The 285,673-nt window shown below is 51.2% G+C and overlaps 4 protein-coding genes across 8 annotated transcripts; 2 read left to right on the top strand and 2 right to left on the bottom strand.

Moving 5' to 3' along the window:
- The first annotated feature begins 22,449 nt into the window (after window positions 1–22,449).
- CCL21 (C-C motif chemokine ligand 21) lies at window positions 22,450–25,010 on the top strand. The gene is made up of 4 exons (XM_072360078.1): window positions 22,450–22,571; window positions 23,121–23,241; window positions 23,326–23,492; window positions 23,695–25,010. Exons 1-3 carry the CDS (start codon window positions 22,505–22,507, stop codon window positions 23,471–23,473), a joined length of 336 nt encoding a protein of 111 aa, XP_072216179.1. The 5' UTR covers window positions 22,450–22,504; the 3' UTR covers window positions 23,474–23,492; window positions 23,695–25,010.
- Window positions 25,011–29,102: 4,092 nt separating this feature from the next.
- CCL19 (C-C motif chemokine ligand 19) lies at window positions 29,103–31,528 on the top strand. Its single transcript, XM_072360246.1, has 4 exons — window positions 29,103–29,239; window positions 29,733–29,856; window positions 30,056–30,152; window positions 30,541–31,528. The coding sequence occupies exons 1-4, from the start codon at window positions 29,182–29,184 to the stop codon at window positions 30,559–30,561; spliced, it is 300 nt and encodes a 99-aa protein (XP_072216347.1). The 5' UTR covers window positions 29,103–29,181; the 3' UTR covers window positions 30,562–31,528.
- A 14,522-nt stretch (window positions 31,529–46,050) lies between these two features.
- On the bottom strand, window positions 46,051–66,569 carry IL11RA (interleukin 11 receptor subunit alpha). Of its 2 annotated transcripts, none has more exons than XM_072359798.1 (13): window positions 66,446–66,569; window positions 50,208–50,307; window positions 49,914–49,974; window positions 49,576–49,742; window positions 49,322–49,436; window positions 48,437–48,469; window positions 48,025–48,188; window positions 47,763–47,926; window positions 47,536–47,677; window positions 47,091–47,186; window positions 46,893–46,992; window positions 46,637–46,719; window positions 46,051–46,557 (listed from the first exon to the last, which is right to left on the bottom strand). In XM_072359798.1, the coding sequence occupies exons 2-13, from the start codon at window positions 50,305–50,307 to the stop codon at window positions 46,538–46,540; spliced, it is 1,245 nt and encodes a 414-aa protein (XP_072215899.1). In that variant the 5' UTR covers window positions 66,446–66,569; the 3' UTR covers window positions 46,051–46,537. The 2 variants fall into 2 exon arrangements, with proteins under 2 accessions (XP_072215899.1, XP_072215900.1); XM_072359799.1 differs by lacking the exon at window positions 66,446–66,569 and adding an exon at window positions 54,235–54,352 and having other exon boundaries at window positions 46,133–46,557.
- A 22,360-nt stretch (window positions 66,570–88,929) lies between these two features.
- Window positions 88,930–261,219, bottom strand: CNTFR (ciliary neurotrophic factor receptor). 4 transcript variants are annotated; one of them, XM_072360372.1, is made up of 10 exons: window positions 249,397–249,498; window positions 214,156–214,266; window positions 156,871–156,952; window positions 136,482–136,712; window positions 109,522–109,639; window positions 108,437–108,603; window positions 102,058–102,221; window positions 91,611–91,791; window positions 90,770–90,914; window positions 88,930–90,316 (listed from the first exon to the last, which is right to left on the bottom strand). In XM_072360372.1, coding segments are annotated over exons 3-10 (1,089 nt in total). In that variant the 5' UTR covers window positions 214,156–214,266; window positions 249,397–249,498; the 3' UTR covers window positions 88,930–90,315. The 4 variants fall into 4 exon arrangements, with proteins under 4 accessions (XP_072216473.1, XP_072216472.1, XP_072216471.1 ...); XM_072360371.1 differs by lacking the exon at window positions 249,397–249,498 and adding an exon at window positions 260,746–260,809 and having other exon boundaries at window positions 88,931–90,316; XM_072360370.1 differs by lacking the exon at window positions 249,397–249,498 and adding an exon at window positions 261,016–261,219 and having other exon boundaries at window positions 88,934–90,316.
- Window positions 261,220–285,673: the final 24,454 nt, after the last annotated feature.

Below are 285,673 nucleotides of genomic sequence, written 5' to 3'. Positions count from 1 at the left end.
CAGCACTCGCACAACTTCCTCTGTTCTTAAGGAGATGTGAAAATACAGACAATGATATAGAGGCTGCTGCGGGAGCAATGAAAGGGAATTGTAGCATCATGCCAAGGTACTTGTAGCACTTGCTTGGGAGATAGATATATGGTCTTGAGAGTACCATATGGTTCCAGTGAGACATCTGGGGAGGCAAGGAGCTTTACACTTAGATATTAGCTTCTCTTTTGGATGAAAAATTAATGAAAGTCTGGTCTGAAAAGAGCTTTCTTTCCTCTGTGGTCACAGATACACCAAAATATAAGAATATCAAAATGCTTCCAGCTGCTCTTTGCTGCTGCGCAGCTGCTTCTTAGCTGAAAGGGTCCTTTTTTGCTTTCCAGCTATGGCTGATTCAGGATTTCAGATGAGACCTTTGCTGGGGGTGAAGAGTTTGATAAAATAATTTGAGGAATTAAAATACAGTGAGGGAGATTACAGCTGATAAATGTAAATAATAAGGTGAGGTTTATCATTACTGAATTGCTTGCCAGGGCAACGTGAAAATGTACAGTAAAGTATTTCTGTAAGACATCACTTAAAGTGCTAGCCTTTATTTTTAATGAGAAGACTTCAATTTCCATGCATTTTTCAGGGCAGGAAGCCTCGAGAAAGTCGCATAGTGAGGCTGATGATCCCTAAACCTGCAATTTATGTGACTGTTGTAATCTCCTCACAACCGTAACTGATGAATATGCATCATATCATTTCTATGCATGGCAGAAAGTAACCTACTTCTAGCCCCAGGCAGGCTCTGCAGGTCTGTCTGCTTCTTCTTGCATATCTGTACCAGTGGGAATGCTATGGGATTTGGAGCAAACTGGGGTAGCTGCAGAAAAGACCTACATCCAGACTTGGTCTGTGGTTAAAAACCATCCCCATCCATAAATCTCAGTGGTGAAAGTAGCATTGCTCCATTCCTGCCTCCCCTTAGGACACGTTTAATGAACAGTTTGAGGTGGGTGCCGGGAACCTTAGAGCCATCCCAGAGGCAGCCCTGAATTAAGATGGTGAAGCACCACTGGCACTGCTGATAGAAGTGGATGAATGGCCAAGCCATAATCTACTGAGTGTTAATGGGAGTCCGGGATTAAATCCTGGGAAGCATGGGAAAACGAGCCATCTGCTGTGGTTTCAAGTTCCCTGTGGTTGTTCTAGAGGGGACTGGTCTGTGAGAATGTGGGGAGACAACATGGGTACCCAGGAGAGTCAGTGCTTCACATGCAACAGCCGTAGACAATGTCCCTGTCTGACCAGGTGCTGGAATCAGCTTTCTTGGATGGCATGCCCCAGGGCTCAGCACAGCAGCACCTTGAGAGCAATGACAGCAAATAGGGTTAATGTCATTTGGCCGAACACAGAACGTGATTCATGGGCAATGGGCTGTAACAAAGCCCCTAGAGGATAGCCCAGGGAAAGCCACATTGGAGCTGGCATTGTGGACAGGATTAGCAAGTGCTGAGGGAACGCTGACCAACTGGTAATAATAAAAAGTGTCAGAAGTCGGTGAATAAAGAAGGGATGTGTGCTGCTGTCCACTCCTGTAAGCAGCCACCATCAGACTGCATTGTGCACAACATCGTCCTTCTCTCAGATGGGTGGCTGCCTCAGAGGCCAAATAATCTTGTGCTCACGGAGGTCCCAGGGCTCCCAGACAAGCAGAGGAGCTGCAGAGCAGTCTCCACAGACCTGCACCTGCATGCAGCCACCTGCAAATGGGGGACTTCACCGGTGCACAGTGCACTCTGATACCCTCAGGTTATAAAGGGACAGAACTGATCCATATCCATGGAGTGACTGGGGGTTCTCACGAATTATCTGTGTTGGAGGCCGAGATAAGCCTCACTGGTAGAGACTGGCAGAAACATCGTATAGTGACCGGAGCCCCACAGGACAAGTTGCAGAGGCCATGGAAGGAAGAGGAGAGTCGAGCCAATTTGCAGAGGTAAAGGCTGTCCATCTGGCCCTAGACATTGCTGAGCGGGAGAGGTGGCCAGTGCTTTACCTCTATACTGAATTATGGATGGTGGCCAATGCCTTATGGGGGTGGCTGCAGCAATGGGAACAAAACAACTGGCAGCGGAAGGGTAAACCTGTTTGGGCCGCTGAACTATGGAAGGACATCGCTGCCCAAACAAAGAATATGGCCATGAAGGTGCATCATGTAGATGCCCACGTGCCCAGGAGTCGAGCAACGGAGGAACAACAAAATAACCACCAAGTAGATCAAGCAGCCAGAATTGAGGTGGCCCAGACAGACCTGGATTGGCAGAATAAGGGAGAGTTACTCCTAGCTCAGTGGGCCCATGAGACCTTGGGCCATCAAGGTAGTGATGCAACACATAAGTGGGCCAGAGACCGAGGGGTGGACATAACTATGGATGCTATTGTGCAGACTATCCATGTCTGTGACACCTGTGCCATGATCAAACAGGCCAAGAGAACTGTTTTTGCACAGGGACCTGGATGCACTTGGTGGGTGATGCAGAAGGATGGGGATGTTCAATGTGTGCCACGGGGGAATGTGATGCTGGGGGAGTGCAGCCTGTGATTCCATGTGTGTATATATGTATATGTATATGTATGTATGTGCACATGTAATGCATGTTAATTACTGTTCTGTTTGTATGTTGATAAATGTTAAGCATGTAGCGATGTTATGATGTAGCGATGTGGAATGAGGGGTGGAATGTTATGGTTTTGTAATTTGGTTGGTGTTGCTGTTCCACATCAGAACATCACGTGGGATAATGGGAGTTAAGGGGACAAGTTTTTCCTTTTTTCTTCTTTTCTGTGGACTGCCTTAAATGGGCATGTGGGGAGGTCAGGAATGGGGTGGGGGTTTTTCGCCTGGTTCCCTGTGAGGAGACAGCGTGGTTGGAGCTTCCTGCCTCCCACTGCCCATCGGTGAGATTGGGGCTTGGTTTTCTCCTTGTTGAAACTCTCTCGTTGTTGTTTAGTGTTATTGGGTTTATTAAACTGCCGTTCGTTCTCCGACAAACACCATCCAAAAGATGCTGGGGGTCTGCCACTCCTCTCATGTAACTAGTGATAGGATCAGAGGGAATGGCTTCCAGTTGTGCCAGGGTAGATTCAGTCTGGATGTTAGGGAATTCTCTTTAGGATAAGAAAAGATCCTTTCTGTTAGGATATTCCTTCTCCGATAGACTGGTCAGTCACTGGAATGGGCTGTCCAGAGAGGTGGTGCAGACATTGGCCCCAGAGGTGTTCAAGGATTATTTAAACACTGTGTTGAGGTACGTGGTTTAGTGGGGACTGTTGGTGGCAGGAGAACAGTTGGACTGGATGATCTTGTAGATCTTTATCAGCCTTGGTGATTCTATGATTCTCTAAGAACTCCTTAAGAGCAGCCCTGCAGAGAAGGAGTCCAGAGGAGGGCCCTAGGATGATCATGGGGCTGGAGCACCTCTCCTGTGAAAAAGGGTTGAGAGAACTGAGCTTTTTGAGTGTGGAGAAGAGAAGCCTCTGGGGAGAACTCCTTGTGGCCCTCCAGTACTTGAAGGGAGCGTATAAACAGGAGGGGGAGTGCCTGTTACGAGGGTTGATAGTGATAGGGCAAGGGGGAATGGCTTTAAACTGAGGGGGGGGAGGTTTAGGTGAGATGTTAGGGGGAAATTTTTCACACAGAGGGTGGTGACGCACTGGAACAGGTTGCCCAAGGAGGTTGTGGATGCCCCATCCCTGGAGGCATTCAAGGCCTGGCTGGATGTGGCTCTGGGCAGCCTGGTCTGGTGGTTGGAGACCCTGCACATAGCAGGGGGTTGAAACCAGATGGTCTTTGAGGTTCTTTTCAACCCAGACCATTCAATGATTCTACAATTCTGTGGTTTCATGTTTCTATGGTTCTGTGAGTCTTTGATCCCTGAGTGGGCTCTGCTGGTGCGTGACAGAGGATGGGATATACTCACTTAAAGCCATGCTCTTTGGCACAGCTGTCGGTGAGCTTATTTCAGAAATGAGTCCTGCTTGACTGAACTCTTTCTAGGGTGCCGTGTGCCCAGGATAGTGCTTTGGATGGTGGCATGGAGCATGGGATACGTTTCTAGCCATCCTTGGTTTGGGGTAGTGTGATATAATCAACGTGCCAGAAGGAGACAGAGATGGCTCACAGTTACAGTCCCAGGCAAAGCAGTTTAGGCCCAGGGAAGATTCATTTATTACCAGCTAATAATGCAATAGGATAGCAAGAAGAAAAAGCAGACTAAAAGCACTTTGCTTCTTTACCCTGTGTCTCACTCAGGTATCTGAAGGGAAGATGGCAGCTGCTCACCACAAGGATGGTGCTGGTTCCCAGGCTGGCGCACGCTTTCACCTGATGCACAAGCTACAATTTTTTGAAGCATTTTTTCATTATCCTCAGGTTTATTTGTAACTTCTCCCACCAGCACACAGCGGGCAAGCACTGACTGGCTTCCATGTGGGCTGCGGGGCTGTGACCTCACAGAGGTGTCCCCACCCAAAGCATTGTGACCTCAGAGCTGAATGTTGGATGACAGTGAGCAGCACTCTGCCTCTCTCAGTGCGGTTGTGACCGGCTTTGAGCGATGGTTGACAACAGCTCTTTCCTTTTCTTTATGGACCTTTTTTTCCTGTGTGGCCTGTTCTTGGTCGCCAGGGTCCTTATGCTTGGCACCCTGTGTCTCCTACAGGTAGGGGAGTTTGAAGATGGGGTTATATGGGGCTGTGGGACTCAGGGCTGTGGGATTTGGAACCGACTGCACCGGTTGCTTCCCAGAGCCTCACTGTGTCATGTTCATGTGCCCGCAGGCTGGCAGGCAATGCTTGCGACTGAGGAGATGGTGGCAGCGAGGAGCAGCACCGGAGTCAGGTGAGTCTCCCGTGGGTCAGTGCCAAGCCCCGGCCTTGTCCTGATTCACGCCAGGCAGGGATGGGCCCATGGGAGAACCCCAGCCCTGGACTGGGAACTGGCACACTGCAGGTCGGCCAGATGGGACAAGGCTGTCCCTGGTGCCCCATCCTGCTGTGGCTCAGGCCCCCTCCCTTTTACAGATGCTGAGACACAGACGCGTAGGCCAAAGTGCTGCTACTCCAGCCGCGACCGTTGCAGCAAGGTGGACCGGAAGCTGCCGCAGCTGGTGCTGTCAGCACTGCCTAAGCGTGTGAGCATTCCAGGCTCTGACTTTTGGGATGCTGCCTGGAGGTACCTGGTGAAGCTGGTGAAGCCGGGTAGCATGTCCTGCTTCAGATTCACCAGTGCCCAGACTGAAAACAAGCGTGGAACATCAGTTCCAAAGTCAGGTGAGTCTTTTGTGGGTCATCCCCCATCTGCATGATTGCCCTGATGTGCGCTAGGCCCATGGGAGGAGCCCAACCCTGGAGCAGGACCTCGCATGCTGCAGGTTGGGCCAACGGCATTCCCATCCTGCTGTGGCTCAGATCCCCTCCCTGCTTTGCAGGTGCCAACAGACAGACGTGTGGGCGACGGTGCTGCTGCCCCAGATGCAACTGCTGCAGCAGAGCTAACCAGAAGCTGCAGCAGCTGGTGCTGTCAGCACTGCCTAAGCACGTGGGCACTCTGGGCCCTGACTTCTGGAATGCTGCCTGGAGGGACCTGGTGAAGCTGGTGAAGCAGGGTAGCCTGTCCTGCTGCAGATTCACCAATGCCCAGACTAAAAACAGGCGTGGAACATCAGTTCCAAAGTCAGGTGAGTCTTTTGTGGGTCATCCCCCATCTGCATGATTGCCCTGATGTGCGCTAGGCCCATGGGAAGAGCCCAACCCTGGAGCAGGACCTCGCATGCTGCAGGTTGGGCCAACGGCATTCCCACCCTGCTGTGGCTCAGGCCCCCTCTCTCTGCTTTGCAGGTGCCAACAGACAGACGTGTGGGCGACGGTGCTGCTGCCCCAGAGTCAACCGCTGCAGCAGAGCTAACCAGGAGCTGCAGCAGCTGGTGCTGTCAGCACTGCCTAAGCACGTGGGCACTCTGGGCCCTGACTTCTGGGATGCTGCCTGGAGGGATCTGGCGGCGATGGTGAAGAGTGCCCAGACAAAGCACCAAGGTGGCAAGGCAGCCAGCAGAGCAAAAGGTCCCACCAAGGTCTCCTTGCCCGGCTGGTCACCAGTAGAGGAGTGCATTGTGCGTGAGAACATCCTCCTCCCAGATGGACGGCTGCCTCAGAGGCCGGATAATCTCGAGCCCCTTCCAGAGTGGGCCATAAATCCTCCAGGCCTTCGCAGCATCAAGAAAGAGTTTCCTGGACAAACACCATCCAGAAGACGCACAGGGAGACCGAGTTGTCTCTCTGAAACGGAACAACACTTGCAGTTCCAGAAAGAGGGCAGGCCATTCAGGGTTGAAAGCAGAGCTTCCTCGGTGGGAAAAAGAGAAAAGCACAGAGCATGTGACTTCTCTACCCAGACACGGTCAGAGTACTACACTCCTAGGATGGGCAGTGGCAGGGAAATGAGAAGAGCTGATGAGCTGCGTGCTGGGACCTGCCCCTGTTGCAGACGGCCACCACAGCGGGGGAGAATTGTACGTGAGAACATCATGCCAACAGAGGAGGCTGTACATTGGTGGGAGCACAAAATCCTGTGGGCTTGATCATCCACGCGTGCACCAGTAGTGCTCTAAGTGCACAGCACAGTGAGACCAGCAGCAACAGCACCTTCACGTCTGACTACTGAATATGACTGCAGAAGTGCAACCAGCCAGCATCTGAGCTCTGCCCGCAGTGAGAGAAGTGCAGCGCAGGCAGGCTGCATGGCAGCTGGTGCTCCCTGCAGCCCCTGGGACAGATTGTCAAGGATCCCAGGCAGGCAGGGGAGCCACAGAGCAGCCCCCGCAGACCTGCACCTGCATGCAGCCACCTGCGAGTGGGGGACTTCATCGAGCAACCCAGGAACAACATTGGTGGGACAGCAAGGACCAGGAACCTTCTGCATTGTCTGAGTGCCCCCACGTGCTTTGGGGGGCCTGTAAGACAGCGGTAAAAAAGAAATGCAGGGAAGCCAGACCAGCAGAGGACGCACTGTGTGAGAACATCCTTATCCTAGAGACCAGCAGTAACAGCACCTACATGCCTGGCTACTGGAGATGACTGCAGAAGTGCAGCCAGCCAGCATCTGAGCTCTGCCCTCAGTGAGAGAAGTGCAGCGCAGGCAGGCAGGCTGCCTGTGAAGGGCTGGCACTCGTGGCAGCTGGTGCTCCCTGCAGCCCCTGGGACAGATGGTCAGGGCTCCCAGGCAGGCAGGGGAGCCACAGAGCAGCCCCCGCAGACCTGCACCTGCATGCAGCCACCTGCAAATGGGGGACTTCACCAGTGCACAGTGCACTCTGATACCCTCAGGTTATAAAGGGACTGATCCATATCCATGGAGTGACTGGGGGTTCTCACGAATTATCTGTGTTGGAGGCCGAGATAAGCCTCACTGGTAGAGACTGGCAGAAACATCGTATAGTGACTGGAGCCCCACAGGACAAGTTGCAGAGGCCACGGAAGGAAGAGGAGAGTCGAGCCAATTTGCAGAGGTAAAGGCTGTCCATCTGGCCCTAGACATTGCTGAGCGGGAGAGATGGCCAGTGCTTTACCTCTATACTGACTCATGGATGGTGGCCAATGCCTTATGGGGGTGGCTGCAGCAATGGGAACAAAACAACTGGCAGCGGAAGGGTAAACCTGTTTGGGCTGCTTAACTATGGAAGGACACTGCTGCCTGAACAAAGAATATGGCCCTAAAGGTGCGTCATGTAGACGCCCATGTGCCCAAGAGTTGAGCGACGGAGGAACAACAAAATAACCACCAAGTAGAATTTCAAAAATTATCTGTGTTGGAGGCTGAGATAATCCTCACCGGTAGAGACTGGCAGAAACATCGTATGGTGACTGGCCAGGGGACTCCTTGCATACTTGGGACAGACTACCTAAAAAGGGGACATTTCAAGGACCCCAAGGGATACCAATGGGCTTTTGGAATAGCTGCTATAGATACAGACAACATTAAGCAGCTGTCTGATAGGCCAGCAGAACGCCTGGCCTATCAGAGGACCCGCGTGCTGTGGGGTTACTGCAGGTGGAAGAACAGCGGGTATCGATTGCCATGAAAACAGTACACAGACGACACACCAAGCCACAGATGCCACATGGAGTAAATGGATTTCATTAATTACACAGCGGGCCCAGATGGGGAACCTCAGCCGCCCAGGAATCCTAGAGGTGATCATGGACAGGCCTGAAGGTAAAAAGTTTGGAACACCACCGGCAAAAGAGTTGTCACGCGCCAAAGAGGCCCCACCATACAATGAACTTCCGGAAGACGAAAAGAAGTTTGCCCTGTTCACTGATGGATCGTGCCGCATTGTTGGGAAACATCGCAGATGGAAGGCTGCTGTGTGGAGCCCTACACGACACGGTGCAGAGGCCACGGAAGGAAGAGGAGAGTCGAGCCAATTTGCAGAGGTAAAGGCTGTCCAGCTGGCTCTCGGGGGCCTGTAAGACAATTGGATCAAAGAGAAATGCTGGGAAGCCAGAGCAGCACAGCATGAAAAAGCTGCACCAGCACATGGAGTTGCTCCCCAGCCATGCCAGGAAAGAGGTGCAGGGCTCCAAAGCAGATAGAGGCACCAAAAAGCAGCGTCATGGGATCTACTCCTGCTTGCTGCCACCAGTGCAGGTGACAAGGTTGTGTGGCAGCCAGCATGGTCCCTCTGAGTGGCTACGTGGCTGGTAGGAGGTGGCCCTGCAGGTTCCCACACATCCCAACGTGAATACAAGGCAGCAGCACAGGCAGCACCAACAGCTTCAGTGCTGGCACTGGAGGACAATGGCTGCCATGCCAACATCACCAGTGCAGGAAGTGTGGAGAGACCCGGCCCCATATGCTCTGCCAGGTTTCCTGCTCAGGCATCTGCATCCCCTTGGGCACAAGGCATCCTTCACACACTTCAGCCACACAGAGAGATGAAATCTATTGGCTCCAAGGGGCAAGGAAGGGGTTATAAAATTACATTGAGGAGGCATCTGCATAGCTCTCAACAGGGCTCCAGCCTGCAGTTCTCCAGGAGATGTGAGAAGCTGATGTGATGGCTCCCTCTGGCTGTAGGCTCTGCGAGTGAATCTGTAGAAAATGCATCCTGTAGTTGCTCCATTCCTGCAGTCATCAGAAGAGTTGGAGAATCTGTTTCTTTTCCACATCTACATAAATTCCGCTGCACTTCTTTGTCCTTGGAGTTTTGGGCAATGCAGAAACAAGGAGTTGGTACTGATCTGATCATCACCCAGAGATTCTTAGGGAACAGATGAGCTGGTGGATCCTCATTTCAAGCCAGCCTAAGCAATAGCTTTAGCAATGCATTTGTGTTGTGAAAAGGCAGAGGGACTCAGTTCTTTCCTTTTGACCTCTAGATGGGCTGGGGGAGAGGGTGATTATTCTCCACTTCTCAACACTCAGTACACCAGATCTGGGCACTGTATCCAGTAATCTCCTGAGTAATCAGGAGGGAGTTCAGCAGGAACCACTGAGACACGGGCTGGAGTTAATGCCAGCTGATGAGAGACTGGAGAGTTGGGCTTGTTCAGCTTTGAAAAGAGATGGTTCTGGAGGACTTAAGAGGAGCCCCTAACAGCTGTGAGATTATTAAGAAGATGGAATCAGGCTTTTAATGGAGGTGCACTGCAGGAGGAACAGGCTAACTTTGAGGGTATTCCCTAAGTTTCCCACTGGGAGAGGGGCCCAGAGAGGTTGTAGGATCTCTGACCTTGAAAGTTTTCAAGACTCAGGTGTGCAGAATGCTGAGCAGCCTGGTTTGATGCCATCACTGCCAAAGCTTTGTGAAGAAGATTGGACTAGAGACCTCCTGAGGTCCTCACCAGCCTGGATGGGATTGTGAATCTATTAAAGGAGCGGGAATCTTAAAATCATAGAATCACAAAGTTGGAAAGGACCTACAGGATCATCTAGTCCAACCATCCTCCAGACACCACCTGAACACTGCCAAGGACAGCGACTCCACCACCTTCCTGGTCAAAGAAGAAGAAACAGGAGAAGTCAGTAGCAGCAAATGGTTTCAACACAAAGGACTGTCATGGTTTTGTAATGTTGCTGTCAGTATTCCACATCGTAACATCATGTGCAGTATGGATCATTAAAAGGTTCATACTCCAGTTCCACGGAATAACAACGTCCCGAATACTCAGCTCACAGAGAAAACTACGTATCCCAGAGGACTTCACGACCAGAGACAAGTCACAGGAGGAGGACATATGTAATCTTGCTCCCAGGTGGAGTTTTCTCTCTCTCGGACTCTCAGAGAGTGGAAGCGTTCCAGCTGTGTCACCTAGAGTTCACAGTCGGCCTCTTGGTTTTCGGGAACTGACTCTCTCTGTTTGTTCAATTCATTAGCCTCAATCATATTGTGATATATTGTGTTATCTTGTATTCCAATATTGTATTTAATAAAATAAGTTTTCTTCCTTATATTGCTGCTTCTGTTCTCTTTTCTTATTCCCCTTTTTCCTTTCCCTTTCGGGCCGGGGGTCCTACAGGGTGGCTGCCCTTGTCACAAGCACAGGTAAATCTATGTAACCCATGACAAGGAGCCTGAAAGATGAATGAGGAAAAGCTGGAGAAAATGACTGCCTGCTCTGCCCCCAGTACTTGGTCTGAGTCTGTGGGAATGCTGGTCGTAGCAACGGCCCACCTGAGGCACAGGGCTCTGGGTCTGGTAAAGATTAGTGGAACGCACAGCCTGGGATGTCAGAAACACTCAGATAAATAAATCAGCATTTCCTTCCATATTCAGACCCGTCCCAGTATTTTCTTCTGCCAGTTCCAAAAGAAAGAGTAAATAAATAGAGCTGTTTGGAAAAGCATCTGTAAATGCTATGATCTGGCACAGTCATGAGCTATGGGAAAGACTGTGAGAAGGGGGCTGCTGCCAGGTCTGGATGAGCTGACAAAGCATGCATGGGAAGGCCACCAAGCACCTCAGCCTCCTGGTGTGGAGAAGCCCCCTCATCTGCAGCAAGTACAGCCTCATCCCACAGCCCTGAGGAACAGTTCCTGGTCCCTCTCATCCCTGAGCATTTTGCTATGCTCTGTGCGGCCTGGCTTGGAAGCATGTGAAGGAGCATGTGTGCAACTTTTCAGTGCACACAGTGATATTCTGACAGTGCCACTGCAGCCACAGTTTTACTCCAGGAGGACACAACCACTCCAGGGCTTCTGTGATAATGAATCAGGAGGTGCCAGTACAACCTGTACAATCAGTGCAGTTTCCCTCTGCGCAAAGACCACTGCCACTACATCACAAAGTTGAGAAATCTAGTGTAGGTACTCTCCCCTTGCTCCTTTTATCTTCACTTGCACCTCACCTGTGGACAGTTATTCACCCAGATAATGTCTCATCACATCCCTGAGATTTGCTAGGATGTTTTTGTCCTCCTAAAGCAGAAACATTCACCCTCTTGTCATGGTTAAAGATGAGGACACGGTCGGTGCTGCAGGTTCCTTGGGTCCCCTGATCTGTACAGGGTTCCCAGTGATCCTCTGGCAGCTCTCCTGGATGGAAAGCCCCTGTTTTTATGCCACCTGCCTTTCAGGAAAATGTTTATTTTCCCAAACAACAACAGAGGAAAACTGAAATTACTTTTCCTATTTCCCCCCCCAAGTTGTGCTCCTCATTGAAAGTAATTAAATTATTTGTCTCTAAAATCTCCCCTCTGGAGGTCTCATCAGTGTTTCTGGTTTAACTGACTTTGGGTTTTGTGGTCAGCATATCCTGTTTGCATTATCAACAGAAGCCTGAAGTTGTCATGGCTGGGAGGCCACACTGTTCTGGAGAAGGGATGGATGAGATTTACTCTCGCCAAGGTGCTCAGATAGGACAGCCAGCAGGCTCCTGCACCCAGCCCTTTCAGATCACTGCTTTCAGGGCTGTTGCTGGCCTTGCTCACTCTACATCCTGCCAAAAGCTAGCCGTGCTTTTGAGCTTTGTGCTTTCCTGCAGTATGAGCATTGCACTTCACCTTCAACACCATGTGCTGGCAGGGAACAAGGTGCTGGCACATCTGTAGTGATGCCAAATGTCTGCAGCCATATAAGCCTGCTGGTAAATCCCCCTGCTTGTGCTGAGCTGATAGCGGGGTGGGTGAGGGGCCTTGTGGAAGGGAAGGGGAGAACAGATCATCATGTGCTGCGTGACTGGAGCTGAAGCAAGTTTGGTCAGGTCTTTTTGCTGCACAGTACGTAGTCTGTGTGCTCCGCTCCTTTCCTTTTGTTGACACATCTGGCAGGAGCCACCATATGTTCCCAAGTCTCATGAGCATCAGGGCAGTTCCAGCCTCCTGCCATGCTCTTGCAGGCAGACTGTCCTGGAAAATGTCTTCCTTGCCTCAGTAGCAGCAGTACTAGCAGGAGCCTTCCCACCATGCTCAGAGGGAAGATCACATTTCAGCCACAATCCCCTCTTAGAATCTTAAGATCTGTCTTCTCTCTCAGCTCTTCCTCACACCCACCCATCAAGTGGGGACTTGATACTGAACTTCTGGGAAGGGTCAGTTTGTCAACTGTCCATCACACACTACAGTCAACCAGGGCCCCCTTCTGTTCTAGCACAACCAGCTGCAACATGCTTCCTTAATATGGGGACAAACATGGGGCTGCAGATGGGTTGGGGGTTCAAAGCAATCCCTCAAGAGGGTGGATGACCTGTTTACTCTGACAGGGCTTGCTTAGTGGGTGGCTGTGGAAACCTCAGCACACAGCTGGACAGATGTGGGGTGGCTTATCTGTCATGTCTCCTGGCTGTGAGAGATTGAAGGCTGCAAAATCTGGAGTCAATCTGCTTGTGCACAGTTCTGGTCAGCAGCTACTGCTTGCAGCTGAGAACATGAGGGTCTAATGGGAATGATTTTGGTCTTCCTTCTGCTTGGGTTGGCCACGCAGCCTGACTGCAAGCCTTCTGAGCAGACAAGGGACAATGGGATCCAGCCTCTGTGCTGGGATGCATCATGGACTTTTCTCACCCTTGCTGCCACCATGAACTTCCCTTCAAGGGTCCTGTGTCCATTAGTCCTGGGATTTGCAGTGTCTCTAAGCCAGTAACTGGAAATGGCTGGGATGTGTTAGAACTGAGCTTTACTGGGAATTCCCTGCATGCATGCCATAGGTTTGTTAGCCCCTGTGCTTTTGTGCAGGACTGCTGTCTGTAAAAGCTATTTGCAGAAGTAGTCTGGAGCTGTTTGCAAACCTTCCAGGCTGGGTCTTTGCTTTAATCTTTGTGATTAGCTTAAATAGAACACAACAGCTGGTAAGCCTGGGAAGTGGGACAAACACATTTGAAATCCAAAGCTTCCCAGAAGTTGCATCATATTGAGTTCAGTATTGACAGACTGGAAGGACAGCTTTTTATGGGGACATCCTCAGAGCAGAAGAAGGGAGTGGGCTTGAATGGAAGCTTGTGGTGTGCATATTCCAGCAGCCAGGGCCAGGCAGGAGAGCGTGATGTGGTGAGGATGGAGGAAGGTGTGGGTGCCATATTTTCTTTTGGCTCTTGTTCCACCAGGACTCTTCTAAAACTGAGTTGAAGGCTGGAGAAACCACTGACCTGCCCTCTGCAAGCCACAGATAACAGTGAGATGGCTGTGAGGGTGAGGAGCTGATCCACTTTTTGTGCCAGGAACTTGGTGTGGCTCCAGCTGCATGTCCCCATCTACAGCTTTCTGCACCCTGCTCTTCCCAGGCAGCTTGGGGCCAGCTCACTGGGACCTCCCTTGAACAAGGAATGACTCATGTCCAGGATTTGCCCTTGTCATGGTTCTTGGGCATGCATCTCCCGTTGCACCTGAGAGCTCCCAGTAGTTTTAGGAAGAGTGACAACCACACAGATTAATTCAGTCTGTAAACCTTTGCTGCAGGGCAGCCAGTAGTCACGGCTCCTCCTGAGCACATAGTTGAAACCTATGTGTGAATGGACACTGTACGTAGCTTCAGGGAAGTCTTTGAAGGGAGATCTGGGTCTGCAGTCTCCAATGAGCATCACTTACCCCAAGGAAAGGTCTTCTAATCATTAGCTTAGTGTATATAAAGTGCCTATTTCAGCAAAGTGTGCTGAGCCCAAGAAGCAGCCAAGTCTTGGGACAGCGGGGATTTCCAAAAGATTTAGTAAAAAATGTTATAATAATATTTGACAAGGGTATAGGGATGAACCAGAAAGATGATGCACATGTCTGGTGGACCACTTAGTTACTAGCACATCCCCATGCTGGAGGACATGATAAAGTGTTTTTCAATAAGACAGTGTTTTTTTTCCCAAAATCTCTATTTGACTAAGGAGCTTGCAAGGCAGATAACATCGGGTGGGAATGGAGAGCAGCTTGACCTCCAAGAGCTGTTTGGATGTTTAGAGTTCTCCTTATCTTTGCAGTACTATAGCCAAAGTGGATGTGTGTGATCCTGGCTCAATGCAGAGCTCAGCAGCTCGGCAGCAGGAGTTGTCTAATTCCCTGTGACAGTGGAGAAACTGTGAACTCCATCAGGTTCCAGAAGAGCTACCCAGGCAACTAAGTCACAGCCGATGATTGGGAGGTTGGGTTTCCCCCAGGCTGAGGCTTACATGACAGTTTGGTGGTCCTGCTCCCAGGAGAAGGAGCACACACCAAAGGCAAAGAGAGCAGGAGCATCTTTGGAAATTTCGACACTGAAATGGTACAGTCCTCTGCTGTTGGCTTGAACATCTTCCCATCTCGCTCCAATGAGGCCGTTGTTTTGCAATGCTGGCAACTCTCAGAGAGACCTTCGGGACTGGAGCAGAGCCCTGCACAGATGGGAATTAGGGCCATGGCCCTTGTGGTCTTCCTGGGGGTGCAAAATCCCCCTCGTAATTGCAAACACAGTCAATTACTGTTGGGCTACGTGGGGCACGATCTGGTCTGAATCTAATCTGGGCAGCCCCGAGCTCCTCCGGACATCTGCAACAAGCGGGGTAAGCTCTGCTGCCAAGACTTTGGGATGGAACCCACTTGAAGAGGTAGGAGTGGAACCTCTGGACCCCAGTATACTACAAGAGGGAGCTGGACCTCCAGAGCTGGACTGCAAGGCTCCCTGGGTACGTGCAGAACCACTCTGCAGCATAGACTCTGGAGGCAGATCTGCTCTGAGTGCACAGGGATGCCAACTCTAGCAGGTGTCTGTCTTCCACAACTACCCCGGTTGTGCTAGAATCATCTTAAGGTCTCCACTACTCTCTGCAAAGGAAAAAGGCTGTCCTAAGCTATGCTGAACTGTTCTCTAATGAGAGGGAGACGTGAAGAGGCAACTGCCAGAGCACAGGGAAAACAAGATTTGGAGCTGAGGCTCTACTTAACGCACCCCAGCCGGCCAGTGAGCATCTGAGTCCTTTGCCTCAGCGGGTGGCTGCAGGCAGTGTCCAATGGTCTGGAAGCAGTGTGGGGCTGGAAATTCCCTTTGGGAATGGGGATCAGGCAGGATGGCTGTTTACAGCGAGGGAGCAGCAGGGAAGAGCTACAGGGCCAGGCGCCGAGAGACCTCCCGGCAGCATCCGCCTGCCAAAGCTTTGGAGACACGTCACGTGGATGGAGACAAGACTGACCAACTCGCTGGGTTAGAGGAGCACTGAGGGTGTTTCTTGTTTTCTGCGGAAACTGGATGCTGTAAATATGGGAGAGTTCAACACTGCAGTCACTTAGGAACAAACCATTGGCCATGGCCTACCGCAGTTATGGAGAACTACGTGCAGGTCTTTTGTTTCTTTTCAGGCTCTGCAGCTGTGAGCCAGTATCTATGTCTGACAAGTACCACTGTAGGACAAAATTGGTGGAACACAAAGTATTTGGGTGCCTGTGAAGGCTGCATACCAACGTGCTGCCGCATTAGAGACACCTATTATTGCTTTCCAGTGCCATAAGGGGAGATTCTGTCTTGGTTACACCATACCTCTTTAAAAATCTTTTTTGTAAGTCCTTCTGTCCTTTTCTCAATACCTTATCCTTTTTCCTTCTGAAAGGCTGACACCAAAATGGACTGTGCCAACAGCAGTCTGCTGATATGCACATGCATAAACATACATCACTTCCAAAGCCCGGAGTGTGATTCCCTGACAGTAGCTCCAGCCATGAGTTTTGTGAGTACAGCTTATTTTGGCTGCTGAAACTACTGAAATTGAGCATTCTGGTGTGCAGGAGGGCTATCTGGTTTATGCTTACACCAGAGTGGTTGGCCTGATCGATCACATCTGTGAGCTCAGTCAATGATAGTTTGTGGCCTGAGATCAGACAGGACAAACATACCCATTTCTTCTGTCCTTCGTGTCTATCAAATAAAGCTCCCCTAGCTGTGGCCTTTCAGTCTCAGCAGCAGCCTGGTTCTTCCCAGCACAAAGCAGCTGGATGATTCTCCCAGTGCTAAGATGGGTGCTGCCACTGCAAGGTCTCAGGGGGCTTTGGCAGGCGGATGCTGCTGGGAGGTCTCTTGGCACCTGGTTCTGTAGCTCTTCCCTGCATTGTAAATAGCCATCCTGCTAGACCCCCAACCCCAAAGGGATTTTCCAGCCCCACGCTGCTCCCAGCCCATTGGACACCATCTGCAGCCACCCGCTGAACCAAGAGGCTTGGATGCTCGCCGGCTGGATGGAGCATCTCAAGCAGAGTCCCAGCCCCAGACAATGTTTACCCCACACTTTTCCCCTCTGCCTCCTTTGGAGGCCAATTTGGAGACCAAGCCATATGGCCAGTCCAGCCTTCCCAGATCTTTGGTGTATCTGAGCTATTTCACCTCTGTACATATCTGTGAGGAAGTTGATCTTCATCATACAATTGGTACAGAGAACCCCTTGATGTTGCTCCTGGCTGCCAAAATGACTCTCAGGTCACCACTTGTACCTTCAAGCATCGTCTCATAAAACCAGCTGCTGTCGGCTTTTGATGTCTCCATGGCTCTGCTCGTATTAGTCCTAATGACTAGCCATGTTTAGAATCTGAACTCATAACTTCTTCCTATTGCTTAATTGTATCCGGGCAGAAGAGACCTGTGCACTGTGGAACAGAGCTCTCAGAGCACCCCCAAACATTTCCTCTCTATTCAGCAGCTGTTTCCACACAACGTCTGGTGCCAGCTCTGTCTGTCTGAAGGCATTCATGGTACACAAAGCTGCCACTCCACCAGCCCATGCCCAATGCAATGCTTCACAGCTCCTCATTCCATGGGCTTCATCTTCTGTCTCTTGGCTCTCCCTCCATCTCCAGACATTTGCATTTTCTGCTATTGGGCTGCTGCTTCCCTGTTTGGTGCCGAGCTGTGAGCAGAGCTGAAGCACATCCAGTTCCCAGCTTACACGCCGCTCTAACATCTTCTACAAACCCTTCAAAGCCTTCTTGGTGTTTTGCTTCATTTCCCTTCGGCAGCCTCTAATTTCTTCCCCCCCCTCCCCTTCCTGCCAAGCTTGCTGCATGTGCCAGATCCTGTCTGCTATACATTCTCTCTGGCCGAGCCCTTTGGGGCTAAATTCATGCCAGGGGCAGTGCAGGGCAGCTTGGCAGATGGTAGGTGTCTGTGGCACGGCTCTGCCTGTTTTGAAACCCAGCATCCAACATCCCTCAGCACAGAGCCATGAAATGGAGGAGGACTCGTTTCCTTTCTGACAGCGCTCAGCCGTCTCTTTCCCCAGCAGTTTCCCTAAACCTCTTTGAATTCAAGCACTATGCAGGCTGCATTGGGATGGTGCCTCTGTGCGTCCCTGCTCACAGCCCAGCCCAAACCTTTCTGACTTCCTGGCTTGGTTGTCACATGCCTGGCCCATTGCCTGGGGGATTTATGACTTTTACCTCTCTGTTTTCCACAACAGCTGGACTGGTACCAGCAATTTCCACTACGTTTTACACTGCAGCAAAAGAAACTGCAGGAATTCTGAATCAAGCCCTGCCGTGCTGCTTGATGGGAGAGGAGCTGAACCCGTGCTTGGTGACGGGGCTGAGGACTGAGTGAGAGGGTTGCTCATTTTGGAGGGTTATGAAAACACCAATTGCCCCCACTCTTCTGTGCAGCACTCACTTCTTTCTCTCCAAGAGCGGGAACATCTCACTGTGTCCACTCCCCAGCACAAACTGTGCCACTCCAAGGATGTCTCCACTGTGCCACTGAGGGACCAGCATCACCCCTTCCAGCAAAAGCTGAGTGTGCTGGTGCCATGGTGACATATGTACAAGTTCACACCAGCCTGAACCCAGAAGATCCCATGTACTGGGCTTTGCGTGGCCAGGAGAGTGTCAGCACCATCCCAATTTTTCCTTGTTGGAGGGGGTAACAAAAGGCAGCCAGCCCAGCCTATTGCTTTTGGATTGCGTGGGGGGGAGCACTACGAGCAGTGCTGCACACCGTGCAGAGGATGAAGAAGAGAACATCCACGCTGACCACTCACTCAGGTCCCTCTCACTGCAGTCAGTACCGTTTCACCCCATGCACATTTTTCTGCACATTTTTTTTCTGTGCATTTTGCATTATTTGCTCCCAGAGCTGCTTAACATCTCCATGGGCGCATGAGTGAGCAAGGGGTTAACTCCTACCATGACTTTCAGCTGGGAAAATGCCTTTCTTCGGGATCAGAGGGTCCGGGGTACACGGGGCACAACTCTCTCTGTCCAAGGACACCAAAGCCCTGCAGCTCCAGTACCCGTTTATAGGGAGGAGAGTTCTGGGTTGCGCTTCCCAGCACGCTGCGCTCACCCTGCTCTTCCCATCAGCCCTGCTGCACGCTGAGGATAGGGAGGCAGCCGGCGCGTGTGCTGCTGGCTTCCAGCAATTCTTTTCCTGCTTCCTAAGGATGCCATGGATCACGTTTCTATATGGTGTGGGCTGGCAGGCGGCCCACTCCCCTTCCCAGTGGTGGGGGCTTTCCAGGCTGGGCTCAGCGAGGTGCCTCAGTGGCTTTCTCCTGGGAACTGGGGGCTCTGCGGGAAGGAATTTGCTGGTCAGCGGGTTGAGTGAAGCCGAGCGACCCTGTTCCTGTTAGCAGTGACTTTAATTTGGACGCAGCATCCAAAAGGATTTGGAAATTCCCACCCCCCAGCCTGGGTCTCCTGGATGCCCTCAGCCCATGCATGCAGCTGAGGAGCCTCTGTGGCTGGTCCTGAGTGAGCTGAGGAGCAGACCCCACTGTCCAGTCATGCACAGGGTGCTCGGAGCAGAGCTGGGGTAGCAGAGAAGCTCTGGGGGCTCTCCTGACATGGGGAGTGAGATGCCAAACTGCAATACAAATGCAAGCCAGGGGAGCAATTCGTAAGCAGATCTGAGACTCTGGCGCTGGGGTGAGGGGTGCAAACACACGGGGCATTTGAGATGCTGATGAGTGAGTCCTGCAAGCTGCTGAGGTGGTTTCAGGGCTTAGAAAAGTCTCGCAAACAAGATAGCTGTGGTCCCTGACTGTTTTTGCCTATAGGTCCTGTGGGTCATTGCACAGGAATCTCTCCCCTCTTCCTGCAGACAGGGGTACATGGAGGGCTGGAGCTACCCAAACCCATGGTGCTGCAGCATCCAAGGGTATTTTCCAGCACTTCAGAAAGGCACCCTGCCTGGTTGTATTCTTCTCTGTGTACCTATCTCTACCTCTGTTTCTGAGCTGTGGTGGCTACAGGAGCCCAAATTGATGAGCAATTGGCTAATGGGGATACATGCAAGAAACTGTGCCTGGCCAGAGCAGGGCAGTGCTGCACCTGGAGTCTGCTGGTGTTGGAGAGCCCTTAAAAAGCCTTTCCTCCATCTCCCAGAATTTAGACCTGCCTCATGACCCCCTGCAGACAGGGATGCTCATCCTTATTTCCCTCCCTGCCAGAAATCACAGAATCACAGAATTGTAGGGGTTGGAAGGGACCTCTAGAGATCATCGAGTCCAACCCCCCTGCCAAAGCAGGCTCCCTACACCACGTCGCACAGGTAGGTGTCCAGGCGGGTCTTGAATATCTCCAGAGAAGGAGACTCCACCACCTCCCTGGGCAGCCTGTTCCAGTGCTCCGTCACCCTCACTGTAAAGAAGTTCTTGCGCACATTCGTGCGGAACTTCCTATGCTGGAGTTTCAGCCCATTGCCCCTAGTCCTGTCCCCACGCACTACTGAAAAGAGACCAGCCTCGTCACTATGGCTCCCACACCTCAGGTATTTATAAACCTGGATCAAGTCCCCTCTCAGCCTTCTTTTCTCAAGGCTAAACAGACCCAGTTCCCTAAGTCTCTTATGTCTTGCTTTCATCCTGGGCATGGGGGGTATGGGACAGAGCAAAGCATATGAGGTGAACTGGGGCTTTTGGAGAGGGAGGCAGTAGTGGAAGTGGGCCCCCCTACCCAGGTTACTTGTGGCTCTGCACACTGCCTAGCCTGTGCCCACAGCCAGAGCATGCTGCTGGGTACCCCTGCCCTGAGCTCGTGCCCTTCCAAAACAACTTTCCTGGCAGGAATAGAGTGAAGGTTCGCTCAGACATCTGCTTTTTTTGTGATGCATATTTCAGTGACCAGAAATTGATAAAAGTGATGCCTGTAAAGGAAGCACGTGCCCTGACCTTGCTCAGCAGCTCAGACCGTGTTTGGGGCTAGCCAGAGGATGCTACTACAGTGGCTTGAAAACAAAAAAGCAAGGGACTTTCCAGGAGCAGACAGAGCTGGGACCAGGAAAGGAATTCAACGGGGCTCTGTGCAGTTTTTTAGAGCTCTCCTGGGGTAACTGACTTATTCTAGGGGCAAGCAGTAGCACCTCTCCCCTCCCTTCGCATCACTCACCTTCACATCATATGGGTGCCAGGACAAGCCTAATCAAGATGGATGGCAAGGGAGGGAGGGAAGGAAGAGTGATCTTGCACGTGGATCTGTGGTGGGACAGAGACACTCTGACTGTCCCAGATGTGCAAGGCCAGGGCATTCCCCATGGTGCCCAGAGATGCCACTGATGCATTGGGGTTGGAGAGACACCTGATGGCATCTGGGGATCTACTCTGCCCGGCACCCTGTGGAGATGCACCCACAGTCAATCTGCTGCTGCCCGTGGATCATTGCCCCCTCCCTGCAGAGAGCTCAGGCATCTTATCAGTGCTCTGTTCTCTACTTGGACTTTGTTCTCCCCTCGGGTTACTCATTGCCATCGATAACTGATAATGAGGGTCTTTATCAGGATCTGCTTTAAACTTCTGAAGCTTCACCAGCAGCACACTGGGGCTCAAGCAGCAGGACTGAGGAAGGAGCTCAGACCCCCCTTACAACTGGAGAACCCACAAGAGCACTGGAGGCACAACATGGTCAGCAGAGGCTGGGCTGGATCAGGAGGGTCTGTAACGAAGAGGGGTGACAAAGGGGCTCCTTGCTGGTGGGGGCTGTCCAGAGGGCTGAAGAGATGGTGGGACCCAACTCTTCTCAGAGGGACCCTGAGGCTGGGTGAGAGGCAGCAGTACAGGATGCACCCAGGGAAATTCCAATTAAACAGAGGGGAAAATGTTTTCAACATGAGAACATTTCGAGTGTTGGAACAGGTTGCCCAGACTGTTGTGAAATCTTCATCTTTAGTCGTGAAATCTTCATTCTCACTCTCTTTTCCAGTCTGTGGCATGGTGGCTGAGCCCTCCCTTTGGGTTTTGCCACTGCAGTTGGGCTCCCTCAGAATCTTGCCACGTATGCCCAGCATGTCGTGCTGCAGAGCTCACCCTCTCCTACCTGAGGGACAGTGCATTGGACCGCAGGAGGATCTCACCAGCCTTCTCCCTCACCTGGTTGAGTTCCCTGCTCAGCCCTGACCCGCACAATATGGCGATACAAAGAGGATGCAGACACTCTGTCTCTTCACATATGCAGAGGCGGCCCAAGCTGTGCTATCTCCCCCAGCCCTATTTGCATCTTGGACCTTGTGCATCCCAATATTAGAGATGTAATCAAAAGTTTTGGGGGCCCCTCATAGTAGCATCGGGGAGGAGCTGAGAGAGTTTGTATGTGGGGTTATGTTCAGCTCCTTCTCACCTACATCAGGGGAATGTCTTGGCTTGGGAGCAAAGCACAGGTTGGGGGAGCAGAAGATTCCCTCCTTGGTTTCTCTGATGACTTGGCCACCCTCCAGGGTCGCTGCCTGGGGAGCCAGCAGGCAAGTAACAGCAGTTGGGGGCAGGCAGCGGCAGGTTGTGGGATGGGGTAGGAAACAGGAGCTCAAAAATCACCTGGACGTGCTGGGGGCTGCATCTCCGGTGTGCCCCCCGTGTGGCACCCTGTGCTGTGCTCTGCTGTGCTGGGCTGGGCAGCCAGGAACAAGACAGAACGGGTCTGTAAAGGGGGGCTCGCTGCTTACGGGAAACTTCCACCCTCCATCTCCTCCATCATACAGCCTCAAGTGGGCTGACTGCCAGGGGGACTGAAAACGAAAGCAAAGCAACTGCAGATAAATTGGAGCAGCTGAGGCTCGGGACAGCAGTGCGTGTCCTGCTGCTCAGCATTGCGAGGCTCAGCACCCACCATGGCCCTGCGCGTCCTGCTGCCTCTGCTCCTGCTGGCGGTTGCTCTCCTGCTCCACCAGGCTGAAGGTGAGGGCTGCAGGCGAACGTGGGGCAGGAGTCAGGATTAGGGTTGGGGCTCTGCACAGAGTGCTGTGGCCCTGAGAGCACAGGGTGATGGTGTAGTGTAGGTGGGGTGTTTGGGTGTCAGGGTGGGGTGGCAGCACTCCAAGCTTGGGGGCAAAGCAGGAAAATGAGGTCCTGTTGCAAAGAGCCCATCCCTGCCTCAGTTTCCCCCCAGTAGCAGCAGTGCAGGGGTGACATGCGAGTCACATACCCCTGCAGCAGGGTAATGGGGGGCAGAGTTCCCACCCTCATTTTGGTGCCCCAGCATCATTCCCCTGCATTGCTCAGGGGAAGAGGTAGAAGAGGTTGGATGGGAGGAAGGTGGTTTTAGTTTGCCTTTAGATTTTCCCAGGTCTGATCTGTTAGGAATAATCAAAAATCAATGTGAAACAATCACAGCATCACTCCCAGGAGCACTGCCAAGCAATCCCCTCACACTGTGCTCCCCTGGGGTGGGAAGATGCTTTGGCTCAATGGGGGACCAAAATCTCACGTGCCCTCCCTGTCCCACAGGAGTGAACAATCCGGCCTCAGACTGCTGCCTGAAGACCAGCCAGAAGACCATCCCCATCAAGTTGGTGAAGTCCTACAGCATCCAGGGCCCCGAGTCGGGATGCGTGTTGCATGCTGTTGTGTAAGTACTCCGTTGTGGTCTGAGCCCTCCCTCCCTGTATGCTCCCTCTGATTCCACAGCAAACCCCTCTGCCCATACTCCCAGGTTTACCACCAAGAAGAACGTGAAAATCTGCTGCTCTCCTACTGACCCCGCTGTCCAGAAGCTGATCAAGAACCTGAAGAACCTGAAGAACGGCAGAAGAAACCCTTCCCAGGGCAAACCCAAGAGGCAGAACAGGAAACAGGTCTAAGCCAGGCCTGGAGAGGCAGGTGAGCGGCAGCTGGGAGATGGAGGGAATTGCAAGGTGGGGGAGGGATGGCAAGGATGCTGTCCCACATTGCAAATCCACCCTCTTAGCAACCAGCTCCTGGGGATGAAGCTGGTGGCAGAAATGGTTGGGGACACTGCCCCACAGCCGCAGGTTGGGGGGTGCTGAGACGCTCACTCTCTTCTTGCCCTCCTCTCCCCTAGGACAAACACTTTCCCCACTGACCACCGAACAGCAATGGACACCTGCAGCTCACTCACCTTCCAGCACTGGGGCAAGAGGGGACTGTGCTCTGCCCCATGTTTCCCTCCTCACTGCTGGCACCCCCTCTCCCCAGCAGGGAGCTGAGCCCTAGCAGTGAGCACCTTCGCCATGGTGGGGGGGTTCCTGCAAAGCACCTGGTGGGATGGCAGCTTTATTTGGGGATATTATACATTTGTATTTATATTAAAGACTGCTTTACACAGAGGGCTCTGCTTTACAACCTGAAGGGCTCTGCTTGCTGCTTCACAGAGCACCCTTTATGCTGCAGACTGGCTTTTCTGGAAGATGGCTCTAATTTTTATACCAAATAAATGATGGCTGCAGTTCATTCTCCTCTAGTCCTCTTGCTCCTTTCCAGCTTGCAAGCAGTGGTGCCCAGGCAGGTTACTGCCTCCCACAAACACCCACAGCAGCTAAGAGCAGCATGGGGACTGCAGGTTCTGCTTCAGTGCTGGGCTGGGGCTCACCTTTGGCTTTTACAACAAGCTGCTGCAGTATCACTTTTAGGAAGATAGGATTTTTTTTCCCAAATATCCTTTGATTTATTTTTTTATTTTTATTTTTAAATTTTTTTTTAGGTATAAAATTGCAATGAAGCCAAAGCAAAGTTTTCATCTTAGTGCAATTTTACTGCTTTGTCCTCACTTGTTTTTGCTGTATTCAGAGATTCAGACATTATTAAGCAAACCGCTTTGCTTTCAGGAATGATAAAAGAAACTCTCTTAGCCTTTCTTCTCCAAAATGAAATGTGTGCATGGTGGAAATGGTGCACGGGAGGCTCTGCAGGTGCAGGAATAGAAGGATCTGCAGAATTCATTGCAGAGACGACGAGCAGCTCTTTCAAACCCCAAGCACACAGAAAGGGGGGGCTGCAAGCAGGTGGATGGACAGATCTCCTGTCTGCAGCTCCCTGCTGTGCTGAGGAAGGATGGAAAGTCCCTGCAAAAGCCACAGTGCCGTTTGCTCGTGGACTTCAGTCAGCAAGGGTCTATTAAGCCGTATGATTGCAGTAACAGGATTTGTGGGGCTTAACAGTTTCAGCATAGGAAGTGTGCTGGCTGGGGAACGCTTGTAGCTGAGTGCTTCTATTGCGTACATTTATATGGCTGATTGCTTTATCCACCGGGCGTTGAGGTGTATTCTTTTAAGACTGTAAAGAAACTGTGAAGAACCCGATACCGACCCTGGGTGCTGAGCCGGCCCAGTGCCACAGTGCGGCTGTCCGGGCTCCAGGCAGGATGCAAGGCAATAAAACATATCCTTCAAACACCAGCACAGTCCTCCTGGTGCTCGCGATGGTCTTCGGGAAGACTGGAAAGGGAGGGGAAGATGGGTTAGGGTGGAAGGCTGAACTGCATGTCATCCCTGCAGCCATGACTTCGACTCAGAGCAGTGCTCCTGCTGCTCTGTGGGGTGTTAAAGGAGTTATTAATGGGTCTGTGATCTGCTTTGGACATATGCCATTGTCATGTGCAGGCATCTGTCTGGAGCTGACATGGGGCTGCTGCAGGCACACAGCGGGGATGGCCTTCTGCAGGGGTGGCTCTTGTGCTGGCTGCAACAGGGAAAATGATTGCAAAACACCCCGGCGGGGAGGGCTGGCCAACTATGTCTGCAACCACAAAGGGCAAAGTGGGAGGAAATGGGTGGAGCTGGCCAGTGCACGAAGTGTAGCTTCTCTTCCCTGCGGTGATAGATGTGTGTGGCTTTGGTCCCTTCTAGTGTGAGATGGGCATTGGGCTAAGACAGGTGAAAACCATGGCCCTACAGGTGTCCTGTAGTGATTTACCCTAAAAGAAGAGCTTGCGGCAAAGCTGTAAGTGGACACAGATACCCAGACAGCAAGGCATACATGAGCACAAACACAGCCTGCACGTGCCCCATGCCTGCACACACATGGGCATTTGCATGCCATCTTCACAGCAAAACAGCGTTACAGAGGAAAACAAGGTGAAAAATGTAGCAGAAACCTCAGATGGGAGCAGACCAAAAAACTGCTGTCATACATGGCAGGTGTGATGGCACCAGGGAGCACTCCAAGGATGCTCTCTGAGCAAAAGGCTGGAGTAACAGCACTAGGCTGGGGGGGATTTCCAGGAGCTGGGCCACCCTGGAGCAGACAGGATTAGGTGACAAGAAGTAAGTAGCCAAGCAAGAGAGAAACCACAACCTGCAGCCAAAAGAAGGGAAGTCCTGAATGTGGGCCAAATGATCAGCTCAGCAATTACCCGGCACAGACGTGGCTCCTGGCAGCACAGCGTGCTGGGCTGGGATGCTGGGCTGAGCTCCAGTGATGCTCACCTGGGGACACATGCCCAGGGTTCAACCCTCCATGCTGCACTGCTAACAGCACATAGGAGCATGCACACTGCAGCTCTGCAGATTGGAGCTTCTGGGGCTACATGGGCACTAGAAGGGCGGTGATGTCCCAGACTGCAGTGTGTAGGCATGCCCTGCAGGAGAGTGGTTTGCTCTGGACCTTGTTTCCCTCTGTGGTAGAAACAGGAGAAGGCTCTGGGTTGCTAAGTGAGAGATATCCTTATGGAGAGCCAGCGTTTTCAACCACACCACGCTCCTGGGCTCTGAACTCCTGCTTCAGCATGGAGATGGAGAGGTGGATGGTGGGCAGTGGAGGCTCCCAGTCTCCCCAGTGTCCAGCACTTAGGAACTGGTGCAGGACTACATCCGCCTTAGCCAAGACCTCAAGACCCTCTTTGCTCTCTTCTGGCCAAAGTCAAGTGCTCACTGGTTTTTCCTTAATTCCATTTAAACCAGACTAAGTTCCCTCAGCTGAAGGAGATCCCAAGGAGATCCTGGGTGTCATGCTGCAGTGGGACTGAGACGCTGTGGGAGACATATGGAAGCCTCCCGTGTTGGGAGGCTGTAGCAGAGGCATGGAAATCAAAGCAGCTGTGATGTAGTCTCATATTTCAAAATGAGGTGAATTCAGCCAGGCCAGATGCTGCCACAGGGGCTGGCTGTGTCTGGAGCTTACTGGAATTCCCCCTTTGTCCTTTCTAGCTCCCTGGCTTGGAGATGGGGAGCAGAGCACTGCACAGCACCAGGGGGTCTCAGGGAGAACAGCAGCATGGCTGGTGCCTCCTGAACAGTGCCGAGGGATGGATGTGATGATGTATGATGATAGGTTGTATTTCCTATGGGGCGCACCATACTCTCATGCATCGTTCCTGCTCTCATTAAGAAATTCTTCCTCAGGAGTGAGCGCTCAGGGATGCTTCTGCTGCCTGTGGTGTCTGGTGCTGGATGATGTTCGGATAGCTCAGTGCAAATGACATCCTGTCCTCTTCCCAAATCACACCAGAGTGAGGGGGGTGGGGGGGATGGTCTCTTGGATATACTTTGTGGCTGACCACATTCTTCTTAGAAATCTCACTGACCCCAGCAGAGGGGGAAAACCATCACATCCCCTTTTCCCAACGTGGAAAGCCCCTTTCCTCACTCTCTCAAGGCCCTCCTGGGGAGCAGAAGTGACTCCAGCAGCCATGCTTTCACCCACTTGGCACTGAGAAAGCTTCATGTCACACACAGGAACGCAGAGCCTCTGTATCTCTCAGGGGCTGAGAGCTGCTGGGAGTGCTGCAGGAGTTAACAACACCCCCTCCACCCCCCCAGGATGCACTCCCAGCTCTTACATACTACCTTCTACTCATGTTCTGTCCTTTGCTGTGAGGTCAGGGTCGCCAGAAGTGCCCGGACTTGGAGGGGGGGGGGTCTCACAGGAGGGAACCTCCAGCACTCCCTGCTGATCCTGCACCACCACCCTCCTTGCCACAGGATGTCTTTGCCAGCATCAAGGGGGAATGAGTGGAGATTAGGTCCCAGCACCAGCCTGCATCCACATGGGACTGATGAATGATGTTAATCCTCTGCTGCCCAAATTCCTCTTCCACCCACCAAGATTTCTTTACAGTTAATAAGCTTGGAGAATGCTGAAAGTGGGAGGGTCTGACTACAGCTATCCTTGCATGTCCTGTTTGCACTGCTCCTTCTGCCTGCCAGCCTCCTCCTGTCCCCTCTGGCAGTACTGACATGCTGAACATGGGTGCAGCTGGAGGCAGGGCTCTCCCGATGGAGAGCTCTGCTCTGTGCACAAGGTGGCACAGTAGCCACACAGGGATGAAGCACTTTGGCAGGTGGCACGGCTTGAGCTTCCTCTTTTTTTCTTATCCTGGACTATGGAAGGGACAGTTCATTATTTCCTACTGCTGAGAGATGCAGAGGGACCCAGGAGTTCCTGTCCCCAAGAAGAAAATTGTCACTGTGTAGCAGTCTCCACTAAGGTGCAAGGAAGCGCTGAGGCTGAAGCAATGGAGAGGGGGGAGGGATGGAGATTTCAGTACAAGATTTTACTCTCCTTGTGGGGAAATATTTTTCCTGATATAAATGGGCATTTCCCTGAGTGCAGTTGGTGCTTCTCTCCCTATCCCCAGTTCCCTCCAAGAGGATCCTGTCTCTACACCTCTCCAAATGCCCACGGGGCAGGGGTGAGATCCCTTCCACTGTCCCTCCCACAAGCTGCATCCCCCATGCCATCCACCAGGGCTGGAGCAGGCTGGCTGAAGATGGTGGTTGCAGTGGCAGTGTCCCGATGGTGGCCTCAAGGAGGGACAGCCTCTGTCTCTGTTCTGCCCTGAGGTTTGCAGCAGGAGCGTGCTCTTTGCTCCTGGTGATGCCTGCACGAGCAGTGAGTGCTGGCAGCCAAGCCTCCCTTTGGGGATTTCTGCTCGTGTGCTGAGAAAATACATTTGCAGAAAGACATGCAGCTCTCTTTGGCCATGAGCCCACTTGCTCCAGGGACACCTGGAAACCACGCTGTCTTTTGGCATGTGAGCTCAGCCAGGCTCCATCCACCAGCACTGCACAGACGTTCCAAGCTCAGGCAGTTCTGAATGTGTCTGGTGTGCTGGCAATGGGGAGGGCACGGAGGTAGAGGGGCAACCAGGCACCTACAAACAGGCTGGAGGCTTTAGGGGGAGTCAAGCAGCTCCAATATACACTCATGACTGAGTGATGAGCCTCATCCAGTGGGGATGTCCCAGAGAGGTCTTGGAGGAGGGAGTGGGAAATGCACGGGATGAGATCCCATAAGTTTTTTCCCAGGGGCCAGGGGTGATGATCCTGACCACAGCCTCCATGCCCTGGAGGGTGCTTGGCTGTGGGGAGGCTGAACAGCTGGCTGCAGGGAAAGCTGACGGGATGTTCGGGAACTGCACAAAGATCAAAATGCTGCCTACTGCCATTTCCCACCCCTGTCTTCACTAAAAGAAAGTGAAAGCCAAGGGCTGGACAGATAAATAGGCAGTGGGGAACACCAGCAGCAGAGCGCGGCACGCTGTGCAGAGCTCACCTCTCCTGTACGGAGCACCACAGCCTGCAGCTCATCCTCTGCCTGACTCAGCAACACAATGCAGCAGCTGCGTCTTCTCTGCTTTAGTCTGCTGGTGCTGGGATGTATCCTGCACGGTAAGAAGGAAAATTTATGGGTGGTTTTCTTGAAGAAGGGCTAGGAGCCAGCTTCTTGTTTGCTTTTGCGTTTGCAGAAGAAATACAGGGATTCAGTGCTGGGGCTTTGCAGCAGCTCTCTTGAATGTTCTGCTCGTAACTTGTACCCAAGGGACTCTGTCCTGCCCAAAGTCCACAAGGATCCTATGCAGAAATCTGTGCTGGGAACAGGTGGTGGAGCATTCCTGCCCCCCAGTGCCCTAACCCAGCCCATGCACACTGGAACTGCATGCTTCCTTTTGCCCATGTGCTTCCTTTTTCCCTTGTCTAAGAAGTCCCTACCATGACAGAGGAGCATCCCGGGCACTTGGGGTACTGGCCTGGGGACACAGGAGGGCTCCAGGCATGCAGGGTTGCCCACACTGAGTGGTCATCATTCTGCCCCACTTCATGGCCTTGGTGTCCATGGAGCCCAGCAGTGACCTCAAGAACACTCATGCTGTTCCTCCTCCAGTGTACGCCGGCAACAACGTCCTTGACTGCTGCCTGCGGACGAGAGAGAAGCCCATCCCGTGGCGGATAGTGCAGGACTACCGGATGCAGCTGGTGCAGGATGGCTGCGACATCCCTGCCACTGTGTAAGCCATAGGTCCTTGGTGGGTGAGGGATGGTGCATGCAGGAGGCAGGGAGGGAGGCAAAAATCTGGGGAGAATGTGAGGGAAGGTCACCAAAAAGTGGACGTGGAGGAGGATGGTGATGGAAGCAATGGGTGAGAACTCGAGCTGTGCAGGAACATCTTCAGGACATCTCTTTCTTTTCCCCTGTGGACCTGGCAGGTTCATCACTGCGAGGGGCAAGCAGCTCTGTGCCCCACCCCAAGCTCCGTGGGTGCTGCGCCTCCGAGAGAAGCTGGACGCCAGCTCTGCCAGGAAGGTGGGAGCTGGACCCTGCTCCATGCATGTGCTGGGGACTGGGAACAGTGTGGGGTGGGTTGGGTCTGCCCCTAAACAGGTCGTCCCAGTCCTAGCGGGATTGATGCTGCTGCAAATGGCACTGGGAACAAAGCAGAGATCCCTGCTTCTGCTCTGCTGCCTTGGAGTTGGCAATGTGCACCTCCATGGGGAAGGCTGGGGATGAGGTTTGTGTGTGCTTTGCAAGCCCTCTTCTTGCCCAGAGAGGTGGTGGATGCCAGTCTCTGGAGACAGTCAAGGTGAGGCTCTGCCCATAGTCCCGGTAACCACTTCAGCTGCAGGGAAGGGGCATTGGGAAGGCTCCTGCCTCAGAACCACACTCATCCCAGCTGGGTTTTTCTCTTTGCCAGGTCCCAAATCAAAGCAATTAGGCTCTGCAGAAGTGTGTGCCCAGCCCCAGCACCCAGAGCAGGGCTGATTCCCAGCTGTGAATCTGAAGCTTGTGAAGCCATGAAGCCAACCCTGCTTCTGTGTCCTGCTGTGGTGCACAGGACCAGCCCTCCTTGGTAGTTGTGTCAGTGCACAGTGCTGGGCACAGCTCTTCTGTTCTCTCTTTTCCCTTCTGCCACTGTTGTGACCGAGAAACCTGCATCCGGCTGAGCCAGGGGCTGCTTGATGGGAGCCTTGGCCTTGAAGGTTCTCAGCATCACCTCTGCCACCAACGAGGACAAGGAGTTGACCTGAGGGACAGATCTACAGATGAGTTTGTTGGGGTCTCAGCCTTCCTGTGATCTCATTTCTATCACTGGTCTGTTTCCTTGGGTTTCCATCATCAGCCTCGAGCCTGAGACCTTCTATATCCCTGGGAAGGGCTTCTCAGTAAAGACTGCACAGGGATGAATGGGAGAGATGGGGATGTCCCTTGCCACCATGCTGATTCCATGCTGTTCTCAGGGAACACATGACGTTGTTTCTTTCTTGAGCCCTGACTCCCTTGCAGTTTTCCCCTGGTGCACTTTCCTGACCAGGTGGAATGGAGCCATGGCCAGCATCTGGGACAGCCAGGCAAAGGTGCACTGGGGCAGATGTCCCATCCTGGCACTGCTGGGTGCTGTGGCACAGCTGGTGTCCACTTGGCCAGGGCCTGGCCTGCAGGATGCAAGTGGTGATGGGTATCACTCAGGGATACTGCCATCCTTCTCGGTTCCTGAGCCTGCCACCATGGTCAAAAACTGCTCTTGGCAATGATACGGGAGCAGTACTCACACCATGCTCAGGTACTTGCTGCTAGATCTATTCAGTGCAATAGTTAAAGGCATTAGTTGCTTCCTTCCTTCCTTTCTTAAGAAAGTAATTAAAAAAAAGCTGTAATTTTGTTAAATAATAATAAAAAGAAAAAGCCCATGGGTTGTTGGCTTGCCTTGTGTTTGAGCCCAAAGAACAGTGCAGAGTATGGGAGTGTGTGGAGTGTAGGGTGATAAGAAGGGCTTTCAGGGGTGTGGGATGATTTCAGAGGGTGAAGGATGGGAGAGAGCATGGAAATACTGCACCTCCCAGGCCAAGCCACTTCAGTGCCACCAGTACAGCTGCTGGGAATGCGAGCTTTGCCCTTGTGGTAGAGGGAAACTGAGTCAGGGCATGCTCAGACTGGCCTGCATCTCCGAACCAGTGAGCAGCTGGACTGCACAAGAGAAAGAGCTTTTGGGGAAATGCAGCGTAGTGAAAATCCCAGCGTTCCGCTCCTAGGTGCATCCATGGGTAAGGCACAGCTTCTGCCCCTCATCACCAATGAACTAGGAGTCCTGGATTGCTTTGCTCTCAGGTCTGTGCACCAGCACTGTGTACAATCAAGTCTCTAAAACCAAGCCGGACTCCATAAGATTTGCTGCCCTAAAATGGTCTCATGTCTCCCTGAGAGCTGCCCTTTCACCCAAGACACAAGTTGGAACAAAACTGCTCCTTTCTGCAGAAGCATGGGACATATACGCAGGTGCTATGTGTGGCAAGACCAGCAGCCAAGCACCATGCTCTCGCACATGACTGTTATTTGAACTGAACACCTGGGAGACCCAGGGACCCTTTTTGAGGGCAGGAGTGATGTGGCCACCATCCTGTCCCAGGATGGCATCCATGGGGAGCAGCATGGGGATGCCTAAGCAGCTGTTAGCTGTTGCCATCAAGTCCTTTTACCCTCCTGTTCAGCTTCACCCTTAGCTGGAGGCTAGGGTTTCTTTTTCAAATGTTCTCCCCCCACCAGGGTCCTTCTGCTCCATGTGCACTTGCAGTGCCACAGGCTTGGCTGTCTCTCACCGTAACTTTCCCAGAGCCCTTTCCCCTGCTCTGTCCCAGCTCATTAAGCACAGTGACAGCTCCAGCAACATAATCCTGAGGAGGAGGAGGAGGAAGGCTGGTATGGGAACAGAGGCCAAGACAAACAATATGAGTGGGAGGGGAGTGTAATTGGTGCTTTCTTTGGCAGAACCACACTGCTGCTCACTCCATGACCTGTGAGGGGCCACAGCAGGGAGGATGCTCAGCATGGATTCATGCCCAGGCTGAGCTGCCGCAGCTGGTGGGTTCAGCTTGAGATGGACCAAGTCTGTGCTTGTCTGGAGACAGGGACTCAAGGAGCACAGTGCCCAGGTTCCCACCTTTTGTGGACCTTGGGGGAAGGACGGGAGATGCTTCCCTGGGCAGCATGTGTGGTTCTGGTGGGGAGAACCCTGGAGCTCTCTGTGCTCCTCAGCCAGCCTCTCAGGAATCCCTCCAAGCCAGCAGGACTCTGCACTTGAAAAGAAACAACAGCACAGTGAGTTTTTCTGATATACATATATAAAAGTCAATGACTTTTCAGAGGTCATAGTCCTTGGAGAAAGCAGCAATGTGCTGGGTCGCAGCCAAAAAACCATTTCAGTACAAGTGCTCCAAGTCTTCTTGTTTGTCTCTTTCTCTCCAGTTGTGTTTTCCTGCTCTTTGCTTACCCTCTCTGCATCCACAGAGTGGAGGACTGGGACCTGTCACTGTGGGATGCAGACGTGCCCTCAGTAGGTTCAGGGTTTTGTTGCACAGACCGCTTTGATATGAAGTATTCTGGAGTGTCAACTGAATCACCCAGGGTGCTTTATCAGTTCCTGACAAAAATATTTCTCGTATTATGGACTCACAAGTCATTATAAATAGAAAGTTTGCCAAAACAGCCCTTCTTCTGGTTACTGCTCTCAAGGCCAGGAAAGAAAGGCAAGGTTATACCTATGCAAGCAAACCAAACATGTTCTGCATTGTTCTCTGCCCCAGGTCTCAATGCTGGGGGCATGAGAGCTTTCATAGAATCATAGAATGGCCTGGGTTGAAAAGGACCACACTGATCATCTGGTTTCAACCTTCCTGCTATGTGCAGGGTCGCCAACTGCCAGACCAGGCTGCCCAGAGCCACATCCAGCCTGGCTTTGAATGCCCTTAGGGATGAGGCAACCTTCCAGGTTTGATGGAAGCTGCCTCAGATGCCTCCCAAATGGAGACAGGACAGATCAGGCATGATCTGCTGTGACCTTAGTGTCCAAGTGCAAGGACCAGCTGTTCACTGTGGTGGTTGTATCCTCCACCTGGTGCCACAGGAAAGGGCTGCTCTCCATGGGCACAACTCCCTTGGCACCAGCAGTGGACCCAGTTGACAGGTGCTCAGAAACTTGAAGGTTGTTCAGAGGGATGAGACTTGTGGACAGATGGGCAGAGTAGGAACCCAGGAGAAGAAAAGCCCTGCTGGTTCCTTTCCCTTGTGCTGTTAGCTCCTGCCTAATCAGCAACATGTGTGGGTGATGGAGAGGATCCGGATTTGGCATCTCTCCGACCCAGGCTCCTTCTGGCTCTTCATTCAATCCCAGAGCATCATCTCCGGTGCTGCTTGTCTGGACACTTTCTGCTAGGCTTTGTCTTGTAGGAAGATGACAGCACCTTTGGCCAAGCTGTGGGGCTCTGAGCAGAACTGCTCCTCCCATGGGTGCTACACCTGAAACTTTATCCTGCAGCTGGGCTGTCCTAGTGGCATGATCCAGCCTACACCAAAATTTGTGTCTGTGAGCAGATCCAGCTCTCCTTGCTCAGGATACGGGCTGGCTGAATGAATCCAAATCACCTTCACCAAAACACTGGGCTGCCCACTGCCTTCCTAGCTCCATAGAGAATCGATCTCCAGCCCAGGGCTTTTAGTTTAGTTTCTCCATCTGCTTGTGTGCTTTGTTCTGACTTTTGTTACCTGAATGTACAGCCAGGTCCTTCCAAACAACAACAACAACAAAAATCCCAAACCAACCAAAGGAGAGAGATGGGTTTCCAATGACGTTGGGCAAACCCAGTCTGAGCAAAGATCCAAGTTTTGATGGTAGGATTTGGGGTTCTCACCCCAACAAGCCTCACAGGCACTTCCTGAGGTTAGAAAGATATTGTGTGAATCCTGATGATAGGAGTAGGGATGTTGGAGTTTTGGGGTACCTGAATACTGATCACCCAAAGCTTGACCTTCATAGCTGGTCATGCTTTTGGAGAGCAGGATAAAGCAGAGAGAGAGCATCTACCAGAGGACAGAAACAGCAGCGAAACCCTACCAGCCCCCAAAAAGGGGGCAGGTTGGAATGTTCCCTTTTTGTCCTTTGCACCTGATGGCTTCATTCCTGGAGAACACGGTCTGTCCTGGAGAAATCATGGTCTAATTTCTAGGTTCTGAGCAGGGCTGGAGAAGGGGACCAACCAGGCTGCTCTTCCTGGTCCAGGTTCCTGCAGTCAAAAGAAGCCCAGAAGCTGCCTGACATGTGGACCTTTGTCCCCACAGTTTTACATGCAGAATAGGCTCAGCCACCAGCCAAGTGCACCCTTACCCACCCCCAGAGCACTCTTCGGAAAGGGAGGGGAGGCCATCCTATCTGCCCACAGATGCACCCATCTTCTTTTTATGGATGGTAGCAGTAAAACCTGGAGATGAAAGAGAAAGCCCAGGAGGACAAGCAAATAGTAAACCTGTCCTGCTGCCAGAAGCCTCTGGAAAGTACCTTCCATATGAGCCATCTCTCCCAGCAATGTGGTAGACATCAGTGAGGAGCTTAGTTCCATTTTCTGTGGCACTGCCCACCTCTCCTTCATGTTTTTCTTGTAGGAAAGGCTGTGACTGGTGTACCTTCCTGGCCAGGAGGCTGGGGAAAACTTCATTCTCTTTCTCTCATGTGCTCTGCAACATAAAGGCATATCTCTGTGACACAGAGGCTCTGGGGCTGTAGGAGATAGGGTGCAGGTGGGCACCTCTGGCTTGGATGGGGCTGGAAGGGGATCAAGGATCAGCCAAGTGCTCCATGAGATCCACTTGGGAGCAGGTAGGAGGAAGAACCATGGGATAAGGGCTGGGGAGTGGGGAAGATAAGGAGATTTTGGACCTTCTGTCCCAGCTCCTCCATCCCTTCTGCCCCAGCTCTGCCTACCTGCTGGCCATCATGTACCCATCTAGAGGGATGTGGCAGCTGTGCTGTGCCACTGGGAGGGTCACCATCTGCAGCCCCATCTGCTGCCTCCTCCAGCACATCTCATTCTTCTCTGCTTTCCTACAGAAAAAAAGGTTTCCTTCTTGCAGATGTGTTAGCTGGGAAAAACCCTCCTCTGCTGGGCTGTGCACTGAAAGCACAACTGTGTTTATATACATGTTCCTTAATCTATCAAGCCATGACTTTCCACTGTCTCTAGGAAGATGCTGCTCCAAATAAGCAGCACTGTCAAGTGTCTTCTGAGCCTCTGAGGTAATCCTTGGTGAAAAACAAACTTGGAAGAGTTTTCATTGCAGTGCTCTGCAAACTGTAGTTTCCCACCTTGCACTTAGACGCTGTGGTTTTCTGGAAAGGCACTGACCAGTATATGAAAGGATAGATATCAGCCACTGTTTTACAAAGAATAAAAGCAGAAGTGTCTCAGATACACTGCAGTTATAGATTCCTTGAGCACTCATAGTGCTTGGTTTCATTTCTCAGCTGGTGCGAAGTGCTTCAGAATTTGGAGCCAGCTGCCTGCAGGGAATTCCCAGTACTGATGCCCATGGGGTTTCACTGCCTGTTCTGGGGGAGAGGCAGGGCTGAAGTCCACTGGGTTGAGCCCATGCTGTGCCACTGTTGTTTGCTGGGTTTGGTTGGCATGGGCAGGGCAGGTCCTGGAGATCTGCAGTTCACACCTTGGCTGGAGAACTATGCCTTCTTTTCATTGAGAAAGGGCTGGGAGCAGAAGGTATTTGCAGCATGATGGGGGGATGGCAGGAGGGAAGCTCTCTCCACCTTGGCCTGATTTCAAGCTAAACTGCTAACCAGTCCTGCTGACAGCAAATCAAATGCAGGTGGCTTGGTGCAAAAAATCACATCTCCTGGCATGCCTGTGTGCTGGAGCACCAGAGTTAAAAACAGTGTTTGTGCAGACTACAGCAAAAAATCCCTACAAAGAGCCATTTAGTCTAATACCACGAAGTGCTCAGCCCAGCAGCCCAGCTTGGCAGCAGGTGCAGTGGTAGTGGAGAAATGGGAACTGTGCTGTGGCTGCTGTGTGAGGCCAGTCTGTGGGTGCTCAGAGGTGGAAGCAGCATATTGGGGGGACAGAATTGCCATCCAGAGGGACCCAGACAGGTTGAGAGGTGGGCACATGTGAACCTCATAATAGCCAAGTGCAGGGTACTGCACCTGGGCTAGAGCAAACCCAAAGATCAATACAGATTGGGTGTTGGATAGATGGAGCACAGCACTGAGGAGAAGAATTTGGGTCTATTGGCTGAAGAGAAACGCATCATGAGCTGACAGTGAGTGCTTGTAGCCCAGAAGGTCAGTCATGTCCTGGGCTGCATCAAAAGGAGCATGGACAGCAAGGTGAGGGAGGTGCTTTCTAGTGCCTAAGGGCACCTACTGGACAGCTGGGAGGAGACTCTTTACCTGGGAGTGCAGTGATAGGGCAAGAGGCTATGGCTTCAGGCTAAGAGAAAGTAGATTTAGACTAGATATTAGGAATAAATTATTTCCTATGAGAATGATGAGGTGCTGCAGTTGCCTAGAGGATCTCTGAGTACCCCATCTCTGGAGGTGTTCCAGGACAGCTTGGATGGGTCTTTGGGCAACCTGATCTGGTAGGAAACATCCCTGCCCATGGTAGTGGGCCTGGAGCTGTATGGCTTTTAAGGTCCCTTTCAACTCAACCCATTCTCTGGTTCTGTGATGAGGGGCTACAGGTCTTCTGGATTTCAAGGAGTGCATCCAGCCTCTGTTTTCTTCTCTCCTATGAAGATGACTGTTTTCATTTCAATCTGAGCTTTGTTCAGGAAGAATATTGGACATCGTTTTGTTCTGGAGGAGAGCAGGAGATGGGTCCAGGCAGGTGGGCACCCAGGTGGGAGGGCTGTGGAGATGGGCAGTGAGTTTGATTGGAGAGCAGTAGCAGTCTGAATGCTCTGACCTCCAAGCACTGGCTGATGGAGCTTGGATATACCCGGCTTCCAGGAATGGACAAGATGGTTTCCAAATGCAAAAAAGGCTGCTGCAAAAAGAAAGGGAAGAAGCTGTTTTCTGAGTTCACTTCTGGTGGGACAAGAAGTCACAGGAAACCTTGGGGTCAGATGCTGGGGGGAAATTCCACTTATCAAGAAGGGTCAGTGAAGGAAATGCTGAGGATTTTACAGTCAAAACCTCCTGAGTTGTGCTGGCGCTGGCTTTGCACAGGGTAGGCATGATAGCCTGGGACAGCCTTTCAAAGTCCTTTCTTTTCTGTAGTTTTGTGGTCTGCCCAGCAGGTGAGGTGGGCTTCCTCTGCCTCGTGCTGTATGTCTGAGGGCTGTGTGCAGCCATAGAGACTATGAGATGCTTTACTCACAGGGCAGTGAGGCCCTGGCACTGCTGCCCAGAGAACTGTGGTGCCCCATCCCTGGAGGTGCTCGAGGCCAGGTTGGATGGGGCCCTGGGCAGCCTGAGCTGGTGGGGGCAACCAGCCCCCGGCAGGGGTTGGGGCTGGGTGGGCTTCGAGGTCCCCTCCAAGATAAGCCAGACTGTGATTCTATGATTCGGTGATTCTGAAGAGTCTGAAGTAAGGGAATTTTAAACAAAATTGGCCCCAAATTTTCCATGCTCAGTGCTGTAAGAGAATGAGGAAAGGCTTTAGCAGAAAATATCTGGAATTGGATCAAGAGCCACACGCACTCTTAAACAAAGGAGATACACGGTCTTGAAAGAAAAAGCAGATGTAAACAGAGATGAAAGGGGCAGACAGCAGGTTGGGTTTCTCTGGATCTCATTTGTCTTCCTTGTGCTGCAGCTGTCCCGAGTTGAGTGCTATGGGGCCACAGTGTGCCAGGACACGCCAGGCCATCCATCATGGTTTTGCTGGCTGCCAGGGCAAGCCTGTGCCGAGCAGAAGCTCCCAGCTGTGCAATGGGGCTCTGCCTCATTTGATTCTTCAGTGTGAAGGCTGCAGCCTTTCCCATACCTCATGCAGGCAAATGCAGGCACAGAACAACTTCTTCCAGCAGGGCCCTGACCCCTGCAAATGTGACCCCACAGGACTTTTCTACAAGAGCTCTGGCTGGGTTTCAGGGGGGTCATTGCTCTCCTGCTCCCAGAAGCTCTTCATCTCCATCCGGGAAGGGATTTCTCCTGCTCCTTTTAAGGTATGGCTGGTTGCAGTAATACAAGGTTTCTAGGCCCAACAGCCAAATCATTCCCCTTTCTGGGCCAGTACTTGAACAGCCTCAGTCTGCTCAGCATTGCTGCTTTTCTTCCAGCAAAGTTTCTCTCAGTGCTAGAGTGAGCCTGAAGAGGAAGGACGGGTCATTCTGCAGTGCTGCAGCCTGAAACTGCTACGAAGGGCTTCCTCTGAAAGCCAAGAGTATGAGGGCAGGTATCAGCTCTCATCTGAAGAGCCAGCAGCTCTGTGCCACCCTTACGTGGACTGTCAGGGATAGAATGGACCGAGTCCAATCCAGAAGCTCCCAAGTGAGAATTTTTCTCTGCAGCTTGCAAAGGAAGTGGCCATGGTGGCTGGGTCTGCGGGGGCTTCCCACAGGACAGGGGGTCTGCACCTTCCTTCCTGGCATTCCTATGGGAAATCCTTGAGACTGAGGATTTCCAGGCAGAGTATGACCAAGGCCAGCAAAAAATCATCAGAGGGAGCGGAGCTGGAAGACAGAGCTGCCAAGAGTGCAAAGGCAGCAGAGGGCATGGGAGCTGGGGAAGTCTCCAAAGACAATACAGTGTACCAGGCTGGTATTCCTAACAGGGCACAGTAGCTAAGAGTGGAAAGTCCCTGGCCGGCTCTTCAGTGTGTGATAAGCCAGGCTGGCCCTATGCCCTGCTGAGGTGGGATGTGCTTGTGGATCCCTTGTTACAGGAAACAGAGGGGAGAGGACTCCGGGCATCAGTCAGCATGACAGGAAAGCAAAAGGCAGCCAGGTCCTTCCTTCTGGCAGCTCCGAGCCCAGCTGATGAGAGAGGGGTCCCCAAAATCGCACAGGGACTGATGGGAAATGTGGGCAGCAAGTCCAGGCATCTTCCCACCTGTGGGCTGACTGTGCGACGTTGCAGCTTGCTGAAAGCCTGAGCTTTCATTCCTGTCCATTCCTATCACTGCCACTGTCCGGTCAGAACTGCACCATAGGGGCCTTTTAAAGTCTATTAGAAGCCTCCTCCCAGTGTCTCACTGCAGCGCTCCCTGGGCCAGCCCAGCTGCTCCAGCCCTGCAGTTGTCCCCAGGCCAGTGCTGCCCAGCTAACGGAGGTGGTTGTTCAGGAGCTCCAGGCCACACACAGCAAATGTGCTGCACTGACATCGCTTACCGCCACGGCAAAACAAGCTGTTGATTATGCAGCAGTAGATTAAAGGGCTCTTAATATCTTTATGGGGTACAAGATACACAAACTCAGCCTGGTAACTGTCCTCAAGGTGGAAGCAAAAGGTGAAGGCAAATCTAAATGATCAAGGGAGAGCTCAGTGCTTTATCACCCCCTTTACAATCTGCTTGGACTTGCAGATTGCACAGCCCTGCATACATTTGTGTTCTTATTCGCAGCAATAGAATATCCTTAAAGGGACACTTGCAGCTCTTGCCACCTCATCTTGACCCCTCTCTTCTTGCACTGCACCAGCCAGGCTGTAACTCAGTGCCTGCATTTTGCAAGAAGATTCCTCCTCTATTCTGGAGAACACTGAAATGCCACCAGAGCTGCAGTGACTTTATGGGGAACTTCACACGCCGGCAGCATGAAGGTCAGGGTGAGGCGAGCCTCACCTCTGCAGGGGCTGATGGTAATTCATCCTTTGCTGCTGATGGATTAGAGGCACTTTATCACTGCGTCCTGCCTCCAACATCAGTGGCAGCACATGCTGCCCTGCAGCTTCCTTGTTACTCCTGGGACAGTCAAGGAGCACAAGGCTGGGGGGCTGGGGAGGAGAGGGGTTGGAATTGAGCAGCAACTGCAAACTGGGCAGCACCCCCTTCATGCACTGCTTTGGGTTTCTGCCATCTCCCACCACCTTGGTGCTCAGCCTCCTCATGTGTCATTGTCCTTTTGGCCTTTTCCATACTTGCTGGCTCCCAGCTGGGCTTTGGTGAAGGGTACAGGGCTTATTGCTCTGGGGAACCACAGCTGTGGTTATGGTGGGCTGTGCTGGAGCCTGAGCTGGGAACTTTCACTTCCTTTCACAGGCAGTGTGCTGGAAAAAGCGGCAGATCCACTCAGGGTCTTCTCTTCAAATTGTCTGCCTGCAGGAGGAAATGAAAGCACAGCCCTTCTGGCACTGGTACCATTCTGTTCATCTCCAGACCCTGGTCAGCTTTCAGGTCTCTTGTGGGCTTCCAGGCAGCTCTGCGGAGCAGGAAGCACTATGGGAGAAGTCAGGTCTAGGGGTCACCCACTAGTTTTTACCACAGTGTAGGAACTTCTGCATTAGCAGGAATGTGATGAAAGGAACAAAATGTTATCAACTGCAGAACTTCATCCTGGAGCAGAGCCAAAGTGCTTATACAAGAGGAACAAGCAAACCATTGAAATCCCGCAGCTCCTTATCTGGAGAAGTGTGGTGCAGCTCCTCTGGTGTTTCTGCTCTGTGGTGGAGGATGCTGGGACAGAAGATCTCCAGAGGTCTCTTCCAACCTCAGCCGTTCTCTGATTCTACGCTCTCTGCTGTCAGCAGCAGAAGGATGGGAACGGTCTCACAGCTTCAGGAGGAGAAAACATGGCTCTAGAGCCTCTGTCCTGCTGGTTGTCTTGGGACCACTTGAGTCCATGGCCTGAAAAGGCTCCAGTCTCCGTGGACTAAAGACAAGTGGAAAAGCAAGGCTAGTGCATGCTGTCCATAGCAGCCAGGCACCCATCAGGTGCCACACATAGGCAGGAAGCATTTGCTTAGTGAAAACTACTCAGGATGAAAAATCCCAGAACCTTCAGCCTACAGAAAAGGACCAGAACTGCTCCTAGGACCTGAGCTGGGAAGCTGAGGCCAGATACACATCATGGCAGCACCATGACATCCGCAGGCAAGGGGAATTGCCCATCCCTTGGTGTGCTCGGGTCAAAGGTGGAGCCAACAGCCAGGAGCAATAGGGTATCAGTTAGACTGGGGGGGCATTGGGGAGCCCAGGTTGGGCAACCAAATATTTTTCCCTGTGTCAAACCTTCTTGGATCTGTGTGTGACACTGTGCAGCGTGACACAGCCAAATCCACGCTGAACTGCTGCTCTGCAGATTTTGGGGACAGAGGAACTGGGAAGCATTTGGCCACTGGGACACACGAGAGCCCAGCACCATCCTTTTGTCACAGGCACTGTCTGGGAGCCCAGCCATGGAGTGAGCCAGCAGACTTCTGCTTGCTCTGCTCGTGGTCTGGTGGTGGCTGTGGTGGGGCATTGGGTTTGGCTGGGCTGCCCTCAGCCACAAGCCGCTCACCAGATCCCTCAGTTTCTATTCCCCAGTCACTCTCATCCTTTCAGTTTCTTCATTTTCCCTAGAGGGAATTCCCATCCTCAAGAAGGAAGAGGCATTAACCTTTCCTGGTGAAAGTGTCCGGGAAGCCCAGAGGGCCCTTCTCGCTTGGGAATAAGCAATGTCAACTGATGTCCCTGCACAGGAAACACTGGAAGCAGCAAATGGAGCTGGCAATGCCAGGAGCAGGGCTTTGAGCACCTCGTGGAGGAAATGCAGCAGCTGCTGCTTGTTCATTAACATCCTTCCCCAGACCCTGTTCTCTGCATGGAGCTGACGTGACACATTCCCCTCTCAGTGATGTCTCACTGGCATGATTTGCCTGCATTAAATGTTTGCTGTCCACAGTTAGCTCCTTACTTAGCTATGACATGTCATGTTTAACTGCACAGGAATACTGCAGCAGTGCCAGGGCCAGTAGAAAACTCGCAGAAATCTTCTGTGTGAGGTTAGTGTAGTGACCATGGGATGCTCCAGGGCTGAATTCAAGCAAACACACACAAGCCTGGAAACACAACTGAGCTGGCAGAAGATCTTACATGAGCACACACATCCACCTGCACAGCCTTCATCCCTCCCTTCTTTATTCATGCCGAGCATAATGGCTTGCACATGAAGCTGGGGCTTGACCTCCGGCAAGCAGCCGTGAGCAGAACTTTGGTTTGCAAACCACAGTGTGAATAATTCCTAGCAAAGCTTCTAGGTTTAGCTCTGTGGCTGCCCATGGTTCAGGGTGTTCCAGAGTGTTGAACAGATGTCTCCTGTGCATGTCTGGGGCATTGAGCCAGAGATGGATCTCCTCAGACTGGGGCAAAACCAAGAGAGTGGGAATGAAGAGCAATCAAAGGAATGGAAGAAAAGCAGGATATCTGTGGCATGGAGGACCATTGTGGGTTGCCCACCACCCGAGCCCCTCAGCAGGCTGGGGTCTCAGACCCAACCTCAAGCTTCTGCTCTGAGGATGGATTTTCTCAGCCTCCCCTGCCGGAGGAAGTCATGTTCACTCACTGAAATACTGTTTTAAAGGCAGCGTTTGCCATCTAGTGGGAAAGTAAGGTCTGGGCATCCTTCTGTGCTTTGAAACTGGGGGGATCCTGGCTGTGTTGGTACCCAGCGTACTTGGGGAGCTGAAGGAACTGCTTTGGAATAGGGGAGAAAGTTCCATATCCTGGACAAATGGTGTATTCCAGCCTGGCATGAGGTACAGAGTCTGGTACCTTCCTGGTCAGCATCTTCCTGGGGGAGAAGGATGCAGCTGATAGGAGGCAAGGAGGTCAGAATGCACCCTATCACTCCATGAAGGAAGCCCCAAAAATGTTTCCCTCCCGGCTTTGAACCACACAGCTCAGGAGGCAAATGAATGAGAGACATGAACTCTGGCCTTGACACCAGTCCTGTTTTCTGTGCAAAACTAAAGCAGAGACCTCAGTGGTTGGTGAGGTTATCCCAACTGATGCTGCTGGTTTGAGGACAGAACAGCCATTTCCTGAGAACATCAAGAGCAGCTAAGCTGCTGGCTTCGGCCTCCCAGAACCTCTATTTGATATTTCTAGGCCATGAAAGACAATAAAGCATCCTGGAGGCAGAGTGGAGCTGCTTAGGAAAGAAAGAAGCAACCTGTCTGCAGGGAGAAGCCCACAATGAGGCAGCGAGAGTTCTTCTTGGAGTTCGCAGGTGCTAAGGGGGATAGATGAGGATAAAAGAGTATAGATGACCTCAGTAGACTCCCATGAACTGGGCACTTGGACACTCTCCTAAAAGCTCAGGAAGAGGTGTCCTGCTGGCATTTGAGTTGAAATCGACAGCCAGAGTAAATGTCCATCACTGGGTTTTTAAAGCATTTGTGTTTGGATTCACCGTGCCCCTGGGGTGGGATCCCTGCCCTGCTTACACTGTAGGGACAGCATGAAATAAAGGAGTCTGAGATGTCACTTCTCTTCCTGGTACTGGAGCTGTATTTCTGGGACATGCCTCAATATTGTTTCAGGCTGTGTCTCCTTGTGCAAGATATGATGCCACTTCCATGGGGAGTGGTTGTGTAGGTCACCAGTGCAACCTGTCCTTAAACTGTGTCCTTGCTCTCACTGTGGGATCTATGCACTTGGCCTCCCAGGCAATTTTACAAATCAGTCCTTGCACAGTGAACATCTCTGATATTTAGGATGGCATTTGGATGTCCAGACTGTCCGTCCGTCCATCCATCCATCCATCCATCCATCCATCCATCCATCCATCCATCCATCCATCCATCCATCCATCCATCCGTCCATCCGTCCATCTGTCCATCCACCCACCCACCCCCCCCTTTCTCTGACCACCAGTCTCTGCACCACACTATACATCTGTAAGACTCATTCTCTGAACATATGCATTTTTCCCTTCCTCCTGAATCAGTTTGTGTATGTACTCCTTCCTTTATTCCATGCCCCAGAACATGAGTATGCCTGTGTTTTCTAGGATATTCCTGGGGCTGCTTCAGCCTCCTAGAGGAGAAGAATGCAGGAGAACAAAGTGAGAGCTGCTTTGCAACCACCTCCCCTCGCTCAAAGCACACCCTGGTCCTGGCAGAGATGGTGGAGAGCAGTTGGGGCTCGAGGGCCAGCCCAGACATTTGGCAGGATCTGTGCCACCCAAGACATCCAGGCACTGCACACAGCCACTCACCCCGTGACCCATTGGGGCGAGGCTGGTTTGGCAGAACCTCCTGCCAGCTCTGCTGGAGCCAGAGCCACCAAGGAGCTCCAGCCCCAAAGGAAGTGCCCTGGCCCAGCAGAGGGACAGGGAGGTGCCGGCACTGGGACTGCTCTCATGGTCCTTTCCTGTTTTTCTCCTCCACAGCTTGGAGGCAAAGTTGACTTTGGCATCCGGAGTCCTCTCCTTTATCCCAGATTGCTGCTCACCCCAGCCTCACATCTCGCTGCTCCAGAGAGCCACATCCAGCGCCGGCTGAATCTCTGAGCAAGCAGCCCCCAGCTCTGCGTACCTTTAGAACCCCAAGCACTGACAGCTTGCTGGGCTCCCAGGCTGCCTATGTGTCACATCTGGGGGCACAGCAAGGCTCGGCACTAGATCAGGTGTGCAAGGTTCTGGAGGTCTCTGCTCTCCCCCAGCCAGCAGCAATCCTCTTCTTTTTTTTTTTTTTTTTTTTTTTTTTCTTTTCTTTTTTTTTCCTGGTCTAAGCCCAGACTCTAAGTTTATAAGCAGGGCGGGATATGGGGGACACAGCTGTCAACACCTAAACCAGCACCAGGTGCATGCAACACGCTGAGCTGTTTGCAGACACTGGAGTCACAGATATGGGATTGGTGTTAGATGTGTTCAACAGCATCCTATGGACAACTGCAACCCGGTGGTGCTGAAGTGGGATCTGGTGGTGCTAAGAGAGGTTTTCTAATTAGAAGGGGCTGTGGTATGCTGAGGATCAAGGAGGATGAGGGTGACAGTGGCACATCAGGCATGGCATAGCTGGGCTGGGTACTGCAGGCTTCCATCCCAGTATGGAACAATTCCTGTAGCATGCCAGAGACACTGGAACCTGCAAAGCCAAGCCCCAGCACATGCAGAGGGCAGAGCCGAGCTGATTATCACAGTGCAGTAGGTAGGTAGGCAGACGACTGGTGGTGCCACTGCAAAAGGCAATGTCTAGCTTTCTCTCTGCACAGCTCTGGGGTCAGATCAGACCAGAGCCACCTCCTAGTCCTGCCTTATGGTGCATGGGGAACAGTGTGATAAATCCTGTATAATGCAGAGCTCCAGATCCTCCTCATGCTCCCCACACTGCCACTGCCTGCATTTCCACTCAGTCTCATATGGATCTGGTTGGGCACAAAGCCACTGGCGCTAAGTACTGGGGCTGGGAGGTGCCAACACATGGAAGCGATTACAGGGGCTGGGTCAAGGTGGGGGTAGGGGGGTCAGGCAGCACACACCAAGCAGGGGGCTCTGTAGAGGGTTCCATCCTTTGCTGACATTCATCAAAAGCTGAACGGAGTGAGGGTTGCCAAGCTGTCACTGCTCCTGCCCAGCATCTGGTGCAAAGGGGTCTTGTCTGGGCAGCGCCAACAACTGCCCTCTTTATTGAGATTACAGAAGGAGGGTTCCCTTCTGCCTGCTGACGGCTGGTGGGGGGGCTCAGCGGTCACCGATGCCCAGCACCCCTGGGAGGAGCCTGTGCCCATGATCCCCATGGAGGCGGCATGATGAGGTGATGAGGGGCTGGCTCGGTGCCCCATCCCCATGAGTCCAGCCGCTCCTGACAGGCACAGGCAGCCCAGAGATCCTGGGAGTGCAGCTTCTGTCCATAGGGTCCATCTCGCACCCTGGGGGTGCTGAGGGCAATGCCCGAGGCTGCATGGCGTGGGGCCCTTGGGGCCAACAGTGGTGTTATGTCCTGTACGTGGTGAGCAGATGCACAGAGCGGGGTCAGCTGCAGCTCACGGCAGGATCTGGGTCCCTTCAGAGAAAGAAGGCAGAGGGTCAGAGGCTCTGCCCTGAGCCCCTTTGGCCTCATGTTCCCCTACCCCAACACTCACTTGGCAGAGCCTTCAAGTGGGTGGCAGCAACCAAGAAGTTGTGGGCTTTGGTCTCATCTTTGCTGTGCTTCCTCACTCGGAGCCTGCAGACAGAACAACAGTAGCTGAGAACACTGAGCAGCTCTCCTTGGGCACTGACACTGCTGGAGCGCCTCCATGGTGCACCCCTATCCAGCTGTTCCCAGCTGTGTTGGGGCCACAGAACAGAGCATCATGGGACACCAATGCTGGGCAATCAGGACTAAATCCAACCTACCAGATGAGTATGGCGATGACAAGAACTGCAGCCAGGACAAAGAAGGCGAAGATCCCAAGGGAGACCAGGATGGCTGTATTCTCCAGGGGGTCACTGCGGTCTGGGACAGAAGACTGTCACAGCCTCTGGCACTCAGAAGGAACCCGATAGCGAGGCTTTGGAACCTGCTCCCACCCCACAACCCCCAGCTCTACTCACTGATGGGCTCAGGGTTGGGAGCCTGTGAGGGCTCTTCAGCCAGGCTCCCCAGGCTGACGTCTGTAGTGGTTTCTTCACTCACCATGGTGGCTGGGTCTGGTACAGAGGAAGAGTTGGGAATTAGTCCACCCCAAATCACAGGCAGCGTGACACGAAGGAGTACAGAAGGGTGCCCTGGGCCACAGGGTCCTGGTAGCCCAAGGATGCCCTGAGGGCCATGGTGGGGGCAATTCCCAAATCACACCCTGCCATGAGTTTCATTGGTCTGGGAGCTGCTTTTCTGCCTCCCACTGTGGAATCAGTTTCTAGGCTATTTGAAGGGGCACCAGGAGCTAGGGCTTGCCCACATGACACCCAAGGGATGGAAAGGGGCTACAGAGGTGCCCAGGGTGCTGGAGAGGCTATGGGAGGGATGCTGCCAGCCTGTAGGACCCCTGTCCCAGACCTCTGACCGGCGTGGCCCGTGCCTCTGCGCTCCACTCGCTCCAATTCCCCGCATCCAGGAAATCCTTTGCGCTCACTTGCACCACGTGCTCCAGACCCGCAAAAGCATCCGTGATCACCTCGGACAAGTTCACCGTCTCCACCTGTGCAGCAGAAGACCTTTGGCACATGGACACCCCTACAGGAGGCCGTGACCTCACTGTGAAACCCCTCCTGGCCTCTGCTTACCACGGACCAGGAGCGGTGGATGACGGGGCGGTACTGGAGGCGAAACCGCAGCTGGAAGTGGGGCTCTTTGGGCCAGGATGCAGGGTACTTCCAGCTGACGTGCAGCCGCCTTGGGGCCAGGGGGACAGGTTCTACCACCAAGCCCTCTGGAGGGTCCGGCTTAACTGCATGGGAGGGGATGGGGATGCTCCATCACACTGTGTCACCCTTCTGCTGTGCCATGTGGATGGCTGGGTAGGCAGGCAGGGGGACAGGCACTCACTGATGGCCTGCATGGTGATGTCCAGGAGGCGGAAGCTGGAGCCCAGTGGGTTCACCTCGGTGATGTTCAGCCGGTAGGAACTCCAGAACTCTGACCGGTGGACGGTGCAGGTGCCGGTGCGAGCTGGGTCCTGCAGGCATGGCCCCACGTACCCACCCTTGTTTCTGCAGGACAGAGAGGTGAGGTGGTGATATGTTCCCCCCCACCATGCCAGGAGCTCTGTGGAAGAGGCAGACCCCTTTACAGCTTCAGTAGGGTCTGCGCAGCTGCCATCACCCCCCATATGACTCCCACAACCCCCACAAGCCTCATGACTTGTGTTTCTTCATGTGCTCCCCAGCCCTTCCCTCCAGGACCAGGAGGAAATGGGCAGAGATTTTGGAATGGGGAGTCAGGTGGAAGTATACCTTACCTCCGCTTCTCTTCTCCTGTCAGCGACTTCTTCCTGCAGTGGAGACAGGAAAAGCAGATGGTGAGGACAGCAGGATGGGGGACAGGAAAAAGCCAACCCAAACATTACCCAGAGAAGGGACAGGGGTCTCTGCGCCAGCTGCTCTGCTGCACCCCACTCCTACCTTGCTGCCCATGGGCACCATGGCACAGGGATTAGCAGTAACATCATACACAGTTCCACCAGCAGGGAACCTGGGGGTTCCAGGCTAACTTCATCAAGCAGCAGGAGCAAGCACACAGAGACACTAACAAAAGCAGCCCTGCAGGGATGCAGTGTTATTTTCCATTCCCTAGCAGCTGGCTCTGCTCTCACTCTATGCATCAGCCTCAAGCCCCACTGCTTCTCACTGCCAGCTCTGCACAGCTCCAGCCCCAACCACCCTCTCCATGCTGTGCCTACGCACCCAGAGATGCCTGGGGGGTGAGGTGAGCCCTGCATCCCCACTGTGCCTGTATGTTGTGGAGCTGAGCATTGCTGCAGGTTTTTATAGAATCTGGCTGACTTCAAAGCAGTCCCATAATTTGGCCTGCTGTGATAATTAGAAGCAGCGTCGTTTCCCTAACTCCTTTCATCTTGAAGCATGCTGAAGCACTTGGCAGCTTGCAGACGACCTGCTTCTCTTCTCCACCTCCTCCAGCACTGCAAAAAAGGGAACCTGCCTGTGCTGGCCCCCACTGCTGCTCAGAGGCCCCTTTCTGAACAACCACATGCCCAGCGCTGTGCTCCTGGAAACAGCTCTTTGGCTGCTATGCTGCATGACTGGATATGAATCCAGGGTGAAGGTCAGAGTGCAGGCAGGATATGATGGGTTAAGCTCAGGAAGGCTCATCCTGAAGCTCTCACCTATAGGTAGTGATGTATCTGGTAGGGAGGAAGGTCTCAAGGCTGGAGGTCCAGGAGCAGGAGAAGTTCTCATAGTCAGATGCTCTGCAGGACACAGAGGGGACCCCCGGCAGGTCTGGAGACCAGGGGGAGGAGACTGTCAGTGAGGGGTCCCCACAGAGTCTCCCACCCTGCAACAGAGCCAGCACATAGGGACCCATGTGTCACCCCCTATGTCACCCCCATGCCACCCAGCCAAGGGACGTGCTACTCACGCCCCAGCTGCAGGGACACGGCATGCAGGAGGCTGCCATTCTCGTCGTGGCAGCTGTAGGTCCCAGCAGCAGCCAGGCTGGCACGTGGCAGCACCAGGTCTCCCTGATGGATGGTTGAGCCCTCTGGCAGTGCCATAGCCCCATCGCGTCTCCATTGGACCAGTGAGCTGTAGGGGAGAGAGACAGTGTTAAGGGATGGGGATATGGGGAAACCTTGTGAGCTGTGGTGTGCAGAGCAAAAGGACAGGCAAAAGTAGGGATGGAGATGTTGGCTTTGCTCCTGTATTTTTAGAGCTCACCCATTAAACCATCCCACAGTGTGCACATAAGACACCTACCCAGTGCGGGCACCGATGCACGATAAGGTCACGTCTGTCCCCAGCTGGCCGTACTGCACACCTGCAGGGGCACATAGAGGGGGTCACCCTGGGGGCCTGCTGCACTTGGGGAGCGGGGAGGGACTGGTCCTGGCTGGGGCTGGGCAGTGGGTGGTGGATGAGGAAGCTCAACTCTTTACAGATGAATTTGGGGAAGGAAGGGCATCTGTAGGGCAGGCACAGACACTGTTTGGTCCTTGCTTTTTTTGAGGGTGCCACAGTGTCCCCACACCACAAGGGCTCTGCTTTGCTTACCTTCCTCTCCCCAGCCCTCGGGGATGGTGAGGGAGGCTGATGCCAAAGCTGCCGCGAGGAACACCATCACCCTGCCCAGGCCTCGGATGTGACTGTGCATCTGGGGGAAGCAGACAAGGAAAGCAGAGCATGTTAAATCAGTGTCGGCACCTGCATCCCTGTATCCTGTCCCACTGCTTTGCCCCATCCTGCTGTGGATCACACAGTGACTGGTGCCACTCTCACATTTGTAACCAGCAAGAGCAATCCCAGTGCTTGGAATGGGAATGTAATAGGCAAACACCAATCAGGAGATCAGGGCTGCACAAAGTGGATGGATCGAAGGTTCTTTGCTGCTGCAGCCCTGTGCCAAGAGCCTTGGCTCTCTCCCAGACCTGTGAGTGAACTAGGGTAGTCCACAGAACTGTGACAGTGCAGCTCGAGAGGCAAATGACCAAGGAGGGATCAAAGGGGACTGCGCCACAGTGCAGTCAGCATCACCCTGACCTTTGCAGCCAGCATTACCCCAACGTGTCTATTCCTGCCTTCCCTGTCCTATGAATCCCAGCCAGCACGGCCCCATCCATCCTGGCCAGCACTCCATCCCTTCCAGACAGCACTGTCCTGTCTATTACAGCCCTGGCCCAAACTGGTATAGAAACAGATGAATTATTTTTTCCCTGGAATGCCTCCCGCTGCCTGTCTGATAACAAGAGGCAGGCAGTATCGGGCAGGGTTGTTCATTCTCTCCCATATGGCCACAAGGGTTGCAGCAAACTCCCTGCCAGTCCCAGGCACAGGGGCAGGTGCAAGCTGCAGCCCCATGAGTATGAATCCATGTCCTGCTGAGTCACCCAGGCTGACAGCTTGGAGGGGAATATCAAAGCCCTGGAAAGGTGCCACAGAGCAGCTGACAGTGTCCATTCTGCAGGCAGGAGGCTGGTCTCCAGTACAGCAAGCTGGGGATGGTGCTGCTCACCATGAGCCCAGAGAACTGGAAGCATCTTTGCACATTAAACCACGTAACACTGGGGTTATGAGAAACAAAAGAAATAAGCTGATGTGCTAAAACCCAGTGAGGTGGGGAGCTGGCCTCTGGATTCCTCTATGAAAGGGAAAAGGCATGTACTGCTCCTGCATTGCACCATAGTGCTCCTGCCTCACAACAAGGTAATCCTACATCACAACGCAGTGCTCCTGAATCACCCCATGGTGCTCTTCCATCATACTATGATGTCCCTGCATCATACTTCAAAGTCCCTGCATCACACTATTGATGTTCCCATAGCACACTGTGATGCTTCAGACACCTGAAGGAGCTGCTGTTCTCCAACCTCCCACACCCACCAGGCAGCCTCCAATGCAAGCCCCACACATAAATAACTTCATGAGACTGTCATAAGCTTTTCCTACTAAACCACACGGAGAAACGTTCCCAAGAAACATCAGTTAAAAGCACTCTGCCAAAACTATGCTGGTAACTGATACCGACTGGGAACACTAGGCCTAGAAGTAAAATATGTCAGTGATGGAAAAAAGACTTTAAATACACTTTAAAAGCAGCAACCCAAAATAACTCCAAGCACCACATGGGCCAGAATTAAAGGATGGTGCTGGGAGGGATCAGGGAGAAGGGAGAGTGCACCAGCATGGACAAACACAAAATGCTTTAAAGTAAAACAAGTTCTTCTCCTGATCGTCCTGTTCCTCATGACCTTCCTGCCTGCTGCCAGAGCCTGGCCACAGCTGAACAGCCTGAAGAGATGGGATGCAGGGCAATCCCTGCTTGGCAACCCAATGGCCAAAAGCAGAAGCCCACACACAGTGAAGCAGCATCCACAGAACTGTCCCACAGCAGGCAGGAGCCACAGAAAAGAGGAAGACCTGCAGACTGGTGTGAGCTGTTGAAGGTCTCCAGCTGCTCAGTGCAATGTGTCTAGCAATGATGCCCTGGTTTTCTGCTACCAAAATCCTGCGCTGAGGTTAAAACATATGCAAATGGATGCCCACACATGTGTATGGTCAGGCTGCTTCCCTCAGCCAAGCTGCTATCTCATGGATCCCACACAGACGGAGAAAACATCCTTCTGTGCCTGCACCAGCAGTGACACAGCTGGGGACAGGGAGTCCCGGCACAATGGCCTGGAGCCAAACCAGAGGGAACAATCACAGCCTTTCTTGCTCCCTGCGGGCTGGTCCCAGGCCGAGAGGCGGCTGCTCCCTGCCAGGGCAGGGTGACCGCTGTGGCTGGGTCAGGGCTGGTGGCTCCCGCCCCACGAGATGCCCTCTTTACTCTCAGGGGCCAGCCAGAAATGCAAGGTACCATCCTCCATCCCACACCATGCTGCTGTCCTGCCCTGCTGGGAGCTGCTTCCAGTGGCATCCTTCTGAAACCTAAGCACTGCGAGCCAAGATGTCCTGCCCCCAAATCACACGCACAGCGCCGATGCACATATGGGATGTGACAGTCCCCTCAGCACAGTCACACTGTGCCATGACCCACGGTGGCCTGGCAGAGCTGGGCGCGGATTCCTGGGGGACGCCAACTTTCCATTGCAGTCGGTGCTTTGAAAGACAGTGGTTATTGTTCTTCTTTTTTTTAACTTTGCTTCATTTGAAGTTGCTCTTCAAAGAGAAAGAGACACATGCAGAGCCAGAGGAGCACATGCAGATGGTTCCACAGGAACATAAGGGTGCTCCCAACTGAGCACACAAACCCGCAGTGCCTCCAAGCCTCCCCCAGGGTGGTCTGGGGCAGCACCACTGAAATGGAGGAAAATAAAACGAACTGCATTTGGCAGTTCTGCTCCACTGAAGTCAACCACCTACAGAATGCCCATCTGCAGTGGAAAAGGTGTGACAACAGTGCCATGCTCATGCCACAGTGCTGTGCTCTTGCTCCTGTGCTGGAGCATCCCTGCCCCTCTGCCCAGCCCTGCTCCCTGCCAGTGCCCGCTGTGGGAAACCAGTCCCACAGCCAAGGGCGGTGGTGCTTGGAAGCAGCAGGAAGTTCTCTCTTCAGCTTGCTTTCCGTCAGGGTTGGGAGGGAGTGCCTCGCTAACCCCCTCTTCATCCTTCTGCCATGCTGAAGCACTGTGGGGTCTGGGGAGCTGCAGTGTGGGCTTCACCAGTGACGGTGCTGCTGCTCTCCCAGAAAGCTGGCAGCATCCTAGTCCTGCACATCTGGCACCATCTTCTCTCCATGTGAGCAAAAGGCTGTGGTGCTTTGTGTACCCAACATGGCTTGACTTGGAGGTGGCACAAACCTGCAATAACCACATCAACCCCGCTGCCTCTTGCAATTCCTCACATGTCTGCAAGGTGCTGTATCCTGCATCTTGAACTTCACCTCTGTGCCTCACCACTTGGGAAGCGATTGCCATGCACTCATTTTCAGCGCTTTTTATTTGTGTTCATTCTTTCACTCAAGTCTAAGAGCAAGGAGGAGGATATTGGAGCACCTGGAGAGCTCACTGCAAGCACCCACCCTGCTGGCATCTCAACACTGAGCGCCAGTGCTGATGGTGTGCTCTCTGCTGTTTTTGGGGCCACCAGGGGTAAATGCAGCTATCAAGACTGCTAGCATTGCCTGCAATTTCTTCTTTTTCAAGTCCGAGGAGTGACTCCTGCTCATCTCATGCCTCAGGGACACCAAAAAGCATTGTTTCCCTTTTCACCCCTTTGCACACACATACAGAGTCCTGCACTCAGCATGGCACCCACTGTGGGAATAACCCTGAACAAAGCAGTAAAACCCGTTGCAGGCTTGTCCTGAGAGAATGGTGGGGTTCAGGGACCACTACTCAGCCCAAAAGTAAGCTTAGACCCAGCACAGCCCAAATGTGCCTTATGCACCCCAAACACAGCAACCCAAACACAGGGTTAAATCCAACACAGCCGGGAGAAAAGGGTTCTGCTCCGCGCTCACCGCAAATACCCATCCCCATCCAACTCAGTAAAAGCCCCCCAAACCCATCCATGGCCCACCACCCACAGCCCCGCCGATACCCCAAACCCAAACCCCGCACCCAGGGACCACCCCTTGCACCTCGTTCCTTTGCGGGCCGGCAGCCACTAGCACGACCCAGTGCTTGGGGGGCCAAATCTCGGCATCGCGGCAGCTTCGATGCGGGGCGGCTCACTGCTCCAACCCTGGGAAACTCCCCCCCCCCAACGCTGCGATTTCCGCCCGGCCCCTCGCTCGCACCCTCCCCTGCCCCATCCCGCGGAAGGAGAAGGCTCTGGCTCCCGGCTGTAACCTGAAGCATCAGCAGGGGCCAAACAGCAAGAGCTCTGTTAGCAGCCAGCAGCCCCGAGCCCTGCCAGCTGGCTGCATTTTACTCGGAGTGGGGGGGCAAAAGGAGCCCCCAACACCAGCCTCCCCGCCCCCGCCCCTCCGCCCCCCACCCTAAGCCGCACACTAGAGAAATTCCTAAAAATAATCTTCTGGCTGCAAAGACAGCTGGCCAGCAGAGGGCAAGGGATGAAAAGAAGACATGGGAGGGTGACCCCATGGGAGTAGCTGGGACCTAGGCAGGAGTGTGACCTACTGGGTTGGAGGGACCTTGGCAGGATAAAGGCTGGGAGGGAATGGCTTCTCCCGTCCCAGTTAAGTTTCAGATTTGGGTTGTTTCTTTGCTCCAGAATGAATTTGGGTACTGGAGGATGTGCAACAAGCTTTGCTTTAGAATGGGGAAGGGTTTTGCTGTGCAGTACAGACGGTGTGCTCCCCAAGCAGCCTGGTCTCAGTTAACAGTCCCTGGAGCGAGTGCTGAGGGGCAGAAGCTGGAGCTGTGATTAAGTGCACGCACAGCCCTACGTTACATTTGCACACACGTGAGTGCCCCATGGCAAGTGCAGCACCTTGGTGCTGGGGCTAATCAGGCTGTTCTTGATGAACTCCAGGGGCAACAGGGGCCTCGCAGTGCACAGCACAGCTCCATCCCATCCAGCGCTAAGGGGCTCAGCAGTGTCTGGGAGCAATTGGGCACAGCTCCATCTGCAAGGCACGAAGGCGTGCGGGTCAGCCAAGACACCGCAGGGTGGCAGGTCCAAAATAAACATTTTGCTGTTACTGCCTGCTTTCAGGAGCTGCTAACGTTTCATTTCAATGGCTCAAATACTCCTGCAACTAGCAATTTACTGTCACTCTCCTGCAAAAAAAATAATAATCCCTTTTGGGCTGGATGGGGATTTCAGGTGTTTTTAGGGGCCACCTGGGGAGCCAAATAAAACCACTACAAGCTCATTAACTCTGCACGCTGTGGCTCCAGTGTCCCTGCATGGTGGGACACCCAAAGTTGCACCTCTTTGCGCACACAACCAATGCAGCAGAATGGGAAGAACGCTTCCCTGCAGCTGCACTGATTGTCACCTCCTGCTGGCACAGGCAGTCATGGCACAGCAGTGACACTGGGAAGTACACGAGGAGGAGGTTACTGCCAAGGACAGGGGGCTACAGAGCAGGGCCAGAGGGTGGGGGGACTCTGCGTTGAGAAGGTCGGAAAAACACCGGCTGGATCATTTTGTGCTGGGGGAGGAAAAAAAAAAAGAAAGTGCTCCTGAATGATTGAGTGTGAGTGTATCCGAGCGGGGGGAATAGCAGGGCAAAGTTGGGAGCGTGCTGACACATCTCCTTCCACACTGCTGGAGGGATGCCTTGGCCCCGCTTGGGGACAGCTCTGTTTACAAGCTCCCATTGTCTCCTTTTCTCCTTTTTCTTTTCCACCTCCCCCCCCCCCCCCCCCCCGAAAAGTTATAGTTCAGAGTAAACAAAAGCAAACAGCCTCTCTCTCCAAACATTTCAACCATCCCAAACTTTCTTTGGAGGGGGGCTGCCCGTGGAATTTTCCTTATCCAAAAGAATTTCGAAATGTTCCCATTTCAGCCTGCCTTGACTCGAGGCCAGGACAGCTCTGAAATCCTTCGTGAAATGCTTGAGCTGCCCTCTGTGCAGCCTGGTTCCATCCACAGCCACTGCGCCCTAAAATACCCATGCATGGCAAAACTGCAACCCTAATGCAGGGGGAAGGCAGACATGTCCCAGCCTGTGCAAATCCCTCCTGCCCAGCCCACCACCTGGAGGAATCCATCAGCTCCTCGTAGGGTTGGATCCAGTTTTTTGTGCTTTAATGACGGAGTGATTCTCTGCAGCATTTTGCAACAGGTAATGTCTGCTCCATGCCTGCCTGTTCGCCACAGAGGGAGCAGGAGCAGATGCCATGCTGCATCCTTCCCTGTGGATGGAGCAGGGACCCTGCCTTGTCCCCTGCACAAGGAGAGACAGCACACAGAGAGGAAGAGGAGAGCTCCTCCCAGGATAGGCCATAGTGGGTGACACCCAAAGGTGACCCACAGCACACGGTTGGGGTGTGCTCCCCATTCCCTGCTTGGCCCCGAGATTTAGTCTCAAGAATTAGAGCATGGGCAAGCAGAGACCCCCAAGAGATTCCTCAGCTTGCTTGGCACGGTCATGGTGTGAGACCTCGCTGCACAGCTCAGCCACCCAGCCATGGTGACACCAGGGTGGCCCTGAAACAAAGGCAGTGAGGAAATTTCAGCTGAAAAGCCCACCCAAGAGAAGCCGACGAACCAGGGAACCATAGTGCTAAACAAACGCCGTGCTGGGATTTGGCTGTCAATGCAAGCTATTGTGGTGGCCTCGCACACGAACGTCCCCTCCTCATTTTCCCAAACACTCCTTGGATGGGTGTCACTGGGTAGGTGGCCCTGCAGCCCAAGAAACACCAGGGCACAATAGAGACCCCCTGCATCCTTACCCCACTGCCAATACTCTCCCCTGGGGACACAGGAGACTCTGGAGCGGCTGCAACCCCTCGAATCACCCATACGGTCACCCCAGGAAGGCCAGCACCCACTCCACCACCCCCAAAGGCGCAGCATCCCTCGCCACTGCCAGTACCCAAGTGGGGAGGTACCTCGGCTCCGGGTAAGGCGGGGGTCATGCCGTGAAAGGGGGGTCCCCTGCAGCTGCCTGCTGCCCCCCCAGCTCTGCACCATCTCCCGGGCAGCCTTGCCGGTGCAATGCTGCACTGCTTCCTCCTCCTGCGCAGGGGCTCCTGCACAGTCCCCGCTCAAAGGCAGCCCCCTCCCTATAAAGGGGCCAGGCAGCGGCTGTGTGGAGAGCAGAGCCTCTGGCACAGCAGATGGGGTCTGCAAGTCAAGCCTCCCTCAGGTGTGTTTGCCTTGGCTGCGGCTCAAGCCCATCCAATTAGAGCTACAGAAAACATATATTAAAAAGGAGGGGGAAAATAATACTCCCTCCTGCTCTGAGGCCCTGAGCTTGGCTGGGGTTTTTCGGCTGGCCAAGTGCAAGCGATGCAGGCTCTGCTGGCAGCCGCCTGGGGAGGGAGGGGTGTTTGTGGATATTAAAACGCAGTCGTAAAGGAGAATAAAAGGGCAGCCTTGTTTCAGAACAAGTCTCCGAGGCTTTCCCCTCTCCCAGCATGCTCAGCACCTGGCCTGCTTGAGAGCAGCTCTGCGGCAGCAGCCCCGGCACATGGCCATGGCCCTCAGCATGTCCTGAGGAGTGGAGGGACAGCACTGTGCCCTGAGCATCCATCTGGGCCATCCCTGTGCCTGCCATCAGCTGCACGAGGGACTGGATGGGGTGCTGCTGGAAGGACCCCAACCCCCTGAAGTCCTCAAGCAGTTGCTGGGGTATGGCACACAGCACCGTAGTTGCTGGGGCACAGAGAGGAACCTCTGGCCGAGTCAAGCCTACATGGCACTTGGCACAACCCTGTTCAACAATGCTTGAGGCACTCAGCAAACACAGAGGCTGTGGGATGAAACGGGTTTTGAAGCACCCCTGCAGAACCTGGCCTAGTGTTAAAACCACCCATGCATATGCCACCCCTGCCCATTCCCGGTGCTGCATGCAGGTCACCTTTTGGTATCGTGTCCCTGAAGGTGAAGGAGAAGCAGGTCAAGGGTGACTACTCACACCTCGTGGCATCACGCCTGGCTCTGCTGTTAACTGTCACAGGAGGAGGAGAGATACAGATTGGGGGTGGCAAGGATGTGTTGACCCCCACCAGTTTCTCCCTTGGTGTAGATCTGTGAGGGTATCCACCACTGTCAGGGGCGGCTTTGACCTCTGAGGTGAGTTAGAGGGGCTCCTTCTACACCCACCCCATGGGATCACCTCCCCAGATGTGCTCCCAACTAGGGGATGCGGCACATCCTGCAGTCCCTCACTGCCATGCCCAGCTCCACAGGGCAGCAGCCAACACCTTGAGGAGTGGCCCTGGATGCCAACCCCATCCAGTCCCCACCTGCTTGCTCACACCTGGCTCCTTGGCACCTCCGCTGCCCTCTGCCCCCTCCCCAGGCAGCTCCCGCACACGTGGCAGTGAGGAGGGGGACGACAAGCGGCCTCCCCCCATCCCTCCCTCCTCTCCTCCTCCTTCCCTCCGCCTTCCCTGGCAGCTCCCCAGAACAAAACCACAGCCTTGCTGGGCCTCCATCCCCTCACCGCGCGCGGACCCCGGGCACGCCCCGGCCCCTGGCCCCACTGAGTGACTAACGGGAGCCACCGGGGCGCCTGGGGCCGGTCCCTTGGCTGCGGGCCCTCCCTGCAGCAGTGAAATCACGTCTGGAGAAAGCACGCGTGGAGCCGTCCCCGGAGCGAGGAGGATCTTGCTGGCTGGCTGCCCCCTCCCCAGCAGTGCAAAATCCCCATCCCACGTCTTTCGGAGGGATGCACGGCCTACCAGAGGGCTGGCAGCCTGCCCCCACGGGAGGGCGATGAGGCCTACGCTCACAAAGCGCCCACTGGGAGCCTCTGTCCTGCCTCGCACCCCCTAACACACAGCAGGGCCACAGAGGCACGGACCGGCCACCTCCTCTTGCCACCGGCACGTGGCACGTGTGTGACTAATGCATGTCTTTAAACACCTCTGTGGAACGGGAGCGTGGCTCCCGGTTAGGGTTTAATTCCCTTCCTCCGCTGCCTGCGCTCTCCCCTTGCTGTAATGCCATAGGGACGGTGTTTCTGCCACCCAGCGCCAGTGGGGATGCAGCCGGGAGCGTGCCGAGGCCGCTGTTTGGGGCTATAAAAAGCAGTGCTGTGGAATGCAGTGCGCTGCTTCGGGAGGAGGGGGGGAAAATAAAAATAAAATCAGGTGCTGAATGAGTCAGGGAATCGCAGCGTGCGCCTCTGGCTCAGGTCTGTCCCTTCCTCGCTGCTTTCACAGCCAGAAGTATGGAGACGTCCCGGCAAGGCCAGGGAAAGCAGAGCGGGGTTTTGGCACGGCCGGGAGGGCGGAGGACAGCAGCAGGGCTGGTACAGTCAGGAGGATGATGGGCACCTCCTGCCCTCACCCAGCCCAGAGGGGCCAGATCCAGGCACACGGCCTCCTGGCCGCTCCTTTGGCAGATGGCTTTGGGCAGTGTTTGTCCAGAGGATTAACCGTGCCCTGGTTTATGGCTGGAGGCTCCATCTCTATGATGCTGCACCCATGGCAAGAACGGGTGCTCTGCTGTACCCCCAGCCCACAACACACCATCAGGGACCTTACCCAGAGCCGGGGGAAAGCACATCGAAGGGAGCTCCCGGCCCCAGGACATGCAGTGTTTGTACAAGCCTGAGCGGGGGAAGGCCAGATTAATTTTAAACCTGAATAAACAAGGGGAGAAGGCAATGCCAGTGCTCACTTTTCCCTGCAGCTCCCAGAATCCAAGGATGCATCCAGACACAGCCTGGCGTTTGGTCGCAGGACCCCGGGGACAGTCCCAAATCCTCCCCTGCCATGGGGCCTCCCTTGTTTCAAGGAGTTCCTGGCTGAGTCAGTGCTGGCAACGGGATGCGCTCCCGAAATCCCTCCAGCTGCAGTGCTGGATCTCCAACCCAGGTATCACACAGAAGCCCCCATCCCATGCATGGGGACAGCTGTCCCCACGCCAAGCGCATCACAGCATCGTCTTGGGAAACAACCAGGAGTGGAAAAAAATGAAAATAAAAAAAAATAATAATAATAATAATAAAAAGTTGTTTGTGGGTCAAGAGGAGAATGGAAAAAAAAAAAAAGAAACAAAAAAACAAAAACCAACAAAACACATTTTGAACTTTCGTGCCAAAAGGAAAACGAAAACCAAAACATTTTGTTCTAAATGATAGGCCTTGTTTAGTTTTCAGCGGTTTTACTTTTTTAAAATGGTTCGAATTAAACTGAGCTAAATTTGGCTTCCAAACATTACCTTGGGGTGGGGAATAAAATAAAATCAAAACGTCTCATTTGGAAAATGTCAGAACGAAACGCCACGGCTTTTCCAGCCTGGCAAGAGCCCAGGCCAGGCGCTGAACCCAGCCTCAATTCACAGCGTGTGCCGGCCTCCCAAAAACTGCCGTTTTTTTTCACTTTTTCCCCTGCAAACAAAGCCGCTGCCCGATGTAACCTGGTGGGCGGCCGCTGGTGCTCCTGGCAGGGCTGTCCCTGTGCTGCACTGTGCCGATGCACAGACTGATTCCATTGCAGCCAGCAGCTTTGCACCCCGGTCCGACCCGTGCTGCTCTTTAAAACTTCTGTTTAAATGTCTTTTCTATTAGGTCAGCATTCCTCCTTCTCACAGGGAAGGTGGTTACGGGCTGCAGCCCTGCACACAAGCTCCTCAGTGCTGGCTGCTGGATCTCAGTCAGCCAGCAGACTGCCCACGCTATTAAATTACTAAGAAAAATGGATCGTTTCTCCAAGCATTAGGTGCATTAACCTCTCGTGGTGGTGAGACACGCTACAGGCGAGCTGTTAATTGGAAATTCATCGAGCTGGCCGCAAAAGTTTCCTTCGCCTCCTCTCCACCCTCCCCTCGTTGAGGCGAAGGATGGAGGAAGGCATTTGCTGCCCCCCCTGCAACACTGAGGAAAATAACTCCCAGGGATATTTCCAGGCACTGCAGGAAGCAGATGTACAGCTGGCAGGGTCTGGTCCTGGACCTGCTTGGTGCTAACCGTGGCCTTATCCACTAGTGACATGTTTTAGGGGGACACTGCCTGGAGACAATGCCCAGCACTGTTCCAGCTGCATCTTGGGTGAAAATAGATCCACAGACCTTGCCTTGCTCACATCCTTCAACCTTACGCCCTTTATCCTTACATCCCCAGCACAGCACAAACACTAACAGTTATTTGAAGGTCTCCATCCCAGCCCAGCATCCTGGGCTGCCTGGGAGCCAAACCTCAGAACCCTGCAAGGCGTTCCTGGAACAGTCAGAGTTGCAGGGATCTCAGTGCCTGTATGAAGCCTACAGGGAGGGAGCAAGGAGAAGTTTGCAGCCAGTGTCAAAAGGATGCTCCAGGAACACATCTGGAGTTCGCACCTGGCACTGCTGCAAGGAGCTGCCCCAGGAAGGTGCTACGCTGCACACAGAGAGCCCCACGCACCCATGTTGCTTTTGAGTGCCACGGGTACAAGGACAACAGGCATTACTCTGGCTGGAGGAGATGAAAAGAACATCAGGGATGGCCAAAGGGAAAAGGATGCTTCCCCAGTGCTGTCACACTCCAGCTGCAAGACTGTGAAACTCTAAGCTGTGATGGGGCAGAGCGGCCTCATAGGAGCTGTGAAGCAGCCTCCTGGGAGCCTCGCAGGAGCTAAAAGTCAAAAGCAGCCTGAGGGCGGCCAAACCCTCTGGAGTTTTATGTTGGCCTTTGCAAGAGGGTGATGGAGCAAGAGCTGGTTCAGCCCACCAGCTCCTCCTAAGACTTGGCCCTAGGGCAAAACTCATGGAAAGCAAAGGACAGACTCCTGTGGACTTCCCCAGGGGCTCAGGGTCTGTCCTGGCTCTGCACGAAAGTATGGGGAGATGCCAGCTGGCCCAGGCGCTGTGCGTGACAGTGGCTTTCGCAAAGCAAAGCAAGGGACATGGCAGCTAGGCCAGCCCCAGGGGACCTTCGTGGGGCCATTTCAGCACAGCTTTCTGTACTGCAGCTCCACTGTTGCAATTTGACATGGCATGGGGTGACGCTCCAGCTGAGCCATGTAGCAGCCCCCTGTCACCCTTCTATTTTTTCTAGCTGCCTTTGCAGGAAGGCAAGGTCTGAATCACTCTTTTCATGGCATCGCTGAATTCAGGAGGCACTGATGTCTGCACTGACCTTTGTCAAATAAGAGCTGGTGAAGTCCCAGCTCCAGGGACTGCTCTGGCCAGAATGGAGTGCACAGTCCCAAAGGAAAGGGCTGGTAAAAGCAAAGAGGAAGGCAAAGGAAACAGCTGAACCAGCTGTGCTAACCCTGTGGGCACAGGGACATGCCCTGCACAGCGACACTGAGTATTATGTGCTCTGCAGGCAAATCCAAACCCCTGTGCCAAAACCAGGCACTTGGGGCTGCCTGCAGGATGCTACGCAGCATCCCCACTGTGGTGTACAGGGAGCTCTGCCTGCTCGTAGCTTCTCTGCCCCTGCCCCTTACTATGTCTCCAGCATCGCTCTGTAAACCAGGCTCACCATCCCTTGTTTTCACTTTAATAGCTCGGGTAAAACAGAAAATGCCCAAACAACCTTCTTTCCACCATCAGGATTTCATTAGACGAAGGAGCCCTAAACTTTTCCACCCCTCCCTATAAGGAAATCTCTGCAGGGCCGTAACCATTTTTATTATGCTGTTTCTATTTCTGCCCTCTCCATATTGAGAGGAGAGGACCAGAACCTGGCAGCCACTAGGGAGTCCTGAAGTGGACTCTGAAACCCCACCAAACACTCTCAGCATCAGCCCTTCTCCGCACACCCAACCCTATTGCCCACTGCCACAAATACTTCCACCGCATTGTCCACAGCAAGGTCTGCATGAACGTCCCCAGTGGCTACAGCCCTCTGGAAACCCAAGGATTCATCACTTTTCATCTCTCCTCCTCAAGTGTGTTTTCCCACAGGTTCAGTGCACGACCCTACCTTTCACCCTCCCTCCCCAGCTCAGTACCTTGTCCACCCATACCAGCTCTCACCAGTGGTCCATCCAGCCCGGCTGCCATCTCCACATGCTTCTTCAGAAAATGTCTATGAACAGATGTGGCTTCCCCCCAGCCAGACCCTCCAGCAAACCCTTCCAAAATCCCTTGTTAAGCTTTTTCTGCAATGACTGATCCCTGCTGGCCCCCGTCCAGGCTCCACTGGTCAGATGTGACCGCAGCACAGAATCCTGCTGGGATGGAGGTGAATCAGGTCTTAGAGCATAGCTCAATTCCTTGCCTTTCTTACCCCAAGCCTTCCCTGCCCCAAACAATAGATGCAGCAGAGATGAGGAGCTGTTTTCCCATTTTTCCCCCCATTTCTAAAACTCACAGCCTGGAGAGAAGGTGGAATTGCAACTCAGCCTCCATCCTCGCTTACTCATCCATCCATCCTCCTCCTGTGGGTGCTGGGACAGCCCCGTGGAACCTGAAACTCACCCCATCCCAAGGCCATGCCAGGGCTGCCTCAATGACAGGGTGACTCAGAGACCTGGGAACCAGCCAGACTCAAGAGATAAGTCCCACTAATGAGCTGATTTCTGACACAGCAAACCTGCTTCTAATTTCCAGAGGAATTTTTCTTTTTCCATGGAAATGGTCTACTGGAATGTGACTCTCAGGGAAGACAAGTTAACCATGACTCTAAGACACCATCACCCTTTTCCACCTCCACAGCCCGGCAGGAGGGTGCATCAGAGAAAAGCATCACTGGGAGGCATGGTGTTTGCTGGTAAGAAACTGGGGCCACAGAGTCACTTTAAAGCTCTGACAGGAGAGACTTGGTGATTTTCACACATGAGATGCTTTCTTAATCACAGGAACACTTAGCAAAACCCAAAACTCTAAAACATCCCAGCAAGTCACCCCGGAGCTAATTCCTGATGCTGGTTTTGCATCTGCATTCCAAAAGCCAAAGAAGGCCCCATTTCACTGCCCCAGGGGTGAGCTCCCACCCGAGACATTCTCTGTCCTTGGCTGTGGCTTTGGCATGGGTAGAGCCACCACATCCCATGACTGAACAAGAAGAGAAGAAAGAAAGGCAGAAAGGTGCCAAATTTCCCTAACGATGCTGTACAGGAGGAAAGCAGAGCCATGAGCTGGCTGGCACCTACCCCTCCTTCAGGAAGCATCTCTCAAAGGGTTTTCCTTCACGGCAAGGCCTGCAGGAAGAGGACAGCCTCATGTGCCCACATGAAAGCACATTACACACACAGGCACACTGCCAGGCTCTTGGCACACTCTGCCCAACCCCATAGTGCACATCTCCATCATGATGCTCACAGCCCGCTGCTCTGGGCATGCAGACACCTCATCCCCAGGACAACTGTTCACCTGAATTCCAAGGTTCTGACAGTATAGAGGGACCACAGACACAGCAGGAGTGCTCTAAGGAATGTCGAATGGCTGAGGATGGACAGTGCAAGCCAGGGACAGAGATGGAGAGTGAAGGATGAAGTGAAGGCAACCCGGAGCTGATCCAGCACTAGGAGACAAGGATCTCTTGGCTCGCTTGACCATATAAAATAATGAAGATGCTATAAATACAGCAGGGTAAACACCGGAGAGGGAGAAGAGGTCTTGAACTAAAAGCACAATGTTGGCAGAAAGCCACATGGGAATAAACTCTCCAGGAATACACTCAGGCAGGAAAACAGAGGGAGGTTTAGTCCTGCGTGAGCAGGAAAAGCCTTGGATTTGCCTTTGAACACAACTTGGAGCAGAAAGGAAGGGTTTGAAAAGAAGGCTCCTGGCAGATGAGGATGCCACACGCTGTCCCCAGCTGCACAGATTTCCCTTCTCAGGGTCCAGGTGAGATGGCACAGAAGGCAGGGCCAGGTGGCATGAGTTACCTGCGGACAGGGGGACACAGGGTGGATTCTGGGTGCCCACCCAGCACAGCAGCTTCTGCTAAACTAGGCAGCTGCAAAAGGGAAGCGGCAACGCTTCCAGGCTGAATACAGCGGGGAGACTCGCGGCGCAGTGAGTCATTCATTCATCCTTCATAAACAGGGCCTGCACCCAGCCAAGCATCCTCCTCCCCCCGCCACCGTGACAGCCAGACTGCTTCTCTAGGACAGGGAAAAAGTGGCTTATCAGATAGGATCATGTTTTCCCTGCCCCATGAGGCTCCCAGCAGACTGCAGCAGTTCGCAGACAAGAGGAGTGCAAACCCTGTTCCTCTTTGAGCTGGGCTGTTGGAGAACAACGGTGCACAGTACCGGGGACCAGGTGGCCATGTACCATCCCAGCACTGGCCCAAGGAGGAGCCCTGCTGACTCTGCCAGCTCACAGCTCTGAGGCTGAGATGCCACAAGCTCCGTGCAGCCCCAAGCGTAACCACACCATGACCTGCCCTCGGATAAACACAGACGGAGTGCAAACACCCCACCTCCTCCTCCAGCCAACGCCAGACGTGGCTGCAGCCTGCAGGAGCAGGTACCTCCTGGCACTCACTGGGCCAGCCCCGCACAGCAACAGCTATGCCATCCACACTGTTGCCTGGGGCACAGCGGCATGTCTCTGAATTGCTGTATCTCTGGGTTTCTTCTTGCGGAGATACAATTAAACTGAAGCATCATCACAGAAGGGGCTGGCAGTTCTGGCTGCAAAGTTCAGGCGAAACTCAGCTCCTTTCACACTGTTCACCAGTCTGCTGGCAGAAGTCAAGAAGAGATGCGGGGGTTGACATGGCCAGGGAAGGTGACACAAGCAGCACCAGAGTTGGGTGTCCGCAAGGGACTGAGAAGCCGTGATTGAGCCAGCCAAGGGCAAGGAGGGACAAGGCAGGCTGAGCCCTTCTAATGCCTGCGCATGAGAAAGCAGCTCTTTCCGCGCCTCTCGTAATTAAGAACAGCTTTCTCCTCCCCAGACCCCCCAGGAGAAGAGAGGGCCCTGCCAGGGAGACCTGCGGCTCCGCAGGGGTGAGGGCACTTTGCCTGGTATTGTTCAAACCTTTTTCCAGAAAACTATCCCCGGAGCTTAGAGGGGGAACTGAGAGCAGATGATGGGGAAGGGGCTCAAGATTTCCACCCCAAGACTTCTTCCCACCCCCCCAAGCATCTCAAGGCGGGAGCTGAGCCCAGAAGGGCAGCAGTACCGGGTACCCGCATGCAGGGAAAACGAGGGGCTGCTCCCAGGCTGAGCGCGGAGCTACCTTTCCCCGAGCTTCGCGGCAAACCACCGCGCTCACCCTCCTGCCTGCCTGCGCGGCGCCGGGCACAGCCGGCAACCGGGCGCTCCTCACCGCGGCGGCGGCGAGTCGCCAACAGGAGAAGCGGGGCTGCTCCTACCTTCCTCCGCGCCTCCCAGGCTATGTGTCCATGGTGCTGAGCGAGCCGGGCCGGGCCCGGCAACGGGACCGCAGAGCTGCACCGTCGGAGGGGAGCCCGCTCGGGGCTGGCTGGGGAGGCAACGCGGGCGGTGCGGGCCCGCCGCCGCTCAATTGGAGCAGGGCGCTGCCAATCTGCTGCCGCCGCTCCGGGACGCTTCCTGTCTGCGAGCCGCGCCCGGCACCGGCACCGGCTCCCGCTCTCCGCACCCTCCGGTGCGTGGCTCCACCAGCCCAGTGCGGCCCGTACTGTGCAAGAACCCCTCGGGCTCCCCATGTCCCCGGGTCGCTTGGTTCGCACAGCCGGTCCCGTCGGGGCTCACGGCTTGCGTGGGTCAGGGTCCGCCTGGGATGCAGAGCATCCTAGCAAGGGGTGATGCAGGTCTTGCCCCTCAGTTTCCCTACTCATGTGACCGTCATTTCCTTGGGGTTTGGGTGTTACAGGGCTTATGGCTTGTTAACTCGTAGGATGAAATCCCTCCCTCAGGTTTGTGTCCCTCAGCTGTGAGGGAAAAAGAAAAACAAAAGCATCTTTCCTCCTCATGTCCTTCAGTACTTTTGCATTCCTCTTTTCTAAGAAGCATCACCTCTTCACTGCTCTCCCTGCTTTCCCTTGGAAATAATGTATATATATGTGTGTGTGTATATATATGTGCGTGTGTGTGTGTGTGTATATATATATATATATATTCTATTAGAGTAAATATTTGCAGGAGGAGTAACCATGATGAAATTCTGCAGTGGGAAACCATCCAGTCAAAACACACGGGGAATTCTCCCCTGATACATGGGTACAAGCACAGTGGGGTCTCCCAGGATGGGCTGAAGACCCCAACTGAGGTCAGCAAAGCTGCAGCTATGGGAGCCCCATGCAGACTTAGCACTTCTATATGCCTAGGCACAGAGCCTGATAAGGGCCACGTGCCTGTGTGCATGTGGTATCCGCACAGCACAACTCCAGCTATCTTGCAATAGCAGAGTGCACTGCAGCCCTCCTGGAATAAGCGAGGTGTGTTTGCATCACATCCCAACTTTGCAACCCCACAGTAACAAAGCGTTCCTTGCCCGCATCACTGCATTCCTCTGCAACCACTCAACAGCACCCAACTACCTGCTCGTGCTCTGCAGCCCCACGATAACAAGCCTGTGAGTCACCTCACCTCCCATGTAATCCCGCAGTAACAAACTGGTGTTTTCCTTTGGGCCAACCTTCCTGTACAACTCTTACAATAACTGAGTGCCCCGAGGCTGTGCACGCTGCCATTGCCGCAGCAGCACTGGTGCAAGCAGTGCACTGGGGAAGTGGTGTAACCCACAGGGAAACCCCTCCCTGTATGCAGCCTCCTCCGCCTGCTGCCCCAGGGTATTAATAAATGTGATGACTGGGATATGAGGTAGTAAGGAATTCAGTGATCACGATCCGAGGGGCAAACTGAGCTTTCCCCTAGGGTGGCAGGGCTGGAGAATGAGTGGTCCCTTCCCTTCGACTCTCCCATACAGGTGGGAGAAGCATGGTTTTTGCAGCTCTTTGTAAATTTTCCCAGTCTTTCCCCAGTCTAAAATGGGGACTTCGGGAGCAGTAGGGTGAGTGTGCCCAGCCCAGCACGCACACAGGCTCCTGGCCACGATGTGGGCATGCGCTTGGCTGTGGTTGAGGCTGTGTGCCCACACTGCCCGAGGAATGCTGCAGCTCGGCACATCTGCTCGTGGCCTGGGCTGCAACCTCATTGGCCACATGTGGCCACATCTGCCCTGCCTGTGCCACAGATTGCTGGGGCCATGCCAGGGCTGGGGGTGTCCCTCCCTGAGCCTCTCAGGTTCTTTGCTCACATCTGCTCATGGGGATTTTGGGTGCCTGGGGATATAGGTGGAACTGCTCCTGGGAAGGGAGTTTTTCTCTCCATTCAACTTCTTGCTTTCCCCTTCCAACTCCGCAATGCTGCTCTGCTCCCATTCCCTGCAATGCTCACGAGCTGCAGCCTGCAGCTCCTTAGGAAAGTCTGGGGCTGGGTGGGTGGCAGTAAGCATTTGGCTGTGGTTCCCTCCTGGGAGCAGACCCTGGGCTTTCCCCAGTGCTTTGTGGGGTGCTGTGAGCTGTTAGCTTGGCGCCAGGACTGGCAGGGAGCCATGCCTTGCTTTCTCTGCCGCTGCAGAGCTGCAGAGCCCATTTGCACTGCAGATCCAGGGAATCCCCCAGCTCTGCCAGAAGTGAGGTTGGGAAGGCAAAAATGGGGATTGATTTTGAGGGGTCATGCGGTAAACAGTGCAGACAGACACTCCACAGTGGGGTACTGGGACACAGGGCCATAGGGCTTGCTGAGGCACCAGCAGCGTGCAGAGCCAGCAAGGAGAGACTGAAATGTTGAGTGAGGAAGGGGCAGCCTTGGTGAGAGCAGGGTGGGATCTGCTTGAACAGTGGGGTGCTCACTGGGGCTGGGACACCAGGCAAAGGCACCCCAGGGCCCTTGGGACAGGGCTGCTGTGGCACACACTGAGCAAGGCAGGCACAGCCTACAGCTATGACATTGCAGCTGCTGCCCTGCTCCATCCTCAGGCTCAGACTGCATCCTCCACATACATCCCACATCCCACAACCTGGACTGGGTGCTGCATCCCACTCAGCAATGGGGGTCACACACTCAGCACTCCAGGAGGGCAGAATCTGGGGACTTTGGGCTCCTTCCCTCTCAGTTCTGAGCAGACACCAGCCCAGAGAGGGAACTGCCAGCTCTTGTATAGGCAGGTCAGGACTTGAGCACATGAGCAGAATGGCTGGGACTTACGTTTCACTATAACAGACTCATGCGGGACCCCACCAACCTCCTGGGCTACACACTGCTTTCCCTTCCAGGCTATGATTTCAAGCTAAGCTCAAAGCAAGATGTGTAAGGCCACAGTGGAGGTGCTGCATCAAGGTAGCAAGGGACAGGACAGTGGTCTTCAGCGATCACCAGATGCATTTGAGATCACTGGAATTCTGCCTGAAGGGAGCTGAGGGTAGGAGATGAATGCATGTGAATGCTGCAGTGCAACCCTATGATGTTTGTGCACTGCAGTGCATGCCCCCAAGCCCAGCCCCAGTGGCTGTACTTGGTGTCCCAAAGGCATGGGTTCCTGATAGGCTGGACAAGGCAAGGGAAAGCCTGGTGTGGCTGGGCTCTGGCTGACGTGCACTGGGCATGGCCCTGCTCAAAGTGCAGGCTTGCTGTGTGTTTACCCTGGCCAGCCTGGAGTGTACAGGAAACCAGAGAGCTCTGCTCCCTGGCTGTCACTTTATTTATTATGGTCACAGCTCGGGCTGCTTGCAACTGCTGAAAGGAGGCAGTAAAAACCCCAAGTGGTGCTGCACAGCTCCTGCCCCGCCAGCTCTGCTTTGCTCCAATTCATCTTGCTGTCCTGCAGCTGCAACGGGATGTCAGGATGCTCCGTGCCATGCAAAGCTCTGTTAGCAGCTTGTCTTGTCCCAGCTGTGGCCAGACACATCATGCAAGGAGAAACTGCTGGCAGATGCCCAGCCAGGTGCCACACTACAGATACTACCCACAATGGCACATGGATTTCTTAGCAAGATCACACAGAATCATAGAATTCTTGCAGTTGGAAGGGACACTTAAAGGTCATTTAGTCAAACTTTTCTGCAATAGATAGAGACATGCAGAGCTAGATCAGGTTGCTCAGCATCTGATCCAGCCTGGCCTTGAAAGTCTCCAGGGATGTGGCTCCCACCACCACTTTGTGCAACCTGTTCCAGTGCCTCCCTACCCTGCTTGTAAAAGATTTTTTCCTTGTATCTAACCTAAATCTACCCTTTTTAAGCTTGAAACCATTTCTTGTTGTCCTATCACAGCAGACCCTGCTAAAGAGGCCGTCCCCTTCTTTCCCTTAGCTCCACATCTTCCTCATCTCTTCACCTCTGTTCTGCAATGCTGTTTATCTTGCTCCACAGCTGCTGCTCTGAACAGCTTTTCTTGTATTCCCGCAATGCAAAATTGCAGTGAGCATTGTGCCTTGTCTCCAGAGCTGTACCGCTGCTCCAGAACTTTTGTTTCATCTATCACTCAAGGGAAGGAATCATGCGGGACCCTGCAGCTCACTCACTGCCCATGACCAGCAGTTCCACCTTCAGCCCTGCTGCTGTGGTAGGTTCTTGTCCTAGCGAGAACACCACAGCTGCTGTAAGGATGAGAATAGAGTAAACCTGGCTCTTTCCCCCAGCAGACTCAGCTGCTCCCACCACTGTGCATGGCAGCATGCCAAATGTTGCATACTGCAAACTGGGGCAAGCTCACAGCTGAAGAGGGAAGGCAGAGAGAAGAGATAGTGTGCACTCTGCTATTTATAGGGGCTCCCCTTTGCCAGGGCTTGACCGGCAGCAGCAAGGGCTGGGCTGGCACGGAGGGACGTCAGGGCAGAAACAACAGCCAGAAACCTGGGGATATGAGAGCAAACCTGCCAGCGCTTGGATGGCTCCTCATCCCTGCTCACAAGTGGAGCCATGTGGCTCTCTGGGCTGCTAGGCTATTAAAGGGGGAAAGCGCCAGAGAAGCAATAAACAAGGGGAGCCAAGCCAGTGCCTACAATCCATGGTGATTTGGCAACTCTCTTCCATTGCACAGCCTCCAGCTCCTTCTCCTTTGTTCTTCCTTCATCTCATGCTTTGCTGAAGGCTCTGTGTGCCCATGCATTGGCCATTGGGATGGAAAAATCTGTGTAGGGCACAGAGAGCAGTGTGGAAGAAGGGTTTGTAGAGACTGATATTAGTTTTGTTCAGTTTTGGCCTTCTGGTCTTTGTGTTTTCCACCAAAAAAACGTCCAAGGAAGAGTTCAGTGAAGGAACATGGCAATATTTGATTTTTACTTTCTGAAGACATGGTATTTATAGCGTGAGATAGCGAGCAACAACTGAAGAGAAGTGGAACATGAGAAATTATTTCCAAAGGAAAACTTGAATGTTTCCTTCCAGAAAGGCTGACCGTAATGCCTGGACGCTGCTGGACTCCACCTCTCCTCCCTCCTGTTGTGCAGGCTGGATTTCTCTCCTGGCAGCATCTCCCCCATACTGGGCCTCGGTGGCTGGATGCTGCACACAGAGCTGCCCCAAGAGGCTTCTGCCCAGGGATGAGATTTGGCTGCTTCCCAAAGACACCAGTGACTACAAGTTGGCTTTTGATAATTTAAACCCAGAGATATATCACTCGAGTCCCTATTCCTTAGTCACTCAGCAAAATAACCCTCAATTTCCCAAGCAAAATCTCAACACAATCAAAGGGATTCTGCTGTTCCTGGGGCAATTGTGTTCTCTGGCAAAGGATACTTCTACTGTGCCTTCCAGTCAGCTCTGCTAATGCCCTGCCCCTGCTGTGGCTGCTAGGAGGTGGGAACAAGAAGAGGCCTCCTTCCCCTTTCCAGGATGGTGTAAAATTAGAGCAGGGAACTGCTACTGGCTGCAGATAAGGATTTCTTCCCATGTCTGTGCTCCTAGATGCTACTCTTTATCATAATAGTGAGAGGAGAACGGAATGGAGTAGAATAGAATGGAATGGAATGGAATGGAATGGAATGGAATGGAATGGAATGGAATGGAATGGAATGGAATGGAATGGAATAGAATAGAATAGAATAGAATAGAATAGAATAGAATAGAATAGAATAGAATAGAATAGAATAGAATAGAATAGAATAGGTTGTCAGGGTCTTACAAAGATCCTGGTCTTACAAAGACCAGGACATTGCTCATCCATCCTTGAACTTTCATTGATATCCTGCTTAATTTTTCAAAAAGAGACTGAAGAGGAATGAAATAAAGCAGCCAGAATGAAGAGAGGAGACAACAGGGACTCCCTCCTTTCCAGGTAATGTTTTATGGGCTAGCTCCAAATGCCATCAGAGGCTTTCCATAGAACCATGGAGCAGTTGTGTTTGGAACGGACCTTAAAGATTATCTGGTTCCACGCCTGCTGCCCTGGGAAGGGTTGCCACTGACTAGATGAGGTTGTCCAGGGTCTCACTGAACCTGGCCTTGAACACCTCCAGTGATGAAGCTTCTCTGGGCAGCCAATGTCAGTGCCTCACCACCCCCTCAGGAAACAAATTCTTGACCTAAGTCTGACCTATGTCTCCCATATTTTAGTTTAAAGTTGTTAACCTCTGTCCTGTCACTGCAGTCCTTCACAAAGAGTACACCCCCATATTTCCAGTACCTAAAGTTCTCTCTGGGCTGATCAAGTTCAGTTCCCTCAGCCCATCTTCACAGGAGGGGTGCTCTGGCCCTCTAATCAATCTCATGGCCTTCCTCTGGACCCACTCCAACAGGTCCGTGTCCTTCTTGTGCTGTGAGCCCCAGAGCTAGGTGCATTACTGCAGGTGGGACCTCATGAAAGCAGAATAAAGGAGGACAGTCACCTCCCTCACCCTGTTGATCACAATCTCTTTGATGCAGCACAGGATACAGTTGGCTTTCTGGACTACAAGTGCTGGCTCACATTGAGGTTTCCAGCAAATAATCACACTCAGGTCATTTCCAGTCTGTGCTGCTCTCCATCCATTCATCTCCCACCATGTACTGATTACCCCTGCACAAGTGCAGCTCCTTGCACTTGGCCTTGTTGAACTGTATGAGGTTTGCATGGTCTAATTGCTTGAGTCCGTCCATCCCCAGGCATCCCCTCTCTCAGGGATGCTGTACTCACCACACAGCTCGGTGTTATCCACAAACTTGCTGAAGATGCACTCAGTATCTCTGTGTGGGCCACCAACAGTGACAGCAGCAGTCCCAGTATGGACCTCTGAGAAATGCCACTTGCCACTGCTCTCCATCTGGGCACTGAGCCACTGACCATAACTCTCTGAGTGTCATCATCCAGCCAACAACTTCCTGCCCACCTGCACTCTGCGACAATCCCTTGCACAGCCACTCTGCATGCCGCGATGGAGTAAATACCCTTCACCCCGCTGCACCCCTTGGCATCGTAGCATTGCTGGAAGACGGGGACTGGCCTCAGCGATGGGCATGGAGCAGTAGCTCCCCGTGGTGGACCCGAAGGTGCTCAGGGGGCCCGGGCGGTGGGAGCAGGAGCAGCCCCCGCAGTGCCCGACGAACCGGCGGCTTTTCCAGCCTCGAGCTCGGGCTGCGGCTGCCCTCTGCCGGCAGCGGCCCGTGGGTGCGTCCGGCTGAAGGAGCTGCCCGCATCCCGAACCTCGCATCCTTCCGCTCCTTTGCTACAGCAGCTCCATACACTTGAAGATTTTATAATAAATCAAATAATCAAATCTGACTAATAAGCTAGCACTACCAAGTCTCCCCATGTCCCTAAGCACCACATCTGTACATCTTTTTAATACCTCCCAGGGTGGGAACTTGTCCATTTCCACGGGCAGCCTGTTCCAATACTTCACAACTCCTTCAATGAAGAATTTTTCCTAATGTCCATCCTAAACCTCCTCTGAGGCAACCTGAGGCCATTTCTTCTCCTTCTATTGCTCATTGGTTGAACTTGAACATCTCTACAGCTTCCTTTGCAGTCATTTTAGACAGTTCTCCCCTGAACACCCTTTTCTCTGGGCTAAATAAACCCAGTTGCCTCAGCTCACCCCTTTGGGTGTCTGAAGCTGCTAGTTTCTCATCCTGATGCTGCCTGCAGGCTATTGGTATGTGGATGCAGAGCCAGAGGTCCAAGAAAAAGTGGCATTCACTGCCTGACAAAGCCTCTTTGAGCTCCCTTTGAGACACTTCCATGCAGGGTCCTGGGATCACGCTTCATTGCTGGCACCCTGACAGCTGTCCTTCCTGCAACCCCTTCCTGCAACATGGCATTTGACAGCATCTCCCAAGGGCTGTGACCAAGGCTGGGAGAGGGACCACAAGCTGCCCTGTGTTAGCTGAGGGGGCATCATGAGGCAGACTTCTGAGGCACATTTCCAAAGCAGGGACAAACCAAACTCCATGGCCATTTAAACTCCTTCCATGCCTTGATATTTTTCAGGCATGGCTGAAGGACAGTGCTTTAGGCAGCAGATGTTTATCTGAAAAAAGAAGTATCCAGCTCAATCAGTGCTTCTGAGCAGTCCAGAGCAGTGCTCCAGGCAGAAAAGGATGCCTGGGACAGAGGGAGAAGTGTGATAAAGGGCATCTGACCACCAGAAAAAGATGGATCTTGAGCTGAGAGGTATCAGAGGAGATGAAAACCAGGTGAGAAACAGCAAGCGCCCCTCACAGCAGGGCCAGGTGTGGATGGAAAGCATCCACCTATATGTAAATGGGGGGAGTGACAGCCACCCCTTGCACCAGGAGGAGTTGCTCTGGCTGTAGGATAGCAAAGGAGACTTAGGTGAGATACAGGAAAAAGCGGATGCCTACACCTGGGCTGATCATTTAGGAAGAAACACAGGCCCCATGTTCTCCACAGTCTGTAGGATATGCTCAGAATAGTTTAGTGCCCTGCTGCCAGAGGAACAATTGTCTATGGGCATCTGCAGGTTGTAGTTCAGAGGCAGACATCATATTTTCTGCTTAGACCATTTAGGATTGCTGGGAAAACACAGACAGCTTGGGGGCACGTGAACTGCTGCTGGTACCAAAGTACCTGTACAACAGGAAGACAAACTGTGCACCTAGAGCAGTTTTTCTGAGCACAGCTGGTTTTGTTAAGCAGCACCTTGACAGTGGGTGCCATTCACAAGAGCATGAGCAGGTGGTTGTGAGCACAGAGCACAGGGAAGATGAGGAGGTTTGTGAACTGAATTGAGGGATTTATGCCATAAAAAGTGTCTCCAATAAGCCCCTGGGATTTACTATCTGATTGGTTTCCATCTGGCTGCTGGAAACTGGTCTGGTTCTTGGAGTCAGGAGGAGAGGTTGATGTGGTTCATGTGGGAGAATGTGAAATATGTCCCCCATAGGAACCTCTCTTTCCTTATGGAGAGACACAGTGCACTGCTCCAGCACAGGGTACCTGCTGCAATTCCCGGTAGAGGAAAGCAGTTGGGTGGCACGTGTTTGCAAATGCACCAGTGTTCAGGGGTGTAATGCAGGCTTTACAACTGTCCTGCAGCACATCCAAAGCCTGTGGGTGCACATTATCTGTGAGGATATTTTGTTTCTGCTGAGAAGGCTGGAGAAAAGCTGCTGGGGAGATGTATGTCAGGACAGGACCATGACCCATCGATGCAGGTGCTGCTGACTGAGGTGGGAGCTGCGGTCTCCCCCTCCCCACAGCTGCCCCAGGGCCATGCAGCCTGACAGCAGCCCTGCAGCACCCAGACAGCAGCACAACCATGCGATGGCAGTGCAGACCGCTGCCAGCACTGCAGCAGAGCAGAGCAGGGCTTGTATGCTGCAGCCAGCCTCCGCAAACTGCTGCACATCCTCCGCGCCAGAGCAGTGTCTTAGCTGTGCAAAGGACCAGACGAGATGAAGATCTACAGCCTGAACTACCCTGTTTGCTCCATCTCTTAAAGGCTGCACTTCTAGTGGGCACTGTGGCTTTTTGTTTCTAGCACTGCAGCTGTCCTGCTGACTCCACCACAGCCTGTAGAGCACTACTGCCTACCTCTCTTTGTGTGTTCCTGAGCAGTGTGTCTGTGCCATCACCTTACTGGGGCAGGGAGGGTTTGGTGTGGGAACCAGAGGCTCTCCTATTTGATAGGAGGCTGACTTTGTTCCCACAAGGGCTGGGGGTGGAGGCTGAACCAGCTGGCACACATGAGATGAATGCAGAGGGGGTGGTTTCTGCAGGACCCTGCTACTGATCTAGATGTCATTCCTCACTGTGAGCAACATTTGTCAGAGATAGAAACACACAGGGCAATTTTCCATGTTTTCCAGGCAGCACCGGGGTGTTCCTCACTGGGGAAGACCTCCACTGGGCACTGGCACATCGCTGGGAGAGGGCCAGAATGAGAGCCAAGGTTATGTGAGTAGGATGGCACAGACACTCACTTCCCACCTCAGCACTCAGCTCCCAATGGGCTGTGATAGGACAGAATCTGCTCTCTGCAACTGCATTTGCCAAGGAGTATCTGAAAAAGTGCAAAGAAATTAAGTTCAGCTTCATCCTTGACTAAACAACATGGAGACATTTGAGAAAGACCCATTCTATCCCATGCAACAGCACACAGTGGCACCAGCAAGCTGTCACGTCCCAAGGGTACCTCTTACATCAAGGCTGCTCCATCCTTTGAGTGCAGGGAGAGCATCTACCCGGATAACCTTGGTACCTGTTCAGGTTATAAAGTCAGGTAGAACTGCAACATCTCCTTTCTGGATTTGACCTTCTTTCCTTTATGTTTCCTGAAAGCACTCATTCTCTTCAGAAAAAGGACTGTTGGGAATATGAAGGGCTTGGGGGCTGCGTGAATCTAAGAACCACTGCAAACAGAGCATCACCCTGGCACAGTGTGGTGCACAGATGGTGAATCACCAGACTCCCTGCTGAGATGTGCCGCAGCAATCCCACAGCAGCTCCCAGCTGTTGGACTGCAGGCAAACACCTCTATTTGCTCAGGGATGGGGCATCAGGAGCTGCCAGCTTCAGGAAGCTTGAAGGAAGGCAGGAGTGATGCTGCCAGCAAAGCTTGGACGGGTGAGCTCTGGGCACAGCTGTGAGACTGTGTTTTGTCTGGGATCTGGAAGAGGCTGCTGGTGTTTCTCATGCCATGATCCCACTATTCCTTGACATTTCTCAGCTCCTTGGCTCCAGGAAAGCAGAATCTAGTGCCCTATCCTGAAAACTCCTAACTTGTGGGAGCCCAAAGCAGTGAGGGAAGAGACATTTGCTCCTGTACCTAAGCCCTAGTCTTGTCCCTTCTAAAAGCTTCAAGGCCATTTGCACACAGGTTTCCCTGCAGTGCAGAGCAAGCAGTCACCCACTAATCCCAGGAAAGCTGGTGTAGTGCTTACAGGTTACCACTCTCCTGCTCAGGCACCTCACCACCTGGCGCAGCCTGATAACATAGTTCAACCCTCAGTTCAGCCTTCCATGCGCCAGGCAAAGGGCGCAGACCTGGGGCTGCTGAATGGGGGGGCTTTCATGCCTATCCCCAGCATGTATGAGGCCAGGAAAGCTGTGGGCTCCTCTGATTTGTCCTCCCAGGCAATTTGCAGATTGTGACAATAGAGAGGACGATTTATTCTCAGCTATCTGATGCTTTCTCGCCTGAGCGTACTCCCACACCAGGGGAGTGCTCAGCGAAACACACTTCTGGAGGAGAGTCTCCTGAGACTGCAAGAGTCCATGGGATTCATCTCTGCAACTTATAAAAGTTTTACTGCAAATCTTCTGGCCCAACTGAGCCAAGAGCTTGCTCCATAAATTATAACCAAGCCAGGGATTAGGAGCTCTAAAACAGACATACTTCGCAGCTAAAAATAAGGCACGGCACAAGCTTGAAGATTTGTTCTGCCTAGAAGTTTTATTACACCCAAACTGTATGAGATAATGTGCAACAAAGAAATGCTTAGCGGATCCATCTGCTTTTGGACACGTTTGCCTGTGCAATCACTCTGGAATGAGGCAGTGAAACTGTGAAAGAAAGCGGAGTGAGATGGTGTCATGGAGTGCAGTAAAACTTTCTTCAGACAAAGGAAAAGGTGACCCCATCCCCTCCCAGAGCTGTGCTTACCCTAATCCTGCAGCCCTAATGAAACTGCATTCTATATTCCCAGGGCTTGGAAATGTCTCTTCCGTGTGCCCTGGCTTTGCAGGTGGAGAGCATCCAAGGAGCCTGGATGAGACCTCAAAGGGACCTTGTGGGTGACTGGAGCAGACACAGGGGGCACATCCTTGTGCACTTTCTGCCTCTACTGTGAGCTCAGCCAGCATCTGGGGTTGCCTGGAAAGGAGCAAACCCTACTAGCACTGGTGCTTGGTGTTTCTGCTGAAGGTGTCTGGGTTCCAGCTGTCCTGGGGATGGCAATGCACCTTGGTTTGCTGGGAGATGACCAGCATGGATCTAGCCCTGCTTGACTGTCTGGCATAGATGTGACCCCAGCCAAGGGCATGCTGGAGGTCCCTTCCCTGGATGGGGACAGGTGCAGGAGCTATCAGCTGCTCCTTCAGTCCATCCCTGACTGCTATAGGAGTCCAAGCAGACAGTTCTCTGCCATGCTGAGCCTGGGCTTGCTAAGGTCATAAAGAGGAATGGGCTTCAAGAAAGCTTTTTCTTTAGGACAGGGCTTGTTTTTATCTCCAGAGTGGCCCAGCTGTCTTTCTCTTTGAGTCACCGAGTGCTGCCTAACATGGAGACACGCAGAAAACTGTGGTGCAGCCAAGATGTGGGCCAAAACGCACTGGAAACTGCTTTTACTAGGAGGATTTTGAGCACTAATAAGGAGAACATCTCCTTCTCTCTCCAGAACATCTCCCCAGAGTCCTAACATCCTGTTCTGGTGCACATGGCAATACTGACACGTAGGTCAGCATTTGGCATGGTGGCTTTGCAGAAGGATTTGGCTGGTGGAATGCAGAAAAAGGAAGAAAGCACCACAACCTGGCAACATCTTGCTGCTCTCCAGAACTTTGCAGGGCAACACCAAGCTGTGGGGTTAATTGCTGGGACTCCCCAGCTCTAGCCCAGCCACTAGGGTTAAGGGTATCACACTGGCAATACTAGGAGCAGAGCAGAAGGACCAAACTCAGCCCCAGTGGTCCTTTGGGATACACAAGGGCAGCAGTTCTGGAACAGAGGCAGTTTTGAGCTACCCCACCACCCAGCTGCACGGCAGCACTCAATGATGTTCAGCACTGGTTGGAGCTTTCGCTGCTGCTCTGGGGACCTGCAGCCTCAGGTGTGCCCAGGTGGCTGTCAGGGCCACCAGGAAAAGGCCATCCCTGGGAACATACCCCGCACTGAGAGCAAGCTGTGGCGTGCGGCAAAGCCATCTGTTTCCATCCTGCAGCTGCTGTCCTTCCCATTGCAATTTACTCTGCCTCCTATAATTTATTCATCCCAGGATGCAGCTTGTACATCTGCAGTATCATTACTGGAGACGCCATTAGCTTGAAAATGTTATAAACCTCTGTGCAGGTGATAAGTTGAAAAGTTAAAGAGGGTTATTGTGGCAGGAAAAAAGGGGGTATTTTGCTCAGTGTTCATCTCACACCAGAGAGCCGGGCTCTGGGGGGCTGTGGAAGGAGATCAGCAGGCTGGTGTGAACGAGTAAACTGCTGCCAGCTCCCAGCCAGGTGCAAATCCCTCTCTGCTGGATCCACGTGCTGGCCAAGGGGCCTACAGGCATTTCCACATCTTTCTCCCCTCTTGCCTCCTCAGCTGCATTGTTTCCTCAAGCCAATGACAAGAGGGGCTGCAAATCCAGATGTTTGCAGCTGGGCTTGTTACCCATGTTTCTACCAGCTCCAGCATTGCTGCTTGCCCGCTGACCTGACAGTGGACTGCAGCCTGGATATTGCAGGGCTGGATAGCCCAACTTGTATCTCCCCTGTCTGTGCACCTAATCAGTCATTTTTACACTGTCATTCTGCCTCCTGTGGGTCACCATTCTGCAGCATGGGCTCACAGCAGACTGGTTAACTACACCACCCAAGCTGTGTGCTTTGTCATCTCTCAGCAGCAGTCTAAGCTCAAGCTCCAGCCATCATTTCCCGTCTGCACACCCCTAGCCACCTGAAAGGCATCCTGAGTCTCATTCCAGAGCTGCCTTTGCCCAGAGTGCTCCAGGACTGGCCTGTAAGGATACAGGATCAGCTGGAGGGAATTGATAAACCCTAAGCAGCAGAACAGGAATGAAGTGTGGGGAGATCTGCAGGATGCGTCAACCCAGCTGAGTATGAGTAGTTCCCAGCCTGACTGACTGTCCCAACACTGCCAGACTGTCTCCTCCCATTTCCTTCCCTAATGGACACCTACACATTAAGGTTCGTGCTCTTCATCCCTTTTCACCATCGACTCTCTGTTTTACTATGGGAGATGAAGATGGAAGTGAGGATGAAAGGGGAATGGGTTCATTCCATTGCCTGACATTGGTAGCCCTTTCCTCCTGGGATGGCTTTGCCCCAGGGTAGCTCCCCTGTGCTTTTTGGGGTGATACGTGGGCTGTATGCATGATTTACCCCACTGGTGACATCTCAATGAGCCACGCTTCTCATTCTGTCAAGTTCTGCTGCATAGTTCATGCCAGAGACCTTCTCCAGTGTTCCCTACAAATTCCCAACTCCCGTGGAGCAGTGAGTTGCCTCCTAGCAAGACCTGGTCATATTCTGCAGATCCCAGCATCCCTCATGACTCTCAGTATGCTTTAAGGCTCTGGGCTGACTCCATGTATCATGGTCAACTGGGGCAATAAAGACATTCCTAGATTGCTGGTGTTGCTTCCCATGGACAGATTCTGGGGGACTTCCATTGCAGCGAGCTATGTCAGGGAGCTGTTGGCTGCCTGTCCAGAAGGCATGCAAATAAGAATGCTTTAGAGACAGGTTTGCTGTCTGAGCAGATGATGGCAGAAGGAGGCTTTGTCCATAACGACCCTTTCTGGAGTGTGGAGACCAAGCAAGAATGCACCTGATGGCCAGTAATGACAGCCCAAACCAGCTCCTCCTCGCTCCTCTGCTGCACCGGCTTTCTTCCCCCCTGTGTAGCACAACTTCCAGCCACTGATACATGAGGAGAGTCATTTCTAATTGTTCCTGGCTTCAGACTGCTGCCAGGTAAACAGCACAAAAATTAGTGGAGACAAGTAAATAATTTGTAAATAATCATTTATTTATTACTTTTCCCTCCTTTTCCTGCGCAAGCAGATTGCAAGATGCCTCAGAAGTGCTTGCAATTTGGAGCGAGTTCTCTTGTGAAGCATTTCCCACACCCTATGAATAACTTATGAACAGATCAGAGTGAATATTAAAGGCCTGAAAATCCAGAGCCTTGTGCTGCTGAACTGAGTAAGTGCCGCTCCAGCTCCTCAAATAGATGAGCTATCCAACGAAACAGCATGAGGAGGCTTTGCAGTGCTGTAATTAAAGTGTGCACACATTTGTCAGTCAGTGGCTTGCTGGTGAGGCAGGGTAGGTGGTGTGCACTAGAGGGGTGGTTTACCTTGAGAAACGATGCCACCTTGCAGCCGAGGGTCCCCAAATGTGATTTGAACATCAAGGAAAACATTTTCTTTTGGATCTGGTTCATGCGACACCATGCTCCTGCAGAGCTCTTCATGGGGATCAAACATGACCCAGCCAGCTGGACTGGGCTGATGCTGGCGGTGCACAGAGAAGTTTCTGGATAGCCTTCCAAGTCCATAAATTATCTACATGGTGGCAGAAGGAATGCACAGAGGGTTCGAGCCCCCAGACTGCCGAGAACATGAAGATGCACTGACTTCAAAGAGTGCAACGCTGGGCTCATGCTTGTCATTAGCCAGGTGCTCTGTGCTGGGCATTTATCCACCCTCAAGCTCAGCCACCTTCTTTGTGTTACGTAAAACAAAACAAACAACAACAACCAAAAACAAACAAGCAAACAAACCAAAATATGATTATAATTCACTCAGAAAAAGGCTCCCTTCCCCCTGCTCTGCTCCTTGAGCACTACATGAAATAGGAGGTGGGATGTGAACTGACATACCAATTGCTCTTATAGAGCTCTCCATCCTGTTCTCAATAATCCCATGTCCCAGCCTGGCCAGACCTACTGCCTGAGGTGTTGCTGGCGGGATCGTGGGCTGTATCTGCATCTTTCTCAGTGCAGATCTCAATAGTTTCTCAAACACTGAGAAACACTGACATGGAAATGTGCATGAAGCAAAGGTGTGCCATTGAATTCCTCCCAGTGAGAAAAAATGGCACCCACTGACATCTGTTGATGTTCGCTGAACATTTATGGAGACTGAACAGCGGACTTTAGCACAATGGTGCGTTTTAATAGTGGTGACAGCAAAGTGAAAGACAAGCCACGTTCCAGATGGCCAAGCACAGCTGTCATACCATGAAATGAAGAGTGTTACAATCAGCTCATCAATGCAAATTGGCCAGCGGTGGTGACCACGTTGAAAAATAGTGTTTTGTAGCTGAGAATTTGCTGTATAAAGCAGTGCTATTGCGTTTTGTGTTGTAATTTCTGTAGGAGGCATTACTTTTAGAGCAGCCTACATAACAGCATGGTGCAGGTCTTTTGGCTCCCTTGGCCGAGTGCAGCCGCAGAGCAATGCAGTGGGCTCCAGTGTGTATCTCTGCTGTAGAGTAGACATTCCTAGAGACATCTTTGGGTATCAGACAGCTCTGTCCCATCCCCACAGAGCAGGGCTGCTTCCACCAGCCGTGATGAGTTTCCAGTAAGTGCTGTGTCCTTCCCATCTCTCAGCTGTCCCGGTGCCCCCAGCCTTGCTCCCACTGCTCACCAGATGGAAGGGACTGCTCTCAGGGACGGACTTGAAGCACCGCATCGATCCCCCTTGCAGGGTCCCCCATGCATCTGCAGCCCTTCCCCTCTCTGTCAGCCCCATGCACCTGCACTCCAAGGCGGAGTGGGATTTATCCTGCCCCAGGCGCTCAGTGCGAGGGGTCAGCCCTCATAAACCTCACCAGCACCGCAGCTTGGGCCAGCTGTCTTGCTTTTATCCATGGGGACAACATCCGCGTCCTGAGTGCATCAGGATGGTGGCAGGACCATCCTTTGGACCAGTTCCCATCCTGATGTGACCTGGGTGTGTTGTGGTGGCAGCGGTGAGATGGGATAAGATCTGAGTACTTCCCTTCCTGCAACAAGCCCTCTGGGTAACCCCAGACCGTGGGAGGTGGTGTGAAGTCATTCTGGTCCTCCACAAGCCCCTCCAGCTGTCTGCAGCCAACACAGATTGTGGGACGTGTCTGGTGACTGACGGGGCCTGAAATCCACATTTATGGGAGATGATATCGAGAGTTTTAATTTTTTTATGAGTGAGGGGCTGGGAGGGGAGGATTCCCAGGGCAGCTCAAAGGGGGAGTGAGGCCAGGGGCTGTGGGGGGATGTGCATGAGACGTGTTTTGTCCAATTGACCCCCAGCTGCAGGAGTTCTTCAAAGATAAAAATAACATTCCACCACATCCGGGCGATGGAAGCAGCCAAAGAGGAGGTGGTACAATGGCTGTCTGCCATTGTACTGGAGCAGGGATGTATCTGGAGCAGGGATGTGGCAGTTGGACCAAGCCCTCGGCTCAGCCCATCCTGCACACTGCCAAAGTCCAGGCAGCACCCACTGTGCTGTACCTTTGGGATTGCTCCAGTCCGAGCCTCGTCCCCAGCAGACAAGTCCATGGAGAGTTCTACTGAGTGCGTTTCATCCTTTGCCAAAGGAAAGCCCATTCGATGATCACATGATTGAGTAGGAGTATACTATTCTGAGACCAGTGAGGTGATGTTGGCCATGTTCAAACCCTGTTGTTCTTCCTGGAGAAACTCCTCTCTGGCCACATTGTGGATTTTGGTAATTTCCACGTGGTGAATTTTGGTGATTTCCTTCTGCAAATTGCTCTTTCCGGGTTTAATCCATGCAAACTGCAAAAGCTCTGCCTAAAACCTCACCATGCCACCAAGAGAAGGGACATTCACCACTGCTTTTTCTTTGGTCATAAAACAGCCTCATTCTCCATTATCAAGCAACAACAAGACAGTAAGTGAGATGAAGTTGAATCTGAATACTGAATCCTCAGAGATCTGTACTTACAGTGATAAGGCTGGGAAAAGATCTGGAGCAATCATTTAGCTAAAAAACCTTAGAAGAAGAGGACATCGTCCTGCCACATACCCAGGGTTGGTGACTAAACCTTTTCCCCAGGTTGTCATCATATGGCTTATGTATGTAAGAAGGTGCCACATGCCATCAGAATCCCATGGTCTAGGCTTCAAGGTGGCATCAATGTTGTCATCCTGACTTCCAGATATTGCCCAGCTCATCAAGAGTGGGGGTGGAGCAACCTCTCCCCGAACTGACTGGAGTGCTTGTGCGCAATGTCTCTCGCCCGGAAAGGAGGAGGGGGGCCGAGGCCTCTTTGTAACAGAATCTTGTCTGCATGGGCCCCTTTGTTGTTATTACATTTATTTATTGATCCCCCTTGGGAAAACCTTAGCGGTGCCGGACTTGCTGGGGCTTTATTAATGGGGGGGGGGGGGGGCTGAGGGAAAGAGAGGGGGGCCGAACTGAGCGCTTGGACCATCTGTTCCCACCAAAGGGATGGAGCAACAATAGCCATGTTTATAAAACTCCTCTGCAACTCATTGTGTTTGCAAAAGGAGAGATTCTACATCAAAGGTTGCTTTCTTCTCCCTCTGCTCAGGGGCTGCTGCATCAGGGCCTCTTTTAACATCCTGCACAGATCACCTCATCTTGGACCTCTCCTACCCCCTCAGCCACAGGGTGAGGTGACCCCAAAAGGAATGTGCACACTCAGCTTGTGTTGGATGGTGTGGGGGATTTTCCTTGAGTTTTTTATTTTTTCCCCAGAGTGACAAATCTCTACCAAAAGGCACTGGGTAGAGTCTGTCTGGTATTGGTGGTGGGAATGTGAATGTGCCAAAAGTAAAGTGGACAAGAGACTCATTCTCAAAGCGTTTTCCTTTGCTCTACGGTGTTCGTGAAGTTGCTTTGGTTTTCCTCATATTTCAGATGTGGAAGGAAAGGAAGAAAAACAAAAAACAAGGAAAGTGATGGGGTTTGGCCACGTCAAAATTGGCTGATGGGACCCCTCATCATGAAAGAACTCAGTGTTTGGCTTTGCTCTAGGGTTGTATTAGATTATCTGTTACAATCAGACATAAAATAAAGACTGTTAAACAACCGTGAAATATTTTGACTGAACCAATATGCTGGTTGTTGTTTTTTCTTTCTTTCTTTCTTTTTTTTTTTTCCCCTAAACTGAACTTTATAACAAGCAGAGGGTTTTGCTTTGACTCAGATCAAAGCTGAACATCATCTTGGAGACCTGAAGATGTCAGCCATGGTTTGGTCCTGCAGAGGGCACAGCTGCTCTTTGCGGTGGGACAGAGGTCTGAAATGTATTCAGGTTGGCACAAGAATCCAGTGAGCAGCACAAGTTGCTGATGACTGTGTCCCTTTGTCCCATTCTTGCCCACACTGATGGAGGAGACCTGAACACCATCCCTGGCCCCGGTGTCCTCTCCCAACACCTAGCATCTTCCCCAAGAACCATGTGCAAGAGGAGAAAGGGAGCCCAGACTTCTGGGAGATGCTTGCATTTCATGTCTAAGCCACTGCTCAGACATGACTACTGCAAGACTGCTGCTCAGCCACACAGCTCCATTAAGTCCTCTCCCGGCTGTCTTCTTCCCATCAATCATTCCTGTCTCTGCAAGCAGCCCAGACACCGGATCTGGGTTATAAATAAGACAATCAATCAGAGATGCTATTAGATAAACAGAGTGGCAGAAGCCAAATTAATGCTTGGCTTTTTCTTGAAAGGGAGGGGAAAAAAAGAGTCAATTGCTTATTAGGGGACGCTGGTGTGGTCTGGTCTGCATGCTGCAGCTGAGCCATGCAAGCTGGGCCCGGCTGCTGTGTTCTCATGTGGGGAGGCTTTGGAGTGTGCAGATGTACCCTGTAGGTCACCCTGATCAGGGCACTGGGAGAGACTGAAAGTAAGCAGGGAGATGACACGGGGCAGCAGGAGGTGGGTGCTGCCCATCTGTGCTGCCTTCTGGAATGAGGAGTTGGCAGGACTGGTCTGAAGGGGAAGAGAGGGCATGGAAGTGGAGGACAAGCTGTCTGGGGACCAGGGACACAGTGCCAGGGCAGATCCTGGTCTGTTCAGGGTGGAGATGAGGAAGAGGAGTGTCCTTTAGGCTCTTCAGACAACAGATATCCTCTTTTGGAGAGGGATCAAGGCCTGAAGTCCCAATCTGGAGCCAACTAAGACAGACATTCCAAGGCTGACATGGGCAACCTGCTGTGACTGTCACTTCCTGCTGCTACAAATCTTTGCCTTGCATCATTGTGAGGGTGCCCTGGTAGGATCTCTTTACCCCCATGTCTGCTAACTGCATCTCCGTCTGCTTCTTCCTGAGGTGGTGTCTGAACCACCCAAATTCATTCCTGCATCACCAGCACTAAGCAGAAGCCTCTCCTGGCAGCACAACCTTGTTCCTGAGAGGGAGAAAAGTCCTGGAAGGAAGGCTGCAACCTGCCAAGGGCATCCAGCACTATATCTCTGTTGGCACAGGAGCAGCAGGTGGTTTTTAAACATACACCCTGTGGTTTTGGGTGGGATCTTGCACATTGCTGGACTTGGGACTGTTGCAGGTTGTGGACGAGAGGCTCCCAAAAATCACATGGACTTCATTTGCCTTCTTTCCTCTTGTAGGTGCTGCTCTTCACCCTCCCACCACAAGCACCACCTCTCTCCAGCTCCTGCTGCTTGTGCTTCTCTCCCCACCTCTTGCTGTGGCATTTGCCCTTCTGGGACCAGGTTGATGTCTGCCCCAAAGAGCAGCAGCTCTCCTGTGCCAGATGGCTTGGCAGATCCCACCTTGCATTCCAGACAGTTTGACAGGATGTATGCACGTCCAGGTCTGTCTGTGAAGCTGTCTTGGTGTTCTTTCTGTTTTTTACCCCTCTGCATCATCCTTCTCATCTGGGATTGATGCTCTGCCAGAGCCCAAATACAAACCACCATGCCTGCTGCTCCTCCTCCATCCACCAAAGCGCGGAACCCCACTGACGCCATATGTTGGCTGCTAAGCCCATCCCTTGAGTGAGGCAGCATTCTGCTTCTTACATGGCCTCACAGCCAGGAAATAGCTCCTGAGCCTGCCTGCCTGGGGAGTGCAGCGAAAAGCTGCTCTCACATCAGCCACAGCCGAAAGCAACACCTAAGGTGGGATTTACTGCCACATATGTGCTGGGAAGATGCGGGGACCCATTCAGCCTGGCTGATGTATTGGATTTCACGTTATACGATGCACAGGGCTCTCTGAGCACTGCAATTCCTTCTTTCTTCCTGTATGGATTTATACTGCTAAGTGGATGGATTTTCTGCTTGGCAGGGATGCTCCCTGGGGACCTTCTTGAGTTAGAAACATCTCTGCACATCTGTAGGCAATATCGCTGGGGCACCCCATGAGTGGGCTTTTATAACACCCCTTGCTTTATGGACTGCTGCTCAATGCAGACAGGCACGGTGGAGGGGCTGACAAACAGCTTCCTGCAGCTGGCAGCGAGACTCCAGGTGACGGAGGGTGCCTGGGACTGGGTGCAGAAGCCACCACTCTCCATCAGCCCTGAGTACAGGAACACTGCTCCCTTGGTCTCTAAAATGGCTGGAGAGGGGCAGGTTTCCTCTCTGTTTAAAGGCCTGAGCCCATATGCTTGCAGCTGGTTCCCAGTCATACCTAGCATAGACTTGGAGAGCCTGATGGAGATGAAGGCAATCTGTCTGGGATACTTCCCTCCAGGAAAAGGCTGGGCCTGATGTTTTCTTCTCTGCCAAGAGATGCCTCTTCCCCCTGCCCCGAGAGCCATCTGCTATGGTTGATTACCCTGGCTTTTAATGCTGTGAATCCATAATTAGTGCATAATTAATTACCAGATGTTTTTAACACTAATGAAACATTAATAAATGATGGAGGCATGTTGTCTGGTAATGGGACATTAACCAGTGAACCAAGCCAGGGTAGTGCTGTCTGAGCAGGAGGCAGGGCTGCACGGGGCTGAGCTCTCCTCTGATAAAGCCTCAGCACAGCAAAAACCACAGTGAGAACCTGGTGGGAGCTGATGGCTCATTTGGTGCTGCCTTCAAGGCTGTGAAAACCCAGGGCTGTGGTCATGTTAACTTCCATCCATCCATCCATCCATCCATCCATCCATCCATCCATCCATCCATCCATCCATCCATCCATCCATCCATCCATCCATCCATCCATCCATCCATCTCTTTTTGAAAGGCACAAGGCCCAGAATCAGGCAAAGGCAAGGCCAGATGAGGACAGCACAAAGGCTGCTCCCATGTGGCTACTTCCTTTCCATCCCAGCAGACCTTGGCAAACAAGAGGGCAAAGGGATTGCTAGTGTTCCCTGATCTGCGACCAGCACAGGCTGCCTGTGCTCCATATGCATATGAACACACAAGCACACACTGCAGTGGCAGGAAACTGGGACACAGGCTGGGGAAATGGAGGCACAGACCCCATTGCATTGCATCCTGCTCCTGAGTCCAAGCCATGAGTGCAGGCTGTCCCCACAACCAGACCCTGTCAGCACTGTCACACGGAAATTTAACTCAAAGCATCTGGGCTAGTGCCATTTTTCTGATGTCAAATTATTAATCAGACAAGGAAAGTGCATTAATTGGGACTGTGTCATCTCTTGTCTCTGGAGATGTCCACAGCTCAGTCCTCCCACTTCCCTAAGAGGTACCAAAGTGCAGCCAGAGCTTGGGAACACACTACCCATGAATGGGTACAAGTAGAGGCCAGGAGCTTCCCCACCACAGCGTGGATGCCACATGGGACACTGACAGCCATCCACAGGTTTCCAGGGGTGGGCACCCCACTACCATGCTTACACCTTCTCGAGGTGTAGGTTTTGTGCACCCAGTCAAACCCACCCATCCGGAGGGGAAATAATGCCCAGGGCTGCCAGTGGTCATGAAATGATCATTTAATGAAGACCGTCTCTCCTGGCTTTTGTGTGTGTGTGTGTGTGTGTGTGTGCGTGTGTCTGTGTGGGCTGCTTATTTTTTTTCTCCTTCCCTCCATTTTTTTTTTTTCTTTCTTTTTTTTTTTTTTCTTTTTTTCTTTTTTTTTATATATATACATCTATAAAAAATTCAAATACAGCATGTCAACAGTTGGAATACTAGGACGTACGGTATTAAATACTGCGCTTGGGTTCAGGGCAGGGACAAGAGGAGCTGTCTTTACAAAACAGGGCCTGGGGTGGGATGGGGAGGAGATCAGAGTGGGATGGGGACAGCCAAGGACAGCGGGGGACAGGTCTGCGGGGCTCCAGCTCTACGGGGACAGCAAAGCTATTCTTATTTTGCTGAAGAGTAAGACAAAGATGTTGATGGAGGCGATTCCCTGTATCCAACGTGGTTAAAAGAGTGTGGGGGCATGGGGATGGGGTGGTGAAGGCTCCTCTGGGTGCTGCTGGGCGCTGGCTGGAGGGGCAGGCTCCACGATGCTCTGCAGGGGGCTGCTGTGGGGAGCCTAAGCTTTTGTCGCTGTTTTGATCCCCTTTTATCCCCATGAAAACCGAGCCAGCTCCCGAATCCCCATTGCACTCCTGAAAGCCACCAGTTCATCCCTCCACCATCCCCTCGGAGGGGACCAAGCCCTCATCCTGCACCCCTCCAGGTTTTCCACGCCATCAAGAGCTCAGGGGGGAGTTAGTCCGGTCCTCGGGGTGCCCCCTTTGGCCACAGGTTGAGAGCATCCCTCCATCCCCGTCCCTGTTTCCCATCCCCTCTTCCGAGCGCGCCATCACGCTCTCTGTCACCCGCGTCCCGGTGGCGTGGTGGCGCGGCAGTGGCACGTCTTTGGCGTGGCGGGTTAGCTGTATGAGCGATGGCGGGGCTGGCCTGCAGGGTCCGGGGCTGCAGCACAGTGCCCGGGCTCGGTGCGCCTTGCTGGGAGTGGGGACGGGGTGGGCGACATGGGGACAAGTGCGTGTCCTCGCTCTGGGCTCTCGGCGAGGCTTTTTGGGGCAGGTCCCCCTGGAGGGAGGGATGGTGGCTCTGTCCTCCTCCGCAGCGACGGCGAGAAGCGTGATACGTCCTCAACGTGTGCAAAATCGAAGAGATAAAGAGACTCAAAACGGGCAGGGTGAGGAGGGAGTGTGGTGGTGGCGGTGGTGGTGGCTGTGGGAGGTTGTCTCCGCTGGGCTGCGACGGATGGGGATCTGTGATGGGGAAGAGAAGGGTCACTCATCCTACCGCCAGCTTGGCCATGCCCAGCTACTGACATAGCTCTGGAGATACGCTGATCTGAATATGGCTTTTTGCCCAAGAGGAAATGCACACCTCCTCAGAACACAAGCACACAAAGCCATCATGTCCACCTCCTCCTCCCAACAGACCCTGCTCAGGTTGGAAAAGACCTTAAAGATCATCAAGTCCAACCACAATCCAACCATGCTACCCTAACTCTAACAACCCTCTGCTAAATCATGTCCCTGAGCACCACAACCAAACGGTTTTTAAACAAACCCAGGGATGGTGACTCAACCACCTCCCCACCAGCCATCACCCACTGCTCAGTGTCTCTTTCCCAACTATTGTAGAGACCCTGAGCTCTTCATGCCCTTCCAGCACCCAACCCCATCTCTTATTCCCCCCATTTGGGGTATACTCACTAAATAAAGAGGACACCATAGGCAGCCAAGACCAGTCCAGCTGTCCAACACACTGCCACGGCCCCACTGCCCACACTGGCCCCTTTGTCACAGATCTTGGTGGTGGGGGGCGGCATGAAAGAAGAAGTGCTGGTGCTCGTCGTCTCTGTAGGGAGGGAGAGTGGGTGGTGAGAGAAGCTGGGGCACCCTAGGATGTTTCCCACAGGAACATCCCACCCCTAAATTGCCCAGCTATGCTACACTAGGGCCAAGCTGGATGGGCAAGATTCAGAGAATGGAGACAATGTGGTCTGTGGGACTTTCCCTTCTCTAACAGTAGACCCAGAGGGTTCCAGAGTGCCTGGCAATGAGTGTCCCCCAGTGCTTCCCAGCCACCCCACAGCTGGTGCCAGTCAGGGGAACCGGCGCAGGGCATGCTCCCATCCTTCTGGGAAGCCAAGGGCTGATAACATGCATTTGGACACGGTCCCAGCTCTTTCCTAGAAACAGAGGCTTGTTAACTTGGTGGCTTTTATTTCTAATTGGCATCGCTCCGAGCCATTGTGTGGGGTCGGAGGTGTGGAGTGGAGGTAGAGCTGGAGATGGTGGGGGGCAGCGCTCCAGCAAATAATAAATCCAGAGCTCTGACATGGTGCTTGGAGCACCCCAGTGAGGAAGATGCCAGAGCTGGGTGTGCTGAGTCAGCACCTCCTGAGCCATTCCAACCAAGCTACAGGGTCACAGGGGTGTGAAGGTACATGGTAAGGGGCTGTGCCCCTCCTCCCACAACCCCTAGTACTGTGGCCTCCATTCCCAGGACCCCTGAGTGCAGGGTTTTTGTGCTGGGTGAGGGTGGTCTCACCTGTGATCTGGACCTCCGTGGTGAGGTGCTTGGGCTCCTCTGTCCAGGGGGTGGCATGCACAGCTACACTCCAGTCGCTCCACGTTCCGATATCATTGTCTTTGGCGGCCACCTGGATGATGTACTCCTTGCCAGCATAGGCATCTGTGATGGTGTGTGACGTCCCATCCGACAGCTCTACCTGTGGGTAGGTGGGGATCAGGCAGGGGTTGCTGGGGATGGGAGGCAGCCAGAGGAGCAACTCTGGCAGTGGGAGGTATGAGATGATGGGTGTGTTTAGCCCAGCTAGAGGGTGATGAAGAGACTGGTTTGCATCACTTTTTTATCACCAAAGGGAGAAAATATCTAGAAGGCAAAGCAAGGGGGTAAAGGGCTGGGATTGAAGCTGGATGTGCATAAATGGCAATGGGCAGAGTGTTAACCCTGTTATCCACGTGCCCCCATGCATCCTCCAAACCAGACTGGAGGGTTTTCTGGGGAGGTTTGGGCCAGAGGTATGCCCACTGTGCAGCATAGGGACACAGGGAGATGCTCCAGCTCCAACTAAGCCAAGGGTGCAGTGAGTTCCCAGATCTGCAGAACCAGAGAGGAACTGCTTCCTCTAGAGGTCACCAGAAACTAGTAAATGTGTGGATAGCTCTGCTTGGACATGTTGGATTATGGGGATCAGTGCAGCCATAGCACTGACTGTTCACACACATGCTTTCAGGACTGGGAGGAGGTTCCCTTGTCAACACACCTCCAGCAGCCCCAATCCTGGGCTTGCAGCCCTCTGGCTGGGCATACGTACAAGGATAAACTCATGTCCAACTGTCTTTCCTAGAAAAAACAGCCCTCTGTCTTGTTGTCACTGCTCCCTGGGACACTGTTTTCCTCCTGGCCATGTGGCTACTGATGTAGCAGTTTAACTCCAATCTTAGTCCAGACCTTCTGGGGACACCTGATCCACTTGGAGACATGTCCTGATAGAAATGCATCCACACTGCAGGGCCATTAGTGAGCAAACACATGGCACTGACAGCAGCGGAAAGCTCAGTGCTGACACAACATGCCAAGGATAACACCAAGCTGTATCGAACTCCTGTGGTCACCAAAGGGACCGCTGCAGGAGAGCACTGTGCATCATTGTGCACCCTCCCTTGAGGTTCATCATTAATACCCACTTGTTTCATTTCCCATCCATCCTAATTGTGTCTGGCATGGAGTAGCGTGGGGCCATACAAACCCTGTATGACCACGGATACCCCTTTGTGCAGCCTTGTCCTCCCCACTGGTCCAGCTGACACAAACCACCTTCCCTTGCAACACATGTTGATAATAAACATGTCCAGGGGGGATGAGGGACTGATACAGCCCATCTGCTCAGGAGGCAAAGGGCGGACATGGTGCTTGGCCTCTGAGCCTGTTGATGGCTTCGAGCCAAGCACTGTGGTCCCAGTGGCTCTGTGCAGCTCTGGGGGGCAGGGACATCTGTGTCCAGATGTGGAGTCCTCAGCACAGGAGGAACATAGACCTGTTGGAGCACACACCCAGCGGAGGGCCACAAATACGATCCAAAAGCTGGAACAGCACTCCTATGAGGACAGGCTTTGATTGTTGGGGCTGTTCAGCTTGGAGAAGGGAAGGCTATGAGGTGAGCTGAGAGCAGCCATTCAACATCTGACGAGGAGCTACAGGAATGAAGAGGACAGACTCTTTAGCAGTGTCTGTGGTGACAGAAAAAGGAGATGATGTCCCATCCTTCGAGACTTTCAAGGCAAGGCTGGATCAACCCCTTGGCAACCTGAGCTAGCTGTAGATGCCCCTGCTCATTGCAGGCGGTTGAAATAGATGAACTTTCAAAGTCCCTTCCAACTCTAAGGATTCTATGATTCTATGACATTATGCAAGGAAGATGCCACAGCATCTTTTGTCCTCAGTGAGCCCCAGAACTCAGCCAGGGTTCACATCTGGAGAGTGGGAGCAGATGGTGGCTGAGGCTCCAGGAGACAGCAGCAAAGTGGGTGACGCTGCCAGGAGCAGAAGGCTGCAGCACAGCATCCCACTGCCCAGGGTAACACTGACAGCTGGATTTTATTAAGAACTTGGTTGTTAAGGAGCAAGATCAAGATGAAAAATTCTGCCTGGTTCTTGCTTGCATCCCAAAAAGCTGAAAAGAACTGAACAGCCAAGGGGGCTGCACCAAAGAACAGTCGGTGTGCTGATGTGGCAAGGATGTCCTGACACTGCAGCTTGGCATGCATGAGGACATTATCCCAGCCAGGGATGTGTGCCTTGGCAGCACTTCCTGGCTAGTGGCTGGTGTGGTCAAAGCCATCACCCTGCTCCTTGCAGGGATACCAGAAAGGAAGGAATCCATTCTGAAAAACAATCGTCCCTCCTCCCATCTCACCTGCACAGCATATTCAACATCCCAAAACAGATTTAATCCTTTCGTTACAGATATCACCCTCAGCTTTTACAGAGACACTCTAAAGTTCCCCACCAGAGAAGGCGACACTTTGCTTTCTCACTGTGGGCAAAAGCCTTTCTGCCCCTGTTCCCTCTGAGCGCTGCCTGCAGCCTGCCGCAAGCCAGGCTCTGTGATCCCAGCTGCTCCCAGTGGCTTGGAGCCCCACATCTGCAGCACATCTGGAGCAAAGGGCCTTCTGCAGCCCGCAAGGTGCAAAGTTGCTATCAAATTCATAGGGGAGCAGGGAGAAAGGTGTGTGTCTGTCTCAGTGTTGCACTTTTGGGGATGAGCAGGGGGATGCTGAGCCCTGCTTATCTCTGCACATGTGGCATGAACTCCACAGGGAAGAGCAAAAGCACTGAGCTGGGGTCTGACCCACTGGCACAGGTGCAGTCAGGGTGCTGGGTTTGGGGGTGCAGGCTTCTGTGCTGAAAGCGGGTGCAGCATTTTGGGATCATTCAGCCAGAATTTGCCTCTAATGCCTGGTCATCATTCTGGGGCACACAGCCCTAAGGCTGCTCCAGCACAGATACTTCTATGCCTCAGAGTGTGCCACCGTGTCTGTTCCCTGTCCCCCCCTTGCCCTGATGCTTGGTGTCAGGAAAGTCATCTGGAGCTGTGCCATGGCACTGCGGGGTGTCACTGGGGAGATGAAAGGGGCCAAGCAGTGGTCATCACAGGCTATTGTTGTCCCCCTGGAGCAAAGGATGTGACTGCAGCTGTCTGCACGGAGGAAATGCCTTCAAGGAAAGGCCTTGCATGGGGCAGAGGTAGGCGAGACCCCAGACCCCAGTATAGCTTTGTGCTGGGCTTTACTGGTTTTCCAGCTTGCTGAAGAGGCAGAGAACCAGCCCTGTGTTGCTTCTTATCTCTATGGCCAGTGTTAGTTGCTCCCTTCCCAGGGCACAGTCCTGCAGGAAAGGGGTTTGAGCTCCTCTGCCCCAAACACAAGCTGGATCAGGGTGCCCAGCAGGGACAGGCTCCTAGCACCCAGCACTGCGCATCCAGCACTGAGAGGATGATCTCAGCACCTGTTTCTTCTGCTGCCCACCAGATGCATCTGGTCTGCAGCTTAATGTTTGCAGATGGCACTTTGGTGTCACAGGGGACACTTCCCAAGAACCAGGATGAAGCATCTTGGAGGATGCTGTCCTAAGCTATTTAGACAGCAGATAAAAAATGAAGGTGTATGGTACACGGCCGTCTCCCCCCTTACATAGATGTCCTTAAGTGCAGTTTGGGTTTTCCAAGAGGCATTTCTGAGCTAGGGGATATATCAAGAGAGGGGGAACAGCTTTGTCATGGCTGATGAGAAAGTCCATGAGCAGGTGCCTGTGTCTCAGCACAGAAATGCAGCAGCAGCAGCAGATGGGAAAACACACAGGGAGCAGGTCCAACTGGACACAGGAAGGGAGAGGCAGCGAGGACAGACTGGGGAGGACGTGGAGGGATGGTTGGGCACACAGCATCAAAGGGAGAGGGAGAAATTCCTTAATCCGCATCCCTGCCACACAGAGACAAAAGTTGGAGTAAGGCTGTGCATGGTAATTTCTTTTTTTTTGGCTGGAGGGGTCCACATTTTGCAGCCTGCCTTTGTGCACCTGCCAAAAGTCACTCTGGCTGGCTGTGAAGCGCTGCCCAGATTAATGAGGGATCAGCAGCCAGTGCAGTGCAGAGCTATTAGCATTGCAAAAAAACCCCACCAAAACAACAACAACAAAAAACCACCAGAGAGAAATGAAAAAGAGCCCTTGAGCTGCAGTAATTCAGCCTACAGCTTGCCTAGGGCAGCATGGGCTGGCATCCTGCAGGTCCCCATCCCTGGGACGGCGTTCGCACTGAGCAGTGCCCATCTCTCTTCTCACTGATAACAGAAGTTTGAAGGGCACTGTATCCACCCACCCAGTGCAGTGGAGGTTAAGGCAGTGCTTTCCCCCCCGTGCTCCCCTAGTCTGTCCTGCCAAGGTGCCTTGGAAGTAAAAAAGTCACAATGTGCTCTGCTCCCAGTCTAGCTCTGTTTCCATTCTGTGCAGCCAGGTAGCAACTACTGGTGAACAGGGTGATGCACACAGGGCTGATGCCCTCCCTGCTCTGCAGCTGGGCTTGGGGCTGCAATTTTCTGGAAGGTGGTGGAGAAGGGAGGACTGGATTTCTCTTTGCATCCCACACAAAAATGTGTTTGTAGCTCTTCTTTCCATTCCTCAATGCCTCCCACTCTACGTTATGACTCCTGGAAGGGGGTGCTGCAGTGACAGCACTGGGTAACAACCCCAGGTCCTACAGTGGGATCCAGCCCTCCCCAGTGACCACCACTGTCATGCACAGCTGGGACTGAGCAGAGGGAAAACCAGCACTGCTCCATCAGCCACACATCTTTTTGTAGGTGAAAGAACACAAATACAGCATGCAGCAAGTCCTCTGGGGCATACACTGCCCAGGTGCTAAACTGAACACATCTGGCCTCCCCAAAATAAAAGGAGCACCCTGGCTTTTGTAGAGCTGAAGCTCATCTGCTTAGGTCCCATCATGTGAGTGAGCAGGGGAATGCAGAAGGAAAGCCCCCCAGATTGTGGCCAACAATCACCAGGCATTGTGCCTTCTTGCATATGCTGCTGCTGCTTTAGGTGCCTTTGCTCTCTGCAGCCCACCTGCTCCTGGTGGGCTTTCTCCTGCTTCAAACCAGGGTTAACCCTGAGAGCTGGGTCACAGCAAACAGTTGCTGCCTGTGAAATGCTGTCAGCAGAGGCAAAGAAAGATTTTGTTTTCCCATTTTTGTCTGGAAATCATATAAGTCTGATACCAGTTACTAATAAAAGAGACCCCAAAACACCTCCTCCTGTGGCACTGTGGGAATCAGTTTGGTTAACCCCAGACAAAACTTTCTCCCTCCTTCAGTGATAACTGAAAGGTTGGGAAAAGTGAAGGACCCTCCTCCCCCTGTGCCTCCTCTCTGCAAGCCAGGCAGTGGAGCAGCCCAGTGGGGTCCAAGCCATTGTCCCTTGCAGTCACCCCACCAAAAAGACTGCAGCACGCAGCTCAGCTCCAGCTATTGGCTGGGGAGGACGAATTATTGCAGGGCTCCTCCGCAGCTTGGCTTGTCTCACACCAGATGAGGCTGAATGGCTCCCTTCTGGCTTAAAATAAAGAGCATCTTTGAAAGCACAGCTGTAATCTCGTTAATAATGGGACTCTGTCTCCGGATGCGCCTTCCCCTCCTGCCAAGTGACAACTGTCAGAGCTTGCTTCGCTTGCAGCCGCAGGAGGATGGGGCTGGGATGCTCAGGGCACTCAGCACCAATCTCCAGGCTCCGGCTGCAGATATAGTTACCATACAAAAGCTTCCTCCTACCACTGGGATCAATGCAGAGGGACTGCAACAGATGAGACTCCCAGCTCTGGGCACCTCTGCTCTGCCTATCCCACACCAAGATGCAAGCGACATTATTCCAGCCTCAACATTTCACTCCCTCCTACCTTCTATTAATTTTTTTTTCCCCCCTCTCTCTTTTAATCACTGACTTTGCAGCCAGGAGGGGAAGGAAGAGAATTGTTGCAGTAAAAGCGACCAGGCGTGAAGCTTTAATGGCACAGGGTCAGGGTGACCTCCCTGCCAAAGCTGCCTGGAGAAGAGGGGTAACACAGGCAAAGCAGCACAGGGATGCAAAGAGGCACAAAGAAATGTGGTGCCACAAAGTGACACTGCTGCCACCCCAATGGGAATGCGGCTGCAGCCGGTGGTCACACTAATTGCTTTCCCAGCTCCTTCCTTCCCCTTACCCATCATGGGCAGTGGTGTGTAGGATTAGGACATACTTGCGTGCTATGTTGCATGCTATGCCTGTAAGAGTCACACATTTGGTAGAAAACATTGCTTTGCTTGGGGGAGGTATCACAACAGACCCTGCATAGACCGCTGCACACAGCCACCTCACATCCCGGCATGGCATGAAGATCTCCACTAGATGTTCTAAGGAAAACTGTTTCCAGCCTTTGCAAATGCTTACAGACATGTCTCTAATGCTTCCAAAACAGAAGATGAAGGAGAAAACCCCGCCGCATTATTAGCTTTAAACATCTCATGACCTTTTTCTGCAAATCTGAAGATGCACGGTTCGTTAACATTTCGTGTTGTCAGCACGGCCAATGCGTTCAATTAAACTTCACGACAGCATCTGCAAATTGCTGGCAACTCACCAGAGGAAATCCTCCTTTCCTCCCTTGGCTGCCAGCGCTACAACTACCTCTGAGCACTGCCACATTCCTGCGCCTGTGCACCAACCCTGTCGGTGCTCAGCGCACACCATCTCCACTAGAAACAGCAATGGAGAGGTCCTGATCCAAATGATACCCTGGAGCAGGAGTAGATCTGGTACATGAGCTGTGTTGGGCTCCATGAAGTCACCCAGGACATCCTCATCTGTGTGTGTGTATGGGGGCATGTGCCATGGCCAAGGACCTGCATGCCATCGCATCCACGAGTGTGCATGCAGCCGTGCTCACGGGCAGCCTGCAGGAGTGCACAGAGATAGCTGCTGTTGCGAGTTAACCGAAGGAGCCTGTAAAACCAGAAACAGGCTATTAGCAATCCATTAGGAAAGGGTATCCAGTTCCAGCCTAGGTAATCCATTAGAGGAACATCTGAGAGCATTAGGAGAGCTCGCTTGGGGCCAGGATGGGGCTATAAAACAGAAGAGGAAACCATGCTAATCTGGCTTGAATTACAAACTTAAAAGCAGGAGAAAAATAAAGGATACCCTGAACATTTAATGTTTTATATTTAGGAGACAGAACATGAGATTCTGCCAAAAGGAGAAAATGGAAAAACCTGTTTAGGCTACAAATATCTCATCTCTCTTCATGCAGGAAAGAAACTGCCAGCCCCTCTTCCAGAAGGGAAGAGCATGACGTTGAAGCTGCTCAACCTTCTGGGTGAGCTCAGTGTCAGTGGGATGGAGTGACCACCTGACATGACACAGTGTGGCTGTGTGTCCTGCACAGCTGGCAAATGCCTGTGCCTGGGTTCAGCAGAGCTGCTGTAAGGTGGCACGACGGCTCTGCTGCAAGCAGCATCCCGCACACGTGGACACTCATCGTCTCTCTGTGCTAATAAATCCCAGAGCATGCAGTAATAACTCCCAGAGCAAACTCCAACACAAGAGCTGCTAAGTGGCCTGAGCGGAAATTCATTGCTGAGCCCAGGGAAGGGAGGGCAAACAGCGTGCTGAGGCTGAAACGCACCTTTGTGAGCACTCTGACACATCAAGGAGGGGAGGAGGGTCCCCACTGTGTCCCTTGCTTTGCACTGCCCAGGCTGGCTGTCCCTAGGGAAGATGCTGTGCAATGATAGCTGGCTCACCCAGCAGCACTCTCGATAAGATCCACTGCTCCCGCCACGGACGGCTTCATCTTCTGGTGCCAAGGCCTGGCATTATTAAAATCCTGAAAGGAAGAGCCTGGGAGAAAGCAGACGCTGATTGAATCAGGCCCTACAGTATTCGACAGCTCGACATCCATCTGATCCTATTAGTGCTCATTCAGTCCTGTCTGCTGAGGTGCTGTGCATAAATCAGCCCCTGTGCAGATAATGGGAGGTGGAGGGGAGGAAGGAATTGCAGCTTTTGCCAAGAAATGCCACGTGCAATGCGAGCATGAAGGGCTGAGTCTCTGGCCCGTCTCTGGAGCTGCCCTCTAGCCCTGCTCCAACAGCAACAGACATTACATTCCACACAGCACGCAGGAAACATTCACCTCAGCACAAATTAACACCTTGCTGTGTAAATATAGGTCCTATTGCATCCTATCTCAGGACACCTGTCCCTATAGGGAGAGACCTACCACCAACTTAGGTCATGCTGAGCTGGCCTTGGCTTCACCAAGCCATGACCTTCCCTCTCCTGGATGGATTTTGGGTGCTCCTTGGGTACTCTCAAGATGCCAACAAGCAATGGGTCTAGAAAAGCAGAGCTTATAGAATCAAAGAATCATTAAGGTTGAAAAGACCACTAAGATCATCTAGACCAACCCATCACTGCCATGCACACTAACCATGTCCCTCAGTACCACATCTTGTTTCTTCAACACCTCCAGGGATGGTAAACCTCTCGGGTTCATAGCATCTGGCAACTCACTTTTGGTTGCAAACCCCTATATCTGCAAGGTGTTCAGATGGGCTAAGGAGGGCTGTGGCTGAGCACACCCAGGGGGCCTAGGGCTCTGGCTGCTGCAGCACTGCCTTTCCTGGTGTTTGGGAGCTGACTGATTTAGGTTTTGCAAATAGTTCATTTGATGAATAGTGGCAGTTTTCCTCAAATCACCCATAAATCAGAATTTTCATTATGCAGCCAGTGGGGCAGGGAGGCAGAAAGCAAGGCTGGTACCTTGCTCACCGAATGTCTGCACTTGCTTACTGAGCAAATTATTCCCCAAACACACTTCTCCATCAGCCAGTGACTGAGAAAACATGTCCTGCAAGATGCCATGGATTAAGAGTGACACCACTGGGACCACTGTGCCCTCCTGGGATGGTGTGCTTTCCAGCTCTCAAGCACCCATCCTCAGGACTATTCCTGCTCTGCAGCTTGGGAAGCCAACTTCTGACTGTCCTGAAGCTGACTTTTGCAGCCAGGGTGCCTCGCGCCAGTGTCTCCAACACCTCCATGTATTTCCCACCATGGCTGTGTGACGTCCTGTCCCCTCATGGGCTCAGTCCCAGCCCAACATTGAGGCAGGAAGCAGCCCATTTGTATCATGAGGACCAGGCTGCAGCTGGGGAAAGAATCAGTCTTTTTCACAATGGTTTCATAAATTGAAATATGCGACTTTGCATTTTATATTTCCCACGCACTTTCCACCTTTCCCCACAATCTGAATACTTTCCTTCTCAAAATCAAAAAACTCTTCCAACCATGTGAATATCCAAGCTCTCCCATCGCTCACTTACCCCAGCAGAGCTCTTGGCAGCTGCTCTCTCCCTCCCTCTGAGAAGAGAAGGGCAAGGAGAGACAAGTGGGAGAAGACTCTACTGGCACCTGTCTGGTTTTCAAAGCCATCAGCAAAACGCTTCAGTCTGAAACAAGACCTGCGCCGCTACCTTATCAAAGAAAAGCAACCGAAAGAGAAAAACCCACTGGGATGATGACGTCTTACAGAGACACGAGCGCAGCGCAAAGCCTCTCATCCCCTTTTTGAGATGTTTTTCTCCCTAAGAAGAGCTGTCTGGCAGAAAATCCCTCTCGGCTCCGCATCGCAGGTGAGCTCCTTGGGGATGGAACGCTGGCTCCCATTTGTCTCTTTTCTGGGCAAAGTGCCTCATCAAGCAAACCGCTGCCACGCTTGCCTAATTGGCTTTTCTCTGGCCCATCTCATTGATGTAGGGATGAGCCACACCGGTGCAGCAGCACCTCTCATCCAACAGCAGATTGCTTTCCTTCATAAGTGGAGCATGCAAGCAGCATATAGCAAAGAAGAAAAAAAAAAAAAAAAGAAAAAAACTCCTGTTCGTTATCTTCCTGCTGCTAACAAATGAAATCTGTCCTGCGGGCTGCCAAGGATTTCACTGACAAGTTTTTTTTTTTTAAAGAAACAAGAAATAAAAGTAAGAAATACGATAACATCGCGGCGATTGTTCCATTGCCGACTGTGCCCTGAGTTACGGCGAACGGTATTTTATCTTCGGCTCAAAATCTAAATGTGGCAGAGGCACATTTAAATGCAGTGACATTTATACTTTAAATGCCTTTTACATCTTGTTGGCAGGTTTTATATAGAACATATGTATGGAAAACAGATACAGGCCGCGGATTAAAATGCAGAGAGGGGAGAGTCTGCAGAGCCATTTGTAGGCAGAATATGACTTAAAAGAAAGAGGAAGAAAAGGGATGTGGAAAAAAAAAAGAGAGGAAAAGGGGCTGTCTTGACAGGGAAGTGAACAGACATTCCTTGGTCCCTGGCTACCCCATGTCGCCAGCCTGCTGCCTCCTGCTCAGCATCACTTACGTGCTGCCACTGGTCCAGGATGAGGGGTCGATAGCGCAGGAAGAACTTGAGTGGGAAGGACTCGGGGTCTGGCCAGGATGAAGGGTTCTGCCATGACACTTCCAGCCGCCGAGGGTTATTGGGCACAGGCTTGGCCACCACGCTCTCTGGAGGATCTGGCTTTACTGGAAGGGAAAGGAATGGCTGTTAAAGTCCCACTAATAGGATGCAATGGGTCTTACAGTGGGGATGTGGGTGAAAAGCCCGCCTAAGTGATGTGCTCTGGGGATGAATAAGCCCATGTGATGGCTCATGAGCCACAGAAAATCACCTTTTAGTGTCCATGGGTCAGGAATGTCTTGCCTCAGAATTAACCAGTACCAAGGAGATGCCAGCACCTGGACAGAACAGAGAGCATCCCTCCTCCCTGCAGGTACCTGGGTGAGAGCAGAGAGCTTGCTGAGCCCTAACCCCACGCTTTCCTTGCTCCTGCAGATGGCTGGGAGTCTGACCTGTCATCAAACCCACTCACCTCTTAGGTTGCAGAGTTTAGGGCTGGGGATTCCAGGCACTGGCCCATTGTATGCAGCACAGGAGAACCCTGTGGTGATCACCTTCCACTCTAAGTCTCTCTTTCTCACTCCTGTTCTGCTTTTGAGACACAGGGATATTTTTTCACTACGCAACAAGTATTTCAAGCAAATATTAATTGACTGTTAGCTATGCAATATGCTCTGAAGTTGCTGCTACTTTAAAGTGCTGGGATCAAACCCCAGACAGGCTGTGATGAACAGTGTTGCCTCTTGCAGAGTCAGCTCTGCTCCTCACCAAAAGTCTGCCCAGACCCCAACAGCTCAGACTCTCAATTTGCAGCAGCAAAGCTCTGAGAAGTCCAAAATATGGGTTGTGCAGGAGCCTGGCAGCCTGCTTAAAATGCATCTCTCCTGAGGAGCTGTGTGTGGAGATATCCTGAAGCCCTGCTGCAGACCTGGGAGCTGGGAAGGTGAAGGATTTCCATGGGACATCTCACAAGGCTCTCTGTGCTCACTAAGAATAGTGATGCAGGTGGTCACTGAATCACAGAATCACAAAATGGTGCTGCCCTGGGAGAGCTCTCAACACTCTCAAAATCCACATGAAGACTGAAGGAAAATACTGTCACTTCAGCCTGAAAACCGCCAGATAAAGCAATGTCCTCCTACACTGACCAGAAACTTGTGAAGGCACCATCTCTAATTCCAGGCATGCAGGGGGGATTCTGGGTTTGGGAGGAGACTGACAAAGCTCCTGCCATGCATTCAGAGCCATCTCCTCCCTGCTGGCCCCATAGAGATGTCATTTCTGCAGGGGTTTTGCATCCTCTGGTCAATGAAAGTGACAAGTGAGCTGAAGGCTTGAAGCTGTGTGGAACTGGGTGCTCATCTGGGACGGCACAGCTGCAAAGGGAGTTGTGTGTATGCCACTCACCGCCACTTTGCAAGGGGTGGGTTGGAGTTGGGCAGTGCAGGCAATCAGTGCATGAGATTTTTGGGGTCATCGCATTTGAGGACAGTAACTGTGTGAGGCAGGCAGGAGCTGTGGTGGGAGGGATGATTTGCTGGGACTGCAACACTGAGCTACTCCAGATGGCTGTGTAATTCCCTTGCTCACTTTGAATCCCTGGGCTTGGGCTGGACATCAGCTTCCATCCACGAGGCCTTGGAGTCCAAACACATACGGAAAAATATAAATCCAGTGCTGGCTCAGCGGGCTGGGTTTGCAAAACAAAAATCTGTTTGGCTGAATGAATGCAGATGAAAGCAAACTGTGGCACCACAGCAAGGGATAAAAGCATCAGGGTGGGGATAGACACAATAGGATGTCACAGCTGTGAGAAGAGCCCTGGTGTAACACAGGGAATGGGAAATGCCACTGTAGCAGGTTGGAGGAGAGCAAAGAAGGTGCCGAGGGGGGAAGTCATCTGTTTTTCAGGGACGTGACCCCCTCACATAGGTCAGCAGCCATTAGAGGAGAGCTGTGCTGGCTCAACACAAGTGTGGCAGAGCTCCTGGCTGCAGTGAGCCTTAAAACGTCACTGTGTCTTAATGGGAAAACCATCACGAGGGCTGCGGCTGCCTCCCCATGTGCCCCTCTGGCTGTGGGCTCCTGCCCAGACCTAAGAGAGGTGAGGTAGTGCAGTGCCAGCCCCTCCCAGAAAACAGAGCTGGAGCCGCTCCTGCCACGTCGCTCCATCGCTGCAGGGATGTGGGAGCCAGCACACGGGGCTCTACCACTCCTCTGCAACTGGCCCAGTGCTTGACCTTGAAGGAGTGCTTCATCCTCCACAGCATCCCAAGTCCCTACTCCCCACTCCTCCTTCCCCCAGCCTTTGTCTGCCCAGTCCATTTAGACAGCAAATTGCAAGGCAGGGGCTGTCTGGCTGTACATCAGCAAGCATAATGGAGCTGTGTCCTCAGCACAGGCCCGCAGGCAGTAATGTAATATAAGTAATAATAGTAATAATAATAATAATGGACGATGGGCATTAGGCTGAGTATTGGTTAAGCGGCTGCAAAACCAGATGTAATATTATCCTGCAGAGCTGAGGGAGCATCTCCAAACATTCCTGAGAAGGAGACATGGGATTTGGCTGGGAGGCAGCTCACAGCTCATCCTGCTTCACTTTCAGGCTCAGAAAGGGCCTTGCGGTTATCTCTGGTTTTTGGAACAGGCCAGGCTTTGCCTAAAGGTTCAGCAGGCTAACGCTGGACCACAAGTGCTCATCAAAGAAGGTGCTGCTTGAGCACACATCACGCATCCATCCTTCTGCCCCATGCTGAAATGGATGCCTTGCGGCTGTTAAATATCCCCTGGCATTTTCCCTGAGAAGAGGGACATTAAACTCCATGTCTTAGCCAAATGTCAGTCTACGTAATTTAATTCTGCCTTCCTAAGTAGTATGAATTGAACTGACCTTCTGTCTAGGCAACTGTATACCCGTGCTCAGGGACTGAATTTCTTACAGGGGACAGCACGTTCATCCTCACACAGCCCCTCTGCAACACTCTATGCATTCATTGCCCTGGAGCTGCAGTGTGGACAATCCTACGACCTCCCCGGGGTCACAAAAGGGACACATAGCAGATGTGGAATGACACCACTGCCTGTGCTGCCACTTTTCTCCTGTCCTGAGCATGTCCCAGCAGCCCGGCATGGGGTGAGAGAATAAACCTCTGGTTATTACCCACCTAACTCTTTTTGGGTGACCTAAGCAAGCCCCTTTGTGCTCCCTTGCTTGTCTGTAGCCCTACCATCTCACAGAATAATCAGTGCTGCCAATACATTTTTAATGCTGTACATCTTCTCCTGCTAATCTGCACCATGTTTACATTAAAAGAAAGGCACTGCCACCAAGCTGGGATGCTGGCACTGTGGTGCTGTCCCTGCTCTGTGGCAGGATGCTCATGGAAGTGGGGGATTCATCCCAGAAGGACATCAGTGTTTCCAACCATCATGATGGGGAAGGGTAGCTCCTAGCACACTGCATCACTCCTGCCTGGCACCTTCCTCTGCCTCAAACCCTCTCCTCTCATCCTCCAGCCTTTCTCCCTCCTGGTTGGGAACTGGTGATGTGATGCCTGCAAGGTTTTGCACAGCCCTGCCCTCACCACATTCACCTTTATTAATATTTATACCTTTGCAGAAAACATAATTATGAAAACAATTTCCAGCAGCGAGACAGGGCAAGGAGGCAGCCCGGATGTCCTAGCAATGAAAAATGGGGGTCAGAGGGCTGGAAACCTTCTTCTAGTCATCACTGGAAATGGAAACAGAGAGCAGCCCCTTGCAGCTGGCTGCTAACAGGCAGCGTCGTGTGACCGCCAGCACGGCATCGGCTCCGGATATCAAAAGAAAGCACCACTCATTTTCCACTCAATTAGAGTCCATCTTCCAAGCGGCTGGGGAAGGGATTTGCTGCTGAGGACTCCGGTGGAGGAGGAAGGAAGCAAAACCAAAAGAGATCACCTCTTCCCAGGGGTCTTTTTGTGGCTGGCCAGTGGGTGGTCCCAGCAGGCATGAAGAAAGGGCTTCACACCCCTGAGACCTTTGCAATGAGCCAGCGCAATAGCTCTGTTTCAAGCCCGAGGTTTCTCTGCACCTCCAACTAGCAAAGCAGAATTCAAAGATGAACTCTCTGACTGGTGACTGATCTGATCTGCTGGGTCCCACCAACCATGCTGGGGCACAGGCTCTACCCTGCACTGCTGCAGTTGCAGCTGTGAAGAGCAGACCTCCTAGAAGTGCAGACACGCAAGGCAACCCAGGCAGAATTGCCAGGCAAAGTACAGTAGTGCAGCACACTTGTTTTAATCAAAAACAACATCGGGAGGGCTCAAGGAGAAGCTCAATGCAGGCTGTTGCTGAGTTCATCCTGGAACATCTCTGCTACTCCTGCTGACTGCCTGCTTGCTCACCTCTGCACTTCTTACACGCTAGAGCCATAAAAAATCCTCAGGGGGGAAATTTCACAGCTGTGCAGAACGTGGAGATTTTAAGGCCGTAAGATAGTGAAGCACTGTGATGTGCCATCACCCCTTCCTTAAGTGCCTTTGAGCATCTGCCATGGGGTACTGGGGGTCTCACACCCCCGCAACAGCTGGAACACATCTGGTCAAAGGCAGTGGTATCGCACTCATGCTAGCAGCTGGCACTGCTCATTGCTGCTGTGACCCAGCTGGGTTCAGGCTCCCAGGCTGGATCCGGATTGTGCTGGTGCTGGGCCGGGTGTGCTTCCCATGGGAGATGCCCCTGTTTGCTGAAGGGGGTCGGGCAGATTCTTCCCGCAGAGGTGGTGCCGGCTGCTTTACTCAGGAGTGGCACCAGATGTTCTCCAAGCCAGGCAGGGCATGGGTGGGATGCAGATGTTACAGGAGGATGCCCTGAACTCCTGGAGGAGGGAATGCACGGAACTTGGAAAATGCAGCTTAATTGCTGCCCTGGGTCTGTTGTCCGGAGGTTACCTTCATTTAAGGAGTGTATCTTCCACAAAGACAATAATTTCCATTTAAAAACACCCAAGTGACTAAAACTCCACCACTTCCCTTCTAAGCTCCTTGCTTTGTTATTAATGTTCACAGTGCACCAAAGAATAGGAACTCTGGACATGAACCACAGCAGCGGGGACACAAAAGGACAGAACGGGCACCTTGTTTCTTGCTTGATATTTTCTAGGACTTAGAGCAGAAAGGGAAAATCTGGGACAGAAGAAGAGCTCTTCCTCCTGCACTCTGGCAATTTTGGCTGCTCAGGACTGGCACACGCAGCATGTCCATAGCATTGACTGACTGCTGGCTGCATTTCAGGGATTCATTTATTTGATTCTCTGGTCCAGTAATTGCCTCATGTAAACAGCAAATTGTTTTTAGACTTGTTCCTGAATTCTTCTCTCTCATTTTTCCTGCTCTTTGAAAACGGACTATCTTGTCTCCTCACCAGCTGCGGTTTGCCTTTGGCAGGTGGCAAAAGAGCTGTGCTCAGTCCTCTGCTTTGCCACTGTCCCATTGAACTGCCTGCTCCATGATGGCCCACTATTGGAGGAGTGCCATCAGCAGAGCTGAGCCCTCTCTGCCTCTGTTGGTGCCAGGCAGCCTTGCAAAGGTCTGGAAGATGGGGCAGCACACACGCAGGGCTGTTATGGCACCGTGGCTGTTCCTGATGCCCTGCAGAGCTCTTCTGGGTATTTACAGCCAGGGTGATGCAGGATGCTCAGAGGACCACAGCAGCCACAGAAAGTCAGTTTTGCTACCATGTCTGGGCTGTGCCTGTGCTATGCATACACGTGTAATTGTAATTTGTCTTCCAATGCTAATTCTTGCAAATTTGCTTCAAACACGAAGAAAAAACTTCTATTTAAGCAATATTCAGAGGTGTGAGAAGGGCAGTGCTGTGATTCCCCAGCCCTCTGCCCTGGTACATGACAGCTGCTTTCCCAGTCCTTAGCTAAGAGAAGCTTAGCCCCCCAGGAGACCTGGATCGCAGAAGACAGGACAAGGGAAAACATCAGGGACCACCGTGGGGGCTGCCCATTTGCACCCTGATCTGCTCCCCCAGAAGGTCCAGGTGCCAGCATCCCCACATGGTAGCTCCTCCACCACACACCCCTAAGAAGGAGCACACATCCCACAGCAAAATCCAAATGTCCCAGTCCCTTGGGTGGTTATGGCAAGGCCCAGAGGATGAGGAGGCTCTAGAGAGATGCCAGCATGGCTTATACCCCAGTTCTATCTCATGCATGGGCAGACAGAGAGACTTGGGGAGCCTGATGCTTCCCTTGCCCATTGGTGCAGTGGGACATGCAGTGCACAGATCATATCAAACCCAACACTGGCTTGGAGAAGCCAGCTGCTGCCGTGGAAGTTACCTATGGCGAACTCGTCAAAGGTGAGTGTGGTGGAGTTTTTGCCCAGAGCATTCGTGACTGTCAGAGTCACCTTGTACTTCACTGTTGAGAAGAGCTGGAGGTATCTGATGTGACACCTGTTTTTGGGGAAGATGTCCCTCTCACAGACCATCTCTCTCGTGCCATGTCTGGAAGTAGGAAGAGAAGAGCTGTTAACTACAGACCAGCACTCAGGGTGGGGTTGCACCCACACAGCTGGAGAGGAGCAGTGTGGTGTACCCACTCTGCCCACGGTTCCCAAATGCCAGAACCCCCCTTCTGCCATCCCCATGGGAGGGAATTTCACATGGGAATTCCATTTTGGATGGAAGCCTGCAGAGAAACAGGGGTGAAGGTGTTTGTGCTGGCTCCCAGAAACTGCTTCTGCTCTCCCACTGTGCTGCTGCAAGGATGAGACCTTATGGGGGCTAGGGTTGGTTCTGCCTATCCTGTGGGAGGATCAAGGTCTATCTTCTTTCTGCTCAGTAAACAAGCCCCAAAAACAAAGGCATGGCCTTAGAAGCAGTTCCAGGACCCCTGCACAGGGCGGTGGGTGATGCCATGGCGAGGAGGGAGCACAGCTGTGCCAGAACTGCTGAAAAAATGGAAGATATAACTTCCACCACAGGGGAGTGATATGGACAGGATGGACTCCAGGGGAACGGGAAGGGGATCTAAGAGTCAAAGCCTCTAGGCCCCCAGATCCACACCTTGGCCCATAGATCTCCCTCTAGAGCTTAAGAACTCCAGTTTACACCCTAGTTATTGGGGCTTCTAGGCTTCAAGTCTTCCCTCTATGCCTGCCCCTAGGCCTAAAGGATTTTGTGCCTTATAGTCAACCCTCCATGCCTCTAGGATTCTAGAGGCTGCTGGCAGTCACCTCTGGGGAAATGGGATCTTCCTTGGGACAAAGCCCCCATGTCAAGTGTGGATGTCTCCAGAGCATCCCTCCTAGGGCCCGTCTTTCAGATGCTGACAGTGTGTGCTAAGCACAGCTGACCCAGAGCACTACTTGGAACCTGCTCTGGGCTGTAGGGAACGAAGTGCTCTCCCTCTCGGGCACTTACATGACAGAGATGTTGAAGGAGTTGGGGATGTAGGTAGGGCTGGGCAGGTGCCAGCTGCAGTAGAAACCCTTCGGGTAGTTGTTGGACCGACACATCAGCACTGGCTCTTTCGGGGGGACTGCCAAGGAAAGAAAAAGAGGAATTATTCATCCAGGTGGGCTTATCACCAGCTCCTGAACATGGAGAGGTCCCTCCCCTCCAAGCACACCCCAAGGTCCAGCTGAGAGCTTGCCTCCTCCCCCCAGCAGGTCACCAGCCCTGATGACATAAAGGGTGGCAGAGAAGGTTGGCAGGTACTGGGGAAATTATCTTCGAGATTGCTACACAGAGATGTTTCTGATGGGGAGGATGTGCTGCTCTCTTGACCCCATTAAGCTGCAGCGCTCACGGCTTTCTCCGCCATGTCCCCAGGGAGTGCTAAACTTCTTGTTGAGGGATGATCCTCAGGAAGACCTGAGGTCCTTAAAGGGATGGAGAAGGATCGCTTATGACAAGATGCAGAGAAGCAGCCTGAAAACAGCGGGGAAAATCCAGCCCTGCAGGAACAGCTGTACTATTGCTCTCAGCTGCAAGGTAGAGCATCCTGTCTCCAAGTGCTTGTGCTGCACTTGGCCTTCCCAAACATGCAAGCAAAGATCAAACAGCATGCAGGAGTGCAGCAGAGTGGCAGGAAGCCTCCATGAAACAGTCATGTGGGAGGAGAAACTGCAATACCTTTCAGCTGATAAATTTTGCCCTTGCAGGTTAGTAACATGTTAAAATCACTGCAGTTAACTCCTTTCAGTACCTGCACTCTTCCATTGCTAAGAGCAGCAGCATGGCATGGCACCTTGGAACAAGATGAACTCCCTTGGCTGGAAGGGGGAAACTGAGGCATGGGGCTTGTGCATGTCCCATTGCCCTGGGGCAGGATAGAGCAAACAGGCAGCACAGAATAAGCAGCATAAGCAGGGTGTGGGATACAGAGGGGTCGGCAGGCTGTTCTGATAGGAGATGTGTGTTCCCCCTAATGGCTATTTCAGCCTTCAGATGGCAGACGAAGGCCAGAGCCTCATAATGAGCCTCCCAGGTAAATTATTTAAGCAGATCCTCCACAGCTAATCGCAAGGCCAGAGACAAGGGTCTTCTCCCCGCTACATTTCTCCTCCTCCTCCTCCTCCTCAGGCCGTTCTTAACCCCTTCCCTGCCTCACAGATACTCTAAGGGTGAGCCTGCAACAAGCTGAGGGCAGCATCACCCGTTGCAGGGGTCAACAGGAAGGCTCTGGGGGCCCCTGGAAGATGTTTCTGAGGGGTGAAGTAGTGCAGGGGACTTCGGGACATGCTCTGGTGTCACAGCGACCGCGCGGTGGCAGTGTGGGCTCACAGCACCCACCTGGCATGGTGGTTGGGATAGGGATGGGGAATGGCGATCGGGGTATGGCAGTGCTAAGAGGATGCCATGGGGCTCTCCTGCTTTGTTCAGTGCTGCACAGATCCTGTGGGACAGCAGAAGCCAGTCCAGGCTCTGGATATAGGGCAACCCCAATGCCCTTCACGGTGCCTTGCCCTATCTGCGATTAGACCAGCTGATAATAATTTATCTTTGCAATTACACCAGATTCAGCTCTGTGTTGGCCTCGTGTCCCTGCTTTGCTTTGCCAGGGACAGGGGACTGCTCACTGCTGCCCATTCCCATCCCTGCTCTGCAGCAATCTGCAAAGGGAGTGAATTTTCATAGGCACCCTGTGCACCACGCAGGGTTCAGAGGCATGGACTCAGCCCCCCGCTTCTGTGCTTGTGGCAGCCTCAGCCATTCAGCCTGAGTCACTGCCACCATCGTGCCTATACTCAGCCAGTGCAAAGCCAGGATGATGTGCTACCTGGAGATATAACTGTAAGACTGCATGGCTCACTGTGGCCATGACCCCAGTTGCCACTAAGGAAGGAGTACTAAGCCCTTTGTGAGATGTGATGATGCACCAGGAGAGGGTCATGGCCACCCTTCCTGAGCTGGTGGCAAGTCCCATCACTCTATGGCAGGTAGGAACCTGCAACCCCACTCCTCTCCCAGACTTGGCAAGAAAAATCCTTGCCAGCACAGCTCATCCTACCCATCAAAGGCTCTTACAGACAGCAAATAAAAAAGCAGGCTCCAATCGATCCTGCACTCCATAATGCTGTCTTTGGAGGTGGGCCAGGCTGACAACCGATAGAGAGAGCAAGAAAGGCAGCGAAGGGAAACTGAGCCATCAGGGAGCATTAAAGGCTTTTTCTGTCCTGAGGATCTCAGAAGGCTTTGGGCAGTGTGTCTGGGTGCACAGATCCCAGTTCCACCCTTTATTTCCCAGTCCCACCAGGCTGATGTCCAGCTCTGAGCCCCAGCATCCCCCATCCCAGCGATGGCCTTACGTAGCCCCTATAGCCCAGGCTCACGGCTCAGCTTCCTGCAGCACGGGCACTTCTCAGAGGCACATGGGAGTGACCGCCTGCAGCCTCCCTAATCCTGACAAATATTTACTTCCCTGTCGCCTTGTGGAGCTGCCGAGCTCCATCAAGGCACAGCTCCTTTCCTCTAGCTGCAAACACTGCCTGCCCTCTCTAATCTGCCTATTAACCTCTTGCATGGCAGGAAGCCACCTCTCCCACGTGCTCTGCTGATGTCCGCTCTGCACGCCCGGGGTGGCTAATGCTTGGGCCACGGCTCCTTCCCAACCCCATTACCCCCATTACCTCCTCTGCACAGCTGCTGCAAAAAGCTCCAGGGGCTAAACAGGCTCATCCCCCTCACAGGGATGCACTCACTCATGCAATGTCCTTGCAAAATGCACAACTCTGTCAGGTAGCAAAATCCTTTCAACCGTCACTACTGTGCTGCAAACCCTGCAGAAGACCCCGACCTGCACTGTATCCTCCTGACCAATGCCCATCTGGCTCATTAGGAATCACTGCCGCCTGAGCAGTGCCAACACTGACTGGCTGGGGACAGCACAGGACGGCCCCTGAGATTAAAGTATCCCTTCCTAGGGTTTTTAGGAAGCCTAGCACAGGGTTCTGACTCTCTTGCCACCTCTAAAGCCCAGTTGCCTTTGTACCCTGAGTCCCACTGAGTAGGGAAAAAAGTGTAACCGATCCATTTTAGAAACCACTAAAAATGATCTACAATAGCTTTTCCTAGCCCTGCTAGGTCATGAGATAATGGACATTAAAATTGTGGCATTTTTATATATAGAAAAGTTATTTTAGGTCATTTTTAGAGGTTTCTGAAATGGATCAGTTGTAATTTTCCTCTCCTGCTGAGGGCTGAATGTACTAAAGATGCCTTGTTCCACAGGTGGAGGGACACAAAAAAATAGTACCCATAAAACTTTTAAGAGGTCTCTAAAACACTTCTGTAGGAGGTATTTCTTCTCTTTCACTTGGGGCACATTCAGACCCCGGGCTGCAGGGGATACCGATGTTACAGTGCGCTCACGGGATGACCTGCATAACTCATCAACCCCAGCTCGTGCCAGCAAAACCTCCAGGGCCCATGACAGCATCGTGTGCTCATGCCAGATCTCCGGCTGTTACACAGCCCGCCCGCGTGCAGGCGTGTTGCCCATGCAGGGGGCAGCTCCAGCACAACGCTCACCCCTGCCTCTCCTCTGCCCTGCTTCTGCAAAGCCCCCTCCAACCAATGATGGTTTTTGCACAATTACCCCCACCCTGTAGCAGCACTTGGATAATCTGCAAGCAACTGTGCATAGCACAAATGCACCCAAGTGGCCAAAAGCAAGCCTGAGGGCACAGCAAGGACCCAACCAAGTTGGATGCTCTGCCTGGAGCACAGACATCAGCACGGCATGCAGGAGCAGCAGGCCAGCACACACACCTGGCCATGCCCATTTGTTGCACATAGACTGGCTGCAAACACTATGCATTATTTATCTAATGCCACTTTTCCAAAATTGTCTCCGTAAAACAGGCTGGTAGGAAACAACAAAGGAAACAGCAATGAATAAATTATATTTCTGCTGCCCAGCTGAGCAGGGAAACAACCATCAGCCACACACCTGTGTGCTCCCAGTAGCACAGATGTCACTGGGATGGTCCATTCTGCTGCCCCAAAGGTTGGGATGTGTCCATGTCCCATTGCTTGCGTAAGGGAAGTAGGTGATGCTCTGACTGTGCTTCTCTTAGCTCTGTTATGCCTGGACTGTGATGTTCTTGTGACAGGGTTTCCCAGATGCACAACCTCTTTCCAAGTCATTATAAGCCACCCCAGCCTTAGCAACAGACAATTCCAGTGAACATCCTCTCATTTGGAAATACGCACCAAAATGAGAGATTCCTCTGGTACCTGAGCCATCACAAGTGTGCACCAGAGACGCCCAGGTCCAGCTCCAAACCCTCCTGTGACAACATCAATGCACATACAAAAACTCTTGGTTGTTCATCCCTGGGACGTTCCCAAATGGGCCAGAGAGATGGTGGCCCTGTCTGCTCCCACTGCAGGGACCTGAGGCTGTGACTGAAGCCCCCATAACCTGCTTCCACCTGGAGCCAGCTCCCCAGCCTCAAGGAGAGACAATTTATTCCCTGGAAGGTGCCGAATAAAAGGGTGGACTCAGCAAAAGATAAATTTCTTAAAGGCCCTGTTTTACACTGATTAGAGCTCATAAACCAAGCTATGGATTTTCTCATTTCCCTTGCAGAAAATTCACACCGAGAGGCAGCGCTGTAAATTTGGGGAAGAGGCACACAGCATTACTCACCCATAAGAGAGTTCACATCTCTGCTTTAAGCACAAAGCACAGTGCAAGCTCCGAGCCCTAAAAGCCACCTCTCAGCAGGTTGGAGAGATGAGTGAGAGCCCTGCCAGTCCTGCAGGTGACCCCGTTTGGGATACAGGTGCCACTGGGATTGCTACGCTGGGAGGGTGCTGGGGGGTCCCTGGGACCCCGATGTCCCCTGGGGCCGCTGCAGCAGAGCTTTGCCACCAGCCTTCCCTCCATCAGAAAGCACGGAGCAGCTTTGCTCTGCAACAGTATTAAATATTGAACAAAGGCAAGCAAATCTGTTATCTGGGATAATTGGGAGTAAATAAAACATTTAACCAAACCAAATGCAGCTGTTTCTACTTGGAGCCGGCACAACAGCGGGGAAGCCAGCTCAGCTACTCCGCGTCCCTGTTACGGCAGCTGATTATTGTTTTGTGTATAACGGTAGCACCGCCAGCTCTTGGATGAGGACAGGACCCACAGCACTGCGTGCCCACAGGAGCAGGGACTGGTGGAGCAGGAGGACAGGATGTAGCCGCCGGAGCAGCATGCTGGGCACAGGGAGATCACAGCAGGGCTGGGATTTGCTCTCCAGCCTGGGGAGTTCATGTCCAGGCCAGCTTTCCTCCCTCAGCACCTCTGCGAGGAGATTTGTGTGTAACATAAACCATTTCAGAGCCAGGTCACTGGTTCGCACATAGCCTGGGGCAGGAATGACCAAACCTCCTTACCAGCTGCTCAGCAGCCTCTGGGACCCGGCGTGCTGGGACTGCAGCCAGGTCCTGTACAGGGAGCTGTGCACATCCCTGGGGTATGATCCCAGTGAGGGAGGTGCTGGCAAATGGAGACAAAGGGATGTAGAGTGTGTCCCCATCCACGGCACAGGTCTGGAGCATCCTGGGTTGCTCACTTCTTACTCACCTCCGGGGTCTTTCTAACCTTCTGACTTGGCAAACAGAGCTTGATGCATCCTCTGCTGCTCTCACCCAAATCCCGGGTTTATCCCTTTGAAAAGTCTGGGAAGAATGAACGGAATTAAATCCATACATCTTCCATTTTGTCAAAATAACCTCTGATCCAGGGGTTTGTCAAAATAACCTCTGATCAATCATCCTTCATTTCCCAGCCTCTCTCTTTCATCTGGGGATGAATGCACAGTGCCAAGCTGATGCGGGGACCAAGTGACCCCTTGTACCTGGACATGTCTTCCAGTGCTTTTTCCTCCCCTCAAATTGCTCATGGCTGGTACATGCAGGATTGCATCGCAGCCCTAACCTGTGGAGAAGAGTGGCTACCCCTGCTGCACGTATCCCTCAATAAAAGGTCTGGGTGATCCAGAGCTCCTCCAAAGCATTTGTTTGCTGCTGTGCCCAGACTCATCATGAGTCACACACAGACCTGGAAACAGCCTGTGCAGAAACATTCCCCATAAGCTCTGCTAGAAGCAGCAGCAAGGAAGCATCCCTGCATGAGGACACTGGAGATCATGAGGGTCTGTGCCACGGTTCTCCATGCCTGTGGCATTTGCTGAAGGGGACTCAGAATCACCCTCCTTCCAATTTTCCAGGTTCCAGGCACAAAACCCCACAGAATCCACACCACGCAGTTCTCCTGCCCTCTACATCATCTTACTTTGCAAGCAAGCAGTCCCTCTTCCCCACCATTCCAGATGGAGAAGACAGGGAAAATACCCAGTGCAGTCACAGGAAACTGAGACCATTGGCAGTCATGTATCCTGAGCAAATCTGTCCCACCAGAACTCCTGGAAACTGTAAATTCATCCAGGAGGAGCCTCTTGAGAGATGCTACAAGCTCTCTGTCATGTACTGAGCAGCAGGAGTGCTGCAAATATTACCAGCTTTTGCTCCCAGCTGGGGAAGAGCAGACTGCCCCTGACAGCCAGCAGCTTTCCGAAATCGCCTTTCTCTCCTCATCCTGCTCAAGTGGCAGCCTGGATGCATCCCCAGCTCTGCACTGCAGGATGCTGTCCCACTAACCCATGGATGGGTATCTGACACCACAGGGGATGGAAAGGAGGGAGGAGGAGATTTCTGGCTTTCTGAAAGAGAGAAAGGGATGTATTTGTGCTTCTCTTCTGCTCATTCTCAGCATCCCAGGACTCTGCTTTACACCCTCCTGTGCCCATTCCACAGCACTGGTGGCTTCTTCCTCATGCCAGCTGTCAAATTATCTGCAGACTCCATAAGAAAATGGCTAGGCTGAAGCCAGAGGTCCCGCCAAGACACACTGGAGTCAGCTGTAGGGAGCTCACATATGATCAGAATGTGCCTCATATGGCCTGTCTCTATGCTGCTCACGCCACAAAGCCACATGAGTAACCTGCAGCAGCAGCCAGCCTCCCTAGCATGCCCAGCAAAGCCACCTGACTCCTTCCCAGATGTCCTTTTGCATAACATATCCTAGAAAACCCCAGCACAGACTCTGTGGGTGATGGGACCAAGACAAACACCTCTGCCTGATGCTGCTGTTCAGGCTGCCCAGGGATGCTACCTTCCCAGTAATGAGGTGCTCCTGGGTAGATGCTCAATTTGTCCCAAGACACGAAGTCTCCACTCCAGTCACTCAGTATCCATCCTCCTGCTTTGAGAAAACACCATCCAGACCTGCAGCTAACAGCAGGAGGGTCTCATGCTTGAAGCAGAATCCTTCCCTGTGCTGATGGCACTGTAGGGTTAGGTGGAAGCAGGCAGGTGGAGAGAGGTCATCTTCAGAGCATCTCTGCAGCTCACCCAAAGGGTGTTTTGCAAGGAGATGAATGCCAGGAGGGAGTTTGGCTGTACTGGAAGGGGTCAGCTGATGCACCAGCTCAGGTCAGAGCACTGCTGACACAGGCACCGCTCTTCCACATCTCCCCCATTTCTCAGGAGCCACACAGGGAGATGGTGTCAGCTCTCCAGGGGACAGAGACAAAATAAAAACCCACACATCTCCAGCAGGGAATGCTGATGGCTTCTGCAGAGAACACGGGAACAGTGGAAGAGCATCCCAGGAGGAGCAGTTCCCCTTGTTTTCTCCCATACCTTGCAGGCTAGCTCCTATCCTAAAAGACCTGCTTTATCCCTAGTCCTGTACCTTCCTTCTTATTTAAAAGCCTTCTTGTTACAAACCTGTCTCATCCTGCTCTCCTTTTTTCTTCTTCTTCTTTTTTTTTTTTTTTTTTTTTCTTTTTCATAATACTCAGGACTGAATTAGGCCCTGGCTTCATTCTTATCTAATGGTAATAAGATCCTTGGGATGATATGTCACACAACCCCACACGTCACTGCACTTGGAAATAATAGCTGAATCTTTAGCACAGATGACATCAAGGGAAGTCCCATTATTCAGCCCATCTGTGAAGAAGCAGAGTTAAAGAAGGCTCTTTGCTTTATAAAAATGATGCTCATCTTCCTCAAACCACACCACGATGATTAAATCCCTAGGGCTGGCAACAGGCAAACCCCATGGGATGCTCCCAATGTGCACAGCCTAGGTAGCGGTAGCAGCTTGAGGAGCTCAGGGAGCCCCTTTCCACCCACCTGAGGCTCTGCAAAGCAAAGTGAGAAGCACTTCCTGACATGATCACACCCAGTGACTGCTTTTGCCCTCTCTAATTATCCTCTATAAAATATTTGCAACGTTTCCTTCATTTCCTCCCCTCCTTGTTTCCCTCAGCTCAGCATCCCACCACATTCCCTTTATCTCCCCTTTCAGTCCTACACTATCTTCTAATCTTTTAATAATTTTTTCCCTGGACCCCTTGTAATTTATTGATGACCTTTGAATGGTGAGATACCCAGAAGTGAACAAAGCATCCCAAAGCCTCTCCACCACCATAGCAGCACCACTCCTGCCCAACCTGGGCAGTGACAGCCTGGGTGCCTAGCACCATCCATCCTTACAGCCCTAAAAGCATGCAGCCAGCAGCCCTGGGTGCAAACTGTCCCTTCTAGCAGCTTCACAAGCATCTTCTCATTTCCCTCCATAGGAGAACAAATAAGAAGAAATTATTTTGCAGACTTTTTTTTTCTTAATACAATCTTTTTTTTTCCTGCTCTCCACTCCAGAGCAGTGCAAATGCATTGCTCATACTGAGACGAATGGCTAGAAATTAGATGTGGACCCCGAGATCCAGGGATTGGGGTTCATTTTCCTCTTCAGAAAGGAAGAGTTTTGCAGGGAAGCCGCAGCTTTCTTCTTGTGCTTTTTTTCCCCACTCTCCAAGGTCAAACAGTCCTGGACTCTCAATAAAACGTCATAGGGGCTCCAGAGGATTTCAGGAGGTATTTGATCGGATTTCTGCAGGCTTGAAGCATGACTTCACAGGTACAGGGGAAAAATACCCAAGAGCTTTGGAGGGAAACATTATTAGAGTCACTGAAGGATTTTTCTGCACTCTCTGAAGCGTTGCACAGAAAATTGCAGAATAGCAAGTTCCATGCTTCGGACCTGGCTATGAGATTGGCACAGAGCCTGTGGCAGAAGGATGCTGTGTTGTCCCTGCCCTGCCGTGGATGGGGCATGCTGCGTTGTTCCTTGCACTGCAAATGCCCCATGCAGCAGGGACAAACCTACCCTCAACACCACGGTGTGGCTCAGCATCCTCCTGAGAACAGGGGATAGGCTCAATGGCGGGGACGTGGCTGTGGGAAAGAGCTGCAAGGAGGTGATGGGGAAAAGCAGGTCAGGGCAGTTGTGCATTTACTTTGCCATCCTCTCCTGGAGTGGAGAAAGCAACTCTGGTTGTGTTAATGCCAATACTTCTGGGTCTGTCCAATGTGTATATGCCACCAACAGCGTGGGGAGGAAGACGGCATGCGTGGCGTTAGGTGGGTTATTCAGATGAACCTGCAGGGTGAAGCCCAATACAAGAGGATGTGGGGTTGGTCTGCAAAAGGGAGGTGCTGGAGGCACAGTTTGGTACCTGCCTCATGACCCAAAACTGCACATGGGCATCTTCCAAGAGTGGCTCCTACAGCAGCCGTGGTGTAATGGCAAAGCAACCCAGCTATGGCCCAGTGTGATGAGATGCAAATGAAACTTGAGATCATAGTAAACACACACACATGTTTCAGTGGCTGCATCTCCTGTTTTCTGCACTAATATGGGCTGGAAAGAACTGGAGAAGGACCCAGAGGACAGAAGCACAGTCTTTGTCTCTCCTCCTCATCCCAATGCTTTACTTGGACTCTTGGGGAAGTTTGTAGCTTGAATGCAGCCCTTGATGTGAGCCAAATGGGTTGCAAATGTATTGGCATGTGTTGTGTCATCTGTAGCGGTTAATAGGATCCATTTTCCAAGGAAGGGGAAAGAAAAGGAAGGAGAGGAGGGGAAAGCTTAAATCTGTAAAACAAACGTCCATCACCCCTTCTGAAGCGCTAAATCCGTGGCAATAGATTATATATGAAAGGTTGGTCTAGAGCAATAATCTGTCAGGGCTTCTCACAACAATGCAGCTGGATTCAGATGTCAAACTAAAATACTTAGCACTTAATACCCTCAAAGCCTTGTGCAAAGAATGGATGTGATGTTGGCCCCGGTGGGGTTATCAGGAGATTTGTCTCTGATTTCACTGGCAACAGCCCCATTAACACACTAATTTTCAAGAGAGGGTAGGGGACCACCCTGCCTGGTGGCACCTACACCATCACCGTGCTGTTTCCTCCCATCCAGCACCTGGAAGTTGGGTAGAAGTGATGGATGGGGAAAAGCCACCTGAGGAGATGGAGGTGCCGAGCAGCTGAGGTATGGCCATAAGTGACCTCTTCACCCCACAGGCATCACCCCAGAGGGGATGCTCCAGCCCTGTCCTCCCTCCTTGATCACCCTCCTTCCCCTCCACCTCAGCAGATGTTCTGGGTCCCGTTCCCCGGGACGGATCCCGGCTTGATTTATTACTGGACGTGACTTCTGGAGTTCGTCAAAGGCACCCGCCCCCCCTTCCTCTGCCTTTCTCCACACCCTTCCCATTTTGTTTTACGTTCACTTTGTGGTCTCCCCACCATAGCTTGCAATAAACAGAAACTCATTTCCAATATAAACAACTGCACACTCTGCCCCGGCGAGCCGCACGACCCTGCCTCTCCAGCTCCCCACCCCGCACTGCTTCGGGCTCTGGGAAAACTGTTGTTCCTTCTGTTTTTTTTCACCCCCCACCCTCCTGGCCTATTGCATTTTTTTTTGTTTCCTCGAGATTTATAACGTGCCAGCCGGAGTCGGAGTGGTCAATCCCACTCCATGTCACGTATGTGCTATTAAAAGTAACTCTATCACTACATTTTGGTAAGGAAAGCCACCTGAAATCCCTGTGCAGAGCACACAGCGAAGAGCTGGGAATGGGAGGAAGGCTCTGCATGAGGCAGAGATGGAGGTGCTGTCCTGAGCTCCTGAGATGGGAGTAGCTTCGTAAAGCACAAAAAAGGGTTGAATTTGGGAAAATGGGATGTCTGGGTTCTGGGATGTGTGGGGATGCCATGCACCATGGCCAGGCTCTGATCACAGTAGGCTGCAGCTGCAGACCCAACTTCCCTGCACAGCTTTAATGCAATGACCCCATGATGACCACTTCAATCACTCCTCTTCAAGGGGCACGGGACAGCCCACAGAAGTTTCATGACTGTACAGGAGGGCTTCTTAACTTCACAAACTTGATGCCTATTAAACACCTTCACCGGTAGGTGGGCATAATGTGCAAAGCCAGTATGGCACCAGCACTGCAGATGAAAAGCGTGGGCTGGACCCAACCCTCCCGATCCTCCAATCACAGATGCAATCAAGGAAAAGCTGAAAAATGGTAAATGAAAATGAAGCGGATCTCACCAAAGAATCCATCGGATTCCATTCTACTGAGAACTTCACATCTCCTAGCTGCTCTGTTGCCCTTTGGTGAGGCATGGGCCAAGGATGTACCAAGGAGATGCACACACCTGCCCCTGCCATGGCATGAGGGTGCTCAGGTCAGTCAATGGGACAAGCCAGTCCACGACCACCACTTTTTCAGGAGCCAAACATTTAATTCTGGGAAGCGATCTGGTCAAAGCAGCCTATGGCTTCATTTCTGCTGGGAAATTAAAACAAACAAGGAAATGAGGTGAGTTAATAGTAATCTGAATCCGAGAGGTTTGGCTGGAGAGTATCCCAGCACTGCAGACTCCATGAGCGCTGCTAGCACCCATATCCACACTGCAGACGCTGTCTGACACCAGGCTCATGGCGCTGCTCACTGGGACTCACTGACAGCAGGGCTTGTGCAGAACCAGACAGTCGGGTTTTGTCTCCTTCTTCTGTTTCTTGGCTGGTTTTGCCACATTTGAGGCTTTTGAAGTTGAAATGAACACCCTGAGGTGTTTGCTGAAGCACCAGGTCTTCTTCACCAGGCTGCAGAATGCCCACACACTGCACGGGCAGCAATGCTCCTATGGGAAGGTCATGATATTTGGGGAGAAAACAACAGGAACATCATTCATGGGGAAGTCAAACCCTGTCTGCAAGGGGAGGCAGAGATACTGTGGTGCCTCGCAAAGCACCAGGCACCTCCCAGACACAGCTCCTGCAGTTTGCCCACTCCTAGTAGGGGCAAAATTTGCAGCTACAGCAGGCAGAGAGGGGGGCTGCCCATCTCCTTCGTTCTGCAATCCTCTTGAGACAGTCCCACTGTAGCTGTGTCTCCACTCACCCACTGCAATGCAGCCTGAGTGCTCCGGGCAAGTCTTACACGCAATGCAGGCTGCTGGGTGCAGGCGCCAGGCTGCTGGAGGCGTCCGCACAGAGGGAGCTGCTCCAGGCGTTCTGAGCAGAGCTGTGCTCAGTGACAGAGGTCTGGCAATGCACAACGACCTCAGCATGGCCATGCTGCAGGTCCTGCAGATGGTCTGTTTGCTGGGAAGGCTGAAGGGCATGAGAGGCTTTCTCTGCAAAATGCCAGATTCCTGTGCACAGCGACTCGGAAGAAACAAAGAGAAAAACGCACAGAAAAACTTCAAGCAGAAAAATTATTTGAGTGGAGAAGCACTTCTGCTGCGTGCTCAGACTTATTTTATCTCCATGGTTTGGCTGTTATCTTGCATCACGTCCCCCATAGCTACAAGCAGGGTACAACATGACTCTGTATCCTGGTGAGAGCAGTTGGTGTTGCAGCTGGGCTGTACCATGAGAACTACACATGGCCACAAGAAGCTGTGCAGGTCTGCTGGATGTCCTAACATTAAATCCATAACCACGGATTAACTGTCTGCAGGGAGAGCTGGTAGCATTTTATCAGCCTTTCACACCCCACTGATAAAAGGACTCTTGGTATGAAGGGTGGCCAAGAAACCACTCTTTCCCTTTCCCATGGATGAGTGGCTGAAGCTGTTCCCAGCCGGCTGGAGCCCCTTAGCCTCTGCTTCATCCCTCAAACTGAGCTTCTTCCACGTAGTTAATCATGGCAAATGCAGGCTGGAGGCAGCCGAGGCCACTGAAGCCCCATGCTGCTCAGTGACCCTAGGGAGGAATGTGCCTGACTCACAGCATGGGAATCCGACCTCCACCGCGGCCCTGCTGCTTGCTGAGATCACGGACATCCATCTCCTGGCTCCACAACTCCTGGCAGTGCTGGAAACGGTCCGGTTTGTTCTCCTGCTCACACTGAGTTGGTCTCCAACCTCACTGCAGTGATGTTCTGCTTGCATCCTGCTGTGTGGTGAGCATCCAGTTCAGCACCTGCATCCTGGTCCCTATCCCTGCTCCCACATGCACCACTTCTGGCTCATTCCAGCATCATTTTGACACCTGGGAAATGCTCCAAGAATGCCAGCAGTGCCACTTGGCTACCTCTGATCTTCCTCCAAGTGACCCACAGAGTCCTGTCGGAGTTGCTATTCCAGTTCTTTTTATTTAGATCAGCCTTTTCTATGTATTACCTCTCTCCTCTGGATGACAGATCCTCAGGATGGCTATAGCTGCACTCAGATTGCTCTGCACTTGCCCAAAGGCATCACTCTCCATCCTTCTCCAGCTCTCCACATGCATCCCCTGATCTCAGAGGCTTTGCAGGGTTTCAGAGCACGAGAGGTAAAGGTGAGAGTTGCCCAAGCACAACATCTGGTGGTGAAGCTCTTCCAGTTCTGCCGTGCACCCAGCGCAGCTGATGGCCTGGTCCCCGTCTTGGTTACCAATCTCCAACATCAAGCAGCTTATTCCTCCTTGACCTGAGAGAGCTGCTGCTCACGCAGCAGCAGCGCTGGTTACAGGAAAAAACTCAAAAGCATTTCTGCAAGATTCCTCCTTGACTCCTGGTCACAGGGTGCAATTTAGCCCTTCCACTACTCACAAATACCTGCCATACTTCCAGCTTGTATTTAAACTTCCAGACACCATGATGGGAGGAGAAAACTCTTTAAAATCCGGATTTCCAACAGATATCCTCATTTAGATTTCCAATAGCGAATCCTCAAATGTTCTCACTGCATGACAACTTTTCAGTCAGATGCGTGGCTTTGAACCCCACCTCTGCAACCCTTCTCATTACCATTGGCAGGCACTGCATCCACAATTCTGGCTTTGCAATGCCATCTCTGGGGAGAGCAGAGGTTTGTCTGTTTGGCATTTCTCACTGCAGAGTGTGGAAGGAGCCTGGGTCACTTGGTCACCTGAGTCAGCAGAAAGGGGCAGGGTAAAGTCCCCAGAGACAGCGAACTTCTGCTAAAAGCAGAGTGTTGGAGAAACATCCTGCTTTCCCGATATCTCTGAATTTGCAAGAAAAAAAATCCTTTCCTGGTTCATCAGTGAGAATGCTTTCCTGTCAGAGCTGCGAGGTTTGGTGCTCTTTCCCAGTACGAGCAGAGCCTGATGTGACAGCCCCAAGGCTGACAGCCCCAGGGGTGACAGTCTTGGGGCTGGGGCCAGCAGCACTGGCTTCCCCCAGTATGGTCAAAGCCAAAACCAATAGAGGAAAGAGCGAGGCATAAACTTGTCATCAGCATGGCACATCAGCACGTTATGGATTTCCCATTTCAAAATAATGGATCCAAACTTGTGCTGCCGCCCAGCCTCCAGAAGGGCAGCACTGCTCCTGCCCATAGATTATGTTTGATGAAACCAAGTTAGTAGCGTTTTTATCTGTCAATTAGGAACCATGAAACAGTTATTAAATAGAGTCAGAGCCCTCCTTGCTGCTCTCCTGGGCAGCGCAGGAGACACATAACAGCCTGTAATGAAGCATTAAGCAGCAGCAGTTTTGTTTCTGATAGGATTGAAAATGATAAGGCAGAGAGGCATGGCCGGACGGGGGAAGCGGTCCCTGGCTCAGCAGCCACATACCAGCAGCTGCTATAGAGAACATCAAAGCTGAAATTTCTCCCCATTGCCCACGAAAGAGGTCTCAGCAGGATGACTGCCTTGCTGCATTTGCTCCCCCAGCCCAGGGATGTGATGTCTGCAGGGATGGAGATAGCATAGGCACATGCTGCTGCCAGAGGTCACTCACTGCAGCGGATGCTTTCACAGCCCTCTGGTCACAGATGCATCCCTCAGGATGCTGGCACAGCCTGGGGCTGAAGCATTGCCCCAGGCTAGGCAGGGACATAAATCAGAATATCTATCTGCCCTCAGGGTTTGACACAGGGTAAGGGACAGTGGGGTGGTGGCCTCACTGGAGGGGATATTTAGGGAAGGAGGAATGCAATGTCTCAGCAAGGGATGGAGAAGGAGCAATATGGCAGGGGCAGAGATGGATGGCCCTGGTGCCACAATATTCACTGTCAGATGACTACCAGGGACACCTGGAGGCAGCATCATTTGCAGCCGAGGAGACACTCCAACTGGGATGGGGCAAACCCTAACCCATGTCTCCACTGCAGGGAGCACCACACATCCGGCCACGCCAAAGGGGTTCACATGCTCGTGTCTGCTTTGCTTCCAAAGGAAACACAACGGCAGCATTGTTTTCACTGCTGGTGTTTTTAAGGGAAGGGCCAAGTTTCCAGGGCTTTCCCTTTAGGAGCTCCCTTTGATACACATATCTCTTAAAACAAGAATAAAACCACTGAAATCCTGAGCCCAAGTGTTTAATTCTCTAATTTTCCAATTCATTAAAAATGTTCATCTGATTGATTTCTGGAGTATTTTTTCAGAGTTGCCAGTGAACCACAAAACCCAACTGTTTCACCTTTTCTCCTGGTGGAAAAACTCTCAGGAAATCATCCCAAAAATTAGTGCAGCAAGGGTGCCCACCAGCTCCTTATCCACATACCAGACTTCAGGCAGTAGCAAACAAATGCAATACAATGCGTTACGCTGCCTCACTGCAAGCCAGCAACATCCACATATCCTTTCATGGGATCTTGCAGAGTTTCGGTGTTTGAGAGCTCCTGGACAAGATGCACCACTGCACACCTACAGCATCCCCACAGCACGGTCTGCACTGTCTGACCTTGAGGCTAAGCCCTCTCCTCTCAGCTGCGCAGAAATGCCATCGAGACCTCAGCCCTGCAGAGACCTGAGTTTGGAGCAACGTAGCTATAGTAACAAACCACTCAGGTCTAAGAGGAAATGATGGACAGGTTTCAGCCTGGCAGGGGGAGAGATGCTGGTACAAACCTCCTGCACAAACACAGCTGGGAGAGGGACGTGGATTGTGCTTCCCAGGGAGGGTGGGCTTTGGGGATACCCTCTTGCATAGAGCATTCTCATACACCTTCTAAATTGGGAATGTGGCTGCACGCCCAGCATAGGGCTCTGCTCAGCATGTGTGGTGTGCTGGGGAAGGACAGACACAGCGGGGATGAGCGATGCACTGGCTCATGCCTGCGGTGCTTACACGGTGCACAACTTCCAATCCCTTCCCTGAGGTCCTCAGGGCAGGGGGAAGGCAGCCAAACCCTCTCCATGGCACCTCCCTGAAATTTGCCCAACAACAAGTTCTCAGGGATTAGCAGCGGCCATATCCCGGTGAGAACAATATTAAGGGATTATGAGATTAGAAATACCATTTATGCCGAGAGGAATAACTCTAATTCTTATCTGATTGTCTACAGATGTCAGCAATCAAAGCGCCTCTTTCATGCAAAGCAGGGAGCGCTGGGGAGCGGGAGGTGACTCGGGCTTGGCCCCCCTGAGCCAGAGGAGAGCCAGCCCCTCCTGCCAATGCGGATTTAGCTTCCTTCCAGGAGAAAAATTGCTCAGCAGCAGGCTGCTTTTACCTCCTCTTGTGTCCCTGCCATGCTGCCACATTCTGTGCAAGCTCCAGGGGCGGTGACACGGCTCACAGACAATGCCAGCTCCACGTCCCCAGCTCAGCCACAGGACAACCCACCCAACCTGCTGCTTTGTGCTAATTCCTCTTGCCTTGTGCTGCATCATTCTGCACAGCATCCTCTGCTTTGGATAAGGACACAGCACGTGGGGTGAGTGGCTTCCAGTGGGCAATGCATTTCTCTTCTTATTCCTGGAGGGCTCAAAGAAGGGAGAAATGGCCCCAACCACACCCCACACTGTAGTGATGCACCCTCAGGGCTGCCTTTGTCCTGTCCCATAAAGTGATGTGCAGCACCCTCCAGGTGACCCCCAGCCCAGCTCCGACCACCGAATGCCAGAGTCACATCATCAGGGTGCCAGTCAGCAGAAAAGTGTCCATGAAGCTAAATCTGCAAGACAGGGATGCATACCTTCCTTAACTCACAGGCTTGAAGGCCACGGGAGAAAATTAGTTAATCTCACCTGACCTCCTGGGTTGCACAGGCCATTACATCCCTCTGTTACCCCTCCATTGAGCCCAATAACTCGTGTTTGACTCAATCATCCTTCAGAGAGGCAGCCAGCCTTGCTCTGCAGATAACAAGCAGCAGAGGAGCCACCACGGCTTTTGGCAGTTTGTTCCAATGCTTAATCATTTTTTCTATTAAAAATATGAGCCTCATTTCTAATTTGAATGTGGCTATGCTCAGCTTCCAGTCATTGGCTCTAGTTATGGCTCTGCTTGCTAGTTTAGTACCTGGTGTCTTCTCCGCTTGGAGGCAATTACCAGCCAGAGTCAGGGCATCCTTCCAGCTCCTTTTGAAGCCACCAAGCAGACTATTTTAAGTCTTCTTCCTTACAGCAGCTCCCCCTGCATCCTTTGCATCCTTCTGCACTTTCCCTGCTTTTCTGAGGTCCTCCTCCAATTACTCACTATAGAATAGTTCAGTTAGAAGGGACCTTCACATATGAGCTAGTGCAACTGCAACAGACAGCTATGATGCCCCAGATCTAATCTGCAAAGAAGTAAAACTGCCACCTTCTGACACACATGCAGTGTTTGGTGGGGCTGGCTCTGCCTTGGCTCTGCATGCAGCCCCAGACTGCTCTGTCCCAATTCAGTCTCATGGTTTGTGCCATCTCTATCCTGGAACCCTTGCGTAAGAGGTATCTCTTCAATTCTCCTTGTTTTTTTTTCCATCACAATTAAGCCCTTGGATTCCATTTGCCCCTGACTTTTATCCCCGAATCCCAGGCACTAGAGATGGGGAAGTAAGGGAAGAGAATACAGTAAAGTTACACCCGCACAAACCATAAATCACAGCAGCTGATGGGCTTAATGCTAGTGAAGAAGCCCACCACCCTTTTTCTAAGCAGAACTCTGCACAGATGAACATAGCAGTCAGTGGCAGCCCTGAAGAGACTGCAGCACTGCTCACAAGGACAAAAATCACACTCACAAATACGACCTTTTCAGACAGAAAAAAGTCTGTATTGTTTCCTCTACCTGGAGGTGATTAGGCTGTTGCTGGTGTGCAAGAGAGTCAAGTTTGGTTTGCAAATTAGAACAGCACAGAGGTGTATGGGACTCACCACCTCCCTTCATATGCTCTTCTCTAGGAAGAGTGCAAGGATCTGACAATGGGACCTTATTCACCATTTTTGTCCAATGCAGTAGGTGAGCTGGGGTTATAGAAAACCCCTCTTTGTGCATCCATCTCCCTGCTGCAAACTAGCAAAAATGACATGAAGGAACTCACTCCACTCCAGTGCTTCTTACCCCAGCTGCAAATTCCTTTTCTGCTTGCACATACTGCATTATTGCTATTATTATTATTTGCAAAAAAAAAAGCAGTGATGGTGCAGGGCGATGAGCAGACCCCCACGACACATACCCTGCTTCAGAGTGCTCTGTGTGCTGCAGGTGCTCTCCTTGGGCTGCGGAGCCCCACATGGGGCTCTGCTCTGAAGCAAAGCTGGAGGAAACTCCACACACCTGTGCCCAGGCTGTTTATGTTGGAGCCCGTGCAGGCTGGAGCTGCAGATGATTTGGAGACCTGCCTCTGTGCAAGAGCAGCAGACCAGCAGCTGTGCTGAGAGCCCTGGTGGGCTCCTTCCTGCAGGGAGCCTGGCCAAACTGAACACCACCCACGCACTTGATAGCACCAGGAAAAGAGTCCAGCCCCTCTACTTGAGACCCTCATGCCACTGAACAACCCAGTGCACAAAGGGCTTCTGCAGATGTGCTAGTCCCGGCACTGTGCAAATCATCCCATGCAAACATGGTGCCTTCCTGCACTGCTGCAGGAACCCCCAGGGACCTCGAGGGTAGAGAGGGGCTCCTGCTTGGATTGGAGTGATTGGGAATTTCTGCAAAGAGCAGAAGGGGAGCAAAAGTAAAGCTCAGCTCCAAACCCCCAAGATGAGCAAAGAGAGAAGATCTGCATTCCACTGTGTGGAAGCAAGGGAGAAAGAGAAGGAAGAAGTTAAAGGAAGAAGCCTCTGCAGAAAGCAAAGGTACCTGGATGGAGAGCTGGGGAAGTGAGGGATGGTGGGGTGAGCGGTTGTGTTAAGGAAAATACAAGGCGTGGTGATTCTGGGTACAGCCAGCAGCATCTCTCTCCTCTCCCTGAACACCTGAGCACAGCCACGCAAGAAATCAAACATCCCCCATGGATGCTGCTCATGCTATCCCCTGTATCTCTGGCCTAGGACAAGTGTCCCCTTGGCACCCAAGAGGCTGTTGAAACCAGTAGCCAGTGAGCCAGCAAGAGGGGCAAACATCACTGTGGTATTCACAGGCTGTGCATGGCTCCCGTGGGTGCAGAGGACATCATTCTGGAGTGAAAATAAGCAGTCGTCATCACAGGGACAGTATCATAAACCATTTTAATATGGCATTTTGCTCCCCCCTCCGTACTGTCCCAACTCGAGCAAACACAGTCTTGTTTAGTTGGCAGCGAATGATAAAGACCCCCAGGGAGCAGGGGAGGGGGAGAAAAGGGACATCTGTTTAGAGCATTTCTAATGCGCGGCTCTCCCAGGCTATTTCTATCTCTTCTTGTCAAAATTTATCAACTGCGTAATTGTTTAAACAGCATTAAAGTGCTTGGAGCAAGAGCAACTGGAAATTGTCCTGCGGTTGCCTCTGGTACCAATGCTGACAGCTCGGGAGGGGACAGGGAGTGAAGGGATCCATCGGGCATGGGAACCCTCTGACTCCTTTTCCGGGGACGGGGGGTGGGGGGAAACACCACCCTGTCCTGCAAACAGTAGGAAAATAATCTTGCATCACTCCCTGCTCTACTTTCCAGACCCTCTTCCCCTCCTCTCCTCCCCTCCCTGACCACGCAGACCTGCTGTTAGCACACATTTAGTTCTTTTAAATTATTCACAGCAGGAGCACCGGCTCGGGAAACCATCCCTAATGACAATGTCTTTCACGTTGAAGTACATCGGGTGCTGGAACCTCACTGCTGCCCGGGTGCCATCACTGGGGATAGAGGGATGGAGAAGCAACGAGAGATTGGAAAAATAGGGATTTATTATCACATTCCCTCCTTCAGAATCTGTTCATACTACTGTGGTCATCCCTCCTCCTGACAAGCTCTGGGGGATCTCCAGCACGGGGTCTTAGCACCACGGCTCCCTGCAGACATGTCCTACAGCTCAGAGACAGGCAGTGGCCGCATCCCCATCCTTCCCCTCCATCACCTCCCGGACGAGGACCCACCGCGGGCAGGCAGCAGGAAGCTCACACTAAATATTTTGACAAGGGGCACTTAGGAGAGGCCAAGATGAAATCCTTCCTGGTGTAAGCAGAGCCCAGTGCCGCCAGCGCGTGTCCCCCAGCACGCACAGCCCCAGCCCGCAGCTGCTGTCCCCTGGCCAAAGAGAAAGAGGCTCCGTCCCTCCGGCACCGCACATCCCTCATTCCTGGCGCTGTGGAACCCGGGCTTTGGGAAGCTGTTTAGACTGGACTCGGGCTTTGCTAATTACCAGGCTGTTTTTGTCATGTTAATAAGGAATAAACAAACCTCAGAAGAGAGGAGGAGGTTGTAACATGGGACACTGGCATGGCACAGTCCCCAGAACCCAGCTGTGCCGTATGGGGATGGTGCCTCAAAGCTCTTCTTCCTCTTCTCCTCTTACTCCATCCCAGGGAAAAGGGTGGCTGGGAGGGAAAAGCAGCCAGGGATCAGATGGCAGCAAGCAGAGGATGGGCAGCAGAACATCCATAATTGAAATGGCCCAGTGATAGGAGCTCCCAGGAGAAGCGGTGGCTTCTCTGTGACCTTGTGCCATGGGATGTTCCTGCATGACTCAGGCTCAGGGTGCAGCCCTCCATCAACACCAAGCTGCCATGAGCTCATGGGTCCCTACGGTCAAGCATGGGGCCAGGTCCCTCTGGGTCGTGGGGATCCAGGACCCTGCATGTGCCGACCTCCTCCCTGCTCTGGGGCAGACCTACAGGCGCTGCGAGTCCATGCTGCAGCACCTAATAAATGCCACGTGCCGCTGAGCCCCTCCGCCCCCAGCTCCCATGAGTGCAGGGGGGCCGCCAGGGTGGGAGAGGGGATATTTTTATTGTTTCTGACACCGGCTGCCCCAGATTATCATATTTTATGCGGCGAGCCAAGGAAGCATCACTCTGCTATGCTGCAGCTGGGCAGGCTGCCGAGCACGGCGCAGGGAAGGATGGGAGAAGGCAGTGGTGTGCGGGTGCGTGCAATGCATGGGTGTGAGCATGCAAATGTATATGAGTGTGCACACTGGGCCTGCGGGCAGAGCTTCATCCATCCTCTCCCATGTGGCCGGCAGAGAGATCGCCTGCTGCCACTGAAAGTGTTTTGTTTTTCTAGCCCAGCTCCTAATCCAATTAGCACTAATTGCATTTGAGAGCGTGGTTGGGCTTTTTGTTGGGGTATTTTTTGGCCTGCTGCTTAAAAAGCTGGGATGATGACTTGAATATCATAACCAACTCGCCTTTGGGCCAAGATCCAAAATCAGGGCACAGGCAGCAAAGTTCCTCCATTGAATTTTCCCAGCCACAAGCAAACAGCAAAGCTGGGCATGCGGACAGCCTACATGGCCCATGAAATGAAGCTGCACTTCTACAAATGAGGCACTCCTGCAATCTGATCAGCCCCATGTGCTATCATGGAATCTTAGAATCAGAGGATGGCTTGGCTTGAAAGGGACCTTAATGTCCTCCCAACCCTAACCCCTGCTGTGGGCTGGTTGTCCCCCACCAGATTAGGCTGCCCAGGGCCCCATTGAGGGCTTGAACGCTTCCAGGGATGTGGCAATAGCCCTTTGCCCACCTGTGCATCCCCCAGTGCAACAGACTCTTAAGGAAAAGCACACAGGCATAAAGCTGACAGATTCTGGGTGCATCTCCTGGTGCTGGAACATCAGTAGCCACGTGCTTTGACTTATCAGTGCAATCCTCAGTGCAGTTTTGCACCAGGTCAACACATTTCTGCCTGGGTCCAGCCAACTGAGTGCTGCTCTCAAGGGGCAGAAGGGATGTGGGTGCCCAGTTTGGAAGGAGAGAAGGACAGAGTGCTGGTGCTGCCAGCTGGCCCTGGTGCCCGGCAGCAGCCACTGCCATGTTTAACTTGCTGCTCTTGAAATAGCCTCAAGTTTACATGGCCACGGGAAAGGATTGGCTAAACTCATGGGGGAAAAATCCATCAAAAAGGCTTTTAGAAAAAAACAATCCCTATATCACAGATCACTGGACACAAGAAGGAAAATATTTGCACACACAGACCCTACACCAGCGGGAGCACCAGACTAACCCCATGCACATTCACACGGGTGGCTGAGGGCGTGGGTGCACAGTCAGTGCAATTTTTCACATCAAATCAAGCCCCAAAGGAGGCTGGGCAGAGAGCCACCTCATGGAGTCAGTGCCCATGGTGGAATGCTCACACCTGCCTGCTGCTCCATCCTGAGCTGGGGAACCAGAGAGGAATGTGTCACATTGTGAGGTTGTTACCTCCTTTGTTTCTTCATTTTGGATGGGTGAAAAGGAAGAAAAAAAAAGAAACGTTACACACACACACACAAAAAAAAGAAGCATACTGCAGTCCAATCCTCCAGTCGCAGCTGGAGCCCAGCTGGGAGGAAAGGGACTTCTAAGGCAGAGAGAAGGGAGGCTCTGATTATTTATTAGTGGCCGATGTTTGATCGCTCGCTAATCAGTCCAGAGAACACACTCGAGCTCTCTCAGCCTCCCTGCTCACATGTGGTTCCTGTTGCTTTGCCCTGTCCCTCCCCCTCCTCCCCCCCCCCCCTCTGGTTTTGCTTTGTTTGTTTTTCTGTTAATTTGGTTGTTTTTCCATGTCGTTTTCTGTCAAACCGCATGTTTTTTCCCTTTCTCTTGCCAGCCACTGCAGTGACAGACACGGGAGGAAGGAAGCCAGCCTGGAGCCTGCCCACCTCCCATTGCTGCGGGCAGGATCTGGATGAGCACGTGGCCTCACATCCCCACCCCAGAGCCAACATCCCAACTTGCATCCCTGCCATAGGGAATTCGTGAGTGATGGAGCAAGCAGAGCTCTCCAGCATCCTAGGGCAGAGGGGCAGGAGGAGTGCAAATGCCATCAGGGCACAGAGACAAGCAGGTTAGATGGGAGTGGAAGGATGGACGCCCGCCCGGCTGCTGCCTCCCTCCCCATCCTGCACACAAGGCCTCCTCGCTCCCATGTGCGCTCTCCGGCTTCTGGCAGCCTCTCCACCGTGCGTTTCCACTCCTCTCTGGCCCATTAGCAGTATTTTTATAACATTCTGTAATGCACGGAGCCGTGTGCCAAACCTCAAGAGCGCATTATTTCCCAATGTCTTTGTTACATCCATCCATGGGCCCTCAGGCCGCGTGTTTCCAAATGCTGCAGCTCACGGGGGTAGCTGGGAGCCCAGTACCCAGAGCACTGCAAAGCCCATGTCTCCACTGCCCACTGCTTCCAGCCCATGCTTAGAACCCACCACACTCCAGGCAATGGGGAAGACTATTGGAGATTGCCCTCCTATGGCTCACCCCATGCTCAGTTGCCGCCACTTGATGAAAGGCTGAAAGTCTACATGTTGTGGCCCAAAGCCCTCTAGAAGAAGCTGTCCCAGAGAAGTGCCACTGTCCCCCTAGGTGCTGTGTGCCTAGTGCATGGACTCCCATGTATAAACATGGCTGTTGCTCCTTCCTGCTCTCCCAAGTGGGCTGTCCATGTCTCGGTCACCACATCTCTGGACACATGCTGCTCTCACTGCCTGTGTGCCAGCATCCCTGTGTCTGCAACTATGGGACAGCCAGGCTACCCCAAAACATCTGCATTCTGATGGGTGCTGCAGAGCTCCCGGCCACATTCCCCAAGAGCTGGACCTAGATATCAAATCCCACCCTTAGGACTAGACTGTGAAAGCACATCAGTGAGCCACCTTCATGTGCTTTGTGTCTTTTGTCCCACTTGCATTCTGGCCCTTCCAGCATGAAGCTCTCATCCCAGAAGCCCCGGGGTCACCCCACAGCCATGTCCCACCCGCGCTCCCTCCTCCTCCTGGTCCAGAGCCACTATGGAAAACATCACAGCACAGTCCGAAGGCTAATGCTGCAGTTCCCCCAGCCCTCCCAGCAGCTCCCCTTTCAGCACAATCTGATCCCCTTTAGCCATTTCCTAAGCCATGTTCCAATTCCCATACTAATCCACATTTTCTCTGGTTTAACTCATAATTTCCCATGTGGCATCATAACAAAATACTTCACTGAAGTCAAGACAGATTACATCGGACGCATTTCTGGGCCTAGGAAATCAGTTCCCTTATCAAAGAGAGCTATCAGGTTAATCTGCCGTGATATATTGTTGGCAAGCCTCCACTTTATTTTCTCCCATTTTCCATTTGCCTCCATATCTTTAATTGTGCTTTCTCCTGAGTGCACCCTGTGATGCCGTGGTCAGGATTTTTACTTTTCCCAAGACATGCTGCCTTTCCCTGCGTTCCCACTGGGTACCACCAATGACAGCCTCAGTCACTAATGAACCTGGCTAATGACCACCTTCAGGTTTTCTCCTCCCCTTTTTCCCCAGCCATCACTCAGGACCATGTTCTACCTCTGTTACCTCTAAGCTCCCCACCGGCCTGCCTGCACAGCTCATTTCTCTCCTTGTTCTCTCTTTATTCATATAGCTAGCACTGCTTTAATTTTGCTGCTCTGCCCTGTTAAAGACATGAAAATGCAGCCACAGGCCTGTTTTCACTTAACTTCCCATCCAATTTAAACGAGTCCAAGATCCTACAAATCACAGGTTCTCCTCTGTGGTCCTTGCAGGCACTCACTCCGCATGCCCAGCTGAACACAGCAAACATCCCGATTATTAGCTACCATGGGAATGCTGCAAAACACAACTATCTCCTCCAAGGATGCTCCCAAACCTGCTCCCTGCACACCTTGGGGTACCAACCGGCTCTGGAGAGAGCAGGAAAGGGGAGCAGGCAGAGGCCAGAAGCAGCAGAGGTGCTGGGAAAAGAAACTTCAGAGAGAACATTAAATTAAATCCAGGCAATTAAATTAATTACCACTAAAAGGGTCTCATCTGATTAGGTTCCTTGCATACTTAATTGCATTAAGAACACCGGGCACTCATTTATTTATTGCTCGTGGCCCCTGTGGTGTCTGAGAGTGCCCTTCAGCTGCCCAGTGCCCAGCAGGGCCAGGAGCGGGCAGTGGACAGGAACGCACTGTAATTGAAAACAGTGGGATTTCAGCTGTAATGCTGTGCAGTTCCCATGGGTCCCAGAGCAGACTGACAGGGCTTACTATTAGCGAGGTGCTGAGCAGAGGTAAGAGGCATCACAGGGTCTTAGCGATGCCACAGCTGCAGAGGAGATGTTTGGAGACAACATTCCCCTCGTTAGCTCTAGATTTGGGTTACAGCCCCTGCTTGGAGTACCAGGTGTTGGTGACACCCTGACCACCTAGACCACCACCTCAGCCCAGTAACATGGCCAAGAGGTCTCTGGCCACATACCTGTCTGCTGCATGCTATCCACTGCCATCCTCTTTGCTTCCATTTGCCCACTTGCTTGCTTCTCTCCTTGACATACAGCTTCTTCTAGCAACCCTGTACTGTGTGCCAACATCCCTCCCATTAGACAACAGCACCACAAGTTCAACACCATACCACATTCCCAAAACTTGGAACTACTCCTGCAGAGGGCCCTTTTTGCCCAATTTGCAGGGCTTATCCATGACATGGGTAACCCTTCTGCCTGGCCCACGGTCCATGGTAGAGATGAACCTGCAGGGTGCTGAAGGTGAGACAACAAGCAGAGAAACACTTTGCCCCATCTCCCACATGTGGGAATGGCCACCTACAAAGCACATATTTGGTGTCTTACAACTGGTACTTCTCAGCATCTTCTGCAGCAGCCCCTACCCCATCACCAGACACGCCAAATACTGCCCCAGCCCTCATCTGCAAGTGTGAAAATCACAGTTGCTATCAGCTGTACAAACATTGCAGCCCGCAAAACACACAGCTGCTATCAGCTATCAGCATGGTGTGAAATATAGCACACTTCTTATCTCCCACAGAGAGAGCTGTGAATCAGTGCATTTCTCACTTAAGATATGCAAAATCCTGTGAAACATGCAGCTGTTCCCCACCACGGCCATCTACAGAGCCTTTCCACCTTCAGACAATGCCCATTCTGCTGTACCACGGCACTGGGCTGGCTGGTGGAGCAGCATTACTCCCTAAATTATTTTGTGGGCATCATTACCAGCTTTGACTCAAAGTCTGGCACAGGAAAGGCTGATTCCAGCATCCTGCTATTAGGATTCATACATTGCTGGTAGGTTGTGCTGCAGGGTGCAGCAGAAAACCATACATATGGACAGTATTGGGACTGGTGTGAATGGAGGGTGCAGTGAGGGGTCAGTGTAGGAGCCAAAGGTGTGGTTGTGTCCCCTGTTCCCCACAACATCACACAGCAGGGTGCTCACCTCCCACCCTAAGGTAGGTCTGGTACTTGAGGTGCCAGGAGGAGCCCTCATAGCAGGAGTACTGGCCACTCTGTGTCAGGTCCACGTTCTTCAGGATCAGGTAGGACCCACTCAGGTGGGATTGATCGATGTCTGTGCCATTGGCCGTCCAGGTCACAGCTGCATCCCAGTCCATGGAGCCACACTTCATGGTCACATCGGCACCTACCCGCTCATACTGGATGTGGCTGTCTGTAGAGGAGAAAAGCAGGTGAGATCAGAGCCTGTGAGCTACATTGGAAACAAGATCTTACATTGAACAGAAAGAATGGGAAGGACTGGAGCATGGGCTGACATGATTGCCAGGGAAGTTCACATTCTCCCTCTGGTCCAGATAATAGTTTATTTTGACCTTAGACCAGAGTACTGGAGCAGATCAGCTGGCAAGGATCAGTGAACTGGGACTCATGGATCACGTCTATCTCACAGAATCAGAGAACTGTTAAAGTTGGGAAAGATCTCTACAATCACTTAGTTCAACTACCCCATTACCACCATGCCCACTAACCACGACCCTCAGTGACACACCTCCACAGTTCTTTGACTGTGACTCCATCACCTCCCAGGACAGCCTGCTGCAACTCATCACAAGTCCTTTGAGAAGAAATTTTCCTAATATGCAACCTGAATCTCACTTGGCACAATTACCTGGGAGAAGAGGCTGATCCCACCTTGCCACAGCCTCCTTTCAGGGACCTGCAGAGAGTGGTAAGTTCTCCCCTGAGCCTCCTCTTCTCCAGACTGAACAATATCAGCTCCCTCAGCTGTTCCTCATAACACCTCTGCTTCAAATCCTTCTCCCCTTCTCTGGACACGCTCCAGGGCCTCAAAGTCTTTCTTATACTAGGGGCCCAAAACAAAACACAATACTCGAGATGCAGCCTCATCAGTGCTGAGGATTGTAGGATGCTTTCCTCCCACCTTTACCTCGGAGAGGGCACAATAGGGCCATCTGTATGGCTCACCGTCCAAATGCCCCAGAACACATCCAGTTTTTTGTGTCAACAAGTCACTGCCATTCCTGCACCCTCATGCCTCATTGCAAGATGCAAACCAGATGCATGCACCAGTAATTCCCAGAGAAGAGAGGCAACAGAGCCCCAAGACTTGTCATGAGCAAACTTTGAGTTTTCACTAGCAGAAGTGGGAAGTAGGCAGCTGCCTTCAATTCCCTGCCTAGCAAATGAGGTGGGAGGATTGCAGCTTACCTGAGCCATGCCTTGGAAAGGGGCAGCTGCTTGGCACATGCTATGCTGTTTATCTCCCTGCCTTTTTTTTCCTCTCTCTCTCTCTCTCTCTCTCTACAATAACACGATGCCTTGCTGAGCTGTTTGATTTAGCATCTCATGAGTGTAGCAACACAGCTCATTGGGCACCAGCTGCCTAATTGAATTTTCTCAGGTTTCTGGACAGGAGTTCGAGCCGACATTCATTAATGATGCTTGGCAATTGAATCTTTCCTGTGCTGCTACATGGGCTGTTCTCTGAGCTGTATGTGGCAAGGATGAAAACATTTTTGTGAATGTATGATGTGGGGTGAAGCAGGACGGGGATTGAGCTGGGTGTGAGCATCTCATTCCATGTTTCAACAGCCTCTTCAGGTCTCAAAATACTCCTGGGTTTCCAAATCACTTTTGACAAGGTGCCCCACTCAGGCTCCCAGGGAAACTGAGCATCCCTGAACTCAGGGAGAGTCCTTGCAAGGATTTATAGCAGCTAAAGGTCAGGAGACCAAAGGTGAGAAGAGGCGGTCAGGCTTGGCCGCGGAAGACGTCACCGGTGAGGTTTGACAGAGCTCAGAGCTGGACCTGAGCTACCCAGCTCATTCATAACTCATGGGCCAAGGCAGTGCGAGCAGACAGCTGAGGCTGTCAGGGCAGCAACGTTAAAGCAGGGGGCAAAAGCATCCCAAAGGGCATCACAGTATGCGTTGTGTTGTGCACAAGGAAGCAGCTCCCCCTGCACAGTCATGGCTCCAAATTAGCTGCAACCTCCATGGAAACGTATCTTGGAGTGATCACGTTCCTGACAACATCAGCTCAGTGGCAATCAAAGACGCAAATGCAATGTTAAGAATTATTAAGAATGGGATTGAGAATGGGAAGTTGTGTACCCTAGAAGCAGCGCACAAATCTGAGCCTGTGCCATTAAGACGAAAATGGAGCAGAGGAAGGAAATGTGAGAGAACAAAGGCTGAAATCAGCCTCTGTGTAAGGGATGGCTTGACAGACTCAATCTCTTCATCCCTGCAATGAGGCACTGGTTGGAGGCGTGATGGACACCTGAGCAACGCTGAATGACACGAAGAGGATGAATAGAGAAGGACCGCTGGCTCTTTCTCCTAATAAAATAATTAAGGGGAAGCAAATGAAAGTAAGGAAAAGAAAGTGCCTTTTTGTTTATTTATTTATTTATTTTCACACAATGTGTGATTAAATTAGAGAAAGCCACATCCATCGGTTGCTATGAATGTCAAAATCGAGGGGAAAACAGTGTTTACATGAATCCATAGCACAGGACTCCACCCATGGTGGAGATGCACCAGTGAGGCTGACAGTAGCCAACAGTGGGGAGGGATGGGAGAAGCACTCCAACACTTGTCCTACTCCTTTCTTTCCAGACATCAGCTCCCGTGTCCTACTGGCAGGTGGAACAGGGGCTACATAGACCTGTAGTTTGTTCTGAGCATGTTAAAAAAGCCTACTGATAGAAAGAAGGAAGAGCTTCCCAGCCGAGGAGACTGTGAGAGGAGAAATAGCTGGAATGGGCACAGATAAATGGGCTGATAGGCAGAAGCGTGGAAGGAGATGGATGGGTGGGCAGATGAACGAGCGTGTGCTTGCAGACAGATGGATAGCTGGCTGGATGGGCACAGCTGGGATGGAGGGAAGCACATGAAGAAGAAATGATGGATGACCGTGCAAGCGGATGGATGGATGAGTGTATCTGGGGATGCAGAGAGGTAAGAGGACGAAGCACTGAGCATACAAACATCAGGCTGGGTGGCTGCGTGTGTGGATGGAGGGATGAATGGACAGATGGGTGGGTGAATGCTTGGGTGGGCGGTTGGAAGGAGGGAGAAAAAGATCAATGAATGGCAGTGGGTGTGGGTGCATGGCTGGCTGTTCAAATGGCTGGGCAGATGGATGGATGGACAGATGACTAGGCAGATGGGCAGATGGATACAGATCACAGACCTTCAGTATGAGTCCCAGCATCTTACTCAGGTTCTCCTCTATTATTTTCTTTCGCACAAAGTAAAGACATTTTACTTTCCCCTTTCTTGCTGTCTCTCAAAAGGCCATTATTCCTCCTGTCCTCACACCCAGAGATCTGCTGGGCAGAGACAGATGCTGAGAGACGCAGCATCACCCACCAGCCCTGCAGGAAGGAAAGCTCATTGCAGCAATGGGCCAACAAAGCTGCTTAACTTGTGCCTAGGAGGAATGAATGGGCCAGAGTAAAGCTCTGAGGGTCCCAGCCCTACTTCTTGGGTCTGTGTATGAGGATTTGTCTGTAGATGGGAATGTCAGAACTAGGCTGGGAAGGGGGGTAAAAGCAACTTGAATTATTTCCTATTTGTCCTTAAACACAGCATAAACATGCTGGCATGCATTCAGAAAGGGTGAGGGAGCCTTTCCTGGAAGACAGGTCTTGGAAAGCTACACTCCTTCCCAGGGCAATGATTTAAGGCTCCTGACGAAGAAGAAACCCAAAGCACAGTAACAGAGCAGGCAGTTCTCTCAGACAGGTTTACAGAGTCGCTCACTGGAGCGGATCCAGGTCCCCAGATCCCTCCTGTCCCAGCACATCCAGCCACATCACCATGTGAACATGTGACACCCTGATGTCAGGTATCACCTCCTTTTGCCTGTCCTGTGCTACAGACATCAGTACTGCTTTTGAACAAGAACACTGAGGGCAACCAGAGCCTTTCCACAGAGACTCCAACTCCCCGCAGGCTGGGTATGGGCAGGATCCCACCTGAGGGATCCAAAGCATTTTTGGGGACAGACACAAGTGTTCTGCACCCACTGCACTCTTCTCCTCTGCATGGACCTTGGCTCTGCCCCTGCGGATGAGGAAACTGAGGCAGTGAGAAAAGGTTACATCCCCATATCCCCACTAAGATGTGGAGAGCTTCTTCAGCAGAATGGAGAAGCACATTTGTGCCTCAGGACAGAGGTATCAATCCTAAGGTGTCTATCACTCCAGTAGCCTACGTACCTCCCACCCAGAGCTGTGTGCAAGCCATGAGTAATAATCCGAGTGGATAATTAGATCTCTGTGTATGTATTCATAAATTATACATTTAATATTTACAAGGTGCTGGGGGTATGCTGAGAGCTTTCTGAGTAGATGAAGCAGCAAAGCCTCACACTTTGCAACTTCCATTTGTAAATGAGACCAGTAAAGCAATGGGATCAGTGGGATGTCTCTGGCTTCCACTGGCCTTGGGGTGTGCAGTAGCACAACCCTGTGTCCTCTCTCTTGCTCCAGCATCTTGTTGGCCAGTCTGCATATCACTGACCATGCTCAGGGATGCAGGTGGCTCTGCTCCCATCTGCAGTTTCACGGCCCCTTCCTGAGATGAAACAGCCACCTGCACTGGAGAGGGTTTTTCTACACCACCTCCCCAAAGCACATCCTTACTCCTGATCTCCTCACACCTGTTTCCTCCGGTGCTGCTTGGTCTTTGCAGAGCTTTCCTTGCCAGTAGAAACCTTCCCTGCCAGAGGAAGGAATTTCACGCTCAAGGAGGCAGTTCTTCCACAAGTGATTTAAAACTAAATACATCTTTGTAAGGAAACAGGCATAATTAAGTGTCATTGATGTAGCCAAAGATATGGACCGTTCCAAGTTAATTTTGTCCATTAATGAAGAATTGCAGCAAGCAGAGTCCGCATTTGTTTGCTCTACTTTGGTAAATCCCTGGAGTCAGCAGCTTTGCTTTCTTGACAAGAAAAAATAATTAGCAAGAAACTTTAATTAAGAGATAACAGATGGGTGCTAAAGGACTTGTACTCAATCACTTCCCGATAGCCTGGAAGCAGATCTCTGGAAGCAGGTTTGCTTTAAGGGCACTAGAGATGAGGCGTTTTCCTCTTGTTCCACCATGGTCAGCTCCTGGCCAGCTCCAGTCTGACCAGGCTCTGAGCACCCTGATCTCACTGTGGATGTCCCTGTTCATCGCAGGCAATTTGGATGAGATGGCCTTTAAAGGTCCTTTCTAACTCAAGCAACCCTATCATTCCACAACTCTTTTCTAAGACCTCTTCTGCCCAAGCTCTGGGATTGCAAGCATTCTTTTTGCCAGGAGAAGCTGAGCGATGCCTCTTCTTCCATCCTAAGGCAAAAGGAAAGCTGGGCTGGTCCTTGCAGGTTCAGGTTCCTTGCCCCAGCATGCAGGGTGACAGAAAGGAAAGGCTCAGAGGGCCAGAGGGGGACAAATGGCAACAGGGACAACAAGTGCATGGTAGAGAAATTCCACCAGGAGCACTAAAGCCGTGTGTGCCTGAGCTCTCGCCCTCCACGGCCAGGTGACAGGAGTTAGCACTGTGGATGAATTACAGGCTTGTTTTCTGCTTCTGCTTTTTCCTGCCAACAGGACAAATAACTTAGGCCACAAAAGAGTGCTTAGATCAGGCTTTTCAACACCGTTTAAGAGGAAATCAATAGGATTCAGAATTAGGTGCCCAAATCACAGCCGTAAACAGAAGAAAAGCCCATTGTGGTTCAGCAACAGCATGAGGACGCCTGTATTTACCACACAGGGGGAAGAGGAAGAGGCAGATAGAGATGTTAGGCACCCAGGAGCTGCCTACAGAGCCTCCCCATTGCTCCTAGCTGGTGTCCATTTACCCCCCCCCCCCCCTTAGCAGCAGTCTCCCTTGGAGCACAAACACTGGGGCAGCCCCACTCCCACCCTGTCCTGCTGTGGGCTGTACTTTGCACCAGGCACTATGTGAGAGTTTTGTTTTTTTATTGGCACAGAATTATGGAAGTCAGAGGCGTAAAAGACCTGTTGGGTCCTACTCAGTCCATCCTCCTTCTGCCAAGACAGTATTGGTCCCTGCAGCATATTTACTATTTCTCCAGTCTAATTTTACATACTGTACAATCTGCGTAGTGCCAAGTTACGATCCCTGTGTGAGAAGCAGAGCTCTCAATTTCCAGGCTCTTGGGTGTGTAAAATCACAACCGCGATGCTAAATTAACTTTTTTTTTTTTTTTTTTTTTTTTTTTTTCATTTAAACATTTAATAGCTCTAAAATTCAACCTCTCAGTCTATCTCTGTCTGCCTGTTGGCTTGGCTTTTGCCTGCTGTAGGCCAGTGGCTCATTGCTGCCTGATGCAATGCTCACACCCCTGGGCAGATCAGCAGCAGCTGGGCTTGAAGCTGGAGATGCTGCAACTTAACTTGTGAACTTCTGCATCCTGAGCTGGAAAAACTCTGCAGCCTCAACCACAGGTATGGAAGGCTCGGCCTCTCAGGGACGAGGCACAAGGCCAGGAGTGTGATGAGTGATGGCATCGGTACACATCAGAAGGGCAACTGATGTCATCTACCTGGACTTTTGCAAGGCATTTGACATGGTCCCACAGCACATTCTTATCTCTGAATTGGAAAGAGATGGATTTGAAGGGTGGACTACTCGGTGGGTAAGGAATTGATTGGATGGTTGCAGCCAGAGGGTTGTAGTCAACAGTTTTATGTCCTGGTGGAGTCACCTCACTGGAGGACTGACATTTTACACAGATTAACAGTGATAGGACAAGGGGGAATGGCTTTAAACTAAAAGAGGGAAGATTTAGGTTAGATGTTCAGAAGAAATTCCTCACTCAGAGAGCAGTGAGGCACCAGCACTGCTGCCCAGAGAGCTGTGGTGCCCCATCCCTGAAGTGCTCAAGGCCAGGTTGGATGGGGCCCTGGGCACCCTGAGCTGGTGGGGGCAGCCAACCCATGGCTGGGGGCTAAAGCTTGATGATCTCTAAGGTCCCTTCCAGCTTAAGCTACTGTACGAATCTAGACTCTTACTCAAAAATATGATGTCTTGTGCTTGGGAATGCCCAGGAGAAGTGTTAACACTTCTGCCTGCACCCATAAACACCCAGAGGTGAGACTCCAGGACTTGCTTCTGACCAACAGAGGGATTTCTTCCGTCTGCATCAGCCCCGAGATTTTGCCTTGTGCTCTTGAACAATGGGACAGCAGAGGAACTGACATCTTCACCATCCCTGGAGGTGTTCAAGAAACGTGGAGATGTGGCTCTGACAGACATGGTTAGTGGGCACAGTGAGGGTGGGCTGATGGTTGGACTAGATCACCAACTTTTTCAACCTTAAAGATCCCATGATTCTATGCTGCCAGTGCAGGATGCACACGTGGAATTACATATGCTGATACAATGGGAAGCATTTTCCCAAATCTTTTCTTAATTTTTTTTTTCTTACTCAGTTGTCATCAGTCATTTCTCCGAGCAACACTTGTACTCCTGTAGCCAAGATAATTTCAAAGCAATATTAATAATAAAGCAACAATCTACTCTGCCCACGAGGGGCTGTATTAACAATTAAGCCAAGGTCTCAGGATCTGCTTGTGTAATAAGAAGATATTACATTTGCATTTCATGCCTTTCACTCCAAAGGGTGCTCAAGCAAAGCCAAGCCTGGAAGCAATGAGCAGTGCTGAGCCATGCACAACTGAGGAGCTGCATTCTGACAGCCACACGAAGCATCTTTTGGGTGCAGTCCTGCCAGCAGACTAGACCTATAGCATGCCAGGAAGAGCTGTGCTGCCATGAGAGAGATAAAGGGAGATGAATGCTTGAAGCACGGGACCACAAGCACCGGCTGCTTTGCAGCTAGCAGGTAGAGACTTTGCAGGCTGACTCATGCAGAGGTGCACACCTAAAATTTCAATCATCTTTAAACAAAAAAAAAAGGGGAAGGGGGATGGGGGAGAAAAAGCCAAAATGCTCCCTATTAGGCAGACAAGCATTTTAAATCAGACCCAGCAACTGACTGGTGGCAAAGACTTGCATCCATTGCACTGAGCCCAACCAGCAGAGCCACTATTTCTCTTTGATGCTGACTGCCTCTCCACTTCTGGAAGCACCTCCTCTCTGCACAGCCTTTCCTGCTCCACTGCTCACCACTATTCCTTCTCTGTACAGACATTACTACAGCCCTTCCGATGATCCCTCTGAAGGGAAGCACGGTGCCACTTTCAGTGTTCCTCCTGACCTCCAGTTAGTGATGCTGCAGAATCACAGAGCTCTCCACTTTCAGGGTTTTTTTTATTCCTTTTATTGTTGTTGTTGTTTCTGTTTATATATATATATATATATGTATATATGTGTGTGTGTGTGTGTGTGTTTTGGGTGTTGTTTTTTTTTTGTTAGCTACTTTCTGTTTTCCCCCCTCTGTGTTTGAAATGATGAGAAAGCATCAGTTCAGCTGCAGATATTTGCTCAGTGTGACTTCAACGAACTGCTCCTTTCAACATTTCAATACTTAGAAGCATCAAGTGTCAAGCAAAACAAATACCAAAATGCCAACATGATCACTGAGTGAAACAAAAGCACATACCCAGATCTCTGGAGAGCTCCCTGAAGTGGTGAAAGACTTTGGGGAAGCATTTTCTATGAGGGGATACACCAGCTCCAGGAGGAAGAGTGCAGCCCTTATCTGACGGCACTCCTGAATTACAGCCACCATTAGCGCAAGAGATACTTGAATTCTGGATTTTCTGCAAAACGTTTTGAATTCAGGTTCTGAAGCATTTAAAGGGCTCGAGAAAATATCCTTGGCTCCCAGTCAGCAAAGCACTTAGGCGAGCTCTTAACTTTCAGCATGTGTTTAAGTACCTTGCTGACTTGGGGCTTTTAACCCCAGCAAAAAAGAAAGCAAGCTGGGGAGAAAAGCCAAAGGAAAAGTTCGTGTGTGCATGTGGAAATCTCCAGACAAGCCGAAAAAATATGGGAATCTCTTCTGGAAAGTAGGAAAACAAATAATAATAATGACATGCTTTAAAATTAAACACTAGGGGAAGCTTTCTGAGAGGAAAAGGGCTCCTAGAACAAATGGAGCGTTTTGCCGTAGCCTAACGCTGACTTTGCATGCTTCTTCAGCACGCCGAAATTATTTATTGCTTAAAAAAATAGTTTGGAAGAGGGAGGGGGAAGCTAAACGTAATGGGGGAGAGAAAAATGTTGGCTGGAGCAGCGAAAAAACATCTCTGAAATGAGTCGGCTGTGGGAGGCTGCTGTCAGGAGAGGGGGAAAGGAGGGAAGAGGCAACGGGCAGTGATGGAAGAGCCTCAGGCAGGAGCTGTGTGCGTCCCTGCTGCATGGGCTCATGGGGAGGGAGGACCTGAGGAAGCCCAAAAGGAGAGAAAGGGCACAGGGAGGCAGCGACTCTGCCTTCAATCAATGCAAATCTATGCGTGCGCAGGCAGAAAGTGGCTTTTTCCCTACCTCATGCTGGAGGCCATGAATAGAAAACAATCTTTTCAACTCTGCCGGTCACCCCCCTTCTCTGCCGGTCACAGCAGCATTGGGCTCTACGCCTGTTTATTTTCTAAAGCAAAGCAAAAACAGGCCGGGAGCTGGGGCTGCCTGCAGCCCACACAGGGCGGTGGGGCTGGAGGGATGCTCTCAAAGCAATGACAGCACCTCTCAGCCCTGGGGATGCTGCAGGGAGGCTCAGGATAAGGCTGAGGTGCAGCTCTGGTGCAAAAGCATCAACTTCCAAAAATTTTCCACATTGAAAAAAAAAAAACACAAAACAAACAAAGAAAAAAAGGCACCAATGAACCACCAGAAAGCTCGGATTCCTTCAGAAGGAAACCAGAAGGGTTTGGTGCCTTTTAGCAGCCCGCTGTGTTGTAGAAAGGCTTTACAACCCTTCTGTGCAGGAGGAAGAGGTGTCAATTAAAACTGTTTTTGAAAAACAACAAAAAGACTCATTGCAGCTTGTCCCCTCTTTCCGATTCTGTTTTTCTCCCTTTTTTCCTCTGATGAAGAAATACAGTTTCATGAAACATGAGGATGCTGACAGGACTTCAATTTCCATCAGAAGAAAGTTCCCCGGAGGATTTCCCCAGCAGCTCAGGGGTGTGCAGCAGCAGGCAGAGCTCCGGAGAGGTGTGCTCTGCTCTTCCCCACTGCTCAGGATGCAGACCCATGGGACAGGCAGGCAGTGAGAGGTGCCTTAGTGAGCTGACAACTCAGAGACGAAACAGAGGCAGTGTCTTACAAATGAGAGCCCAAGTCCTGAAATGAGAAGAAGTGACTGGCCCAAGTGGGTTTTCCTTCTGTCCTTGTGGCACCTGGCACATCAGGCTGTCCAGCTCCAGCCGTGCAAGAGACAGAGGAACTCAATCCAAACCAATATCATGTACCTGCTGGGAGCTCCTTGCTCATCTACAACACCAAGTGTCACACAACACATTAACAGAATCAAAGAATCTTAGGGGTTGAAAAGGTCCTCTGGAGACCAAACCCAATGCCCTGATAAAGCAGGTTCTCTACAGAAAGGTGCAGAGGAGTGTCCAGGTGGGCACTGAGTACCCCCACAGAAGATGACAAGATGACCACAACCTCTCTGCACAGCCTGTTCCTGCGCTCTGTCACCTTGACAGTAAAGAAGCCATCCTTCCAGGGCTGCCAAGAATGTAATTGCAAAAGTAAGGAGAAATAAATGCAGCAATGTAAGTTTGGAAGAACACTGACCAGCAGCATGAATATGGCTGCAGCGATTGTACTGCTACACTTTGCTGCTTCCCTGAGTCGCAGCTCCCTTCTCTGCTGCTGGATGTGAAGCGCGATCAATGCTAATTAATTAAGGGCCAGAACCCACCAACCATGGTCACAATGAGTTCAGTGCTGTTCCTTGAATATTCAGGGCTCGCTCTCCGGCAAAGTGAGGAGGCAAAGATCAAACTCCAGCAACATGGGCTGAGAACAGCAGAAATTCAGTCTGCAAGTTGGGAGGACAGACAGCAGGGTCACTTAGCACTCAGGGCTGAGAGCTGGAGGAGCTGCCCATGTGGGGCAGATCTGATGTGCCCCAGCACATGGTGGGAAGGGCAGTAAGTCTGCCTAGAGATGTCAGTGGTGTCAACCAGTGGCTGAGTATTTAGAAAAGGTTCTTCACCTTGCCAAGGTGAAGTGCATGGGAGGCACCTCCTCTGAAGACCTCCACTGAAAGCAAAAGGAGAAAGGCACGTCAGTCACCCTGTGCCCTTCATTATGATGGTAGAATTAATTTTCAGATCTAATGGGCACAGCAGGCAGGATGCAGTCACATCATGCATTGCTGTGTGCCTCCATCCCCTCCAAAGAGCAGCCACACTGATGAACTCAGCAGCCTCTCTCCACCTCTGAGCTGTGCCATTGCATTTTCCTGTTTTGTCCCAGTCCTTCCCAGTTCTCCCAGTGGCTGGCATGGGTTGTGGCAGTTCTCCAGATCTCAGTGCTGGCCAGGAGTAGAGACTTCCCATGGGAAATTGAGAGGCAGGAGCATACAGACAGATGTCAGCTTCGGGATTTGACACACTTGCTCCTACATGCCTTGGTTTCTCCCCAACACTGCACGCACTCAGATGAAGCAACCACAGCACAGGCACAGTACCAGCACGGCAGGGCCTGACTCGCTGGGGTTTGTGGCTTGGATGGAGCTGGAAGCTCTCTGTGACTCATCCCAAGCAGTCCAGTGTTCACAGCTCCAGCTGGAGGCTCCCCTGGGGTCTGTTCTGGTCTGTGCTTCCTGTGCTCCTGGGAACACAGATGGAGCACAGTGCTCATCCCAATGGGCATGGGAGTACCGGGATGACCACTGCAGCAGACCCCTGTGCACTGCCTGTGCATGTATGCTCCTGTCTTACTCCAAAGCAGAAGCATGCTGCAGCATAGCAAAGCACCCTTTCCCAGCCAGCAGAGCACACTTTGTTATAGTTCAACAAATTCAGCAGGGGCCAAACGAGCTATTCTGCATGCCACAGCTCTGCTTTAGCTCCTGCATCCCAGCCAGCCCCTGAGTGTGATGGTGCCGTCTCCCTCCTGTCTACAAAGCACAAACTCGTTGCTGGCAGAAGTGCTTCAGGCTCCCAGCCTTGCAGGTCAGTGTTTTTCAGCTTGGGTGCTGCAGACCTCTGCCTGCATTATAACAGCCAAAAAAAGATGACTAAGAAGAGCCTGGTTTATATCAGCTAATCGAGTTATACACTTGGGAAAGCACACCAAAAAAGTTTGGAAGAGCACATCATGGTGTGCTAAACCTGGGATGAAAGGCAGCACATGGCTCTGCTGACTGCTGGCACCCTATAGTAAGGCTCTACTCCATCCACAGGGATTTCTGCACCATAGGTGAATGCATCCTGCCTGGGGCTAAGGACAAATCCTGCACACCAATGTATGCAACAGTGCAAGGAAAAGGCTCCAGACTCTTCAGCTTCAATTAGCACCAGGTGGCACCTAAGCCTAAATAACAACCTTCTCCAGAAAATCCTACACCAAGAGACCAGTGATCTGTACATCGGTTAATACTGCAGCAACCCCTCCTGCCTCCATCACTGTCGATTGCTTTGCAGTCTCACTTCACTTCTCCACCTGATTGGTCTTGCTAGAGCACTCATTACAAGGTGACATGCATTGCTTTTCCTCTCAGTAACAAGCCTGACACAGACCCTGCTCAATCCTTCTTCTTTTCCTTTTAATATGCCACAATTATATTGGCTTCTCTGCATGGATCCACTCCATTTAGTACAGCCCAACACTGCTTATCCTGAGAGATGCTCTTTTCAGACACACGACAAGACTGCACATCTTGCAAGTCGCTCTTCTGCTCCTTCTGTACATGTTGTGTACAGGACCTGCTCTCCTGAGCCCATTTTGAGATTCCTTCACTCTGCTTCTACCCTAGTAAAACCCTCTTCTCAGAAAGCAGAGAGGAGGATACCTGGTCTCAGTTTCTCACTGCAACCGTGTTCTTGCTACACAGGGCTTTGTTTGGACACTGCTGCATCCTCCTTTGCTAGAGCCCTGCAAGTGATGCCCAATGCCACTGTGCTTTGCTCCTTCATTCCAACATGAGATGGGCTTTGTAGTACCAGGGTTGCCTGCAATCCAGGACTTCAGATGCTGGGAGCCCTTAAAAGGGGACAAACACTGAGTGTCCCAGTGCTGGTGGGAGCAGGCTGCACTGGCAGTGTGAGGTGCTGGCTTCTGGAGTGGCAGTATGCAACCAAGGTGAGACCTTACCCAGCTTCTGAAGGCTGGCTCAAGAAAAGCCTCCAACATGGTTTGTTTCCTCTCCAACTGTCACAGCTTTAAGAGATTCCCCACTTCTGGCAGCCTTCACCAACACAATAAGCATAAAGACAACAGGCATAACCCTTGGATGAGGACTGCTTCCTCCCTCACCAAAGGGAGATCAATGCTAGGACAAAGCTCATGGAAAGGGCAGTCACCAGCACAGCACACGTCATGTGTGGGCAGACCCTTGCTGTCCTGTGTGGCTGCTCAAGCTTTCATAGGGCCCTGGCAGCTTGGGGAACTCCTAGGGCTTCCTTTCTCAGATGGAAACTCCTCACTAAGAGCTCCACAGCTAACTGGGCTGTGAACCCCAGTTTTTGCTGTCAGTGCTTCCCATTATGTCTAATGAAGTCTAAGAGGCTACTGAGACACCATTTTCCTTGCCACTCCTTGAACTAGTGAATCCTGGCAGACTGTGATCCCCTTAACATCGTCTTCCTCTTATCGTTGTTGTGGATGATCTTTCCCTGTTCTGAGACTGCAGATTTACTTCTTCAAAACCTGCCAGACCCACACATTTTTTATTTATTTTTCTATATCTATAGCTTTGTGATCCACTTCATTACACCAGCTGATGTTCATATATTTGTTAATGCTACATATTTCGCTCTAAGATTTAAACTGCCCAGAGAGGTGGTGGATGCCCCATTCCTAGAGACACTCAAGGTCAGGCTGGAGATGCTCCTGATGGAGCCTTAGGTGTCCCTGCTCGTTGCAGGGGAGTTGGACCAGGTGACCTTTAAAGGTCCCTTCCAACACAAACAATTCTATGCTGTTCTTCCCATGTTCTCAGCCCAGGATCCTTGCTTTGCTCCAGAACCTCCGCTCTACTTTAAGAGCATCCCTCATTCTGTACCCAACAGCATTTTGCACAATGGGACACTTGCCTTGCACAGACCTGCAGCTATTTCTTAAGTGCACTCTTTGGGTAAGAGCAGCGAGCTCACAGCTCCTTGCCCAGCAGACAGGGAGTGCAGCCACAGTCCCATAGCACATCCCAGCTGGAGAAGCCACGCTGCTGTGTGCATGCAAAACTAACAGGCACCACATAGAATGGTTTCCCTGAATGTCTTGTGTCCCAGGTGGGAGGAGCGAGGCTTTTACTCCCAGCAGGGCTATCCCACAGCATGAGCCATGCTGCCGGGGTGGCCAGCTTGGGATCTGCAGGGCCACTGGGCAGGGCTGCAAGGCAGCAGGCAAGGAAACAGAGGCACTAAAAATAGGCTGTCTGCGGTAGGGGATGACCACATTTATTAGCAAGCCCGTGCCCTGGCTGACCACAAGGTCAGCCTCCGAGAGCCTGGCCATAATTCACTCCATGTCTGGGCAGGAAGTCTACTTCAGCTCAGAGGGACATCCAGTAATAGAAAGAGATGTTCCAGGAGTTGGGGATATTTCTGCTGTTTTCTCCTGCTTTGCAGACAGCGTATTCTTCAGGAGATGCAGTTTGTGCTGCACAAGTAGCCAAGTGTTCTGGGCCAGAGAGAGGGGAGGGAGAAAATGGGGGACAGCTGGAGAAGAGACGATACAGCATGTGGCTGTGCTTCCTTTTATCAGCCAGACTCACCTTCGCAGTAAGGCAAGAAAATCAAGGCAGTGAGGGGATCCCAAGCCCTTATGAGGTACTTACTGTTCTAATGGCATACAGTGATCTTTAACAGGCTGCAGCTAGGGTATCTGCCCAGATAGGAGTGAATCGTTGTCCTTGTTGCTTCCCTGAGGCTGTGGGCAGGCAGGGAAGATGGGGATGCAGAGGGGAAACTGTCACAGTGATGGATACCTAGGGATGGAGATTATGGATCTTCCTTGCAAAGGCATCCCTATGCTATGCCTCCTGCACCTTCACCCCTGGCAGTGGGAAAGAAGTCAGGAGCATCTCTTTATGTATGCCTTGGGACTAAGCTCTTTCAGGAACAGAAAATGTGAAAATCAACAGGAACCAAAGCTTGTTTAGTCAGAGTATGGGCTGAGAAAACACCGATAATGCCTTTCCAATGCCAGTATGTGTCCTCTTATTGATCCAGCACAATACCTTGGTTCCAGCTCTTTGAGCTCTCCATGAAGCCCATGTGAGCAGCATTTTGGCTTTGAGATGGCTTACAAAGAGTGAAGGATGCAGGGCAGGTAGAGGCTGTGCCAAGCCTTGCTCCCCAACCGGGAGTGCTCTGCAACCAGCTCATGCACTGAGCAAAGCTGGCATTTTAGTCAGCTGGATAATGACAGCATCCAGAATTATAACAGAGAAGATTAAAAACATCTGATTGTTAACGTGGAATTAATTGTAAATGGGGAGTCATCATTGCAGGAGGGCGTACCCAGCATGGTCCTGCAGAAATCTGCTCTTGGCCCACTGCTAATCACTCTCCTTATCAATTATCTTGCAGGCAGCATAAAGCTGGCACTGGAAAAGTTTACAAGGAACATGAAGGCTGATGTATAGAGCAGAAAGGACAAGTCCATTGTCCACGAGCCCATTTTCAGTTAGGGCTGTGTATGGATGCTGACAGTTCCTAAATGGCCTTGCAGGAGCCATCTAGAGATGAAACAACAGAACAAAACATGGCCTGAGACACACGGAGATGCCAGGAGGTGGGAAGGTACAATCACAACATTATAGAATGAACTGGGTTGGAGCAAAACTTAAAGATAACCTGAAAATAACTTGAAGATCTTCAACCCATGGGCAGAGCTGCCATGCAAGGCAACAAGAAGGCTGAGCTCTCTCAGAGGAAAGCCTGCACCATGGCAGTCTCCAGCTCACACATGTGTGTTGTCCTTCTGACCTTGTCTTCCCCACAGCAAACAGCGAGCAGCTGCGTACGGGCGTTTACAGAAATTCCAAAACACTCCATTGCACACACATCTCACCCTGGAGAAAGGATGGGAAACCAAACAAACAACACATGACAGATGTTTGTCATGTCACTTAATGCATGACTGCACGGCACTCTGATAGCTGATAAGAGCAGAGAATAGATGGAAGTTTGGAGAGACCGCTCCTGCATTGCCGCTTTAGATCCACTGAATGCATTTCAGAAAGGATGGCTACAGACACTCAGTATCAGCGAAGACTGTTAGGAGCAACAGAGAAAAAGCAAGAACTGCGCTTGAGTAAGAGGATGCTGAGGAGAAGCCCAGCCATTGGCCTGGCTGGGGTCTGTAGGTACTTATCTGGTGGTAACGTCTGTACCCTGAAATCTAGCAGAGAAAAGCACAAGGGGGTCCAAAGACTGGATGCTGAGGCTTCCCTTCTATCCGGAGTCTTTGAAAGAGCAAAGAGGTGAGAAAAACTCTAAAGCAATCCCTAACTTCTGGAGAACTGTCTTGTACTGGGTTTCTTGCACCTTGTGCAGCAGCATGTGTCACTAACGCAGCCACTTGCTTTCTTAGAAGAGTTTTACAGATCAGTTATTTATAATATGAATGGTACGGAGCAGAGCTGTCAGTCACTACGACCAGCCTGGAGCAGGGCTTCAGCACCCATGAAGCGTGTTCTGGGTTGACATGAACACCAGCTGCTGCAGGGAAAAGCAAGAGAAAAGCTCAGCACCATCTGCCCCTTGGCAGAGCAGAGTCCAAGAATAAGGTAGGCAGGAGGGATGCATCCCCATTCTGCTGGATGCCAGCCTCCAGAAATGGTGCACAGTCATCCCAGGAATCACACAGGTAACTATATTTCTGCTTTTTCTTTCAACAGTGAATAATGGGACAAAATCAGGCAGAAAGAATGGCCGGATGCCTGAGGCTTTGCAAACTCTGTTTCTGAAGTGATCAGAGGAAGCAAAGCTGTTTGTCCTGGGGGGCACAGAGGGATCCTAATATAGTCCAACCTGCTGAGCAGGTAAGTAATATCAGATGCAAGAGAAACAGCAAGAGATGGAAGAGGGAAGAGGATCACAGCCCCAGCTCTGAAAATTCAGTGATGTGCAGGAATAGGAATACTCCAGCTGTGAACAGGGAGAAAAAAAGGGATTTAAAAATCATCCCAAACTTTTCTCTCCTGTCCCAGCACCACTGAAATACTGAAATTCCAAATTATATTGCTGCAGAAAAATACACCTCCCTCTGTTCCCAAACATGCACAAATTGGGTCTCTGGTGGTCCCATATCTCCCTAAAACCTGCCATGTAAGTGCATTCTGCATTGTAAAGTGGCACTGGAAGCCCAGAGGCATTGTCAGCATGCTATGCTGAATGCATCTCTCATCCAGGAGCCATGAGACTCCCACTCCAGTAGTACACTAAAAAAGCACGTCCTCCTGGATGCCTCCATGGGCGCAGTCCTCCCTGGGTGTAGGACATGGGTAGCATCATGTCTGGCAGCATAAGTGCAGAGATTGCCACAAAAGGAACCCCCTGAGCCCCACTGGAAGCCCAGTAAGGACTGGGTTGTCCACAATGGGGACTGACTTTCATCCCAGCACTTCAACTGATGTCATTTAATCACTATCAGAAACCATATGCATGTCTACAAACCAATCATGCACCTGCATGAAAATACAACACCACCCTCACAGAGAAACAAAGGCAAAACTTAAAGAAGCAAAGCAACTGGTTTAACCTTGCCAGGCTGATGCTCCAGGGACCTACATGGGCCGAGTGATGCAGGAACAGAATTGGTCACATCCTTGTCAGCCAACATAAACATCACATGAAGTAAAGGGGAGAAAAGAAGGTACCCACAGTCAACCTGCTCTCAGAGAAGCCGATTTGCATGGCTTTGCTGTGCATTTCAAAGGCTGTTTATCAGCTCAGGCTTTGTCTTAGCTGCAATGTGGGCAGCATCTCTAACGAGGCGCGTGCGGATGGGAGCTCCTGGGAGGCTTTGCAGCAGAACCGATTGCAAACGATTAGTGCTGGGGCTGAAGGGAGCAGGAGAGGAGGGAAACTGATGAAACAAAATCTCTTGTCTTTTCCTCGGTTGAGGAAGGATGGGGGCTAATTGCCTGTTACTGGTGAGAAACAGAGGAGATAGTGGTTTCTCCGCTCATCAATAAATTAACCCCAGCTTGCGGCGCCTGAAATGCATTCATTTCCAGAGACGTTCATCTCTTTCTCTCCTCTCCCATGTGAAAACATAATTATTGTTTAAACATGAGTTAATTCAGCAAGGTGAGGATCAATAAAACAGAATTACTCCTCTTTTAAAAGAAGAGAAATCTCAATCTGGAACAGCCACAGATATAACTCTGGCAAGGCTGACTGATGGGGACAGGGCTCTCTCTGGTCATGGCAACTAAGACCTAAGAGCTGCCTCTTGCATGGATTGCTGCAGCACCACTAATGCTGGTGCAGCATACTGTGCACAGCACAGCAACCCAACATGATGGGATCCACAGTGCAGCGAGACCACTTTGGTAGCAATGGGATGCACAGTGAGCATACCATGCAACCTCTATTCACCCATTCAGCCCCACTGGATGCTCCATCCTTTTGTCTCCTGCTTGACACTTCCCTTCAGCAATCTGCTGTGGATACAAAGCAAAGGTAACTGGGCAGCCTGCAAGGATCACATACTCAGGCATGGTGATTATTAACCCATGCTCAGGTAAAGCAAGCATAGGTGGGCATCACTAGAAGCAAACTGTTCTCCAGAGCAAGACTGTCCTAGGGAGGGATGGAGGAAGGGCAGCTGATACAGGTCCCCTCAGGTATGACCACCTCCATCCCCAAAACCCTAGGGCTTGGAGAGTTGCACTGCAAACAAATGTGCCCTTTACTCCTCCAGCTCCAAGGAGGAGCATAGATGAGCATCAGAGGAGTTAACACATGAGCACCTCACCACTGTTGTACCCAATGCTGCTTTTATAAATTCATGTGGCACTTTGCAGGACGCTCCAGTAATCACCAGAGTGCACGTGAGAGCCAGAAGCGGGTGGCCAGCCCCACTGTGCTGCGCTCCTGCTTGCTTAACAGCTTGTCACATCCTCCTCGCTCACGTATTCAGCGCTAATGCATCTCTTAAAAGTGCTTCATGAGCTATTAAAGTTGAGCGTGCCTCAAGAGCATGATAAATGGACTCTACACCTGCACCTTCCCCCACTCCATCCAGTCACTGCCATCAGTGGGATTCATTCTTCCTCCAGCCCCACTTCCCAGCCCAAATGGCAACTGCAGCAGGGGATGAGGGCAGGAGATGAGGCTGCAGCTATGGGCAAGGGGTGAACTCTAGGCAGGTAAAACAAGAAAACCCACATGCCACCAAACCCCAGCTGCAGGGCCGCACAAAGCCACCAATCTGGATTTAGAGCAGGTACTCCGGCAGGGTTCCTCAGCCCCACCAAGTTCATGAATGCACATGTATTCTTATCAGAGCCAACCCACAAAATTCCACTCCACAACCCACTGAAAGCAACTGCTGACTGTCAGGAAAACCATGAAGCTATGGGGGCACCCCATTCCATCCACTTTTGCAGGGCTACCACGGGTGACACCATAGAGGAACCCAGACAGTTGCCCAAAAACACCCCGCTCAGGTCTGGACCCAGGGTGGCACAGGGTCCTCCAGCTCGCAGTACCATCAGTGACTCTAAAATATCATATCTCCGAAGCCCCAGATCCTCTGCTCACCTAGAGAAACATGAGCTAATGGTGGGTGCAGATGTGACGTGAGGCCAAACTCACACCAAGGAGATGACAGTACAATGGGGCAGCAGTGATAGCCATGGGATTGGGTGTCAGGCATTGGGGCTGTCAGACTCTGCTTTTTCCCACCCTTCCTTCCCTTCATGGTGCAGAAAAAGAGGAGTTAAAGGGATGGGAAAGGCGGCAGGGGCATCCTGGAACAAGCAGGGGGCTGGGCAGGGGGAATTGCTCCAAGGGAGACCAGAAGGCACTGGTGGGACACAGGATGTCCAAACCCCCAGCATGGGCAGGAGGGGATGCTCACACCAAGCAGAGGAGAAAACAATGACATCCAGAAATAAAACATCAGGCAAATGCAGAAAGCACACCCAGCTTGTGTTAGGAGAGAGGCCAGAGGAGCAGCACCTGCATTTGTTGGGATCCCCCTGGAGCTGGGACGAGACTCACCCTGCTGGCTGTGCCTCTGAGCGTACACCACCACCACTGCAGCGAGCACCACGCAGCAGGCTGACGGGACAGGATTGGCCATCTGTGGAAGCAAGCACAGGCAGGAGCGGTCAGGGTTTGCCATAGGAGAGACTGCAAGCAGCGCACCCAGAGCTAGACCCTGCAGGGCAGGAGCAAGGGGATACCACGCAGCAAGATTTTAGCTCAGCAGCGGGAGAACTTATAGCAAAAGGAGGCGTTTTGTCAGCACTTGCTTGATGGTTCCACGGCCTGTGGCACTTTCCAACAGAGCTGCCAGCAGACCCAGGTGCCTGCAGGCTATGATACACCTTGCGTAACTGCTCTCTTTTTCTCCTCTGCTTTTCAACTTCTCCCCAAGAAGTCAAGCCCTGGGGCTGGGCTCCCTTCAGCACTACAGGGAGGCATGTGTAACCCAATCAAGATAAGTAACCAGGAGTTATCTTTCCTCTGTAAGAGATAGACCCCACCCCCTCATAGCAGTCCTCCATGCTTAGGATGTGCAAGATGCAGATGCCATCCCTGCTGCAGCATTTCTGGGATGACAAGAAACAGCATGACCCTTCCTGGTCACACAGCAAGGGGGTCACTCAGGGGACTGGGTTAGGAGGGAGCTGCTGGGGATACAGCAGTGATGCCAGCCTGTCTGCTAGGAGGTGAACAGCACTGTGTGAAAAGCAAATTACACCTTCACAACCATTTAAACCTCTCTAATCTAAAGCACCGTACTGGTAACGCGTGGAGGATTGCCTTTTAATCTAGAACATGAGTATAGGCTCGTTAGCCAGATGGCATCCATTTAGACCTAAATAAAGGGGAAGCTGCATTGGCCAGCAAAAAAAAAAAAAACAAACCCAAAACAAAACAACAGCAAAACATATTCCATTACCAACACAGTCCATGCAGGAGCCCAGATGGCTTCGAGTTTGCAGCAGGACATGAGATTTCGTGGGCTGGATAGGAAGGCAAATGTGGCTGGGCACACAGGTTTTGAAGGGCAGCGGGACCAGCCCAGCTCCAAATGTCTCTCCAGGGCAGTAATTAGGGTACTGAAAAAGGGGAGTGCAGAGAAGAGACGGGACATTGCTGCTGGATTGATGTCAATGGGCTTGCACCACAAGGGCTGGTGGTGAGAGCAGATCTCCACATAGCATGGCAACAGCCCCAGTCCTCCCAGGTCACCCTGTGCAAATTGCTCTCCCCGTGCCTCAGTTTCCCTGTCTGCAAAGTAGAGATAATGGCCTTTGAAAGCTCCAGTGGAGAAGCACTGAGTGCTAATTACTACACTGTTATCACTCACTGTGTTTCTGTCCTGCTCCTCCTTCCCCCATGCCTGCTCCCCAGTCTGCATCCTGCACTCATCTTCATCACATGCTCTGTGACACTGCTGCCATTTGTGTCCCCATCGCAGTGGGGATGCAGCCCCCCAGGTGATCCCCCTGCTCACTGCAGCCTCCGTGCCGATGTTATCCCAAGCATAGCATTCCCCATCTCACATCTACTGCTCCTCCTGGGGATCACAACCTCCCACCCTCCCTGCTTCTCATCTTATCAAGTCATTAAAATAATTGCTTCTGCTTCTGCCTGCCTGCTTGGCAGCCTCCCCTGAGGCAAGACCCATACACAGATGGGTACTACGGGGAGGGGATTCTCAAAGGTGATGCTGCATGGCTTACAAAGGCAGAATAGAGAGTGGGGGAATGGCCAAGGTCCTCTGGAAGCCCACAGTGCCCAGTTCCAGCACAGAGATCCCACTGCTCAGTTTTTTCCCCTGCAAAACTCCATTTCATCTCATAGACAAGCCCTGCAGCCAGGCAGGAATCGGAGCTATTTCAGTGTGAAACATCTAAACAAAACCAACTTTTCCTCACTCAAATCACAATTTCCCATGCAGCATTTGCTTCATTTGCCCAAAGCCATTATTATGCTTTTTCCACATACATAACAAAACCTCCAGCATTTCTGCAGATGCTTCCAATGCAAATTTCCGCTGGCTGCATGTGCTCATCTAATGGTGTTTCTAACAGATGCCTGCACCCTGGCAGGCAGGTGCATGGGGCAGCAAGCAGCAGAGCACCAGCCGTGCTCAAACAGGAGGGACCCTGGGCTGTGTCCCTGCTCCTGCAGGAAACATATGAAAGGTGACAGTGGGGAACCACATTTATATCACAGCAAACCCAGTGGTGGGGAACTCAATCTTCTGCAGAAAAGCAGTTTGGACAATATTTGCTTTTGCCCCCGTGGTGAATCATTTCTTGGCAGCAGAGTGGAAAGTGGAGCTCTGATGGTCATTCTTAGAGGCTGTTTCAATGTAGACATGAGCATGGTCCCCTCCAGCAGTTCCCATTCTACACCAAATGTGTTACCAGCAGTGCTTCCCCTGGGTCAGACAGGCCCTGTATAAGCAAGATGCGGCCAGAACTAAGATGTGAAGACAGGACTAGAGGCTGTTCCTGAACTAGGGTGAGGGGCACAGTGATGGGATGTGAACTGGCGTGGTGTGAAGGGGTAGGACTGGCAGCAGAAGGATGGGGAGTGGGTATCTAGCCAGAAAACAAAATGCCAACCTCTGCTTCATACTCCCAGGGTGTTCCTCTGCATTGGCTGAGATCCTTTCCCACCTCCTGTTAATAGGATCCCTAAAGCCATGGAGACACTTGCTGGTTAATGAGGTAGCAACCAGCTATGGCCTGCTGAAAGCTGCTTGGCCAGCCTGCGAGCATCTGCCAGAAATGTGTAGAAAAAGCCTTGGTTTCCAAACCTCATGCTTGCACGACAGCCTTCTGTCAGTAAATTCCCCCCAGCTCTGCTGTTACAGGGCCCAGCTCTCAAGTGGTGATCCAGGAGAGAAAAAAACCAAAAACCTCAATTAACTCATTTCCTCCCTCTGTGTCTCCATTGCAGCTCTGCCAAGAGCCGTCCATGGGCTCTGCAGTGCCGGCACTCCAGGCACTGTGGTGAGCCCACACTGTAGACACCAACTGCAGCTGCTGTGGTACACCTGCACTGATGGTAGGCATGAAGCTCTGCCTGCGCTGCAGGTGCCCATAACAACACTGCAGCACACCTGCACTACAGATGCTGACTGCTGACGTTACAGCACACCTGTCCTACAGATGCTGGCTGTAAATGCTATTGTGTGCCTGCACTGCAGGTGCTGACTATGGACACCTCAGAACACCTACATCCTGAGGAGATGTGACAACTTTCCCTGCTGCTGGGGCACGATGCTACACCTATGCTGCAGACACTGACTGCAAGCAGTACATAGAATCATATAGAATCACAGAATGGCCTGGGTCAAAAAGGACCACAATGATCATCCAGTTTCAACCCCCTGCTATGAGCAGTGTCAACAACCACCAGACCAGGCTGCCCAGAGCCACATCCAGCCTGGTCTTAAATGCCTCCAGGGATGGGGCATCCACAGCCTCCTTGGGCAACCTGTTCCAGTGTGCCACCACCCTCTGTGTGATAATCCTTCTCTTAATATCTAACCTAAACCTCCCCTGTCTCAGTTTAAAACCATTCCCCCTTGTCCTATCACTATCCATCCCAGTAAACAGGCATTCCCCCTCCTATTTAAATGCTCCCTTCAAGTATTGGAAGGCCACGATGAGTTCTCTCTGGAGCCTTCTCTTCTGTAAGCTAAACAAGCCCAGTTCCTTCAACTTTTCCTCACAGGAGAGGTGCTCCAGCTCTCTGATCATCTTAGTGGCCCTCCTCTGGACCCACTCCAAGAGCTCCATGTCCTTCCTGTGCTGGGGGCCACAGGTCAGAACTCAGTACTCCAGATGGGGCTTCACAAGAGCTGAGCAGAGGGGGACAATCACCTCCCTCTTCCTGCTGGCCACCCCTTTTTTAATGCAGCCCAAAACACAGTTGGCCTTCTGGGCTGCAAGTGCACACTGCTGGTTCACATCCAGCTTCTCGTCCACCAGGACACCCAGGTCCCTCTCCACAGTGCTGCTCTCAAGGAGATCTACTCCCAGTTTGTATAATATACCTGGGGTTGCCCTGACCCAAGTGCAGCACCCTGCACTTGGCCTTACTGAACCTCATCAGGATAACATGTGCTCTGGAGATGCAGCAGACAGCTCCAGGGCACCAGCTCAACAGGAAAAGGCTGACCACAGCCACCATTTGCTCAGCCAGCCCTCTGCTCACAGAGCCATCCCATGTGAGAGCTGCATGGGATAGAGAGAAATCCCCACCACTGGTCCCCACAGGGATTACACTTCTTGCGACAGCATAATGGGGGAAAACAGACAACAACACCTTTGTTGCTCAACATACAACACGAGAGGCTCATTTGCAGCCCTAAAGCTCTGTTGCTTCACAGTGCTCCATCAGCACTAGACCTCATTTTTTAGCTCAAGGGAAGACAGGCTGTAGCATCTCTTAATATGTGCTTCATAAAGCCTTATCGGCGGGGTCAGCCCTGTCACTTGAAAGGGCTCCTTAGATCTAATTTGACTTCCCACTGTCAAAATGGTGATTAGCACAATGTTCGCCCAGACCAAGCACTGCTGGACCAGTTGAAATAACTGACTCCTTGCTCTTAAGGATTCCATCTCTTTCCTGCCTGGAAGAAGGAGAGATGGATGGAAAATGAAAGGAAGACCTTCAGAAAAACTCCCATCTGTTTTGGTTGAAGACATGCACATCAAGGCAGCCACACACTTAGAACCATTAAGGTTGGAAGAGACTACTAAGACCATTTAGCCCAGCTGCTTGAAGGGCTCTAGGCTCTACCACACAAATGCTCAAGCGTGGAGCCGTGACATTCCCATGGTCTCAGTGAGAATGGCACCCACCAGAGCTTCTCAGTGTGCACACAGAGATGGAAGAGCAGCTTTCCAGGAGGCACTGCAGGGAGTTGAGAACATCCAGGGATGTGTGAGCATCGCAGGAAACATCACAGGCTGGTAGGGGAACTGCCTGCTTGGACTCCGGGACAGGTAATTTCTGGCTTGTATGGATCACAGACATGTGATGGGCAGGGAGCTGTGGACTGGAGATCCCCAGGACAACCAATCTCAGTCCTGTGTCTGCAGGGCTGGGAGGATCTCTGCTCCAGGAACAGGATGGGAAAGGAAGGATACCCTTCCTTTCAAGCCAGCCCTCTGCAAAATGATGAAGTTGAGTCTCACCACATCAGGACTCTGCAGATAACACCTTGTCCCTAAGAAATGGACAATAGGTGCTACAACCTGCCCTCCTCCAAGGACAGGAAGGGGACCATCCTTGCAGCGTGGCTCTCACCCAAGCACATTACTGGGATCATCTCCAGCAGCCCTGTTTATGAACAGCCCTTGGCTCCACAGCCATCGTTCCAGTCTAACGCATGGGCAGCTGCCTGCCTCCTTCTGTCCCCTCTTCCTGCCACACAGAGGGATGTTTCCTGCAGCTTGTACCTGTCCTCGCCGCTGCCACCAAATGAACCAGCCTATCTGCAAGCGGAGGGCAGCGGTCCAAGCCCAGCCATCTGTTCCAGCGGTGATAAAAGGCAACACAAAGCTTGGCATACTAATAAGCGATGCGTGTCTTCAAAATTGGTTCTGGGAGAAAGCACGGGAGGGCAGGAGGAGGCTGAATCCTTACAGGCATGGGTTGCAGAGAAACATCACCCCTGAGCCTGTTCTTCACCAACCCAGCGCACACAGGGCATGAAGCAATGGTGAGCATGTATACATGAGCCCTAATCCTTCCCCCTCCAAACTGGCACCCTAAGATGGAGGAAACAAGAACAAATGGCATTTTTCTTAGTCACTGTTGTGTGTTCCCCCCTTTTTCATCAACTTTCCCCCACACTGAGCACTTCCTGGCTCCCTGCAGAGATGTGCTGCAGGAGTCAATCAACAGTTGGCTTCTATGAAAGAAGTGCCATGGCTTTTCGAGAGCCTGTTTTGGGCCTTGGGTGGTACTTTTCCAAAGGTTCTTCCTCTTCACATCCACGGGAGATGCACTGATGGGTGACAGGAGATGCACTGATGGGTGACAGGAGATGCTCAAGGATCCCATGTTTCCCAGTGCCCCTCCCAGGAAGGTGAAGAGATCACCACGAGTGCCGTGTTTGGTGGAAGGTCCTGCTCCTTTCACTTCTCCAGGAAAACAATCCTAATGCTGCAATGAATTTTAGCGCATGAACTTTCAGTATTCAGGCATGAAAACAAAAAAATAATGATGATAGGAAAAAAAACAAAACAAACAAACAAACAAACAAAAACAGACCCTAAAACATGTCTCTAAGCAAAAAGCTCCAGAACTTTTAGGGAGTCCCTGCTGCTGCAGTCTGGGTTCAGTCTGTGATATCCAGTCAAGCACTTGCAGCATTTCTTTTGCTGTTCATAGGGTAACATCACCCTTCAATTTCTCCCATGATTTTGCTCAAAACCCAGCTTTTTGCCCTGAGGACAGTCTGTGGCCAAGCTGCTTTATGAACTCACAAACATGCCTTAAAAAGCTCCAGGGCAGAGAAAGACATCACAGCATTAAAGTCCAACACCATGTCACAGTCATATGCTGTCCTAAGCGAAACAGAGAGGAAAAGGAAAAACACAATTAGGGAAGGAGGGGGAAGCCCAGAATGACATGGTAACATTTTGCATCAGAAATCCTGTTTGGTGGAACAGCAGAGTTCCAAACAGTTCCAACTGCTGTTGCTTTTGCTTTCTTCTTTGTGCAAGAGGATTGGGCTGTTCTATGTGGGATGCTGGGGCTTGGGATGCTGGGGGCCAGTACTCCCCATACATCCTTGGTACTTTGGGGATATCTGTCTACTCGCTGCTCTTTCTTCATCCCAATGGCCCCACACTGCCCCCATATGCAACAGCAGCCCACAGTGTTTGGACTAGGCAAGCAAAGCAGTGAGTGAGGAGGAATCCGAGGCAAGGGGCTGCCCTGTGATTCCTCAAGGCAGCACTGTGGGGATGCTCACTGTCACCTTTGGTGAGAGACAGCAATATCAGGGGCTGCCAGCAGCCCTCTGACAGCTGCAGGAATGTGAAGGACGGTGAAAAGAACAGAGTGACATGCTTGCCCCAAGAACAGCCTCCCTGGGGAGCAGCAGGAGGAACCAAACCCTTTCCTTTGTACCCCCAAGCATCCTTCTTTGCCTGCTATGTTGGCAGCATTTCCAGCAAGATCTGGGCCTCCACCAGCAATGCCAAACAGGGGCCAAAGGCTGATGCAGCTCACCTGGCCTCCAATGAGTTTTCGAGGGGCTTCCCTACCCTGCAGCCTCCCAGACCACCTTCAAGTCCTCCCCAGGGTCCCCTGCCCGAGGTCCTGATGCACCACACCAGCGGGAGCAAGCAGAGAATGAGGAGGAAGAAGCAGGGCTGTCCTGAAGCAGCTGTGCTGAAATAAAAGGCACGAAAGCCTCTCACCCAGAACTACAGGAAAATTTAATTATCAAGGACAAAACACCATCTGTTTGTGTGGACTGTGACCTCATGCTGGCCCCTGGCTTTAACAGCTCTTAAATTAGCATGTTTGTTAGGGGGTATTAGCTGCTTGACATCAGGGAGGTAGTTCCATGGAGGTAAGGAGGGGGGGGATGGGGCGGCTGTGCTGCAAACACGTGCCTGAACAGTGTGGTGAGCCCAGCGGCAGGGCTGGGAGGCAATGGGGGACCATAGAGCAGACTGGAAGTGCATGGGTCTAGCATGCCCCCAGTGCAAAACCACCCCCAGTGCATGAGCAGCACTGGTAAATACAGCTTTGGAAGTGAACATCCCTTCTGGTTTGAGGCAATGAGCACTAGTGAGCCCAAAATCAAGGCACAGAGCTGCTGTAGGCTGAGCCTGGGCACTGAAACGGCACAGTCTTTGAGGTCCCTTCTTAAGCCCCTCCTTCAACCCAAGCCACTCTGTGATTCTGTAATTTTATGATTAATCTGTACTTGGATGATGTCTCAGCTCTCGGTCTCTTTCCAGGTGTGCTGCCAAAAAGGAAAGAGAGAACAAGATGTCTGCAATAAGAGTTTGTAATCGAAAGACAGCAATTAAATAGATATTCAATAATGAGGAAAAACTGGTTAAAATGAAATTTGTTTCTAGCCCTGCAAGGAAGAAAAAGGCACAAATACTGTTGGCAAGCCCAGGAACTGATTCATCCCCCAGTCAATGCCAAATTGAGGTATAACATCCACGCTACTTTCTTACCTACCAACACCAGCAAGCAAATGACAACCTGAAGTCTATCTGCCTACTTGAAAGAAAAAAATCCAAGCTCCACTTTGTAAGATTCCATCACATTTTTCCCAAGCCCTTCTCCTCTCTTCCAGCCCTCCTCTCCCGTTCCCAAGCCCAAACAAGCCAGCTTATATCCAGCTATGCCACTTCCATCTGTCTTATAACTATCCAACTATCCGTGCTCACAACAAACCATCATCAGAAGGTTCACCACCACCACCCATGGGTGTCCCTCCTCAGGCTCCTTCCCAGTGATCTTACTTGCACTGCTTACACCTCTGCAAGCACAGGATCCCCAGTAATCAGCTGTATTTCCCTACAGTTCGAAATGGGGGGGGGAGCCTTGAGCAGCCAATCTTCAGCCACTTCCAGTCTTCCCAGATAAATCAATCCCTCGGCGAACAGGCGCCAGCGATCTGCATGTGGTGTCTGTTTTCCATGTGAGGGTTTGAGTGGATGCTCCAAAAATGATGCCTGTGCCTATGTCTGCAAGCCCTATATCCGTGGTCAAAACAGGTCAGACCCAGCCTGTTCCCTCCAGCCACTCCATCCCTGATCTGGCCCCAGGGGCCTTCCTGTACCTGCGCTGTGCTTCCAGCAGCCTCCCCAGTGCTTGTGGCCGGACAGATGCCGACCATGTGTGTGCTTTAACTCTGGACCCTTCCTGCAGGCTCCAGAGCCTTCCACAAAAAAAACACACAAAACAACACCCCCCCCCCCCAAAAACCACCGGTGGCCTCCAGCCCCTTCCAAAACTCTGCCTGGATTTGACTTGCCAGGACATGGCTTGTTTGTTTGTTTGTTTTTCAATCAGAAAATATTCATCAGCATTGAAAAATAAAATAATAATAATAATAATAGTAATTTTTAAAGTGTCAACCAGCTGGGGTTGCAAAAGCTGTGGCGTTTTGGCTCCCGACCGAGCACTTTGATAGAAAGGCTCTCTGGAAAACGCCATAGAAAATATTTAATTTCTCCCAAGGTCTGCATATGGGGCTCATCACTCGCGCATATTACACAGGAATATTCATGTGCACTGGCCTCCTGTTACAGGATGATGAGCGTTCGCTGGTGCAGTGTGCAAGACAGGCTCCTTCCTTTCCTTTCCCTTCACTTTTTTTTTTTTTTTTCCCCCTCTTTTTTCTTTTTTGGAAGAAGAAAGTGCTGTATTTCGCCTTCTATCTCCAACTATTCCTCAACGGCAGATAAAATGAAAAGCTGAGCCAACCACTGGCTGGCCCACCTACCTCCATCAGCAGGACAACACCATGGATGGGAAGTAAACAGGGGAAAAACACACTTCTGCCCCCATTTTGCTTCCTCCTAGATACTCAATGTCACGTTAGATACGGCCCTGGGCAACTTGATCAGGTGGATGACAAACCTGCCTAGGGAAGGTGTTGGAACTGGATGATCTCTGAGGACCCTTCCAACCCAAGCCATTCTGTGATACGGTAGCCATTCATTCCCTACCTGGATGGAGGAGCCCGTCAAACACTACTTCTGAAACTCACATGAAAGGAGTAAAAACTATTGAATCTTTCAATCAGAATTTCTGAACAAAATGTTCATACCTGTGTGCATGAGCACACAGACACACACACACAAATCAATTGATTATTTTGGCGATCCATCCCAAACAGAAAGGAAGTCTAGTGCCAGGTTATTGCCTACACAGGGTCAGCCAGATCTCGCTGAGGAGGAAATTATTCAAGGAGAAAAGAATGCACACCTTAAAGCGCCTCTGAGACACTGCTGTTTAGGGGGAACTCCACTACACAGTGGGCAATGCTGATCCTTGTAAGACCAGTGACAATTACTGTGGTCACAAGGCTGGAAGCCTATGGGGATGAGGAGAAGTTGAGAAAACTGAACTTGGACAGACTAGAGAAAGGATGGATTTGGGGGGACCTAACAGCTGCCTGCCAGTGTCTACAGGATGATGAAGACAGAATCTTACCAGTGCTGCATGGTGGAAAGGCAAGAGACGGCAGGCAGGAACAGCAAAAAAGGGAGGTCAGGCTTGACTTGTCACTGTGAGTACTGTGTTCAGTTTTGAGCCCCTCACTACAAGAAAGACAATGCGCTGCTGGAGTGTGTCCAGAGAAGCTGTGAAGAGGCTGGAGCATATAACTTATGGAGGGTGATTGAGGGAACAGGGACTGTGCATTCTGGAGAAGAGGAGGCTCAGGCAAGACCTTACTGCTCCCTACAAGCCCTCAGAGGAAGCTATGGTAAAGTGTCGGGTCAACCCCTCTACCAAGTGACAGGAATAGGACAAGAGGGAATGGCCTTAAGTTGTGCCAAGGGAGGTTCAGATTGGATGTTAAAAACATTTCTACTCTGAAAGAGTGGAGATGCAACAGCATTGGCTGCCCAGGTTGGTGGTGGAGTCAGCATCACTGGAGGTGTTCAAGAATGGTAGAGATGTGGCACTGAGGGACATGGATAGTGGGCACAGTATGGCTGGGCTGACAGTTGGACTTGCTGAACTTAGTTGTCCTCTCCAGTCTCATGATTCTATGAAGTTTCCCCATGGGGACTGTCACACACTGGAAGATAGCATGGGATCTGTGACCTTGGAGGTTTACCAAGACCCAGGTGGGAGAAGCAAACAGCTCATAATGCAGCACTCGCCCTGCTTGGCACTGGGCTACAAGCCTCCCAAGGTTACTTCTAGCCAGGATGGCTGCAGAAGCACATCATCGCTAGGAAAAATTAAACACAAATAAGTCCCTTATGAATTCTGGGAGTGGGACAGCTCACTTTGGCACTCCTATCCAATACATGATTCTTTCCAATAACCCAGTGAAATGTGTCTGAATGAACCTGAACGGCTTCTCCACTCACTACTGCATCTTGGATGGAGACCGCAGAGCTGCACCATGGCACAGCCCTGACCTCAAGGGAACAGCCTTCCTCCCCACTTCCAAACCTTCTGTGGTTTGGAACACAACTCATACAACACCAGTAAGTGATTAACGAGCAGCCAAGCTCATCAGCACGCACGCTGCGTGCATGGGCGCTTGTGTGCGTGCGCGCTGCTCGGTGAGTCTTGGCAGTGGAGGGGAGGTGGGGGGAAGAGCGCTGACAAGCAGATGATTAATGGAAATGCATGCAGGAGGAAAAGTAACGTCCGCTGAAACTATCAGCCAGAGCTAGCATGGGAAAGAAATTCGGAGACACCGTCCCCATCCCCTGCTCTCCATGCATCGCGCCTCCCAGCTTGGAGCTGCTCGCCAGTCCCTTCCTGGCTTCTATTTTTGCAGGTGCAATTTCATATTTGAAAATAACCATGCTGCACACGCACATATATTTTTTCCTCCTTGGCTCCCAGCTCATTGCATGCGGAAACAGCAGCGCTGGGAGAGTGAACCTCCCATTGCGCAGCGCACGGCAGCAATTAGACATCCCGTGTATCTCGTTACCCCGCGCCTCTGGGTGCAGGCACCCACAGACCCACTTGCACCACCTGTGCTTTCCAAGAGGCTCTGGGCTTGGAAATACACAAAGCGTTACTGCTTTACACCCAAATAACAGTGAAATGAAATAGAAGAAAACAATGAAAGAGGCTGAAAACTCAAGCCTGGCTCCGCTCCGAAACTCTGCTAGGAGTCTGTAAATTATATCCAAAGCAGAGCTGGCGCGACTGCACCATCAGCAAAGAGGGAGATCAGGAGGAAAAGGGGGAGCAAATGTCTGTTCCTTGTCCAGTGCTCATAGGCTCAGCTTGGGTCACCAAATAAACTGCAGAGCAGTGCATGCTCTTCAGCAGTATTGCTGATGGGAGAAGAATAGAGAGGAGCCAACCAGGTAGGGAAAGCAGAGCATGGAGTTGAAGTACTGGGGATGTGATCACAGAATCATGGAATGGTTTGGGTTTGAAGGGACCTTTATAGACCATCTAGTCCAACCCTCTGCCAGAAGTAGAGAGATCTCCCACTCAGGTTGTCCAAAGCTTAGCCAAGCTGGATCTGAACACTCCTAAGGATGGGGCATCCACAATCAATTTGGTTAAACACTTTCCATGCCTCCCCTCCTTTCTGGCAAGATTTTCTAACCCAATCTATAAACCAGTGTCTTTCTTACACTGGTGCTGGAGCACCACCATTTACAGCCTTGACATGGGAAGGGGATGCCCAGTTGAGAAGATCGTCTCAGAGAATTAAGCTGGGGTGCTGTTCAGCACTTTGCTGCTCAGGTAATGACCAGAGCTGTGTGTGATTGCATTGGATTGCTTGGTGAAACACTTGTACAATTGACATGGTTTAACAGACTGCTGTTTATGAGACGGAGCAGTATTTAAAAGACACATTTCTCTCAGAGCCGCACATAAAATTTGATAGCTAAATAGCTGTAAATGCTACTGAAGTCTGACAACTCAAAGAGGAATAGAGGGTCTGTCATGCGGAGTATCCGCCAATACGCCCGGCCCCGCAGAGCCGACGAGACTTCCAGTCTCATAAAATCTTTTTTATATTGGAAGTGAGAATTTGTGCAGCGCATATGAACTCACTTTTATTGGGCTGGTGTGATGCTGAGAAAACGCAGTTAAAGTTGTACAAGTCCTCCTTGGAGCGCTATCGGGGCGTCTATAAATCAAGGGCTTTATCCTGGAACGTGTTTACTAAATAAACCAGCTTTAATTGAGCTTGTGCAAGCCAGAGGATGCCATTCACACACCCCATGCTCCCAGCAAGCAGCCCAACCCTGGCTGCCCTGAACCCACACAGCCTGTGGTGAACTGTATCACCCTGGGCTGGATGGGCACAGAGCTCCATGGAGTATCCATTGGAAATGGGTGCAGAGCTTCTTGGGATACCCACTGGAAATGGGAACAGAGTTCCAAAGCGTACCCACTGGAAATGGGCATGGAGCTCCACAGGATACCCATTGGAAAAGGACACAAAGCTCCATGGGGTACCCATTGGAAATAGGAAACAGAGCTCCATGAGATACGCCATAGAAATGGAGCATTTCCCAACCTCCACAAAGACCTGGCTCATCTCGGCTGGGGAGAAAGATTTGGGCCAAGCTGCCTTATCCCCTCAGGACTCCTACATCTCTACTCTACAGCTGCATTAATTATTTCATCTTAGTCTGGCTTCCTCATTAAGCTAACCTAGACATCCCACATCTGAGTGACAGCAAGAGAGGCTGCCAGGACCCCAGCCAGCAGCGCTGGAAGCTATAGGTTTGATGTGATTTATGGGGACTAATATTACACATATCTCAAACACGCAATCTTTAGAGGACCTGAAGCTGCCGAGCAGAGCGGATGGATGGAGGAGAGCCCAAGCAGGACCAGCAGTGCAGCATCCGGACTGAGCCCAGGTGTTTGCACCTCACCTGTGCTCTTCAAGGAGGGCTGAGCCTTACTGTAGGGCCATTTCCCTAGAGGATGCCTCTGCCACAGCTGCCAGCAGCAGACCCCAGTGTGACAGCAAACATCTGTGCCAGAGCAGACACTGGAGAGCCCTTCCACCTCTCTCCACTGATGAGGGTTTGAGTTCAGCTAATTTTGGGATGAGGCTCCCTGTGGGATGTCTGGCATCTGTGGGCTGCAACAACTCTGCTGAGGGGCATTAGTCAGATCCCCTTTTTCCAATGCTGCCAAATCCAAGGCTTTCACGTGAATCCACTGCATTTTGCCTGCTCTGCAAACAAGTGTGTATAAATGCAAGACTTCAGCCCCATGGAAGCCTCCAGGGAAAATTCAAAGCAATGAAGAATTATGAGTTGCTTTTCTACGAACCCATCAAAAAGAGAGAAAAAAAAACAACAGAACACAAACAAACAAAAAAAACAATTTGAAAAACCCCACATTACTTTCCAGCCCCGTTTAGCCAGCAGTACAGGTCTTTTTCCCACAGTCTAAGGAATCAACACATTTTCAAATCACTCCTGATTATGGTATTGAATATCAGAACACGACTGCCTTTCATTCAGCAGCTGTTTTGGGATACCGAGGGAGAAGGCAGGCAGTCTAAACTTAGCAAAACACGTGGAAAGGGCTTGATGCATTTTAAAACTCGTTGCAGGCAATCGAAAGGGAAGGCAGAGGTCTGCAAGGGCTGTGTGCAGCGAGGAAGGTTTAGAGAAAGCAAGGAGAGGAGCAGAAAGATTGTGATGGTGGAGTTTAACGGGAACTGAAAAACAATCCAGCATGGCCAGCAGCAAGTTTGATGAGACAGGGACGGAGCAGCATAGCTGCATTATGTGGAAAAGCGAGCTTTTCTGGAAAAGTAGCCCATCAGATCCAGTGCCTAGGATGCTCTCCTGGGTCTGAGCAGGGATGAGAAGGACCCCACTCTGCAGTGCAGCCTGGGTCACAGCATCCTTCCTGTCTCCTGTCGCATCACCGGCTCAGGCTCCTTACAAAAATGCCACGTTGAGTGCTCATTTATCCAGGAAAATCAGCGTTATCCCCTGGTTCACCCACCTTCAGCCTGACATATGGATCCCCCTGCATCTCTGTGCTGCTTGTGGGAAGCAGGTACTGCCAAGAAGAAAGCCAGCAGCTCCCTCCCCTTCCTCTCCACCCTGTCCTGTTGTGGGGATAATGGCACCGCAGCAGCACTGACGGGCAGGGCAGACACTGCACTCTTCCCACTCTTGAAGGCAGTTACTTAGCCTCGATGAAGCAATGCTTTTATTCCATTTCACAGACAGGGAGCTGCGGAGAGGAGATTCAGCTGGTGCTCAGATAAAGGAGGGAGCAGGGGAGGAAGGCACCAAGCTCTACTCTTGCTGGCAGCATCCTATGCACATCCTCTGCAACCTCTGCTCACCCCCTACATACCCCCTGCAACCTCTATTCACCCACTAAAATCTCTGCACATCCCCTGCATCCTCTGCACATCCTCACTCTGGTGCAGCCCCAGAAGCAGTGGGGGCTTGGTGTATTAGAAGGGTAACAAACGGAGGGAGTAGCAACAGGCTATGGAGGATTAACTAAAAGAAGTTTGCTTTGAAGCACTGGGAGGAGAAAAGCCCTGATTTCCTACGGACTTGCGCCTCTTAATCCCCCCTACACCGACAGCAATAGTTATGACCTCCTCCTGCTCATGTCTCGTCCTTTGGCTCACCCGTGGGGATGTGAGGGGACCCCAGGGCTTACCCAAAATGCACTGACCGAGGCCTGTCTTCCCTTGGGGGTGCCTCCCTGGCTGTCAAAGCCTCACTCCCATTTGGCAGAGAGATCCCAGCACAGCACCTTGTCCCCATCCCATCCAGTGAGTCCCACCTGGCCCCCTTGGAGTGACCACAGAGCTATAATGCAACCAGGTACACATGGAGGCAGGACTGCTGGGCTCCTAACAAAGACAAAGTGCCTCTCTCCTTCCTCCCAGATTGCAAGCAGATGTGTGCTTAAATTACCTGCTGCTGACTACGATGCTTAGCACAGCGCCATAGTCTAGGAGCAGAGTGAAGAAAAATGTGCAAAATGAATGAGGGGAGGATTAGCAGGAATTCAGGCGGCTCTGGAAGGGCAAAGTGTCACCCTTGCAGAAAACAAATGTCACTTCCTCTATAAAAATCAGCTGCCCTCAGAAGGAATAAAGCTTGAGCCAAGAGAAGCGTATCCACTTTGAGACATGAAATCCTGCCCTGGTGAGGATGAGGATGTTGGGAAGAGTACAGAATGTGGTTGGGGCATTCAGGGAGCATACCCAGACAGCCTGCTCTGCCCCCAGGGTGCCACTGGGTGCTGGTAACACTCCCAGCTGTGGATATTTGGATGCTTGTGGCTTGGACACAACACATCTGCAACAAAACAGCCTCAGACAGGGAGAGCTCCTGCAAAACACTTTGCTCAACACAAATGTGTGGTTCCTTGCTCTGTCATGCACTGTGCTTTGCAAGGGAATGGAGCTGGCTCTCAACTTTTGGGAGAAGAAGGATGCATTACCCAGAAGAATAATATCTGCTGTAGGATATCATGTACCAACACCGTGAAACAAAGGTAGCCAGAAAACTGGGATTCCTCTTCCCATCCTATTTAGAGCCACCCAAAATCACTGCAAGAGGAAAGCCCATGAGCAGCCATACAGTACCAGTGTGGCACCAAGAAGAAAGCAAAAGAATGGGAACCACAGAGAAGCTGACTGTGCTTCACTTGGCTTCTTCCTCCAAAGAAACCTTTCAACTTCACATGTATGCACAGCTGTACAGCCAGCATGTGGTTCTGAGCAGCCCCCAAGATGGGTGGGAGGTGCTCACTCAGCTGGTGAAACCATCAGCATTTTGGCCAGTTATGTCACGCTCTCTGCCACACAAAGTTACCCATTGGAAGGGCGCTGAAGGTGCCTCCCGTCTCCTTACAGCATCCCATGCAACAGGGCAGTGTTCTGAAGGCTGAGGCACAAAAATCCATTCCCTTCCCCCTCTTCTCTCTTGATCACTCTTGGTGAGCCCATTGGGGTCCCATATGGCGTCCTGCTTCCCGGCACAGCTCAGCAAGGAGCAGAGTCAGAGCCTGGGCTGCAGAGTGCTGTGCTGGGTTCATGCACGGGAAACAGAAGACTGGAAATCTCTGAAGTGCACAGCTGGAATCCACACCCCAGCCACGTTTTTTTCTGAGATATCACATACATTTTTAAAAGCTGTCCAGAGAGGGCTCTGCTGTAAAGCAGCTTGGTGACTCTACAGTGACACCGCTGCCTGCCACACTGACCTGGAAACTTTGCGTATTCCCCATCCCCACAGCCCATACTCATCTGTAGCCTTTACCCTTGGACTGTGAAATTATTTAAGGACGGGACTGTACATCCTGCTCTGCATTCCTCCAGCGCCAGTGACATGAGGAGGGTGGGAAAGGAAGGATGCGCTACCCAGAAAAATCAAAGTCACTGGAGGATACCACATACCAATGCCATGAAACCAAGGTACGTGGATGTCCTGGCGTTCCTCTCCTTGTCCTTTGATACAGTCAACACAGGATGACTGCAAGAGGAAAGCCCGTGGCCAGACATAAGATTCTGATGTAGCAGCAAGAAGAATGCAAAAGAACAGAACCATAGCAGCACTCACCTATCTCTTGTACCACATACCTGTTGTCTTCCTATTTCAAAGCTCCCGCAACAGCAACTATACGCCTTGTCAACTGCTTAACCACAAAGTCTGCTGCTTGGGATCCTACCACCCTCAGGGCTCCATTCCTGCCTTCACCTTAAACCCAAACCCTGCTGTGTGCAAGTGGCTCCCACGTGCACCATCAGCTGCGAATTCCAGGCAGACAGACACAAGACATTTAATTTCCAATTGAAACCATTACCCTTAAAGCCTAATTAGAAATTAAAGGCTCAACCTGCCATAGCATTTCATTTTGGCCAGTGTTTTGCAAATAAACATTCCCCCACCTCTCTCCTCTGTGTGTTTCACAGACGCAGGAGTGGTTTGGCCAAATCCAGACCCAGATGTTGGACTTGATCGTTATTGGTCCCTGTCTACTCAGGTTATTCCATGACTCTATGCTTTAGGAGTACCTCTGATAAAAATCAGCGCCAGGGTGCCATGCCCAAAGCAGTCACCATACCAAGACATGAGGCAGGTCCCCTGCACCCCATATGGAAAAAATGCACCCAAAAGCATGGTGGGGGCTTCCTGCAGCACAGGACAGCGGTAGGGATGGTCACCACCTTCAGCTCCCAAGCACTGTGCTCACACAATCCATCCCCGTTGCTTTCCAGCCCTCTGTGAGGATTGTTGGGAGAACCCAGGATCCCTCGCCACCCTGCCTCCCTCCCACAACGAGATGGGAAACCCATTAAAAGCTGCGAGCAGCAAAGTCTCCACTGCTGCTCCCCGGAGGCACTTTCATAGTCAACTTGAGGAAATTGTTCCTGATATCCAGCCTAAATTTCCCTTTGTTGATTTTCAGTTCAGCAGCGGAAAGGTGGGAGCTGTAATGAGACAAGCGGGGCCGCTGCAGGGGAAGGAGCCGTCAGTTTGAGCGAGGCAATGCACAGAGCAGTGGTTTAAGTGGAGCAGCTATTGTGAAAATCCCAGAATCCTGCAAACTTGGGATGGAAAAGGTCTATTAGCTTTCCCAGTGGACTAACACGAGATTGTTCCCCCTTTTTCTAATGTCTCTCCCGGTCCAGCTATTTGATTGGGACCAGAGCTCTGCAGAAATATGATGGGTTGGCTCTTTCTGGTTTTTCCCCTTTTTTCTTTCTTTCTTTCTTCTATTATTATTTCTTTAAAATAAATGAATTGCTGCACACGGAATAAAATGTTGGGCTTTATGGCCAGATTTTGCAGCTTCATCCAAGGGCAATTTTTTTTTTGCTGATTCGCGTGTTTCTTCTTCTGCCCTGCAACACCCTCTCTTACTCTTCTGGCACATGAGCCAGGGCACAGTGAGTGCAGCACTGGAAGGCTGTGTTTGCAGATAGGAGCTTTTCTAAGTGAGAAAAATGACTCTGAATGGCTTTCCAGGATAGGGCTACTGCTCACTAAGTCACTGCCCACCTCAGATGTTCCCTGTCTGGACCCTGCGAGGTGCAGCAATCCAGCACCAGCAGAAGTTTGCTGCTTAGGAAACCAAAGCCAACCTTCTCTTCTTTTTTTTTTCCATCAGGGTTTGAATCCAGCAGTTTGCCTGCAAACGGATTCCTTCGCCCAGCACAGAGACGGGGCTCCCTCTGGAAACAGAGGAATCAAAGACCTTGAATGCACAGCTCAAACCTCCTGCTGGCAGATGTTTGCCTTAATCGCATGCCATTTTCCTAAATGTCAGGTGCCTGTGTGGCAGCAGGAGGGCACTTTCTCCGCTCTGCTTTTATGACTTGCAAATGCAACGGGGCCATGAGCTCCCTGGAAATGTCAGCTCCTTTTTCCCGAGGACCTGCCATCTGTCAGCATGGAGAGGAGGGCAATAGGATGGGGGAGGGGGTGAGACCACCACTGTGACCTCCTCACCGGGCACTGACACCCCATCCCTATGCACTAACATGACAGTTTGCACACTCAGAGTCAGGCACCGCCAAGCAGAGTACTGGGGATTAACACCGATCCCATTTCCCAGCGGTTTCACTGCTGTGAACTCCACATCCCTGCAGTGCACCCGAGGGAGAAAGCCTCAGCACAGCCCCTACAATCAAATGCAGACGGTGGCATGCAGCAGTCTGATCCCCACTGGTCATTTCCTGACGCAGGGGTGCTGATCTGAGGCAGAAGTGGGCTTTTCACCCAGAGGCACATAGAAACTTTAAGAGCGTGTTTGCCTGGGTCTTTGGACAGAAAAAGAGATGGGGCAGCAGTGCAGCTCCCCGGGTCTCTGCTGACCTGGAGGGAAAAGCCCTCACTCACTGCGGTTGGATAATGATAGGCTGCAAAAGCTTAAATACGGCAGAGCCACACCACAACAGAAAAACCCCCAAGCCCTAACCCCTCTGGTTTTGTTGCAGGGTTTAACAGCAGGAAAAAAGCAGAGCAGAGGGAAATGAAACAGAGACTTTCTCCATCTCCTTCTTAAATACTCTGCGCTGCACGGTACATTGCAACTTTGGGATGTGGCAGAACACCAACTGAATTTTATGTGTTGCAAAACCACCTCCTCCGTGGCAGCTGAGATTTCAAGCGTAAGCTCCAGCCTGGGTAATATTTTTCACATATTGAGTCACCACTGACTCCGAAAATAACAAGGGAAAAGGGCTGGGATTTCAATGATTTTAATGCCTGGCCGAATCTGCTGAGAGCTGGGATAGCCCCACTCTGCCCCTCTGTTTTGATCCTGATTTCATCCCAGTGCGGGGACACCTGGGACAAAGCAGTGCAGCCCTCCTCAGGAATCCATAAGGTGTAGAAGTGTGGCTGATGGGGTGACCCCACTGTTATTTCCCACCCCCGAGGCAGGAAGACTTTCACATCCCCTTTTTCCCGTTATGGTAAAATTCAAGGCAGGTTCATTGCCTTCACCTCTAAATGCCAACATCCCCCAAACTGCTCAGGGAGCAACATTCCACTGGTGGGAGCAAAGCAAGAAGGAGTAAGAAGGGAGAACAGGGGACTACTCCTCACCAGCCAACACGGTCCCTTTAGATTGTCCTTAAACCTGAATGTCTACCTCCCCAGGACACTTCCCCAGATAAATTATTCAATTCCCTGCTCTCCTCCTTCTCAGCACGGGAGTAACTGTCTCTGATAGCCCTTATTTGCTAAATAAAACACTCCTTGAAGGCTCCCCACAATAACATTTGCACAGAAAATTGACATTCTTCCTCCCTCCCCTCAGCCCGATGCTGTTTGTTTGTGAGTTAATAACTTGGATGCTCGGCTGAGCTATTGATCCCTCCTCGGCACAGTCGTTCTTTTGGGTACAAAATACACAAAAATAAAATAATGAGCTGGCAATGGCAAAATGATCTCGGCACTGCAAGGTGCTCCTTCCTAGCCCCAGCCATAGAAGGCTGGATTTACTTCCCCTATCCCTCTCCTTCATCCTCATGGTGGGGATGGGTTGATGGCTGCACTAGTTGATCTCAGTCATCTTTTCCAACCTTAACGATTCTATGATTCTAAGGAAGGCACATTCTTGCAGGCGGAGTGCTACCTTTCATGGCCTCAGATTAACATTTAGCATTAAATATTTGTTACCCAACCAGGCATGATGATGCTCGCTCTTCCCTCCCCATGTAAAGCCCGGTGACACTTCCAATTTGAAAGCTTTCTGCCACCACGTGTTACTTCTGACAAAATCAAACCGCTCAGCAGGAATGAGACGATCGGGAGGAAATCCTGCAGGAAGTTATTAAAGCAGCTCACTCCAACTTTGCACTTCAGGCTTTGTGATAAGCCCTGGACCTGGGCTCAAGGCAGAACAACACTGCTTGGCTTCACCCTATCCATCCCAATAGCAGTGAATAGGGAGAGGTCCTCCCTCCAATAACCACCGTCATCATGAAAGCTGGTGATGAGTCAGGAGTGGTACCTCATGATCCGTATGGGTCCCTTCCAACTCAGGATCACAGAACCACAGAAGCACAGAACCATTTGAGTTGGAAGGGACCGTCCGAGGTCAACTGACCCAACTCCCCTGCAACAAACAGGAGCACCTACAGCTCCACCATGTGCTCAGAACCCCTCCAGCCTGACCTTGAGTCTCCAGGGATGGGGAAGCTAGCAAATCTCTAGGCAACCTGTCCCAGTGCCTCACCATCCTTAATGTTTCGTATGGTGATATTCAATGAAAGCCAAAGAAAGGAAACAGTTAAAAGCACTGCAGTGCCCTCATCATCCCCCAGAACAGCTCTGGGATCACCAGGACATCGCACCACCTCTCCCAGAGGATCCTCACCCATGCGCCGACTTTGTATCTTTGCTTTGCAATCTGCTCACATGCCTTCAACTAATTGTTCTTCGGATTGCTCTTTCAGGGGAGATTTTCATGGCAAACAATCAATTTTCCCAAGCTGCATTTTCCTTCGAACCTTTTGATGTCTGGGAAAATAACAGGCAACCTCAACACACGGCTGAGTATCAGGCGAGGGCTGGGAAGCACTAAGCGGAAATGCATTTAGTTGTCTGGGTCAAAAACCATTTCCTTTGTTAAATGATTATTATTGTTCCAAGAGGATTTCAGTGGGAATTGAGGGTGCTTAGATAGATGGATTCACAGGTTTGCTGAGCTTCTATAAGGGTCTCTATATCCTCCACCATAATTCTACATCATAACTTCCAACACCAATAACTCTTCAATGACTCCCAACAGATATTCCTGTGCCTTCCAAAGCAATAACTTCTCAATGAACTCCAGACCTGCCAAATCGACTGTTTTCCCCCTGCGGACGTCTGCTTTTTGGCCCTTCTCACAGCCCCCTTGGGAACCCTGACCCATTTACCTCCCCTTCTGGTTCCAAGCTGAGCGCGGGGGGAGATGAGATCAGAAAGCGATCTGCATCGTATGTCAAGAAATAGCTCTGGTACTAAAAGGTTGCAGTCAGCTCCCATTTTCCTGACTGCTCTCATCATCCCGGGACGCAGCCCGCGCTCCCGACCTGCTCGCACAGGCGGCTCCCAGCGATCCCTTCCTTCCCCCGCGCTCGGCAGATCGCTCATTTCTTCCCACTCCTACCTGAAAATTGCTATGAGCACTTCTCGGCTCTCCCCTGGAGAAACGGCTGAGGTTACTCGCCAGGGTAGAGAACAAACACTTTAATAAGAAATAAATTGCAGTGCATTTCTTGGGTCGCCAAGCCTCCGGGTTCATCCATAAGAGCACGGAGCCGCTACCTTTCAGGGCACTTGATCTTAACGACGTGTTAATTAAGCTAAGGTTAGAGTCGCTCGTTACCTTATTACTTTTGTTTCTGTAACAGTAATGCTCAGAGGCCTCAATCAGGAACAGGCTTTTTTTTTTTTTTTTTTTTTCTTCCCTTTTTTTCTTTTTTTTTTTCTTTCTTTTTTCCCTCCCTCTCCTTTTAAGTCACAAATTATTTCAAGATCTGGTAAAAATAAATGCACAAAAGCAGGCTCTGCTCCTTTCCAGGGGATTTTGCTCTGCAAGGGAAGAAAGGTCTCGACAGTGTGTTTGAATCAAAAATGAACATATGCAAGAGGGGAAGAATGATACGCTTCAAAAGTTTCCCTTTTTTTTTCCTTGAAAGGATTTCTCTTAAACAAAGAATAATAAAAAAAAACCCCAGACTCCCAAACCTTGCAGCGCTAGGTGCTGCACAGGCTCCGTTTGTGCTGCAAAGTGAATACTGAACAAGCTCCAAGGCTGCCCAAAGGAAGGTGGAGGAAGGATAAGCAATTTGACTCCGGTTTGGGGCTCTCTGGTTGCTGAACTCCTCCGAGTGTTGGGGTCAGAGCCACTCTCGGGCCATCCCCATCCCCACTGTCCCCTCCACCTTGGGTGGGTGCAGAGCATCCCATCCTGATGCCTTCGGAATATCATTCCCCATCCCCACTCCTTTCCACCTGAGGGATCACGAGGCGTAGAAACCTCTCAGCATTATGGCAAGAGAGTGAAACTCTTTTAGCAGGGCAGGAACCTCTGAGCATCGCATCTTTGCTGGGAGCTCAGGGTGTGCATTGCCCAGCTGTCCCACGGATGACCTGGGTTTGTAAAGATGCCATCACGCCCACACTATCCAATTACTAGGAAACAATTAAGCTGGCGGTGCACCTCATAACCACCATGGAGAAAGGGGAAAGGGAGCCACCTGCTCAGTGCAGCCTGATTTCTGTGGTTGATTTTAACCAAATGGAGCGATCTTTATTTATTTATTTATTTTTGCTTGTTTTTCCCCTTTTTTTCTGCTCAAACTGCCCTGTTTGGTTACTGGACACTTCCTAAAGCTGCTGGAAAATTTCATTACAGTACAAGACTTCTAAAAGCCACTAGTGTTTCCCTGCCTTGTGCTGAAATTGCCACTTCCCTTCACCTTCACTGCTGCTATCCTCGCAGGGACAGAGCCGGTTCTTTCCCAAAACTTAACCCTTCACTTTGGAAAACCTCCAGGAAAGTTTAGAAAAAAAAGAAAAAAAAAAGAAAAAAAAGAAAAAAAAAAAAAAAAAAAGGTGGAGGGGGGAAAGGGGGGTGAAGCCTTTTTGGGGGGATAACTTGAAAGGCGAAGGCTTCAGAAAGGTTCAGCAGTGGTTAAGATGTGCCAAGGAGAGAAATGTCTCTGGAAAACAGAGCAAAAGTGACCTTTTCTGCAGAGCACAGTGTCCCTCATCACAGCCTGACCCACCTGCGCTCACTTTGCAGAGGTCTGGTGGCACAAGGCAATGCCGGCACACACGCAGTGATTTATTTGGGGGCTCTGAGCAGGAAGGAGCTGCACAACTGCACTAATTGTCTGCTGAACATCTGTCTCCCCCCTACTACCGCGGGGCCGGATGAGTCCTCCTGCATAACCGAGGATTAGCACTGGGAAAGATTTTGTATGGGAGGAGGGAAAAGAAATCCTGCAGACTCTCTCACTTTAGGGTGATCTGTGCAGGGGAAGGAGGGGAATTCGAGAAGATGAAACCAGCAGTAGGTACTTACCCCACTGTGGGTGGGGAGATTTAAGACATTGCTCCAAACCAACAGCATCAGAACACAGTGTTTTTATGCAGAAATAAACTTCATGGAACAGGAAAACAAGACAGAGCTTTATATAGATGGCCACCCCAGGTGGGGAAAGCAGATAATCGGGCACTGCACCACTGGCTTGAATGGGAAAGAAAGTCCAGCCTCCCCTGGGCTGCTTCTCCTTGCCCAAAAGGAAAAAGAAGTCATCAAGCTTCCAGGTGCAATGTAGTCCCTATGGGAGCTCTGCAGCTCTTGATGTTCTCCCAAAGCTCCCTCAATGGTCAGCAAGGCAAGAGACCCCAAATAAACTAAGGCATCTCCTTTAGGACAGGCTATGGAAGCAACCTTGACCATGAGGGAGTCAGATGGGGGTGGAGATGTGCCTTTCTGTGTTCTGCATCCCACTGACCTTGTCCTGCAGAAGTGAGGAAGAGTTCACTCGTCTCTGCACGACAACCACCAACCGCATGAACAAGGATTGTGGAAACCCAAGTATAAAAAGCCTGACAGAAGCTGAAACAACAAACCAGTGAAGAACAACAAATTCCCCGCTGTTTAATTAGTGCAAATGTCTTGTGAGCTGGGAATTCTCTTTTTCTTTCCCCCCCTTCAAGAACACCACGGGCCAACAACTCACACTGTAACACAAACAAAACGTCCCTTAAAATCAATTGGTGCTTTTGGCCAAGTGAAAACTGTTGGGATTTCCAAATATGGCCCCTGGGAACATCAGCCTGAGCATTCTTGGGAAGCATCTTGGAGCCTGAACTGTCTCCCAAGAATAAAAATGTTCAGTCCAGCACGACAAAAGAGCCATCACATGACAATAACTATCACACAAGTGCACAAATTAAGCAATCAATCAAAAGTGCAATACCCCAGAAAACAATAGCGAGTGGTGCACATCATACTGACAGCGGGTGAGCAAACCTGACCCGCGATTGCCTCCCTTCACGCATGGGCTATTGTGCTCCCTTCTGCACAGACATCACAGTGACCAAGAGTTTCTTTAGCTCTGGCCTTTCTATCAAAGCTTGGGGAGCAGGAACCTTTCTTTCTTGGAGAGAACACAGGTATCCGTCCTCCAGCAAAAGCATTTGTTCTGGGCTCGGCTGCGATATAAATCAATGGTTATTCCACAGGGACGTGACAGAGCAAAAATTAGACGTAAAATCTGCCAGACGGCGAGAAAAGAGCTTGAAACTGTTGCCGTCTCTCCCAAGTTGGGGAGGAATTCCTGTCTTAAAGATCTGCGATTGTGTGCGTGCGTGTAGCTTAACATAATGATGTCCCTGGGGCAAAAGGAGAAGGAAGAATATTTCAGGTCTCCTGTGACTTCTCATCTTCCATCTCATCTAACTGCACCCTACTTCAAAGAGGCACCACCTGCCCTGCTCTGCACCGCACCGGGGATGCTGGGGACGGCCGTGCTGCCTCCGTGGCAATGCCATTCCCACCCTGCAGCACCCAGATGTGTTTGTGAACTGACAGGGCGCACAGCTGAGTGTTTGCAAGTGTATTTTAAAAATCATATCCTGCTGGCAGGCAGCTCGCAGACAGCACGCGGGGCCAAATCCCATGAATAAATTGCTTGGAGCGAGTGGTTTGACGCGCCATTATTCACAACTAATGCAGCCCTAGTAAACAGAAAATGGAGGCCAAATCTGCCGGAATAGACGCAACTGACCTCATCTGTTTTCATCCTATTTGCTGAGCAGAATCAGAGCGGAGGAGAGCTACCACCATCCTCTAAAAGGAGAAATGGGCAAAAAACACTTCCTAGTTTTTACAGGACCAAGTGGGAGTCTGGACAGCAAAGCTGAGAGCTGAACTCATCAGCAGAGTGGAAGGTCAGTCTGTGCATGGACAAACAAAACCAATCTTTCCCAGCCTTGCAAAGGTCACTGTTGGCATGACCCAGGTGGAAAGCAGCCAGTGGAGAAGACATGACACCTACAGCCTCCAGAGGATGTTGCTCTCCTCCCAAGGAGCATGTCCAAGCCAGCGTCATGCTTGTGGTGCTCAGCTCCCATCTGGCCAAACACCCACAGCACTGTTTTCCTCAGCTTTTTGGGAGCTGGGACATGAGGTGACAAGGCAGGACAGCAGACACAGCTCTCGTATTATTTTGCGCACCAACACCCAGCAGAAGTCTCTGCCAGGGCACGCTCTATGAGCAGAAAAGCATCCCAAGTGCAAAATAGAAGAGAGACCTCAAAGAAGCACAAGGTTGCTGATGCTGATGCCTCCGGAGCAGCAACTGCTTGCAAGAAGCTGAAGGTTAGAAACCGTGGCGCGGTCACACTATTTCTTATGTTCTTTACAACTTACATATATTTCAATTTGGGCAATATGTAGAGAAATGGTGAAGTCGGTTGTGATCACTCTTCCTTAGCTTCCTTTCCTGAATAACACAAAATGTAATGACATTTCAGCTGCAATCGGCTTCCACTGCGAAGAGCCCTGTTCAGCACCTCCAGAATTTACCTTCGGGGAGAGCCGAGCCATTGACCTGCAGGCTTCTACATTTATCTCGAGTCTGAATATTTCTGTGAATGACAACAAAAATTTATTACTCTGTTTAAAAGTTACAGCCCATTAAAAAATTGCCCTGATTTGAATCATTGACTTTTCAAAATAAATACCATTCTTTCATCAATAAGCTCAAAAAATAAGCTAACCACAAAACCCTTTGGAAAAAAAAGAAACATAAAAATGATATCTTTACACATTAATAACATTTATTGATCTAACTGTAAGCACATGTCCACATACATAATTTCACCATATCGCCCATCAATAATACTCTCCACTTTTCATATTAAACTCTGCTATTCCCATGAAACCAAAATCCTAAGTATTTTGCTAAAAAGGCCCTTGCTATTTAAACGCACGATGGCTGCATTTATAAGTATTAACACGAAGACCATATTTGGTTACGCAGACCAATATTAAGCACTCACAGGATAAATGGGGCAGAGCTGTAGGAATCTCAGAAAATAGAGATCACAGGTTTATTACGGATAAAAACAAGAGCTTTTTCTCCGACCCTTTTTGCTGTGCTCTTAATTACAAAACTCTGGGGTGGGTCACTTCCTGGTGAGGCAACCCAGTATCTCCTCTGCAAAGAAACCAGGTGCATCCTCACGCAGCCCCTTGGAAAGGTCTGAACGCTTTCTGCACGGCAGCAGCCTGCTAGAGAAGCACCTTGGAGCCCTGGGTGAGGATGAATGCGCTTTAATCTGTTTACTAATGCTTTGAAGAGGGCAGAGCAACGAGGAGGAAAAACTGGCAGATGACAATATTATCTGGGCTAATCAAGAGTATGACGGATGGCAAAGCCCTTCAAAGCACGAGGCAGCAAGGGAGCCCGGCGTGGTGATAAATGCAATGCACCGCTCGCTGCAAGGAGTGCTCTGAACTAATCACACACATTGCTGCAGTCTAAATTAGCTGAAACCGGCCAGCAAAGTGATGTCAGCTTTCGCTCCGCAGTCGCTGCTCAAATGGCAAGTAAAATGTTAGGTTACATATGAAGGCAGAGGATTATAAAATACGCGACGACGTAAATCAATGGTGTGGCCTGACCTGGAATGCTTCAATCAATTCTGGATATCCTGCATAAAAAGGAAAAAAATAATGAAAAAAGAAAAAGCAGAGAAAAAGGGGTTTCTGCTTTGAGATGGGCAATAAAAGCAATGAGATGTAGAGAAAGAACAGAGTGTGAGACTGAGAAGTTGGAGACTTTAATTTGAAAAGGAGGCAGATAAACAGGAAGAGGAAGGAGGGGTGGTGAGCAGCAAAAGGCAGCAGCGAATAATGCTCCTGTTTACCCTCGTGTATCGTGAGGGCAGAAGAAGAGTTCACAAAATTGAAAAGGGAAGGCACCTGAGGATGATCTATTTACACACAGGTGCAGAGCCAGCCCCAAGCACTGCACAGCCCCAGGCAAGAGTGCAACTAAGATGCTCTGAGGATAACTGCAGATGTCCCTGCTCACTGCAGGGCAGTTGGACTTGAAGGCCCTTAAGGGTCCCTTTCAACTCAGTTTGTCTATGATTCTGTGCCTAAGAAGACACCTAATGGTGCACGGTAGCACTATTGTACGCTGGGGGAGACAAAGAGCACTGCCATCCCTGTGGGCAGCACGAGGTCCTGCAGATCCAACCCACAACCAACCAGAACTCACCATGGCAGGAGTTGGCCCTCAGCTGGGAACAGCCAATGGTGAGTGCACAGCCTAAGGCAGGCAGGCTCCCCACTACAACTCCTAGCAGCACCTGGCTTGTTCAATTTGCTTCCTTTCTTTCCATCCCTCCCTCAGCTCTATTTGAGGGGCATGGCATCCAGTGCATCCTCATGGACCTCATGACAACCACAGCTTGTGGTGGGGAAACTGAGGCAGGAGCAGCCCCAGCACCATTGGGATGCTCCACAACACCACGCTCCACGCATCCCCGCTGCAGCCCGAAGCCATGGCTGTCCCAGGGTGGATGCATTGGTTCAAGTCCCCGCGCATCTCTCCATCTCTCCATCTCTCCCCTCCCCGTTTTTCCAAAGGCCGGTGATTTCCCAGCTGATGAACACATTACCACCTCATTCGGTAACGCCTTGGAGGCGCTCACGTTTCAGGCTCCGTCGAGAAAAAGATGAAGTATGAAAATCCCTTTCCTTTCCAATCCAGTCCTCCCAGCACTGGCCAAGGAGCTAATGTGAAGCGTCTCGGAAAACACACAAAAAACACCGGACGCGAGAGGCCGTGCCGAAGTCGCACCATATGCAGGTGTCGGGGAGAAAGGTCTCCTGTCTCCCACGCCAGGATGCTATCTCCATCCCACAAAGCCTGCTGCCAGGGACTGAGTGAAGAAGCAGTGCAGGATGTGACCTGGGACCTGTTTGCAACCCACTGTGACTTTCATCCCAGGTTCAACAGGGGAATGCGCAGTCCCCATGCCATGGGAGTAAAGCTTTGGGTCAGGTCAAAGTAAATCATCAGCCCAAAGTTGACACACCTTTCTGCAAACAACCGCATCTTTATCAAAGATGGGACAGTTAAAACTCATGGCTACATCCACAGCCAGCAGCTCTGGATGCAACACTGGGATATACTTAGGAAAAGACAAGTGTCCATGGCCAATGGAGATCAGTGCTCCCTCCCCTCCTTCCTCCACTCGCAGCCGAACGGGCTCTGCCTTGCCCAGGGCTAAACAGGTTTTCTAAAGTCATTTGCTCACCCCCAGATTCATAGCTAAGCAATGCTGGAAGAAAATCACCCTGGCACAGCTGGCGCAAAAGAAAACAGGACAGAGGTTTGTTTAGCAGCGACAGCCCAGTCCCTGCCTGTTTGACATTTGCTCCAAACCAGTGAACTGCACGGCGTTTGAACTTTTGTTTAGACAGATAGGCCTGTGTATTTAGAAATCCTTGAAACTCATCCATCTGCAAAGACAGCAACTCCCGATAATGCAAAAGCTCCAGCCGGGATGCTGAGCTCAGCACATCTCTCTACAAATGATTCCTATTAAAGTAAAAAATTACAATGCAAGCATCTATTAGACAATCCAAGCCTGACATAAAAAAGGAATTAAAAAAACATAATATGCTCATGCCAGCCATCTTTATAGACCATGGAGGAGCTCATACAAGGCACTGGGACACCCATGCTCAACTGTCTGCCTGCATCCCCAGTCCACCCAGAGCCATGCACCCTCCATCCTGCCTGTGCACAGCCATGCTGACAGGGTGTGCCCTGATCCACACCTTCTCTAGTGACAGACAACCCAGCCTCCTCTCCTAGTAGTCACATCAGACACCCACCCAACCCTCCCATAAGGAACAGAACTCCAGGAGCTCTGCTTGAACCAGCATTACATTTGGGGCCCAGTGCCCCATGGACACAGGAGATGGTTTTCCATGGAGTTACTTGCATCTCCAAAAACTGATGGTCTTTTTTTTTTTCTCCTTTGCTGACCCACGGTGACAGGGATGTGGGGCATGCACAGGTCCCAAGCTGACTGGTCCCCCACCAGCACCAGCAGAACACAGACAAACTCAGCGCAGGCACCAAGTGTAACCACTGGTTCCTGTCCCACCACCATGAGCAATGAGATACGATCAAAAGAAAAGCTTCACCGTTCCAACCGGGAACCCAAAGATGGGCTGAAGACAGAGCGAGACGAAGGAGAGCATCCCCTGAGGTTTTGCCAGAGAGTGGGGACATCTGGGAACACACCACCACCATCGTGCCCCCTACCTATTCCCAGCACCCCGAGCAGCAGAAACACGCTCAGCTCCCAGCCCCCAGCCCTCAAAGACTAAACCCGCAGATTATCACGTTAACGCTTCAAATGTTTAATTTCCTGCTACAATTACACCAGGTTTGCAGCAGGAGAGGAGGGAGGGGGAACAACCAAAACCCCAAAAGGCTCTGAAGCACCATCCCTCCCTGCCCTGATTCTCACCCAGGGGGTGGAGGCAGTCATGGGAGTCCCCTGGCTGCAGACCCCTTGGCCCAGCAGCACGGCTGCTCTCTACCCCGCTGCTAAAATGAAAGGTCTCTTTGTTCAGCAGCTCTGGAGATCTCCACACCTCTGTGGAAACATTTACTGCAACGCAAGAAAAACAGAGCAGCTGGTGTGTGTGGAGCAAAACGGTACCTGGCTGCAGAGAGGAGAGAAAGGAGATGAGGTAGGAGGGCAAAGATAGAGGGAGTAGTGATGGGGAGGGAAAAGGAGAGGTGAAAAGCACAGGAGACGGGGGAGGGAAGGCGACAGCAGAAGGCTGGAAAGACAGTGGGACAGAAAGCGAGGGCGGAGATAATCAAAGCAGGATGGAGAGCAGGAGGAATGCGCTCAGGAAGCTCTGAGCTGCATAGCACCATCAGTAGACGTGGGCTGAGCTCATCTTACGCACAGGAGATGGGTGAACAACCGAACCCTATGAGTGCAGGGTGGATGGACGGCTCAGATCCATCCCTCCCCTCATAAAGTCCTATGGAAAAAGCAGAGCACTGGCCCTGTAGCATCCTGCTCACTCTGGGAAGGGGATAGGGCAGGGGATGCTGCCTGCCACGGAGCCAGGATGCTTTCTGCTCAATGCCTCTCCCAGCGGCTGCCCACAGCTGCTGATATTTTGAGCCTTCCCTGCCTGCCCTGCACACTAAACTCAGCCCTCATGCATGGGCACTGAGAGGGAAACGACTGAGCTTCAGGTCAGGGCCAGGAATAGCTGCCAGCGGCCAGAAATAGCTGTGCCATGCTCAGCTCCGATTCTTCGAGAGCCACTGGATGGGAGAACGGCATTTCCAAGATCTCAGCCCCAGCAAGGACAGGATTGATTTCTCCTTCGACTCATGTTCCCTCAACACTGCCTCCGTGAAAGCGCTCTCCAAACAATCTGCCGGGTGGAAGGAGCAGGTGGGAAGGGCAGGAAAGCAATCCAGCGGCAGGGAGGGGACGGCTGACCTCCAGAAAATGTGCTGGAAAAGCAAGCGAGGCAGGTCGCGGGGAGGGACGGGTTTCAGCACCTGCTGCCGCAGCCCCCGCCGCTGACCTGGGAAGGGGCGACGCAGGGGAGCAGATTCCAGAGGATTTTGGCAGCGCACAGCGATCAGCGCACGCTCGATGACTCCTTTGGGTGCCTGCAAGAAGCTCAGCACATGAGATCAACATGGCCGGCATGCAAGGCATGGATACCGTCACGTGCAGCCAGCCTCCTCTGCGCCCCGGTGCAAGGTGCGGGCGTCCCTCCCCTGTACGTGCTGACATGTACAAACACAACATGTGGCCCTCACCGCCTTGATGCATGCCTGCCCGTGCACACAGCACTCTGCTGGACCTGCCTGCAAACAACCCTGGTGTCCACTTTGCCGCATGCATGGTTTGTCCAGCAGCCTCCAAAAGAAGGTTTGAGCAACACTTCTACCATCCTCCATGCCTCCATCGCTAGCTTTCTCCTCCAGAGAAGGCTCTGTGCATCCAAACTCAGAGCAGCAAACACTCTGAGTAATACACTGAGGGAACAGCCTATCCCCTCCTATGCTGAATTCACTTTTCTCAGTACCATTCTGCACAGCCTCTTGATGATTTTGGGTGCTGGTGCTGAGCCCAACTCTGGGAACACAGGTTTGGGGCTGTGGGAGGTCATGCTCACACAGCTGGGAGAGAAGGAAGGGCCAGAAAAGACAGAGAGACAAAATAAAGGATGCCCTAAGCAAAGTGTTGAATAGAAAGCATGTGGCGTTGGTTCATATCTTCCCACCTGCTAGAAATACACAGAGATACAGATATTTCTGGGGGGACTCACACGGGGCTGGTGGACTTGTTTCCTGCAGGTGTTTCCCACCACCCCTGGCTGTCCCTTCTTCCTGAGGCAGCTTTGCAGAGGGGTGGTCCTGAGATCCTCTCAGTCCTCGTATCCCAGGAGCTGGGCACTGCCGCATGCACCTGGGGTGCAGGGAATGTGTTTGCCCATCCACGCAATACCAAATGTGAGCCAGGAGCCCCTCTGTGCCACATCCGGGGCAACAACTTCTCCTTAATCTCCTGCGTGCAGCGTGCCCCTAATCAAAGCACACAGCTGATCTGTAGGGCAAAGTCTGAGTAGCATCAGCATCAGGAAGGCTTTGATCCTGCAGGTCTGGGGAGGAACTGGGAAGGAAGCAGGTTTGTCCCAGCACCCACTGGGGCAGAGCAGCTGCTCCTTTATCCCAGTGCACAAAGCACAGTCCCTCATTTTGATGTGTTTTCTGTGTAACAAACTGTGCTCCAGCCTTGTAAGGCAGTGCCCAAAGCAGCAGAGTATTTTTGGCCGCTCTCCCTCCAGCCTAGGGCTGCCCTTTGGGACACACACACCCTGCAGCCAGCCCTCTGTGCCCTGGTAACTAAATAGGCTGAGCTCCTCCCGGCCAGGAAAGGGATTACAGGACACACATTAGGGCATGAATTCACAACCTCCAGCCTGCAGGGCCAATCACTCTGCCCACTGCACTGTGGGCACCCTTTGCTCGGGCTCCAGGGCAGAACCCAGCACCCCTCTGGGCCTCGGGCAACTGACAATTAACTGCTCTGGAGGCAGCAAGGAGACAAATGACTGTAATTTACAAATAGACTTTATCTCAAAACGAGTGCCTTACCAACACCTATTGATTTCCGCTCCCCCTCCAGAGAACTCTCTGCAATTAAGTTGTCACATCCCCTGTGCCAGCGTCTCCCAGAAAACCTCACCCGCACCGGATTATAAAACCCAGCTGCCGAGTTTCCTTTTTATCCCAGAATTAGCAAGAGATAGAATGTACCCCACCATTAAGAGAGCAGAGCTTCTGTCTCCATGGGCAGGGCGTGCTTCTAAGCCTTGTTTACTGCTGTTCTAAAGTGCTGCAGTGTTGCAGAGCTCACCCCTGGCTGCTGGCACACAGCTCTTCAGAGAAGGGTCTGGCAGCACCCCATCACCCTGGGGGTTTGCACAGAGCAGAGCAGCCTTGCATTATATAAGCACACCGTGCCTCAGTTTCCCCATCACCAAAAACACCCACACTCCGCGAGCAGAGGAGCAGCAGTTCGTCCCTGCGGACAAAACATGTTCAATAAGACTTTCCTTCCCAAGAGGTGAGTTTTTTTCCCCATCAAAATTAAACCGCTTATTTTAATAGCCAGGCTGCAGCCACCACCACAGTACAATGGTGCCGCAGTGGCTCACAGGGCTGTGAGCGCATCCAGGGCTGCTGTGCCCCCTGGGGCCCTATGGAGGGCAGGTGAGGCAGAAGACATCACGGAGCAGAAGACAGCAGCAGGTGGAAGAAAGAAGTTACGGTGCAAGAGATTAAGAAAAGAGCTCTGAGTTTTAACAGAGATTGGGCAGCCAGACCTAATTGCATGTCACGTGCTCTGCCCATCCACTGCAGTTTATATCACCGATGCAATGTATAGATTTGATAATTGCTGCCACATAGATGGGATAATCTTCACCCTGCCATCTCCAAGCCCCAAGGTCAGCAGAGCTGGAGAGTAAGCATGCACCCAGCCAGGTGCTGGGCAACATCAGCATCCCATCTCTGTGCATCCTTGCATGGGTGCACTCAGCCCTTCTCACTGCCTGCCTGGTTAAGCCGATGCCATTTATTGATAGTGTCCCCTTGAGGCAGGCAGGGGGCTATGCAGATGCATGAATAACACTCCGGTAAGCATAATAAAAGCAAGGGGAAAAGCCACATTCAAAATACACTGAATGGGGGGAGCTGATAGGGACTGCAGCTTGTTTTGTCACATTCTGCAACCCCAAAGGACTGAAAAGTGTCAGCACAAACACTGTTACCCAGTGCAGGACAGCAGGGTGCTCTGCATTTGCTCCTAGTGGTCCCCATGTCCCAAGCAGCCGTGCTGGGTGAGGACCCTGTGCAGGAGGAGGAGGAGGATGGTGGGTGAGCTCCATCCCCTCTGCAAGGTGGCAGGGAACATCCATCAGGCACCTGCCAGCATGGCCAATTCGCTTCCATTTGGAAAATTAAAGAAATAAAATGAATCGTTTTCTTAATTTGAAAGGGTGGCAGGAAGAAAATACGCCTTGGGTCCCTGCCAGCGCTAAGAGGTTTGCCGCTGCTGGCTCTACTGTGGGGTTTTGCTGGGGGAAAATGCTGGACGTTCCCCCCCTTCTTCTCCGGGGGCTCCCAGTATGAGTCTGCTCTAAGGATGGTGTGGAGTTGGGGTCTGCAGGGGGTGAGCCTGGAGGAAAGGGATGGCAAAGCCCAGCTCCAGCCCCCCACCACTCTTGGGCTCGGTGTGATCCCACAGCTTGGCAGGTGATGAGCCACACAGAAATCACCTGATTAAACCCGAAAGAAGGGGCACCTCAAGTTCATGCTCTTCCCTTTCAGGGTGCTGGTCTTCACAATACACACTCCCCCAAAATGCCCCTTTACAATGGGGTAGCTAAATCTGCTTCCTTTCCCTGATGCCTCCACTCCCCTGATCTGTCTCCCTCTCTTGCAAGAGACAAACATCATCTCTCATTGCTTTTTTTCCTCTTTTCCCCAGCCCGACCAAGGCGAATCCCCAAATCCCAGCTCCTTCCTGCCAAAGACATGTGCACCTGCAGAGCAGCTGGTGCCAACATCCAGAGCGGAGCCAAGCACAACAAAACGGGCTAAAGAGCCCTCACTGCAAAGAGACCAGCTAACAAAAACAGCCGTATTTCACCCCAACTCTATTAAACTGTCCTGGGTTATTGCTCCATTTCCTTTCCCACCAGAGAGGATCAAATGAGATTTCTGTAGCCACACAGAGATGCTCACACGTTTCCCCTTCAGCTGCCCCTTCTGTGCTCCACGCAGGGTGAAGCCCATCATGGGGTAGCACAGCCTTGCATGCAAATAATTTCTCCTGAAAGAGAGGTTTTCACATCGGAAAAGCACAAGCAGCAGCATATTCCTGTGCTGGGAGATCCAACAGGACAACCAAACTTTTGCTAGAGCTGTACCGAGTCCCAAAAACACAGTGTCCTTGCAAAGCCTAGGGCTGCATAGTGAGTGCTCTGGCCCCTCTCAGTGCCAGGCTCTAGGCACAGAGATTAATGCCAAAGGTCGTTAGCAGGGGAGTAGGGCAGCGCTGCAAGCATCCCTCATTTTACCTTCAAACTTCAGGGTTTTATTCCAGTAGGCTTGAAAGCCCTCTGCAAACCAGACTCCTTGTTTACAAGTCAGAGAATTTAAAAGCTGCGCAGGAGACTCAGGGCATGGCTCCCATTAATTTCACCAAGTTTTGAACATCTAAGCCAAGAGTTTTCGACTTTAAAAAAAAAAAAAAAAAAGAAAGAAAGAGGCTTGCTTCAAGGTAGAAAAAAAGCCAAGAAAAATGAACTTTGCTTCCATGGGCTTTTACAAATAGAAGCAGTGAAATGCAGCAGTTTTCAGAGGCATTCTCTGGGCTCCGCATACAGATAAGGGCATCTGGAAACTGAAATCATGAAAATGTCCACTGCTGTCTTGTCACGGAATATCTGCACACACACACACACACACACACAGCAGTGTCTGAAGAGGAAATGCAAAGAAGAAGCCCAAGAAGTTTAATGAACTGTCACAGCTTAACAAACTAATCCTCACTTTTGCTCACCTCATCCCATATGAGAGGCTGGGAAAAACAAGTGTGCAACATACGGCAACTATCTCTTATCTGGATGGGCAAATAATTGAGTGGGGACTCCTGGGTCACAGCGAGGCACTGTTTGCTCCTCCACCAAGCATGACCGGAGCTGAGCAAATACTTTGCAATAATTTCCCATGAAAACCTTGCATCTGCTTTCCAGAAACACTGAAGCTAAAGGTAAGAAATGCACATGGGAGGGGGATGGCTTGCAAAACAGCCCCTGAAAGCCAGAGACATGAGAATGTATATGGTAGATTTGGTGCAGAAAGGTATGGGTGCTATGGGGCCTGGTGCTACCCATCAGCCCGGAGCCCTGGTATCCCTGCATTCCAACAGTGCTCCTGTGCAAGCAAGCTGCTCCTGGGAGATGCAAATGTGTGCTGGCAGAGACAGCAGGTAAATAACTTGCAGCAACACAAACATCATAAGTAGCCTTTTCTGGGTAAAGCAGCATCCAGGCTTTCAATTAGAGTTCACGGCTCTGTTTTCTTAGGCTCTTAGTCAAACTGTCAGGTGGCTTTACCTTTCCCAGCTCCCTTATAAACACATGCTCACACGGGCTCCCTGTCCCTCAAACCCTCCCCACAACAAAATCTGCTTCCTAGCTGTTCTCATAGCAGAAAGAAGAGAATTTCACTGCGTGAAGCATGAGCCACTCCTGTCTTCATAAAGCAAGTGTCTGAGTGGTAGCATCATACTCTCATAACACGGACAGTGTTTCAGTGATGCCTCCAGGACACCTGGTACTGAGTTGGGAATGACTCAGATAAGGTCTGGGCGTAGATGCTAAATCACCCATGGATCCCACAGCCCAACAAGAAGGCAATCCCTTTGCATGGAGGCACTGCTTTTCTGATATTGCAAAGAAAATCCTGGTTCCAGTGAGTGGTAGTGGAAATACCAGCTGTGCTGCTGGTCTGTGTCAGAGGGGTGATGCTTCACCTCGTCTTTCTGCATCAGTTTTTGGAAAGTATTTGTGGGAAAAACCTAAAGTGCAGAACAAGGAAGGGGCTGGGGAAGCCTGGTGGTGGTCCTCGGGGAGCAGCAAGGAGGGAGAAGGCACAGACTGGCTTTTAATGTCTTCCCTGAGAAGACATCCAGAGGATCTGTCTCAGACCCCCATCACTGCTAAGACATCACCCCCCCCAGACATGATTCTCTGCGGGAAAGCAAAGGGGGTGAGGGGATCTGCTGCCAAACCCCTGTGTCTCAAAGGGGGGTGAGAGGAGAGAGCGGAAATGAAAAACAAATCCCAGAGCTGAGGATGTGCCGTGATCCCGTCAGCAGGGTGGGCTCGGCGGGAGACGGGATTAACCACCGGCATCTCACGGAGCTGCTGGGGAGAGGGCCGGCAGGAGGGCAGCCCTGGCCAGGATGGCTGTACCAAAGGCAGCAGTGGGACCTGAAGGAGATGGATGCGTCCATGGTGGCACGAGAAGGGGACTGCCCCATGTCCCACTCCTGGGCCAGTACAGGAGTAATAATGGGGTTGACATGTGGAGGACGGGTTGGAGAAGGAAGAGGGGAGATGATGGCACTGAAATATATATGAGATGAGATGAGATGGCTCTGCAGACACTTTTAAACCCACCCAAATGGTAAGCCACAAATAACCAGGTCCCCGTACACCATTAGCACATCACTTATTAATCCTCCATTAACAAAGAGGATGCAGACAAGAGTCCCATCCACCACTGTATTATTTTTTGGTGATGTCTCTTCCCCTCTCCAATCTTCTCCCAATAAATCCCTTCTAACACCAACACCAAACAGTTTTCATTTATCTTTTTCCTCCTTTTGGCTGAAGATTTAAAAGAAACAAAACCAAGCAGAGCCCTCTCCACAGCAGTCCTCCCTTTGGTCCTTTTTACCATTTCCTCAACGCAGGACTTGAGGAAAGCCCAGAGCCCCTTTAGACACTCGCACACAGCTTTCCTTTGCAGCTCTGCCCACAAAAGCACATTCAAGCCTCCAACATTCTTTTATCCCAGGCAAACCATTTGCAAAGTGAGCTCCGGCCCCACAGAACACATTACGGCACTGTTACTATCTGTTAGGTAGTTCCAGAGGGACTGCAAGTTGCTTGCAAAATTACCCAGCTTTCATCCATAGCTTCCAGCCACGGACAACACATTAAAGAGTAATTCTGCAATGGTGTTGAAAATAACAGTATTGTAGAATCATCATAGAATCATTATGGTTGGAAAAGACCTCTAAGGCCATCTAGTCCAACCATCCCCCTACCACCAATATTGTACACTAAGCCATATTCCTAAGCATCACATCTCCACAGTTCTTGGACACTGTCATGGATGGTGACTCCACCAGCTCCCTGGGCAGCCTGTGCCAGCATGTGATCACGCTTTCTGAGAAGAAATTCTTCCTAGTATCCAACGTGAAGTACGCTTGCCAATGCTAACATGCTGCAAGGTGCTTATCCACACTGCCCTTTGCTCAGGTCAGAGATACCGCTCGCTTTCTAGATCCAGTAGTCATTTCACAAAGCCAGGGTCAAAAGAGACGAAGAAGTTAAGCAACTTAACTTTAGAAGTTAAAAAAAAAACAACCAAACCAACAACATGTATACAAACATAAAAACACCACCCACACACACTCATACCACCTTATTTGATCAGAGCTCATAAAAACCAGATGCTATTTTGGAAACTTACTTCCTTGGGAAAACAAACTGCCTGTAGTAAATCCCAGGGCCAGTGCAAGCAGCTGCCCCAGTGCACTGTGCCAGCCTCAGGACACACAGGGGCAGCCTTAAAGCCCTCTGCAGAGCTCTGCAGAGCAGAGAGGGACGGCAAAGAAGTCACTACTAACAGGGAGTTGGACCTGGTGCTGGGCTTCGGGGTGATGGAGGCAGCAGAGCAAAACTTGAAAAAATAAAACAAATGTGGATGTCAGCAGGTTGTCAGAGGCACCATAAAACGCACACAGCGAAGGGCTGGAGATGCAGAGAACAAAGGGCTGGGTGACAGCACAGGCTCCATGCTGCGGGCTGTCAGCGCCCAGAGGTGGTGGGGCCAGGGCTGGCAAGCAGGAGGGATGCAGTGAGGTGGGAGCATGTGGAAATGGGGATCACTGGCACACTCCAACCAGCTCCACTGCACTGCCTGCAGAGATGTGGTCTGCACGGACCACGGAATGTGATGGAGTGGTTTGGTGCTGAGCTTAGCATGGAGGACACAGTGCTGGGTACTGGACAAAAGGGACAGCGTGGAGCTGCTAGAGCGGGCATGAACACACAAAGCCCTACAAACAACCTGCCCAGGTGGTGACTTACCTTGTCCCTCCCCAAGATCCTCCCAAGTGTTTATCTTATTAGTTTGTTGTCCTCCCACTGTTGCAGCAGGGCAGAGACTCAAGCTGCTGTCCCAAACGAGCACTGTGTTAGCTCAGGGCAGGACTGAGCACCAACAACCATCATCAACCCAGCCGACAGCATTTGCTCCTCGCTTTTAAATCTCAGATTTATCCTCATCTAGATCAAGTCTAGTTTTCCTGCCAACGGAAAAGCTGTGCAACCCAGTGTGGTGGGGCGCACCTTCATTCTCATCCCTCATCACAGCATTCCCCAAAAACTCATGTGAGCACAGGCAGCAGCAGAATGGCAAGGCCAGGCTCTTTTCCTACGCTAAGCTCAGTGTTTCTAGCAGGGGCTGCTATCCTCCATAAAATCACTCTGGGTGATAGAGAAGCCATTGAGGGCTCTGTCCCAATGTGATCCCAAGGGCCTGGAAGAGCGTCCGGCATTGCACAACTCCGTGCAGCATCCCAGGAGGGGTCCAGCATCCAGTTGGCCGCTCAGGAGGAATGCAAGGCCCCAATCCAGGAAAGCACATGCTGATCTTTCAGCACCCGAGTCCTCCTGACCCCTGTCATCTAGAGGAAACTAACTTCAGATGGTGAGGGAGAGAGGAAGGGAGAATTATCCGCAGCAGAGCTGGGGTGGGGGTGTGTGTGGGGGGGAAATGGGATGCCTCAGGGTTGGAGGTCGCACAGGAAAGCTCCACGGATGTGAAGCTGAGTGTTGGCAGGTCTCAGCTCAGCCCCCAAAAGGCTTTCCCTGGTGCTGCAGGCAGGAAAGAAACAGCAAACTCTGACCACAGACCTGTGAGGTGTGGGTTTGCTCTGTGGCAGCTTCCGGCCCTGCGGAGGGTGAAGGTGCTCTCAGCTCTGACCTCCCTCTCAGAATGCAGGGAGAAGCCTGATTTTTGCTGTTCTGTCTCCCCACACTGCCCAGCACAGGCCACAGAAGCAGTCTGTAGGTCCTGCAGAACAGAGAGATAGAAGGCTTTATAATCCTGTATTTCTTAGAGGTGGGACCCTGTGACAGCCCTAAATATTTGTTTCCCCAGCCTCCCCACAAACTGTTTACTCCCAAGTTTTTGTGTTCCTTCGACCAACATTTATTTTTGGAAAAATAAACCAGAACAAATGGCAATAAATGCAGAGGGACTGCTGGGAGAGCTCTGGTTCCTGGTGAGGACTTCCCGACACCACTGAAACCCCAATCCTGCTCCTCCACCACAGGAGATGGGGACAGCAGTGGCAGTGTGCTGGGCTAGTGGTGACTTCTCAGTACATACAGCAATTGGATCCAGATGGGGAGAGAGGATGGGGAGCAGTGAGAAATCCCCAGCCAGGGGAAAAGTGACAAGGAGACTGAATTCAACCAGTGTGGGGTGAGGACTGAGGATGCTATTGTAGGATGAGGTACTGAGCAAGTCAGCAGTTCCGCACCCACAGCCTTGTAAAATGCTGGCATTGAGGGTACTCACATCACAGGAAGGTACAGATCGTATTTTCAAGTGTCAGCTTGGAGAGCCCTCCTCTCCTTCACCAAACAGGAGCTTGCAGTGGATGAGAATCTTTAGCAATCAATGCTGATGGAAAAAATAACCTAAATATTTAAGATAATCAGAAGAATAAAAATAAAATTGGAACCTGCAACGTACTATTTCCTGCCTGACATCAGGAGCATCATCTCCACATGATTCAGCAACCAAACCACCACAGCAAACACATCAGCTTTACTTCTCCAAACCATTCTGCAAGCTCTGGGCGCACCTTCTGACACAAAACATGTCAAAGGGTCAGCTCAAGGTGATGACAACTGAAAAACCCAACACCTAAAAACACAAACCCTTCATTCAGCTGTGAATTCAGCCACAGAGACATGGCCAACCCAAAACCACAATACCAAATGAGACAGGAGGTGATGGTCATCCCACCGTAGTTAACCATGTCTTTGTGCTACCTCACATCCTCAATGGAGTCTCCCAGGCTGTTTTCTCACCCCAGACTGCATAAAGTTTAAAGAAAAAGACAAATACATTGCAGCCACTACCTTGAGTCAGCTCTTCTGGCTATAATTCAAATGATTGCAACTGCATTTACTTTCTGAAAGGGTAAGACAAGTCAAAGCGAGGGAAGCAAACCATGCAGAAAAGAAATGGGTAGGCAAGAAAACAAAGGCAACAAATAAACAGCAAGTGCATCCTTAGGACTGATTTCTGGAGACAGCTCTGACAACCTACATTTTACACCAAAGGCAAGGGCTGTCCCTCACCAGATCTGACCAGCCCTCCCCCCCTGTCCCATGTCTTCTTCCTTGTACCAGTTTGGTGCTCACAGCTCCCAGAGCCACCCCCCAGAATACTCCCATATTGGCCTTGGTCTCATGGAGCAGGACAGCTCCATCCAGCCATGCCACCTCTCAAGAAGGGATGTGCCATCCCATCGGTGACATATACCTGAAGCTGTTTTCAACAGCAGACGATCACCCCAAAACAGCCCCCAACCTTCGCAATCGTAGCAGAACAGTGGGTTAAAGTCCCAATTATAGAACTGGAAACAGTTACTCAAGAGAAAAATAAACCAATTACAAAAAAAAGCCCAAAACACAATTCCAGATTATATTTAACACTCAAATTCCTCCTTAATTGCTCCAGTGTTTCAGCCAGTTTGCAGGGGAGGAGCAGGGAATGGCAAATTAGCTCCCCCTCAGGGCTGCATCCCTCTGGGGATCTTTCCGAATTTACATTCCCATTGTGTTCTTTAATTAGTGCATTCCTTCAGCTTTTCTGAGAGTCCCAACACTTCCAGGGCTGTGGCAGTACTTTATAAATAATACAGGAATATTCACTGCAATCCTGTTGCGCTCCTCACAGCATCCCGGTGGCTGTCAGCTTTCCTGGGGACCACACATGGTCCAGAGCAGCCCACCATCGTCAGCCCCAGATCTGTTTTTTTTTGAGGGAATCTTGGTGACCTCCTCCTCCCGCTTCTGTCTTTTTTGGGGTCCCGCCATCCTGGACAAATGAGTTTCTCTCCAATTGCTTTGACTCGATTGTGTCCCCATCACATGGTTCCCATGCTAGGATGGCACTCTAAAAGAAGGTTACATGAGTATTTGACTGCCCCATGGCTTGAACATGTCAAGCCTGACCATAGCAGCACCATGCCACGTACCAAGACATCACTGCCTTCCAGCCTGAGACTTCCGCTAGAGGAAAAAACTATGGGGACAAAATAATGGGGACAAAAAATGTAGAATGTATTTAGACTTCAGCACATCAGCCAGCCATCGCCCACAGTTGTGGTGCAGGCAGAACCCAGAACCACTCATTACTCAAAGTGGTGGGAAAGCCTCCAGCACCCTCAGGCATGTGAGGGTTTCCCCCAAATATAGCCCTGATAAACTGAATGGGAACAAAGTCCAAAGGAAAGGAAAGACAGCTCAGTGCAGTCGCGCATGGCAGGCTCCAAACCATCATTTTCCCAAGCCTCATTAGGGATGATTTATGAAGGCTGACACCATCGTTAACCTCTGACCATGTCCCCACTGCCTGCAGGGCATTTCGCAACCTGCATGCACTGTCCAGCAGCACTGCGGTGGATGACTGCAGCTCTATCTGTCCCCTTAGCACAGCTGGGTGTGATGAGGGGAGCTCACTGCATCGCCTTACATGTGGCAACCTGGCCAGGGGTACAGCACAGTGCTGGCTTGGGGGACAAGCCCCACAGACTTGGCACAGGCACGGGGCAGTAATAACTCACCATTTGCAATCCCATCTGGTTCTGACACGTCCATTATTCAAAGGCATTTGGCAAAGACCTTGGGCAACTAATTTCCAGTGTCTGGGTCAGTTCACAAGCTTATGAATTCCCAAACTACTCTCTGAGCTCATAGCCAAGCACTGAATAGGATTTTGGCTTATTTCAAGGGAGACAGTGTTTTCTTAAAACACCTGCCCTTGGAGCCTGCAAAATCCCATGGATTTCTGTCCCCATTTAAGGAACATATCTAGTCCTTCTGTAGGCTGGACTAAAGTGAAAACTCAGCTTGTCCACAGTGACACATTCTGACAGCACACAAGCCTCCAGGACGAAAAGTGGGAAAATTCCCCATCTTTTAGCAATTTCACAGTTTTGCAGGTGATCTTGTGCCACTGGAGACCCTGAGCCAGGGATGCATGCCTCAGTTTTCCCTTCTCAGTAACACAGGGGCATAAAATAGGCATAGCATAGGCAGCACCTACTCTAGGACCATCCCTGGTCGCTCAACTGGGAGTTTCTTTTCTTCCCTTCTCAGAGGGGTCAAAGGATGCACCCAGCCGCACCCACTTCCAGCCAGTCCCCATCCCCACTGCAGTGCACCATGGCCACGCTTGCTTGGCCAGATGACAACTGGTCCCACTGCCACTGAGTGCTCTCAGCACTCAGAAACCACCTGGTATCTCATTCCTGTTCAGAGAAGGAGCGGGAGGTGCACATGTGGGAATAGGAGATGGGGGTTTGCTCGAGACAGCTCTGTGCTTTTGGCAGGACTCGAGGGCATTTGTTTTGAAGCTGTGTTTACATGCCTTTGATCAGACGTGTTTAACTTTTCTGGTGCGTGACAGCAGCAAAACAAGTTTGATACACGGATAATGAAACACATTGTGCGTCGGTACATGTAAACGGCTATAACAAGGCTGCGCACATCAGTAACTCAAGCTGGAGGCGGAGAGGGGGAGAGGGAGATGGGGGAAGATGCATCACAACGATGCCAAGGCATTAAGAAAAAGCACTAACCCAGCAACAACAGCTCAATTGCAGCTGCCGGGGTTGGCCAAGTGGAGCATGCCCCAAGAAGCAAAACTCTTCCTAGCATCATAGGGAGCTCCTCCTTACCGGCTATAACCCAGGAAGGGGCACCATGAAGGGCTCTCATTTCAGCACTGCCTGAGGGCACTGGTATCAAGCTGTCCCAGCTGTAAGGTCCTCAGCAGCTCCTGAAGCCAGAGCTGCCTTTGAGAAATGCTGGCAGTCAGAATCAGCGAGCAAAAAAGGAAAAAGCGCTCTCAGAGATGCTCCTAAAATAGCCTCTCCCTGAAATACTATGGCACACCTGGCACAATTATCAAGGACGTTCTCGCATATGTTTAGACCAACTGGACCGCTAAACACCCTGCCGGCATTTCAAGCCTCGTAAGGCACTAAAAGCTTCCTCCCAGCGTGCCAGCAAAGTGCAGAGTGCTGCCGGCTTCCTCCAGAGCAGCAGGACAGCACTGGAGCCATGTGCACAGCCGTAAGCGAGGGAGCATTTCCCAGCATTGCAATGTAACGCCACGCTCTGAATGGCCAGCGCTAATGGTGGTGTGGGGCAAAGCCTCAGCAGAGACTCTGGGCTGCTCCCGCTGAGCAGCGTGGAGATGATCATCCCATTTTGGAGGCTAAAGAGTAGCAGAGGAGCACGGATGCTGAGCACGCATCATCACCAGCCTCTGCTAAAGAGCAGACCCGGGCATGTTAAATTTACTAGTGCAAATGCAGGCAGCGAGACTTTATAATACAGTCCCATGCTGACCGTGCTTCAAGATGAGAGATGCCACCATTTCTTCGTGCTTAGCGCAGCAAATGACTGGAGCATGCTGGCACAAGAGGTTTCCTAATGGCATGCCACCTCGCTACACAACCTGTCAAGCCGACGCAGGCTTATGCGGTGAAGCACAGTTGGCAATAGAGGGGGAAGTGAATACTCAGCTGTGATAAATATTTAACGTGCTTTTAGTCCTGAAGAAGTGTAGCACTGAGGCCATCATCCTGTAAGTGAAAACCAAGGCTGATTAATGGGGGAAGGTACTCCCATTTATGGGAGGTTAGGATCAATCCCAATTCTCAGCTATTTGTTGAATCTTTAATGCTCTTTTTCGAGAGCAGAGTTCCTTGGTGAAGGGCAGCATCCTAATAAGGCTGCTTTAACGGCACGGATGTTAAGAGGGTATAAATAAAAGCCCTGTGAAAAAATAAACAGTGAGATGAAAAGGAAGGTTTTGCATGGTCACTGCATTTGTATGGCTTGAAAAAACAGCTCTGAGAAGGTCCCTTCTTCTCTGGATGGTGGATTTGTCTCTTTCACAGCCTTTCCTGACATCACAGGGACGAGTCCAGAGTCATTCCCAGGCCGGATGGAATGACTGCCCATAAAGTCAGAAAAGCTTCCCAGCTTTCGGCCATCACTGTGTTTGCAGAGGCAAAGCAGCCAAGTGGCTGTAAGAAGTGTGCCATCCCTGTGAAACGCTTCCAGCTGCGTCTCTGCATTTCCAGACCAACAGCTGTTCTTTGATCTTCCCACCTCCCTTATTTCCCATTGGGAAGATCTCTCCTGCCTCCTCCACACCTCAGCCCTACCTTCAGTTCAGCAGACTCATCTTATGCTCCAGAGTCCTTTCCCCCTCCGAGATCAGAGATGCCATGTTGTCAGCCACATCAATGGCCAAGACCTATCCCCTCCCTCTGCACTGGTGTGTCCCAACTACATCCCCTCCCTCATGGTCTCCAACACCCCACTCTCTTCTCTCCTGAATAGATATCCTTCATCTGACAGGCCTGCCCATGGGTGCATCAGTGACAGCACTCCTTGCCCAACATGAGGTAGCATGGCAGGACAGCTGTTCTCCAAGGCTGCTAAATGGGTACAGATGAGCAGAGGAAGAGTAAGGCAATCTTAATCATCATCAGTAGGAGCCTGTCTTTGTTCGTAACACACAGTGCAAAAAAATCCAGTGGTGCAAGCAAGGTTGAGCTGAGCCCTTGATCTCCCTCAGCCCTGAGAAGGTAAAGAGAGCACTGCTGGCTCTGTCATGGGCCACTCCCACAGCCCCAAGCCAATAAAGAAAACAAGCAGCCAAGCCTCATCTCCTCCATCGGCAGCACCTCAGGCATGAACTCACTGTGCTGTGGGGAAAAGTACCCACACAGCAACATGCACATCCATGCCAAGCATTTGTCACCTCTCCCCACAACGCATGGCTTCATGCCCTACCAGCACATCCCTCACCTCCTGCATTGCAGCATCCAGCTGCTGATGCATGCACAACAAATACGTCTTTCCCACTCCACTCCAGGCTGGAGCACTCACCAGCTACTAAGCACTGATATCAACCAGCATCCACAAGCCAACTCACTGTCACCGTTTTTCCTTGTCCAGCCTTGTGAAGAGTGATCAGGAGCTGAGATGTTGGACTGAGCATCTGCTACAGGTTAACCTGCTTGTTGTCTTTGGTCCTCCTGATCCCAGCAGAACACATGCAAGCAGGAATGCTCTCCTGCATCCTATCAGCTGATGTGCAAACTGCCAGCATTAGGGGGAAAATCAGCACTGGAGAGAAGCAGCTGTATCTGCAGGGGGATGGGATTACATCAAATTCCCCTGCAGGGCTCCACATCCCTGCTTCCAAGCCAGACTGACTGACCACACGGCTATGGGATGCTCCCAGCACAGAGAAGGCACAACCATGCCCAGTTCTCCACCAAACCACTCAGGTGCTCTCTCTTCCCTCCCCAGACAAGGATACCCTTTTGCAGACCTAGCCTTACACGAGGGTGATGGAAACAGGGCTGCTGTTGTTTACAGGCTGCTGGCAATGGTGCTGGGCACCCCACGTCCCTCCCCCAGCCAGGAGCCAGCTCCAAGAAAGGAAATTACACGAGCCAGAAGGTTTGATGGAATGAGCCCATTGGGCGGCTTGAAGATAGCTATTAATGGAGAGCTTTCTCTAATTGCTTTTGTATAATCTGGGGCTGCTAGGCGGAACTGGGTAATAAATGAAATCCAATTACATTTTCTCTCAGTATTTATTTTATTAAGTAGAATTCATCAGCTGATGAAGGGCCCCTCGAGGTAATGGCTCATGACCTAGTGGAAGGCACTTTTTTTTTATTATTATTATTATTTTCCCCACTTGGGGAAGCAGATAATTCAGTTCCCCAGCAAAGGCAGGCTGCTCCCCCTGCAACCTCACCAGAGTGATGGGGCAGGGGTCACTATGCAGGATATGCACAGCACCCACTCTGTTCTTCCAAGCAGCATCCCTGCTCCTGCTGCCACAGCTCCAGCAAGCAGCCAGAACCAGTTTAAACAGAAATGGATCATCAGTACACAGCTTTCACGGTGGGTCCAGAGTGATGCTGCAGGGATTATTCCTACTGAGGATGGAGAAAGATTTGGTACCTCTCAGTCTATGCCTGCCCCAGAGGCTGCAGATACTGGGGGCAGTGCTATTTCCCTTGGATCAGTGTGCAGCAGAAGACAGTGTTCTAACTAACAAACTTTGGGCTCAGTAGGGGATGTATTTGGCTACCAACAAACAGGCTGCAAGCACCAAGAACTCACATCCACCAAATCCAGCTCCTCATGCCAGCATATCCATAAGGACCAGCCTCACACCACACTGCAACAATAAACCCAAAGCACTCTCAAGCATCTGTCTTGCATGGATATGCCCATTGCTGGCAGGTAAGGCATGCTGGGGACACCCAGTACTGGCACCACTGTGATGCACTCCGGCTCCTGAGCACAGCTTGCAGGAAGGCGCTGCCGGAGCACAAAAACTAAATGTGGGCACACGGGTCCTTCTCTGGGGATGAAGCGGCAGCAAAACCCAGCACAGCAGAGGTCAGGAGCAGAGCACAAGGTCTCTGCTCGGCAGAGTTCCAGACAACAACTCAATGGGACTGGGGTGGCCACCAAGGTGCAAGTCCCTTCTCCCCCATGCAGATATTTGGCTGTTTTTCACCCCTCTTCTGACCCAGCTACAGACCGCTGTTCTCTCAAGCCCAGCGCCAGCAGTGGCTCACCCAGCTCTCATTGCCATCTTGTCATACAAGCCATTCATCACCCGCCAGTGAGTGCTCGTTACAGACGACAGACTCCAGCCTCCATTAATTAATGGGAAATACTTAGAGAGGCATACACACATGCACAAATCTGTCTGAGCGATTTCCTACAGCACCTATTGCGGGCGCAGGCAGGTGCTGCGGCAGAGGTAGCGAGCTGCAGCCAAGGTGCAAAACAAAGCAACATCAGTGCAAGAAGAGAAGAACATGGCATGGAGGTGGCTTATATTTTCTGGAGTACGAACTGCCCAATGTGGCTCAGCCTGCACCAAACACAGCCCTCACACCGCAGGGTGAGCAGAAAACAGATGAAGTCAGAGCTGACAGCGAGCCGTGTGAGCAGTGCCACGTTTCCCCACGCTGCGGCAGAAGCAGAAGGCGAGGAATAAAAGGGTTTCAGAGGGATCTTCTGAAGCTTGTCTGGCTTTTTGATTTTGGAAGAAAACCCAAAACTGATTTGAAACGAGATCTAAACATTGTGTCAAAACCCTTTGCTTGATCTTTTTCACAAGTGGGCTTTCACTTTCTTCAGCTGAGGCTATTTGCCAAACACAACACAGAAACACAAGCTATTCCTGCTAATCTGAAGCTATTTTTCACCAAATATGTGATTCATCTGAAACCCTTCTACCCGGCTCTGCTTAAGGAGCAGCTATCTGCTACGCTGCCCAGGCAGGATTTATGCTCATATGAGCATTTGTGAGCAACAGTCAGACGGGATTCATAGAGAAATGTATCATCAATAAATCTGTCAATCACTTCTCCTGCCCTCAGCATGGGGCTGAAGCCTCGAATAACTACTCAGCACTTTGTCAACCTTTACCCCAGCAAAGTCTGGGTAAGAGACCTCAGGACTTAGCCTATTGATTGCTTACCATTGTTTGCGATGCCCTGTGTATGTTAGAGATGCTCCCTTCAAGCAAGATTAAATACCTGGCTTATGGCAATGGGATTCAAGGAAAATCATTATTATTATTTTTTGACTAGCAGAGGAACACGCACAACAAATTGCCCCATTGCCCACTGTGGTGCCAGGGCCAAGTGCCTGCTGCTTTGCACCCATGCTTGCTCCCCACAAGGCTACCACAGCACATCCCAAGGCCATGGAGCACATCTCTGCATGCTAAAAGCAGTCCTGTCTCTGTGTCTCTCTGCTCCCCCAGTAGCATCTTGTTGTAATAACAATGGAGTGACAGCTTCCCAGCAGCTCTTTGTAGCATCCCCAACTCAAAAGCAGCCTGAATACCTCACTGCTCCCACACCTTTCAGTTCTTACATTTGTTTGAAGTTAAACTGATCTAACTTGGGCGACTGGGCGCAGACAGAGTTGCTCAACCGGAGCGCATCGCAGAGAGGCTGCAACAGGCACTCAGCAGCGCTGACACCTCCCTGGCCAGGGGATGATGCTCACTACCCGCTCTCCCCAAGCACCACTCAGATGTATTAAGACAGACAAAAGTGCCCATCCTGGCCCACCTAGGGGCACATCTGAGACGTTTCCCATCCTTCAGTCGCAAAGCTAGCAAACCCGGCACTCATTCCTCCAGCAGAGCATCTCCCACGAGCACCTCCTTCCCTCCACCACTTGTATAGAAAATCAGCACCCGTAGCCATCAGTCTCCAAATCCGGGACAGACACCCAAGCCAAACCAGAAGACAGCCCAACCATCCCTGCAGCACGGACGTCAAGAGCCAGAAAGCAAGCAGAGAAAGCTGACTGCAAAAAACTTCCACATGGGAGCCCCTGTGCTGCCTGGGTTTGCCTGGAGAGGCTGTGACTGCAGCGCTGATGATGCTTCAGAGGGGATAACTGCACTGAAGTTTGACAAAGCAAGGTGTGCAGCCCACCATGCAGAAGCCAGGTGTGTTTGCTCTGTATAACACACTGAGTTTTTGATGACTCCTGGTGAGAAGTCAGGAGCAGAAAGCCCCCCCACAGCTGCTGCAGACTGAGCACTGCTTGGGATGGAGGATGCTTCAAAGGGAGTTGAAGTCTCACTTTCTAAGGACGCTTTGACCTCAAGGTACCACCAAGCAGCCCAGCATACAGAATAAATATCCCTCTGCAACTAAAAACCTGTCATACACACCCCAAAAAGTCAGCCTGCAGACGAGCACCACATCTCTGGGGTGAGCTCACAGCCTGCAAACCCTGACGTGTGCCCTACCACCAGCTGCTCCTCAGCTGCACGGCACTGTCAGCGTGGGCACACGTGTGCGAGGTGGCACTCCAATTCCCCAGCCCTCACCCACACAGCTCGCTGCTGCACGGGCAGATTTCTGACGCACGCTCGCCTCCCGCCTCACTTTATTTCTGCCTTGTGCCCGACCTCCCCCTCTCCTCTGAGTACTTCTCCCGCTGCCGTTTGTTCCTGTCCTTTACAGCCCTGCCTGCTGTCACTCGTGTAACCTTGCCTGTTTGGTAATTTGTGGCAATAAAGTGTCACGGTGGGGAAAAAATACAGCATCCCAGCGGCATATAAATCTCTGATCCATAAATTGTGCAGGCCCCACGTGTGTGCCCCTCCTTTTTTATGTAAGCGCTACGATTTAGGGCAAGGGGAAGAAAAAGAGCCAGCAATGTGATCTCAGTGAAGGGCAGAGCTGAGCCAAACTTGTTAGAGGCTGTAACACCAAGCCTAGCGTGTGCTGCTAATTGCCCTGGGGCAGTGTGGTATCCCAGCTGCCTGGAACCTCTGTTAGAAAGAGAGGAGGTCCCCACTGGCACCCCTTCCCCATTGGGAAGGACACAGGGTAATGCAGCAAGTGCCTGCTTTGCACACAGCCTTAGCTCACAGGGCAGCTCTAACCCCAGAAGCACCCCACATCTGCCCTAAGAGCATCGGGCATCCATCATAGCAGTTCTCCTGGAGCCAAGACCCACAGCGTCTGTGATGCAATCCGGTGAGCACACAGTATTTCAGAGGGAGTACTGTCCCCATTACTGATGGTTGTTTCTTTTAATTGGAAAACACTGCTTGGCTCCATTAGAGCCCTCATTTACTGAATGATTGTCGCGGTCATGCTGTAGCTCAGCAGTAAAAAGCCATCCCCAGCACTCCTTCTGCCTCTTGGCTGAGCCACATCTCCCGTGCCTCACTCTGCAAGCCACCCCCCTCCCATGGCCCCTGGCACATTAGGATCTCACCTTCCACCCATCACACAGAATAGCAGAAAGGCTTGCATTAAAGTCTCCTCCTGACACTGACATCTTTCTGGGCATCTATGGCCCACCTGCATAGCTAAGTATCATGCCTGTGAATACAAACATGCCGGGGAATGCACATTCACTAGATGGATAGCTTGAGAAAGTGTCCATCACCAGCTGACAGCCCTCATGTGGTTTTGTTACAAAGGTATCCGCTTCCTGGCTTGCCCACAGGTCAGAGGAACATATGGCCAGAGCAAAGCAGCACCCTGGAGACAGGCTGAAGTTGGGAAGAGAGTAAGGGAGGCTGGCAGCACTCTGCAAAAACTGTGTAGATGAACACATTACAGGGGGCAGAATCTCCCCACTCCCCAGCTCAGGAATGAGGCATCCTGTAGCTGATCAAGAGGGTGTGCTAAAATACAGTCAGTCTGGGGACCCTAAAACTGCCTGCAGGCACCTCCTTCCCTCCTGCAGCCCCAGGCAACTGAAGCATTTGCTGGGATAATTCCAGCCCACAACCATGGCTGGTCTTGGGGAGCTCCAAGAAAATCCAGCAGAGGTCACCAAGATGGATGGGGGAGTTATGGAAAAGACTGAGCTAGGCTCTCTGCAGCAGTGTGTGGCAAGAGGATAAGAGGCAACGTGGTGCAGCTGAAAGAAAAGGCTCCCACTGGATGCAAGGAGAAATTTCTGCCTGTCCTGAGGGCCAGCTGGAGGAATGGCCCAGACACCTGCACTCACCGAAGACATACACTGCAAGACCTAACCGGGCTCAGGAACCACTCCTGACACTGAAGCTGAATGGCTTGTACCAATTCAAGTGCTCTGTGTGCCACTCAATGAGGGATGAAGGCTTTTACAAGAAACAAAATGGCACTGGCCACAGGCATAAAAAACAAACCTGTAGGAAAAACCACTTCCCTGAGCCAGAATCCCAGGAGGCAGAGGATGGAGACCCTCAGCCTGTGAAGACTCACAGCCACACCTGATCTGACACAGAGCTGGTGACAGTTCTGCTCTGAACTACAGACCTCCAAAGTCCACGTGGGCCTGCAGCAATGCAAGGAGATGAGATCACTGGTCACACCTTATTTTTGGTCACAGAGCACCACAGGGCCTCTCAACCACATCGTTCTTGCTATCTGAAAGGCAGGTCCCTCCTTCAGAACAAGGACAAAGCCCTGGAGCAAATGAGCCACCATCACCGGCTGTGCCTGGAGGGATCCATTTCAGACAGAAGGTAGGACAGATTTCTCTTCAGACCCTCATAAGCTCTGCTAAATGCTCAAAAACTGCATAAACAAGTGACAGCACCAGAGCTCTGGCAAGACATCTGTCCATCTATAAATAGCGCTCAGCCGCCTGTCCTTATCACAGGGCTTTGATGCGTTTGGGGAGAGCATTTTTTTCCCCATCTCTTCCAAGTCCCAGGCAGCACAGATAATGGGCTTGCATCGATCCAGCTCAAGTATTACTAAACTTCCTACTATCGTGGCAGCACGCCAGCCTCAAAGAGGACAAGAGAACATGTGTCTGTTCGGAGCCAACCACAAGGAGCAGGCAGAAAATTGCTTTAGACTTTAAAAAAAAAAAAACTAAACTAAAAACACACACACAAAAAAAAACACAGGTGCTTTTTGCAGATTTGTAGATCAATCTACAAAGTATTTTAGAGGTTTAGAAAAAGTCAATAGAAACAAGATATATCATTGCTGCACAAGAGCCTGAGAAGTCGTATTTCTATCTGTGCTTCTACGAGCACTGCACCACAGGCTCGCCATCCTTCTGCTCCCTGCTGTGGTCCTGCATTGCTTCTCCAGCAGAGAAGATGGGTCAGAAAGATGATCCTGGCAGCTATAGGCCCATCAGTCTCACCTCGGTGCCCAGGAAGGTTATGGAAAGGATAATCTCAGGTATCATCATGGATGAACTAAAGGTCAGCCAGGAGATCAGGCCTAGTCAGCATGGGTTTATGAATGGTAGATCCTGCCTGACTAACCTGATTTCATTCTATAACAAGGTGACCCGCTTGGTAGATGAAGGTAAGGCTGTCGATGTGGTCTACCTGGACTTCAGTAAGGCCTTTGACACTGTCCCCCATAACATTCTTGTGGACAAGCTGGCTGCCCGTGGTTTGGATGGGCGCACGGTCTGCTGTGTGAAGCACTGGTTGGATGGCCGGGCCCAGAGAGTTGTGGTCAATGGAGTGGAATCCAGTTGGCGGCTGGTCACAAGAGGCATCCCCCAGGGCTCGGTGCTGGGGCTGCTTCTGTTTAACATCTTCACTGATGATCTGGGTGAGGGGATTGAGTGCACCCTCAGTAAGTTCACAGATGACACTAAGGTGGGAGGGAGTGTTGATCTGCCTGAGGGAAGAAGGGCACTACAGAGGGACCTGGATAGACTTGATCGATGGGCCAAGGTGAACGGAATGAGTTTCAATAGGGCCAAGTGTTGGGTCCTGCATTTTGGTCACAACAACCCCAGGCAACCCTACAGGCTTGGGGAGGTGTGGCTGGAAAGATGCATGATGGAAAGGGACCTTGGTGTGCTGATGGACAGTTGGCTGAATATGAGCCAGCAGTGTGCCCAGGCGGCCAAGAGGGCCAATGGCATCCTGGCTTGTATCAGGAATGGTGTGGTGAGCAGGACTAAGGAAGTCATCCTGCCCCTGCACTCGGCATTGGTGAGGCCTCACCTCGAGTACTGTGTTCAGTTTTGGGCACCTCAGCACAAGAAGGACATGGAGGTGCTGGAGCAGGTCCAGAGAAGGGCAACGAGGCTCATGAAGGGCTTGGAGTATCAGCCCTACGAGGAGAGGCTAAGGAAGCTGGGGCTGTTTAGTCTGGGGAAAAGAAGGCTGAGGGGAGACCTGATCGCGCTCTTCCAGGACCTGAAAGGTGCTTACAGTGAGAGTGGGGCAGGTCTCTTCTCACTAGTGACATGTGACAGGACGAGGGGAAATGGCCTCAAGTTGCACCAGGGCAAGTTTAGGTTGGATATTAGGAAACACTTCTTTACAGAAAGGGTAGTTAGGTACTGGAATGGGCTCCCCAGGGAGGTGGTTGAATCGCCATCCCTGGATGTGTTTATGAGCCGTTTGGATGTGGTGCTCAGGGACATGATTTAGCAGAGGGTCATTAGAGTTAGGGTACTAGTTAGGCTGTGGCTGGATGATCTTCAAGGTCTTTTCCAACCTGGGTAGTTCTATGATTCTATGATTCTAAGATGGAGCCAAAGGATCTGCTTTCAGTAACCCTTTGGCTGTATCTGGAGCTGGTTGGGATCTGATGCTCCTTACACACATCACAGCCGCATCTTGCTCTGCAGCCACACAGACATGGGCAGCTGCACCAGCACACTGATCTCCCACTGACTGGTGCTCCTTGGGTTCCCATCAGTCTGGGCTGAGCACACAAACCCATTTGGGTTTCTTGGAATGCTCCTAGGTTTGGGTGTTTCTGAGATGTTCCCATGGCGACCATTGCTCCAGCCAATGCTGCTGTCCAGGGGACCCTCCTGGCAGCATCAAATCGTGTGCATTACACAACAAGTATATGTGCACTGATCTCCAGAACAGCACAGGGCAATGGCCTGCCCTCCACAGTCCACAGGAATTCATCCCACCTATGGACATGTCTGCCATGTACCCACCACTCCTCTTGCACCACGGCGGCACAGCTTGCAGAAGCCTTAGCACAGACCTCCTTGCAAACCCTTCAGCTCCACCACAGTGCTCTACAACACATTCTGTGCTTTTCTCCTTCGCTTTTATTATTATTAAATGAGCCACATGACGTGCCTTATTAAACCAGACCTAAATCATGCCTGCCCCTCCCTAGATCCTGTGTAATGCATCAGCCATTAAACATGCAATTAGTCTGCATTCACAAATCCATGCGCTGCTCACAGCGGGACCGTTTGCCTCCGCTGCTGCCTAACAAGCCTCCAGGCAGCAGGCCCCAGTGGATCTGGCCACAGCCGTTCCTGAGGCACAAACAGCATTCCCTTTCAGAGAAAGAAGGATAATATGTGCATCTGGACCCGTGAAGTTGTTGATGTATCCTTGATAAACAGGGGGAGCTGTGGGATGCTCAGCTTGAGTTGCCCCAGAGCTCAGCCTGAGCCATGGGAAATGGGTAAGGCCGCAGCCTCCAGCCCTTCTTACAGCCTGAAACATGTGCTAAAACGTGAACACCTTCCCCACATCCCACCTGACCCCAAACCCACACCCCTCCATCCGCTTCCCATTGCTCTGCCAGGCTTGAGCTGCTCTGGCAGCACATCAGCAGGGCTGGGCTTTTATTCCTGCACTGCAGCGTACAAGCAGGCACCAGGGGACGTATCATTCAGCAAAGTCAAGGAAGCAACAAGCAGCGTTAACCATTAGCATGTGTGTACGGAGACCCCTAATAAACTCTCTTTTCCCTTGCTCCCGTCTGCTTTGCTCTGGGCCACTAAATCCAATTCGGCAGAGCTCAGAGCTTGTAACGAAGCTGCAACACATTTGTCAGATCCCCGACTAGACCCATGGCTAATTTTACAATGCTAATTTATCTCACCATATTATATCGCTTTCATTTCATCCCCCCGGATCCCATTACTGCCAGCGTACCTTGTAGCCAGCGTGTAACAGTAATTGGTATTATTAGCGATGTACCCTCCTTGTGCTGCTCTCTATTTGCAGAGCTGCAAGGAGAACTGTTGCTGGGTGGAGGATGAGGAGGGATGGGAAGGGGTCCTTATTCCACACCATCCCACAGACGCCACCCCCAGGCAGTGCTGATAGCAGTTCAGAAATCCCTGTGGTTTCTCCCCTTGAGCTACATCCAGTGCCTGCATCCAGCCTCACATGCACTTGCAGGGAGCATTTCTGTCCTTGCCTGGGGCTCAGGGAACAATGATTTGGCTGATGAAGAGTGAAAGAGGCTGCAAAACATCCCTGGGAAATGGGCTGCATGGAGGAGGGCAGTAGAAGCGGGCAGGGAGAATTCCTGACACTTGATGTTCACTTCTTTGGTGCAAGTGATTGTTTTTCCAAGATCAGCACCATTAAAACCACAAAACAACAAAACAACATAAAAACCACTTTTTGCTAAGTGGGAGGTTGTGCTAGTCAGACAGTGACAATTCTCATTTAAGATGCCCTTGCTTGGCAGTTACAGACCCATTAAAAATTTAAGCCATCACTTTCATTTTTCAAGCCCAGCAGCAGCAAGCATTGGTCTTCTCAATCCCCACCAAGTCTCAGCATAGCCCATGTCCCCAATCAATGCAGTAGCATCACCACTCTTTCTTTGCTCCCAGACCTCTAAAAAGAATGATGCCAGATTATCACAACCCTATATAAGGCATGGATAGAAAATCTGACAACCTTTGGACCACTGTTGATAGCCATGGTGTTTTCCTAAGGGGACGCAGCCCTGCAGCATCAACGGGACAGAGCTGGGCATAAGAGAGGTGCTGTATATCCTCTGTGCAGGAAGGGTGAACAGAAAAGACACCAGCTCTGATGCTCAGAGCGCATGAACTGAAGGCAAGGCAGGTAAGTGAGCACTTCAGTTTACATCTCACCTCTCCTCCGGTCCTGAGTCCTGGGGGCGTCCCCAATTTATCATCAAAGTCTCTGGGATTCTTCTGGTTTCTCACGATCGGCTGAACCCCGTCGCTCGGATCTGGGAGTTTCTTCAACAAAACAGAAGAGACAGTCTGTCAGGTAATCAGGTGCGGCGCTGTGTTTGCTCCAAGCATAGGCAATCAACAAGGGAGGGGGCATCTGTTTCCCAGCCCTGGCAGCCAGAGGTGACACAAAGCTTGTGCAGATGCACAGCCCTCCCGCAGGAGCATCCCAGTCCAGCCCCAAAGCATGCATCTGCTTAATTATTTTGATTTAGAGACATGAAACAGGAGAGGGGGGAAAATACAGCAGCTTGGGGCATCTCTAATCATCTTTCAAGACAGCAACAGTTGCAATTCAAAACAGTGTAGCAGGACCAAAACATCAGCCCAGCATCCAGGCACTTGCCCTAATCCTGCAGGGCCTTACACACAGTTGCACTGTGCATCAAGGGAAGGAAAGAAGTACATGCAGCTTTGTGGTACAGGTTCCCAGGACTACAAATGTGCAAGAGATGCTGTGTGATGCGCTGCCTTGCGAGATGGAGTCTGGGGCATTTGGTGCCTTTGGTTACAGCAGCAAATACACTTCTTGTATTAGACAAACAAATTATCAGCCAGGATCTGCACTCATTATCTAGCTCTTGTGGCTGAGCTTCTTTGGTTCCCTCCCTCCTTTTTAAGCGCTTTGTGAAGATTAAAAAAAAATAAAAAAATAAAGTAAAAAAAAAAAAGAAAAAAGTACGATGGTTCTGCATTATTAAATATGAAAAATAGAAGGAGCCAAACTCCACTGGCAAGAGGAGAAGCCTCAGCGCCACTCTTGGGGAGATGTTTTCCCACGGGCGACTGCGAGCCTGGAACACGATGTGCTTTAATTAGCACCCGAGCTGACGAGCTCCATCCCAACCCTCTGCAGGACCCCATCCAAACACTGCACAAACCCAAACTGCAGCCCCTTCCCACCCCCGTCCGCCTCCAAAACTCAAACAAACAAAGAGTGCACCACCCCCAGCCCCCCAAAAATAAAGAAATAAAAAGAAACTTCTCCGAGCGCCTGATTGAGAAACACTCATTTGCAAAAGCGCTGGGAAATAATTAAAAAGTTTTCCCAGAGCTTACAAGGAGGGCAACGGACCGTTTGTCACACCGGCAGCGCGTGGCGTACTGCAATTTATCATGCTTGTCAGGTGTCAGCCACCGGGAAATTTATCCGTGGCTGCCCCGAGCCCAACGCACACAACGCCCCATCACTCACCAGCCGCCCCACCGGGCACCCCAGGCTGACAGGGTGTATGAGGAGGGGAGGGCTCCTCCTCCCACCGAGCTCCTTTGCTCTGCAATGCCAATGATGCTTTTATTTTGTTGTTTGGGTGGGGTTTTTTTAAGCTGCGGATGGAGCAGAGCGGAGGAAGGCAGGGCAAAGCAAGCTGCAAGGATGCTCCGTTGCAACCAGGGGCCTTTGGCTGAAGGGTGTCCTTGGGACCTGCTCACACCATGAGGATGGGCACAGAATCACAGAACCATCTGAGCTGAAAGGGACCTTCAAAGGTCTAACTCTCCTTCATGGACAGGTATGCCAATCTGGTGCCCAAAGCCCCCCCAGCCTGACATCAGGTGTCTCCAGGATATCCCTGAGCCCTGTTCTGTTGGGACAAGCCATCTCTGGTACAGACCCCAGAGCCTCGCCTTCTCCTCTTTGCTTCTCAAGAACTCAATGAAACTGAGGACTAACTCAGGTTTTCGAGGGGATCAGCAGGGGTATCCAGAGCAAGTGTGCAGCTGAAGGATCTAACTCAGGGCAACCTGCAGGAAGTGAGTATCAGTGAGCTGAGCTGCCCAGAAAACAGGAGACAACTCTGATCACAGCACAGGAAGGCTTGCATAGGGTGCATCAGTCGAGCCATGGACTTGGCTGTCCCTCATGCTCAAAGCACTGCAGGTCCTGCTGGGAGCAGAGATGCAAGCAGACACTTTATGCACTCCTGACAGCAGTCTGCCCTGTCTTACAGTGCAAAGGTACAAGAGTTTCTTCAGCCATATTTTTTAAGCTGGAGATAAAGTAATGCCCTTTTCTTCCCCCCAAAGCTTGTCCTGACAGCAGCTTAAAACCTTTTTTTTGCTAAAAGTTTCCAGAAAAGTTCAGCTGGAGGCAGAGACATGCAAAGTTTCAGTCCACAAGGTTAAAGACTGGCACAGTTTCAAGCAACTGAAGACAGGGTCTTACAGTCACAAGTGTCAGGCAAATTTAATTATATTATTTCCTGAAGGAACGAGTTTTCCCTGCTGAAGTCCAGAAGTTATTAAAAAAAGTTGACCTCAATGGAACCAATCAAGACGGAGACAAGAAGCCTGTGATGGATTCTTAAGGCAGGAGGGTTCATGCATTTGCATTTCATGGAAGGGTTCATGTTTTTAGGACAGGTGTACTTGTGGGAGGAAGGATGCCAGCTCCAAGCAGTGGTGCATAGGTACCCCCTGCATCCAGCTCAGAGACCTTCACCCTGCTAAGACTTGCAGCTCCTCATCCTCACCAGCGTGCTCTCATCTGCCCTTCCAGGTGCAGAAACCCCATCCCACCCTTCCCAACTGTGCCATCATTCCCCAGTAGCTGGCTAAGAAGATGAAGCACGTAGATGCAGAATAACTGAAACTAGAATATTGAAACTGGGATAGTACTCAAAATTACCCAGAGAGTTTAGGTCACCTGCTCCCCACAGAACCCATAACCCCCATACTGTCCCCAAAAATGCAACTTGGCCCCATGGCTGAGTGGTGGGTGCAGCATCTCCAGCAGCATGCACCTGGTGCTGGCTGCTTTGGCTGTGATGCACACGGAGCCTTTTGCAACTGAGAACAAAGCTCTTTTAAAGAGCATAGAAAGACTCAATGTGAGAGAAGAAAGGCAGGCTGAGCTGACCCCTCCCAGTGCTCCAGTACAGAGGAGTATGGCCCAGGCTGGAGCATCCCAGGGCTAGGCTGGCTCTGCAGGGTCCTCAGTTCTTGGCAGCACCACATTTGTACACTGCAGTAGCACTGCAATAGGCTGAAAGCACAAGTTTTGTCTTAGCCCTCACCTTGCTCACAGCACTGCTGGTCTGAGGAGTGTCCCATCCAGGAACCAAGATCCCAGCAGGGGCTGCGGGGTGGACACAACCTGCACTACAGGACCAGCTCCCTGGGTGCATCCAGGAGCTAAACCAGACCTGTGCCACGTGCCTAAACCCACATGCAAGCACACAGAGGGAAGGCTGTAGGAAGAGCCCAGCCCAGCACTCCCCTGGTGATGGCTGCTCACAGCTCCCAGGGGGGAGTGAGGCTACGAGTGACCTCATGGGTTTCTTCCACCGCTGCCCTCTCCGCTGCTGTGAGTCACAGAGCAGTGACAGGCCATTTGTCAGCACCGGTGGCATCATCGCCAATCTTATTTCTGAGCAGACATCTGACCTTGCTTGCATCCCCGAGACCCGTGTTACCGCACGGCGCGGGCAGCCTCCTGACAGCTCCCAGGGGACACGAGGAGAGGCCACAGAGGTGACAGGGGATCGGGATGTGACAGAGCCTGATCCTAGCTCAGGATCAGCTGTGGGGGGCATGCAGGGTTGTGGGCTTGTCCCACTGTGCTGTCCTCCTAGCCCAAGAAGGGGTCTCTCCCATGCTGAGTATGAAGCTCAGTAACAAATAATATGCCCCGAAAGGGGACAGCCCAGGCAAAACCTGATTTGTTCTCCTCTCAGGAGGAAAAAAGACCTTTTTTCCTTCTTCCTATCTTGTAACCTGTCTGTAGTATCCAGTTTTTCAGTCCAGCCTGTTGAAAGCCCTGGTGCCAGGGCAACTTGGTACCAACTACTGCACCCACACCTTCAGAGCCAGCCATGACCCAGGCTGAATTTAAACCCCGATCTGCTAGAAGCTGTACCTGCATCCCACAAAATACAATCACAGAATCACAGAATTGCTTGAGTAGGAAGGGACCCTCAAAGGACACCTGGTCCAACTCCCCTGCAATGAACAGGGACACCCACAGCTCCATCAGGTACTCAGAGCCCCTCCAGCCTGACCTGGAGTGTCTCCAGAGATGGGGCATCCATGACCTCTCTGGGTAACCTGTGCCAGTACCACCCTGACTGTAAAAAAACTTCTTCTTCATACCCAATTTATATCTCCCCTCTTTTAGTTTGAAGAGATTTTCCCCTGTCCTATCACCACAGACCCTACTGAAGAGTCTGTCCCCATCTCTCCTACAGCCCCCCTTTAGATCCATGCAGGCTGCTCTCAGGTCACCCACAGCCTTCTCTTCTCCAGGCTGCACAGCCCCAGCTCTCTCAGCCTGTCCTCGCAGGGAGCTGCTCCATCCCTGACCATTTCTGTGTCCCTCCTCTGCATGAGCTCTAACAGGTCTACATCGCTCTTGTTCTGAGGACTCCAACACACACTGTGCCACTGGGGGCCAGCATCCCCCTTCCCCAGGTGAGAGGACACCGACATCATACCAGTCTACCCTGCAGTTGCCACTTGGACACCTCACACAGCTCCACTCCCTGTACCTCTGGGAAGGACGCTTGGCTGGTGCTGGGAAACACACACATGTCACTTGCCACTGGAAAGATGGTCACGGCTGCCCAGGGGGGAGGTGGTGCAGTCAGTGCCCCTGGAAGTGTTCAAGAAACAGGGAGCTGTGGGACTGAGGGATGTGGACAGTGGGCATCATGGGCTCAGTGGGTGCAGGCAGGTGGTTGGACTGGGTGATCTCTGTGGTCTTTTCCAACCTTGGTGACGGCGTGATTCTATAGCAGAGACAGAGCACCCCAGTCTCGTGCTCTCTTACTTCTCCTAAAAGCAACGAATTAAAAATGACATGGGACTGGGAAAAGACAGACTCAGTTAAGATGAAGAAATCACTGCCATTAAACATCATTAGAATAATATGCCCAGAAAGCTTCATAAAAGGAGATATCATATGATTGAATGCTCTCCAGACTCTCATTTTACACAGATTCAAAACACCAACCAAGAGAGTCTTGTAAAACCCAACTCTCACAACTTTCTGAAGGCTCTTCGTGGATTTATTATTTTTCTCTTCCCGAGGAGCTTTTTGGGTTTGCAATTGAAACTATAATTCTTTTAGTTCCCAGCAGGGTGGGGGGAGAAGGGGGGAGAGAAAATAAAAGAAAGGAAAAAAAAAAAAAAATCATTTTTCATTAAACTGAAGCAAATGGCGTTTTTGCTTGTCAGAAATATTTGACACAACTCTGACAGACTCAACCAGACATAAATAAAAGATTTAAACCCTTACGCTTCAGTGCTTAAGGAAAACCCGCTGTCAGCCCCACGCTGCAACAAGCTCTTCCCTATGGGCTGCGCTTCCCAGGTGCTGCCAGCTCCATCCTGATGACAGGAGGAGGACAAACAGGGACCAGCCTCCTGCCGTCCCTTCCTACAACCCAAACCCTGCCAGCCCACGTTATCTCGCTCAGCAAACAGCCATCCCGTGCTTTACTTCTTCAGCCAGCCTCCTGCAGCAGCCGTGTCAGCAACGCGGCCACCGACACCGCGACAAGACGTGGAGCAGTGTCAAAACCCATTCTGAAATCCTTCTATCCTATTAAAGCCAGTGAGGCTTATCTGCACGGATTTACACTGTTTGCCCCAATATTTAGCTACTGAGCTGACTAATCTATGTGCATGAAAAGCCCTGGTGGCTCTGAGACTGAGCAATCTACATCATTCATCATCTAGATTAGCTATTGTCTTAATCATCTTTAAACCACTCTATAATACATAAGGGGGATGGATGTCCTATATGCTTGGGATATGTGCAAAAAAACACAACCACCACACACAAGAAAAAACCCAACGGGCTGAAGCTCAGTAACTTGGGCAAAAGCTGAAGTGACAGCTCCTGGTATGCTACAAGAGAAAGGAAGCTTGTTGCACCTCCTGACTTACCTTCTCGCCCTCTGCACCCCAGTGGCCTTTAATTATTTCACAGCTTCCTGAATGCTCAGGTCAAGGATGAAGCCCTGTCCTGCTCTAAGGGATAACTCTGCACGTCGCCACAGGAGCACAAAGAAAGAACAGGTTTTCTCATGGAAAGAGAAAAGAGTTTAGGGGGAAAGGGAGCGGGTGCAACAAGGCAGGAGCAAATGAGGCTTTGGTTTGTTGCTGCCAGAGCTGAGGGAGCTAATAAACAGACAGATGAGAGCTAAATTGTCTTCTGAACCTCTGTATCAGTATTCACATTACAGAGGCTGCTTCCAGCAATTCCAGCGTATTAATAATAAATGCTACATAATTACAGCAGACTTGCTTTTGTCCTCTTCCTGTTTTCTGTCAATGTCTGCTTAACCCTGTGCAGCCTGCAGCCAGCTCCAGCCCTACATCTCCCTCCTTCGGGACACCAGGGAAAGGCTGCATGTCAGTGCCAGCCTGTAGTCATCACCCACCAAAGCCACGTGAATCTTGATCACCCCCAAAGGATTCTGATCACCTCCAAAGGATTCTGCCCCCCTCAATCCCTTTTGGACCATTCCAAAGGATTTTGTCCATTTCCAATGCCCTTTGGCCATCCTTTGACCACCCCCAGAGCATTCTGGCCATCTCCAGTGCCTTCTGGCCACCTTTTGACCACCCTCAAAGGATTATGGCTAACTCTAATGCCCTTTGGCCATTTCTTGACCACCACCAATGACCCATCACCACCTCATGACTACTCCAAACCCCGAAGATCATCCACCAGCCCTGGACACTCTGTGCCATCTGACAAAGTGAATGGTGCTGCAGGGTGTGAACAGAGAGCACTTGTGGGCTGGGATGAGTGAGGGGACAGAGGAGCATCCCCAGAAAAAAGCGGCCAGTGGAAGACATGGGGAGATGACTCCCTGATCTGACACTGGGTAGAGGAGAACCAAGTCAGTGTCATGATGCTCCAGACCAAGTGGATGCCCCTCACTGCAGCACCATGGCCTCTAATCCATCCACTCCTCCAAAGAATCCCTCCTCTTAGGCAAGCTGCAACAAAAGGCTGCGTCCTGACCATTTCTGGAGCTGATTCAAAAGGTTTTAAAATCCTTTAGCACATTTTCTTCATGTTCAGAAGCATTTTATACTATCAAACTGCAAATTGAGCTCTGGCACCTGTGTTGCGCCCTACAGCACTGTTTCCAGGGGAACTCCTTCCTCAGTTGCATGCAAAGAGCATCAGAACTCTGGAAAAGGGCCCATATTAGCTGTGCTTGCTTACAGCAGAGCGCAGGTTTAATTTTCACCTTTCTGGCTTGTTCCCTCTCTTTCCAGCCTTGCAGGAGGCTGCCATCCCCCTTAACACAACTTCAATAATAGAAAAGAGCAAATACCTCAAATGGGATTTCTGCAAGGAGAAACCAACATGCAAAGAGGAGCGTTCTTGCCTTCCAGTGCAAATTAACTCAGCTCCTGCCCCGACTGCAGACCTCTCCAGACATGAGACTCACTGCACTTCAAACAAATGCCAAGCATCTCAGACAAATCATTCCACACACAGAAAGCGACTCAAATGCTATGGGAACACTTGATTAAGACAGCTGAGCATTAAAAAGCCTTGAAATAGGAAGAGAACGGGGAAATAAAAAGCAACTTGAGCTCAGCTGCATTGCTCACACAGACCAGAAGGTGTGGATGGAGTGACTTCAGACATATCATGTCCCACCCAAACAAGGACATGCCCAGCACTGCCATCCATCCTGTTACTGCTCTCCCTGCGTTCCCACAGCCACTCACATCGACTGCATGGTTTCTATGCTGTCTCCTCCACCAGGTGAAGTGCAGAAGTGCTTTTTCTTCCCTGCCCACGATAAAAGGAAGCAGCAAGCAGTTGTCCAGGAAAGACGATGAAGAGAAGAACTGTAGGCACAGCCCATGCAAGGGATGGAGGGAGGCACAGCGCAGGAGTCACAGAATCACAGTATCATAGAATTGTTTGAATTGGAAGGGACCCTTAAAGGTCACCTGGTCCAACTCCGCTGCAACGAGCAGGGATGCCTAAGGCTCCACCAGGTGCTCAGAGCCCCTCCAGCCTGACCTTGAGTATCTCTAGGGATGGGGCATCCATTACCTCTCTAGGCAGCCTGTTCTGGTGCCTCACCAACCTGACTGTAAAAAACTTCTTCCTTATATCTAGTCTAAATCTCCCCTCTATCACTTCGGAACCATTTCTCCTTGTCCTTTCACAGCAGACCCTGCTGAAGAGTCTGTCCCCTTCTTCCTTACAGCCCCCTTTAAAAACTGAAAGGCTGCTGGACCATTCATTCACATCAAGTGGGTATCTCAGAGAAGGCTGGACAGCATGTGAAACAGGAAGGAAGGACCATCACCATCATCCTGCAGGGCAGCACCATGAAGACTCCTAGCAGCAGATAGCCATAGGGTACAAAGAACTCACCTTCATCCCTGCTGGGTGGCCCTGGGCCAGCAGGACTGCAGGTGCCACAGAGCCAACAGAGCAAGGTTTGTTCCAGGTGATCAGCTAGTACTCCTAGATGCAAAGGCAGGAATGTCCCAGGCAGCAGCACCCCTGCCAGGGCTATTTCCTGTTTTCCAACCAACCTCCATATCAAAACCTAGCCCTAAACTTCAGAATACTCCAGGCAGCAACAAGCACAAGAACAGTACTGGAAGGGTTCACCCTGCAGACCAAAAAGGGATAGAAACAAATCACTTGATTGTTCCCTGCTTGAAACTTAGGTATAGCTTCACAGCCCATGGCAATGGGAGATCTCCAAAGACAAGTGACCCCAGGTGTGGGAGATGGAGAGGTCAGCTGGGACTCATCAAATACTGACTGGCTGATAATGAGGCTCTGGAAAGGAGACAGAAGGTCTGAACAAACAGGGATGTCTTGTACCTAGGCATAAGATGAACTCTGCTGATTAAGAAGACTTGTTATGGAATTTGCTTGCTTTCTAGCCAGTGGATTGCTAGTGGAAATGTACTGCATACACATGTTAGAGTATAAAAAGGCTTGCTTAGAAGAATGAGAGGAATACAGAAATTTTCCTGGCATGAGAACCTTGTGTTGTGTTGCTAACTAACAACACCCAGGTACCAGCTTCTGGTGCCCAGTTCCTGCAGGCTGCAGAGTCAGAGCAGCATGGGGAGGATCGATCCCCACCTGGATGGTACAGAACACTACAAGAACAGGATCTTGTAGGAGCTGCTTTCCCAAAACAGAGGGACAATCCAGTGTGATGGGGAGAGGGGTCCTGTACTCAGGACCCAGGGATGGGAGGGGCTGAAGGGACATAGGTGCAGGGAGGTCTATGCTGTAGCCTGGAGCTGGCAAAAGCTCCACAGCAGCTGATGGTGGTGTGCTGCAAACCATGTGGGTGTCTTGCCACTCTCCTCCATAAGCAAATATAAAAAAGAAAGCATGCTCTTAATAACAAATTAAGCTACTAATAGATACCAAGCTCTGATAGGTCTGGGTGAAACAGAGGCAGAGCTGAGCCCCACGCAACAGTGCTTCAGTGACTGTAACAGATACACGAGGGGCCTGAGCTCCCCTCAATTCCAGCTCCTGCTGCTCACACCAATCTTTCATTATGCTGCTGCTTTCAACCCCATCTTGTCTCCAAACACCATGACACTCAGAGGTGTTCCTTGCCTACCTGGTGGTCAGACCCAACCACAAACCGAGCACCCACAACAACCAGCAACAGCCTTCAGCAGCTTTTCCTATCATGCAGCAAGTAGGCGAGAGAGCCTTTCCTGGGGCTCCCTGCCAGGTAAAAACATCCACACCCAAAGGAGAGGAACAATTTCCTCACCACCATGTATCAGCTGCCCTAAAAGCTTTCTACAGAAAAAAAAAGTCTCCAGCATTTTGCTTCTGCAAAGATTCATGCACCTTGCAAAGGATGAGAAGGAGCAAAGGAACTATTCCAGTCAAACAAAAGCTCATCTTTGGAAACTCTGGAGCTGAAGAATCCCTTCTTGACATAAGATTCCCAATCTTGCCTTTTGGAAAATGAAGTAGAATTGCCTCCTCTTAGTAATTAAATATGAATACTAATAGGTAATGAGTAATAAGGGATAATAAAGCTTGAAATATTGCGTACCTCTGAAGCCCATGCGAAGCTCCCAGCACTTGCTGGAGCTCTCCATCCCCTTGATCTGCTAGGACAGCTCTACTAAGCCTAAAGAATGACATCCAGCTCAAGACACAAGTAAGCACAGGAGGACCTGCCCATGGAGGTGCTGTGAAGGTGAGAGGTGAATAAAAAAAATGTGGCTCAGGCTGACATCAAACTGTGCAGTGAAGCTCATCGGATGGTGGTAATTCAGTGGAAAACGTACTGGAGCAAAGCTGTTTGTTTGAGCAACTCTGGCCCAAAAGGGAGCAAACTGAAAACTGACAAATACCAACCCTACCTTAAAATAGCAAAAAGCTCCTCTAGAGTTTTTTCCTATTCCAACACTTGAGTAAAACTGAGAAAAGGGATGCTGGACCCCCCTGGTGGGAAAAAGAACCTTCTGTTGCCTGATTGGTGATTGGCACACCTTCCCCAAATGAAGAGCCCTGTTCTGCTGCGGTGCAAACAACTGCTGCTTCAACATGGTTCCTCCTCCCTTCAATTCTAAATCAATTACAGGAAGGCTAATGGGGCAGAGAGGATGCCAGTCGGCTGGGTAATGATGTCAAAGCACCTGGCATTGCCTGGGCAACAGCTAGGCAGCAGGGTTGCAAATGAAGGAGCAGGATTGCACTTGGGCCCTGGAAACGAGCTGATGCAATTGAGCATATCAGCGTTAATGAAGATGGAAATAATGAGAGCACCCAGAGAAACAAGACACCGATGGGGAAGCTGCACCCATCAGGATAAGTCAGCTACAGGCTCAACATGAGCAGGCTCCACAGTGCCATGCCCTTTTACCCAGAGGTGCTCCTCATGCCTCACTGCTCCATCCATGAGTACCACTTGGTCCATCCACTGAAGGATGTTCTCTATTGGGAGGGCACATCTTGGAGCAGCCTGAAAATATGGGGCCAGAAGGTGCATGAAAGCAGAGGTGCTCAGCAGAAGTGTTCCAGCAGAGCAACCCAGCACTCTCCAGGCTTGAGATGCCCACATCACCCACAAACAATGTGAGGTTTACAGGCAAAGCACCAGGAGCCACAATATGGGCTGGTATTTGCTGGCTGGGCACTCAGCATGCTGTGCTTCCAGGACCATGGGAAAGCAGACAGATGTTGCAGACCTCACACACCAGCAAGCCATTTCCAGCTTTGGTTTCCCTTCCTACTGATGTCTTCTTCCTCAGCCATAAGCTCCATCACATCTGCCTCAGCACATTTACTAACTGAAAAGCCTTCTCTCCCATGCTGTAACATCAAACACTGTTCTAACCTTAGCCTATAAGCTGCCCCACTTTCCTGACCCTATCCTTCAGTCCCCAAAACAACAGTAAATGGACAGGGAGAACGTGGATGGTGCTCCTCCTCCCAGTGACTTTCACACTGAGGAGGGCAGATGAGACCATGGCAATCACAGTCAGCTTCAGTGGCACCCCACAGGCACAAAGCTGTGCCAGGGACACAGAGCAGCCTGCACGAGACAGGGGTGTGTCATGCAGCCATTTACAACATCACTGCCCTGCATCTCTTCAAACCTTTTGCTTTTGCCTGAGATAAACAAGCACAGGCACTGCTGCTCCTGCTCCCACCCAAAATCCCTCCAAGCATGGTCAGGAAACTGCTCAGTGAAGCAGCTGCCCATGCCATAAACAACAAGCACCACCAATGGGAAAGAGGGGAGCAGCCTGCAGGGCCCCAAACTTCCCCTCAGAGCCCAGGTCCTGCAGGACACAGGGCTGGTCCCAAGCAAATGCCATCCAGGCACTCCACCTGCTGCCTGTGCTCACAGCAATGCCATCCCCAGTTGCTTTTAAATGTCAGCAGTAAAACCAGCTACACAGAGGGAATTTAATGGAGGAGGAGGGAAAGAGGGGGAAAAAAAAAAACATAGAGAAAGACGAAAGGGAGAAGAGACAGCTCTGCTAATAGCGAGTCAGCCAGAAGTCTCCAAATCCATTTGAAATGCGTAGGGCTTAATTTAACTTAATGGTTTTGTCAAACATTGGCACTCTGTTAAAAGCACAGGAGAGCTGGTAATCCAAACGCCAGTGGCTCTGCCTGTGCTAGTGGCAGGAAGGCTGCTGCTGGAGTCCCCAGACAGATCCATCCGGCTTCATGCAGGCAGCGAGCGTGGCCCTGGCTACTGCAGCCTCTCATCAGGGCAGCTCTGTATTTACTTAGCACTCGCAGCAGCCCTGGCTTTGCCCAGAACACAAAAACAAACACAGCCACTGCATTTCTGAGCTTGTACGTGTCTGAGGCAGCTCCAGGCTTCTCCTGAAAACACGGCTCCAGCAGGAGAAGAGAGATTCGTCGCTTTCCCCCGGGAAGAAAAATGAAATCTCTCAACTACGTGGACCTTGGACAGAAGTTGGAAAGGAAAAAAACAAAAAAAAAAGGCAACAACTTCACTCACAGGAATGCAGAGAAAGCCACAGGTTGAGCTGCCAGGGCCAGCTCCCAGCCAGCCTCTGCCATCTCTTCCCTGCCAGCAGCACTGAAGGGATGATGAGGACAGGGCTCAGCCCTGGTCCAGCTGGGCACTGCCAACTTTACTGCTGTCAGAGGAAGAAAAATGGGAGGGGGAAATAAGAACCTCAGCCTGCTGTGGAAGGCAGCGTTACCTCTGCCAAGAAGAGATGGAGCCCCACACAGGCTGGGGCCAGTACACAGTGAGGCTCAGGCTCCTGACATGCACCATTCCCCCCGTGGGATCCAGGATAACTACCCAGGGCTTTCATCCCTCCAAGGGCTTGCAGGGAAACAAGCCTTAAACTCCAGGGCCATGGGTAAGCACCTCATGTGAGGAGTGGGGGGAGGATCCAAGAAAGTTCTTGGGAGGTGCAGCAGAGGCTTTCAAGCTTCTGCATCCCCTTACCGACCCCCTCCATCCCAGGACTTGGGTTCCTGTTTAAGACACAAATAGGATCGAGTTTAAAGGTCTCAGCCTGGCCCTTGACTCCTTGGTGGGAGTCTTTCCACATCACAAAACTAGCAGACAATTCGGCATGATTGACAGCCTTTCATGCAGAGAGGCCTGGGGCTGGAGGGGAGGGGGGCACGGGTCAGGGCTGGGGGGGCAGCCAGTGCTGTGCGAGGGGCTGGGAGGGCAGGGATGGATGGCCGCAAGGTGGGGAGGATGCTCAGGTTTGTTCTTCCACGGGAAAAGATCTCTGGGGGGTGGGTGGGAGAGGTCAGAGCATCCATCAGGGGATGCAGTTCTGCTTCTTAACAAAAGATAAACTGGAGAACACAGGGGCCAAAAAGAAAAAGAAAAAAAATGAAAGAAAACCAACACAAAAAATAAAATAAAAAGAGGAGGTGGTCTAATGCAAGTACAGCATTTTCCAGAGGTGAACACAAAGCAGGGGGACACAGAGGAGAGAGCAGGGAGCTGAGAAGGGACTCCAGGCTCAGATCAGAGAGAGGAGTCTCAGTAACTGGTCAGCATTAGGCAGGTGAACAGAGCCAGAGCTCAGTGACACTTGTTCAGCCGGAGACTACAGCCCAGGCTGGGACAGCAGCAGGGAGGTATGCACAGGGATACACAGATGTACATGTATGCTCTACGCCATATTCTGCTGGCTGCCCCATATCCCTGCTCTCCAACCTCAGCAAAACCAGCCCAGTGAAGGGAGGCCAGTGAGTTTCCCATGAAGCAACACAACATGAAGAAGCCCCACTGACAGAAAAAAGGCTGAGCACTTGATCTTCATCTTCCCCTTGTTCCCCACTTAGGAGAGTAGGATATGACCCACAGCTCCCTCCATCCCTGCTTCTTCCCCTGCTCCAGGTCTGATGCTGACGCCCTCCCTGGATCTGTATGCAGCCACCCCCCACCTTAGCCCATTTAATGATTTTGGGAGCAAGTTCCTTTCAAGGGACCCTCACCTTACAGCTGGGTCAAGCCCATGTTTACCAGCCCATCCTACCGAGAGCTCTGCACCTCCGCAATAAGCCGAAAATCATCACTTGGTGGGGCGACCAGGCAGGGCAATGCAGAAAGATCACAGATCTTTGTCACACTACCTTATTTATTACCCTTTCCCCTACCATTTTTTTTTTTTTTTTTTTTTTTCTCTTTCTCCTTTAAATGAAAGAAAAATTTTAAGCTGGTGCTTTAAAGCACAGCAACTGCCAGCCCATCTCCATGGCTTGCCAAGAGAGCAATTCATCCTCTGCCTCTATTCTGCAGTAGGTAAGGCCCCCTCTCGCTTTTGTTCATCTCCCCACTCTTTTGTCTGGCCCTGAAAGCGTTGATCACTCCTGCATGAGGAATGTGAAACTGATGTGATGTGATAGGAACAATGCTCCAGCCCCGCTCCTCGCAGCCACATCAAAGTCTCCATTTGCATGGCTTCCCCTTCCCTGCCTGTCCCCCTCTGCCCCCGGCCGTGCTCTGGCTGCTTCAGCGCCTTCATTGTCCTCCGGGCCCCAAGGAGCAGGCTCAGTCTCCTGGCAAAAGGCACGCGATGGCCTTCCTGTGCCCCAGTGAACCCAGAGGAGATGGCACCCATGGGTAGCATCTGGTCAGAGAGGTGGCACTGGACAATGACTGTGCAGGGGGAGAGCAGGAGTCATAACAAGATGGCACACACAGTGGGACGCTTTTACATGTAGCACTGCCAGCATCCTCCTGGGTCAGCATGGATGCTGTCAGAGCCACCGAACCTCTGGATTAGTGCAGCTCTGGTGCACCAGGTTATAATCGTGCTTCTACCCTGCAACAAGCAGCCACAACCCAGTGCTGAGAGATGCGCTTCCCAGAGCAAAATTCACAACGATCTTGCATTCTTCAGACCTCATTTGGCCAAAGGCTTCAACCTGGGGAGGCTGCAGGGAGAAAAACCTTGCAGCAAAACAGAGAGCCCTCCCCAAGTCCCACAGCAGCTGTGGCTCCATGTCCAGCTTGTGCCAACATGACAGCAGCTGGAAAGTGATAGCTCCTAATGTTCCATCTGCCTCTGAGCCCTGGGAACCCCCACGCAGCTCTGTTTCCTTCCAGGACACCACCAGGTGCCTGTGCCAGGCAGGATACAAGCAGCACCCAGGCAGGAACAGAGAAAGCCAGACACCACGGCCATGGGGTGCATGGGATGAGACCAGAGGAAAGCAGTCTCAGCACCATGCAGAAACACACAGCACCAAATTACCTTGAGAGCAGGAGGCATGATGATGCTGCTGCAAAGCTGGGGCTCTGCTGATGCACTTCAAGCCGAAAAATTTTGCTTCTGGTCATAGAGGCAATTAGTCAATTTATGCTTGCCACTGAGACCAGCATACTACAGCTTTCCCCTCCACCCACCCCCAACACTGTCCCAAGGCATGAGACTTCCTTTCCAGAAAACACAATGCTGAACCAATACAGACATAACCAGTATGATCCAGGTAGCCAAGGCTCTGCATCCACACACAGCTCCAGTTTGCACCTCATACAGAAGGGTCTGTGATCCAGAGAGACTCAGCTGTTTCGACTTCAAATGCTCAGAAAATGCAAAACAACTGCTGAAGAGCCATTTCTGGATTATCAGCCCACATATCAAAATGCATCATGGCTTACGCTGTAGGACATACTCTCTTAATGGTAAACAGGCACTTCAAGCACTTCCCAAACCACCTGCATGCAAACAGCTTCCCAAATGCTGAGAGCCCCTAACCCTGTTTTGATTTCTACTCGACTCCACAGTTTGCTGCTTAAGCCTCTCTGCTCTTCATCTCTCGCTGGGGCTCAGCAGCCTGCCAAGGGACACAGCACTGGCAATGTTCCTGATTTATGTTCTCCTGATGGAGAACATAACACCTTTTTAGAGGAGTAAATAAAGCCGCTACCAAGATGAGTATTTCATTATTATCTTTAAAGAGCTCATTTCTGCCTCAGTGCTTACAGAGGAGGCCAGACTGTTCTCGATACAGAGGAACTAAGCTTACCTTCCTAAAACTTTGGGTCACATTTGCTACACAAAAGTCTTCTGTTGTGCAATGGACCTGGACAATCTCACCCCTGGTAAGGAAAGGGGAGTGCATTGGGAGAACACATTGGGGTGTGATTAAGGAGACATTTCATTCTGGCATTTGGATTTTTCTCCTGCCAGACTGGTTTACCTTAGAATAACACCAGAAAGGCTGTTTTGCTGTAGCTGTCCTCGCACACTAACCAGAGCCCTCAGCAGCTCTGGGGCTCCTGCACAGGGTAGGGTGGAAACACAGCACACCCCGCCATACTACTCACTGCCTGGCTGGGCTCAGCCACATCACCCCAATGAGAGACTGAAGCTCAGATCCCCTCCACATCCCTGGGAGAAAAAGGGACCCCCCCCCAGTGCAGAAGGGAAGGTGGCATCAGTCCTACAAGATGGCTACAAGATGGAGCAACAGGCAGCTTTGCTCAGAAGTCTGCAGGACTCAAGCCTTGGTCTTGTACTGCAGACAGCAAGCTGCTGTAGGAGGTGACAGACAAGATGCTGCACATCCCCCAGGTGTTCCAACCCCCTGTCCCACAGCTGTCAGGGGTCAGACATCCATTCTTTCCCTTACTCTACTCTAATGTAGAGTACTCTAATGTCTAGCTGACAAGGGATGGTGCTGCTCTGCATCCAGCAGCAGGTCCCTTGGACTGCTTCACACCCAACTCATGTGATGGATGTCAGGGAGACACCTCCATCCCTTCCAGCACAAAAAGGCAGCACAGCAGTTAAACAGCTCTGCCTGCTCCCTGCACCCGTTTGGCACCAGAGGCATGCCACAGGTGAATGGGACCCTGAACACAGCTGCACAGATGTTGTTTCAGGGCTCACTAATTCCTTGTCCCTAATTCATTCCTGGTTTCTGCAAGATGCAGTCAATTCTTGACCAGCCACTGCACATGCATGTTTCTTTGCTTTCAATTCGGCCAGCAAAATCCATTTACCGTGCCTGTCTCATCCGGTTTCCGTCAAGCCTGCTGAATTCTCCCTCAGTGAAATAAGCAAGTTTACTGTAACACCCTCCTTTGTCAGTGCACGGCTAAAATGACAGTCTTTCTGGTGCCTGACTATTTCCCTTCACAGCAGGAGCTAAACACTGCTTGTTTTCAATTGTGAACTGTTCCGACTTCTTGAAATGCATGAAAGTAACCAAGGGGGTCGATTTAACTGGGAAAAGAGGTTTCTATAGGAGAATATTTATTTACTTTGCAAGTTTGCTGTGGAGAAGTTTAGGCTGGTAATTTACTAGCTGAGGATGTGGGGGTCTCTGGGCAAATGTAGGAAGGAAGAGATGCAGCTCCAAATCTGCCCTCTCCAGCAGTGGTGGAAAGCACGTCCAAGGCACCTCCTAGGGTTTTCCCAGAATGAGTTTTCCTAGTACACAGAGGCAATGGAGAACTCACATATTTGGAGTTGGGTGGCCAAGCTCTGCAAGAGGAAAGCCGACCCTAGTGTAGGATTGCACAACTCAGAGCCCGATGCTTCCAGTGCAGGAAATGTCCAAAGTCCTCGTGCTTTCAGGCTGAATTTCCCTCTGCAGTCTTCATTCCTCATCCTCTCCATTTACAATTTCCTTACTCTCCTTTTGCATTCTTGCTAGTTTTTTGGCGTTTGCTTTTTTTTCTGGTCAATCCTCAATTTTCATCTCACTTGCAAATTACAAGAGCAAACCTTCAAGGCTTCTGCTAGTCCTCCCGGCTCAACAGAAAGCAAATTAGAAGCAGAATTAGAGATTCTTTGCAACACTACATGAAACATTTTCACACCTCTTGTTGGCTCACCACATGCAACAAGTTCGGACCCACCAAAGGGCTCTATCTGCATCATGCTGTGCGTGTTTTGGAGGAAAAGCACTCATCCTTCTCTGAAAGAAGATCACCTTGAGGCTTTGCTGAGATACAGATATGACCCATTCACAGTAAAAGCAAGCAACAAGTGATTGTATTTCTCTCCTTTTACAGGATTTAGGTAGGATGTATGATACCAGCACAGGAAACTGAGCTGCGGCCTCCCACAGTGGAACAACCACAGAGAGCCAGGGAAAATCACCATGCATCAGCCTGTGCCAGGGCCAGTGTCCTGCTGATTTCTACGTGTCTGAAAGCCAAACCACTCAGCACCCGCAGCCTTCCATTGCCATGCCCCACTGCACTGTCTGCAGTCCCATGCTTCAGGCTGAGAGATGTTGGTTGCTCAATGATCGGGACCTGATGCCCAGGGAGGCTGTATAAATGTAAAGTTATCTGTGAAGTTTCATACAGTGCTCACAGGTACAACCCCTACTGCTACAAGCTCAGATGGCACAGAGTAGCAGCACAGTGACAAGGCCTGCACAGCTAAACCAGCTTCCATCCACGTAAGACGAAGGAGACCAGAATGTTGTCTCTGCTCAGAGCAGAAGGAAGAATACCCCCTTCGTCACCAAGTGCCCATAAGGAAGAGATATGATACTTGGGTTGGAAAGAAAAGAGGGTGTGGGTAATGGCTCAGACCCACATTAACTTGGTCCAACCAAACACCAATATCAGAACCACTGCCACCAAAAAAAAAGATGAAGGGTCTTTGTGACTGGGACTCCTCACTGAGAGGCACTGAGGCATTTATTTGCCACCCAAATAACCTCTCCCAAAGAGGTCAGCTGCCTGCCAGGCACCCACACTCATGACATGAAGAAGATCCACCTGAGGGTGCTGAAGTAGCTGACAGAGGTGATTACCAACCGGAGTCTTCCTTTGTGACTCCCATCTTCAAGAATAGTCTCAAAGAGGATCTGGAGAACGACAGGCCTGTCAGCCTGATCTCAGTGCCAGGAAAGGTTATGGAAAAGACCATCTCATGTCAGACAACACAGCATGCATGGGACAACTGGCTGGTATCCGGCCCAACCAGCATCGGTTCATGAAAGGCAGGTTCTGCTTGACCAACATGATCTTCTGTGATCAAGTGACCCATCTGGTGGAGGAGAGAAAGGCTGTTGTCATAATCTACCTAGACTTCAGTGAAGCCTTTGACACTGTCTCCCACCACACTCCCTATAGAAAAGAAGCCTTGACAGGTGCCCTTTTTTCTGGGTAGAGAACAGGCTGGAGGGTCAGGCCCGCATAGTGGTGGTGAATGGAGTTAAGTCCACCTGTCTACCTGTCACAAGTGGTGTCCCGCAGCAGTTGGTAGTGGGGCCTGTCCTGTTCCATATATTGATGGATGATCTGGATGAGGGGATGGAGTGCACCCTGACTAAGTCTGCAGATGACAGCACGATGGATGGAAGTGTTGATCTGCCTGGGGGTAGGAAGGCCCTGCAGAGCGACATGGACAGACTGGATCTCTGGGCTGAGGCCAGTGTGATGTGGTTCAACAAGACCAAGTGTCGGGTCTTGCACTGTGGCCACTGTAACCCTAAGCAGTGCTACAGGTGTGGAGCATCACGGGAGACTCAGGCATAAGAGGAGAATGGATCAGAGGAATGACTGGCTGCACTGGTAGTGCCCAGAGTTTTGGGCTCACCAGAGGTGAAGTATTAGTGGGCCTGATGCTCACCAATGCAGAGGAGATCATTAAAGAAGTTAAGAATTGAGACAGCCTGCAGCAATGACCTGGTTGACTTTGTGATCTCAAGGAATATGGGACTGGAGAAGCACAGAGAAATTAAGGAGAGTGATCTTAAAGCTGTTCTAAGAAATTACAGGATAAGGTCCTCTGGGAAGCTGTCCATAGGGCCAAAGGAATGAAACAGAGCTGGTAACTCTTTAGATATCTTTCTGAGAGCACAAGAGCTATCTGTCCCCTAGATTAAAAAACAAAGCACTGCAGGCACAAAACCAGCATGGCTGAGCATGTACAGACATGTGGCCTGGGAAGAATACAGGGATGTCATCCAGATGTGCAGAGATGGGATCAGGAAAGCGAAGGCACAGACAGAACTGAAGTTGGCAGGGGATGTGAAAAACAACAAGAAGAGATTCTACAGGTGCATCAGACAGAAGAGAAAGGCCAAAGAGAGAGTGCATCTCCTCTGATAAATGAGAAGAGAGAAATGGCAAAAACAGACATGGAGTTGTTGAAGTACTCAGTAAGTTCTTCGTCTCAGTCTTCACTGGCAGTCAGGCTTCCCGTATCTCTCACATCCCCAAACCCTTATGTAGGGGCCTGGGGAGCAAAATCCCTCTCACAGCAAGCAAAGACCAATTTCAAGACAACCTGATGAAACTGAATGTGTACAAGTCGATGGGGCCCAACAACGTGGATCCCATAGTTCTGAAGGAGCCAGCTGATGTGACTGCCAAGCTGCTCTCCATCATATTTAAAAAATCACTGCTGTCAGATAAAGTCCCCAGTGGCCAGCAAAAGGGAAACATCAATCTCAATTTTAAGAAAGGGAGAAAAGAAGACATGGATAACTACAGGCCAGTGTGCCTCACCTCTGTGCCCTAGACGATTGTGGAACAGATCCTCCTAGAAGCCATGTTAAAGCAAATGAAAGACAAGGAGGTGATCCAAGACAGCCAGCATGTCTTAATCAATGGCAGATCACATGTGACCAGTCTGGTAGCCTCCTATAATGGAGTGACAATAATGGTGGACAATGGAAGAGCAATTGACAACATCTACTTGGACTTGTGCAAGACCTTTGATATGATCCCACCCCACATTCTTATCTCTAAATTGGAGAAATACGGCTTCAAAGGGTGAACTATTTGGTGTACAAAGAATTGGTTGGATAGTTGTAGCCAGACGATTGTAGTCAAAGGCTCCATGTCCAGGTGTAAGCCAGTCATGAGTGGTGTCCCTCAAAGGTCGGTCCTGGGATCAGTACATTTCAACATCTTTGTCAGCAACATAGCCAGTGGGATCAAGTGCACCTTCAGCAAGTTTGTGATGACAACAAGCTGTGGGGCAGTCAGTATAACAGAAGGAAAAGATGCCATCCAAGGGAACCAGGAGATGCTTGAAAAGAGGGTTTATGATGTGAGAAACATTCAAAATTTTCAGGTGAGACAAGGATCTTAATGATAGCAGCAAAGTTTATTCACTATTGCAATAACAGGTACTATTTCTCCCTTACCAACTTTGAGTGTTTCTCACAATGAGAACCTAATAAGGTTCAAGAAGGCAAGTGCAAGGTGCTGCATTTGGGTCAGGGCAATCTCAGATATGACTACAGGCTGGGAGAAGAATTTGAGAGCAACCCTGTGGAGAAGGACTTTGGAGTTCTGGTGGACAAAAATCAGGACACAAACCAGCCTGCATCCTGGAAGGCCAACAGTATCAAAGTGGGGATAGCAGCAGGGAGAAGGAAGTGACTGTCCTGCTCTACTCTGCTCTTGTGAGACACAAGAACAGGTTGCCCAAAGAAGCTGTGGGTGTCCCACCTATGGAAGTGCTGAAGACCAAGTTGCATGGGGCCCCTGGCAGCTTGATCTATTGGTTGGCAGCCCTGTCCATGGCAGAGGCTTGGAACTAGATGATCTTTAAGGTCCCTTCTAAACCAAGCCATTCCATGCATCTGCGATACATCAGACACCACATGTCTTAATCTTCCCCTTGGGAGAGAGCCTCTTCCAGCCCAGACTGTTTGTGTATTCAGCTAATTTTGTTGTCTGTCTTTCCACCTACTTGCTCAGCAGAAAGCAGATCCTCCCAAGTAATCATTGCTATTTAATCCCTACCCTCAGACATAAGGCTGTGGTACATACAAAACCCTGCTGCATCAGCTGCAAGCCCTGGGTCACAAGGGCACCCAACTCCCCCCTGCACCTCGCTGTGTCCCCTCCCAGCCTGAGTATGGCCAAATGCTGCAACACTGAGCCTCACGTATCTCAAAGCACAGCTCCAAGTCTCCTATACAAAAGCCAGGCTGCTCAAGGGCAGTGGTATAATTAAGGGGAAAAAATTCCCTGCATACACCAGCCAGTATGCCCTGAACAGCACAAGCATGGTATTAGCGATTGCTACAGCATGGTGATGTTACTCCTGGCTGCTACCTCCATTTGTAGAAGTGGAACTGCTTCCAAGAAAAATTAGGAGAATGAGTCAGGATCTAGAAAGCCTGCTGTGCAGTCACAGGCTCAAGTGCTCACTTGGTTCAGCTTAGCCAAGAGACGATCAGGAGAGGTCTTAATCAATGCAAACAGAAGTGCTGGCATAGGGAAGGGATTTCTGCTAGCAGCGTGAACCTCACCAAGGGACTGCCAATGGGAAACAGGTCATATCTGCCCTAATTCTATCTCCTACTAATTGTCCTGCTCAAGGTAAGGGGCCACAGTTACAAGAATTATCACCATCCCTGTCATGCAAAACAAGGTATGCAAAGGGCAGGGCAAGCTTAGAGAGGGCTCAGGTCCTGCAGCACAAAGGCAAAGGAGACAACTCTACTTGTAGGTCAACAAGAGAGCAAACTGGTCTGGGGTTGGGAGTGTTTTGCCGAGTTCCTGGATCCAGTCATAAGCCATCAGTAAGTTCCCATCATTAAGTTCCAAGCAGTGATTGAGGAGGGCAGATGAACTGCAGAGATGCTCTGGTCCCTTTCCACCAGCTACAAAGATGAACAAAAAGCCCAACTATGTGGCAGCATCCAGGGCATCTTCCAACAGCACAGCCCATGGTGCTCCTGTACTTTCCATTAAGTCAGTATTTTGCATGAAAGACTTGCAAAAGGAGACAACATAAGTTTTCTCAAAGACAGTCAAGCCAATGGTGATTTGGAAAGAGGTACTGCATATTATGTTGTCCTTAAAGTGCAAGTCAGCTTTCCTCACTGGATCAGAAGGATGATAGATTAGGACACACCAGCTTCTCCAGCACCTTTGAAGACTCACTGTCTTTTCATCCCTACTTGCATACTGAAACCAGGGAACACCTGAAGCTTTGCTTCAGACACTGTCCTAAAGCCTGGCTGCAATACCAAACCCTGCTCTCCACTCCTCTCTCCAATTACAGCACTCACTTCACCTTTCAAACAAGGCTGCCCAGGATGCCTGCTTGAGTTGAGTCATATACGGCATAGATGAGCAGCTGCCAGACCGGAGCTGTAATCCCATCAGAGCCGCATCCTGGAAGAGCCACGCTGCAAGCAGACACATCACATTGCTCCCTGCAGGGACAGGAGTGACCTACCGGGCAGCACATCCTGGCAGCCTGTCCTGTCCCTCTGCCTGCTGCCCACCCCTGGCACCAGGCTCCCCTCTTTTAAAGGGAAGTGACACTCATTATTTACATTCAATCAGTAACTCCCCTAACGTCTTGAAAAATTCTTATCAAGGCTAGCCAAGCGTTTGAGAGGCTTGCATAGTATCCTCACTCTTTCCTCAAGAGCTATTACAATGCAGTCTTCTTTTGTTCCACTCCCCCCACCCCCAGGCCTTTTGGCTCTTGTAATCTTGCTAAAGACAGGTATAAAAAGATGTTCAGGATCTCAGTCTTCTGAGAAGAAAGAAGAAATTGGTGAGAAACCAATTCTATTTAATAGACCTATTGTCTCCCTTACATTTTCTTCTCCCTGGCAGTACTGTGCAAAAAAAGCCTTTCTGCTGGGAAGGGCTGATCACACAGCCCCAGCACCTCTGCATGGTAACTTGCAGACTCATCTTGTTGCATTCAGTCACTCCCCACTCCCACCTGCCCAACCCCTCTTGCACCCAGCTGCACCCTCACTGATATTATGAGGTTTTTAAGGGCTTGACCACTCTTCCTAATCCTCCCAAAAATACATATGCACCCTTAAGTCTTCACCCATCTCAAATCGCTCACTGCTGCATTTTGCCCCCTCAGTGTCTTCCTTTCCTGGTTCTAACACTAATGCAAAAGATTTACAGCCTGTACAGACAGCAGGTGGAAAATAAAAAACTCCAGAGAGGAAAGCAGCTAGTTGAAGGCTAATCTTGCTGCACTCTCTGCTCCTTCTCCACTACTCGATGTGCTCATTTGCAACTACTTCTGTAGGAATAATGGAGATGGAAGCTACTCAGCTCAAACATCTTTGCACAAGTGCTGCTTTTGAGCATCAGAGCAAAGGAATGGCTAAGGAGAGAGGGAATCATCTAGAGCATCAGCAGAGAAAAGGCAGTTTTGTTTTCGCATGAACTCTGCCCACCCTTCACCTTCATGGGCACTTCCTTCCCTTGCCACAAGTAACAAGCACAGATAATTGAAGAAAAACATCATTTCCCAGAGCACTTCTGATCCGTATTATCCATGCTTATTACAAGCAGCAAAGCTCATTCTGGTCTCCGCTGGCTCTTTACAAACAGAAAATACTGTGGTGCAGGAAAAAGGGGCAGAAGAGCTACCAAGTTGGGCTGCAACCCAAACTGAGCCACTTAACAGCCCCTGAAGGACCTGCAGCCACAGACACATGGACCTGTGCTTCATCCAGGGCATCAAGACCCCAGAGTCATTCGTACAGCCTGTGCTGCCCTCAGAGCTAATGCAAGAGATTGGCTGAGCAGGGCAGAGCTGGAGCACCAGAGGCAAAGTTGGAGCACCGGAGGCAGAGTTCAATTCCCATTTGCCCATTGATCTGTGTGGGTTTTATTCTGTCCTCCTCAACTAGGTAACAGCAGCTTTCTGACCAGTCTGAAAGAAATAGCTTGGAGAAGTTTGGGGGGTCTTTTGTTTTGCCAATGCAAGTGCACAATCTCCTGCAGAGCTTTGGCTTCTTTGAATACAGAGAGCGTTAGTATAGATGCAGAAAAAAGCAGGGAAGACAGGAGAATTTTTTTGGCAGCACAATCCAAGTGCTTTTATCCAGTGGAGACCTGTAGTGCAAGATGCTGCACAAACATGAGACCAGACAACATTTCTATGGCTGAAGTCTTTTTCTTGAAGTCCCTTTTTCCAGCGTTGATCTGGAATCACTACCAAGCCACCCCCTGCACCAAATGCTGAGCATGTGGGACAGGTGGGAAAGCAGAGATGGGAAGCAGCAGTGACACTACAGCAAAACATCACCTTCTCTCCAACAGCCATGCCACATGCTGAGCAGTGCTTCTGCTTTCTTAATGTTCCTGTTTACCCAGAAATCATCTCCTTCTTACTCATGGTTTCAGCTCTCTCCTCTTTCTAGTCCTTCTTGCTCCTCTTCCCCCATTAGAGTCAGGAAACTCTTTGGTTCAGCATCTTCTGAGTTTGATTTATACCAACTCCAGCCTGGCAAACTATAAGATACTGGAGAGCATCCAGGACCACAGGAAGCAGGTCTGCTTTGGCAAAGATAAGAGACAGAGGAAGAAACTGAATGGGATCTAGATGGGCTCTTCCTTCACTTGCTACCCCCACCACTCTTCTCCAGGCCCCATGATTTACCTCCCCCTGAACCAACTCTGCAAGAACCAGGTCCATTATGGAAATTAAAGCAAGCTATTGCCAGAAGCAGTCAAGATGAGCCCCCAAGTGTGCTTGTCCCCTCTGAGCACAAATGGCAGACAGCAGAGAGGCTCGCAGCCAAGAGCTGGGGAGCAAGTGCCAAGAGAAGCTCCTGCACTGTGCCCCGATGGACTCCAGGTCTGGAGTCTCCTGGATGGTGGCATGGCTCAAAGGACCAGTCCAAAGGAACCAGTCTGAAGCTGGAGCCTGGTACAGTTCAGCTTGAGGAGCAGCAGGGGCCCTTTGTGCTACTGCACACAAGGAGCTCGAAACCTGCATACAGAAGAAAGCTTTCCCTTCTATCTGCAGCTTTCCCAGTAAGCAAATGACTGAAGCAGGAGAAGACCCATCCCCCAGGATAAATACCACAGAGTGTTGGTGGCTGCAAGTACCTTCGCAAGATGCAAAGTATCCTCCCCTGAAGTAAAGGCTTCTGCCTCCCACTTGCCCCAACAGAGCACGGGATTGATGTTTCACTGACCTCAAACACAAACAGGTCACTGTCGTCCCCTCCCCCCCAAACTCTCTCATGTATTTCCCAACGATAATACAGGAGCATTCAGTCCTGAAGAGGTTAGTGCTCCAAGCTTGGGACAGCTCTGAAAAAAAAGTAATAACACAAAAACAAGCGCATGTGGAAGCATATTCGAGTAGCTCAGAAGATGAGCTCCGCTGAGTATTGCTGACTGCACAAGGAGACAAGCACTGTCCTACGAGGACATGTTTTCCAGGCGATAGTCCCCCCTGCCATCCCAGTGCAGATTTCCTACACCAGCATTTCTCAGCTCAGGACATTCAAGGCATCACCGAGCACTGCAAATACTGCTGCTAAAGCAAAACTGCACATCCACGGGCAGGAACATGTGTGCTTACAAGCAGATGTGGGAGAGTGAAAACTTGTCAGTGAAGAAATGTCTCAACACTTCCCCAACCAGCCTATGGGTGTTTGCCAGAACAGGTGAGGTTTGAAGTCTATGAATACGGCCCTGTGGGCTCTAATCCTTGTGGCCACAGCAAGATCAAGAGAGAAAAGAGCCTTATAACCTCCTTAGAGCACTTTGCCTCCCTGTTGCAGCAATAATGCAGGTGACGTACAGTCAGTAGCAGCAGGACAGGATGTTCTTATGCATTTGAGCACCAGAACAGGAGCGTGTTCCACCTGAGGTTCTGCTAGCATAAGCTCCTGTACAGCCAAAAAAGATCCAAAGAGGAAACACAGCTTGAAAGAAAGCCAGACAATCATCTTTTTAAGTTCATTTCCTGCAAGCAAAGTTCTGACTGGCTCTTTCCATTGCTCAAGACAAAAGCTAAAGTTGTCATCCAGACGGTCACAGCACTGTCATGCTGACACTCATCTCACCAGAGGAGGATTTAAAATCAGGAGGGGAGATTTCACTCCTTCTGCAACATTTTGGAGAAACCTTTTTCATGCTCTGCCCAGGGATAAACCTTCAGTTTGCTGCCCCAAGCCTAGACCAAACACAGGGCTTCATGCACTGCACCTGGAGCTCGAGCTTGTTAGCATCTCTTGAAAGTGCCCTCATAGAGGGACAGCAGCAATCTGCACTGCCCAGGTCACACTGCCCATTACAGCACCATTCTCCCGCAAGCTTCATCTTCTCTTCACTCAATCTTGAGCCCTGACCTCCCAGTCCCTCTACTAACTTCCATCTCCTTACTGCTCCTTTGTCACTTTTCTCCTATGTCCTGTCTTACATGGGTAGGCTCTAGGGCCAGCCAGGCAGACCGGTCCCCCTGGAGCTGGGAGGTGCTGCAGAAACCTGGCAACATTGCATCTGAATGCCCTGCAAATAGAACAGAAAGTAAAAGTGCCCCTTGGCAGGTGCCTGTTCCAAGCGAAGGGTGCCAGCAGATACAAGAAACTCGGTACAGCATGGCCATCCATCATCTGCTGACAGCCCTGACACTGCTGACACCTCCTCCCCACAGCCCCCACAAGCAGTAACACTTGGGCAGCCCTGCACAAGATCCTTGGGTACCCTGGACCAGTGCCGAGTGACAGCTCATCCTTGTCCTCCCACCCTTGCCAGCCTCCTGACCATGCACTCCCTAAATAGCACAAAAGCAGGGTGCATGGAACAGTAGGGCAAAAAAGAGATTTTATCTCTCTGCTCACCTGCTTGGGCAGCAGCTGCGGGTCACAGCCTCCTCCAGCTGATGTGAAGAGGGGAGCTGTGATTTTTAAGTGACCGTCCATGACTTTGTCACGGGGTGAGGAGAGAGAAGGCAGTCCTGCACTTTACATAGTTTAGATATTGCACCATACTCAAATGGAGAAAGCAGAGAAATCCCTGTAATGCTTCACAGCCAGCTGTAATAGCAAGGTGTGAGGCAGCATGCATGGAACATGCTTTGCACCAGCTGCAGTTTGCCTGCTCAGCCCCTGTCTCACCCAGGGAGTGCACTATCCAGCAGGGACCTGCTTCCTTCCATGAGAAGAACTACAATCACACAGATTTTTGTTAACCAGGCATGCAGGAGCACTGTCACCAAGGCTGTAACACAGCACATCCACAGGTTAGACCCAGGTGAGGCTCACCTTCATGGGAAAGCACCCAAAAATTGTGATCTGCATGGGAGCAAGAGCCTGTAAATTGCTTTTTTTCCCTGCAGCTAAAATGGAACAATCCTGGAACAGCTGGGGAAGGGGAGCAAAGCATTCCCACCTGCTCAAGCACCCCGAGCAATACCCCCATCAAAAGTCATGCAGCACAGCTGGGAGCTCCTAGCATCTTATTCTGAAAGCATTTTCCATTCAGCCACAAGGCAGCTTGTCCCTGCTTCACAAGCATCCTCACACATCACGGCTGGGGCTAGGAGCACTGCAGCCTGTGGCAAGGGCAAGCAGATGGTAGAAAGCCGTATTTGCAGCAGAAGCAGAGCAGGAAGGGTCCAAATCAGGCGACAAATGCAACATGGGTCACACTGCTCCAACTGGCAAGCCCTTTGACGTTCGTAAGCAGAGTCACTGCCTCCCAGGGACCTGCACACTGTCTTTGATTTGCAGTCAGTGTGACAGGAGTGGTAGTAAACACCGGGATGGCTTGCAAGAAACTAGGGGTATGACACCGTGGTACAAGTGTCAAGTTAACACATGATGAGAGTAATTAACACACCGCCAATAGATTAAGAGTGGATGATCAATCTAGTGATCACAGCCTCCTTTCAGTTTCAGCACAACTCCTCACAATGCAAGTCTCCTCCCAATCAAAGGGCACTGACACAGGTACACTAGAATAGATGCAGTCTGTTGGAGCCTTTTCTTTTTTAATTTAAAGCTGTACAGAGAAATTTCAAGAGTTGCTTTTTTTTTTTTCTTTTTTTCTGGCTATGCTGATATCTCATTTGCCCAGTATTTGAGTCCTTGGTTGCTGCACTGCCAAGGCATAATTGAATGAAGTTCCAAGAATGGAAAGAGCCAGGCAAGATCTCAGGGAGATGTTGTGACATGTGCCTGGTGGCTGCAGTGCAATGCTCTGGCACCTGCACATGAGACTCTATGAGCAGCATTCAGCCATCTGCAGGTCACAGTCACAGCCTCCCTGCAGAAACAAGCTGGGCAGGGAGGTGATGCCGCATGAGGACAGTGTGCAAGGCTCCTCACAGCTCTGAACCAAAGGCATCCATAGGGATACACAAGCACAGGCATACACTACTGCCTGACTCCTTTCAGCACCCAAGTGCCCCACAGCAGGAACCAGATGAAGCGCCTGGCAGCAGGACCCCAGCCAGCTTTGGGCAAGCGGTGCAACAGAGCTGCAGGCCTCATGGCTGGAGGATGCTGTGCATGATTAAAACTTGATTTGTTGAACCTAAAAATTTCTCTTTACCAAAGGCTGGGGATTCCCCTGTGCACGCTCACCCTGTTTGGAGCCCTTTTTCCTTGCACATCCACTGCTGCCCACTGTCAGACTGGCTGCCAGGACATTTGGCTGCGCTGGATCAGGCCATTCGGAAGGAATAAACCAGCCTGAAGCATGCAGCGGGAAAGGCACTAGGGCAGATATTTTGATTCACAGCTCCAAAGGCTTTTGACAGGAGCAGAGAAAGGACATTTTAAGCATTCCTTTCAGCCCGCACGCATCCCAGCCCAAAGACCCCTCCTGGGGCGAGGCACAAGAACAATCCCGCTTTCAGATCAAGGGCTCCTTTGTCACCCTGCTGTGAGCCATTTGACCTTCAGAGTCAGAAGCAAGCTGGTATCATGAGCCGACTGATGGGCCCAGGCTGGGAGCAAGCCCAGGCGCTGGAGAAGGATGGAGCCCGGCTGCCAGCCCCTGTATCCCAGCAGGGAGATCAACAGAGCCCAGCCTGAGAGCCGAGCTCTGGAAATGCTTGTTTCTGCTCAGCACATTTCCTCCAGCAGCCAGACACAGAAGGTCACCCAGGCCAGCATTTCCATTTGCAAGAACATCCTTGCCAAGAAACAACAGACCCGGGCCAGGCTACGCCAGGGTATCCAGAGAGGCTGTAAAGCTTTGAAATTGAAGCTAGCTTTCATTTCATCAGCGGCATCCTCACATTTCAAAACGCATCCGTTTCCTCCCCTTTGCTGCTTCGAGGACTGAGCCTGCCATCACCTCCCCAGCCCTTCATAGCTCCCACTCCAGCTGGCCCACCTTGAGAATGTGAAGCCCTTTCCTATGCTTAATCACGGTGGCATTAATTATCAAGCACCACACTTTTGAATGACACATCAAGGAGACAGCTGGCCCACACACAGGCAAAGAGCAAGCACAGCTTCCACCCAAAATGTCACCAACTACCCCCACGTGCAGCCTTTTGAGCACTGCTCTCCTATGACAATGCAAACTGCAGCCTGCCCCTTTCCCCTCTTCCCAAGACCCCAGCTAATTAGAGTTAACCCCATTTGTTATTGCTATAATAAGTCACTTAATGCACAGCCGTGCTGCCATAGCTCTGTCCCCAGCACCCTCTCCTCTGCACCAAGACCACAGCACTCAAGTGGTCACTGTGCTGCCCAGCCAGTCTCCAGAATCACAGAGCAGTAGGGACCAGAAGGGAACTCAGGAGATCATCTATTCTCCTGCTAATGCAGAAGGTGCGTGCTGACCATGTTTATAATAATCTGTTACTTGAACCTTCCCGGCCTTGCTGAATAGAAGCAATACTGAAATTTGGGTAGACAAATTAAGTTGCTTTTTGATTCCCAAAGAACCACCTCTTCATACAATGACATCTCAGGGATATCTGAGGTTAACAGTCCTTTCTGTGCTCCTTTTCAAACTCCTCCCTCTTTGCTTGGTCATTTTACACTGACTGCCAGCAGGCTCACAGATAACAGAATGTGGGAGCGATAATATATGGGCAATTAGCAGCCCAGTGCTAAAGGAGTAACTTAGGTGCGATCCTACCATCGAATCATATCACAGGATAGCTTGGGTTGGAAGACAGCTTAAAGTACACTCAGCCCCAACCTCTGCCGTGGGCTGGTTGCCCCCACCAGCTCAGGCTGCCCAGCAGGGCCACATCCAACCCAGCCTTGAGCATGAGCACCTCCAGGGATGGGGCACCACGGTTCTTTGGGAAGCCGTGCCAGGGCCTCACTGTCTGTGTTCCATCTGCTCCAGACCTCACACCCTGAGCTCCAAAAGTGCATCCCAAGCCATCCCCATCTTTATATGCACACCTTTTATCAGTGTATTTGTACACCAGGACTGCAGCAGAAACATGGGCACAGGCACTGAGCCCTACAACAGGCTTTGCTGTACCAGTGTTGCAGCCATCCCACTACCTGCACCACAGAGGGACCCAAAGGGTGCAGTCAACCCTGTATTCTCCTTCAGATATGTCAGAAGCGATGAAAATGACAGCAATCCCAAGGAGGCTGGAAGGCATCTGAGCACCACCCTCCAGCCACGAGGAGGTCATGCCCACACAGACACTGCAGAAGGTAAATCTGTGCAATGCCTAGGTCAGAACTGGCATGGACGCTGGCTTCTCTAGAAATGTGACAGATGCACCGTGTTTATACAGCAGAACCACCGTCCTCCCTCCCGCAGAGCCCTTTCAGCATGTTTGCACACACGCTCTCCAGGTCTGCCCAGGCACTGGGGTGTTACGATACACATTTAACTAATTCAATAACAACAACAAAAATTAGGGCAGGCAGCCTGCAATTAGGAAGAACATCTTTCCCAAAACGCTGGCAAAGCGCCTGCCATTAGCAAGCCCTTGATTCTCTGCAAATCCCTCCGAGATCAGCAGCACCTGATGCCAGTGCTGTCCTGAGGTCGTTCATAACCCGGAAAGCCATTTCCCCTCCATCTCCATTTGGACACTGGTGAGATTTTTCACACCTTACAGCTCAGAAACACTTAAAGCTCGGACAGGCTGCTCCCAGCTCCACAGGTCACGCCAGATCTGCCGGGGTAATTGGCAGCGCAGGTGGGCTGCGGCTGATACAAGCCAGGGCAAAATTACTCTCATTAAAAGCAGCACAGCCAGGCTCAGCGCAGTGGAAGGAAAATTGCTTCCCGCAAGGGCTCAGGCGGGAGGAGGCAAGAGCAAGAGCAGCCCCGGTGCTAATCAGATCCCCCAGAAATGTAAGCCCCGGCCAAAGGAGCTGTGTGACAGCAGGACAGCTCTCCATATGGCTGTTCCCAGCGAACAATCCCAGCTGCCATAGGGTTAAATCAATGCATGAAGCTATTACAGGGGGTGGAAATGTTTTAACATGGTTGAGCGAAATTCCTCACACTTAAGTCTACAAGGAACTCCATTGGGGCTTAATAGGCTAACACAGCCCATCCCATTACAGGTCGTTAACACAGGCGGGAGCCTTGGGAAGAGGGGCAATTAGGGCTCCCCCATCACCCCAGCTTTGAACCCCAGAGATGAGAAATGGGGATGCAGGAAGAGGCCATCCAGGCCATCCAGAGAAACAGCCAAAGCTTGCAGCAGGTTGAGCTCTCGCTAGGTGATGGAGCAGCAAGCTGATCCCCTGGGCAAGGAGAAAGGCACAAAGCTCCCATGTGCTGAAAGCCCGCACTCCTCCCCATCACCCCTGTCCATCACACATCTGGCAGCAAGAGGCAGGAGACACCAGCCCCGCCACGGCCTCTGACATGCTGCAGTCCCAGGGAAGCAGCCGGCTGCTCCCCAGAGGCTTTGGTGTAATGCTGGAATTACTGCAGCCCTCAATTTCTGCCCTATGGAGCATGGTATTTCCAGCTTAGAAATAAGGTTAAGGCTCCTCAGGGACTTAAGAATAGGTATATACACCAGTTATTTTCCACTGACAAGAGCACAGCAACAAAAGCACAGGCAGAAGGAGGGTCAGAAGAAAGCAGAAAGGGCTCGTCCCATCACTAACAGGTGAGGCCACCTGCCCTTCTCTGCTCCAGGCATCCCTAAGAGGTGACCATGGCTGTCAGCATGGTGTGGTCAGAGCCTAGCAGCTGCAAGCCTAAAGCTGAAAATAGGACAGAAATGGCTCATGAAGGTGGCTGCTGCCCTTCCCCTCTTCCCACAGATCAATACAGGCAACAGCTCTGAGAAGGGACTGAAACACTCATCTGCTGAATAAATTTTGCCAATATAGAGGAAAGATAGATCCAGAGCATTAGTGCTTCACTCAGCTGGGAGCGAAGACACAGTGGGAGAAGCTCTGCAAGAAGAGAGGCTGGAAATGGGACAGGCAGACAGATCATCCCTGCAGGAGGACACTTCGAGCAGCCCCAAAAGTGCAGAGAAAAACTGTAACCAGAGAGCACAGACAGCTCTACAGACATGACTGAGCAAACTGGGATCCTACTGCAATGGAGCTGATTACTTTATTATTTTTTTTTAAACACTCTCTCCCATGAAAGCACCCAAAGCTCCCAAGAAAACAAGGAATAAGCCCCAAGGGTATTCTCTGAAATACCTCTTCCTTTGGGCATCCTGCCCTGACCACAGTATAAATACCGTATCTCCAGCTCTCAATGTTCATATTCCATCAGGGCTCTGGTCTCTGACAGATGTGGTTTGCTTTCCTTACCTGTCTCCATCTGAACAGGACAGGATAATAAGGGATGAGCACACACAGTCTGACCCTGCATTTGCACCAGTCCAGACAGGACTCACTCCAGCCCTCCTCACTGCAGAGAAGCACTCACCAAACACTATTTAGACTCCATCCACAGCACTTTGGTGGCAAAGTGGGGGCTCTCAGACTGTGGAGGTATCACTTATATCTTCTCATGGACACCCAGCCATCAATTTTAGTTCAGCCCAGCACAAGCTGTGCTCTCAGCTCTCTCCCCAAATGCCTTTACAGCCCCCACATCTCCGTTCCAATCACCACCCACTCACTGCAGCAGGTCCTTCACTGTCTGCAGCAAAGTTCCCGAAGGTGCCATGGGGAACCTGATGTTCATAGCTAAGTTGCTTCATGCTTTGCTCCTGTCTTGCTAAGGAAGAGCCTGGGTACTCCCACAGACCTATACCCTTCCAGCAGCTTTGCTCAGATGCATCAGAGATAAGCAGGCACCTTGTCTCTGCTGTACCAAAACCACCTGCAACTACCATATGTGCCAGGGCTGTAGAGAAAAACTACCCATGTTCACGTAATGCAGACAGCAAGAAGCACAGCCCAGCAAGGTTCCCTGCAACCAGAGCAAGCTATGAGTGGCTGGATGCCCCTGCAAATGGCAGAAGAAAAATTGACAATAAATTAAAAAAAAAAATAAAAAAAATCAAAGCAATTGACTATGCCCTTTGCACAGGGACAGGTCCAGCTGGAAGGAACCATGATAGGAATCATCTGAGCCCATCCTTGAGCCTAGGCAAAGCTGCAGCAAGCAGCACTGGGAAGTACACAGCCCCTTGCAGGAGTGAGCACACAGCCGGGCACCAGTCACACAACGCAGCAGTTCACTTTGCTGCTTTTGCTCTGCAAAAAGCAGGGTAAGAACATTCTGCAAAGGCTGCAGTAGGTCTCATAGCATGGGCAATCCCACGCTGTTCTCTTCCAGAGACAGAGGCTGAGTACAACACAAGGGCATGAACTCTCTCCTGTATACAGACCTTTCTGCAAGAAGTTACCTGGCCTCACATCACGGATGTTCAACAGTGATGAGACAGAGACCAGGGACACCCGGGGAGCTGGAGCTCTGCTCTAACCCTGCTCTGCCCTGCAGACAGCACGTCCAGGTCTGCCCACACTACACTGCTTCCTCGCTCAATCCACAGGGCATTTGTTTTGTGTTTCAGATGCCAGCAGGTCTTATTTGTAAGATCATGAAACAGACTGAAGCCTCACAAGCACATGTCGATTCGATGCTCCAAGCAGCACGCCAGTGCTTATCCCCATGCCACCAGGCTGCTCCAAGGGGGGCTCACAGCAGCAGCCAATGTGCCGCTTTCACTATGTGCCAGGAACTGGCTTGCAGCTGGGAGGGAGGGGGGGAAATAAAAGTGGGGTTTTGCTTTAAACAGGCAGGCTGGATGTATAACAGCTTCCCAACTTCGAGCCGCTTTGATCCAGCCAGCCCCCTCTCCGTTAAGTTCTGGCAGGAGACAGGCACAAAGCACCAATTAAACAAAGACAAGTTATGCTTTTTCTGTCAGGCAAAAAGAAAAAAAAAAAAAAGGGGGGGGTGGGGGAGGGAATAAAGCTGGAAGGGAGGACAAAAAAAGAATCCAGCCCTGAAGTCATTCTGCTTTCAAAACAAGCTGTCAAGGCAGCCCCTCTCCTCCCGTGGAGGCAGCACCCGCACGCGGCCGCGCGGCGTCACTCACCAGACCGCACCATCCGTCATTTGGCACATCGGTCCCTGCCCTGCCCTCCTTATCCCCGAGGCATCCGTCAAAGCCTATGACAGAGAATGAGAGCAACAGACTCCTGCAAAGATGGGCCAAGCAACAGCCCCACCAGCTCCGTGATCGGGATCCCTACTGATGGTCCATCAGGATGGAGGAAATAAAACAAAATCCAGCATCTGCTGGGGCTGAATGTGCTAACTCATCCGGCCGTGATGGGAGCTCACCAAAGCAAGGACGGCACATGGCTTTGTGATGACATCAGCATGTAAACATTGCCTTTTGCGACAGGCAGGTACCCAGGTTTGAAGCAGGCAGCAGCCCTCCTGGCTCACAGCCAAGCTCAGGATAGAAAGCATCACTGCTTACTTCACCCAGCTGCCGGGCAAAGCAAGGTGCCCGGGTCATAGTGCGCTGCTGGAACACAACAACCTCTCCATCGCTTCTGGTACCAGCAGCTCTGAACATACCCTGAGCACCAGCATCTTGCCCAGCTCTCACCCAGAAAGCATAAGTCCTGCAGAAGGACAAGATTACAAAGATCCCTCCAGACATTAGTGTTCACATGCAATTGAAGAAGATAAATAGCAAGCACAACCACCTGAAGCTGGAAAAGGGCAAGGATTTCATCAGCGCACACACACCAACCCCAGCTTTAATATTCCATTTGCTACAATAGATGAACCCCTTTGCAGAGCCCATTGGTACTGATTAAAGCTGAGCAGCATCAGCATCATTTCCATTCTTCCTCCCTGGGCTCTCTGAGAAGGAGCAGCATCCAACTACAGCAGCAGAGTCAACTCCAGGAGTTAATGCACAACTTCAACAGGACAGCACTTGGGCTGGGTTGACATCGCCTGTAGAGGGATGCAGTCTGCTACATAAGCAGGGGGCAACCGGCAGCCAGGTTTTGTAGGCTGGATCCATCCCAGAATTAGCACAGATGAGGAGGGAAGAGCATCCCCGCCCTGCTTGGGCGCACAGCACACACTCCAGTGCACTAATGAGTGCCCCGCTCATTAGCATGGGGTCAGAGGCATCATTTGGCTATTGCAACACCACTCACGTCCACTGCTGTGGAAGTGTTGAATTTCCTTTAAGAGCTCTGAAGCTTTTGATTTGAATTTAAGAGAGGGAAAAAAAAGAGAAAAAAAGCAAAAGAAACTCACAAAGAATAGCAAGATCTCTGTAAACATATCAGAGCGAGAAAAGAAAGAGAATCTTTGAGCCTTTTGACCTTGGCAGTGTCCTTATAATTACAAGGCTATTTATTTTCAGTTAAACCCCAACTATTGAACAGACAGTGTCAAGTTGGTTTTTCTGAGCAGGTGATTACCCTGCCTGACTAATCTAATGAAAATTATCAGGAGGCTACTGACCTCTCACTACACACACTAAATAATGCACAAAGCTTCAGGATCAGACAGGCAAATCATAGCCCTGCCTTATCTTATCACTTTCTATACAGCTCCAGGCTTGTTCTGCTCATGTTTGGCTGTGTTAGCCAAATGCTATCTCAGTGGAAACCACAGCAAAAGCAAGCTCTGAGAACTGCACAGCACAAAGTTACCTCGGTAAGATTTATTTTTATAGGAGCCAAGAGCTGCAGCAGCAGATATATTTAGTCTTTAAGCTGCTGTCTGGCTCCTGAGTGTGCAGCACGAGGTGAGGATCCTCAGCAGGCTTCGGGAAAAGCAGCATTGTCCCGGTACTCTGGTGAAGTGTACAAGGCAAGGAGGGAAGAAAGGGGTTCACAGAGGCGTTCCCAAACATAAAGCCCACAGCGCTGTAGAGAGGACACCCCACAGCCCCTACATCCTCTTTCTGCCTCCTGCTCCCGCAGAACCTCAGGGCAGCAGCTCCCTGCTTCTCCCTTCTCATCGCATCCTCAAGTTCCAGCCTGCAGCTCTACAGACCCTCAGCATCCTGCCCTGCAGCACCCTCCTTCCCCTTCCCACAAAGCTCTCCCCATCCCAAAACTCTGTGTTCTCCCACTGTGGCTACCACAGGACTTGAGCCACTATACTCAAAGCTGGGGAAGTGTAAGCAGGAGCTGAGTAGGCTTTGCAATCTTTGTAATGGGCAGCTCCTCTCCTCCTGCAGGCTTTTTGAATGAGAGGAGCAAGAGATCTCCTCCATACCCAGTGACAGTGGCAAGTACCAAGGTGAGTGTACGCACAACAGAAGAGGGAGCACGAGAAATCACAGAAAGACAGGCAGGAAATAGCTCAGGACTCAGCTTTGGGAAAATACCAGCTAACACATGCAAGGAAAATGATCCACAGCAGAGATATTCAAAGGAAAGCAGAAATCTGGGAAAAATTAATGTCCACGGCAGCGATTGAGGGGAGACAGCATGCAGCAGGGCTGTGAAGCAGAGCCCTACAGAACTCTACCTCCAGCAGATCACATCCTGCAGAGGGGAGGAGGTGTCACTGACATGGCTGTGCCCTTTGCCCACGGTGCCTCCAAAGCCCATTCATGCTGTCTGGGGTGGGATGACTAGAAGGGTGAATGGCCAGGACTCAGCAAAGGAAGGTGCTTTGTCTTTCTCCCCCTCCCTACTCTCAGTTTTAGAAAGCTGTCTGCTGCTATGGCATCCAAGCCCCTTCTGGAAGAAGTTAGAAGGATAATTAAATTCCTCCATCTCCCAGCCTGGGTGACAGCAGCAACCTCGGATGTGCTGCTCGTTGCAGCCAACACTGAATTTGCCTGTGTCACAGCCTCTCTGCACCCACACGTGCTGGCTCTGCCCTTGAGCGTGGGCTCTGTTTGTGCAACAGCTGCGGGGCATCCTACCCGTGTGCAGGGGTCAAAGCATCGCTGCTGTTCTGAGTTATGTGGCACCCACTGAGCTGCCAGCCTCACTGTTACTGCTGTGCAACCATAGCGCACAAAGTCCTCGGCAGTGCTCAAGGGCCAGCACACAGCAGGCTGTTCCCAGCTCTGCTCCTGCTCAGGGACACTGCTGTCCACTTGGACCCCAGCAGCATGCACGGTCACACTGCCACTTGCAAATGCCTTCTCAGGGAGGTTTCTCATTTCTCTCTTCCAGCTGGGACACGTGTCTCTGCTCTGCTTGCCAAGGCAAGCCCCCAGTGCTGCTCTCTGCCAGCAGAGCACGGCAAAGTGTCAGAGTGACAGCCTCCGGGGACAAAGGCACAATTTATTCGCCACGCATGGACAAGCGCTCGCCTTCCTCGCAGAGAGCAGGCGGACGAGCTGCTTGTTAGTGTCACTTGTCCCGGTTATCTGCAGGCAGGCACCCCGTCTGCTGGGGCTGCGTGCTGAGAACCCACCAGCTCATTGCACACACCTAGGTCAGATGCATCAGCCAGCTGCAGGAGGATGTGACTGCACCGAGTACCCTCACCCTCTGCACCACAGCATCTCTTTCCCAGAGCAAGCCTTGTCTGTCGCTTTTCAACACTCACTGCCAACTGATCCCAGCACGGCCCAAACAAGAGAAGAAGGAAGAAGCTGAAATCTGTTTCTCTTCATGCACCCACTGGCAAAGCTGTGGCTTCAGCCCCCACACTTCTCTGCATGGTGACAGTGGAGGCAGAAGGAACCCAGCTGCTCTGCTCCAAGAAGGGATGGAGCAGAGGGAGCTGCTGCAGGGCCAGCGCTTAGGAGAAAAGCATCTTCTGCCTGACAACTCAGCAAATGCAATCTGGAACTGGCAAGAGAGAATAAATGTAAAGCCTTCAAATGTCATTTCAGGAGTTCGGCTGCCAAGGGGGTAGACAGATAAGCACACAGCACTGCACAGAGGGGCGGACACCCTGCTTTGCTCTAGGGAAAGAGTATTCCGGTGTGTCCCACAGCTGGCATGATCCATCTGTAACTCAGTAAGTCTGGTTTTCTGCCACCATCTCTGCTCTGGGACCTCCAGGAAATCCCAAAGCCATTCCAGCCTGTAGTTTCCCCTCTGTGCAGGTAATGATACTTTCCTGTATCCCCACACTGTGGCAAGGTTCACTGCTGACTGTGGTAATGTGCCATGGCAAACACCACAGAACTAAACGTAGACACAGGTATCACTGTGCACATACACCACATTTCCCAGAACCTAAACCCAAACACCGGTCAGACAATCCCAATCCATCCCATGTGAGGGAAAGCTGAAACCACCAAGACCCTTCCCTTGCCAGTGATACCTCTGACCTGGGCAGAGGTGCTTCATTGCCTTCTCCCTTTCTCAGCCCTGGGGAGGTGGAAAGATCCACCTGGAAAAATAACAGCACTGCTGGCCTGGCTACAGGTAAAGATGTGGCAAAACTAGGAAGCATAAATGCTGCATGCTCTTGAAGTCAGGGACCCAGGGACATTACCTTTCACCCCTGTTTGCTGGAGGAGCAATGGAGTCATGGACCCAAAGCAACTGACCCAAAGATAGATGAGGGGCGGCAAATGCGTCTGTACAGTGAAAAAACTGCAGGGTGGAGATGCAGAGACTCATCCCAGCCTTCATCCCAGCTAAATGAGCTCCACCAGCTTGGTCAGTGTATCTCAGAATAGAGAGTACAATGTGCATGAAGCAGGAGCCCAGCATGCAGGGTGCACGGGTGGAAAACAGACTTTCTGCTGATGGCACCTTGCTGGGTTTTGAAGGGATGGATGACATCACTGGGAATCCCCATGCAAATGTCGGGGCTATCCTGCAGCACTGGGCTCCACAGAGCCCAGCTGCAACTGCTAAGAGGGGAGCTCCCCAGAATGGCCTGAGAGGGGAGACACGCAGAAACATCCCAGTACAAGAGTCAGGGGCTTCTGCCAGTTGGCACAGCACTACTGTGGTATGGCCAACAATGCTGTCAAGCCAATGTGCTCCCTCCTGCATCGCCTTTGGAGATGCTTTGTGCCCTGCTACAGACCTTGCTTTCATGCACAAGATAAAACTATATGCACCTACATATCCAATGGGCCTGTCAGACTAACAACGTTAGGACTGGAGATACAGCAGCAGCAAGGGCTGGCCCCTGCTCCAGGGCCCTCGCAGAAATCATGCACACAGGAGATGGAAAAGTCACTGCCGTTCCCGGAACCAAGTCAATAAAAGCACAGACAACTCCATCCAGAGAGAGAGAGACTTTTTATGAATCACAAGAAAAAAAAAGAAAAAAAAAAAAAAAAAAAAAAAGAAAAAAAGAGCAGCTTCAGTTCCTTCAGCTGCAAATAGGTGGGCAGGCACAGCACAGAGAGCAGGGGAACGTGTCTGTGCAACACGTGTTGGGTGTGCAGCAGGAGGAAGCAGTGCTGTGCAGCAAAGATGGGGCAAACAGCGACCAACAATGAGCAAATAAAGCAGCCTCCAGCTGACACAGCCTGCAGCACACCCTGCAAAACACACCTCCTCCAGGTGCCTCCAGAGCAAAGCCATCCCCTTCCCAAAATAATAGTTATGTGCTGGTGCACCTTTGCCATAAAACTTATTTCTGGAGCTCTTGGCTATGTGATGAGTCCGAAGGTCTGCAGAGCGCTTTTGATCAAACCTCAGAGCAGCGGCAGCATTTTGTCCTCTCCTTTTTTTAAAATGTATTTATTTTTCAGTCACCAGTTGAGAGGCCAGGGAGGTGATGCACAAAGGAGGACAAATCACACACTGGCAGAGCCTGGGACAGGCTGCCTGCTTCTGCATCCAGGTCTGACGGCAGCAGATGATGTGTCCTCATTGTCACCAGCATTATTTTTAGTTCACGGACAAAATGATCGTGGTGCAGAGATAGTACCTGTAATGCAAGCAGCTGCTTCATTTCACGAGTGGGCAATCAGGGTCTTGCAGGTCACCATGACCATGTTACCCTATACCATGCTCCAGGGATCGTGAAAGCCACCGGAGACCATGAGATATAGGAAAATAACAGGCTGCAACTCAGTGAACAAAATGCATGCACTCCCTTAACACCCACATAATTAAAAGCAGACACATCCTTTGGTAATTACCAGCGTGGGGATGCGCCTGGCTGAGCATTTGCTTTAGGGGAACAGTGGCACTGCCTACAACACCAAAGCCCCTCAGCAGAGTGGGGCTGCTTGCAGCACTGAGAAAAGAAGGAGCTGAGTCTTGAGAATCCCCTCCTTCCATCCAAAGAGGAACTGCAGTAGCTCCTTCCTCCAAAGGAGCTCTGAGCCCTCCCAGGACTGCACATCTGCCCTGGGGCTGAGCATCTCCCTTAGGCAGCATTTGGGTGTTGGCTCCAGGGGTGAGCTCAGCCCTGGCATCAAAGGATGCTGTTGCTGGGTGATGCTAGGCAGGGCAACACCACTCCCTGTCCCTATCTGCCAGCCAGCCCCCCAGCTCCACCTGACTCCTGCTGATGCTCAGCACCGGCAGCAAAGGAGCAATTCATTCTGCTTCCTGACCCCAAAACCACAAAGTGACCCAAGAAGGAAGCAGCAGTCTTGGAGGTGGCCCCGACCCTTTCAGGTACTCATCCCCTCAGGTTGGGTCAGGTCTCAGCTGGTCCCATGCAATCACCCCTCCATCACAGTACCATTTCTTGCAAACCTCTCCAGCCTCCCTCACCCGCCCTTCTCAAGCAGGGAGCAGCACAAACCCACCCCCCAGGGGGAAAGGGAGGGGACATTTCCCCCACTGAGTGTTCGTATTAATGCTTCCATCTGCTGCAGCTTCCTTTTGCTCTATGACTGTAAAGGCATCACTGGAAAACAGCAGCAGCCCCGGAGGGCAACGCAAGGCTGATGGGACAGGGGGCATCAATGACATCTTTAGGGTGTCACGGCTAATTAGAGCCCTCACTACACCCTCTAATTAGGTAACACCTTCAGACAAATAACCTCCCCTCCTCAAACCACAACACCGCCTTCAGACATCATCCCTAATTGACTTAAAAGCAGACCCAGCACAGCCCAAAATCCACAGAACCACACGCCAGGCTGTGGGTGGCTGAGCACAGAGAGCAAACAGCAGCATAGCATGTCCTCCGTGCTCCCACCCCGCCTTCCCAGCGCTGCTCCAGGAGGATGGGTGCATTTGCATTGCTTCGCTGTCCTAAAATTGTTGCCTGGGGGTTTGGGAGAGAAGCAGCAGCTCGGATCCTGGGGTCTGGCAGCCAGAAAGCACTGAGAACTGACTGGGCAGAAATGGATGCACCAGGCTGTTATCAAGCATCATTTTAGACCAAAAGATCGACTTCTGTGCTCATTAAGTGATGAATAAACTCAGTGTGTCTGAATGTTCTCAGTTGTTTTTTTTTTTGTTTTTTTTTTTGCTTGTGCAAAATTTTTAGCAGATAATCTCAAAAAAAGAAGAAAAACCCACAACCTGCAAACACGCTGAACAAAAACTATCAAAATTCATAGCAGATAAATATTGAATCCTTCCCAGCCCACTATGAGAACAATGTCTCTTTATTTGCTTTTTCACAAGGTTTGTTATAACAAGAGAAGGACTGCAGTATACGGTGCTTTAGTACACATACGCGCATTCACAGCTGGAATAACAGACATTAAGGACGAAAGGCAATACGACAGTTGAATTTATGCCGAAATGAATAAACACACCTTAAAAGACACATTCTTTGAAACCTTACCCAGATATATGCGGACACACATCTAATACATAAATATACACATGTTCCAGATCGATCAGGATCGTCCATCACAGCTGACTCTCTAAAGTTTCTGCTGCTTTGGGAAAACACGACCCTGAGGAGGTACCTCACGTGGACTTAACATCCAGCAGAAAATGAAACCAAAGCGCAGTCCATCTTCCCAGCCTTACCCGATTCTGTCTGGACAAAGCCTCTGGGAGGAATTAAAACCATGCTGGGTGTTTCCTGGATTTCCCTAATTCCCCAGAGACCCTCTGTTCAAGTCCACAACCTCCTCACTTCCACGATGCTTCCAGCTCAGTGCTCCCATCTCCACTCCTGCTGCTCCCACAGCCATGAGCAGCACAGTGTGAGCAGCCGGATGGACACATCCTCCACTCAGCAGGACAAGGGACCACAGACTACGGGTAATGGGCCGAGGACATGCCACCAGCATCAGCCCGTGGGCTCCGCAGGGGTTTCATGCTCAGATTCCTGCAAAATGTGCAGAGGGATCATGCAGGGGGTGGAATGGTCCAGAGTGGCTTTTGCATCGCATCCTTCTTTCCCATTCCCAACAAAGGGGATTCCAGCACATCTCGTGCCCCCTAGTGTCATCCTGGTGAAGGGACCGGCACCCAACCAGGACCACCGCAGTCACCCCTCTTGTGCACCCACCCAGACTGCGCTCCTACTCCAGGGACGTACCCTGAATCAGAGCCAGAGGCAGCCATATGTGCCATGTCCTGCTGGTCCCCAGACCTCAGCCAATGCTGCATCCCTACTCAGATGAAGGGCAGTGCAGCCCCACTGAGACCCCTGGGCAGTGACATCCCCTCAGGTGTCCCTGTGCTCTGCGTGGTGCCACCTCCCCCGAGCTCCCGCAGAGTCTCAGCAAAACCCTCCCCAGCAGCAGATCTCCTGGAGAGGGGCCAAGAGAAGGAGGCAGAGAGCATCTGCAGTGGCCACTGTCCAGAACATGGCTCCTCCTAAAAATAGATGGTCCCTGGAAGGGCACGGCCCTCCCAGCTAGTGGGAACGCACAGTGCTGAGAGTTCCAGGTTTGGGAGAAGGAAACTTCAAAGTGTACAACTGTACAAAGCGCTGCCTCTACGTGAAGTCCCCATGCAATGGAGGGGACGTGCATTGAGCCTTCCATGGACCTCAGTTTCCCCATCCATCTTGCCCCATACAGTTTGTCTTCACTCGTTTTGCTCACCTTACCTTGTTCGACCATCAGCTTTTTCAGGAAGAGGCACAGTGGTCTCCTGACGCCCCCCAGCACAGCACCTGGAGCACCAGTGTGCAATAGCAGCATACAAACCCAGCTTGCCAACGCACCACCAAAATTTGGAGGCATTCCCCCCAGGGCACTGACCTGGGTATGCTGCTTCCTTCTGCAACACCGAGCAGGAACTATAGCTTAGAATAATGGGGAAGTAACTCAGTTCAGTGCTGACAAAGCATCACAAGACCCAGCGGGTGGGAGGGGAGGAGGTGTCCTTCCCTCACACTGCCATGCCTGGCATACATCATGTTTAGGGCCAGGCATACGTCACCAGCACAAAATGGACAAATTGGAGGGATTTCAGAAAAACGAGCGACAAAAATGATGGGGAGGCAGAAGGGATTGATTTACAAGGGGAGATTAAAGGAGCTGTGATCAGTCTAGCTGAGCTGAGCAAGCACTGACAGGGGGAGTCGGATGCTAATCTGCAAATGGGATGAAAATGATACAGGAAGGAATAATTCAGCATCTTCAGTGGTAATGGGACGAAATTAACGGGGACTTGGGGCTGAGTATCTAAGTGGGGAAAAAACATGGAACAAACCAGCACAGCGAAACAGAACTGCTTTCCTAGTTGTCAATGAGTTATTTCATAGCAGAACACACTTCTGCAAACTCTGAGACAGCATCCCTGTGCCCAAGGCGCACAGACACACACACACATGCACTCATACACAGAGCCCTTTCCGGCCCCAGTTTGCACCCAGGTAGCAGCATGGCCTCCCCCTGACCCATGGCAGCAGACTGGCACTTTGGGAGCGCTGTGCAAGGCATGGGGAGAAGGAATGGAGGATGCTCGCTGGGGTCTGCACAGGCAGAGGTGCTGAGGCAGCTCGCTGCAGAGCCACGGCAGAGAGCGCGATGGTGAGCGCTCAGTTATTTACACACAAACAGCACATTACTCAGCAACTCCCGTCTGTCAGGCGTAATGGCAGCGGCTGCAATAGTAAAAGACGGAGACAAGCTCCCCAGCAGAAGCAAGATGTGCTCCTCCAGCTCCACGTGGGATTGGCGGGGGGGAAAAGGATGGCTGCACCCTCAGAGCTCCCCATTTTGCAGAACCGTTTCTAAAAGCTGAGCCCCACCACAGTTATCTGTAACCATACATGCACCATGAGCTCTGCAGCTCCGCGGCACCGAGGCGCCTTCCTCCCCAGCACAGGAGGCGGGGGCACATTCTGCACTGGGGGCTCCGTGGCTCAGCTGGAGCAGATCCGCACAGGGTAAATCAGACCAAAGAGAGCACAAAGCTCACAGCTTGGCCTGTTTTGGCAGTGGGCTTGGATGAAGTTATCCAAAAGGGTTGCTGCAAAGAAGTCCGGCAGGCGTGGGGCTCTCACTGCCAAAGCACAACCACCCGTGCCTGGGCAGTACTCCCTCCACAGCAGCCCCCATCCCAGCACCTGGTCCCAGCAAGATGCATGACCATGAGCATCCCTTGCAGATGCCCAGAGCCATCAGAGAGGAGCTCAGCTGCTCATGACAGGGAGGGAGCAAAGAGAGAGAACGGCCACCAGAGCAAAATTTGCAAGATCCGAGCAGGAGTCAGAAAGGTCTGGAGCAAAATGCAACCTGAGGAAAGGACCTCCTGGGTTAACTGACAAATAAACACACAAAGAGACCTGAGAAAGGAAACAAACAGCTTGGCAGGCAATCCCCTCTCCACAACCTGTGCTACAGACACGTGTCTATGAGCACAGGGTGGGGAAGAAAGGGGAAAACTGTTTATCGGAGGGGGAGGGAGAACTGCCAGTCTTAACACCAAAAAAGTTTAGTGCCTTAAAAAACAACGGCTGGAAGAGCCTGGGAGACCCGAAACCCACAGACCCCTGCGAAGGCAGCACAGCGGCGGTTGGAGCCCCGGTCTGGATTTAGAAAGGAAGTCACCGGGATCAGGGGATGTCAGGGAGTTTGTGCACACAGGGAACGGTGTGTGTTATGCAATTCTGGAAAGCAGTCCTCATCGTGCTCGGGGTGAGCTGCCGAGCCTGGGACAGCAGATCCACAGCGGGCCAAAACAGATGATATTCTTATAAAATCAACTCTACCCCCGAAAAAAAAAAAAAAAGAAAAAGAAAAAAAGAAAGAAAGAAAGAAAGAAGAGAAAAGAAAGAAAGAAGAAAGAAAAGAAAGAAAGAAAAAGTAATTAAGGAAAAAGGATGAAAATCACCGCTGCCACAGCGGAGAGGGCAGGTTGCGCCTTTGGGGCAAGAAGGAAAAACTCTGTTCTCCCGCCCGGGAAATCCACAGGCTGCAGCTGACAAAAGAGCCCCCCCGCGAGCTCGGCTCCAGCACGCCTAATGCGATGCAGCAGGCAGCGGGCTCGGCGCGGCGCAGCCTTCAACCTGGCGCGGCGGTGCGGCCGCGATGCCCTCCCGGCTCGGGGACGGGGACGAAGGTCCCGCGGTGCCGCCGGGGGGGGACGCGCGGTGGCGGCGCGGGGCGGACGGACGGACACACGGATGCACGGAGCAGGAAACTAACTTGCCCGAATCGTTTCCTCGTGGGTTTTGGGGCGGCGGCGGCGCGGCCCGCGGCGGAGCACGGACACGCGTGGGAAGGTGCGCGCGGGGGAAATAGCGGGGCGTGGGAGGGAGGCGGTGATCCATGCCCACCCCCCCTCCCCCCTTTTCCCTACTCCCACCAGAAAGGCGGTGTTGGTTCCGCGCAGGGCGGCTGGCACCGGGGCTCGACCCTCGCGGCTGGGGGCCGCCCTGCACCGCCCACCCCGGCCCCGGTCGCCCCCGTACTCACGGTGCCCTCCTCGCCGCCGCTCCCGGCTCTACCCCATGCAACCACCGGCTGCTTCTGCACCGGCTCGGGGGCTATAAGCTCTTTTAAACTCCAGCACATAACCCATGTGACCGCAGAAGCCACTGGTAAGGAGCGCCGGGGAGCCAGCGATGAGCTCAGCCCGCACCCCCCGGCACAGCGCCGCGGCCGCGCTCCCGGCCTCGCCGCGCGCTCCCGCCCCACGCCCGCACACACACACACACACACACACACACGCACACACACACACACACGGGCGCGCACACACACGGGCGCGCACTCACACATGCAAACGCGCACTCATATCCACGCGCGTGCCCTTGCACGCACACCTTTGCACGCGAGCCTGTGCAGGGAGACGCAGCCCACTCGACACACACCGCTCCTTGCACGCGCACACCACACTCACGCGTGCCCCGTTTTGCACACGCAGCCATTCACAACGCACCCTGCACACCCCTGCGGACACGCAGCACCCTCTGAGGTGCAGATCCAAAGGAAGGCTCTGTGCTCACATGCATCCCGTGAACATGCACGCGTTGCACTTGTGAGTGACAGGCACACACATGGCCGTGCACATCCCATTGCACAGTCACTCCCTCCAAGTACCCCTCTTGCTGCACAGCTCCAGACCCAAATAAAAGCACACTCACGCATACACACAGTGCACAACTCAGTGCACAGGTCCGTGTTCACACCCTCTCTTGCACAACCAGAGCACATAGATCAGTGCTCACACTGGTCTTGCACTACCAGTGCACAAGCAGAGAATCCTGCATGCACCCACATTTCCCACTCCCGTGCAACCTACTGGTGCATGTTGCACACCCACACTGCACACCTTGCCCATCCTCTGCACCCCCTGGCTGTAGGGTAACCCCACTTCCCATTGCACCAAAGCTGTGATGGAGGTGGGGGCTCTGCAGGACAAGGAGGACAGACGTGTCATGCCCGGTGCCTCCAGACAAGGCAGAGGCTGCTCCCGCAGCTCAGTTCGGGAGTGCCAGGATTAAATGTGCCAGGAGGGGACGGGAGCCGGGCGTGAGGTTTGGGTGTGCAGAAGGCTGGGACAGGCCTGGCTGGGCAGGTGCAGGCGTGTGCTGCTGGGGCACGCCAGCAACACGTGGGAGAAGGCAGAGCTGGCAAGCAGAGAGCTTTGCTGTGAGCTGAGTTATGGAAAAGGACTCTTTCCAAGGAATTGCTAAAATTAAAGTGGCTGTGAGGCCAAGGGAGCAGGAGCCAAAGAGGAGGGTGAGCAAGGACAGCCCTGAGGCAAGGAAGGGCAGCATGGGCAGGAGGCAAGGAGTGGGCTGCCACCTCCGTGGGCGCTGCCAGTGCCTGGTAGTGTTTTGAGGAAAGCGGAGTCAGCACCACAGTGTCAGCAGTTGGGCTGTCCTCCCCACCATACCCCCACTTGGTGGCAGCCGTGTGGGCACATGCCTCAGTTTCCCCACTTAACAAGTGAGACTAATGCCCACACTACAACAATCACTGCAAGGGTTTTGGTGCCACCAGGGACAGAGAGCTCTTATTTGGAGAGCCTCCCCCAGGGTGATAAAGCTAATATTTGGTGAGTCCTTAAAGGGAGCTACAGCAGCGCTGGGTGCTGTAAGCTGGGAAACATCAGCCCTGCAGTCAGCAGCAAGGTCTGTTCCACCTTCCAGACACTCAAGCACTGCTGGACAAATCACTGTGACTCGAGAAGCAATGCATGCAACAAAACTGCAGAGGGTTTGGGAGAAATCGGGGCATGCTCTCACCCTCCCAGACATCCCAGGGCTGCACAAAACAACAGCACTCACAACAACAAAACTTTCTGCTCTTCCTGCTAACGCAAAAAGGGAAAAGGAAAACAAGCCTACAAAGACCACTCTGTTTTATCCCAAAGAGATACAAGCTGATGGGGTGAAAGATGCCTCCTCTCCCTGCAGTTGTGGCCTCATGCTGACACTGTGACAGTCCGAGTGGAAGCCAGTTTGAATACAGTTTTTCATTGATACTGCTAAAAGCCAGTATTAGTTGGGTGGAAATGGTGGAGGTTTTTTTCTGTAATAAATCATCTGCTCATTTTTACTGTTTTTCCTCTTGAAGAACAACCAGTAGGTAGGAGCTCTGGGGAAGTCTGTGATGGATAATAGCAGGTCCTGAATGCACAACACAGAAGGAGAAGCTGAGAGGAGAGAGGTTGTGCCCAGGGCTATTGAACAGAAGAACTGCAGGAAGAACCTCCTGCCCAGATGCTCTGGACCAAGTGAAGCAGCCACAAAATGTAAGACAGGAAAAGAAAATCCCAATCCTTTCCCCACTCTTATTCATCCCTCCAGTCCCACTATCAGCCAAGCTTGAGGTTGGAAAAAAAATAAAAAATAAAAGGAGGAGGAAAAGCTGTGAGGGCAGCAGCATCCCTCAGAAACCAATGGGAAAGGGATGGAAAACTGCAGCGCCAAGAGGGGCAGAGCTGGACCTGTGGAAGTAGTTCCCCCTTAGCATACAGACAGCACCAGGGCACTGCCATGGGCTGTGCCTCCCATCCATCTCCTGATGGGAGCTGCTTGCAGGCAGTAGGGGCTCACTGCACGACTGTATGCTGATGTCTGACCAGGAGACCATGACCAAAACTGCTGCTCTACCTCACTGCAGGCACCCATCTGCCTCCAGCAGCGGGGTACCCTAAGCAGGAGAATTCATAGAAAAGGGAGGGTGGAGCTGAATCTTGGTTAGAGCCTGAGCACTTTGGCCAGATGTAATCACAGATCCCTTGGACAACCTCAAGGGATGGCATTCACCTGGTCATGTACATGTAAGGGGAAATTCCAGGCCAGTGTCTTTCCAAGCATTTATTTGATAATTCATAGCAAACATCTGACTAAATTACTCACAGATTATTCAACCATGGAGAGAGTTGATTGAGTGATTGCTGGTGAATCATTTGCTCAAAGGAAAATGCTCAGATTCCTGCAGTGAACTACTGGCAGCCAAAGCACAGTGCTCCAAAATCCCCACTCCACCGAGTTCATGTTGGCTCCTCATTCACCACTTCCCAAAAACATCCTTCCCTCCCACCTCCCCCTCGCCCCCCCCCACCCCGCCTCTGATCAAATCTTTGCCATCGGCAGGAGCAAGGTGAATAGGAGACGTGGGGAACCATTCCTTGAATTCCTGCTGGACTCGAGGCAAACAACAACACAGCAGGCTGAGCTGGGAGCCTTGTCTTTCACCTTTGTACAAAAGAGATTCTCCGGAGGGGGAAAACCCCACAACAATGGTGAGGAAACCTACAGGGGAGGCAAAGAAAGTGGCTGACCTGGCGTGTTGCAGGTCATAAAAAAGTACAAATGATCTCGCAAAGAAGCAGGAAAATACGAGAGCGGCAGAACCTGCGAGCTCTTTACCAGCCCGATTTAATCATCTTCCCAGCAAATGCTCCCCACGAGGAGCAGGAGGGGAAAGCAGATCATGAAAAGATTGCAGGCAAAGGAATTCTGCCAGTGCTCCTGGACTGATTAAAATTCCTCAGGACTCATGGCAGGAGAGATTATTTTATGTAAAGCTTCACCTTGTCTTTATTACATTTGCCAAAGTTCTTCCTGTGGAGATGGAAGGGGGCGAAGGGAGGTGCATGTGTGGAAGACAAAGGCAGAGATAATAAACTCAGGGCTCAGTGGTGGCTTCCCAGCTGCAACCCACGTTCCCGGGAAGGATGGTGGTGGGGAGCATCTGTGTGTGTGTGCACGCAGTAAAGAGCAGCCGTGGGGATGTGGCTATGTCGTTATGCAAAGGTTTACAGGGGAGGAAATGCTGCCCTTGGTGCACCCACACTCATGGGCATTACCAGACTGCTGCTGGGAAACAGTGATTGGCTCACAGCAAGACCCCTCGCTGCTTCTGCTGGGTAAGATTTCAATGACAAAGTGTGTCCTGACACCTGTTTTAATAACATCCATCCCAACACCCTCAGCACATGGCCCTCTGCTGCCAGCACCGTGCTCAGAAGAGGCCCAGCGTGCCTTATTTTAAATACATTTTTGCACATCTTTCCGAGTGAGGAACAGGATAGGGGTCTGGAAATGACTCTCCCCTTTACTTCTTTCCCCTGCTCGCCAAAAGTACAGCCCCATGTAATCTCAGTCAAGAACTGAGACCTTACAGCCAACATTTTTTTGGCATCTCTATTTCATGAATATCCTGACTTGCATAGAGAGGAGTCACAATGTTCCTGGAACTGGGAATTCAGCACCACAATCCTGCATGATGCTTTTTTTCCTCTTCTCCCCTTTTGGATCTCAGCTCTGTTTAGAGGGGAAGTGAATGCCGTCCTGCTGCTGTGGATGGAGACATAGAGGTGTGCATAGAGATGAGGCACACGGTGCTCATCTTCAGGAGAGGATGCAGCAGGATGCTATTCACTGGGATAACACCCAAGTCAGCAACGTTTTACACATCGCCCACATTCCCTAATGACCGTGCAGAAAGCAAAGACGTTCTAATGGCCTGGCTCTTGGATCGGTACCCCTGCCACCAAACCCCTTCTCTGAGAGCCTATCCCAGCCTATGGGCTTTGGCATCTCATTCCCACTTCACCCCTGCAGACAGCACCTCAAGGCAGGGAGCATCTGCCACAGCGTGGCTCCTTCCTCCTCCTCCTGCTTCTAACAGCAGCCTTCCTCCGCGCATAGAAAGCAGGAGCCAGGGATTAGAGCGGCTTGAAGTTTTTAGCATGAAAAGGTCAGGTTAAAAGGAAAAAGTGAAAGAGCTGCTTTTTGAATGTCTTTTGGCGAGGAATTCTTGCAGCCCCGCTGCTCCCATGATTTTCAAAAGGCTTTTTTTTTTTTTTTTTTTTTTTTTTTTTTTTTTTTTTGGAGGGGTGGGAGATTCATTTTATTTCCTTTTATCTCTCCCTCTCTTTTTTTTTCTCTTAGGTGAAGAGCACGTTTCTTTCAGAAAACCATGTTTGGGGTAAATGTAATGCTTCCATAAAAAAAAATAAATAATAATAACTCTGGGCAATATCAGGAAAAATCGAAGATGACTCAGTTTCAAGCTCTGCAAGTGAGAAACACCTGGGAAACATCAGTGCTGGGCTGGGGGAGCAGGCAGGGAGAGGATGGAGTGATCCCCATCTCCCCAGCAGCCTCATAAGCTCCCGTTTGCCGCATTCAGTGGATGAGTAGAAACCATCCCAATGCTGTGCCTGGTAAGGGTTGCCACCACCACCTCCTTTCCCGCTACTTGGCTCTCAGTGAGTATTAAACATTCAGTGATGCATTTCTTGTAATGATTTGTTGAGTTTCTCCCCCTCAGGGTTTATCCTTAGGGCTTGGAACCTCATTGAAATCAATGAGACCCTCTTGGGCTAAGCTCTATCCTTGCCCCAGAGCTCCTCTGTGTCCCTGCATGAGGCGTATCTGTACCAAGAGGACCTTCCCTTCATTGGCCATCCCTTCCTTCATCCTCCTCCAAAGTTGGACAAATGTTCACTTTTCTCTCCACAACTTGTCGAAAACAGCGCAGAGTTAAGCACATCCCCCTGCTTACCCCACACTGAAATGTTTCTGTCATCACTCTAGAATGCAACACTTTTCTTCACTATACATTCATCTATATTTCTTCACTCTACAGTCATCTGTCCTACTCAGAACTGAGAAACAGAACCTTTTTTTTTTTGCGAAAGAATGGGACTTATGCAGCCCTTTATCACGTCTTCAGAGCAGAAAGAGCACCAATGTGTGCCTGTTCCTGGAACTTCTCAAAACTGGAACTTCTGAGTTTCTGAGAACTTCCAGTGCAAAAAAAAAAATGTATCCTCTTCCCCCAGAAAATTTTCAAACAGCCTCATCCGTAAGACTTTTATCAGAGCCCAAACACATCTGTTTTCACAAGAGGATTGTTGGGTGTCTTCTCATTGCACAGTGCCTATTTTGGGATCATCTTGCTGCCTGGAACAATGTTCTGGTGGAGACTGTGGAAATGTCAGTCCTGGGGGTGTCCAACAACTATCTGCTGAGGATACCTAATGATGCAAATATTCTCCCCAAAGAGCAAAAATATCCCGGCCGAAAGCATTCAGCTGTGACTTCCAGAGAGGTGTTGAAAAATCTGGCAGGGTGCGGAAAGGCCAATGAAATTTCCTTAGGAAATTGGGCTGGCACCACAAAAGGTTGCCGAAATTTCTCAATTTCATCCAGGTGGAGATTCGAGTTCTCATGAGAGATGGGGGAAAAATGCATCTCCCCCTAAACCTCGAGGTGAAAGGAGCAAAAATTCAAGCACTGCGAATTTTGATTCCCCAATAACCACTTAAGTAAAGCTTCCCATTTAGAGGGGGGATCTTCGTTACGTTTACTCAGCTTCTTTGTTTGAACTGGAAAAACAAAAACCTTTTTGCCGAGAAATTTCGGGTGATTTTGGAAACAGAGAAATCTGCAGTTGGAACGCTGATGCTGCGGAGCTTAAAGCAGGGTCTGCAAAACCCTATGTGGAGTGGGAAGTTTGTCCCTAGGGACAGGGCAGGACTGTTTCTCCTCGTTTCTTTGCTAGTACGTAGATGGGGACATGCCTCCTGCTTCTAACCATCCCTATCACTGTTGCCCCTTTAGCAGCAAGTTTTGCTTGACGCGAAAAAAAGAAAAAGAAAAAAAAACACCTCCTAAACAGCGAGAATGCATCCTTCACAGGTGACAACAGCAGCGATTTTCCATCAGCGTCCCCGCGAAAGGAGGAAGAACACGTAAAGCGAAGGGCGGCTTTGGCTCCGGGCGCGCCCGCCGCACCGCATCGCACCGCGCCGCTTCTCCGTGCTCGCAGTGCCATCTCCCGGCAGGGGCTGCTCGGGGACCGCTACGGCTGCGGGACGCGATCCGAGAGGGCAGCGCTCAGCCGGGGCTGCTCCGCGCGGCTGGCAGGAGCTGGGCTGAGTGCCGAGGGACTGGGCTTGCAAAGGGGAAAATAACAGCTTTCTCGGTCCTTTCCCTGCACTGATCTGAGAGGTGTCCTTTGAAGTGTTGGGTCTGGACAGGAAGGGTGGTGCTGGACATTGCGGTGTGGTGTAAACATCCCACAGGAGTTCTCAGTGCAGCCCTCAGCTCCTCACTCCATCCCTGTCTGTGCTTGAAGTGATGGGTTTGTCCTTTCTCTGCATTCCTCCAAGCAATTGGCCCCGAGTTTTGCTGTGCTCCCGAAGAGCAGCAGGATCGTGCAGCAGAAAGAGTGCTGAGCAGCATCAGCTTCTTCCCATCTGAGAACCATGCTATATACATTGAAGGACCAGGGGCTGCACACAGCAGTTTCACTTCTGAACGCAGACAGTGGGGTTCAGGAGCATGAGAGCTCTGCCATACACAGACTGCAGCAGCAGGGAGGCACCCAGGGCAGGGCTTGGTGTCACTGGGAAATGGCACTGAGACACCTGGGGGGGCACAAAGAGGAGGAAGCTGCCCCACCCAGAGCTGGGTGCAAATGTCCTCAACATCTCTGCAACAATCAAGAGGCAGCCTCTTATTCAAAGTCCTGATAAATCAGCCTAGTATCCAGCATGTGCCACAGAATAGTGTGGGAGACTGATCTTTGCTGTAAATCTAGTTAGGTTGTTTTCCTTAGGGAGGTACAAAAGTCCAGTGCTTGATGCAGGAGTTCTCAGGCTGTCAGGAGGGAGCAGGTTTGCACTGAGCCAGAAATTAGAACAGATAATCAAATGGTTCTCCCTGGCCTTAAAGTTTATGAACACAGCCTAAAGGGTTGGGAGCTCTGCTTTGGTCAGTTGGTTTAAGCAAAAGACCTTTGAATTTTGATTGCTTTCCCGTTCAGCTAAATCCCAATTCAATTTTGTCTGGACAAGTTTATCACCTCCCTCCTGCCAGCCAGGCACTTTAATCTCTAACAATGTCTTCTGTTGCCCATCTAGTTCAGGCGTCTTCAGCCTTCTCTGAGCAAACACAGGCAGAAGGGGCCAACTCAGGGCAGGTATCTCCACCTGCCAGCTTGCTCCCAAACTCTGTGACAGACAGGCAGAGGATTTGGGCTGGGGGGCTGTGTGGAAGGATGCTCACATCTGTTGTCAATAGCCTGTATCCCAAGCTGAAGCAGGAAAGGGAAGGATTGCCAGAGGTAGATTAGTGTTGGCTGCTGAGAGGGAGTCAACCAGGCAAGAGAAAGAAGTGGGCAAAGGAGCAGGATGAGATGTGAATGCATTCAGCTGTTTCTTGTACCAGCAGCAAATATAACAACAGGAAAAGGCTTTGGATTTAGGTTTCAGCCCTGAAAATCTCTGTCCCAAAGATTTTTTGTCCAGGGTATTGATGGAGTCACTGACCCTGGAAGTGCTCAATAACCATGGAGATGTGGCACTGAAGGCTGTGTTTAGTGGGCATGGTGGGGGTGGGTTGGTGATTGAACTAGATTATCTTAGTCTGAATGATTCTTTGATTCTATGATTTTAAAGCATGTTTCTGCTGCTGCTGTAGCACACGCTTGTGGATACAGGTCACCTGAGAGAAGTGTGAGAAGAGGAAGCTTAGTTCCCCAAGTAACTTCATGTCTTCTGCAGACATCTGCAGTTCACAACATCCACCAGCATCATCTTGTAAAGGATGGGTCAGCACAGTGCACACCAAAGTTTTAGTATTTGCTTAGCAAGTATTGTGATTGAAGACTGATGGATAATTTCCTCATTGTATTCTTGCAGAGGAAAGCACAACAGGTGGGAGGTGAGATATCTTGCATGTCCCTTGATGTGCACAGTGCAGTTCTCCATGCTGGGAGCTGAGGATATGGGAAGTGTGGCATTAAAGCCCTATTTCTTGTTTATCCACCACCCAGACAACATGGGTGGGAAGAGTGCAGGCATCGAGAGCAGTAAAGCTCTATCTGCAGAGAGAGCCTTCCTCCACTCACGCTCCTCTCAGCAAGAAGTGGCTCTCAATAAAACCTACAGCAGTGCTGATGGCAGGCTGAAGCAGAGCAGCAAACGCGGCCCCAGCAGGAGGCTGTTTAAGTTATTATTTTAATTAATTGCACATGTAGCTTAACTGAAAGAAAAATAGAGACGTGACACCCAATTATTCAAGTAGGTTACTGCCAGTCACACACTGCTGCTGCCACTGCCCCAGCACACAACTCTGCCCCCCACTGCCTGCTGGAATAATGGGAACTCACATCTTCAGCTTGGTGAGATGCTGCCACACTTCTTATGTGCAAAGGAGATGAGGAATAGCATCTGTGCCAGAGCATCCCTGAAAGGGACTGCATTCCCTGCAGACATGTAATTAACTTCTCCTGGGGCAGTCTTCCCTCAAAACCTCACTGCTCATGAGGCAGCCTCACTGTTGATAATGCTGTGCCACAAGAGCCTCCCAGTAATCAAGGTTCTGCTGTGAGAAAAAGAAGAGAAAGTGACCTCTGTGCTTCCTGAATATGGAGCTTTTGAGCATAGTTCAGGTATCTCTTCCCATTCTCCTGCTGTGGGGGCAGGCATTCCTGTTTCCATCCAGTTGTGTCAAAGCAATGGGTTGGTGAGGTCTCCAATGATGCCTTTATCAGAGAAAGAGCAGAGGCTTCAGTAGAAAGGGAGCCCGCTTCCCTAGATACCTCTGGCATGCCTGCAAAGATAAACAGGGCCACCTGCCACCAGCTAGAGTGCTCAGCCCAGCATTGCTCTGCAGCTCCTCAGGACAAAGCCCCGTCCATGAGCCACAGTCCTGGGTGAGAGCAGGTAGAGCCTGTTCACAGTGCTCTGCTCCTTGCACAGGGCAGGTGTGTGGGCAGTTTATATTTTTTTAATCATGGTTGCTTACAAAGCTCAAGCTTCGACTACAAATGCCTCCTCCTCTCTGATCTGGAGTTCATTAGCATTCTGCTTCATTAGCTCATGGGGCAGGGGCCAGGCTCTCCCCCCGTCACTGCAGGTATCTTCTCTCCAAAGGTCTAGCTGATTAACAAGTCCAATTAAACTCCCAGCCGCCCTTCCCAATTTGCGTTTCCCTTTGAAGTTTTCTCCTTGTACGTGAGATCTGAATAAGGTCTGGTGTGCCCCCAAAAAATGTTGTTCGGTTTTGTGGGCTTTTCTTTTTTCCTCCAACTATGCTGGTCAGATAGACATTTTGCCTTTGCCTCTGTGCTCACAGCAGTGAGGCTGCTGCCACCTTCTCGCTGTATGTGCTGGTAGCTGTGCTTGTTGTGTTGCTCACAGCTATCCCCCCAGCTGCCCGCTGGTTTTCAGCCTCCAGCCACAGCATCCTATGCCACGGTGTGTCTCTGAGCCATTCTAAGCAGATGACATACGCAGTCTGCTCTACGCAGAGATGGGGGAACTAATGTTAATTGCCATCCTTTAGGATGCAGCTAATTAAATCCTAGAATAATAGAATTGTTTGAGTTAGAAAGGACCATTAAAGGTCACCTGATCCAGCTCCTCTGCAATGCACAGGGACACACACAACTCCACCAGGTGCTTAGAGCTCCTCCAGCCTGACCTCATGTGTCTCTAGGGATGGGGCATCTACCACCTCTCTCTGGGTAACATACTCCTATGCCTCATCACCCCAGCTGTAAAAAGCCTACATCATTCTCCTTCACCTCTGTCCTGGCAAGGCTGACTGCAGCCACAGCAGAGCATCAGGGGTTTCCTACAACTCTGCAGGGCACAGTGTGAGGTCTGCATCTTGCTACCCACTGAGCCCAAGGTGATACATCGGAACAGGACAGGGACTGATGAAAAGATGCTGAGGAGTGGATGGTGATACCTGCTGGGGGATGCCCTGCTTGCTCCTGTTCCAGCAGTGCCTCATCAAAGCATTATTTTGCAGTCAACATTCTCCTACATGAGGCATTGATCACAGCCACTTTGCTCTGGGTTCAGGTCCATGCTGGAGTCATGTTCCTTCCCTGCAGACTCCCCTGAGATCCATCAAGGTGCAAGAAGTGAAGCACAGTATAGGAAGCTCAGGTTTATGTACCTCCCAAGCCTCAGGCAGATTCACAGCAGTTATGGCCAATCTTGTGCACAGTGTGAATACCAAGTCCCTCAGGAAGATGACAGCTCAGAACTCTCCTCTCTCTCTCACCTATGGGAATAGACCCAGGTTTCTATGGAGCTCCTTGACCCAGAGCTATTCCTGAGCCAGGGAGGCTCTGCCATCAGCACCTGTGTGCAGATGCACACCTTCATCTCCCCTCACTCCAGTGCAGAGAAATGAGGCAGGCACAGGCACAGGGTGTTTCCCAGTCCATGCAGTGTCACTCAGTGTCTCTGCAGAACCCCTGTGGGCCAGATCCTTGTCCCTGCACAAGACCCTGCTGCAGCCCTGGCAGGGCACACGGATCTCTGTGGACAGACTCGTCAGCCCTATAGATAACAGCCCAAGAAAGCCCAGCTCACACCCTGAACGAGCCTTGTCAGTTTTCACTTCTTAAGTTTTTTTAAATGACAAAATCCAGCAGGGCTCCAGTAACCAAAAGCCCTAAGAGAAGAGTGTCTTGTGCCCTAAGGGCTAACCTTTGGGCCTTGCAGTGAGCTGGAGAAGTTCTCAGCAAGTCTACCACCCTTGGTAACATGCACTGCAGCAGTATTTCTCCTTGGGAAGGTTTAGAAAAAGCTGCCTTGCATCAGCCCTCAAATGGAGAACAGCACAAACACACACACACACACACACGAAAGAAAAAAATATATATATAAAGGAGAAAAGAAATAAACTTGTTTCAGATTTATTACAGGGGAAAAGAAAAAATGCTGAGAAGTTCTTCCAGGTCAGGCCAATTTTCCTTTGCCTCCTCCAGAAGGAGGGTGTCAGGTATGGAGAGGAGCCCAAAGCCCAACAGGCCATGGAAAGCTCAGACCCTGCCATTGGGAATCCAAGCCCTCCTCCCAGCTGAGATGGCCCCAGTGGAAATTCAGCCCCAAGAAAGGGCAGGCTTAGCTTGGGATGGTGCCTGCGGATGGCTCGGATTTATTTGCAACAGGGGAGTTTTCCAAAACAAAGGAAAAGAAGCTGTTTCAGTAGGATCCGAACCTCTTGCCAGAAAGGTATCATTTCAGTGACATACTTAGAGTAAAACACTCAGTTCAAAGTTGAGGTTTATGCTTTATATTCTATTGCGATTTGCTCATAATATGTTATGTAATATATATCACAGACCCAATTTGCATGCTGAATGTTAATATAACAAAAATGCTGAGAAAGTGTCACTTCAATTTTCCAGAACAGCCCTGAGGAATGTTTGCTTGACCAAAAATTTACATTTTTTCATTCCTATTTGGAACAACAACAACAAAGAGGTCAATATTTCCCACGAAACAGGACTCTGGAGCTCTGACCAGCTCTCCTGGACAGCTTGCTGGGAGCAACTTTAAAGGCAGAGCAGACGAAAAGCTCTCTGCTCCCTCCCCCCCACCCCCCGTCCCTCACCGTAGCAGCCGTCATCTTCAAAAGAAAGAGCTCCTCGAAGCCGCAGGAAGAGCAAAAACCCTGAAACCGCCCCGCCGTGCCCCAAAACCATTCCTCTTCAGAGAGCACTCCCTCTGGGCAAATGAACATCAAATAATTCCTCCTTCTCCCCCCCCCCCCCCTTCCAAAGAAGCCCTAATGACACCTTGTCCGTGAACTTAATGTGTTTTAAACTATCTCCATGCCTGGCCACATACTTGGAATGTCCCCTAAGGACTGCTAAAAAGTCACAAGCAGGAAAAAAGGCAAAACCTTCAGCCGGGGTCCCTGGGCTCCCACCCCCGCGGAGGGGAGGGCTCGCCGGCACGCCGCTGCCTGCTGCCCGCCCGGGCAGCCTTCCTGGCAGCGCAGCACCGGGACGCCAGAGCACCAGGCTGGGTTTGAACTTTTCACCATTCCTCCCCCCCCCCGCCCCAACCCCCTCCCCCGTCTTGAGGGGGAATTTTTTCTTTTCGGCTTGAAAAAGACCTTCAGGAAATGATTTAGGAGCGGAGAGCATGGTCAACTAATGGGCTGCAGCTGAGGCGACGCGGAGCTGCGCTCATGTCCCCGAAACAGCTTCCTGCTTTCACGGGTGTGCGTCTGCAGGGGCTCTACTTCTGCAGAGCCTGAAAACCTCCAGAAAATGGTCAAAAACCCCAATTCTGTCTCTATTTGCATAAGAAACAGGCTCAGTGCATCTCATGCCTTTCACCCTGGCATTCACCGTGCGTCCTTGTGCGTGTCACCTCGGCTTTGCTCCTTGTGCTCTCAAGAGCGTGCTGCTTCAAGGTAATGGTCAGTAGCGGCTCAGGTTGGGTGTTAGGAAAAATGTCTTCCAGAAAGAGTGGTGAGGCATTGGAGCAGGCTGCCCAGGAAGCTAGTGGAGTCACTGTCCCTGTGGGTGTTTAAGGAACACAGAGACGTGGTACCGAGGGATGCGGTTAGTGGGAGGTGAGTTAATGCTCGGAGAAGATGATCTTAGAGGTCTTTTCCAATCTTAACAATTCTGTTGTTTTAAGAGACAATACAATAACAGTCCATCGATGACCGCTCAACAGCAGCACGGCTCCTGTATCCTGCAGAGCTCTGGGGTGGTCTCAGGAAGGCTTTTATTGTTGGCTTTTCTTCAGAGGGTTGCCTGAAAAAGCAAGCCAAACTCCGATGTTAATAGGATAACAGCAAAGTGCCTCCTGTCTGGGATGCTCAAGGATTTTCAGTCACAGATTGTCCATCGTCATCATTATACTAAGTATTTAGAGAGGTGGAGAGCATCCTGTGGCAGGGCAGCATCCCAGAGACCCAGGATATGGGGAGAATCTCGGAATCACAGAATGACCCAGGTTGGAAGGGATCTCAAGGATCCAAGCTACAACCATCGCACCACAGCAGGGCCACCAACCTCCACATTTAATACTTGACCAGTCTGTCCAGAGCCCCATCCAACCTGGCCTTGAACACCTCCAGGGACGGGGCATCCACAGCCTCTCTGGGCAGCCTGTTCCTCATGGTAAAGAACTTCCCCCTGACATCCAACCGAAATCTTCCCTCCTTCAACTTAAAACCATTTCCCCTTGTCCTGCTATTATCCACCCTTTCAAAGAGTTGAGTCCCCTCCTGTTTGTAGGGTCTCTTTAGCTACTGAAAGACTGCAATTAGGTCTCCTCACAGCTGTCTTTTCTCCAGGCTGAACAAGGCCAGCTCCCTCAGCCTGTCATTGCAGGGGAGGTGCTCCAGCCCTCTGATCATCTTTGTGGCCCTCCTCTGGACCCTCTCCAACAGGTCTCTGCCTTTCTTGTACTGGGAGCTCCATACCTGGACACAGTACTCCAGATGGGAGACTCCCTGGGCTTTCCTTATTTGCAAACCCAGAACTCCAGACAAAGATTTTCACTTCCTTCACAATCTTTCAGGTTCCCAATTAAAAGCTGCAAAAAAATCAAGATAAAAAAAAGAAAGCAACCAGGCGAGCCCTGGGGTAATTTTAACATCCACTAAATAAATTAATAAATAAAAATTGTAATAATCAAAAGAATCTTGAAAATATTCATGAGCAAAAGCTAAACTAATTCTTCTGCCCTTTAGAAAAGCCTTTCCCAGCCAGCCCAGCCCAGATGCTGAAGATATTGAAGTGATAAGCAGAACACAGGCAGGACTATCTTCAGGCAGGTGCACCTCCAGCCCCAAAGACATGCTGGCTGTGATGGGGCAGGAGGTGGAGAGCAAGACGTGTGCATGCTGGGGGGCTGCTAAGACAGGATGAAGCAAGAGGTAGGAGGGACCGGTTTTCTTCATGCTGCCTCTGCCCAGCCCAGTGCTAATTAACACCACGTTGGTGCTAACTCACGTGACATTAGAAGGGCTGACAATTTATGGCAGCTCCCCTAGATTTTGGAGGAAGAAGCTCAGCTTGGATGCAGAGGGATGGGACAGCCACCCTGCTCCCTTGCCAAGCTCAGCTCCTTGGATGGGCATTCGGAGAACTTCTCCCAGGCTGCAGGAGAGCCATGGGGAAGAAAATCAAAGCTTTTTAATTTTAAAACTGTGCTTCTAATTTTTTATTTATTTTTTTTTCAAACTAAAAATATCTTCTGGTTTTAAAGTTTCCGAGCATGATGCCCTGAATAAGCAAGAGTGATAGATGCTGCTGACTACAGATGCTTTTCTTTTCCTTCCTTCCTTCCTTCCTTCCTTCCTTCCTTCCTTCCTTCCTTCCTTCCTTCCTTCCTTCCTTCCTTCCTTCCTTCCTTCCTTCCTTCCTTCCTTCCTTCCTTCCTTCCTTCCTTCCTTCCTTCCTTCCTTCCTTCCTTCCTTCCTTCCTTCCTTCCTTCCTTCCTTCCTTCCTTCCTTCCTTCCTTCCTTTTCTTCCTTTCTTCCTTCCTTCCTATTATTATTATTATTATTATTATTAATTGTAATTAGTAATATTTTCCACACCAAAACTCAGAGATGGCTATTTGTGTCCCTGCGACTGGGTCAGGCCAGGACCAGAATGACCTGCTGCGGACATCACTCAGCCATGATGCATGGTGGATATATTTAGGCAGGACTTTGTCTCTCCTTTATTAACTTGTTGGTTGCCACGGACATCTAAAGTGCCCTTATGCTCATCTTGCAGTGTGGACATTTTGGGCAGCCAGTTCCCCACAGCCCTTCTGTAAACTGAGCTGTATCAAAAGGGGGGCTGTAGGAAAGAAGGGGGGGAGACTCTTTAGTAGAGTCTGTTGTGATAGGACAAAGGGAAATGGTTCCAAACTAAAGGAGGGGAGATATAGACTGAATATATGGAAGATGTTTTCTGTGATCAGGATAGTGAAGTATTGGAGCAGGTTGCCCAGAGAGGTGGTGGATGCCCCATCCCTGGAGGCACTCAAGGTCAGGGTGGAGGGGCTCTGAGTACCTGACAGAGCTGTAGGTGTCCCTGTTCATTGCAAGGTAGCTGGACCAGAAGACCTTTAAAGGTTCCTTCCAACTCAAACAGTGCTATGATCATACGATTCTGTGATTCTCTACACCGCATGCTTGTGTGTTTTATGTGGCAGTGTTAATGAAGAGTCCCTCCCACTGCCCCATCAGTCTGCTGGAAGAACATTGAAAAGGTTTCCCTTCCTTTGTCCTAATTAAAGCTTTTGTGACGATGGACTGCTCCTTGCAACACTGACTTGGTGAACTGTGGTGGTAGAAACTGCAAAGTGAAAGGGAAGGAATGTTGGGAAAGAACAGAGAACAAATTCACCAGTGTCATTGTGTTGATGGACTGGGCTGTGTACCGCGTGGGGTGCAGTCTGTTCCTCTTCCTTTGGGAAGATAAAGAGAAAAGTTCTGGTGGTCACTGTCAGAGGGCTGGTTTTCAGGAGGGAGGCAGATAGTGAGGCTATGGCTCTTCTGCATCTCCAATGGAAATGTCAGGCTTTGTCAACAGCAGAGTCCTGTGTCAGAGGGGAGGTGGTCAGAAGAAGAGAAACACTTGCAAGAATCTGGGAAGACAAAGAAGGAAAGGGCATTGCTGGCAGAAATGGCAAGTGTCACAGTCTGTCAGAGCCCAGATGTCCCACAGTTCCAGTAATGATATGTGCCTAATGAATGCTAACGAACCAGCCCTAATTGCCTAGCTGACTCTCCCTCTTCTAGGTGCAACATGCATTACAAGACACCATCCATGTAGGGAGCCCTGAGTTGCTGGAGCCAGAAAACAAATGCCAGGGATGTGTGGAGAGGTGGACTGAAGGACAGAGATGCCAAAAATATAGGGAGGTGGATTGGGAAGGACTGGGCACCACCACCATGGCAGCTGGGCATCAGGGAGATCTGCAGACCACTGGTGTGTTACCACTGCTACAAGCATGGCAGGCTGTGGTTGCTCACACAGCCACAGCAGCACTGCACCACAGCTGCCCTAAAAGAGCCTTCCTCCAGCTGCAGGATCGAACAGGCAAGAAGTGGGAAAAGGGGAATTCGTTGTTATCTGCGTAGCTTTAATTGGTCCTCTTTGTGCTGCAAGGAACGAGATACAGGGATCTATAAATAATAGTAAATCTGTGCTGTCATGTAGAAGTGGGAAGGGACAGAAATAAAGTGCTTAGGCAATAGCAAATCTGGTGTGCTTCATTTTGCTGCCTTACATGGAGCATCTCTGCTATACATACCAGGTTTTGTTGTTGTTTCTATATTTTTCTAGAACCTCCTAAAGAAATATGAGGTTATATTAGGAGCATGGATGGTGGGAAGAGGGCAAAAATTCCCTTTGCCTTTGGCAACGAGATACCAAGCCCAGGCAGTGTTTGTGTCAGAGGAGAGTTGGAGCATCCATTCTACCTTTGCTTTTCTAACAGGATGTGGAAGAGAGAAGAGGTGCCTTGATGCACAAGGTCACTTAGAAGCAGGAGCTGCTGCTTTCCTACCTGTGGCCAGGCAAGGCTCGGCTTCTGCTGTGTGGGCTCTTTCTTACAGCACTCAACAGTGACCTGTGTTTGCAAACACCTCTCACTCCTTCATCACACGGTTCAGGGCTCAGTGCCCCAGGACAGCCTGCAGCAACCCCCACTCCATGTGCCCTGGAGTTCTGCAAGGACTGGAGGTGACCTGTCTCCAGCTAGGACCGATGGTTCCCTCTGCTGGGAGGACGGTGAAGAAATACCTTTGAGCTCATTCTCCTAGCAGATGAGGATGCACAAATCGGATGTGTCCTCCCCTGGAGTATCCTTCCCATTACCACCTCCAGAGACATCCTTCCCCAGGCACCACTGTCTCCTGCCTTTCTTCTTGCTGCCCCGCTGGCTGTTCAAATGGAAGGACAATGTACACTTTCTGGCCATTTAGTCACTCTGTTTAGTGATGTTCCCTTTTCTTAAGCCCTTCTTCCCAGATGTGTCACCTTGTTTTATTTTAGTGCCCACGGTAAAGCCTTTAGCTTCCTGCTTGTGGAGGAAAGCTGGGCAATGTATTACTAAAATAGTCAAGAGCAAAACTATCCCATTTTTGAGATGTTGCGATTCTTTTTTAAGCTGCAGAAATTGGGAGTTTTTAGTAGTTGAATGATATTAACAACTGAACAGAATATCCAGCAACTCTTCTTCTAGATCTCTGGTTCTTAACAAGTAATTCTTCATTAGTCTGAGGCATGCAGTTGTGTTTCTCAACATCAGATAAAATATCCCTTCCTGAGTCCTCTCAGCCCAAAATCTCATTAATTTTATCCGAGGTGTTAGGTGAGAATGTGCAGAATGTACTCTTTTCTTGACCCAAGGAATGAGGGACCAAATTACAAGCAGTGGGAGGAAGAAGAATGGAGAATGTGCTGATGAAGGAGGATGAGGAAGTGAAGGGTTGGTGAGGAAGCACAGGGTTTATCTTCCAGGAGAGACGGCCGCTGAGTCGAGGAGTGTGTATTAAAACATTGTTAAAACACAGCTCAAGAAGCAGCAGTGTCATTAATATTTCACCAACCCAAAGCAAGCCTAGTCCGGCTTTGCCCTTCCTGATTTGGGGTTCAGAAGCCCTGAGGCAGAATTAGGTTATTGTTTCCATACTGTGACTTGACTCTGTTATGAAGGCTGCAAGGAACAGCACATCGCCCCGTTGTCTCCACGTGGCCTCGCGCAAAAGCAAAGCAACACACCTGGGAAAAATCCCACACTGCTCTATCCAGTAGAGATGTGCCAAGAACACGCCGTCAGCCTTGCAAAGTGGAGCTGGTGCAGACAGGTGTACAAAAAAAACCACCTTCGTATTCCTGCTCATTAGCAGTCAAGGAAGCAAGCAGAAAGCTGTGCTTTTTGGGGGGAGAGCATGGCAAGTGATAGCTGTGCACTTTCACTGACTGAAGCCACATCTCCCTTTCTGCATGCGGCCTCAGCCCCTGGCTCAGATAAGGCACAGAGATGGAAACAGCACAGGGAGAGGTGACAGAACTGATCAGAGCCAGCGAACAACGCTGAACACCAAGTGACGAAATCAGTTAGGGCTCTGCAGCTGAGAAAAAAGGCTGAATGGAGACACTGGGAAAAGCCTGACAGGTTAAAGGAGGTAGCAAATGAAGTATTTCTCTCTGCTGTTTCTTACAGTGCAAGGGCAAAGAAGCACCCAGGGAATTCACCAGGTACAAAAGAGTGCTTTTTGTTTTCCCAATAAGTATTCAAATTGCAGATCTTGATGCCAACAGATCTGATAGATACAAGAGTTTCAACTGCTTTCACAAATGACTAAGCAAATTAGAGGGAAAAAGAGAATCCCGTCGAGAGCTATTAAAGGCAAAAACACCACCCGAGAGGCTTGGGAGCAGGGAGGGCATGGCCATATGCACCCTGTCTGTTGTGCTTCTCTCCAAAACTCTCACTGGTGACAGGAGACAGAAGGCAGATTTGGGAGAAGCTGGTTCTGCCCCTTGCTGTCTGTTCTTGTGGGAGAAGCTCTGTGGACAGGGCTTGGGAAGAAGCAGGGGTAAGCACCACTCAGGCTCAAATCCAGGAAAACCTGAAGCAACTGGCAGAAATCTGAGTTCAGCCCCATCCTGTCTACATTTCATCTTAGCTCTTTAACAAGATTGTGCCATGACTCTCAGACCTCTCTGTAGCCAACAGAGACAGAAGCACTGTCAGAGGGCAGGTGATAAGGACAGCTGCACTGAGGCTCACAGAAGCCCCTGACAGCAGCCAACAGTGTCCACCTCAGACAGATACAACAGGACAAATGCATAGCACTGCCTTCCCAGCATGTTCTCTCAGCTGTGCTGGGACTTCCTCAGCAATGAGCAGTCCTTTCTTTGTGAACTCTGTCACTGATTTTCTGGCTACAAAAGGCTGCAATGCTGTTGGAGAGTGATGGGCAGTTGCCCAGCTGCCTGTTGAGTCCCTGCATGCTGTGGATCTCTGATTTATTCCAGCTGGCTGCAGAGCCAGCAACACTGTACTGTCTCACCGCCTGCTGCTCCATATGAGCATCAGTTTGCAATGCCCAGGATGGTGGCACTGCCCTGACTAGGTGAGCTTAATGCTGCCTGTTGCTGAAGGCATGGATCAGAACCCAGGAATACTCACACCGTGAGACCCATGTCACAAGCATGAGGACAGGAAGGCAAAAATAAGCTTTGATATCTGGACATGGTTTAGTGGGAGCTATTGGCAATAGGTGAATGGTTGGACTGGATGATCTTTTAGGTCTTTTCCAACCTTGGTGATTCTATGATTCTATGCTGGGAAGTGGCAGATTAGAGCTCTGTTGTGCCAGGCAGGAACTGGACAGCTGCTGACCAGAGAAATGTTCCTGACTGTGAAGCATCATCACTTCTCAGCCTGGGGAGGACTAAGAGTCATGAAAGTCCATACCAAGCACTTGTCTTGCCTGTGATCACCAGCTTACCCAACAGTGTGTGTGCTAAATAGATTGGCTTTGTCATTAGAGACAGCCATTTCCATCCAGGTGTTTATTAAAAGCCTGTCCATCTTGGAAACAGAGAATGGCACAGAGGTCCTAGCCAAGGCAAACACTAAGTCCACATGGGCAGTGGAGGGTGTAAAGCCTTGCCATCTCAGGTCTGGTGCAGCTTGTTCTTCATACAAATCCTGAATTTTAACAGGCTTTAGTTGCTTGGATAGTGACTAGGCAAGAGAAGCCTGCTGCCTCTGCCTGCAATGAGCAAACAAGCTGAAGTCCATCATTGCAGATGGACTTTGAACTCTGTCAGCTGGATGAGAGGGAAAGGCAAAGGCTCCCACATAGGTGAAGATTCTCATTACCTTCCTCACTCTGGGAGCCCCATAGTGGGCTGACGCCACACCAGCACCAAAGAGCATCTGGGAAGATCCAACAGCAATCAATATCACTAGCTAGAGGGAGAGTCAGACCAGTATATCCCCTGCCTGGCCCCATCCCTACAGTCTGACCCAATTGCTGTGGTTGGAGCCAGGAATGCAAAAAGTACCCAGGGTCCTCATGTTTGTACTGAGCCATCCCTTCCTTGTGAAAGGCGATTATTAGGTTGTTCTCAGCTGTGAAGACAGCCTCGCTTCTCTCCTCTCACTTTGCCTTTCCCATATTTCCAGGAGATAATGATCTCATCTCCTAACTGTTGAAGATCACTCCTTCCTCACTCTTCCTCTCGCTGTCCCCCTCCTCTATTCATTATGGGATAGAAATGTTATCGACCAACAATCACTAGATGTCAAAACAACCTTATCGCAGAATCCAGCTGCCAACATGGCCTAAATGTGCTTAGGAAATGCCAGTAAATTACAGAAGAGAGAGAAAGTAAGCGAGAGAGGAAACATTAGGATGAGCAGTGAGCTGCAATTAGCTGCTCCACATTCAGAAGAAGCAGGAAATGTATGAAGGAAAGCAGGGCTATGTAGTCATTGATCTCAGTAATTAAGGGGAAACTGAGAAATTGATGATTTAATGGGGTTCAGCTGAAAGGAGTGTGTGTTTTGTGGGCCATGCTTGGGCACAGAGGTCACTGCTGCTGGGCACAAGGTTTAGGACTCATTCTGACTTGGTCACAGCATTAGAAGAAACCTCCAAGCCTTCCTGGGTGTTGGAACAGAACAGACTTTAAGGTACATTCCAACACAAGCCATTCTATGATAGTTTGATTTTATGATTACCTCCAAAGCACTTTGGCCGTACCTCTGGAAAGGGCTTCTCCTTGCACGGCAGTGTCTAGATCATGCCCTCATGTTGACATAGAAATGTGTCCAGCCTTCTTTCCAAGCTGCACGAATGCCAGTATTTGGGCTTAGCAAAGCAGCAAGGCAGATTTGTGTCAGCCACCTCTAAACTCATTTCTCAGGGCCACCTCCTCAGTGATTTTCTAATGCACGTTTCACCTCCTGTAAGTGGACCCATCCCCTGCTTTGCACTCTATCTACTCTATCTTGGACACTGCTCTCACATGACCATTCTTCCCAAGTTTCCTTCCTGAACACAACCCGCCCATGCTGTGAGAGAAGTTGCATAGAATGGAACAGAGAATAGAACTGAAAACAGGAGATGCTGCCCTATTCAGATGCACTGTAATGACTTGTCTCCTCCATTGGAACAGTCAGAACTTGACTTCTGTCCCATGGAAGATGGAAGAGGTTTTAAGGCTGTTTGCACCCTCAAGGAAGAGGCGTATACTGATACACTTCCCAAGGACAACCTCAGGTACACTGCTTCATCACTGTGCTGTAGGCATCAGGTCCCTTTTTGGTAACCATATCCCTGAAGTCCTGCAAGTACGGGCACTGCTTATTGCATTAGAAAGATGTACAGGTCAGATTATGCATCACCTCCTAGATTAAATAATCGCTTACAAAATTCACAGCCCCTTGGAGGTGTCAGTGTCTACTAGCACAAGATCATTGCTTGTCACTGCAGCTCTGCTCAGCTCATGATTTGTGCAGCTAAGACAGGCTCCAAGAGGCACTGACCTATGTACCTCCATATGCTTTCTGCTTGCCAGCAGCTGCTGCCACAGCCGGGAGCTGCATGGCTCAGAGATGCTATGCCTGCAGCCCTCCTCCCAGAGCTTTTCATGGCTGCAAAACACACTCGTGTCCATACACGATCCAGGTCAGGCTAGGACGGGTCAAGAATTTTCCCTAAATGGAATACAGAATGAGTTCAGGATTATACATGGGGTCAGTTCCACACTCCATACAGTGAGATGTTGCACTTTAAGAAATAGCAAATCACATCTGTTTGGCCAGCGAATGCTCTGAAACTGAGAAAGATGCTCAGGTTATGGAAAAAATGCTCACTCTCCTCTAGGAGATGATGACATTTCAGTCTTTCTAATTAAGTTTATGTCCCAAGCCAGCATAACATGGAAGATATAAATCTCATTTTTCTCTCCTTTGTATTAAAGTGAACTTCATGTTTGTATAAGATAAAAAGCTTATAGCCCTAAGTGCTTTGGTTGCATGCTGGTTCACCCGTGACTGCTAGTTTCCCAAGTATGGTATGGTCATAGAGTGTTCCTGCTGGGGAACTGGAGAAACATCATGGGTGAAGGTGAATCTTCACAACCAACCTGAAAGGCATTGCTTTCACAACGTTTCCAGTCGGCATCTGAGAGAAATGACTCACCTGCACACGGTGTTGCTCACCAGTGCTGGCAAATGCCATCACCATCTGGACATCATTTGCTGCCATGCAGACCATCAGGGTCCTTCAGACCTCCTGTGGAATCATAGACCTGCCCCTCTCTTGTTCTTATGCACCTATGGATGTAACAGCTACTGGTGAGCTTGACACAGCTTTGCTACAAAGCTGCAAAGCCCAGTGAAGTAGGAGGTTAACCCTGTCTATCAGCCAGGAGAAGAAATATTCAACAACTTGAGCCTGGATAACTTCATCCTCTCTTTCGCTGTATCCTAGAGCCCAGTGCCTGCGAGTCTGACTACACCCTGTCAGCGAACCTGATGTGAACACTTCCTTGTGCTGTCACAGAGGGGCTCCTTGGCCACAGCAGCCTTCAACAGCTCAGAAAATCCACTGCATCCCCAGGGTCACCAGTGTTGCCTTATTTCTACACTCCCTGAAAGCGATGATGTCAGGATCAGGGCATGTGGGAATCCCCCTCCCCCTCCGTGCTGCCTCCTGCAGCAGCTCTCCTGCCCTGTGCAATTACCAAAGTGTCACTGCTCATTTGGACAGGTCTGCCTTGCGATGAACTTGCAAAGTCCTCGAGGGACTCAAAAGTCAAGACAATTTCAGAGGGAAAGTAGAAACTTCCACTTGTAATTTTCTCATTCTTCCCCATCCACTCTCTTGCAGTGATGGGAGGGTGGAAGGAGAAGGAACACACGAAATGGCTGAAATACATCAAACCCAGAAGCTTCATTAACCATGCTCCAGAGTTAGTATTCAGAACTTCCTGGTCCTCCAAGGCTGCTTTTAGTTGTCTGGAAGCTTTTAAGTGCAGAGCCACTGGATATGATCCAAATTGTGTGACTGTGATGCTGTCCCTGACCTCCTTCAGGCTCCCTGGACTCTTTGCCTCCAAGGTGTACCAGCTGACCCATAAAATCAATACACTGTGACGATGTATTTAACGGAGCACTCATCTTGGGCCAGGGTTTCCAAGACATACATCACAACTGGTTATTTCTGGGAGTAGACAACTGGGAGACAAGACTGAAAAGGACATAAACATCAACATGAGAGGGGAATAAGCTTTTGTTGAGTAGAAATAGCGTAGTCTCTCTTCTTGCTCCAGAAGCAATCGCATACTACTGATGTGTAGTCTGGAAGATCCAGTGACCATGGATATTTTCATATGTTTCACAGTCATTCTGATGTCTGGGCAGTCACTTGGGAGTGGGGGACTCAAAATCCATCTCTCATCTGCTTCACTTGAATGCTGTGTAGGTACGCGAGGCATGATCTGCAGATGGTGTCCAAATCCATTTCTGTTCTTATGTCTGCCCTGCTTTGGATAAACCATTCATTATTCTCCATCCTTCCTTCAAGGCTCTCTGAACTGATTGAGTAGAGTGCTTGTTTCACCAGTGGGAGTCTAGAACTCGAATCTGACTGCAGTGAATCACAGAATGGCTTGGTTTGGAAGTGACCTTAAAGCCCACTCAAACCCAACCTCTGCGGTGGGCTGGTTGTCCCACAAGCTCAGGCTGCCCAAGGCCCTATCGAACCCAGCCTTGAGCGCTTCCAGGGATGGGACACCACAGCTCTCTGAGCAGCTGTGCCAGCGTCTCACTGCCCTCTGGGTAAAAAGTTCTTTTTTCTAT

Source organism: Excalfactoria chinensis, chromosome Z (genome assembly GCF_039878825.1).
Source record: "Excalfactoria chinensis isolate bCotChi1 chromosome Z, bCotChi1.hap2, whole genome shotgun sequence".
NCBI classification, from domain to species: Eukaryota; Metazoa; Chordata; class Aves; order Galliformes; family Phasianidae; genus Excalfactoria; species Excalfactoria chinensis.
Note: the sequence above shows the minus strand (reverse complement) of the source record. Positions and strands in the feature narration are given on the sequence as shown.

Excerpts from the sequence above, each read along its gene's own strand:
- CCL21 (XM_072360078.1), top strand. The coding sequence starts at position 22,505 with ATGGCCCTGCGCGTCCTGCTGCCTCTGCTCCTGCTGGCGGTTGCTCTC. Across the intron at positions 22,572-23,120 it reads CCTGCTCCACCAGGCTGAAG|GAGTGAACAATCCGGCCTCA; the intron begins GTGAGGGCTGCA and ends CCTGTCCCACAG. Across the intron at positions 23,242-23,325 it reads TGCGTGTTGCATGCTGTTGT|GTTTACCACCAAGAAGAACG; the intron begins GTAAGTACTCCG and ends CCATACTCCCAG.
- CCL19 (XM_072360246.1), top strand. The coding sequence starts at position 29,182 with ATGCAGCAGCTGCGTCTTCTCTGCTTTAGTCTGCTGGTGCTGGGATGT. Across the intron at positions 29,857-30,055 it reads TGCGACATCCCTGCCACTGT|GTTCATCACTGCGAGGGGCA; the intron begins GTAAGCCATAGG and ends TGGACCTGGCAG. Across the intron at positions 30,153-30,540 it reads ACGCCAGCTCTGCCAGGAAG|GTCCCAAATCAAAGCAATTA; the intron begins GTGGGAGCTGGA and ends TCTCTTTGCCAG.
- IL11RA (XM_072359798.1), bottom strand. The coding sequence starts at position 50,307 with ATGCACAGTCACATCCGAGGCCTGGGCAGGGTGATGGTGTTCCTCGCG. Across the intron at positions 47,927-48,024 it reads CATCACCATGCAGGCCATCA|TTAAGCCGGACCCTCCAGAG; the intron begins GTGAGTGCCTGT and ends CCTCCCATGCAG. Across the intron at positions 46,558-46,636 it reads CCACTTGAAGGCTCTGCCAA|GGACCCAGATCCTGCCGTGA; the intron begins GTGAGTGTTGGG and ends CTTTCTCTGAAG.
- CNTFR (XM_072360370.1), bottom strand. The coding sequence starts at position 261,114 with ATGTGCTGGAGTTTAAAAGAGCTTATAGCCCCCGAGCCGGTGCAGAAG. Across the intron at positions 136,713-156,870 it reads TCAGAGGCACAGCCAGCAGG|ACAGCCACATCCAGTATGAG; the intron begins GTGAGTCTCGTC and ends TCTCCTCTACAG. Across the intron at positions 90,915-91,610 it reads CACGGAGGTCCAGATCACAG|AGACGACGAGCACCAGCACT; the intron begins GTGAGACCACCC and ends CCCTCCCTACAG.